Source organism: Mytilus galloprovincialis, chromosome 8 (genome assembly GCF_965363235.1).
Source record: "Mytilus galloprovincialis chromosome 8, xbMytGall1.hap1.1, whole genome shotgun sequence".
Classification (NCBI taxonomy): domain Eukaryota; kingdom Metazoa; phylum Mollusca; class Bivalvia; order Mytilida; family Mytilidae; genus Mytilus; species Mytilus galloprovincialis.
Window position 1 is genome coordinate 75,002,866 of NC_134845.1, and position 257,825 is coordinate 75,260,690.

The window sequence follows — 257,825 nt, forward strand, 5'->3', positions numbered from 1 at the left end:
ATATATGTTGTGGCAGGCTTTCTGGTAAATGCATACGAAAGCAGTGAAGAAGATTCCATCGGCTTGCTTACGGTAAAATAGAAACAAATTATACAATAGGGGCACTAGATCTTATAATGTCGAATAAAAAATACATTGATGGACTTTGGATCAGTAACTTTTATCCTGACAAAGCAGTTGTTTCGCTTCGTGAGTGAAACTGCTTTGAACTTAAACATACGCTTATACGCCGTATTATAAAAATGATCCCGTTACATGACAAAAATAAATTCAAGAAGGTACAAAATGCTTTATTTGCATTCTTATTTAACAATATAATTTTGTATACCTCTGTGTGGTTCATTTTCCAATTTTTCCACCCACCTCATAAAAAACATAATAACAGATAGTGAACGTACCATAAAAACAAACATATTAAGTCTGAAACGATACATTTGCATAAAAAATATCCAAATCGTCCAATAGATAGTGTCTCTGAAAGTTAAACCCGTAACCTACAGCTACAAAATCAAGAAAAAGTTGCAAAATAACAATAGTCTATAAAGGCAACAGTAGTATACCGCTGTTCAAAACTCATAAATCCATGGACAAAAAACAAAATCGGGGTAACAAACTAAAACCGAGGGAAACGCATTAAATATAAGAGGAGAACAACGACATAACACCGAAACGTAACACACACAGAAACGGACCAATCATCAGACAAAACACAACGAGAATAACAAATATAACATGAAAACCAAATACATGAATTTGGGATAGACAAGTACCGTGCCACGTCTTATCTCAATATCTCAAAAATAAGAGAAAACACAAACGACTCAACGTTAAAATGCAACACACACAGAAACGAACAATAATATAACAATGGCCATCTTCCTGACTTGGTACAGGACACTTTTAAAGGGGAATAAAAGTGGTGGGTTGAACCTGGTTTTGTGGCATGCCAAACCTCGCACTTTAATGGCAAAGTTAAATATAACATTGAAATGACAACATAATATTACAGGACTACAATACAAATAAATAGGAGAACATATTAGACAAAGAAAAACATGATTAATAGATAACAAAAAGCATCAGGTTTAAAATTCAATACGCCAAAAACGCGCCTTGTCCACACAGGACTTACAAGTGACGCCCAGATATAAAAGATCGAAAGTGAAAAAAGTACAAAGTTGTACAGCACTGGAGATCAAAGTTAAACCCGTAACCTACAGCTACAAAATCAAGAAAAAGTAGTATGACTATCGATTGAATTAGGGTAAAACTTTTGGTAAAAACTTTTCAAAAACACTCACAAGGTATATGTAACCAGAACAAGCTTTTGATTGTATAGAAGAAAGGCGTACACTAATTGATTCCAAATATGAAACTGGACAAATATTTCGATTACTCTCATTTAAATACTTTTTAAATATGCTATCTATTGGTTTTTTATTTACACGTAAACATTTATCACTTTAATTTATCAGTAGCTCTAGTGTATGTGTTTTAAACGATGGTAAAATGTGAAAAAAGGTGTAACAAGTATAACAACGATTTAATTCCTTGTTCAACGGACCCACCCGCACCTATATTTTTTCAAAACAGATTTTTTTATATATTGCCGCTTCGCGCATCCGGAAATGTAATCATGTCCATTTCCCGCACCGTTTTTTTCTTTTTGTAAATACTATAAAAGGATATTAACATAAAATTGAGAATGGAAATGGGAAATGTGTCAAAGAGACAACAAACCTACCATAGAACAGACAGCAATAGGTCGTTCAATGCAGAAGCGAGAAACTCCCGCACCCGGAGGCGTCCTTCAGCTGGCCCTTAAACAAATATATACCAGTTCAGTGATAATGGATGTCATACTAAACTCCAAAATATACGCAAGAATCTAAAATTAAAAATCATACAAGACTAATAAAGGCCAGAGGCTCCTGACTCGGGACGGGCGCAAACAAGCGACGGAGTTAAACATGTTTTTGAGATCTCAACCCTCCCCTATACCTCTAGCCAATATAGAAAAGTAAACCCATTACAATACGCACAGTAAAATTCAGTTTAAGAGAAGTCCGAGTCTGATGTCAGAAGAGGTAACAAAAGAAAATAAACAAAATGACAATAATACATAGATAACAAACAACTACTAGCAGTTACTGGCATGTCAGCTCTAGACGTCAATTAAACTGATAACACTTGTGTTGTAATCACATCCTACCTTCATTTAATTATTTCAAACCTATAAGCACCCCACCCACCGTGTAAATATCTGTGTAAAAATTTGATAAATCACTAAACCTATATATCTCAGGTAGGAGTGCTCCGATATAAATATTTAACAGGAGAAAATGCATGTTCATTGGTCTTCTTCGCCCTTACTTACATTCCTCATAAGAAAAGAGGAACGAAAGATACCAGAGGGACAGTCAAACTCATGAATTGAATAAAAACTGACAACGCCTGGCGAAAAATGAAAAAGACAAACAGAAAACAATAGAAAACATAACGCAACAAAGATAACTAAGGAATAAGCAACACGAACCCCATCAGAAACAAGGGGTGATCTCAGGTGCTCCGGAAAGGTAAGTATATCCTGCTCCACATGTGGCACCCGTCGTGTTGCTTATGTAATAACAAATCCGGTGAATAGTCTAATTCAGTAGGTCAAATTCATGAAAGGGAAGGGATTGTAGAAAGGAACATATCCGATATCATTTGTGAAACGGTTGTATCTTCGTTGACCTATCCGGATTGATTCGGGGGCCTGTTGTTTAATAGTTATCGTTTGTTAATGTGGTTCTTAGGTATTTATCCGTTTGTAAATATAAATTAGATCGTTGGTTTTCCTGTTTGATTTGTGTACACTAGTAAATTTGGGGAGCCTGATTCCCTTATAGCTTGCTGTTTGGTTTGGGTCCAAGCCCTGTGAGAAAGGCCCAACTATGACATTAATTTGTTATTATCAGGTTTGGAACAACCCTTCCTCATGCAAGGGGTCATTTTACCGTTGTAGAAAATAAAATAGAGAAAAACAAGGATTTGTATAGTGCTACTAAATAAATTCTTGGAAAAGCTTAGAAATTTTTACATAAAAAGAGGAGAAATGCATCATATTTGAAACAACTTTTTTTAAAGAGGGGTCCACTTATTTTTAATAACGTTAATAAGTAAATGATATGTGTTACAAAATTTGGGGACATGTTTTGACCATTTATTACAGATGGATACATAGTTCTTTGTGAAAATATAAGCCCTTTTGCAGTAAAAAGTGTTTTTACAAAACAATATATTATAACTTATATTAACCCCTCATAAAAGAGATATTTTATAACACCGAGGGGTTGTTCCCAACCTAATTATGACTTGGATGGTGAATTGTCTCATTGGCACACATACATATATACCACATCTAATTATTCAATTATTTCTTGGTATAATAGCTCGCCTTTACTTTTCAAGTTTCGCATCAAAAATTTGCAAATTAAATATTGTATGAGTCCAAAAATCCGTAGAACAAGAAATTAGATTGATGTGGTCTCATCACATTAAAAACTTGTTGACTACTCAATCATTGTGAGCATATGAAAAGTACAACAAATTTATTCCCCATCGTTAACACAGAATACACGACATAAAATCGAGCGGAGATTCGACATTCGAAATAGAAAAATGCAAGAAATGAAGCGACCTTATCACTGAAAAATATACATGCTTTTGGACGGAGTACTTTCAACAAATTGAAACACTGTGGCAAACGTGAGATATCTGCAGTTGTTTTTACATCATAGTCATTTTGCTCTGAGGGGTATACATGTGTAAGGGAACATTCAATCAAAGGAGCATTTGGTCCTATTTGCAATTGCAATATTTAAACTTCGCATGAGAGGATGCAGTTTCCACAAAAATGCCACGGCATTTCAATATTCGTAACTCATGATTTTAAATGCCATACCCCTTTTAGACCAGCAGGCTAATAATAATATGCATGCATCACATGATACGTTGTTCACAAATCTTGTCTCGCTATTTGTCGAGTAATAACAACAGTATATAAAGGCAACAGTAGTATACCGCTGTTCAAAACTCATAAATGTCTGTTACGATGAGGTTACATTGATTGATATTGTTGAAAAAAATCTCTTCCTGAACTAATCGGTAAAATAATATTATATTTACTTAATCATATGAAATAAGATGATATCATTTGTTTTGATGATTTCGAAATTTATTACTTGCACTTCACATTTTCGAAAACTGAATTAATAGAATATTTTATCAATAATCTAAGTTCCAGTTGTATTTCGAATATATGAATATCTTATGTGCCGTCATGTTTTCTGCATGCGCATTTAATTTTATTTCAACTTGTGTTTTAAGCATGTTGTAGCTTTGGTTAGAAAAAAATGGAAACAATATGCCAATGACTGGTGGAACCGATTAGACTGGATATCGATGGCTGCATATTCCCTTGGAATGCTATTTAGATTTGGCGAAACCCCTAATAACCGTTATGCGTCGAAAATATTGTTGGTGCTTGCATTCATGATGCTATGCATAAGAATACTTAATTTGTTTTGTATGTCAGAGACCCTTGGACCAAAGTTAGTGATGATTCAGAAAATGGTAAGTAAAGGGAACTTATTCTAATTTAGTTTAAATAATTTTATCAGATTTATATTTTCTTTAACTGATAATCTTTGTCACAAATGATATGTAGTAAATAATTCGTATGATCTTTGTATATTTATTACTTCTTATATTTTTTGAGGTAGTGTCTGTAATTTCAGTATAACAAATGAGCGACACAACAGAAACACAACATAAAAAAAGTTACACACACAGAAACTATAATGTAACAACGGCCATTTTCCTGACTTCATACAGGACATTTCAAGAAAAAAAAATGTGGGTTGAACCTGGTTTTGTGTCATACCAAACCTCCCGCTTTAATTGCAATGTTTAATATAACATTAAAATGACAACATTACATGACAGGATTACAATACAAACAAATGAGAGAAAATATAGGACAGAAAAACACACGAAATAGCTGACTAAAAAACATCAGGTTTAATAACTTCAATGATTTTAAGAAGTACTGTTTAAATTAATGCATGCATCATACTGAAGGTAAAAAAAACATCCATTTGATTAGGGACTTTGGTATGTTTGTGACTTTATTTTTTCTAAAACATTTCAAATTGCAAATTAACATGTGGATAGTTATTTTATTGACCATCATATTTTGTGCGTATTAATCCCTGGGCCTTTGGGTTTTGTTAGTTGCGGAAATGTAAATGTCTTGTATTGCTTTATATGTAACTGTGTGGCCTGTTAATTGGCTTTTATTAAAGCTCTTCTTTTAGGTTGTACTAAATCTTGATAAAATATTCGGCACTGAACATTGAATTAACAAAAATCTATAATTTTTTGAGATTTTTTTCTTCTTAATTTTAATACATTGTTTAATTCCAGTTTTCGGATACATTTGCCTTCATGATTATAATGACAGTGATAATGATGTGTTACAACATATCCCTCTATGCATTATTATATCCAAATTCTGAGTTCAGCTGGTCACAAATTGAAAAGATCACACAAAATGGCTACTGGATGTTATTTGGAGAGTTGAACTTGGATGGTGACACATGTAAGATTATTAATTTTATTTATACTGCACTCGTTCTCTTTGAGCAGTCAAAATGTGTTGACTGTATATTTCTAAGTCATATACAGTCACTGAACTGATGTCACATTTCGTCATGAATATTTAAATAGAAATTGACGAAATTATTAATTAATTATTCATACGACCTATTTAACCTGTTCTTAGTTCCAATGTATACAACGACATAAACTTATTTCTTTTGCAATTTTTAGAAGAAAAAAACATATTTCACTTTTTTATATTTTTGGTTTGGAAACTATATATCATTATGTTTTATGCTTATTGTTGATATTTTAGTTCATTCTCAAACAAACTTGTTCATCATTAACTGGAGGTAGATGTACATTTCATTGTGCTGTACATTTCCCCGCCTGCATAATATGAGGCCTTTTTATAAAAGGGGGAAGTTTCCCGATATTTAAATCAAATACTTACATACACACTAAACAACAGTCGAAAATGTACTATTTAAGATTGCAGTATAAAGACAATAATAGTGCATTGACTTGACATATCAACGATATAAGGATTCTGCCCGTTTCTAAGCCTCATCCTTATATCTTAACAATCATATGCATATCTTCTGTACTTACAGCGTTTAATTTCATAATCTATATTTGCAAGATTACGGTAGTTATACTTTTTATTCATTGCAAATCATAGAAGTTTGTAATTATTTACTATAGACTTATATATTAAGATGGACTTATATGGTTTGATATACATCCAAACGTGTATCTACTTATGTTTTTACATCTTTTTACTGTTCATTACAATGGTGAGGTTCGACATTCAAATATGGCATAAATACATTTACGTTCATGAATATCAAAACGCATAACATAGCAACACATCAACCTACAATTTATAGTATTATTTATGGGAATTACAATACTTAAAAAAATAAAGATTCAGCAGCAAAAATGACAATTATAGTCATTTCAAATATAAAGAATTACAACATTATATTGCTATTAGTCAAGTGACATTAACCATAATATTTCAAATTCAAATGCATCTACTGAAAATATGTCTAAACCATATCATAAGAAAGCATTTCAGCTGTATTATTGTTTTGCCCGGTTGTCAAATATTTGCAATGAAAGTTAGAACGAACAATTTTATATTTTTCAAGACGAACATTTTTTTGCATAGTGTGTCGTCTAAATGATAAAACTCTGTATGGACATTTTAGAAAAGAGACTTCTAGTCAACCGTTACATGTTCTTTTGACTAGTAATGAAGTATGTGAAGTTAAGTATCGCTTTGTCCTAATTTTACGATCAAATGGATAAACATGAGTTAAAATCGAACTATATGGCAATAATTCATTTGCTATTCACCATAAAACAATATAATTCATACTGTTGCCCAGAATACAACCATTTGCAAGCAAACAGCTATTCTCGTTAACAAATATTTTTGTGTATTCATTCTGAACGATATTATCTATGTACCTACCTTGAAATTTCAAAATGGCGGTTTTTTTTTAAATCTATTATCATTTAAAAAAAAAAAGGATACAGAATATTATATACCACTAGAACACACCCGTGATATCGCGGGTCCGTGACTGAATTAAAGTATATAACTATGCGCAAGCCTTATTTTAATATTAGTATTGTCATCTGATAAAGTCATGCCGATTATAAGATACAAATTGAAAACTGTACCTATACGCCTTATTTTAGTCCAAATTTTTAGTATTCGTATTGTTATCTTAGAAAGTTTTACTGATTAAAATGCTACAATAGGTAACAATTTGACAATCTAGTAGTGTCAACCCTGTGAATATGACTCGTGTATATAGCATATTAATCCTGAATACACCGTTTGGTGGTGCGCCTGTCAGATGCGGAACGTACAAATAAGGTAATAGGTAACAGGTGAATATACTATTGGTATCGGTATCGGACTCAACCCGGAACTTCTTAATTATTGGCAATATTAATTACGTGGAAAAGAAAAGGGCCTGGAGTGGTGTAATTTTCAATCTACACCTTTGTACTATATTAGTTATATATAAAGTTGAATTCTTTGATTCGTCGTTTTTACGTGATGACAACTGACAAATTGGACCTCGTAATTTTAATATTATAGATGTTTTTCATAGTATAAAGTGTACTGAGAGACTTTACTCACTCATTCATAAGTGTAAACGTGTTGAAAACTATTTTTCATAAAATGATCAAGGTAGATGCAAATGTCAAGGTAGATGCAAAAATCTCGCAAAACCTGATTAAAGGAAGATGTCATAATTGTGAAATTGACATAATGCATGATTTTTTTTCTGCCAACGAGATAGTAGCTTTTGATGGACAAAGGGTTCAACGAATCGACACTTAGCATTCCTTCTGTGTATGAAGTAATTGTCTTCCATGGTTACTTTAAGGAAGACTTCATAGTTCACTATCTTCCATACATGTTGACAAACGCTAAACGTATATCATTTAAAGACATATGGGATCTTAAACTTAATATCCCCAAATCTCTACAATCTATGTTAACTTACTTTTTTTCAGTGACTGAGCCAGACTGTACATTCAACCGAACAATTTACCAGACTGGGGTTTTACAGCGATGTCCGGAACAACTTGGTCTATACATTGTGCCTTACTTAAAAGCCTTATATGGATTGATAGCTGTAATAATGTTGCTAAACTTACTCATAGCTATGTACAGGTAATATATGTTGGAAACTATAGGTATTGTATAAATAGCCCTGCATTTATTATTCTAACCCTGTTATCAATTCATTTACTGCAAAATTAAAATAGAACTGAAAATGGACACGGGAATGTGTCAAGGGGACAAAATCTCAACCAAAGAGCAGGAACAATCAATGGCCACCAGGTGGTATCCAACGAAACGAGAAAATCCCGAAACCGGAAGTGGGCTGCAGCTTGCCCCTTAACAATAATGTATACTAGTTCAACTCCAAAACATATAAATGATCTAACGAAATATAATAAAGTAGACTAACAAAGTCTAAAAGTTGAAGAAAAATTAGAAGAGTTAAGTGTGTTTGTTTATATCTCAACCCTCCTGATACATATAGCCTATGTTAAAAAACACACACACAACAATCTTCAATGTAAACAAGAAGGCCGATGTTAGAATTGGTACCATTTGAAACTTATAGGCAATATGACAATGATCAAAATAATTTAGGAAAAGACTACTAGCATTGATGAAATCCAAGATCTAGATCCCAACTAACTGATTTAAAGATTGCAACACTTGAACTGTCAGTGTATCATATAATTTTGAGGCCATCGTTTTACCATAGTTCTGTCGTCCCAAAACAGTTATAAGTGGATGATCAAAAAATAAATCGCTTAAACAAAAACAACAATCTGGCCAACAAGAGTTCATTGTAAAATATTTTAACAGAAAACTAACTAGAAATTAGAATCTAAGAGAGAGAAAACACAACAATATTTAGGCGCGAATCAAGGTTCATAAGAATCGAATAACTGGACACTTGCAAATTACCTATTACTTTTATGGTGACATATGGCATCTTTCCAAATCACAATCGAGGGAATAAGGATCTTATTTCAATAACATATATTTAAAATATCCGTTATCATTGGTTACATTTCATCCACAGGCCCGAGAACACGGTTTATTTCGTTGTGCATTTCTTTTAGATAATAAATTCAAATTAAATAAAATCGCACCTGCCGAATCCCAAAAAGATTTTATTAGTGTAGTGTTTTGCTAGTGGGACACATGATATTGAAATTATAGAAACTTCTGCCAGCCCTTACTTTAAAAAAATGGCAATTCTGTGTATTTTAAAATTCTGCTTGACATCTTCAGACGTAATAAAATTTGACCTTTTTGAACTGGACCAAATAACAACTTAACATAAAGACCCAGCACCCAAGTTTTTAAAACATGTAATTCCATCCCCCTACGTAATATTTCATACATTAAATATCAAGAAATAGATTAGGAAAGTGTATCATATTAAAAATCCAAGTTATACACTGTTCAGACTAGGGACTATATTCGACTATATACAACGAAAACAACAAAAGGACGATAACTGTGGCCTTGGACCAAATGTCGACCAAATCATTACGACGACTAAAACGTTTATTTTTTAAGGTAACTGTAGCTTTTTCATCCTTGGTACAACAAATCTTCTAATAGCCTTACTTTCTTATCAATGCAGGGAAATCCTAATAGATACGCAAATTGCTATATTGTGGATTGCTAATTTTTCGTGGGATACCAATTTTAATGGATTTCATGGTTTGAAGTCAAATGTTCAACGAAGTTCAAGTTTTGTAAATTTCTTTTATGCAAACATTGGAACAACCATAGATCAAATATCCATGACAATAATTTTTTTCTGAGCAAACGAGAATTGGTATCAACGAAAATAAATGAATCCATATTATATAATCATTCTGCATGTCGTCGCATAACTAGTATTAACTCATTATCAATTGAGAGCAATACTTTGCTTTGTTGTTTTACATTGGTGAATGTACATAGGATACACATCAATAGACAGTATTTGGAGAACTTGAAAACATTTCTTTGTTTTTGTTTGTTCTAGTGATACATTTCAACAAGTTCATCAAGTATCCAAGTTCCACTGGTCACGGTTACAGACCGACTTTCTTGAAGAGTATAGTGTAAAAACGATATTTCCAATACATCTTCAGTTATTTGCATTGCCAATGTTCCTCGTCCATGCCCTTATATGGATTTGCATGCCGAAATTGTGCATAGACGACGACTTAAAGAAAGACAAATCACCATTTAATAGTTTTCCTATGTTTGTTAGAGGTAGTGTATTAATTATATCTATGTATGAACCTTACCACAAATGTCTTCCTGGATGTTTCATAAGGCCTTCGTTTTAATTGACAGACAAAATAATACCCAAATATAGTGCAGTATATCTTATAAAAAAAGGAAAATGTGGTATGATTGCCAATGACAAAACTCTCCAGAAGAAACGAAATAACACAGAAATTTACAACTATATGTCACCGTACCACCTTCAACAATGAGCAAACCCATACCACAAAGTCAGCAATAAAAGGCCTCAAAGTGACAAATGTAAAACAATTCAAACGAGAAAACTAACGGCCCAATTCATGTACAAAAAAGTAACGAAAAACAAATATGTAAAACATCAAAATACGGCAACAACTGAATAACAAGCTGTCGATCTTGAAATTGGGAGAAGATATGCACTTGCTCCCATTTTATTCATATAAAACTATGAATAAATATTTAATAAGCTAATAGCAACTTGATTTTCATTTCATTCTCTGATTGGTTTTATGTAAATATTTTTTTTCAGATTTTTTGCATCGTATTTAATTGAAAACCAACTAGAATGTCTCAGTATTGAGCTTTCCTCGTCGGAATAATAAAGGGTTGTAACACAAAACATGATTTATTATGACAAGTTGTTGGTATGCTTTCCAGATAAGCTGTTTTGTCGGTTGTCAAAGATGACAGTTATACTTATACTGTTGTCACCTCAAATTTTAATTTTATAATATATGTATGATCAATATAAATCTAAACTTTACCTCAGAACTTCTTTATCTGATAACGAGTGGTCATTCAGGTCTAAAAAAAACATATTCTTATGCACATACACATAATAAATAAAAAATGTAAAATAACAAAAACCCAAGACAAATAAAAACAGAAATTCATATTTCAAAATCAAAAGCTCAAATACATCATACGAATGGAAAACAATCGTCATATTCTTGACTTGGTACGGGTATTTTGCTGTGTAAATATAGTGGATTAGATAAGATTATATAGCTTGCTAAACCTCTTACTTGTATGACAGTCATATCAAAGTCCATTAAAGGTGATCAAAACAAACAGATATAATAGGTGAAAAAAATAAAAGAAATAAAAAATAAGGGTAAAGCCGTCAAGAATGTGATAGTATCTTAACCACTATAAAAAAAATCAAATATGACAATATTATAAAGAAAAACAAAAAGGCATGCAGAAAAGCACATTAGCAAACAACGAGAGACATAAATACAAGAAATCTAGAACAATAACACAATGACGGAATGTAAAGAACCGAGGTATGGCATATGAACCTAACGAAATATACGCTAAACAGTACAACTAGTGTACCTAAAATCTATACTTCAAGACCATCGCGTATCATTAATGAAGTTAATGCGTAATAATTATCAACAAGGTATTGGTATCTTCCGATGGACTGTTAAAAAGAACGAGACTTTCTTTGAAAACCCCTGGTTTATTTACTTCCTGCTCAAACACTGGTGACGTTTCTCGGAAGTCTGAAACGGTATTCAAACTCTTGAATACCGAATGAGTTGGAAAAATGACGTTAGTATATTACTACGGAGGTTGGAGAAATATATCGATTAAAACATTTTCGTTTGTCTTTGATTTTAAAACTTAGTTCGAGGTATAAGTATTAAAATGAGTAACAAAAGCTGTGTCTGCTGTTTCTTTTATTTCTAGTTCTTGAGAATATATTAATTGAATCCAATCAAAAAAGTGTGGGTTGTCTTTGAAACAACATATGATAATAAAAAAAAACCACATAAATAATATTACACGAAACACAACATAATAAAACTAAAGACTAAATATAATGAACCCCGGGGTTTTCCAGAAGGGTAAGCAGATCCTGTTCTATGTGTGGCATCTATCGTGCTGTGTATGTTATTACATATCCGGTGCTAAGTCTAATTTGATGGGACACATGCGTGAAAACTATGAACATATCCGCTATCGTCGTTGCAATGGATATTCCACATCGGTCAATACACTCCTTATGACGTCCGTAAAATTCACTAAGAAATGATAACAGTTTCACCATTTGGAACTCTTAGTTTAATAGCTTTTTTGTGAGCGGCAGACCCTTTCAAGGAATTCATGATAGGAAATACCAGCCCTGGAAAATATTGTATCAATTGGGAGATAAATAACTCATTTGCAGGAATGTTGCTACATAGAAATGGAAAGTTCACATATGGTTTATACCTCCATGCGAGGAAACAATTTCCGTATTTCTTAAGACATTCTTTCACTGAGGACAAAATTGTTATCAATCTCTCTTCAAAAATGAAAATAGTAAAAGAAATCCTTTTTCATTTGAGCACTACCGATTTGTTGTATACGAATACAACGCATTTTTACGTACAATATTGAAAAAAAAAACAACAGTGAAAGTATTCAGCTAAAATGAGGTAATTTAAAATATTTTGTTATGGTTGGGTTGCAGTCACTCTGGCACATGCCCCAAATCGCCTTAGGTAGAAAGAATATTGATATAAGCTTTTGGAGGTTGTTTGGTTAAAAAATACAAAAAAAATGATAATGACAATCATGATTTAATTTCTGAAAAAGTCCACTTTTGAATTGATAACCAGTTTTAAAAACACACGCTATCTAGGTTGTCGTAGTTTTTACTTTCTTGTCAATATTTATAACAAAAACGCAATGTCATTTTGAATAACTTCTTTTCATCGATTTCAGTGTTTCTATACGATACAAATTTCGATTTGAAGCTGGAAGACACAGATAAAGCAGAAGGACATGGTGCATTGATGGCAAAAGGGTAATCTATTCTTAAACATTATTAAATTTGATTTGCTATGTATTACTATGTTGTGATGTTATACTATTGTTTCAGAAAAGGGAGAAGGTTGTGTACATTAAAACGTTTAATCCCGCTGGAAATGTTTGCACCTGTCCTAAGTCAGGAATCTGGTGTACAGTAGTTGTCGTCTGTTTATGTAGTTCATACGTGTTTCTTGTTTCTCGTTTTTATGTAGATTAGACCGTTAGTTTTCCCGTTTGAATTGTTTTATATTAGTAATTTTTGGTGCCCTTTATAGCCTACTGTTCGGTTTGAGCCAAGGCTCCGTGTTGAAGGCCGTACCTTTACCTATAATGGTTTACTTTTATAAATGTTATTTGGATGGAGAGTTGTCTCATTGGCACTCATACAACATCTTCCTATATCTATATAGGAAAACATTTCGGAATTTTCTCGCTGCGTTGAAGACCTATTTGATGGACTTTGTCTGGTTTCTATTTCTTTTTGTTCGGGTTGCCGCTGTTTTGGATCACAACCCGAAAGCAGACGCAGTTTGTATCATCACTTTTTGACAGTTCTATCCTTAAAAATATTTCACAGTTATAAAGTGAGTTTAGAAATGATTCATATTGAAGATACAATGAAATCCATGACTGCGAATTTGAAACTGATTTGGTGATTGCTATCAGAAATAAATGCATTTAGAGGGAGTAGAGTGTACATTCACTAACTAGACACTTATTAGCTATATTACAGCATTCTTAGTTCTAGCTAACGGAATTGAAACTAAATTTTCTCTAAAGGTAATTGAACTTCAATCAGATTTTGAAATTTATAAATGAAATTTTGCCATTTATCCATCTCACCAAAAGTTAAGCAACACCTGATAATTTTCCAGAATCGTTTTTTTTACTGAATTCATAACTTATCGAAATATCGATACAATGAACTAAATTTGTGTTTTATAAGATAAAGAAAAGTTCATTTACACGTCGTCTCTTGCTTTGAACTAAGTGTCGTAATGTTCTAACAGAAATTCTTTGCCATTCTTCAATCAAGGCTGCACGTAATTTCTGTTAATTCTTACTAGCAGGAGTCCTGTTGTTGATTTTGCAACCAATATCATCCCAGACATGTTCAATGGGATTCATATCCAAGGAAAAGTGTCATTACCTCGTTGCGTAAATAATCTGACGCAATGCGTGCTCTGTGTGGCTTTGCATTATCGGCAATGAATATTGGTCTACTTGCAAGATTGCATGTCAAAATGTGGCACAGCGATGTCCCGGGTATTTTATCGCGATATTTTTTACACTTCGTAGCCCCATGCAGAACATAGAGAGTCATTTTACAGTCAAATGAAAAGCATCTCCAAACTGCCAAACCCCTACCACCAAACGCTGTAGTTCCAAGAATATACTGTTTCCTGTGTGTTGTGTTCCGAGGACGCCATACGCGCATACGTACATCAATATGAAGTTGGAGGAATGTTCTCTCGTCAGACAAACGCCATTGTCTCAAAGTCCTTTTGCGGTGACCAAGTGACCATTGATGACGTGCTTGACGATGCCTACTAGTCAGTAATGGTCTTTTGGCTAGTTTACGGGCACGTAAATTCATACCATTTAGTCAGTTACATTTCATTGCACGAAACAAACAAAAGGATGCAAACTTGTATGTAGCTTTATAAAACCTGTTTTTGAGGTACCTATGAATAGAATTTGTACCTGAACTCCTACCTGTCGATTCACAATAGATTATAGACCGTGTATATTTCATATTAGGTTGTAGGGAGGCGGGGCTTATTTCATACACGTTTATTAGTGGAGCTACTTCCCTTTATATTCCAAATAAGGTGAGAAGGGAGGCGGGGCTTAGTTCATACACGGTAAGTAGTTAAGTTATGTCCCTTCATATTCCATTTTAGGTTAGAATGGAGGCGTTTTTATTTCATTCACGGTGAGTAGCGGTGTTGCGTCCCTTTATAAAAACAAAACGGTACTGAGAAGAAATCTAAAAGTTTTAAACAGATGAAGAAAGTGATGATTAAGATTGAAATAAGTTCATAAAACGAATTTAAACCTAACAAGTTGTTATTGTTGGCATCAGATGTTGTAGGATCAATGAAAATATTTCTTAATGCTAACAGTATTGAAGACTTGCTCATTTTGATAGGTACTAGTCGAAATTTCACACGTAAAGATAGTCGGTAAAATAAATTTGTTATATAGTGTGCTAGTGACGTAATACGGTATATATGGGGACAGTAAATTCCATATGGGGATTCGAGCTTCGACTTTCCGAATAAGGCCTTTGACCATATAAAACACAAGAAGATGTGGTATAATTGCTAATGAAACAACTCTCCACCAGAGTCAAAATGAGATAGAAGTTAGCACACTTATTTTCCCCAATACCTATGTGTAAAAATGGTGCAGTTCACTCTCAACGTTATTGCATGTTTAAATCCTTATAGTTACTAGAACATTACGAATATGTTTTCTATTCTCAAGTGTAGCTATAATACAAGCATGTTCATTTATCAATAAAATTTAAACTCTCGCCTCACTCATCGGGAACCTTGTGTTCACCTCTAAATTTCTTTCATTTTTATATTTATATTTTAAATTAGTATCGTTGCAGGAATGATTTGTATGAAGATGAATGTAATGCTGTGTGTATGTGTGTGGGTGTGGTCCTCTCCTTGTTGCATTAATGACTACATGTCATATCAAAGATGCATAATTTCTTCATTTTATTTAGAGGAACATAAACATCTATTCAATTTTCCAATACATACATATAATTTATTTCTTTTATTTAATTTATTGCAGGGAAATTGACGTCACAGAAGCTGACCAAATAACGGTATACGAGCTTATTTTTTTTTTTTAAATCAGAATAGATATGTATGCATCTAATAAAGGAAGCGTTTTTTTCCTTTTTGATCGAAACAACATCTGAAAGGGCTGATCAATTAAGTATTAAATCATGTTTTAGACAATTTTCGGCCTATTATCTTGCAGTCAATGAAGTGTTGGTCAGTAATTTATTAGACAATTCGATTTAAATATAGACTGAACAGATCGTAATTGAGTACAAGCGAACTGTCGTAATGAGCAGTACTGAATTTTACCAAATTGATAAAATTTAAAAAACCAAAAAATACTTAATTTATTATCTAGTCTTTAATTGAATATTAAGATTACAAAAACCTTGGTAAAAGTTGTTTTTACTGTTTTCGTTGGTTCACATTTAATTGTTTTATATCTGTAGCAAGAAAATATCATTTTGAATTGTATCCATTCGAGGCACAGAAATAAAAAAAACATCAAAGCCACTGACGTTTAAGTACCGGAACAATATCAAAATTATGTAACAAAACTGGAAAACAAGTGAAATCTCGGAAAATTCTCTAGATATTTCGTTTCTGCATACTTTTAAAATGTATCAACAATATTAGAAATTATTATTATTGAAAGCCATATATTTGTTTAAATCCGTATTCTTTGAAATTCTTTTGGTGCTAAACTTACAACGATTCCAATTGAAAGAACATCAACTAGCTATATATAGTACAGCACATTCTTAGTGCGACGCATGTCTTTGTGCATATTCTTGATGTGGTAATTACTATAGAGGATAGTCAGATTTTTCTCGAACATCGCTAGCTCGAGATCCAAATCTTTGTGACAATAAGGGAAATAAATCGGGTGACCACTTTGTGATCCTGACCAAACGTAATGTGTCCAAACCCCCCTAAACAGCGAAAAACAATTACATACCACAAGTATCGTGACATCGAAATGTCTGATTTAACGGATGGCTAACGAAACATCTCAAATCCCGAGACCCACCAAAAGTCTGTTGAAAAATTTGTCGTAAGCTACAATTCATAACTTAAGTCAATGATCAACAAACATGCCCCAATTCAGTTAAAGACAATAACAATTTGACTTAATAAATACTGAATGGTACTCCGACCAGCTACGAATTCTAAAATGGAACGTCGGAGGGTGGAGCGAAAAATGCGAAAGTCCAAATTGACTGTTCCTCAGCCAAAATTTACAAGGAAAAGTGTCTACAGACAAATATACAGCTTCTAGAATGTAAGAGGGACTATTATTCGAACAAAATTGCCGAGATTAAAAGCGATCAGGAAATGTTACATAAAACAATAGGAGTTTTAATGGGGAACAAGCCTGAAGTGGTTATAACTTCGTCTCACGATGAAAAGGAATTAGTAAATAGGTTCTGTGAATTTTTTCTTGGAAAAATTGATACCATTCGGAATGGGTTATGTGCATCGATCGGCGGAATGTTATCTATCAGATGATCAAAAAATTTCAGGGCGTGCATTTACATGTTCTACCTCCTGCAACACTCGACGAAGTCAAGAAAATTATTCTGAAAACGCAAAAATCAAAAACTGGACCCTTTGCCAACACACCTTCTCAAAGGGTGCATAGACACTTGTAACTTGTTGTGGCTGTTAATAGCAACATAGTGACCATGTCGTTGGCTGAATCGATAGTACCTTCAACTCTCTAAGAGGCAGTTGTGAGACCATTACTTAAAAAAGATCACGTAGACAAAGAAGGTCTAAAAAAAATACCACCCTGTGTCAAATTTGCTATGTGTATCCAAAATTGTCGAGAGAGTTGTTGACCCGAAATTTGGATCTCATACCATTTGAAACTCTTTACATGACGATATGCACTCATGCAGCATATCGCACCGGGCATTCAACTGAAACAGCACTGATCTGTGTTCATCATGACATATGCACTTTACCATAACTCGTGTGTTATATTGCTGATGTTGATTTTCTTAGCAGCATTCGACGTGATCGATCACAACATTCGTTTTGGTCGTCTACAGTATATTTGTGGTATATCTGGAACAGACACGTCGTTGATTCCTTCATATTTGACTAATAGGTCGAAATGTGTCTCTATTGGATCTGTTTACTCCGACAGTATGGTTCTGAAATATGGTGTTCTACAGGGTTCCGTGCTTGGACTTATATTTTATTCTATTTTTTTCGTAGCCGGCTAGTGAAATCTGTAAGAAGCATGGTATTGCATACCACTTCTAAGCGGATGATACGCAAATTTATCGAGTTATAAAACCATTAGTTAATTTGGATTACCGAGCGCTTGTTAGGAAGATATTAAAACTTGGATGTATACAAAAATGTTATAGTGAAACAAGGACAAGACCGAACTGATTGCGTTTACTTCAAAACACAAAGTCAAAAGTCTTAGTAAGTAACAACTGAATTTTGATGGAACTATACTTAATGAATCATCATGTGTTCGAAATCTAGGAGTTTTTCTTTCTGGATCAACAAACCCTCAGCATTCAACAACAGACCAATTAAATTACCAAATCCTGTTTCTATCAGATTCGTTACAGATGACGAATTTGATTATATATAACAGATGACACTTGCAAAACTCTTGTGTGCTCTCTTGTTACGTCGCGACTTAATTATGTTGATGCTTTAATGTATGGTGGGAATGCCTCGAGTCTATTCAAATTTAAGCGTGTCCAGAACCCCAATGCCATGCTAGTAACCCACAAAAAGAAGTTTGGAAATATAACTCCTACACTCATAATTCTTCATTGGCTACCATTTAAATTCAGATGCCGGTATAAACTGTTGCTTTACGCATTCAAAACCTTTCAGGGACTTGCTTTTTCGTATCTGAGTCAACTCAAACATTTTTACAAACCAGCACGATTGTTGCTATCTGAAAATGCTGCTTTGATTGAGATGCAAAAAATGCACGGACCAAAATGTATGGTGAACGGAGGTTCGTTGTGGCGGTGTCAAGGCTATTCTAAATCGCTAGAGATATTCAAGAAAAAACTAAAGACGCCTTTATTCAAAGTTGCTTATAGTTAAGTCCTGGAACCGTGATTGAATGTATTTTACTGATGTTGATTTGTTTTCGAAATATTTTGCACATTTTGGTTTGATTTAATGTGTTTCTGTTTATTTTAATATGATATAAGCCGATGTCTTTTAGTAACATATTTTATGAATACAAAATGGTCAGTAGCATTCAGAGTTTTTAAAAAAAAAATAGTTTACTTAACAAGTATAGAAATTTTTACTTATTTATTTATATTTTGTTTAATTTATTTTTAAACATGTTAGAGTAATTGTAGTGTTATATAATGCGCTTTAAAAATGCCTTGTAATAATAGCAAAAAATGATAATAATACCACATCTGTTTGAAAAATAATATTCTATCCTTTATGTTCCATATAAATGGAATGTTTTATGATGTAACATTAGGTGCAAAACAACTAGGAACAATCGTTCATACAATTGGAAAAATACTATTATATATATAGGGTTATGTTATCCGATATCTCTTTTCATTTGGGTAAAAAACTCAAGTTTATCGTGCTAACTCAAACAGAGATTTAGTATTATCGTATTGGGTTTTTAAAACAAATATCAAGATCTTGAATAACCCATGGAGACTTAGTTTACTTGATAGATTCATCGTTTTGCTATCAAACAAACTATCATGTCTAACTTAACGGGAAACACATTTTAATCGACGACGACGATGATGATGATGATGATGATGATGTCGTGCGAACCTAATGTGAAGAAGATAGTGAGCAGAACAATATTTTAAAAATGATGCGTCACCTACGTTTACAATTTTACAACACACTTTCTTTCTCCTTAGACATTTTTCATTTTACCGACTTTTGACTTTCGACAAGGTACTTACTTTGTGGGTAAAACATAATGGTACTCGGTCAATTACGAGCAACCATTGGAAGTTAAATCAAATACATTGTTGGTGCCATTTGGGTTGAATGTGGAGGTTTTTTTTAATGATTTAGTCATGTATAGAAAGCATAAAATAGTACACTTTCCTTCAAAATTGTACATTTTAAAACTTGAATGTACTTATTACTTTGCTCTTGCTGGACCATGTACATTGGTGTCATACCACAGAGAAGTTAACCTGTCGACAAATATCAATTCCGGAGTCAAAAGTCGGTAAAATAAAATCGTCTACTGAAAATGTGAAATACGATTAGAATAATTTTTCGTCCGTTTAAACTTATATGATATGTTATATTAGTGGAAGATATTAGCCAGAGAAATCGAGGGAATTATGCAAATTATGATACATGATTAGTAATTCTAAAACAGATGGACGACATCGTGGTTCTGATATAACGCCAAGGATTTAGAGTCGTTTTCTTTGTGAAGATGACAATAAAACGGAATGATTCAAGTTTTTTGCAGACAAAATTGCTTCTCTAGAGACTTATAAAAATATATATGTTACTGAAGGTGAAACATTCTTTGCAATTTCAATACGGATACTTCCCAGCTTTCCCTTTATAACCAAGAACAAGCAGATACTCGTATGTTTGTCCATGATAAGCTTGCTGCTGAAAATGGTTGATAAAAGCAATTTTAAGTAGTACTGATACAGATGTAGTAGTATTAGGATTGCAGCTCTTGCAATATTAATAATGGACAAAGTGTGGATAGGTTTTTGAAAGAATAAAGAGCTTTCGATGGCTTCATGTATATGACATATCAGATGTGCTAAGTCCTCGTACAGCTGCTATTATTTCCTTGCATGCATTCTGTGAGTGTGACACTGTGTCAGCATTTGGTGGGAAAGTGAGTAGGTCAGCTTTGCAGACATTGGAATTATTTCCAGATGTAATGGATGTTGTTTCTCGCTTTAGCTTTGTATGAACACAGAGACATGGACATCATAGAAGCATTTGCTTGCATCGTGTACGGCAACATCAACATTTGCTGTTAACAAGACACGATTTGAATCATTTGTCAGGAAACAGCACCCTTATGATGCTATCCCCCTACAAGAGGTTCTCTTCCGAAGCACATTGAAAGAGAAGCATATCAAGTCTTGCACACTGGGTTTGGATGAAAGAAAAACAAACACTGACAGTTGGAAACCAACATGGACTCCTTTGGCTGCATTTGCACCCTCGTATAAGAAACTTTTGAAAAGCGGATGCAAAAAATGCAGCATTGTTGATAACTGTAAACGATTCCGTTCTGGCCTACCTCGTACGCATTTGTGTGTTGGCAGCTGTTTGCAGATAATTATACGGAATGCAAACTGCCTTTTCTAACCAAACTAGGTATTTGAACTTAACAAATCAACAAATTAAGTGATATCTCTTTTAAATTAGAAGAAAATGAAAAAAATAATGAAATTTTAAACGTTTTTGTCGCCATTTTGGAACCGGAAGTTAGTTTTTCGTCGTGTATGTACTGTGTAATCGTCCTTTAGGATCGGTAATTTACGTTTTATTAAAGCTTGCATTGGATTACACCTACAAGCTTCACAACTTTCAAAGGACTTACGAAAGGTAGCCATTTTAACGTTTTTGCCACCATTTTGGAACCGGAAGTAACTTTTTCATGTTTTAAATATTGTTTCATCGTACTTTAGGAACTGTTATTTTCGTTTTATCAAACCTTTCTTTGGATTATATATAAACCAATAACACAGCTTTTAAAGGATTTACGAAATGTAGCCATTTTTAACATAATTGCCGTTATTTTTGAACCGGAAGTTACTTTTTCAGCATTTATGCATTGTTTTGTCGTACTTTAGGAACTTTATGTTTTATCAAAATTGTCTTTGAATTATACCTAAAACACAACTTTCAAAGGATTTACGAAAAGTACCGAATTGGATATGACGCCATTTTGAAAATGAGCGATGGCCATTTTGAAAAAATGGATTTTTTTTATGGCCAGCAGCTGATTTTTTTTTAATTATTGTTTAGTCAACCTCTATGCCAAATTTCATGCTTGTATCACGATTTGCACAATTATCCCCACTATATCTCCCACTATATGTTTAACAAAAGTATATACTAAAAAGATCAACAAGAACGATGGCACATGTGGAACAGGATCTTTGTACCCGTCAGTTCACGCGAGACCACCCTCGGTTTCTGGTGGGGTTTGTGTTGCTCGGTCTTTTTAGTTTTCTGTTATTTGTCTCATTGTTGTTTTTCATTTTTTTTACCATGTCATTGTCATTTTTTCTTAGACTTGCGATTTTGAATATCCTTTTGTTTTATTTCGCTACGTTGTTTTCTACCATTTAGTCAAATTAGATAAATATAACTGTAAAAAAAAGTGTGTGAGTCACACAAAACATCACCATATAGTTAGTTATTCCCTATACAATTTGGTTGAAATATTTCCATCCCCTACCGCTGTCGTGTTGGTATGGATTATTGAGCTGACTGGCTCTTAATCATATTGAACACTAAATTAAGTAACTTGTACATACGCTATTGGTCTTCCATAGACACACTTGAAATTATTTTCTTGATGCGTGTTGAAATTCCAGCTTAAAACACCTTCTTAATTCAATTGAATTCAATTTAATACCTATGAGTCATCAACCAGAACTTTTTATTTTCCAGAAGATGAATCAACGCTGTACATTTCGGTAGTGACTGGAATGTCATGGTTAACACAGCACATTCCGCGTATGCTATTATCTTTATACTACCATATGAATTACCGTTCGTATGAATAAAATTGCACTTCATCTGGAATAAGATATTTTTTTTATCTTCTATAGATTCTTCAAACGAAACTAGATTCCAACTTAATCAAAATAGACCAGCTCAAAGAAAGAAATGATAAACAAAATCAAAAAGTAAGTATGTAGGTATAAAGTGTATGGAGACCACTTTTTTTGTTATCAGTATGAATAAAACTATCATATGAGACAGGAAGTGACATCTTTTAATTCGAATATAGCAAATTATGAAGAAAATAAACTGGATTGGTCCCCAAAGATAATTTTGAGTAAACCATAAGTAGCTTCTCATTAATTATATAGAAAATTATTTGGAAATCCCTTCAATTGTTCTCTGAACAATTTGTTTTTAATTTTTATATATCTAATTTATTATTTCTTATTCGGAATCGGAGCTAGAAATACCAAATGCTATCATAAGTTTTGGATCATTTTAAGTAATGATTTTTTATAGTTCACCTGTCTTATTTTGTTGTCTTTGTTTGCACCCAATCAAACGGTGTAAAAAGGTTAAGGTATAATATACAATTGAACAAACTATCTGCTATCAATAATATATATATAGGATTAGTTTATCGTCCGTCGTCGTCGTCCTGCGTTAACTTTTACAAAAATCTTCTCCTCTGAAACTACTGGGCCAAATTTAACCAAACTTGGCCACAATCATCATTGGGGTATCTAGTTTAAAAAATGTGTCCGGTGACCCGGCCAACCAACCAAGATGGCCGCCATGGCTAAAAATAGAACATAGGGGTAAAATGCAGTTTTTGGCTTATAACTCAAAAACCGAAGCATTTAGAGCAAATCTGACAAGGGGTAATATTGTTCAACAGGTCAAGATCTATCTGCCCTGAAATTTTCAGTTGAATCGGACATTTCGTTGTTGGGTTGCTGCCCCTGAAATGGTAATTTTAAGGAAATTTTGCTGTTTTTGGTTATTATCTTGAATATTATTATAGATAGAGATAAACTGTAAACAGCAATAATGCTCAGCAAAGTAAGATCTACAAATAAGTCACATGATCAAAATGGTCAATTGACCACTTTAGGAGTTATTGCCCTTTATAGTCAATTTTTAACCATTTTTCGTAAATCTTAGTCATCTTTTAGAAAAATCTTCTCCTCTGAAACTACTGGGCCAAATTAAACCAAACATGGCCACAATCATCATTGGGGTATCTAGTTTTTAAAATGTGTCTGGTGACCCGGTCAACCAACCAAAATGGCCGCCATGGCTAAAAATAGAACATGGGGGTAAAATGCAGTTTTTTGCTTATAACTCAAAACCAAAGCATTTAGAGCAAATCTGACAGAAATGAAATTGTTCATCCGGTCAAAATCTATCTGCCCTGAAATTTTCAGATGAATCGGACAACCTGTTGTTGGGTTGCTGCCCCTGAATTGGTAATTTTAAGGAAATTTTACTGTTTTTGGTTATTATCTTGAATATTATTATAGATAGAGATAAACTGTAAACAGCAATAATGTTCAGCAAAGTAAGATTTACAAAAAAGTCAACATGACCAAAATGGTCAGTTGACCAATTTAGGAGTTATTGCTCTTTATAGTCAATTTTTAACCATTTTTCGTAAATCTTAGTAATCTTTTACAAAAATCATCTTCTCTGAAACTACTGGGCCAAATTAATCCAGACTTGGCCACAATCATCATTGGGGTATCTAGTTTAAAAAATGTGTCCGGTGACCCGGCCAACTAACCAAGATGGCCGCCACGCCTAAAATTAGAACATAGGGGTAAAATGCAGTTTTTGGCTTATAACTCAAAAACCAAAGCATTTCAAGCAAATCTAACAGGGTTAATATTGTTCATCACGTCAAGATCTATCTGCCGTGAAATTTTCAGATGAATCGGACTTATCGTTGTTGGGTTGCTGCCCCTGAAATGGTAATTTTAAGGAAATTTTGCTGTTTTTGGTTATTATCTTGAATATTATTATAGATAGAGATAAACTGTAAACAGCAATAATGTACAGCAAAGTAAGACCTAAAAAGAAGTCAACATGACCAAAATGGTCAATTGACCCCTAAGGAGTTATTGCCCTTTATATAGTCATTTTTTTTTAACAATTTTCACAAAATTTGTAAAATTTTACTAACATTTTCCACTGTAACTACTGGGTCAAGTTCATTATAGATAGAGATAATTGTAAGCAGCAAGAATGTTCAGTAAAGTAATATCTACAAACACATCACCATCACCAAACCACAACTTTGTCTTGAATCCATCTATGTCCTTTGTTTAGTATTCACATAGACCAAGGTGAGCGATACAGGCTCTTTAGAGCCTCTAGTTGAATTTTCGGCGACTCAAGTAGAAAAATATATATTTCAAAATAAAAATAATTGTAGTGTAAAATTCTACAAAAATTATAATAAAAAAGAAGAAGCTCAAAAGTAAAAACAAAAAACATGCAAATGTAATAGTTACAACAGAAAAAACAAAGTATTTTTTGCCAAAAGTGAAAACAAAATGTTAAATGAACTAGAATGAAATTGTCCCCACGTGCGTTTGCATGCTGTCAGAACAATTATAAAAAAGGAAAAGGGACAATCATAATTCATAAGTCAAGGCAAAACCGACAAAAATATTTCAAAAATACAAACGATGACAAAACAAATCACAGTCAATAAAGCACCTCAAAGATTGCGCAACAAGAACACAGGTGCTTAGATTAAGTGAAATGTTCAGGATTTCTGTCTTGCATATTATTGAAAATGTAACATGTTTCAACCCCATGAGGAAGTGTACAGTTCTATTAGATATGATATTACCTTCAATAGACATAATATCACTTTATCGTTAAGGTTCTGAACAGACAAAAAGAAATGGATAAGGATTTAAAAGAATTAAAGAAATTGGTTCGTATTAGTGTTTGTGAATGTCATGTTAATTTTTAGTTACATTTTCCTTCAGACATCAATCAGTAGAACAATAATTGCATTTCAATTTAATCATCAGTCATTTTTTAATTCATTCAGTGGAAATATGAAACTGCCATTTGTTGAATATGCTATGGAATTTAAAAGAGAAAAAAATGAAATATAAAACCACCTGTTCAACTGGAGGTTAATCTAAGATTTTATCAGTTCAACGTCTTTCTGAGCGTTTAAATGTATGTCATATAGTTTTTCTCAAGGTTCATTTCAACTATAAAATGTATAATGATTTCAAACATCTTGCTCTTTTGAATTGCTGCCATTGGAACGATGTTGTTGAAATTAAAATGTATTTTGAATTCTGTCATTATTATCATTTGATGCCAAAAGATCATGAACAATTGTATTTTAATTACAGTAAAATATTCCACGCTTAACCTATCGGGTATATTACTGAAAAACTTTTATATTTGACATTATATATTAAGCATATGAAAATAATGTTCAATCCCTCCGTTAGGGGTTTAGTATCGCCATCATAAGATATATGAGACGAACATTAGCCGTAAAATGCCAACAACTGGTTTTACAAAATGTGTGAGTATTTATGATGCAATTATCCTATGAGTAAATCAATATTAATACCAAAATATGCCATCTTTAATAACCTGACAACAGCATCGTTCTGAATAAGTCTGTTTACAGGTTTTTGCTAGCGGGGTTAAACATGTTTTGTGATATACCAAATCTATATATTTTGAGTTAAAGTCCCGTTTTATAACTATAGTTTTATTTGCTTTTTTAGATAATCGAAAGACTTGATACAATGAAAGGCAATTTAAGAAAAATTGAGCATAAGGTATGTTATAATTAGATACTTAGATCTGTATCATACATGTGGATTGCTTTTACGCCGTCCACAATTTGAAAGTTGCATGTAGTGTATTTTGGACAAAGATGTATAACAGGTATATTTACTGTATATCACTTTTGGATAATAAAATAGCAGGACACGAGCGATCAAGTTATTTGCTTAAATCCTATAATTTTATACAAAACAGCAATTATTGTGTAAAACTCTTTACGTAGAAAGAAGTTATAAATAGTATTATTTTGACTGCTTTTATATATGCTAAATATTTGTTTTGTTTAATTTAATTTTTCAACTTATCCATAAGGAAGATAATCATGATCGTGAAAGATTTATAAAGTAATGTTATAGAAACTTACATTTCGTTGGAAATAAACGATATTAAGCTAAACTTAAGAAATTCATTTTTTTTTTATCAAAAAAACTACTCCATAACACATTTTTGCTTTTTATATTCTTACAGAATATCATAAAACTTATAGTTCATTTCAAATATGATATGATGGAATTCTTTTTGTTCATTAACAATGTTGGTTTTTCTTTTAATTTATAAAAATTAACTTGAACCTTACAAAATCACGGTGACCCTACATATTTAAAAAATATCATAAATAATTATAAAATCTAAAAAAACGGCAGTTGTAAAATTTTCCGCTTATTTTCTACTATTTTGTTGTCGATAACATTATATACCGTATCTTTTACGCAGTCAGTACAAACAATGTTTGTATCTGAGTTATATAACATGTATTCTGGTGTATCTTGATAATGTCTGTATACTGCCTTTATAAAAGTATTAACAGAAATCCAGAACTCTATCACTTTATCACCCAACGGAAAACTTGTTTCCGAATAATTTTAATTTGAAATCGTTCGTTTAAGGATGTCCACCTCTGAGGAGTCTAGAATTAATTTTTTTTCTTTACCTGATGTTTGTGTTTGTATGGCTGAGAAAATATAATAAGCGGAAAAAAAAGCATATGGGGTTGCACTTCTTGTTTTGCTACGGCCCTTTAAAAGTGCTCAATTTTGATGATTTTCTTATTTTCATTAATTTTTCACCTATTTTGGGGCTATTATCATGGAAAGAATCACAATTCCACAATGAAACTTGTTTTCATATTTTCAAAACGGGGAAGTGGACACATCTGAAAAAATACGACTTAGACATACTATAGATAGGAATTGATATAAGAATTTTCTATCATATTATGATGCGTTGTCGTGGCAATTTTACGATGCTGTCAATTTTGTCAATTTTTTTCTCTGTTTTAAGAACAAAATGCATATTACTTTAACTTCTTTGTTATAAGTGATGGAAAAAGTACATATCTCAGAAATTTGAAAAGAAAAAAGTGATATGGGATGTACACGTTTTAGTTAAAATCATTTATTGTACCCACCACCCATTTTCTCACTTGATTGGTTATTAAATTTGAAAGTTTAATTACTCGAAAACTCCATATTGTAAATTCACATTTTTTTCACAGAATTAAGTTTTATTTTACCATTTTTAGATATTTTTCACTTGAATCAAATGTTTTTGAAATAATTTCATAACGAGATTTCAGCGAGACCGAAACGTCATTATAAAATTTCCTTAAGTCATTGATACATTTTTTTGTTAACTTTGTTGATAATAACTTCCAGCTGTGCCCTAAAAAGAAACGCATTGCGTCGGATAACAGTATACCATATAATTCCTCCAAGTCAAATCAAGGTATCGTCTTGCATTTGCAATGAATAAGTTGCCATTTGCTTTTCCACAACATTGAATTCTTCCTTCGACTTTGATATGAAAAAAGTAAAATCGCAAAAATATTAACTCCGAGGAAAATTCAAAACGGAAAATCAAATGGCAAAAACAAAACCTCAAACACATCAAAAGAATGTTGAACAACTGTCATTGTTTGAAACCAGAAGTACATGAATCTTCACTAGCCTTTTTTTTTTAGGTATACACCACTGTGTGCATTTGTAGTTAAAAGAGTAAATGTACAAGAGAAATCGGAAACATCGAAAGTAGCATACAAGATATAGGTTAATATGTATCAGTATAGGTAATATCAATCCATGTTTATGCGTAAAGTAGCTCAAGAGGAACTTTATTATGTGGTACACTTATTATTCCGTCTGCTGTGGATATAAAACGACAACAGTCGTTTAGAACATTATCCCACCAAGAACGAATTATTGAATATACTGCGAATTTTTACGATAAATCAAATGACCTGGAGGGACTATTAGTGCACTAAGCATGCAACGCCTTCAATAATAAGATGCCGGGGAGGACACTTATCATAATGAAAAATTAAATGTTTCTTTGTTGAAAACACATTTTTGTTTTGTCCATCATTTCATCAATATTGAATTTGATGGTTTCCACTTTCTGATATTGACTAAATTCCCTAAACAATAGTGATCTGAGTTTTACTTATTATCCAAATTTGTAGTCTTAACATCAATAACTACTAATGTTCGAATGTGCATAGATTATGCAGGTGTTGCGTTTATAAATACAATAACAACTGATATCATTTGCTAAAACTTTACTTTTAACGATGGACGGTTATTTCTTCTTGAGCTACGTTACGCATCAAAATGAATTGATATTACATATATTGATACATATTAACCTATAATATAATTTTGTTACAAGTAATGAAATTAAGACACAGTTGGCTCTCAATCTATAAGCATCAAATTAAGTTTTACATAAAGTTGAATTTTTAACATCAGTTTTCCATTTTGTTTTTCTATTCGAAAATCATGTATGTGGATATAGTCTGAAAACCTGTCCATATCAAATCTTTTATCACCTAGTATAACTAATTAGGAGATGTCTGTATTGTATTGTTAGCTCCATACGGCATCAATTGGTGATTTGATGGTCGCAAATTAAATTTACTGGCGCCGCGTTATCAAAATAAACGTTACAAACGTTGTTACATTAGAATCTAATTTGATCCTCCTTCATACAGATGCAGATGCGTGCCGCTTATTGAAGCAATTGTCTGTAGGAATTTTACCAACATTTACAGTGTTTTTGTTTTATTTCCTGTTTATTTATTTTTTTGTTTCAAAAGATAAAAAATACATTTAATTTAATATATTGATAAAAGGTGGGTTTTTTTATTTTTGAATTCATCTAACGCTTAATACCAAAGAAAAGAAAATTGCATGTTCCAAGACTTTAGCATCCTCGTACAAAATTTCACATAATCATATGATATGATTTATTTTATTTTTAAATTCTCTGTAGCCTTTGTACTTGCGTGGTTTTATGAGAATAAACTATCTATCTAGTAATAAAAATGCGTTTCGACAACCGAAAAGCGTCTTATAAATAACTATTGATGATGAATTCGTAAACATTTAAAAGATATACTAGTACATGTAGTAGTTATTTGAACTTTTAGGCTGCCAAAACTGCTAAATATATAGAAGCAAAAGAGGAAGACACACCTGATAATTATTCTCGTACATCAGATGAGTTTGATTCTGAAAAAAATCTATGAATCTTCGGATGAAGAATGAGAAAGTAAGAAAACTTTAAAAATATAAACCAGATATTTTATGGCAACTTTGAAATGTTAATTTTGTGTCACTATAACAGAAAATTGCAATAATAGAAAATACATTTCTTAACTTTGGGTTTTTTTTTTTGTAAAGGATTGCAAAAATATACATATCTTGTTTAAAATATGTGAATTGTTTTGTTATATTTTGTTATATCAGGGAAAGAATGTCTGTCGAAATGGTTGATGTTCATAAAAAAAAAACACACACAAAATGTGACACATTAAACTATGCGAATCAAAAAGAAAAAAAAAATCACGTTTTGAATCTGATAAAAAGAGAAAAAGAGACTAAAGATACCAAAGGGGACATTCAGAACTCATACGTCGAGAAAAACTGATAACGCCATGGCATAAATATCATTAACTTTCAAGTGACGGTTGATATTTGTGGGTTTTTGATATCATTATATGTGCCCATCGTCCTTAACCACTCGACCAATTAGGCTTTGTTTATCATATTGCTTTCACCTGTCGAATAACGCATTGGGATTGTGAAAGAAATTGTATAGAGAGAGAATAATCAAACATTAAATGTTCATATAATTTCAGATAATCGAGCATATGCAGTAATCAGAGTATTGTGTGTGGTCCTACTGATTGAAACAACTATTAAAAATTCAAAACTAACATATGGATTTTTTTAAATGTGTTAATTGATATAGTACGACTCAGTAAAAGGACTTTGTTTTATGCTTAGCATTACCATGATTAGAGAGAGTGTTTTAAATGTATCGATTGATTTTTGGATCATTTCTACTTTAGGAACTGTATTTATAAATGTATGCATTTAATTATGAATTATCTCTCAAACCCCGATGTTTTGATCAAATGTGTCATTATAACCAGAATACTAAATTTTTAAATCTTGCTGATTATATTTTGTTGTTTGTCATTAGTTAGAAGTTATGTTTAGGTTTTGCTTAACCTGTGAGATTTTTTAGATATATTAGTGCAGAATATAACGGAATATATTTATTTCATGTATATGAAACAACATTTACTTAAAAAAGTGTCAACATTCTTTTTGCGGTTTATAACAATCTATATCAATTTTACTCCGTTAATTTTTTCTTTTTTTTAATAAGATAGAATTTGAAACAAATTGCGAATATTTTGTCCGCGTGAATGTTTCATAGTACAATTGATCCCGCATATTTTACCTCAAGAGTGACATTTTAATATCCCATATACTACAGTTATCTTTATAATATTCTTCTACTCGTCCGTCTATAAGTCAGTGTGTGCGTCAGTCCGTCAGTCACTATAAAACAACAGAACAGAATTTCCCGAAACTTTTGAAATAGCAAGGATGTACATGTGCATATCGACAGGAAATTATTATTCAATATGTTGTCTAGATATACACCTTTGGCCTTAACATTTTGACCTTAAGGCGAAGTGTACGTAATTAAACTAATCAACAGGTTTTTTTTTTAAATTTCACATATGAATTCTGCTTGTAAAGTTACATCAGAAAATAAAAATAAATAAGTGGTAACCGTTTTCGTTTTTGAGATACGAGCCGTTGAAATTAACAGCATGATACGCCACAAATACAAAGGATATATAGTGGAAAAATCTAAATTAGCAGATATTTTTACATTATCAAGATTTCTATTTTTTCAGTCCACAGATGTTTTTTTTTTAAATTTGATGTACGACTCAAAAATGAAAGACGAATCCATCTGTGCAAAGAAAGTCAAGAAAGCAACCTTGCTACTTTTTAAGCTACTCCCTGTGGGAGATTTATGGTCGGAACATTAAAAATATTCGGCGAAGTCAATGATGTCTACAGTAACGTCGCTACTACAACTTCGACGCCATAACTTTATTATAACGTACAATGTCGTAGCAAAGTCGTGCGAGTGTATTACCCCTCTTCCTATATATTACAAATGTTCAAGCGTTATAAATTGATAAGGAAATAAACTAACTTATTTTAAAGAATATTTCTACCGCCCAAAGGTTACGGTACCTTTTTTAATGCTTGGATTGTTAAATTTTATATGAATCAAATATCGAGTTTGAATTCGTTCCGGTTAACACAGCGTTGTCAGAATGAATTGATCGGTTATAATATTAGGATCGGATATACTCCATTATATAATTTCTATGAGGTTTTAAGACAGCACATGCGTGCCTGTTGGATTCATGATAGACTGCACGAAGTAGTTTCTCTTTCGTGTGTCCATTTTCCTTGCTTGGAGTAAGTGAGATAACTTGCGTAACTAACGATGAACGTTTTAAATCCCGTATTCCGCTAGAGGCGTGCAATTACGTACACTTCGCCTTAATAACGTTTGCAGCAGTCTCCTCTAAATCCACACACCACAATTTAAAGAAAATGTGAAGATAATATGAACATACTACGTTCATGTGGATATCGACAGGAAAAATATTATTCCATTTTCAAGAAGTTATATCCATTTGAACATAAAATATTGGCCTTAATATCCTAAATAGTCCGTTTCTATGTATGTTGGCGGTTGTTTTTATTGCAGTCAGTGTTTCTGTTGTTCCAATGATTTTCTCTTATATTTGATGTGTTCACTCGGTGTAAGTTCGTGAACCGGATTTTTTTCGCTTGATTAATGTATGACTAATGAACAGCGTTATACTATCGTTACCTCTGATACAAGCTGTAACATGTTTTCATAGCAACTTCACACAACAGAATTTCATCAAACTTTGAAGGTAAATAGGACATACAAGGTTGTTGTGAACATCTATTTTTTATCAGTTTTATTTATTACAGTAATAAGTTTTTGAATATGGTGATATTTTCCATTTTTTTACAGTGATCATGCTCACAGAGGTTCTTTAATAAGTTAACAAAATGTTGTATGTGTAATGACAAGTGTTGTGGTGGTATGTGCATAACTGATACTGATCTTTGCTTATAAAATTATAAAATTTAAAAAAAAATGCCTCTAAAAAGAAATTTGATTCCATTTGTATTTAGTCGCAACTACAAAACAAGTGTTGTACTATTGCATGTTTTGTACAAATAATTTGGCAATGGTTAAGTTCCTTCTGTATGTAAAAAAGAACCTTTTCTTTGCATTTCATAGTTAATTTATGTGTACATAGTTTTCAATCAATGTAATCTGTCTTTACATTCACTTAACACCATGGCGTTGTCGGTGTTCACGTTTAAATATATATTAATTACTATTTATATTTCACTTTTTTATGTAATACTTCAGACATTTATTATAGTAATATTACTAACATATGATTATTTTGACACGTCGTATATTACATATTTATATTTGAAATTGTAATTATGAAAATATGACCCGATAAAACTGAATACAATGATATAACATAACCAGTACTGCAAAAGATGGTGCTAAATACGAACTATCAATCAATCAATCAATCGATCAATCAATTTGAATATTTTAGTATTTTTTTATCAATAAGCTTAAAACAATTGATCAAAAGATAAGAACATTTTGAGATTTTGTTAAAAATGAAACTATTATTAAACATTGATAAACATATGAAATACCGATATGACTTTCTTCGAAACAGATTACAACAGTAATATACGATAAGTAGTAGCATGTAGCTGAATTAGGTTGTTGATTTTACTACTATTTGATTTACTAATTATTCATAGAGAATATAATCTATATACACATCATTTTTATTCCACGGTGTTCATTATGTACATCAAGAAAATATGTATGAAAGATAACGTAACGGTGATCATGATTTAGAATCTGACATTACAAGATCTTGAATCAGTAAGTAAATAGAATTACCTACCATTCGACATAAAAATTTTGTTACATTACGGAAAAAAATGAAGTACTTTTGATGAAACCACAATATAATCATATAAAAATCTTCAGTTACGTAGGTCTAAATAAATACTGATAACTATTCTTACCTAAAAAAAAAATTACGCTAACTTGACATCCAAATAAGTGAAGCAAGCAGGAGTGTGACTTTTCGAAAAAGTAGGCTCTTTGTATTTATAATCCCAAATGAATTGAATAATGCTTGAAGCGAGTTGGGACATGAGGGTAAAACAAGTACCAACGTTTTGTTTTAAAGTAGGTACTTTGTTATGCAAAATTTATAAAAGATTATCATAAAAAGATGGTTCTAAAAAATATGATTGAGTTTAGTTGCAACATATTCGAAAGCTTTCATCAATTTAGAAGCATATAAATTTGTCAAAAACTGTCCATATACATGCATGTTCTTAGTAACTGATCATATTTTCTAAACATTTTGGCAGACGCATGTCTTTTTTAAAAGTTTTATTCCCGTATATTGTAAACAAAACGTTTTTCGAAGGTTTTAGGTTAAACTGTATTTCATTACATTCACGGTCCGATTCCGATACGTGATCACTGTTACTTATTCATTCACGACCATAGTCATTGTTATGCCTAATAACAGCCGTTTAATCTTCTTTTTTTTTTATTTTTAATCGATTTATAGTACAATAGTGTATTGCTGTGTAACATATTTTAGTAGTTTTAATAAAGATTTTAAAAATGTATTCAAATCAATTGTTTTTTTAATAAACAAAGTTCAAATGTATGATCTACAGATTTATTAGAATCAGAGCTTCATCGACAACCTAGCAGTTTGTATTTAACAAATATCAGAAACCCAACAGGTATTTGTTCCGGTATTAACTCGTACATCAATGTTTTGCACAACCAGCCAACCCACCAAACCTAATTAGTCACAGGCTTAGATGAAAATGCATGCTTATTCGTTTTCGAGTTATGACAAAGGATATGTAAAAAAAATTTGTGAACTCAATTTGGCTCGCTGAATATCAATAAACAGGTAACATTGAAAATAACCAACCATGATTCGATAGAGAATTAATGTACAGAGAGTTCAATTCAAAATAAAGAAGCCTTAAACTTTGTCATAAGGTGAACAGGAGATTAGAAATATAACAGTGAGATAACAGCATCATACACTGATTTACAGAAAAGTTTGGTTTTTTTCACTATTAAGGAAATTTTTTAATGAATAAAGCAAATGCAACTAAATATTCAAAATCACATCCTTCTAAGACAGAAAGCGCTCCAATAAAAATGGACCTTAATCAGTCAAATTAACTCAAGCATTTAGACTTTTAATTGAACCTTTTTTATTGAATGGTAACAATAAAAAAAAAAAATATAATTTGCTTGACAAATTTTGTTTGAATCTTGATTTTCGTGTGGTTCAAAATGGTGAGTTTTATCTAATGAATCCCGTATCGCTTCAAAATACATATTTCGTTACACCGCACTTTGAAGCATTTAATATACCATTTGCCTTCATCTTTTTTTTCAAACTTAAGTATCTACATATATAAAATGTCTGAATAACAGCCAACGATAAATCTGTCGAGGCGGTGATTCATAGAAATAAGATACAGTGCACTACAAAATATGATATATAATAAGCAAGTCTAAAACACGACCAGAAAAAAAGTTAATCTTGAACCTTTTTTTTTTCACATTGTGGATAAACAATATCCTTCATCAGTATGATGTCAATTGATTCTTATATTGACATGTTATAGTCGAACTAAAATAATAATTTTGATCTTTATACAAATTATCACTAACCAATATCCTGGTACTTATTTTCAAAATTAATGTGTGGGAGGAATTTAAATTCTTTAAAACTGTAAGTATCCTGAACTGAAGCCCAAATTACAGGAAACATGTGATGGTAGGGACTTATTTTATGCGTTTTCTTAAATGGTATGCTGTATGTTGGCGAACCAGAACAGCGATTCAACAAACGCATGAATTGATATTGAAGTGACTACACCTGGGAGCTAGACCACCGCGTAATATATGACTAATATAAATATATATATAGGGGAAAATAGTAGACTAAAAATGCATTTTCCTCCTTATTGTATTCTTTTTTATGCACAGCGTGGACAATATATACAATGTATATGTTTTCATAAACAATCCCGCCTTTCCTAACCTTTCACGTTTGATCTGTACAAATTGGTAGACTATTGCTAAGCACCAAAATTACCCAGATCTTTCTCAAACCTCCGAGCTCAACCTATCGGAGACCAGTAAGTCTGAAAGACTTATTTGTTAGAGCCGATGTCTCCTCAAATAAAAGCTGTTCAATTGCAGTATGGTGCAAGTCGTGTGGTAACAGGCGATGTCTGACTTTCTAACAATTACTGAATACTCAAACATTTACTTGCCAATCCACTGGGTATGTGTACACATTAATTTGCAATGTAACTTGCAAATCCTAGATTGTTGTATACCTTCTTCAGTGTTGATGTGACATGCAGTATGTTGGCGAGACAGAACTGCTATTCAACAAATTTAAACGCACGAATGGTAATCAAATTAACTACAGATGCAAGCCCGACATCCCCGTAATCTGTCATTAGAGATCACATGGGGTCGCCAAAAACTGATCTAAAAATACTAACCATCACTATCATAGACCACAACGAGGGATGGTTAATGGCCGACAAACTTGAATCGGAAATGTTTTGGATAAGAAAGTTAAGGCCATTTTCCATAAATGAAAAAGAAAAATAGAATGAGTCACTAATTTTCCCTACCATCACTTGTTTCCTGAAATAATTTCCGCAATCGTTGATGTGAATTTATGAAAGGTCGGCTCGAGTATTTGAGGTCTTTCCGGTCTATTCGCATTTGAATTTTCCCCCTGATTTTCTCTTATCTAGCTGTATATATCTACGACAAATCAACATGTTCCAGAGATGTATACAGACAGCACCTCAGGAATTTATTCGCATACCAATATTTTAAACCAATTTAACATTCTATATATATAGCCTACTGTACTCGTCGTTTGTTTGCTACTTAAGGAGAAAAATTATAACATCGAGATGAATTTTTGTTTTTATTTCAATTTATTTCTATTTTGAACGTTTTTCGTGAATCAATTATTGACAATGTCCTTGCTAAAATGGGAAAAACATTGAAAAGATCTAGTTACAAGTGCTTACAGAAGAAGCAATATTTTGTCACTGGATTAAACACTGATATATATAATACTAAAACACACAGATCGAATATTTACAGCCAGGTTTAGTAATAGAATGTTCATTAGGTTTCTTTTTAATTGGTGTATTGTATTGTTTACTACAATGTTTGTATCTTTCTATTTTGAATCGCCAACCATGTTTCTTATATTGATTACTAGTTGTTTATCTTTTAAAACTAAACAAATCTATTTAATACTGGCAAAGATGAAAATATAAAACCAAATTAAACAGATGCATCATCAGTTAAAGAATATGGTGCATGACTTGTCGTTAGAAATATGAATTTTCAAAACTTTCATTTTTATCTTAACTACTCAACATGTATTATTCTCGGTACTGTTCTAAAAGTGATATAATATTTTTTGCTTGTATTCCAATGAGTTGACTATCGGTGTTGATCTGCAGTATAATGGTGAATGGTGTAGAGTGCAAACATATCACAGCCAAACAAAAGAAAAGGGTAAATTATGAGATCGACAACAAATGGTTTTCTTTTTCTTTTATACGAGAAAGAACAGAAGTTATCGACTTATTCCCCTGGTAGAAGTACTATAACATATTTAAAGGTACCAATAGAGAAAAATGCCAATTTAACACGTCAATTACCATGAAAATAAAGAATAGGCTTTATATGGCGTGTAAATGAATAAGAAAAGACGGACAAAATCTTTGTAAGGATTCATGATATATTGAATTAATGTCACAACTGATTGCATTGCATCCAGCCTCCAAATGTCCCTTTGAAACATAGTTTAATTTCAGATTGACACAATGTATATAATATATATAGAAAATAAATACGTTACTATATTGCTTTATTATTTTAAAATCTATTAAAAACTACAATTCAGACGGCGCAAATATATTTTTGCTAAAAAGAAAGAATTGTTAATATTTTGTAAATTTAAAGATAATTGAAAATACTAGCGAAGAACCAGCATAATGTTTTATAGCAGATTATATGTGAATTAAAGCGTCAATCAAAAGCAATTATATTTTAAAATGTTGTCAAAATGTTCTGGGATGGTCTTTCATTCTTTTCCTTTTATAATGGATGAATTGATACATATGGTGAGAAGATCAAATATTCGGTATCAGTTATTTTCTTTCCTTGGCATTCGTATTCGGTTTTGAACTTGTCATTAACATACACATGCACCTTGGTTTCCGTTATTGGTTTAACTTTCAATTTGAATGAGCTTTCATAATGAATCATTCCAACGTTGTCATCCAGAATATTAGTCTCGGTACCCCATGCTTTGTTGTTTGCCAACGTATTCAAGACAACTTGCGATGATTCAGCCCTTGGGTTGAAATGGAAAATGATGCCGTCCTTTTGGTCTTTGCTTTGTTGAAAATTTATTGAGTACCCACTAAAATGAAAATGAAATAAAAATGTGAAACGTCTTCCAACTTTACATGTATATCAATAATATAAACTGTGGCAGATTCAGGGAGAGAGGGGTATAGAGGTCTCACCCTTTGATTGACAAATTTTATTTTCGGGCTGTATTTAGAATATTCCGCTTACAAAAATTACACCCCTTTCAATGTTCATAGATCCATCACTGATATCTATTTCAATCATAATAATTCTAAATACAAAATTTAACTCCAAACAGAGAATTGTGTGTTGGTTGATAATAGGAAGATAACTACTACATATAAGATACATATTTATGGGTTTTTTTTTCGAACGTTATAATCTTTAAAAAAAAATTTGCAAAATAAAGTGTTCAACATTAAAGGTTGTCAAAAGTGTTTTTATGAAACCGAGTCGTGGAACTCATATATGGTGTCCATAGCAAAGTTTGAAATCCGAACGTACATCTTCAGACAAACCATTAAAATTCTTGATTGTTTAGTAGCAACGGTCAGAATTGAAACGGAACAGTACCAATTGGTATTGGATTTATGAAGGAAGAAATTATAGTAATATCCAATTCTTCATTTGAAGAGGATAATTCATTTTGGATATTTTTCAAACGAACACATGCATACAGTACACATTCAACAGGAAAAGACAATATTTATGTATATAGCTATGAATACATAGAAAAAGCAACAAATGAACGTTATCATATTCTAACTAGAAATAGTGATATCATTACATTTTGTTTGTCTTATATTTGTCCAATTTATAAAAATTAGTGTAACTATATGTTTCTTTATTAATTCTGCATTATGACAATTAAAATTGTTACTTGTAAGCTAGCAATACTTTAATTACAAAATGAAAAAAGTCCTGTAAAAGTTCGTATAGGTCTTGGTAAACATGTATTTGTGCTATTAACAGATTGTTTATTGTTGTCTTACATTAAGGGAACATAACACATGTACTACAGATCAAGGTATAAGACAATGCAAAGAGTTCTCTTAAAAGTCAACATACATACTGAGGATTATATCGTGTAAAAATCAGTCAGTTCACGATGGTCACTGAAGAAATTTTAATTTCATTCCTTCTTTTAATGCTTTGGGAATACATTTTGAGTTATATTGCAAGAACGGTTGCATTTGAACATTTTAGAAGTATTTGTTCTTGTTTGCATGAATATTCACTCTATTTGGAAATGAACCTGCCATTTTGTAATTTTTCAAATGAAAATATTTATATGATCAAATGAAAAGTAAGGTCAAAATTTAGATACGTAATATAACTGTAATTTGAAGAATTTAATTGACAAAAAATAATAATCCCACAAGGGTAATGTCCATGTTATATATTTCTAGTTTGTTATAATTATTTTATTTTTGAAAACAATTTCGTGTTTTTTTTTTTTTTGACCCAGCGACTTTTGTCGGAAACTCGAGACATACTGATCATACATTCCGTCGGTGTCGTCATCGTCCACAAGTATTCACTCTGTGGGTAACGTTTAAGAAATAATGATTACTTTGTTAAATTATCCTGGATTTCTACCAAACTTGGACAGAAGATTATTAATGATCATAAGATAGTATCCAGAAGAAAAGTATACCAAAAAAGATACTGTGTATCTGTATTTTACTTATAAATTGACTTAGTTTTGCTATCAGTTAACATAAAATTCACTCTGTGGTTAATTTTTTTATGCCCCACCTACGATAGTAGAGGGGCATTATGTTTTCTGGTCTGTGGCTCCGTTCGTTCGTCCGTCTGTGGTTCCGTTCGTCCGTCCAGGTTAAAGTTTTTGGTCAAGGTAGTTTTTGATGAAGCTGAAGTCCAATCAACTTGAAACTTAGTACACTTGTTGCTTATGATATGATCTTTCTAATTTTAATGCCAAATTAGATAATTACCCAATTTCACGGTCCATGGAACATGGAAAAGGATAGTTCGAGTGGGGCATCCGTGTACTTTGGACACATTCTTGTTTGTGTTAAATTTGAATCACTTTGATAAATGATCCTGGATTTCTACCAAACATTGACAGAAGCTTGTCAATGATCGTAAGATAGTATCCAGAAGTAAATTTGTGTATAAAAACTTGTTTATCCGTATTTTACTTATAAATGGACTTAGTTTCTCTGCCAGTTAACATTTCATTCACTCTGTGGTTAAAGATTTATTTTTTTTATATAACTTTCATATATCATGGAATTGTACTCAACCTGGCCAGAAGCTTGTTTATAATCAAAAGATGGAAGAAAATATTGTAAATATTTATTTCCTGTTTTTCCGTATATTACTTATAAATGGAATTAGTTTTTCTTTCAATTAACATAACATACAGTCTGAAGTTAAAGTTTTTAAAACATCTATAAGATTCATAAACCATTCTGGAGTATTACCAAACTCGGAGAGAAAGCTTTTACAATCAAAATATAGTAGTATCTAGAGGAAAATTTTAATATTTTTTTCCTCATTTATGTTGAGCCTGCCACTAACAGCAAAAGTAGGCAAGACACTGGGTTCCGCGGAAACCCTTAAGAAGTTATATTTATACTGAATCAGAGATATGTGTTATTCTTACCCTTTTTCATTAGCTTGGCTTGATTTATTACACTTAACCTCTAGGGCAAATTCCTCACCTACCATCATTCGTTTATTCCATGAGGAAAGGGTAACCTGTAAAAAGTTCGTAAAATAACTAACAGTACATTTTTTTTTAATTATTGTCCTTAATATTTTTCAGTGTGTTACTCAATACGTTTGTCGATTATTGTGAGTTAATGATACATTGATATGTGCAATGGATCCTGACTCATTCTATATGATCTTCAGAAAGGCCATGATGTGATGGATTGGTGATCAAGGCTAAACTGTTAAGTGTTTAGTACTTTGAGAATTCTGATACTAGTAACTGCATTTGCGTGTAAAATGATTCTCCGTATGGCAGGATCCGCCTAAAATTAACCTCATGCACATTGATCATTGATAATTTGTATGTAATTTTCTTAGGTATGCATTTATCTTAAAGACTTTAAACAGTTTTCATTAGTATCAGAAAATCAATCGAGATATTTCTGGGGGGAATTCTTGCTTAACTTTTTGTAAAGGAAAAAAAATCAGAAATACTTACGAAAGTATTAGCCATTTTGACTTTTATTCCTGGAAAATAAAGCAGAATTATTCAAAATATATGTTTCAAAAGTAATACTTCACTTATCATTATTAAATTCCAGTAAGGCTTAGAGGACATGTTAATCACGTCATCTATAGCATTATCTTTCAATGACAAAAATCTGGATAAACGTTATATGGTGTAGTTTCATATTTTTCTGACAACAGTGGTTTCGTTGTTTCGTCTTATGTATCTAATATTTATATTATCTTTTAGTGATACCTAATGAATGTTTGTGCGTAGTTTACATTCATGAAATGGACGATTTCAAGGAAGATGTCAATGTTCATAGATCAGTAACAAAAACAAGAGTGCACACGCTGAAATGTCTCGCCTTCTATACTAATCATTGATATTGTGTTGATAGTCCTAAATATAAAGCTTGATTACAACTGTCACATAAACTTAACATTAACCAAGATAACTAAACAAAGACCAATGAACCTTGAAAATGAGGTCAAGGTCAGATGATCCATGCCAGGCAGACATGTACAGCTAACAATGCTTCTATACAACATATATAGTTGACCTATTACTTATAGTTTAAGAAAAATAGACCAAAGCACAAAAACTTAACACAGTGCAATGAACCGTGAAAATGAGGTCACGGTCAAATAAAACCTGCGCGACTGACATAAAGATCATAAAATATTTCCATACACCAAATATAGTTGACCTATAGCATATAGTATTAGATAAAAAGACCAAAACTCAAAAACTTAACATTGACCACTGAACCATGAAAATGAGGTCAAGGTCACATGACATCTGCTCGCTAGACATGTACACCTTACAATCATTCCATACAACAAATATAGTAGACCTATTGCATATAATGAGAAAAACAGACCAAAACACAAAAATTTAACTGTAACCACTGAACCATGAAAATGAGGTCAAGGTCAGATGACACCTGCCAGTTGGACATGTACACCTTACAGTCCTTTCATACACCGAATATACTAGCCCTATTGCTTATAGTATCTGAGATATGGACTTGACCACCAAAACTTAACCTTGTTCACTGATCCATGAAATGAGGTCGAGGTCAAGTGAAAACTGTCTGATAGACATTAGGACCTTGCAAGGTACGCACATATGAAATATAGTTATCCTATTACTTATAATAAGAGAGAATTCAACATTACAAAAAATTTGAACTTTTTTTTCAAGTGGTCACTGAACTATGAAAATGAGGTCAAGGACATTGGACATGTGACTGACGGAAACTTCGTAACATGAGGTATCTATATACAAAGTATGAAGCATCCAGGTCTTCCACCTTCTAAAATATAAAGCTTTTAAGAAGTTAGCTAACACCGCCGCCGCCGCCGTAGCCGCCGCCGCCGGATCACTATCACTATGTCGAGCTTTCTGCAACAAAAGTTGCAGGCTCGACAAAAACTACATAGAAAAACATGGAATTCCATGCAATCATAAATCTTTCTATGAGACTCTTTTTTATGAATAAGTATTAGTATATGTGTTAGAAATAATTTTAAAAGGTAATAAGAATACCGACCTAGCTTTAAGGCAATTCTAAAGGAAAATTCAATATACTGACAAACTCATATGTTGTAAACCAACAGAACGAGTGAAAAACAGCTGTCATATTCCTGACTTTTTCAGAAGAAAATGGTGATTAATTGGCTACTTAGTATCAAAGGTACCAGGCTTAAAATTTAATATTAACCTGGTTTTATAGCTAACAAAACATTCGTGTTTGTATGCCATTTGTCTGCACTACCGTTAAAAAATGTATAGTGATAAAACTTGATAATCAAACCAAATAGACATAAAAGAGGGACGAAAGATACCAAAGGGACAGTCAAACTCATAAATCAAAAACAAACTGACAATAATAGATGAATTGACAATAATTGCTATCCAGCAGTCAAAACTGTATTTTCAATTGGTTCCCGTCCTGAATATGCATCCAATCTTTGGCATTGGATGTTGATTAAATATAATAATAAAGAAAAGCTAAAAAAAACATATATCATAGTTAAAAACTTACTAGGCTCAGGTTTGATCTGTTGCTGGTTTGTTTTTATGATGAAAAATAGTTATGTGACTTACAATTTATATACACAGTTTGTATTTGCTTTCGTCCTTGTTACATATTAAAACTATCCAATAGCTGCGTTCCATTCATATACAGCAATTATTTCATTCGCTAACACTGTAAAGAAAGAAAAGAAATTTATGACTTGTATCATTATGTGTTTGTTTCCAATAAAATTCAGATCTTTTTGAAAGATAAAACCTTCCTCGATGAAACATTTACTAAAGATGTAAAATCAATAAAAAAAAATATATTACGAGTTAGCCTTTTTGACGCGCATGAATGCTATGTCAATGTTTCCAAAAACCAAGATAGTTTTTAGTGACAACCTAAAACAATGCAATCGGTTCATGCCGTTACAGGAAGACTTATAAGAAACCCGAAAGAAGGGAAATATTACATAAATTCTAAAGAAGAATGATGTTACAACAATAGTTCTGAGAAATATAAAATAAGAGATCTTTCAAAGAGTTTGCTTTTCAAATAAACTTCCTTGTGATTGAAATAAGTATCAAAAGGCTAATATTACTTCGTCCTTTTCTACTGAAAAGAGTTTCATATGCTGAAATACCTTAGGTATAATGTCTCATCGCCTATAGAATACCCGAAACGCGGTTAAAAACAAACATGTAAATTGGATGAAGCAATAGACATGTCTTCGTTTGCTCACTTTACAGGTTTACGTCTTTCTTAGAAATATTAAAATTTTAAATCTATAAAACAAAAACTTATATTGGTGACTTTTTACTGTTTAACCATAATGTATCAACTCTATACAAATATCTATAGTTATTGATAAACGTTGAAGCTTAATACCAATTTGTTCACAAAAACACATCTTTATGTTACTTTATATATACTATTGCTTGCCTTAAAGGGGCACTAGCTACGTGATACATGTATATACAAAACATAAACTATGATTGTTTTGTTTCAATCACTAATGAAAGTGAAATAGTGAAATAATTATTCGCTTTTATGAGCTATTATGGTTCAATTTTGTCAAAATAAGCTAAGAACCACGTCCACTTGTATTTTTGTCCATCTGATGAGTTAAGCCTTTTTCAACTGATTTTTATAGTTCGTTCTTATGTTGTAGCTGTTATACCACTGTCCCAGGTTAGGGGAGGGTTGGGATCCCGCTTACATGTTTAACCCCGCCACATTATTTATGTATGTGTCTGTCCCAAGTCAGAAGTCTGTAATTCAGTGGTTGTCGTTTGTGTATGTGTTACATATTTGTTTTTCGTTCATTTTTTTTTACATAAATAAGGCCGTTAGTTTTCTCGTTTGAATTGTTTTACATTGTCTTATCGGAGCCTTTTATAGCTGACTATGCGTTATGAGATTTGCTCATTGTTGAAGGCCGTACGGTGACCTATAGTTGTTAATGTCTGTGTCATTTTGGTCTTTTGTGGATAGTTGTCTCATTGGCAATCATAACACCTCTTATTTTTTATAAGAAACATTCTTTTTGATTCGATCCACAAAAAATGTTATATAATATGAAAGAAAACAGACCATGAAAAATCTAATTGCACGAGTTGCTTTATCTATTTATATCTATATACAGTTATGTTTATATTGCTTATATGGTCTTCGGAGGTGTTCGGGTGTCAACTCGATAGTTAAATAGATGGCGTCTAGACTAAAATACACACGAAAAGAAGCTACATATTATCGAGCTCACGACCTGTATACTTTTTATCTTAGACTTTCAATAGAAAATTATTAATTTTATATAAATCAAATATGATAATTAGTGAAATTGGTTTACATGAATTTTACAGCTACTGCCCTTTAAAATATCTTAATTGCTGAAAATCAAAAATACAAAACATATGTTGCAAACATCGCTTTTGTGGCTCACAATATATTTCCTACGCAGTTTATATGCTAATATATTCTCTAGTTGTATTTTGATTATAAATCTGAAATAATCAAACAAACTTTAACTGTTTACACTAACAAAAAATAATAGAATAATAAGCCACATATAACTTTCATATTGATTGACAGGTAATGTTGGTAAATTAATTCACATCCTAACAAAGAATAATTAAATGGTAAGATTGATTTCGAATTAAGTAAACAAATCTCGTGTTTCTGGAATACCTTATGTCAGGTGAAATATGGATCAAAAGTTAATTATATGAGCATCAAAACTGGATTGGTCACCGCAAAACACAGAATATTTGTGTGTTGGATTAAAAAATATCCAAATTCGAAGAGCCAAATCAGATAATTGGAACATGATGTAAGTACAATTACTAAAATCAACCACGAAAACTATTCACCAATAACTAAACAAAAAAACATATAAACACGATGTAGACCTCATTATACATGAAAAGATATAGCAAAGCTTTTCGTTTTCCTGTTGGTCTAATTATTCCGTACACGATTTCAACTTAGTTTTCTTCAATTCTTTCATTTTATGTTCGTCAAAATTAATCTAACCCACAGATGAAATTGCTTCTCATTTTATTTTGTAAATGTCGTAGAGATGTTATTCATAGAGTACTTTACTTCGTTTTTCCCCATCAACAAAACGGTAGACCATGAGATGACAAGGTTTCGTCAATGTTGTGCATTGAAAATGAGATAAGTCAATTAATTTTGGCTTTCAACTTTACACTAACATATCTTTTATTGGGAATAGAAATCTAAAGATTGAAACAACCTTGTAACTTTATTGCGAAGGAAAATATGATGCCTTTGAATTTAGAGGGTTAAATTTCACATCAATAATAACCAATCTGAAACTAGAAATAGGAGCTGACTTTTGTTATAACAAAAAGTATCGTCTTCGTATTTTCCGGTTCACCTTTTCATTTAATTATTATCCTGTCAATGATTTTCATACCAAATTAAGTTTCCTCCTTCCATGATACTGATGTACACTTTTGATAAGTATTTAGGAAATAGAAGGACATTTTATTTTACATATTGTTTATTTAATATAATTACGTCTGTCATTTCGAATAAAGGTGCTAGTAGTTTACCAAGTTCAATATATCATGTATTAACTTAGTTTCTGTATTAAGTTTTGTGTACTGTTGTTTGTCGTTTCGTTTCTTGTCAAGTTTCGACTTTCGTTTGAATATCCCTTTTGTATCTTTCACATCTCTTATAGTTTACCAATGTTAACATTTCTGAACCGTTTATGCTTGATAAACGAATTAGGTATTGACAATTCACTTGGAAACCCAACATATACCCTCACGACACTTACAAAAGAGGAAATCCTGGATAATCATAGGTTTGTTCTGTGTTCCTTTGGAATTTCAACCAAAGATGAAGAACTGGATCTGCCATCACTGTATTGGATACCTAAACTACATAAGTGTCCTAACAAACAACGGTATATTGCTGGGTCTTCCAAGTGCTCCACGAAACCTCTTTCTAAATTATTAACATCTATTTTATCAGCAATCAAAGATGGGCTTCAAAGTTATTGTGAAACTGCCTATTCTAAAGGGGGCGTGAATCAGATGTGGATACTTAAAAATTCCAAAGATCTTTTAGAGTACATACAATCTAACTCTCTTTCATCTTGTAACAGTATTAAAACATTTGACTTTTCTACTCTTTACACCAGTATTCCACATTCCAAACTAAAAGAGTTGGTATTGCTTTGCTTCGTAAAAAAGAATGGCCAATGTAGATACAAGTATCTTGTTTTAGGGAGGGATAAATCCTACTTTGTAAAGGATCACTCTGATTCCAACAAAAAATTCTCTGAAACTGATATTATCAAGATGCTTGATTTCTTGATTGACAACATATTTGTTACGTTCGGAGGACGTGTTTTTCAACAGACTGTCGGCATTCCAATGGGAACAAACTGTGTCCCTCTACTTGCCGACTTGTTTCTTTATTATTATGAGGCTGACTTCATGCAGGAACTTCTTAGGAAGAAAGAAAAGAAGTTAGCAATATCCTTTAACTCCACTTTTCACTATATAGATGATGTTCTTTCACTAAATAATTCAAAATTTGGTGACTGTGTGGAATGCATCTATCCAATCGAGCTAGAGATAAAGGATAATACAGATACAGTTAAGTCGGCCTCATATCTTGACTTACATCTAGAAATTGACACTGAGGGTCGGTTGAAAACAAAACTTTACGACAAAAGAGATGATTTCAGCTTTCCAATTGTGAACTTTCCATTTCTAAGTAGCAACATTCCAGCAGCACCTGCATACGGGGTATATATCTCCCAATTGATGCGATATTCCCGTGCTTGCATTTCCTATCATGATTTTCTTGACAGAGGGTTACTGCTCACAAGGAAGCTATTAAACCAAGAGTTCCAAATGGTGACGTTGAAATCATCCCTTTGTAAATTTTACGGACGCCATCACGAGTTGGTTGACCGTTATGGAATAACCGTTTCACAAATGATATCGGATATGTTCCTTACGTCGTAACTACAATCCCCTTCCCTTTCATGAATGTGACCTACCGAATTAGACTATTTACCGGATTTGTTATCACATAAGCAACACGACGGGTGCCACATGTGGAGCAGGATCTGCTTACCCTTCCGGAGCACCTGAGATCACCCCTAGTTTTTTGGTGGGGTTCGTGTTGTTTATTCTTTAGTTTCTATGTTGTGTCGTGTGTGCTGTTGTTTGTTTGTCTTTTTCATTTTTAGCCATGGCGTTGTCAGTTGTTTTAGATTTATGAGTTTGACTATCCCTTTGGTATCTTTCGTCCCTCTTTTATGGATATTAATGATCGGTTAATGATACTTTAAATGCTAGAAAAAAATCTGTATTTCAAATAAGTTGAACGGCAATATGAATTCGTTTCATTAGCAATATTTGTCTTTTTTAGTTTCTTGTCGATAAAACTATGTGTTTACATTGTAAAGAACAAGTACTGTGTTTTAATGATATCTACAAAAGGCAACATGTGGGATCGAATAATTAAGGCTTGTTAATGTCTAAAGTAAATGTACATACCATTCTAACATCACACAATTTTGTACTTTTTTTTCTGTTGTCAAAGTTTAAAAAAAAAGCTTTTGAAATGAGAAAGAGATGGCTGGTATTGTTCCTAATGATTTTGTTGTTGCATATTTTATCAGGTGAGAGCATATATACGTAATTAAAATGTATGTTAAAAGTAAAAAAAAATGAATGCACATATAAAAAATAATGATAGTACATAATATTTATCATTTTTCTTACTTTGCATGTATGGTATCTTCCACCTTATTTATGCCTGGTTGAATACAAGTTCGCCCGATAATTACCATAGATTTAACGCATTTTAATAACGCATGAATTATGACCTTTTTCGATAAATGCTTTTTACCAAAAAAGAAGTGTTTCAAGGAAAAGTCATTAATTGATAAGCATTCTTATGTAGAAAAGGGTTGAATGAACCTTATTTGATAGCTAGTTAACCTTTCACTTGAATGAAAGTCAGGGCCTCGGTGGCTAAGTGGTCCAATTATTTCTACTTCTGTTATCACTAGTCGGTCAACGCTGAGGTTGTGAGTTCGAACCCCGAGAGTGTGGGTGCTCTCGACTCCAATCTTAAATGACTAGGATTGCCCGGGCATTTTGTCATTTTCCAACTGTGTTGTGGCAGTTTCTGTCCAAGGTGCACACCCCTATTAATGAGTCTGTAAAGAGCGAATATGCACAAACATAACAAATTAACAAAGATTTGTAAACCCTATGCAATTAAACAGATGGTATGTTATGCTGAGAAATGGGAAGTGGACAATTGGACAAGTTCAAATAATCACGTTTGTCATAGATTCAAGTTTGAAGTTGTCAACCTCTGTCAATATCGAGAAATATTTGTATTCTTTATATATCGATTTGATGCAGTTGTTTTCTTCAGAGTTTTTTTGGTTGTAACTAGGTACCTTATTTTCAAGAACACAATTTTTCGATAGTTTCCAGGAACAAAAGAAAAACATTCTAATCCTGGAATCTGTGATGAGTTTTTTTTTTACATCCTTAAACTTTTGATACTTAAGTTATGAACAATGAATGTAAAAATACATGATATCTCAACAGTTAACTCTGACCATAAATTATATAAAACTCAAATGTGAATAAAATATTGCATGTGTAATTTAATGATAGTATATTCTGTGTTTCATCATTGATCAGATCTTGTTGTCTTTTGCATGTCCATATATATATATATGTGTAGACAGTAGGATGTTCCATTTCACTATACTTATATCCAACTTCATTTCTATCAAATTGTTGATGTTACATGAAGGGGAAAACATGGGATGACAGTTGAAATATATCCGTGACACATATATTTCACAAGGGTCAATCAAATCATGAAGGCGCCCATAAACTTCGGAAGTGACAATTACAAATTTACTATAGGGAACGTTGATTGAATAACTTACTAATTAGCAGCAACCTTCTCCCAAGAAATCTATGATAGAAAATGAAGGTCCATCAATTTTACTCGATTGTGTTATTACCGTAAGCCACCTATTATCAGATTATCAGATGACATGTTTGGAGCAGTAACTGCCTATTCTTCCGACACATCCAACTTCTAGCATATTTTTGATGGAATTTTTAATGCACAGTCTACTTTTTTATGTAATGATGCCTTGGTATCTTTCCTACATAGAAATGGAAAGTTCACAATAGGAAAACTGAAAATCAATCTTGTCGTTGATTTTTCTTTCTAAAATAGTTTTGATTGACAATTTTTAGATTTCTAGATGAAGGTCATAATATCATAAAAGCTTATCTGTTTCATCTGTATACAGTTCTTTGATGGAATATAATGTGTTCAACTTTTGTTGAACTTATCTAATGAAAAGATATCATCTATATAGCTGAACGATAATTTAAGAATATTCTCAAATCCGTCATAACCTTTAATAATGAAGGATGTCCATTGGGTTTGCAGGATGTATGAATATATAAATATGCAATCCCTTCTTGTCCAAATAGGGAAAATGTCTTCAGTAGGGAGATTGCCACACTCTCTAGCCATTAAAGATCCCTATCAACAAATTTTATGTGGTTTATATGAAGCCTGTTGAAAGATAAAGGTTCAGAATCTATAGTATAATACACCTTCCCTCATTTTCCAATGATTTTCGAAATTCCAGCTCTTAATGAAGGTGGATTAAATTTGAAGATATTACCAAAAAAGTTTATTTGATTTCTTCCTGAGCATTCATTAAATATTTGTTATTGAATGTTCACCAATCAACTTGTACATAAAATTCTTATGCGTACTAAAAGTGTTATCACATAGAATATATAATACTTATTGAGTACTCTTGAAATTTTACAGAAAAAGTACAAAATAATGCAAGACCTAAACAGAGCAGCATATGATTAGTATGATAATAATTAAACTCATCATAGATACCAGGATAACAATTTGATATCTGCGCCAGACGCCCGTTTCATCTACAAAACACTCATCAGTGAGGCCTGAATCAAAAAGTTAAAAAAAAATACTATCTGTATATTAGTACAAAACAGGTACTTCCGACTTAGAGTACAAATGTTGTACTGCAAACTAAGGGTGCTACAACTTTACAGTTATTTGAAATAAGTAAAATAGCACTTAATTTGTTTGGGATTGTTCCGTACTAAAAAAATCATATGTTAAATGAGCTGTTCATGCAATTATATACCAAGATTAAGAAGTGAAAATTTGTAATATCATCAGAGCTTAAAATTTATACCCTAGGTACACATTTTTAAATACTATGTTAAAGTCTAATAACAAAATACTCATATAGAATTTATTCCGCTTTTTGTTTGATAGTCATTGTAAAATTTAATAAGATCAGAATCTATTCTAGGTGTCACCACTGTCAGCGCATCACTAAAATGTTTTAATTTCACATGCTTTGCATCAATGTTTTCTTGTAAAGCACTCATTGCTGCCTCATGGCACACAGCACAGATCTGTAAAAGAAAAACATTTTATAAGCTATTACATGTACCTCTGAACACAAAAAAAAATCATAAATTTGAAATCCTATGGACAGATGGAGCTCACAAATTCAATTCAATTGCCAAACAAAAGTTAAAAAAAATCTGATTTTATCACTGAACAAGTACACATTTTTGTTTATAGAGGCCAGTCGAAGCATGCCTCAAGGTTCTTGATTTTCTTGCTGTGTCAAAGACCAATTGGTGGCCTTTAGTTGTTTTCTGCTCTTTGGTGGAGCTGTTGTCTCTTTGACACATTCCCCATTTCCATTCTCAATTTTAAAGGGAATAAAACATATGATGGTTCTTTGTTTAATGTATTTAAAACAGATCCTCTAAACATTGTATTTAAATGAGATTATTCTTTAAGAAATGGTTGCAGATATAAAATGTGAACCCATAAAACTAAAATTGAAGTATTTTCTCATTTTTGTTTCAAATCAATAAGCGCTTTTAAAGGAGTAAGTTCGGTAAGGGCCATATTTGGCCCCGATTATAAAGTTCAATGTTACAAGACAAAAATTATTTTAAGTTGACTTAAAGACATGTGAGAAAGTTAAATAGAACTATTTTATGTCAAAGCTTAATTCTAACACGTTGAATTTTACATCCAAAAACGTTCAAGATTAGAGATTTTGGTGAAATTTGTCAAAATCAGCTGGATTTCAACTAAATTAAGGACCAGGAAACATAGAGTGCAGGCGTCAACAAACTAGATATTCAAATAAGACATGTGAAATGTCTTCACAAACATTATTTTAAAAGATCATTGTTGTCGATGTATGCGCTCTATGTTTCCTGTCCAATAATTTATGGAATTTAACCCCTTTTCAATGATTTTTCATGGAAAATCTATATGTTTACAACTTGTGTTTAATAAGTTATAATTATTTGTCTTTTTCATGGGTTTTTATTTTTTGGCCATGATATTGTCTATTTTTTATGATTTCACCCTTGTTATTTTCCCTTTCTTTTATTTCTAATTACCTCAGCTCCAGAATATCCTTCTGTTTTCTGTACAATCCAATCAATGTCAACAGAACTCTCCACTGGCATTTTACACAGGTTAATTCTCAAAATTTCATGCCTTGTTTTCTCATTAGGTAATGGTACATACAGAATCCTGTCTAATCGACCTGGTCGCATTAAAGCCTACAAAATGATAAAAACAAGAAATATATCTAAGCCAGATAATTTGATTTAAAAGGATTTATCACACAATTAGGTTCGATGGTTTGTATGCCATGTAGAAATGATTGATACTTTTTTTTAATTCCAGATTAGGCTACATAAATCTCCTTGTTTAAAAGATGAAATTAAGAGTGTTGAAAAGAATTTCTTGTTTTAAAAAAAAATTTTTGAAGTGTATCAAATCTCTATAAAACAGGCAATTAATTTTCTATTAATTTTCCTGAACCTAAAGGGGCCTTATATGGTTATTTTTTAAATGATCACTCCCATACTGCTAGATGGATGCATCCTAGAATGAAAAGTTAGGATCACAGACTTTTGGCTCTGGAGATCCTGGTGCACTCCCACTTGTATTTAAACAAGCAATTTTACACAAAAGTAGCAGCTCATTTAAGTTTAGCAATATTCAGATTCAATGATAGGTTATAGTTACATAACAAAACACATAATATAAAAAAAAATCTGTTGCCGTATACATTACAACTGGTATGACTCAAAGATATAATCTCTAAACATGATCTTTTGTATATTAAGTCATGTGATGGCAGTAACATTAGTGACATTATTTAACCTATTAACTTGAACCTCACCTTGTCAATCATATCCGGTCTGTTTGTTGCAGCTACAATTGTGACATCTTTTAACCTTTCAACTCCATCAATCTCTGTCAATAACTGAGCCAGGACTCTGTCACCAACATTACTGCTCCCACCAGAACTATAATAAAACATTTAAAATTCCTATCATTAAAGAAAGAACAAAACAGTATTATCAACATGAACAAAGAACTCTTTATAATAAAATTTCTTATAATGAATAGTTGTGATAAAAAGTCTTTTCCCTTAGGAGTATCCATATTCTTATGTATGGTTCCATTATCCAACATTGTCTTGTTTTATTTTGTCTTACATTTTTCATGTTTATGCCCAACTATACAACATGTTTTTTTCTCATTATTGAAGGGTGTGCAGTGACCTTTATTTACTTCTATGTGTGTCATATTTAACTCTGTTGAATAGATGTCTCATTGCCAATCATACCATATCTCCTTAAAATATTAAATGAGACAAATCAAATATCCAATGTTTAAGTCTTGACAACAATGGTTATATAACTGTCAATTTTCCCTCAACAATATTTCACAGCATAAACCCACAAAGTTACTTTCTGGTCATCATCATATACAACTTTACAAAAAGCACCTCTATTACCTGCCCCTTTCTACAGCCAAGGCATCAATTTCATCAAAGAATACAATAGATGGCGCTGCTGCTCTTGCCTTTCTGAACACTTCTCTTACTGCTCTTTCTGATTCTCCAACCCACTTGTTAAACAGCTCAGGTCCCTGTAAAAATAAAAACAATAGGTTTATAGATGACTTATTTAAAAAAGAGGGATTAATTTTGTAACTGCCTTAAACACAAATTGTTACCATGTTCCCTTAAGGCCATTTTCTTTTGTTGTTGTCACTATTCTTTTACATTTTTTTTTCTAATACATGTAGTGGAATCCTAAAAAAATATAAATAATGATATCCAGTATTAGTGCCAATGTTTCATTGGTTGACACTGTCATATTTATTTTATTGTTTTTAATAAATTTTGAATACAAGCCATTTGAAAATTTCTTCGTAGTTGAACTCTTAAACTCATTGATAACAATTACCCATTAGATCAATGGAAATTACCACCCTAATGTGAGGGTACCCAAATTGCACCTATTTTGACAGTTTTTTAACCTATGTTTATTTATGCTTTAGACAAAAGTTTTATTATGTGTTTATTTTGTAGATGTATCATTATTCACTATATGGTTTCACCAATTTAATTTTGAATTCATGTGGAATCATAGAAAAAATGGTCTGAACTGACCTCCAAACCATCAATGATTCTGTAATGAGGAGTACCCAAATTGCATCCATGCTTAAATTCGCATCGTCAAATGTTGAATAACCGAGCTTTTGTTTAATTTCTTTAAATATTTTGAACAATTGAATATTAGTCCATGCTTACTCTTCATTTTTTTAAGAAATGGATACGTGTAACATATTGTATTTGCTAATTTTAAAAAGATGACGTTTTGATGGCGTCTCATGGCAACGTTTCCGTAGATTTCCTCTGCTATTTTTGCTAAATAGGTGCAATTTGGGTACCGTGACGTTATATATATATATATTCAAAGTTGGCATAGTACAAAAACAAATTGACATACAACATAAGCTCTACTGAGCTCACATATCAACGAATCCACTGTATGATAAAAAGCTTAAAATTACCTTTATTGCAATAAAATTGAGTCCACTTTCTGTAGCTAAGGCTTTAGCAATCATGGTTTTGGAACATCCTGGAGGACCATACATCAATATACCACGTGGTGGACTAATTCCCATTCTCTCAAAGGCCTCAGGATGTAACAGTGGCCATTCTACTGCCTGCTTCAACTTTAATTTAATTTCTTCTTGTCCTCCAATGTCACTCCAAAGAACCTTAATTAAAAATTGTTCTGTGTTTTATTAAATAGGATAAATCAAATAACAAATTTGAAGGACAGCACTTTACTGGTCCATATTATAAGATTGTTAATCTACAACAGGCTTAATATCTAAATGTCCTATTACTTGTATCATAAAATGTCACTACAGAAGACTCAACAGTGACATTCAAATTTTAAAAGGCATTGAAAAAACAAAATTCCAATAAGTATTTATATGTCAACTATAATTAAGAACAACTATGCCCTGAGTGTAAAATATTTCCAGTGTTTAAAGTATTTCAAAATGGTAAATTAATAGTTAGTCAATCAAATAACCAAAAAAATTGTCAAATTAATATTTTTCCATGTGCCTATCAAAAAAAAAAGTCTGCAACTTGAAATCCTGGTGGTTATTTCTTTTAAAAATTCTTTTAAAATGATGATATCTATCTTTACTTTTACAATAAGTTTTGTTCTAAAAAATCAATCAAAATACCGAAGCCTGCAGTGTACATTTGAAATTGTAGATTATAGATTCATTATTCCAGACATTTTGCAATAATACCTGAGGAATCTCTAGCTGTACTTCTCTCATACCACTAGGCTGTACCATTGTCATGGCAACAGATATATCCTCTTTAGTCACACTAACAGACACCATTTGAGTCCCACCATTCTTTAGAGTTCTCTTCAAAGAGTTCAAACTAGCTGTTGTATAACAGAAAATAAAATCCAAATAGATAGAAAACAAGAATGTGTCATGGATGCCCCACTTGCACTATCATTTTCTATGTTACAGTGGACTGTAAAATTGAAGTTTAAACTCTAATTTAGCATATAAATTAGGAAGATAATTTCAAAGGGGACATGTGTACTAAGTTTCAAGTTCAACGTCATCAACAGCAGGGCGCAGCTTTATACGACCGCAGAGGTCGAACCCTGAACGGTTGGGGCAAGTATAGACACAACATTCAAGCTGGATACAGCTCTGAATTTAGATTTTGATTAAATAGTTGACACAGCATCTATAGGTTTCGGACACAGAATGAATGTGGTCTAATGAACTTAATTTTTTTTTTGCTATTGAGCAATTCACTATGCTGTTGAATATTAATCCTCTTTCAATTTCTGAAATCTGAAATGAGAAAAATTAACTCCCCCCCCCCCATTTTTTTTTTTCACCTCCCCCTTTCCCTTATTCCAGAAATGATCTCAATTCAAATTTCTAATGGAGTTTGCAACAATAACTACTCATTTAAATATATCATAAAGTATTAAAATAAAAAATGTCATACAGTCATGGTTATAGTAACTTCTAAAAAAATAAATGGGGAATGTGTCCAAAGGGACACAGATGATGCCCCCGCTAGCATATAACAAAAAAAAAATCTTCAACTTTTCCACTTGTAAAGGGGCATAATCCTAGAGTGGTAATCAAAGTGCTTGTAATCACTGAATGGTAAAGATTGCTTAAATTTATCAGTTGGTAGTAAAAGTGGATATTGCATTATATATTATATATAGCATTGATTTAAGTTGATTCAATTATTATTCTGGACAAAGAAAGATAACTCCAATTTTCAAAGAAGATTCATAAAGCATTGGTTTTATGTGATTAAACAACCATTCTGGACAAAGAAAGATAACTCCAATTTATTGTTTTAAAACTACAAAAATGCTTGTTTTTGGCCCCTTTTTGGACCTTTATTCCTAGACTGTATGCCCCATAACCTATAAAATATATCCCAACCTTCTACTTATGCTATTAAACATTGTGGTACAATTTCAGAACAATTGAAATACTTATACACAACTAATTGTCTTGACGCTAGATAAATGCTTGTTCTGGGCCCCTTTGGGCCCCTTTTTCCTAAACCTTAGGGAACATAACCCCCAAAACCAATCCCAAACTTCCTTTTGTGGTTATAAGCATTATGTTAAAATTTTATTGATTTCTATTTACTTATACTAAAGTTATTATCCGGAAACCATCCATCTTCGGACGACAACGCAGACGATGACATGATACCAATATATGACCGCAAAAAGCAAAAACTTTTTGCGGTTGTATAAAAACTACCTTGACCAAAAACTTTAACCCAAAGCAGGACAGACTTCCTGACAAACAGACAAAAAAGAGGAAGCACAGATCAGAAAACATCATGCCCCTAGGTGGGGCATAAACATCCTTGTCAAACAATAAGACCTGAAAATGCCTACAAGGTACAACTGAACATCTTAACAAATATTAAATCATTTCTAAATACAGAAGCTAAGCAATACTAAATAGTATCTTGTGGAGAGTTGTCTCATTGGCAAACATACCACAACTTCTTTTTCAATTGATGAATTGACTAATGGACAGAGAAAATGGCCAAATAAATGGACGAGAACGTCAAATAGATCATTGTTACATGTCACTTCATGAGTGGGGTTATGATAATAAATTAATCCTAAAGAATAGCAAAAATAGACTTTCTAAGAATCTTTATGACTATGAATGATTTTGTGAGCTTGCTGTTTGATCTGGATCAAAGCCCTTTGTAAAAGGCCGTACTTTGACCTGTGTTTGTTATTATCAGGTTGTGAACAGCCCTCCCTCAGACTTGATAAGGGGTAATTTTACCGTTGTAGAAAAGAAAAAAGATAAACCAAGAATTTGTAGTGCTACTACACAAAACCTTTGAAAATTTTGATTTTTTTTACTCAAAAAGAGGAGAAATACATCATATTTTAAACAATTTTTCTAAAAGAGGGGTCCACTTATTTTGAATATTATTAAAAAGAATCATTAAATAAACTGTTTATAAAGTAAATGTGTTAACATGGTTTAAGTCCAGGAATATTACAAAATTCTTGGACATGTTTTGACTATTTAATACAAGATAGATATATAGATCTTTGGGAACATATGAGCCCTTTTCTATGAAAAGATGTTTTTTACAAAGAAATATATTATGACTTTAAGATATTGACCCCTCATAAAAGGGATATTTACATTATAACATTAAGCGGTTGTTCCCAACCTGATTATGACTTAATGTAGATGGAGAATTGGCCCATTGTATGTCACACATACATAGACCAGATTTAATTATACAATTATTTCTTGGTGAACATGGTGAACAGGGAAAAAATACTTCATAAATTAAAGAAATGTCAAAGTACAAGTCATAAATATGAGTTTTAATATTGTCAAAACTTACTATTTTATGTTTACAAAAAAAAATTATAATCGCTCGCCTGAAAAATTTTCAAATGAAATATTTTTTTATTAAAATTTTCAAATCGCTCGCTCGCCCCAATTTTTGGAGTCCAAAAACGTAGAACAAGAAATTAAATTGGTGTGGCCTTATCATATTATTTATATAAAAAATCTCAGCAGTTTTTTGCCTATCAAATGAAAATGTTTGCTTTTTCTATTTTCTTCACTGCTCTCCACCGAAGTGAACTAGTATGTATAAAACTATATCTTCCAAACAAGGGAAATTTGTATATCATCAGCTGTAATTGCAATGCCAAATTCTAGCTTCGAGAAGTGAGTTACATAAAAAAAAAAGCCTGTACCAAGTCAGAAATATGACACTTGTTATCCATTCCTTTAATGTGTAAGAGATTTTTTTTTGCAATTTGATAAGGGTATTTCTGTTTTTTTAATTTCTGTTGGAGCTCTGTATTTTTGTGATTTTACTTTTTTCTAGAAAGTCCTATAACCATGTGTTTTGTCTACAACCCTGCAGTCTTTGACCTCTACATACCTTGTTGACAAACACTAGCAAGGTCTGCTCCAACAAAACCATGTGCTTTATTTACAACAGACTAACCTTTGACCTCTATAGCTACATACCTTGTTGACAAACACTAGCAAGGTCTGCTCCAACAAAACCATGTGCTTTATTTACAACAGACTAACCTTTGACCTCTATAGCTACATACCTTGTTGACAAACACTAGCAAGGTCTGCTCCAACAAAACCATGTGCTTTATTTACAACAGACTAACCTTTGACCTCTATAGCTACATACCTTGTTGACAAACACTAGCAAGGTCTGCTCCAACAAAACCATGTGCTTTATTTACAACAGACTAACCTTTGACCTCTATAGCTACATACCTTGTTGACAAACACTAGCAAGGTCTGCTCCAACAAAACCATGTGCTTTATTTACAACAGACTAACCATTGACCTCTATAGCTACATACCTTGTTGACAAACACTAGCAAGGTCTGCTCCAACAAAACCATGTGCTTTATTTACAACAGACTAACCTTTGACCTCTATAGCTACATACCTTGTTGACAAACACTAGCAAGGTCTGCTCCAACAAAACCATGTGCTTTATTTACAACAGACTAACCTTTGACCTCTATAGCTACATACCTTGTTGACAAACACTAGCAAGGTCTGCTCCAACAAAACCATGTGCTTTATTTACAACAAACTAACCATTGACCTCTATAGCTACATACCTTGTTGACAAACACTAGCAAGGTCTGCTCCAACAAAACCATGTGCTTTATTTACAACAGACTAACCTTTGACCTCTATAGCTACATACCTTGTTGACATACACTAGCAAGGTCTGCTCCAACAAAACCATGTGCTTTATTTACAACAGACTAACCATTGACCTCTACAGCTACATACCTTGTTGACAAACACTAGCAAGGTCTGCTCCAACAAAACCATGTGCTTTATTTACAACAGACTAACCTTTGACCTCTATAGCTACATACCTTGTTGACAAACACTAGCAAGGTCTGCTCCAACAAAACCATGTGCTTTATTTACAACAAACTAACCATTGACCTCTATAGCTACATACCTTGTTGACAAACACTAGCAAGGTCTGCTCCAACAAAACCATGTGCTTTATTTACAACAGACTAACCTTTGACCTCTATAGCTACATACCTTGTTGACAAACACTAGCAAGGTCTGCTCCAACAAAACCATGTGCTTTATTTACAAGAAACTAACCATTGACCTCTACAGCTACATACCTTGTTGACAAACACTAGCAAGGTCTGCTCCAACAAAACCATGTGCTTTATCTGCTATTTTCAATATGATTTCTTTCTCTAAAGTATTTGGCACTTTCTGCAACAGCTTTTGTAAAATCTGCAACATAAAATAAAATGTTATCTGTAAAAGAAAAAATCTTTTTCCCTGCCTTTAATCCTTCTTCACTTTCTATGTCTTTATTCTGTATTCTGTATTTGCCTTTTCTTTTCTGCTACCTCTGCTTTCCTTTATATAGACACTTCTTATATATGTATGAAACATTGACTACTGGGTTGTTAACAATCAATCAATCTTTGTATGGTATACATGGTATAAGAGGCACACTATGTTACATTTAATGAATATGGGTAAGAAGGAAAGTTCTATTTCCACAATTGTCAGCCATTTATGGTTGTGTGGTCATTTAATGTTTGAAAAAAAATGTTGGTTGTCAGAGAGTTTTTTTAAATCCCTCTTAAAACAGCCCTTATACAGCAGATGTGAACTAAGGGCTGTTTCCAAACAAACATCAGGTGGAGGCACTCAAATTAATTAAATATGAGTGGTTGGATTTTCCTTAGAAATTTGTAAGAATTATACAAACGTAAGTAAAATGAGAATTTATCTTATTTTGGTGATCTGCCTCATATTCAGATGTATTTAATTCTGGAAAAGCCCATAACAAATTCTTAAACAGTTGGGGGTTATACTTTTAACCTTGTGAATACAACAGGGACAGTAATTATAATGTGTTACAAAAAAGATTTTTAAAACCCAAAAACCTTTATCTTGTTTAGGTACTGTAAATTATCAAACTATTTTTGTTTGTCCAACTGTCAACTGCACATTTATAAAGAATATCAACAAATTTAGCAATAAAATTATTCATACTATGTACCTTCATTTCTTTCTTTCTGTTTTTTTTTCAACATCTTTTAAAGCCATGTCAAAAAGTTTTGAAGTTTTCCCTTGGAAAAAATAATTTGGAAAAGACTTGAATTTCTGTAATATAACTCTACCATTATGCTATCTCTGTAACAAATATTTTAAAGGGTGGACGGAAAATTCATTATAATAGATATAGGAAGATGTGGTATGAGTGCCAATGAGGCAACTCTCCATCCATGTAAACCATTATAGGTCAAGGTACAGCCTTATAGCCTATTAAACAAAGTGCTTTAAATACAGTAATAAACTTGCCTCTCTTCTATCCTGTGATGTTGGAACTCCTACTTCAATTTCTTTATCAAATCTCCCAGGTCGCCTCAACGCTGGATCTATTTGATCTGGTACACAACAAGCAGCTACAACCATAATAACTTTATCTTCTCTCTGGTTCTAAAGCAGGGTAAATGCAATAAGAAACAAATCAACTGTAACTCCTGCTTTTTACACTTTTAGTTTAATATTTTAGGACAAATTACCAATGCCATGTATGCTTTAGTCTTCTATATATATTCCCCATTTCCATTCTCAGTTTTACCATTTTTGGAATTTTAAGTAACACCTTAATCTTCTTTTTGTTTTTGTAATTCTCTTTCTTGTATCATTCCTTTTTTATTGGAAACTTTCAAAATGATATATCAAGAAAACATGAAAAAATACTTCAAAGTGCAATATTATACAGAATAATTTATTCACAAAAAGAAGGATATTTTAACCAACCTGACTAATCCCATCCATCAATGTTAACATGGTGGCAACCAGTCTTTTCTGGGAGTCATTTTGTGTTTTATCTCGACTTGGTAATATAGAATCTACATCATCCATAACTATTATAGATGGCGCTCTGGAAAACATAACACAATTCTAAAAGATCTTTTGACATGAGGAATTCTGGTTTAAAGAGTTTTATTGCTCTTGACTGAAAATCAAAGTTACTGCAATATGTGATGAAAATGATCTTCGCTGTCCAATTTGTACATTTGAATAAATAAGGAAGCAGCCCAAAACATCACCTGTACATTTTGTGTATCTTCATGCAATTACATCATAATGTAATAGATGTGCTTTGATAAGCCTGATTAATTCCCCTTAATTTGGACAGATTAATTATTTAGTATTTAAATGTTTATTTTAGGTTTGATTTGGTTTAAATATAGTAGGATAAAAGTAAAGAATGTTAATTTAACTGTTTTAGTATTTAACTTTTGATGTTTTTATAATGTTTTAAGAATATACATTTATTTAACTTTTCTTCAGTACCTTTTATGTTAAAGTTCTCCTGATTAATGACAAGTTTAGGATATCATTTGATATTCAGTCGGAGTCGGCCTTGCACAGGCCTCCAAATACTCGCCGGAACTAATATTAGTACTAATCGAGTCTAGAGTTAGCCACCACTTCGGTGCAGTTCGCCAGAGTTAGTCACCCCTTTTGGTGCAATTTTACTACTTTAAAACACAACGCGAAGCAAATTTACTTTATTTTACTTAAAAGACTAACTCTGGGAATACTCTATTTTTCATTTTACATTTGAAATTACTTTATTTTTGAACTCCATTTAAGAAAGTTTTCTGACTCCTGTATATTTCCGACTTTGTTTAAATTCATGCAATTACTGTACATTTGTGAATAAAATATAGTTTCAATAGATTAATTATCTGTTTTTCAGCCATAATCTGATATCAGGTATCCCAATGGTCGAATAGGGGCGAAGTACTGGCCACTACACGTCCCGGGAGGTGTCGTCACCGACCCCCTCCGTTACAATAAACAAAAACTTTTCCACAGACTACCAAATAGAACAAAAATAATATAAATGCCCTAATACTAACAAAAACACACAGATCTATCTTAGAATTTGACAATTTTATCAAGACGAAGCAACCCATATGAATTTTACAATTTTATCAGGACTATGCAACCCAAAACTACTCAATCTGTTCACTAAAAATGAAATCAGGATATGAAAGAGCAGTATCAATGTGGATATCTCAATAAAGCCTTTAAACAAAAAACAAAAGTCTCCCTGGACATGTCTAATACCAATACTAAATGTTAATCTGATAAAACACAACTACCTTTCTTCAGCTTCCATGAATATATTTCTTAGTTTAAGTTCAGATTCACCAAAAAATCTGAAACAAAGAAAACATATAAAATTAGGATGAAAAATCTTACATTATTATTTGTATCAAACCACAAAGTCCTTTACAATATCATGGACACCAATATTATTAAAATGTATATATATTCATTGAACTTTATCCAGCAGAACACACTAACATTACAATTTAAGGAATCTGGTTTATTTACAGAGTTCAGTGCAAGCTTACAGGTAAAATTCACAATTAAAATAGATATAGTATTTAGCCCTGTGAAGTTGTGTATTATAAGCACCACTTTTCATCCCACCAAAATCATATGGTACTAAAATCACTATCATTGGATAGATCAGTTGAAAGTCTATTCTAAGTTCCTCAGTTTCATACTGGAGCAGCCGTAATCTATAGAAAAAGGGGGATATGTTGTAACACTTTTATTCCATATGCCCTTTAAAACTGGATCCCTGTATTCTATTAAGAACTTACTTGCTAATGACCTCAGATGAGGATACACTTATTATATGTGCCTGGACCTCATTGGTTACAGCTTTAATCAACAATGACTTCCCAGTACCTGATGGACCATATATCAACACTCCTCTTGGTGGAGGTATTCCTAAAACAACAAATTATCATAATTATTCTAATAGTCACTTTTTGTTTTTATATCTAAAAGATATTTAACTTCATTGAATTCAATTGGTTCCGACTGTCTTGACTCCAGAAAGTTTTTTTTAAATTGCAAGTATCGTCATGACATTTAAAACTTTGTGATATAAATTATTCAGGTCTTTTTCATTATTTAAGGAGCAATATGAATTGTGTACAGTATCAAACAAGAACATATATGCATACCACCATTTGCTATCAAAAGTATTGCAATACAGGACGTAGAAGTAGAAGAAATGGGGTTTTCTCGTTGCTGATAGATGTATGGTTGTCTATAATTGCTTACATCCATTTAATTTGAACTTTGAAATAGATATAGGAAGATGTGGTGTGAGTGCCAATGAGACAACTCTCCATACAAATAACAATTTAAAAAGTAAACCATTATAGGTTAAAGTACGGCCTTCAACATGGAGCTTTGGCTCACACCGAACAACAAGCTATAAAGGGCCCCAAAATTACTAGTGTAAAACCATTCAAATGGGAAAACCAACGGTCTAATCTATATAAACAAAACGAGAAACGAGAAACATGTATATATTACATAAACAAACGACAACTACTGTACATTACATATTACTGTACATATGCTAGGACTCATCATTGTTCAATTTGAATTGCTGCAAAATTTAAATGTTATTTTTAAATTTGGTATTGCTTAAAATTTATTCAATTTTACGTCTGAGAGTGTGAGAACACTTATAGCAGGTTATCTCATGTCAAACTCTTAGAATTTTTTGGTGTCTTTCAAAATTTTTAAGAATTACCAGAGTAACATAAATATCTGTGACTAGCCCAGGTACAAAAGATTTTGACCAGTATATGATATCTAATTTGAGAATTTATTGTATTACCAAATGATTTAAAGAGTTCTGGTTGTGCTAGAGGAAGCTGAATCATTTCCCTCAACACTTTAATCTGTGATTTCAGTCCTCCTATCCAATCAAATGTCACTTTGTCTTTTATATCGTCCTCTTCAATCGGTTCATCTCGTAAAATCATCAGTCTCGTTTGTGAAGCTATTTTTGCAAATTGTTCATTCATCTTTAAATTCTGTTTCCCAGGAGGCTCTGGAGTTTTAAACATGTCTAAATTCCTTGGTTTAGATTTTGGAGTACTTGATATTGGAGAAGAATTATTAAAACTTTGATTTTCAGATGATAAAGATCTGTCAAATGAACTTGAAGGTGTACAAGGTGATTTAAAGGATGTGTCACATGACATGTCAGACATGTTCATTCCGGAAAGGTCATGTGATAGTTCATCAACATTTGATTGGTTGAGATTTTGAGTTCTTTGTATGGTTAGGTCTGTCACTGCAAACTGATACATTTGTCCATAATAACTAATGTTTACTTTATTTCCTATTTTAAAACATTTTCCACCTGAAATAAAAGAAAAGCATGTAGTGTAGACAGGATAAAGAAACAAGCAGAAAAAGAAGAGGTGTCCTTTAATATTGAGTTTTTCAAACTAATTTTCATTACTGGTACAACAATTAAGCTATATGTGTTATTTAGTTTTATTGCATTGATTCTTTGAAATACTGTGTAAAATAATTTCGGAAAAATTTCACTCCTCTGTAGTCATACTAATGGCATGTTCAAATGCATCAAAACAAATTGAGAATGAGTCCTTGCATGCTATACTTTATCATTTTATTTACATATGAATCAGTGTATCGTCAGTAATAAGAAGAATATATTGTGTAGTTAATTAGAGAATTCAAATATCAGGAAATAAACAATTCATTACTGAACAACACTGATAACTAACTAATAATAGTTATTCATATTCATCAATTCGTGTGTTATTTGTTCACTCCTTGAATATATTTCTCTACCTGCATTATCCTACGATTATTTTGGTGACACTGAAGATAATAACAGCCTGTTTTCATCATGTACATGTATAATTAAATTACAACCTTGTGTGTGATAGTGACACTGACTTTAAATGGCAATACTTACATAGTTTATTTCTGACAAAATCTTGAAAGCAACTTTCCTCTGGCGGAAACCCATCAGTGCTGCATTAAAATGGACAATCTGATTCAAATATTTATCAGTTAATATTAAACATGTTAAATACACAAAATAACTAACTATTTGGTTTGCATCTTATAGCAGTACTATACTTCACTAGTTTATTCAATATTTTAAATCTGCAGGGAGATAACTCACATGTCTTATGTAAATATTCGGTTAATATAGACACATTCTTTACAGTTATTTGCATGGTGCCATTTTTAGAGATGTCTCACTCTAAATTCCTAAGTAATCAATGACAAATTAAAATTTAATCAACTTTATTAAGCCAAAAAAATAAAAATGAAAAGAAATTCTCTAAAAAATCTTAATATGAGGCCAAACAAATAGTATGTGTGTTTACTGTCACATGCTGAAAAAAACCAGGGTAGGTAGGTACATTTGTAGGTATTTTTTTAGTCGATGGGAGCAACATTGTGACTTTAACAGTGCTTAATCAATAATGGCCAAAAAAACTTTAGGGTAGGGGATAAAAATTAGGGTAGGTAGGAGTACATTAAACACACATACTTTTTTTTGTGGCCTAAACATACTTTTATGATAAACTAGTCTAAATGTTTTTAGAGGGTGAGTATTCACAGACACATTTTGGGAAATGATAAATGAAAACTTTGCAAATTATAAACAATTTAAGAGCCATAATTGCCATGGCAAAAACTTGACTACATTTTGTAAAACACTATCAAAGGACAAAAACTTATGAATTATTTAACTTGGTTATTGTTGCAATCAATGGGAGATAACTCTTGCTAATTGCAGAAGTATTGTATTTCACACAATAATGATTTAATTAAAAAAAATACATTGATACTGATTTTTCGAATACATAAATCATTTTCAAAATGTCTCCCATTGAAAGTGTACAGGTATTATCACTCAAATATACAATAACAAATGGTAAATCACTCTGTTCAACTGTAAAACACTTAAGACAACAAATAAAACCATGTTCATTTCTTACAAAATAAATTTTCTGGTGTACAGGAAACATTTTAATATTGTTGATGTCTTACAAAAATCATTTTCTGGTGTACATGTTACATTGGTTAATTGTTCATTTCTTACAAAACAAATTTTCTTGTGTAAAGGTATCATTTGTTAATTTTTTGTGTTTTACTCTTTAATACAAAATAAATTTTCTTAGTGGTTATAAACAGTTAACATTTGTAAATTGATCATATCTTACAAAATAAATGTTACCTCTGCTTCAAGCAGATCTCTGAAGCTGTTGGAACTCCGTAGTTTAATGGCTCTACTGTTATTTTTCCACTAGATTCTTTCTCTAGCAACTTCCCTAAATTATCTGGTACCCCAACTGATGTCTGGGCCATGGAAGTTGAAGGCCAGGCTACACTGACATACTGACTGTCCAATAAACATGGTCGTCCAATGGCAAGCCCACTATATTTCATTGTACTGGGATGAACAACAGTAACATTGTCACTTAAATCATGAGGTAAACCAAGCTTCCCAACTGAAACAAAGCAAACCAAATTTTGTTTATCAGGTTAATAAATTTGTACTGATGATACACAGTCAACTGTTCAATAAAAAAATATGACCACAACTTGGCATCCCTCTTTTGATGCCTTAAGATTTAATATTTTTTATTACATTGTTGAACTTGAATCTGCATTGCTTCAGAGATGCATTCAATATGTCTAGGACTCATAAGAAGCTTGTCTTTGACAATAACTTTGTATTGCTGACTTGTTGATAATGTTTGTTTTTTGTTGTTGGATATTTGGTTCATAATAGTATACCAAGTACTTCCAACATGTCCAATACTATCTATCCCATTTAACAAGAGATAAAGGATACTACAACAGACACAGGTAAGTCTGCCTAATATCTTGACTAACATCTCAAAATTCACAATATGGGTCTGTTGAAACAAAACTTTAATTAGACAAAAGAGATTGTTTCAGGTTCCCGAGCACCTAAGATCACTCCCGTTTTCGATGGAGTTCATGTTGCTCAGTCTTTGGTTTTCTATGTTGTGTCTTGTGTACTACTTTTTGTCTATATATGTATTTTTCTTTTATAGCCATGGCCTTGTCAGTTTATTTTGTATCTATGAGTTTGAATGTCCCTCTGGTATCTTTTGTCAGACTTGTCCCTCTTCTATGTCGGTCTCATTCGGGTCTAAGACTGACGCAGGATTTTTTGTTAGAGTGACATGTGAAAGTCAAATTAATGTGCCGTGAAAATAAAACTGGAAATGAAGTCTAGCTTAACACGGGAAATTACAAAAAAAATAAAAACTGTTTGCGTACATTGTGTAAGGTGGATATGTGAATTTGACAAAGCAGTAAGTGGGATCTGGAATCAGTACCCCGGCTACCCCTTCTATGATGAGTGAACCTGTGAAGTGGGGCGAGTTGGTAAACTAGTCCAAATAATTATGACGTCTTGAAAGGCTATTATATTTTTATTCTTTGAGGCCTTACTTTGGCGTCAAAGAAAAAAATTATAATAGCCTTTCAAGATGTCATAATTATTTGAGTAAGGCGTCAAAAAAAAATATAATAGCCTTTCAAGACTCATAATTATTTGGACTAGTTGGTAAACATGAAGTGGGGCGAGCTGATCATAAAGGGGCATGCCCCTGTGGTTGATGGTAAAGTGGGACAAGTTGGTAGATAAAAGTGTGGCGAGTTGGTGGGAAAGTGGGGCGACTTGTCTTGCTTTCAAAACTTATGATGATAACCTTCTAATGCATTCAAAAGGGAAATTAATGCATTGAGTTTGTTTCCATTGATGCTGCAACTTGTGTAATTGATTTGTAAATCACATTCATTGGGATGCTTTTCAATGTCTTTATGAAAAATCAAGTGTTTGCATTTCAAACACTGAAGCCATTCTTGTTTCTGCTGTTTAGACTTCGGGGGCATTTTTACTGTGCCCACGTGTTTATGTTTACAAATACTACTGGTTACTTCCGACCGTTTCTTCAACCGGGAACCTGTTGTGTTACTCTCTACACAACTAAAATGATAGTTATCTTTTACTCTTTATTAGTCAAATGTTTAATTAAACTTTAGGCAATTATTTAAATTTCTTTAACGAAAGTTATATATTTTCATTTGATTTCCGATTATTCAATGACTTTAATACCAACCGACTAAAGTTTAGAGACTAAAATGTCGCCATTTTGAAAATTTGCTACACGTTTCCGGCGACGACAATACAATATTTGCAAACTATGTTATAAAGAGTTACTTTAACCATTATACGGCCTTAAAGTTAAGTGTAACCTCAGAAATGATTATTGAAGACGTAGAAGCTTTGAAGAAATGGGTGATGGATACTGTTGCACCGATGTAGGTTTAAATTTTAAAATTGAGAATGGAAATTTTGCATGTTTGGCCTCGCATCTGTCCAGAATGGGCAGAAAATTATTTAGCTGCAGCGGTTAGCTCGTATGGGCTTATGAGGGTAGTAATGCCTTTTATCTTTAGGCGTCAAACAGCTATTTTCAACTACTGTAAGAATCCAATTGGTTAAAATATTACTGTGATTCGTCAAAATATCCTTATAGTTATCGTGATTTGTCGGAGTTCTCAAATAATTATCGTGATTCGTCAAAATCAGTCAATGTTTTCATCGTTTAAAAAAGAAACTATATATTATCGTCATGCAACAAAAATTATGGTAAACGTCATTTGACAAGAATTTTTATCGTTATTCGCCATGAAGGTACCCCCATTACGACCCTCTCTTATTGCTGAACATTATAAACTATAACATAATTTGCGGACTATTTTTAAAGCATAAGCATCGTAAGAGCAAAGCTTTTCAAAGATGTGGAACTTTACAACAGGAGCATTTTAATCAAATGTTGAATGGCAAAAATTATTGTCTCTAATACGTAAACGAAATTTCCATATTTGAATGTTAGAAGTTTCTTATATCTTCAAAGTCTAACCTTTTTGTGTGATCAAATAAAATATTTCCAGAAAAATCAAAAAGTTGTTAAAAAAAAGCTTATAGTTCCATTCGAGATGTAAAATACAAATATTAAATGGTCAGACCATATGTTTCCATACATCATACGTTTTCATACTATGCATGCTTTATACAACTGAAATCGCAACATCATGCATTCTTAATAGACAAGATAGAACAAAAACCCATGAGATGTGGATACATGTATGTCTTTAAAATGCAGCTGATTTCCCAAGATTCCTCGAGCATATAAAATACCAAACTCTTATTATTGATGGACCTGAATTTCAACAAATTAAGGCACAATGTTTTATTTACATCATTATGATCATGTTAATACAGAAATTTAGGTCTGCAAAATTTTACACCCTCTTTAGCCATGTTAGCAGTTGAGCTGGGTTTTTGAAGAGTCAAGTCCAGGGACTCATCGTTTTTTGGTCATGGGGAGTCCAATGTTCAGTAAGAAGAACATATACCATGTGTCGAAGGGAGGAGAACCCAAACCCTGGTACAGAACAGGCTGAACAGCACAAGGCCAACAATGGGTGGTCTTCTAGCAACAAGAAAATCCAAACAAGCTTCAGCTGACCCCTGAGCATGATATATGATAGTTCAGCGAAAGGATGCCTCACTTCATTCCAAAGCATATACATGTGTTACCTAATTTTAACAAATACACAAGACTAGATTTGACGTTAAGATTCATTCAAGTTCTACTGTCTTTACAATACATTGTACATTTACCTTAGAATGATCAAATCTGTTATTTCGATATGAAAGCGAAAGTTATCAGCTTATTAAACTCTTATAAAAACATGATTTTTTCCTTTTTTTCCTTTTACAGTTGTGATGCAGATCCAGAGCCATTGTCTCGATATTGCTTAGCTTTAGTGAAGAAAGATAAATCAGAGTCTGAACTTAGAGAGTTTTGTCTAGATCAGCTAGAAGTCTTCTTACAGGGCAGTAAGTTACACTTTGTTGCATCATTTACTTTTTTTTTTTTTAAAGTTTTTTCTTAACCTATGTACAGATGGCCTTGGCCAGAAATACATCAACCATTTTATAAAATTTTGGTTTTCAATACTCTTAATTATTGGTTTGTCCTTCCTAGTATTATGATTAGGACATCTGGTGTACTAAATTGAAAGTCTGGTATCTTTGATTAGCCGATAAATTGTTGTAAAAAATACCAGAATAATATGTATACATATTTTAGCATGATCATGTAAACTTGTGCCTTCTGATCCTTTTTTGCACTATTTGTAATCGTTCTATAATCAAAAAACAACTTCACTTTTCACATGGTTTTGGTTAATTTTGTTGCTTATTTCCAAATATATATATGCTTGTGAAAAGATCTTTTAAATCAGTTAAAAACAGGAAAGGGGTGTTATTTGACATTGTTTGAAAGCAGGATTTTCTTGCTGTGTTGATGAACCATTGGTGGCCTTCCGCTTTTTACTGCTCTTTGGTCGTGTTGTTGTCTCTTTGACATTCCCCTTTTCCATTCACAAATTTTACTATTCTTTCTAATTGCATTATATATTATATTTGAATATTATATACTTTAATATAATAAAATTTAATGTACAGTACTCTTCAAAAATATCGATTCGATAACTTTTTTCTCCGATTTCCGTGTTTCTCGGAATCACACCGAGTACCGCGGATTTCACTCCTAAAATCCTCCAAAGATTCTCTCCCAACACCGCGTGGCTGTTAATTGGTTTTGCCCATCGGATGAACTTCAAATTAACGACGCGTGACAACATAATTGGATTACCCAGATAATTTACCTTTGAACATTTAATCGATCTTGGTTGCACAGGTGTGCTTTAAAATCACGGTATTATAAATTGAACAAATGTTTTCCTTTCTTTGACAGATAAAGATGTGACAATATCATTTAGAATAAGATAATTATTATCCTTTATATTTGTGTCTTATGCCGTTATCTTTAAAATAGAACGTACATACGAAAAAGTATGAAGAAAATTGTTAAAGTATTTATATCAATTTCGTCATTTGAACTTGGAAAGTGAAAAATATTTTCACATTAATTATATAATAAATGTACTATAATTCTACCGGTGTTTGACAAGTTTATGACGCTCAATCATTTTACGTTTACAAAAGATGTTAAAAGTTGTGATGATAAGTAATCCGCTTATCGCTATCCGATAGGTCACTAATCCTTTAATTATTAATAAAATTTATCAAACCTCATAATTGCCCATCATAATATTCTATTCCAGTTAAATCAGTCATCATTTTATTTTCAAAATTTCCCAACCGCCTACAATTGGCATTTCTTTATCGTATTATCATGATTATTGTCATTTGAATACAATTAATCACCCCGGACAATTTCCATCATAATTTCAATTAATATATCACCAACTGTAAATCTATATTATTGACCATGGACATATAACTATAAATGTACTTTCTATTTTGAAAGATAAAACATTAAAATTCAAATTGTTAAAAATGTGTTCACGTTTATTCGGATAAGAATTATATTTTCCCGATAAATCAATTGTAAAAGGACCTTCTGGGGCCTCAATACGATTGCACAAAAATGTCGTTCTGCAACTTTAGAAACCTTGAATGGACTTTCCCACGGTCGGCCAGAAAGGTCACCTGAGTTTACTAGTACGCGATATTTTTTCCCGCCCTTTAAAAAACTCGTGCTGTGAAATAACATTGATGTTAACTATTTTTAGCATGTAACATTGTTAAGTAAGTCAAGTTCAAGTTCAACCCAAAACTGTTGATAACTGAGATGTGTATCGTGGAATTGTCTTCGCACGGCAAATAATTGTTTTTAAAATCTTTTGTTGAAAATACACAAATTTACATTCATTGTGCGAAAGTAAACATTTAAACAAAGTTGAATTAATGCACTGGAAGTATTCCTGTTGTAACGGAAATGTATTATTATTCTGCTGTACTGCCAACAAATCGTAAAACGAAAATGCCGTAATTGTTAAGCATAACGAATGGTGAATAATATTTTCCTTTTTACTTGAATATACAAAACTTTCAAACACGTAATTTTATTTAACTGCTCAAATTATTTTAGCGAAAGTTTCCGGTTATTTTTACACAAGTATGCTCATTTCGTCAATAAAATATTAATTTACTGGTGAAGACATCGAGGTCAAAATTAAGTAGTTTTCATTTTTTATAAAACTTGAATACAATTGAAAGAATTAACAACAACATTTTGCTTTTAAATCTTTTATTCATTCCAGCAATTAGATAATCGTAAAAAGAAAATGCCGTAGATTTACACAATTATTACGGGGTAATTAATTTGTCTAGTGAATGGTGAATAAATTTTCCTTTTTACTTGCATATATAAAACTTTTAGACTTATAATTTTTAAATAAAGACTTTAACTTTGAAGTAGAATATTTTGTTTTTCACATATTCCGCTATATTTTATAATCGTTTTTTTTAAAGCAAGTACATTAAGGTTAAGATATTTTTAGATGGGCTAACAAAAAATACGAAAATATTTTGACTTTAGTTTTTATTACCACAAATGAAATTTAATTAGTATTAAAGACATTTAAAATTATACACCTGTCTGACACTTAAACTGGTACAGTAGACCGGAAATATAATTCTTTATTACTTCAACCTTTACCTGTCAGGTAATCCAATTACCCATTCAGTCTTGTGCCGGTATAGATCAAAGTAGGATAAGGGCAATTAATTCCTCGGTGTAGAGAGTGGGCTCGTTATCACAATAAACATTTACCTGATTTTGGGAGAGATTACTCCCAAATTCCTCCCAACATTTTGGGAGGAATATCGGAGTTTTTCGGAGTGGCTCCGACATTTTCCTCGGTGTAGGGTGTGGGAGAGTTGGTACTCTTGAAGGGTACTGTATATATATTCCCTTTAAGAAAAAATTATTATGTAACAAATCAAACAAAATCTTAATAAATTAAGATATTTTTTTCCTCTTCAGAGACAGCAGGCTTTGTTGATGTTCTTTTTGATGCTTTAAAGTCCAAAGCTTACCTCCAATCCAAAGGGAAACCAGATGTACCAGATAACAGCCAAGAGGCACCCTCCTCTACAACAGACGATATAAAGGTCAAGGAAGAACCAAAAGAGGTAATAGAGGAGGCCAATTTTGAGATATATATGTATAATTAATTCACTGTCAAAAACTTAATTAACAGTTTAAAGTGTTTATTTATATTCTGGAAGGAAATTAAAGATGATGTTCTTTTCAGGTTTTTTTTGGAAAATATCAATCTTTATTGTCAAATGTATAAATTAAAGTTATCTTGAAAATGGCAATTCTTGTTTCTTATTGTTAAATGTAGTTGCCTTGCCAGTACCACTTTCGTTACGTCAAATTCTTATCTTTTTCTTTATACAACAATAAGTATTGCAATATATATTTATGAGTCTTTTGAATTCTTTAAGCCTCCAGTTAAAAGAAGCACCAGTAAGGAAGATCAAAAAGATTTACGAGATGTTATCAGGAAACGACACAGTTCCAGAAGTCCAAGTCCCCGAAGGAGAGAATTGTAAGTACAGTGCTCGGTTTCTAAATTTTTACATGTATGAATAAAGGAACCTGCGGTCAATTTATTATTCTGCAGATGCATTGTGAATCTTCTTTTAAATTTTTATGCCCCATTTATGGGCATTATGTTTTCTGGTCTGTGCGTCCGTTCATCTGTCCGTGCATCCATGTACTGAGGACACATTCTTGTTTATATAGTTATTTACAAGATCTATACTGTTTAATATAATGGTATTTTATACATATTCACTGAAATTTAAACCTCAAAGAAATTTCAATATCTGAGATCAGGGATGATTCCAGGTGTTTTCAAATGGGTCCCTTGAACATCAAATTGGGAATTTTTTAAGCATAAAATCTAAGACGAAATAACATTTTCCTGTAAAAACGGGAAATGTAAGTTTAACCTGTACACTGATGTTCATGTAAGTTGTAACTTGTAACATTTTGAATAATTCTGGATAGGCTACTGTTATTACATGAATATCATTGAACATGATGCACTAGTCTATCATATTACCTATAGTTACCTAGGCCTATTACAAAAACATATATTTCAGCTAACATAAACCACTGAGGAAAATCATTCATCGGATATATTTTCAACAGCAGGTCATCTCTATAAATTTACCTTGATTCAAATGGAGTTCAAGTTGAACTGGTCAATTGTCAACTTCAGAAAAGCAATTACAAAAGTTCATATACTTAATTGATAAGATATTTAAAGCATTGAACCAGTGTTCTTTAAAATTATTTGAATCATCTTCAGAACTTTTGAAATAGTTCCATAATGATGACATCGTATTTCATGAATGGTCTATCATCAACATTATTTTCAAAAAAACGCTCAAACTTTTGTCTTTTGAGGAAATAATTTCTTTTTACAAAACAAGTTTTCATCATATTGCATAACCCGCTTTGCTGGGCGATCTGTTTTTTCGAGATCGGCGCCCATTAAACTTTATCAATCAATGTTATATCGAAATTTGAATTTTCTCTCTGCCGCGGTCTTCTTTGACACCCATTTTTATCAACCTGCTGGGCGATGCTTTTACAGGATCGAATACTCCTATAACATATTAATCAATTGAATTCTGCTGATAAAATTGTTTGCCAAATTTTGACTGTTAATAAAATGCGAATCGTAAAAATCATTCTTATCTGGATTTTAAAACGTTTTGACAACAAACTATGAAAAATTATAGTTGCCTTAATCGGTGACAGATACTTTTCCGGAAATATCGATTTTTATTTTATTTTCCTGAATTGGGAATTCATTTTCATGTACATTTTTTGGGGGCCGTTGGCCGAATTAAGGGCCGCTTAGCGGCCCTCAACTATAAAGTGGAATCATCCCTGGAGATGAATCACATAAAAGAAATGCAAGAACACTGTAAATGTACTTATAAAATTAAGAAGATGTGGTATGATTGCCAATCAGAAGAGATCAAATAATGAAGAAGTTAAAAACTATAGGTCACTGTATGGCTTTAAATTTCATGTGATAAAATGTTTTTAAGCAATATAATTACATGATAAGGCCACACCAAATTAATTTCTTGTTCTACGGATTTTTTGACTCCAAAATTTGGGGCGAGCGAGCGATTTGAAAATTTTAATAAAAAAATATTTCATTTGCAAATTTTTGAGGCGAAGCTTGAAAAGTAAAGGCGAGCGATTATATTTTTTTTTTGTAAACATAAACTAGTAGGTTTTGACAATAATAAAACTTGATTTATAACTTGTACTTTGACATTTCTTTAATTTCTGAAGTATTTTTTCCCTGTTCACCAAGAAATAATTTAATCTGGTTTATGTACATGATGTATGTGTGACTGACAATGAGACAATTCTCAATCCAAGTCATAAGTTTGGGGGCAACCCCTTAATGTTATAAATATCCCTTTTACATGTTTTATGAGGGATCAATATAAGTTATAATATATTTGTTTGTACAAAAGGGCTCATATTTTCTAAAAGAACTATATATCTATCTAGTATTAAATGGTCAAAACATGTCCAAGAATTTTGTAATATTCCTGGACTATAACCATGTTAAATTAACACATTTACTTTAACAGTTTAATATTATTCAAAATAAGTGGACCCCTCTTTTAGAAAAAGTTGTTTAAAATATGATGTAACTCTCCTCTTTTTGAGAACCAAATTTTAAGTTTTCAAAGGTTTTGTATAGAAGAACTAAACAAATCCTTGGTATTTCTATTTTCTTTTCTACATCAGTAAAATGACCCCTTGTCTGAGGGAGGGTTGTTCTCAACCTGACAATAACAAACACAGGTCAAAGTACGGCCTTTTACACAGGGCTTTGATACAGACCAAACAGCAAGCTATAAAGGATCCCCAAATTATAAGGGTACACAATTCGAACAGGAAAACCAACGATCTAATTTATATATCCAAACGGGAAAATACCAATGAACAACATCAACAAACGATAACTGCTGAACGACAGGCCCCTGAATCAATCAGGACAGGTGCGTAAACATGCAGCGGCTATAGATAGTTTTGTTTTGCCAGCATACAATATAATTGCAGTTGAAGGCAAATCCTTCAGAAGTTCTTCGTACTTTATTCTAACAACTTGAACAACGAACATGTTTTGATAGGGAATATAAGTAAGGGGGAAAGAAACCAATGTTGATATCTTTTTATAATATTTACAAAAAAAAAAACGGTGCGGGAAATAGACATGATTACATTTCCGGATGCGGGAAGCGGGAATATAAAAAAAATAAAAAAATTCTGTTTTGAAAAAAATAGGTGCGGGCGGGTCCGTCGAACAAGGAATCAAATTGGTGTGGCCTAAGTTTAATACAGGAAATATCTCTTCTCTTATTCTGCACTTAAGTTGGGCGAAATAGCAAATTTGTCTGCAATACAGGCTTTTCATTGATTACTCAGTACTTTCAACTCATCTATAGACATTAAATAAGTAATCAATTCTGCCTGAATTTAGGAATTTTCATATAATGTTTTCTTCCTATAGTTAAAAAGGTACCAGTCCACTTATAACATAATGAGTCATGGTTACACAAATTAAGGTAGACTATTGTACATAATGTTAATAAACCCATAATGCACCCTTGACTTTGTACTATTCTATTTTGTTGTCTTGTCAGTGATGAAAGAAGACGGAGAGTTGATGACAGGAGAATAAGACGAAGAAGTAGATCAAGAAGTCCATATAGACCACCTAGAACTCGATCTCCAAGGGCATGGTCTCCAAGGGGAAGGTCAAAGTCACCAAGACACTGGTCACCCAGGGCAAGATCCCCGAGATTGAGGTCAAGATCACCAAGAGGTCGAAGTCCTAGGAGGATTGTTAGAGAATCACCAAAACGATGGTCACGATCACCAAGATCAAGGTCTCCAAGAGGAAGATCACCTGGTTACAGGTCACCCAAAGCTAGAGCCAGGTCACCACGTTCACCAAAGCGATCTGGATCATGGAGTAGGTCTAGGTCAAGATCAAGATCCACCCCTAGGTCTCGTTCTAGGTCAGGATCAAGGTCTCCAGGTGAGTTTTCATAATATTGAAAGAAACGTGAGAAAATCAGATGACATTTCAGGGTTGTTAAAACTACTGTTTGAGATAGGCGACCTTTATGAATAACATATCACTTATTTTCAATTTATACATGTGTTTATGTTCTGACATGGTAGTCTAAAAGACAAGGCCAGCATGAGGTGAACTTGCAGTAAAGTGACACATGATACTTCCAGGCCTAGAACAAACAGCAAACTTCTTTGTTCATTCAGGTTAGTGTCCTCAGGTATTGTCAATTTTGTAGGAAATGTTTCTGGGTGAATTTTCTTACAATGTGGCCATCTTATTTTATTTTAGGAAGGAAAAGAGACAGCAGAGGTCCAACTCCAACTATGGATAATGGAAAATATATAGAGTCCAGTATTCCTGTCATGGGGGTCACTGTCTACAGCACTGCAAGAACAGAACCCAATGAGACTAAGCCGTCAGCTGTGAAATCACTGCCTAGATGTAAAGATTACGATGGTAATTCAGGATTCTCCGTCTATAGCGGTGGATGAAATTGTCCTTGCTTTCTATGTTTGTAAAGGGATAAAATAATGAAAAATAAAGTTTTCTTTGGTGAATATTAATATTAAAAAAAGATCTGAAATAAAATTCTCATCATTACTCTTTCTTAAAAAAAAAAAGAAGACCAGAATAGAAAAAAAGAAAAGTCTTGCATGTGAAAAGAGAAACTAGAAAAAAAGAAAAAAAGAAACAAATAAATGAGAAAAAAGAAGCAAATAATGACGTGAAATTATACTAAAGACAAAAAAATATGAGAAAAGACTAAAAAAAAAAAGAAGAAAAAAAGAGAAAAGACTAAAAAAAAAAAAGATTTCAAAGAATGAAGGAAAAAAATAAATCACCTTCAAAGAAATAAAATCTTTCAAGTAGAAAAAAAAAGAAAATAAGCAGGCTGGTCATAAGAAAGAGTGTGATGCTTAATTGGTAAATCAAGTTATCTTGGTACATTTTCATATTGGAAAAAAATAGGTTGAGACATAGCTTTATAGAAATTATGTGCTAGTTTATTATTAGAAATAACAATTGTAACTTTTAAAAAAGGACTAAAAAAGAGTTTTGATGTGCACCTTCAAAAAAAAATCTTGAGAAAAAAAAAAGAGCAAATTTAGTTTAAAATCTTCAGTAAGAGAGGAAGGAAAAAATAAAACCTTCAAAAGATAAAAAGAAAAAAAAAGTAAAGGTGCAGACTGGTCCACAGAAAGAGTTCAGGTTATACTTTTAAATGCATGAAAATGGAACTTTGGTTTAAATTGCTGCATGTATTATGTTAATATGTTTCTTTCTTAAATACTCAAGCTGATCAAATACCTGTTACTAAATATTTAAGTTGTATTGAGTTTAAAGTTCATGGAATAAAGATGTGTTCATTGAATTTTCAGAAATAACTAGTAATTTTATTTAAAATTGTATAAATTAATATTTTTTTTTAAAAAAGGGGGTAAGGAATAATGAAACAAAAATGGGATGATTTTGGCCTCCTGCTTATTTTTAACTAAATTTCTAAACAGAAATTAGTTTGAGTATTTAATTGCTTATTATTTATAATATAATGAACATAAGTATTGGGTCAGAAATTGAAGAAAAAAATCATAATTTGAGATAGAATCAAAGAAAAAAAATTAGAAAAAAAAGATTAAAGAAAAAAAGAGATTGAAAAAAGAAAATTTCGACCATAATATGAGAATTAGAGCCGTTTGTATTTTGACAGAGCAGGGATTCTGCATGAGAGGAGACTTGTGTCCATTTGACCATGGAGTAGATCCAGTCATTGTTGATGATGTTCCTATCACATCTTATCCTCCTCCTTCAGGTAAGGGGACAGTTTAGGGAGCTGCTTGTATAATCAGGGGTCAGGCTTTTAGTGAGAATTAGAAGAAAAGTTGTCTTTAAAATTATGAAAAATAAATGAAATACAGAACATTTCTGCTAAATTTACATTTTAAAGAAGTCAAAATTGATTCCGTTGAATGGTCATTATTTATGCCATTAGTTTGTTTAATACTTACAATCCAGTGAAAAATGCTTATTGTTTCTGCTTTATTACATTTTATGCACATTTTTTGAAAAAGTTTTGAAACTTGACTATTTACTGTAATATTTTCAGGGGCATAGATGAAGTAAGAACAAAATAAAAATCAGTGCTGCAAGCATGACATTAATGATAATGTAGAGAAAAAATATGTTGTCCCTTCTAATGTGTATTATTTAGTCATTCATTTTAATCATTTATTCTTGTAACAGACCCTCATTCTGCTTTCCATTGATTTTAAGCATTCATATTTTTTTTACGTTTATTCATTCAGAATAAGATTTCACTCATTCATTCAATACAATAATACAATAGTCAAAGCTTCAATTTCAGGTTTCATAAATTTTTTCACAAGATACTAAAGTTAAAAATGTTTTTCATTGTTGCATCTCAAATGTTATTTTATTTACAGGACCACCACCCCCTCCAACCAGTGGAGCACCACCAATGCCACCTCATGGTGGACCACCACCACAGATCATAAGGCCTCCACCACCCAGGCCAGGTTTGTACATGCTTGGTTAGGGTGTCTTAGATCTTTTAACCTTTAAATACACTTTATCATGTTTATTGCAATTTGTCCACCATTACTGAGTATCACAAACGTTCCTGTAAGATTAAAGGTCACAATAGAAAATATCTGCCACATTGGAAAAGGGATTGTTGTAAGACATCAATAGTTCAAGAGGCTCAAATTCTCGGGTCAAGCAGTGCAGAATTTCAAAAAGTGATAAGAATTATTCATATAAGCATACTATTTCAATAGCTTCCAATTAATAAGTCAATCAAACTTCCAACACCACACTGAATACAAACTTTTAGTTGTATTTTAATGCCATGTTTTTTTTCTATGAAGACAGTCAAGCAGAAGGTTAATAGTGATACATGAAAATTTTCTTAATTTATTTTCCAAAAATTGTTAAATTTTTTTTAAATTTCAAAATTCAAAAAAAAAACACATAATTTAAATTTTTTTTTTACTATAATCCAATATATCTTACATGCCATAATAATTATATTTGTTTATCTGGATATCTGTTTTAGAACATTTTGAACCTTACAATCCTGAAGCTCCAGCCATGAGCAGGCCTCCACCATATTGGACCGGACCTCCTCCAACTCTTGGTGGTCCACCTCCACAAAGACCTCCTGGGATGTTTATGATGCATGGACCTCCTCTTCCTCCCAACATGAACCAGCAGAGACCTAGGGACCTTGTTAATATACAAACTATGCCTAATCAAAGAAATGGTAAGTAAGACATTTGATATTGGAGGGTGGAGAAATATTGTATCCTACTTGTTTAGGTGGAAGAGTCTGTTCTTAAATGATTTACAGTTTAGATGTAAACAATTTCTATGATGCTTGCCCCAACTGTTCAGGGTTCGACCTCTGTGGTCATATAAAGCTGTGCCCTGCAGAGCATCTGGTTATGATGTGCAAGATGTGATGTATTGTTTCTGTGACATCTGTATTGGCCTTTATTTCCTGCAATCACACTGACAAATATGTGAATAGAATTTAAACCTTCATAAGAAATCAAATAAGCTATTCACACATTGATTTTCAAAGATTGATTGATTATTCTGGAAAATTTAATCAACTACGAGTTAAAAGAGTAATTGATATGCAATGTCAAGTAATGGATTAAACACCAACAAATTGGTAAATTTTAGCTTAAATTAGTATGTATGGAATATTTTAATGATCAAATGTTAACATTTCTATTTATGGAAGAAAAAAAGTTATAACTAAATCATTGTTATTTTGTTCTATCAGATGAGCCCCCGATTCATCCTCCAGGTACTGAGCCTGTACATATCCCTCCACAATCATCTCAGCCAGAGAGGACAGTGATTGCACCAAAGAGGCCTTACGATAATGGACAAGACAGACATTATGGAGGACCACCCTCAAAGAAACCTTTTGATTACAATAGGATAGGAGGTATTGTCTTCTCCAAGTCTGTCAAACTAAATCTTGGTTTCTACAGACTAAAGTAAAATATCTTTTGTTACAACAAATTTGAAACTTGCAATGTTGCATAATACCACTTAAATAACCTCTTGTATCATGATGATTTTTCTCTGTCAATTGTAACTGCAATCAATTAAAAAAAAACTTGGCTACATTGTATACTCTACCCCCTGTGCAATCATCATCAAGCTATAGAGTGTCCTGAGTATAACTGTTTTGTTTGTTTGAAAATTGTCTAATGAGGAACACATATTATCTGCCATCAAGGGATATATATTTCCCTTGTGTGGTCAAAGAGTAAAGGAACAGCAATTATTGTTTTTTTTCATTTCAAAGGTTTTAACATAGAGCAAAGATCACACACAACTCCTTCAAACTTCAGATAATTGATAATTTATTCTCTTCTCTGAAGTCATACAACACAATTTTGTTGATGAACAAAAAAAAAACGTATTCTTAGATTAAGAAGATAATTTTTTGTTGGTTGATGTATTAACAATGTTTAATTGCTTAAAGACCTATTGCGCTCTACTTTGTAATTTAACAAAACGGAAAGCATAATAATTATTTTTTTAGTGACTTGTTTATTTTAAACACTACTTTTATTGTGACTAGGTTACAGGAAACCAGGAGCCAATAACTCCAATACAACATTAGAACTGAGGAAAGTTCCACGGGAGAATAACAATATTGCCAAATTGTATGAATACTTTGGAAAGTTTGGTACACTGACCAATGTACAGGTAGGTTCTGATTGGGAGTTTTTTTTTAATGATCATTAATGTGTCAAATTATTAGTTATTTCTGGAGAAAAAAGTGCAATGGAATTTATTCAAAATGTTTTCTATGATATTTGCCTTTATTTTCAAAGGAAAGTAAATATAATTTAGAAAAAAACTGAAATCAACTGTCAAATGTTATCTAGCTTGGGAACTATAAATTGTCTAATAAAATGATGTTTCAATAGTATTGGTTCTGTTAAGACCATTCATTTTAATTGATGGGCACCTTTTAAATTACCAGATAATCATTCTGTTTATTTTTTGTTTTTGAGTCCACAGAGCTATTTGTGTTTTGTTGCTTCCATAATAACCTATCTGTTTTTCTTGCAGGTATCTTATGAGGGAGACCCAGAAGGTGCAGTGATATGTTTTGCTAACAATGCCCAGGCATTTGCTGCCTACAGGAGCAGTGAACCAGTCTTCAACAACAGATTTATTAAAGTTTTCTGGCATAAACCAAAAGACAAGAAAGACCAGGTAAGAGAGTGTGTGATGATGTATATAGAGGGGCACTACACAAACAATAAATATTCTGCAATCAATAACACATAAAGCCATTTTTTGTTACTTTGTTCGGTTTGATATGCTTTTTGGTGCTATGCCATGAAAAACCAAAGATTTGGAATTAAAGTGACAACATCTGGATTATATAACCCACAAGATACAAAAAGGAAGATCAAACTTTTGGCCAAATGAGACAACTCTCTACAAGAGACCAAATGACATAGAAATTACCAACGATAGGGAACCGTATGGCCTTCAACATGTTCAACAAGAAGCTATTTTAAATACGCTAGATCAAGATAAAAGTGTTATAATTACCTGAATTCAATGAGACAGTAGTAACATAATAAAAAATAACATAACCAAAAACAAAACACAATATCAACTAGAGGTTAAAATATGTATGATCTTCAACAACATAAGGTAACAAGTACCTACCAACTGTGAAAAACGTTCCATGTTATTAAGAAATTGCTCCACTGTATTCGTATCCCTCTGCAGATACTGGTGTAAACAATAGATATAATCATATAAATATTCCATGCGTTTATTTTGAATCGTGTATATATACCAAGTTGTGAATGAATTTAACTGAGATTAACAAAGGTCTGCCATCAACACCCTTTTATTTAAAGGTCGCTTTAAAACATGACTAACAACATGAACAAACACCTTTATAACATACATATATATCATGACATGCATTGGAATAGAATTTTTTGTCTACGTTTTACATCCTAATGTAAATAAAATTCTTAAGGAATGCTACATGTATTTAGTAATTTACTAAGATTGAAAGAGAAAGAGAGTACATGGGAGAGACTTTAATGTGTAATAAAGTTATTTTTTTTTATTTATCTTTAAATACATGTTTCAGGGAGATGACTCCAACACAACGACATCTGATGCAACAAGTACAACACCAACTCCTCCCCCACCCAAACAGAAGGATGAAAGAAATGTCAAATTAAGGGTGGAAATCCCTCCTGCTCACAAACTGTCACTAAACAATACAATACCCAAACAGAATGATGCTTCCAAACCAGAAAAGGTTTTCATTTAACAATTTTTTATAAGATTTATAACATATATTTTAAAATTCATACTTGTAATTATACTTTTACTTTTTTAAAAAATAAAGATCTTGTGTTGATAATTTTTATTTGTTTAAAGCTGGACTTTTGCTCATAAACCTATTTCTAAGAGAAATTATTTCAGGCTTTCATTTAATGATTTTTGTTCAACAGTTGAAAGTAAACGTGCATGATTTTTAATTCATTAAAATAACTTGATATAATTTCAAATTTTGACTCAACAGTAAAGAGGCTATATAATTCTTTGTATATTTTCTCATGCGATGCAAATAAATGAATGTGTAACTAGATGTTTAACGAATTTGATAATCATTCTTTACTTTAAATAACATATTTTATTCTATGTTACTTTTGTAGAGCATTGTGTTCACACCATCCTTAGGGGTTATTACAAAGACTGTGTATAATCCCAAAGTGTCACCTGCTGGCAAACCAAAACTCACTAGTCCAACGTCTGTAGGTTCAGCACAGTTTGTGTCAAAGATAGAAGCCATTAAAAAACAGGAGGATTTGAAGAGAGAGGCATCCAAGAAAAAAGCAGAGATACAAAAACAGAAACAAGAACTGTTACAGAAACAAATAGAACAACAGAAAGTAAGGAAACCACTTTGTTAGATTTCATAAAAAAATATTTTATTCTTGTTCCTAGGAAATCAATCAGATTGTCATTTTGTTAGCAGTGAGTGACCTGCATATTTTTTTCATTAGCAAATTGGGAATAACAGATGAAAAGTTTCTACTTGTGACTGAATCACTTCCTATTAGGAAATTATAGGTAACGGTCATTTAAAACACTAGATCTTGTATAGTATATGATGTCAAAAGTATTATTTTTATTTTCCAGAAATTAATAGAAAAATTGGAGAAAAATAAGGCATTAGCAGCTACAGACAAGGAAAAAATAAAAGAGGTATGTTTCATGTATATATAAAAAAGATGATGTGGTATGATTGCCAATGAGACAACTGTCCACAAAGAGACCAAAATGACACAGAAATTAACTATATAGGTCACTGTCTACAATATGATGGGTCAGTCTGACTTGTGCAACCCTTCCTCAGTGTTCAGTATTTTGTATGTTTCATAGATTTAGCCCTTTCCTTTACAACTTTATAAGTTAGAAGCTCAATGTTGCTGACTTTTTTAAATAAAGAAAGCTATCAGTGTGATATATAAACAATGACTTGCAGAAAAATCCATGAGTTTCTAAGGAAATTTATAATGCTGACACCTTCTTAGTTTTTTTTATCAGAACAATTATCTATCAGTTCATTGTTCTCTATGGTGTTCTATCATATTTAAAGAATAGCAAATTAAATTGATGAATTGAGTGTCTTGTGAATACAAAAAGGTGGCCTTAATCCAAAAATGTACACATTCTCTAGAGAAATCTACCTGATCAAAACACATTTAAATAAGAAAATCTAGAAAACTTCAGAAATCACAATTATTCTCTTGGAAAATACTTGGTAGTCATCTGAATCTTATTCAAGTGATTTAAAAATAGTAATGGATGGCATTGTTTATAAAGTAACTCTCAACCAATATTCATCTAAATATTTTCTGCATTTAGGCATCTGCTAATTATGGTTAATCCAGTCTTACAGGTATAGAGACTGATTCAAACAAAAAAATCCTTTTAGTTCTGCTTTAAAAATTCCAGTGTGTGAAAAAAGTTAGATATTTTTGGACTAGTTATTCAATGATTATTTGTTTGAGTTCTGAAAAAAACTCTTTCAATTTTGCAAAATTTTGTCTTTCAGACTTTAAAGATACTGACAGGGAGTATAGAGAGGCTAACCAAAGAAGTAGTACCTGTCATCCAGAAATCTACACCACCTGTCACACCTGAGTTACCTGTGATTACATCACCAGAACAGGTGGGTTTCTCAGAAGAATTACAAATCCGCCTTCTGTAATATATATTTGTCAGTGTTTTAGTCAATAGACACTCCATAATATTTTTTGTTTACTTAAGTATACAGACAAATCTATGTTCAAATTGTACCAAAAATGGTTTGGAACAGAAGATAAAAGAAATTAATCATGTTATAGTTATGAAATTCTGGCTGCCCTTATATATTCATTAAATTAAAAAAAGAAAAGAATAAGGTGTCTTACATTAAAAGAAATTACAAATGTTTCAAGCTTCTCTGTTATTTAAATTACTAGTGAAATGTGCTTAACAAGTTATGCTTTATGTTTTTCAGGCCAAGAAGGAGATTCTAGATACAGAACTAGAATTGTTTAACAAGCAGCAAAGTGGTGAAGACACAATTATACTCAGGAAAAAACTTAATGAACTTACTAAACAGGTAAAAAAAATAATAAGTTACACAAAGAATGTCTATAGGTTGCATTTCTGTAAATATTGACAATGCAATTTTCCATAGGAACTCCTTTTACGGCTAAAACTGTACCACTTTTACTATGAAGTTTTGAAAAAAATCTTATCCTAGAATTGAAAGTTCATATTCACTACAATTTTTTTCAAGTGCTGTGCAGCATATTTTCAACGTTTATAAGCCCTGAACTTTTCAGAGTTTAAACTAACACTAATTTTCTTAACTACCCCTACCTCGAATAAAGGGTTAACACAGATTTCAATGTAAACAATATGCACATGTATATTTACTGGTAACATTCCCAAGTTATGTCTCTATGAGATGGAACACAAAGCATAACTGGGATCCAGTATGTAAACAAAATTCATTGTCTATGAATATTCTAAATCTTCCCCAAAAGAGACTTGGTTTGAGAAACAGCTGTATTTACAAAGTGCAACCTATACCATACATTAAAAGAGCATGAACAAAATCCTACTGTTGAGTATAATTGTTCCAGTTTTCTAGTATGATCTTTTATCATACATCTAGTAGTAAATACAGTAGTTTTGAATATTCGATAGATAACCTGCTGTTTTATCCATATCCCGCAACTTTGATGTGCACCCTTTATCATACCCTTTATCACACCCCTACCCTTTATCGCACACTTTATCACACCCGTACACATTTTTTTTTTTTTTACATTAACTCTGTTCTACAGATTTTTTCCCCCTCAAAATGAGTTCTTTATGAACGGTCATTAGGGCGTGGCACAATTTATTGAATGATTGTCATTGTTTGGAATATGACGTCACAAACGTCAAATTTTCATATTTCTGACACACGAACTACAACTATAAAAAGAACTCAATGAAATTCCATACAAAACACAAAAAATACAATAAACAAAATATTTTAAAAAAAAACATGCAATTTGTAAGGTAACCCAAGTACTTCAGAGGGGTAAATTAGCAGTTCTTTTAAAGCTTTTAAAACAAGACAAAAGTAGAACTGAAGGCAACCCAGGTGCTAGGGATCAGAAAGCAGTTCATATGTACTCTCCTGTTGAAATATATGATAAAGCGTATAAAACATGGCAAAATCTGTATCACATGCCGTATCACCCTTGACAAATATAATCCCTGGGGCCTAAAGGCCCTTTGGCTGATATTGGTATCTAGAATGATACAGCATATGATACGTATTTTGCCATGTATTATTCTCTATTTATCAACGACACAAGGCTTTGGCCTTACACAATAGCAATTGCTAATATGCTTTACCGAATATAAACAGTTTAAATTCACCTCTACAAACTTATTAGTTGGTAAAATGTTTTAGTATAGTGCTTCAGTGAAAGGTGGTTAGTATGAAGTGATTACAGTAAAAGTAAAGCTCACAATGCAAATATAGTTATTTACATGCAAACCATGATATATTCAAAAAAGGTGTGCAGGTTGAGCAGGTAGGATTTAATAATAATTTCTTATGAAATGATTTTAAAAAGATTCTTTGATATTTACAAATTTAACAAAGTTTTTTTTGTTCAGGCTACTGCCATGGGTCTGATAGGTAGAGGTAGAGGTCGTGGAGCCATCAGAGGTGGTAGAGGTCGAGGTTTCATCCCTAACCGTGGTGCTATGACATGGGTAGCTGGAGGTGCTGCTCGAGGAACCAGTCCATTCCCTGTTGGTCGAGGGGCTAGTCAATTCCCAGCAGCCAACACCAGTAGGTCGTTAGACAATAGACCTAAACAGTTTGAAGTGACAGGCTTCAAAGCTGAACAGAAAGATCTATTGGAGACTCATTTTAAGGTAAATTGCTGACTTTTGCAGGGGTAAAAATTTTGAAAACTCCTAGGACCTTTTTAGGATTTATCATTGAAAGTCTTATATATTGGATAGGCTCAAGATGAATTAATAATAATAATCAGTACATATTTTACTGTACCAGAGACAAAAAAAAATGTCTATTCAGTGATACTTTAGGCCAGCATATAACAATGTAAGAGTATAAGACCTAAATCAGGTAACCACCATTATCCAGTTTGCTTTCATTTAACTTGAAGGATTATAAACAACCACTAAAGCAATGTCCAATAGAAAGTGTATTAGAAGTGTATTATGTCAGTAGGGCACAGTTCTAATTTTTGTATGCCCTGTTTGTGGGCATTATGTTTTTCATTCTACATCTGTCAGTTGGTCTCTCTCTGCCCTGCTTAAGGCTAAAGTTTTTTGATAAACTTGAAACTTGGATCACATGTTCCCTATCATATGATCTTTCTGATTTGAATTCCAAATTAGAGATTTTGACCCCAATTTTAGGGTCCATAGAAAATAATAGTATGTTGGGGCATCGGTGAATTATAGACACATACTAGTTCTTAGATATTTAATAATTTATGTTTTTAATATTAGTAATTTATACAATCTCCAAAATCAAAAACATCTTGTTATTTTCAGCAATATGGAATGGTAGAAAGAATTGACTTTGATGATGTAGATAACAGTGCAATAGTCTCATTTAAAACAAGACAAGATGCAGAACATGTAAGTCATACAATAAGTAGTTACAGCAAAATTCATGGATTGTGTAGGTAAAAGTATTATCTTGAGTTAGTTGCTTGCTAGCTTAACTGTGAAGTCATTAAGTTATGTATACTACCCTCCTTAAACTAGTAGACTAGTCCGATAGACAACCAATCTGTTTCCTGTAGGACTAGACTACTCCTAAAGGAAGGTAGAATAGTTTTTGCTGTGATGTGTGATCTTTGATAATCATAGTGGTTCATCTGAAATGATTGCAGAAAAGTAGTTTCCCATATTAACTCAAATATTAGAACCAAACATAGATGTATGGGTTATATGTAAAAGGATTTTTTAGGACAACTTTTTCAGGATACCACTATGAAAGCTGTAGCTTGCGAGAAATAAATTTATGACATGGGGTATTTTGAGGTTCTTTAATTTAGTGTTTTAACATAGCTGTCTCATTGAGACATACCAAATTCTCCATTTGTTGGATAAAAAGATACTGAGACATTCGTGTTGAAATTTTTGAACATGTATAAAAACAAAAATTTAGAGTACATACAGACGAAAGAACAAACTGCACATTAATGTAGATTTAATCATTATCTTAAATAGATTTATTGAATAGCATACAATCATCTCACAGTCAATATTGTAATACTATTACAGGAAATATAACAATTTTGTGTTTTGAATTTTTAGGCAGTTCTACGTGGTGCCAAGTTACAAGACAGTATATTGACAATGAAATGGCATACAGGAGTTAAAATTAACATTCGCCTTAATGTTAGCAGTGATGATAGCTTTACAGAGCATCACGACACTACAGATGAGGTAATATTTTAGCATGTTTAAAAATAGTCATGAATGTAGTACAAACAATACTGGAGGGTAACATCTTTTCTGTATTCACCTTCGTCAGGAACATTCATAAGCCAAAAATGTGAAAGCTAAGGATGTATAAGAGGGTTCTCACTAAGAATGTTTGAAGGCGAGTCCAGGGACTCGTCATTTTTGGCCATGGTGAGTCCAACAGCAAGAAGAAGATATTTATCGCAATATAATATTATATTTTAGTCTCCATTGCCTAACAAAGCAATGAAATGACATTCTATTCAGATTACTTTTAAACTGTTGCTATAAAATGAGTATATTTGTATTTAACTGTGTTCTGGTTATAGCAAAATATTTCAATCTTGATGCATCTGTGGACTTGCCAGTTTTGAAAATGGTGAGTCCAGACAGATTTTGATGAGTCCACGAATCATGGACTCGCCTTAGCGAGAACCCTGGTATAAGTGTAGAATTACTGTAGATTCATTTATTTTTATTCGGTACTAATTTTTCGTGGATTGCAGAAACCTTGAATATATTCGTGGATATGTGATTTTATGGTTCTGCCAAAGTCTAGATACAACTTTTTGAAAATTTGTATTTCTTTGAATATTTAAATTCGTTGCTCACCTGTACCAATGTATCAAAAAGAAGGGAGTCCATTTTAAAGTTAGGTTCCAGCTGGTATTCAGCTATGTATATTTCAGATTATAGAAATGATTTTCTGTTTTAGGGTCTCAATATTCTACTGTATATGTTTTAACTAGTTGAGGTCAATTTGTATGATGACTAAACATGGTAAAGTCCTTCTGTTGAGGTCAATTTGTATGATGACTAAACATGGTAAAGTCCTTCTGTTGAGGTCAATTTGTATGATGACTAAACATGGTAAAGTCCTTCTGTTGAGGTCAATTTGTATGATGACTAAACATGGTAAAGTCCTTCTGTAGCCATTTTGGGGAAGTAACCAATAGATTTGAATGAATGAGCGGATACTTTATTTGCAAGAAGCATCTGCATGCTATGGCAAACAAGAGTATATACAATATATCACAAACAAAAAACAGCAGAGAATAGTAGTTACAGAGTATACAATAATATTATGACAATATATGTGATCTAATTTTCCAAGCTGCATTTAAATAGTTACATACTTTTACTGTCAAGAGATTTAGAATGAGATTTAACATGCAGATAAGTTCATTGTATAACATAAATAAATAAGCAAGCTACCAAAAAAAAATCATTTATTTAATTTTGATGTTTTGTGTTGGCAGGGAACAGAGGAGATTGATGAAGAGGCATTGTTAGCTGATGAAGAGGATCTGTTAAGAGTCGAGGATGAAGAAGAAGAGGATGAGGAAAGTAGGTCATGGAGAAGATGATCAAGGTAAAGAGTAGACGAACTGAGGAAGATGGTCATGGAGGATTTTTGATGTTTTACTGTTCTCAACAACCAATGAAAAAGATAGTGGAGAATTAAAAAAAAGTGGTTGAAATAAAACAATTGTGATATGCATGTCATTTATCCGATATATTATTGAAAAGGACTGTTTAAACTAAATTTTGGAGTTTGTTAGTTAACTTTTAAAAAGGTTTCCTTATAACAAAGTTTGATTGTAAAGTATTGATGACAACAATAATGGTTATTATCGCTATTTTGTGCATTTGTTGATCTTTTTTTGTGATTTTCATATCATGCTACTCACTCGAGATGGAAAATTATCGCTAGAAACTAAGCATGCATGTTGGGTTGCTAACGAAATTGACATAAAATTGACATGAAATTGGCAACGTCGTCATAGGTAAAATAGCGATAAATAGATTATCATTGTTCATCTCAACTCGATTGCCTTTTTCGCCGTCCCGGCTCGAAGCGAGAAAATCAATCTCATTGAGATGATCACCGATAAATTATAAATGTTGACATAAGGTTAATACACATTAGAACATTGTTTCGGACCTTAAATGTAGGTTTCAAACAACTTCTTTTTGGAGAAATGGTAGCTGATAACTTTCTACTAGTCAGTTTTGTCATTTAATTAGTTTGCTAGTTGATAGTTTGAAAAAGCAACTTAAAAATGTCAATATTTTGTTTTGCTATAGTCTTACAGCAGACATACAGAATATTTACAATTAAGCCAAAGTGCTTTGTGATTTTAAGTTAGTATGCAAGTAGATGAATGTGGTCAAACATATGGATATGAAATAGTTTATTGTGTTCATTTTGCAAAATACATATATTTGGTGCACTGTCTTGTTACTGTGAAATGTGTGGAGTGAATTGAGAAAAAAGTAAGGTGTGATAAAAAAAAAAAATTGGGGGGAGGGGATTGGGTGTCCCCAAAAAAAATGATGATCGAGAAATTTCGTTCTGGTAAATCGTTGTCAATGGTTTCAGAAATATATAAGAACAATTTTGAGTATTTGGTAATATTTCAATAAAATTAAATACGAAAACAAAAGCGTCATGGATATAAATTAAAATGCTTTAAAATGGCTCGATATTTTAATGGTTTTCTTTACAGTTCTGTCTTTAGTCACTTGTTGATCCTGTTCATCTAAATTGTCACCTTTCCATCTTTATCAGTCTTTGATAATATATGTTTATATAGAAAGATAAACTTTACCTATATTGTTTAATATAAAGAAACCATATATTATTTGGTCAATCATTGTCAATTGAGGGTATTTTTGGTTAATTGTGATCCATATCCTGCCTTCACTTTTTTTCTGATTCCAAAATTAAATAGTTTATTCTGTGATGTTATGGTTGCTATTTATGTGTGTTTATTTATATATTTAATGTTTAGATATTATATCTGCTTTTGTCAAAGAAAAAAGTCAAAAGTGGATATGAGTAAAAATTTGAGATGCAATAAAACGTGTTGTATGTAGATGAAACTGTGGTAAGAGTTGTGTGTGTTGTTTTGTTAATGTCTGTTTTTATGAGAAGAATGCTGAATTATTAAATTGGTATAAAATATGAATGCTTGCCATATTTGTGACTAATTGTAAATATAGAATTGATAAAATGATGGGAAAGCAAGTAATTATCTTTATTATCATTCTGCCTATGATATCCACAGCTGATGAGGAGGAAGCTAGCCATGTAAAATAACTCTATGAAATCACTTTTAAACTCTGTATCACAACCAACCTGAACTATAGAATCAAAGATTATTGCTATGATTCCCAATGAGACAATTATACTCAAGAAACAAAATGACATAGATGTCAGCTATTAAAAGCCTTCAACACTGAACAAAACCCAGAATGCATAGCAATCTAGAAAGGCACAGGTAATGTCAAAATGTATAACAACTGATATTAGAAAAAAAAGGTATATATTGATTAAAGTGAATTGTTTATTACACCCCAGTTCTATTGTTATACTTAATAGTTTCTATTTTTGAAACACATGTTAATTGAATAGATCTATTGCTAGGAATAACAATGGATTTTGACCACAGGCTGTGACAAGCAGGGTTTCTGGAAACCCCTGCTTCTAAATTCCGCAAACAAAGTCCATTGTTGTTCTTAATAATAGAAATTGATTATTCTTTAAATAGTATGAGCATAAGAAATTACTAATAGTGTTCACTACAAATTGTTTCCAAATATTAAAGAAACAACATTTTAGGAAATTCAAATTGCGAAAAAAAATTAAGCATCTATTTTGAATACGAAAAAAAAAACAACCTTTAATTACTCCTTTGAAAGTATTATTTTTTATCCCAGTCATATGTTTCTATTTTAAAAAAAAAAAGGGGGGGATTCTAACTCTCGAACTAAGGTTCTATCTAGCCCTTCCCCAGTTTTGCGCTTAGTACAAAAAAGTTTATATTTTTTTTACCTTGATCTTATATTGTTTTTATACTGCAACTTAATTTAATATATTGATAGCTTTTTAAATCGTATTAAACTTATTTTCATCCCTTAATGGACCCCTGTAGGATTGTGGAGAAAGTTTACATGATGGATTTGACATAATACAATTTCCTCGATATTTACACAGATGAATGACTAGAATCTATGACAAGTATGATGAATTTAACTTTCCAATGATTATCTTCATATTTCTCAGCATTGTCTTTAATAGCTTCATATTGTCTCGGTACACTTGTATATGTTTACACACAAAAAAACTTTGTTATCAGAGATGTGCTCATAACAGATGAAAATTACTTACAGATTTATTAGAGAAAAATTGATATCTTAACATTCATAAGATTTTACGGTCTTCATCATCAGGCCATTGGTTAATAACCTTACACACTCCTGATACAAGAATGTAAAACTTTGATGTTTTGGTTTCGAATCTACCAGATTTCCTCGAATAACAAGTCGTTTTAACGAAATAGCTATACGCAGAAGTATTTTCTATCTCAGGAATAGATTACCTTAGCTGTATTTGGCAAAACTTTTTGGAATTTTTGGTCTTCAGTACTCTTCAACTTCGTACTTTATCTGACCTTTTAATTTGTTTTTGGTTCGAGCATCACTGATGAATCTTTTGTAGACGCGTGTCTGGTGCAAGTGTAAAATTTAGTCCTGGTATCAATGATGAGTTTATTTTCTATGTTTCGAACAGCAACTTATATTTTGTGATATTTGATAAAATTTCCATCTACAATTTCCAGCATTCCAACAGATACAAAAGGAGGGATGGTTACAGATTTGCGTCGGAATTTTTAAAAAATCCTTCTTTTTCAGTTATTCTGCGTAGTTTTTCCCATCACACAATATCCTATAAACTAAAAAAGTGTTGTTTTTTTCAACGTTATTGATGATGATTTCTTTGAAAAGAAGTATATTTAACACATGTAACATGGAAGGCACGTATGATTATAACAGCTGAAAAGAGTAAAATCACAAAAAATACTGAACTCCTAGGAAAGTTCCATATCAAATGGCAAAATCAAAAGCTGAAACACATCAAACGAATAACAACTGTCATATTCCTTACTTTCTATATTAACGTATGATTATAAAAGCTGAGTGTTTAGTCTTTTGAACCTGATCTTTATTGACAATATGACAGCTATATTACGAAGACCAGGCACTGCAAGCCGAAAATCGGTAAAGCTTGTGACGTCGCGTACGGTGTTGGTGTTAGTTTTGGTAACGTTATTTTGACGTTATTTTTCATGCATTGTATAAATAACGTCGTACTTTTTTTTATTTCGTGCAGCTCAATCATACAGCATAATTTATATGAGCGGTTCGCTTGACTTGCTACGTATAGAACCGAAATGCAAAAGCGGCACACATTTTTTTTAAGTACAGTTAAAGTAAACGGGAAAATAATATTCATTTACATTAGTATCCCCTTGGAAGATATTTTCTCTTTCTTTTGATTGAAACAGGATATTTAAAAAAAAAGTTTAAACCACTGTCTTTTCTGCTGTTTTTCTTTTAGTTTAAACATATTTATTTATAGTGGATTGGGAAACAAGTTATTACAACTTATTCAACTTTGAAGGTGCGAGTGCTTCCTTGTGAGCCTTAGCCTGCTCTTTTCGAAATCTAAAAGGGTGACTTTTATGTGCAAGAGATATTGCTCTCTCTTAATAAAACACGGGTCAGTCATTTCTCGCCCCCTTCCGACGGACTATCATTGTTTCACAAGACAATCGTACTCGCAAATGGTGTCAAGGGCTTATTCTTTTATCCGCTTTTGATAATTTCCGAATAAAAATGTTATTAGTTGAATCGTTTGTTTCATCGCCTGTATTAAATGTTAAAAGAATCAACAGTTGAAAGCAAATTCAAAATTAACCACAATAAAATTAATTTAATCAAATTTGCCAATTTCATAAACAAAAAGAAATTTAATCTCAACTATGAACAAAAAAACAGATGGGCGCAGATAAATTTAACGCGAAACTACTAGGGGACATTTTAACGCAGACATTAGAGCCCATTTTAGCGCAGGATTAATCCGTTCAGCATTATTTTCGATAGCCAATTTTAGCGCAAACTTTTCTAGTTGAATTATACTAAAACCACGAGCATTAATTTATGCTGGTTTAATATTAAAGTTGTATGTATATATATGTTCACTTTGGTTCATCATGGAAATAAAAGTAATTCTATAGTTGTCACTCAGCTATTTACGTTTTTCTTGATACTATCATTAAACAAACAACAACATATATAACAATACAATGTATAGGCGAATGTGCACCACAATCTAGACAAGATAAAGAGAAAAATCAGTTCCTACTGCAACTTTATCAACAGTATTGTACTGATTGTGTATGGGTTTTCTCTTCCAGATCTCGCGCATGGGTCTTTGTTTTTTTTATAATAAAAAGTGTGCTAACAAAATAAATGTTAAAACAAATATATAAAGAAAAATGCAAGGATAACTTAAGGATTTTTCATTTATCCTTGTATGTGCCCATCGAAGTTAATAAAGAAGCATGCCAGCATTTTTTATCCTTGCATGTTCATATGTCCCTAGAAACACACTATCCATTCTTTCTGATTTGAAAATGTGCAATATAAATTGATCCTTTTTCTATTATAATCGTTCGTTCTAAGACACCAGGTCCCATGTACTGAATAAAGAACATTCAAACTAGTCCCCCAAACTGCCTCAAATAAAAGATAAAAGGGGAGGGTTTCAGAAACATTAAACCTGTTAAGAAAGTTTTGAATAAGCATTCAATGACATATTTGTCGCTGGACGTCAGATAAACAATGAATCAATACACAAAAAAATGCGCCAATTTGGGTTACGCAATGTTTCAAACAATCTCATTATTATAATTAAATGATTCTATTGGGTAGAGAAATTAACAATTTGTTAAATCAAATTGACAATTTGTTAATTTTAATTGATAATTTGTTATATCAAATTCATAATTTGTTATATCAAATTCATAATTTGTTATATCAAATTCATAATTTGTTATATCAAATTCATTAATTTGTTATATCAAATTCATTAATTTGTTATATCAAATTCATAATCTGTTATATTAAATTCATAATTCGTTATATCAAATTGGAAAGTTAATTAGCATGGCACGTAAAGGCTTCCGCAATTTTCGACTTTAGGCACTACATGTCAAGTTTTACAGGACGTATAAACGTCAAAACAAGTAAAAAAGCATGGTGTGACATTATGACTAGACAAAAGTAGTCGCTGACTGTGTCGTTAATACTTCCGACATGTGATCGAAAATGGGTGCAAAAAAATCCCTGAACAGTAGATTTTAATGTTATATAGTATTTTTGTGCTATTATAATTTCAAATTTTCCCCCCTCCAAAACTGTATAATATGACTTATCATACTTGTAATAAAAATGTAAAAAACGGCGTTTTGTGACATTTTGACTAGACAAAAACAAAAAGATCGCGTTTATTTTTTTTCCAATATTTTCTCTTAAAACTTCGACACAATTTTTTCTCATACACTTAAAAAAAAAGTTTTCACGTTTGAATAAAATTTCATATCGTAGAAAAGACTGCAACTGCCTATTACTTTTCATAAGACACTTAACAAATACGCCAAAACGTCAGAAAACGGCGAGTGTGACATTTCAACGGATTTAATAAAATGAACAATTAAGGACATAGTTTAAACAATACTTACTAATTGAAGACATTGAAATGTGTATATTTATTGTATAATTTTGACACAGGAAGGGTGGATATGTAAATTGTGGTTTGGATCTGCAGCATTCGTTCGAATTTTGAAGAGCTCCAAAAAATATGCGAGATTTGGGTTTTGTGACAGAAATACAAATTTCAAAAAATCATTAATTCTGCCACGATCTTTTGAAATGTTGTAACACAACTTTTTATTTTTTATTCCTTATTATATACGGAATAAAAAGATATATCATTTTTGGAATAATCTATTTGAATTACCTTTAAAAATCACTCTTAACTTCACCCCTATCCATATTTTTTTTCAATTTTCGGCTTACCACAAAACAAAGTGAACTTTTCGTCCTGGTCAGACGCGTCCAGTTAACGATGACGTCATAAATAAAACATACACCATTAACTCCAAAGACTACTCTTGCTAGGAGTACAACTTTTTTTTAATAAGTTTAAAAAATGACAAGAATAACTTCAAAGCAACGCTGATCATATGTCGCGGTGTTACTTGTCTACACGCTCAAAATCAGTGCTATTAGGGATCATTCGAGTATCAAAATGAATAATAATATTGATTTTAAGGCATATTCCATTTCTACTTTTAATTACGCACATTTTGATATATACATTTATATAGTTATCAATTCCGAAACTTCTAACAAATGCAATAAAGGCGAACTGGAAAGCAAAACCCGTATTATCACCAACACCGTACGCGACGTCTGTACAAATCGTATGAAGATTTATAATATGACTCTGACTCAATGCATTTTTAACCTATTGCAATTATATGATGAATATTATTTATATATTAAAACATCCGCATGCATATAATTGCGTATGGTTTCCCCAGTCCTTTCGATATGAAAATGACGGGAGGCGGATTTCCTCGTATACAGGGGGTTAATGTTTACAACTAAGCTACTTCGTCACGTGTTGAGTTGAAGTCATCCCTTCATTTTTTACGGACGGTGATGGTTGACCGTTATTAAAAATATCTGTCCAACAGAAGACCTAGGGTATGTTCCATTTTTTGTTTACCCAAATTGTAACATTGCCAAATACGACTTATCATCAGACTAACTTAGGACGAGTAACTCAACGAACATGATTTCTTATCAGCAATGGAAGTATTAAGTTTGCCTTCAGTAAGTTCGAGTATTCGTTGATGCAATAGCATAGGGATAAATACAACGTTTTATGTGCTTGTGTGCATCTAAGTTTGAGTATCTTCTTGTACTGTATTAAATACTCGAGATTTAAAATGGAAGGGTTGTTTTTTTTTAAAAAAGTATCAAACCCCGTCAATATAATCGAGACCTAAGCAACTGTCATACAAGTGAGACTTAGCTAGCCATAAAATCAGGTTTAATGTTAAATTCACCATTATTTGATTGTACATAGTAAGCAAATGCTCTACCACGTCAGGAATATGACAGTTTGTTTCAATTAGTTTAATGTATTTGAGCTTATGATTTTGCCGTTTGTCTTTCCGTTGGGAATATTCCTAGAAGTTTGGTATTTTTGTTATTATACTTTTCACATATGAATGTACCAACTTTACTTCTATGATCTGTAGGTGCCTATTCTTGTTAATGTGTTACTGCCTTGTCCAAATCTACTGTATGGTTTATCATTAAAGAAAAATACACTTAAAATGACATTTATTCATTAAAATGACATTTATTCATTACAATGACATTTATTCAGTAAATATTGATTTAATAATTTGGTCGAATTTTTATCAACCTGATATTAAATATCCAGAAAAATAGCTGTTTTTATTTGCATGAATTCTTGCAGCTATGTGCCTGTGTTGAATGTACACCCGGTCGCCTTTTTTAAGATTCATCAAAAGGAGCGAAGTCTCCGTGTTGAAATGTCCACCACTACTCGTTGTGCCATATGAGTAAACGCTTCCATTTTTCATAACCAAATAAAAAAACTCGTGTCCCGCAAATCCCATTATAGTACAGGACATTTGATAAATTCCTTGCTTTGGAGCTGTGAACACTCCTCTCGAAGGGTTAAAGGCACCTCCTTTATTTATCCTAACATCAGCAAATTTGAGTACCTCACTGCCAACAGCATACAGGTCATTCTTTAAGAATGCAAAGAACGCTACTGAACTTCCTGAAAAAATAGTTATATTTGTAGTAACAATTACACACAATGTAATGAAGTATCATGTTCATTCAATAACAACGTTACACGCGCAATGTCTTTGCATCAATATTTCAACTACTGAGTTTATTGTTGTTTGTTAATTTTAAAAAGAGAAATGAAGAAAACAACTTTTGTCATACAAACTTTTATATTGAGCGTTTCTTTTGAAATATCGTCAGACTTTTTTTTAAGTTTTTGTGTGGCTCTATATTTTTTTTATTAGTCTATATACTCACTTCTTAAATTCGTCATCTGTGATTGAATCTGTCGAACATTTTGCTGAATTGTGCGTACTTTATTTTCGAGTTGTCCTAATTTTGCTTTCTTAACCATTCCATTTTTAATGACATCTATCTCTTTCCGAAACGAATTGAGTTCCTTTCCATTTTTAGCTGCAATGGTCTCTATCTTCTTCAAACCATTTTCTGCGAAAACAAATTCAAACTAAACTATACAATTACATGTAATATAAAAAAAAAATCCAAATACCGTAATAATCTTATAAAAACGCGAACACCATAATGATGTTCTACGTTTAATCAAATTGAGAGAATTTTTCCAGACCTCTAAAGAAAGGACCACTTGGACACTTAAGAAACCTTTCCTGAACGTGCTTAACAAACTCATTGTATAAATCTGGATTAAAATTTGTTCACCAGACGTGCATTTCGTATACAAAGTCGCATCATTGACGCTCGAATCAAATGAAGCATGAAGTTGAAGAGCATTGATGATTCAAAAGTTTCTCAACGCAATCTCCCTCTTATTGTTAACAAAACTTTGAATTTTTGAAATACTAAGGCTTTTCTACTTCAAATATAGATTACCTTAGCTGTAGTTGGCAAACTTTTAGAAATCCAGGTATCTATGAAGAGTTTATTATGATCGGAAGAAAAGTACAAATGTAATTTCATTTGTAATTTATAAACATTAAATAAAATATTAAGAAGGAAAATCACAAAAATACTGAACTCCAAGGAAAATTCAAAACAGAAAGTCCCTAATCAAATGGTCACATCAAAAGCTCATCAAACAAATGGACTAGAACTGTCATATTCCAAACTTGGTACAGGCATTTTCTAATGTAGAAAATAGTGGATTAAACCTGGTTTTATAGCAAGCTAAACCTCTAAAATGAATTGTGTATGACAGTCGCATTAAATTTAATTAAAGTGACAATGATGTGTGAGCAAAACAAACAGAAATAATAGATTAAAATGACAAAAAATGAGGGTACAGCGGTCACCATTGTGTCATAATCACTTTAAAAACAAATTATCATGCTTTATGAGTTATGTCATTTTAAGATTTTGCTTTTTTTTAATAAGACGGAATACTTACTTTTAAAATCTTCAATCTGCTTTATCAATTTATCATCATTATCTTGAGGTTTCGAAGTTTCAAGTTTCTCAAGTTTGTTTTGCAGAATACTGTTCTTTGTCTCAGCGTCTTTTCTGTTTTCGTCAACAGCATCTCGTAATTTTCCCAATGTTTTGCCTATTGCGCTGAACTTTTGTAGGATAAACCACGTCAAAGGATCACTTTTCCCATCTTTGGTCAATCGTTTGACCTTTGAATGATCTGGGTTCGAAAAAGTAAATTTGACGAACAACAAAACGAACAAAGCGGAAACCTTCATGTCGACTAACAACACAACACTAAAAGCGATAATATTTTACTAAATACCTGTTCGCGTGAGAAAAATCAAACTTGGAACAAATATACCTTTGAAATCAATATACATGTATCAAAATGATGCCATTTCGTCTTCAATAACTTGAACTATCGATAGCTTTCAACAACGCGTAGAATCCGTTTTTAGAAATTAGTTCATTTCATCGAAATTAAGCGGGATAGTTCAGTACCATTTTAACTTTCTAGGATTTTTACGTTTTCTACTCGAATAAAGGCTGTCCAATGTCAATCAATTGTACATTTCGATAAAAGCTCATAAGGCCAACTTAGATTCTCCTGACAGATAATTGATCACAGTTTCCCGCAAAGGAGATTTAAGGAAATATTTCTTTCGTTACTCACGTAATATCTCTCAATAAGTCACGTGACATGCTGAATTATGTTGAAAAATTGTATAATTTAAGTGGAAAAGAGGTAGTGACAATTTTTTAAAAGATTAAATGAATTGTTTTCACGGAACTAGTAATTCTCAAAAAGCCTGTTCTGGTGTACACGAACTAAGCCTTAACGAATGTTTACATGTGAAAGGGAGACATCACTATGTTTTGTTTATCTCACATTTTGGCTTTACGGAACAAAGAACGAAAATGAATATTTCCAGACTAATAGTATTTATGTAAAAGTACTTTTTTCGTCCCGGTGTTGTTGTTGTTTTAAATTTCAGAATTCTCACACCCTTCCCCTATTTTCTTTCTCATCATACGCCGATGAAAATTATAACACTCGAATGCATACACCATGACACCTTTTTACTTATTGACTACATGTTATTTTGTAATCTACATAATAACAGTCAACTAAATTGAGCCAAAAGTCTGATAAAAGATTTAAATGTTCGCTTTTGTCTATTTTAATTTATCAAATCTGGGGGGGGGGGGGGTCCTATATAGCTATACAAAGGGGCGTAAGATACGAACAAGGGAACATAGAGAAACTGATAACGCGAAGTCACCGAAATGACACGAAATTCTACAAACTTTTCATAAAAAACCTGACCGATACGAACCCAAACAAAGGTAATCAGATCCTCCTCCACCACAGTTTGAGTTCGACTAAGGCTGAACAATGATTCCGCTGGTTTAAGTTAATTAATTACTTAGATCATATTTTGAGCTCCTGATGCCTTTTCAATTTAATAGAATTAAACTGTGTTACAAAATTTTGAATTTTTTGAAATAATAAGGATTTCTTTTTTACCTCAGGCATAGATTACCTTAGCTGTATTTGGCAAAATCCTTTAGGAATTTTGGTCCTCAATGCTCTTCAACTTCGTTTTTTTGGCCTTTTTAACTTTTTTGGATTCGAGCGTCACTGATGAGTCTTTTGTAGACGAAACGCGCGTCTGGCGTATATACAAAATTTAGTAACGGTATCTATGATGAGTTTATTTACCCAGTAAGACTCAGTTATAAATTGCATTTTAAGAGTGTATCTTAGGTATACATTTATATCCTTGAGTTTAATTCCAATAATATGACATTGCACATCTTTGTGTATGAAAACTAGTGTTTGCAGCTAAATGTTTAAACGATTTTAAGCAAAGAATCACTATTCAATTCTTGATACGTAGGTAATTCAGTGTGCACCACATTTATATGTTATTTCTTCGTAGACAGAAAAAAAACCAATGTTCGTTTTTAGGTCTATTTAATGTTATATATTTGCTTATACTGAAATTATATTACGTTGTGTTTTTAACTTTTTTTGGTTTTTTGTTTTATTTTTAATTTTATTTTTAAACATATTTCCACAATACATAAGATTTCAATAGGTGAACATACTTCTGGATCTTTCATACTCATTAGCATAATTTCCATTGTTAAGACATTCCACAGAAAAATTAAATGTACTTTCATTTGAATTTAAAAATAAGCGTGATGCTCATGGTAGTAAAAACTCTGTCTAATTCGCTAGGTTAAATTCGGGAAAAGGGGCGGGATTGTAGTTGCGTTATTAAATAACATATCCGCTACCATCTCAGTCAGGATCCTACTTCGTCAAAATTATCTCCCCATTACGCCAGTTCATTTTCACAATCGTAAAAATGGAAGCCATTGTAGCGATGACGCGCTACCAATTTTGCTCTTGGAAACCGATAAATTTATCCACATTGCACCAATACGATCCTTATATGTCAGTTATATTTTAAAAGACAAATGTATCAACAAGCTAATGAGCATCAGTTAATGATCTTGTCTGCATTGATTCAACTTAAAACTATTGTCTGATCGGTTGTTAGGTGGAATTTTCGAAAAATCATAAACATTTAAAAAAAAACTAATTAAATATTTCGTGGAAGGGCAGACTAGATTTTTTTAGTGGTTGAAGACTATAAACCCTAGTTATCACACACAAAAAATTAGAATTTTTCGAAGATACTAGAACACACCCGTGATATCACGGGTCCGTGACTGAATTTAAGTATATAACTATGCGCAAGCCTTATTTTAGTATTAGTATTGTCATCTGATAAAGTCATGCCGATTATAAGATACACAGTTTTTCTCTGCTTTCAAGTCTTTCTGTTTGAACCCGTCGAACTGAAACAATAATATTAATTATTTGGAAAACAAAAGGTCCTGGAATGGAGTATTTTTAAATCAATCGGATTGTCCTATATAAGTTATAAATAAAGTTGAATTTTTTGCTTCGCTGTTTTACGTCATGCCCACTAACAAATTGAAAACTGTACCTATACGCCTTATTTTTAGTCCAGATTTTTAGTATTCGTATTGTTATCTTAGAAAGTCTTACTGATTAAAATACTACAATAGGTAACAATTTGACAATTTAGTAGTGTCAACCCTGTGGTTATGACCCGTGTATATAACATATTCATCCTGAATACAACGTTTGATGGTGCGCCTGTCATATGCGGAACGTACAGATAAGGTAATAGGTAACAGGTGAATATACTATTGGTATCGGTAGCGGACTCGACCCGGAACTTCTTAATTATTGGCAATATTAATTACGTGGAAAACAAAAGGGCCTGGAGTGGTGTAATTTTTAATCTACACCTTTGTACTATATTAGTTATATATAAAGTTGAATTCTGTGATTCGTCGTTTTTACGTGATGACGGCTAACAAATTGGACCTCGTAATTTTAGTATTATAGATGCATTTTCATCATCCAACTTGTAAGACTGTCGTCAAGTACTTTCAATAAAAAAATAGCTATTCGAACACACCTTCCCTGTTTTTGTGACTCATTAGATAGGTATTTCACTTGACCCATATATTTCATCTTTTAGTACTGTTATTTTTTTGTGTTATAAAGTCAACCTGTAGCTTTAATATATAAAAATGATAGAATCTGAAGCGAGACGATGTATGAAATATTCTTACTTTGAACGATATCAAGACAAAATACTCAACTCAAACACGCCCTAACATAAAAAGGTGCACTCGATTTTCTCTTTTCGATACAATTGTTACCTATTTTTTGGAATTTTTTCTTCAGTCACATAATGGAAGGGCAGACACGAAAATTACTGAACTAATAGATTGATATCTTTTCCGTACGTGGTAAATTTTTTTTTAAAAAATCGGAGGTTATGCATTTTTGTCATCCAACTTGAAAGATACCCATGTCGTCGACTTGATATCTAATATTTCTGCTTAACTATGTACTAGATAAATTGAAAACTTATGCAAATGGTGTTTTTGAAATAAAACACCTCGTAATTGAGAAGAAAATTGCAGTTTTGTTTGTTTCTATTAACTTTTTAAAAATTTGTCACTATAGTAAACAATACAGTAAACATTTATCGCCTTCTCTAATAGAGAGCTTCGATTCTGTTGTTCTATTTCAACCTGGTTTCCGACTGATCTGTGAAACGCAGATTCCACAACGGTCAACCAACTAGTGATGGCGTCTGTAAAATTCACGAAAAATGATTTCACCGAATTCGTCACTTGGAACTTTTTTGTTCAAAAGCTTTCCAGTGAGCAGCAACACCATTTTAGGTTTAAAAGGGTAATTTCATTTTTGCATTTTTTGTTATTCAAAAGTCTTATTTTCACTCAAAAATTAAAAAAAAATAATTGACACTTTGTCGTCTTGAAATATTTACTGTATGAAAAAGACAAGAAACTTTAAGAATAGCTAGTCTATACCTATGTCTATATTTTTAAGTAAAAATTGGTATAATGCCAACGACATAAGAAACATGACAGTCAAGTCGATTAAATTGTTGGCTTTTGAAAACTAAATTGACACTGCATCATTCATATACCATTGCTTCCATTGCTACGACTTACAAATAGGTGGCGTAGTGGCCGAGGTGATCATTTTGACAAAGTAGCATTCTGAAAGTTGAATTACAATTCTGTCTTACATTCGTATATTTTATTTGAACAAAGAAATAATCTTTAAATAAGAGGGTTATTTTATATTGACATGCATTAACATACACATTTAAATTAACCAAAGATTAAATTAGTAGTCGTCTATAAAATATGTTCTGAAATAAATTTCAGAGTGTACCATTCGTTGATTAGATACCAGGATTTAGTTTGATCGAAGTCTTAAAACCAAATGTAAAGTTGCTTCTTTATAAATATTATAATCAGACAAGGTTCTTCCGTCCTCCAGTTGCTTTCCAGCAAAGATTATACGTTGTTGATCTTCCGGAATGCCTTCTTTGTCACGTATTTTTGACTTGACATTTTCTATCGTGTCACTCCCCACGACCTCCAATGTAATCGTTTTCCCAGTCAATGTTTTGACGAGTATTTGATACTAAAAAAAAATAATAAACGATATTTTAAAAATGTTCTTAAATTAATTGGTACTGTTTAATTGTTAGAATATTTTACTTCACTGACATGTGAAATTGGATGTAGCATAGCATTTGCCCGCAGGTGTTTTACATTTTGGTTTGAGTGCTATGTCGTTTCATGGACGACAGACAGATTTAAAATAATATACAAATATCGAAATATATATAAAAAAAAAGAAAAAAAAAAAAAAAAGATTAAATTTATTAAACGTCTTGATATTAGTCAACGATATTTCTTATACGGGTGCCGTTAAGAGAAACGATTCTTTTCACAATGAATAAACTATACGTACGCGTAAAAAAGTGAACAAAAACACTAATACTAAAACAAAAAGGATTTAAGTATAAATAAATATTTCAGTAATCTTGATATTGTTTGTTTTTATTTTATTATGTCGTGACATATTCCGTCAAATGTATGGTATAACGACAACAAATATGCGAATTTAATTGATAACAGACATCCTTCGGTATGATTATGATGATATAAGATAAATCAGATCATTCCTTACATTTATAAATAAAACCAAAAAATGGTTGTATAATTCTTAAGTTTCAAAAACGACGTAGGGAAAGTATTTACAATGTACAGAGACGGCATAGATATACATATATATATATGCTTCTAAAAAGAATAATAATGTGCGATATGAACAGATGCAATTCCTAATTTTTAAGGTTACGAAAGTTAAGTTATCATATCAGTCTACGAAGACTGAGTAGAAAAAAACATTCCCACTTAACAGTACTGACCGATTCTTGACCGATATACTACATGTACTAAAATTTTAATTTTGACAAGGTTAAGTAATTCAAACAGAGGCTGCGTATTTATACATCACAAATGAATAGCACCGTGCGATTTAAACTTGTATCATTCTATAAATTCAGAGTTAGTGAAGGTAAAGAAATAACAACAGAGACTGTGTAGTATTACAAACCAAATGAAATATATGTCACAGGAAGTTACAACATTAACAACAAATCAATCACTATTTCGTTTCAAACACTATTGATGTGTATAAAGATTTGAAATGCACCTATTGTGCATCATACGAAATTCTTTATCTTGTTTAGTTGCATTTAATTTTAAGAAATACAAACCCCTTGGATCTCTTCTGCGAACACTGCAAAAATTTAGAAATGCAGAAATATTATAAAATTCTACCAGAACGCTACACCTTATATTTACGATATTAGTAAAAGTTAGTTTTTTAAGTTTAGAAAATCAGTAACGTTTTTATTTTCCGATAACTACTCAAAAAATAAAGATAAGTATGTGTGTTTCTTTTCATTCAAATAACAACCAGTAAGAAAATATTTGGAGGGAATAAATTCGGATTTTTCAAGGTCATGTATTTGCAAATATGAATATTTCTTAATACGTATATGAATTAATATATGCATTCGTTTAAAAAAAAAATCAGTTTTCAATTAAAATACTCACCCGCGAGGAAGAGAAAGATGAATAGGAAACAAGTGATTCTGAAACACAATAAAAAAAATTGAACTACAATTACACCTACATACGTAAATCGAACAACCACACCTCCCCCAACACACACTAAAAATGACCTATGACACGATAATATTCTGTTAAATCAGTGTTACCTGGCAAAAAAAGTTGTATAATTTCACCGATATTTCATAGTAAACAGTAAAGTATAAATTATTTATGTATGTATGGCACGTATAGTCATAGCAGTTTCTTGTTGGATATCCTACATTGAAATTAGAGAATTTATGAATATCCTATAGTCAAAACAGGTACTTGTTGAAATATCCAACATTCAAAAACGAGAATGGATGAATATCCTATAGTCATAGCAGATACTCGAGGATTATCATATTGTCATATCAAGTACTTAATGAATATTATATAGTCATAACAGTCACATGATGAATATCCTATAGTCATAGCAGCTACTTGTTGCATATCCTACATTCAAATACGAGAATGGATGAATATCCTATAGTCCTAGCAGTTATTTGATGAATATCATATTGTCATATCAGCAGTTACTTGATGAATATGCTATAGTCATAGCTGGATATCCTATTGCCATAGCATGTACTTGATGAACATCTTATTGTCATAGCAGTTACTTGTTGAATATCCTATATTCAAATAAGGATATTAATAAATATTCTATAGTCAAAGCAGGGACTTGGTGAATATCCGATAGTCATAGTTGTTCCTTGATGAATATCCTATTGTCATAGCAGGTACTTGAAAACTATCCGATAGTCATAGCAGTTACTTGATGGATATCATATTGCCAAAGCATATACTTGATGAATATCCTATAGTCGTAGCAGTTACTTGATGGATATCCTATTGCCATAGCATGTACTTGTTGAATATCATATTGTCATAGCAGTTACTTGTTGAATATCCTATATTTTAAATAAGGGAATTGATGAATATCCTATAGTCAAAGCAGGAACTTGGTGAATATCCGATAGTCATAGTAGTTGCTTGGTGAATATTCTATTGTCATAGCAGGTACTTGTTGAATTACCTATAGTCATAACAGGTACTGGATGGATATCCGATAGTCATAGCAACTACTCGTTGGATATCCTACATTCAAATAAGAGAATTGATGAACACCGTATAGTCGAAGCAGGTACATGATGAATATCTTATACTAGTAGTCATAGCAGTTACTTGAAGATATCATATTGTCATCGCAGATGCTGGATGAATAATCTGCAGTCATAGCAGTAACTTGATGAATATCCTACAATCATAGCAGTTACTTGATGAAAGTCCTATTGTCATAGCAGTTACTTGAGAAATATCTTTTTGTCATAGTAGGTACTTTATAAATATCCTATAGTCAAAGTAGGTACTTGATGAATACCATACTGTCATAGCAGTTTAATGAAGAATATTCTATAGTCAAAGCCGGTAACTGTTCAACATCATATTGTCATTGCAGTAACTTGATGAATATCCTATAGTCATAGCAGGTACTTGTTGGATATCCTACATTTAAATTAGAGAATTGATGAATATCCTTTAGTCAAAGCAGGTGCTTGTTGAATATCCTACATTCAAATACGAGAATGGATGAATATCCTATAGTCATAGCAGTTACTTGATGAATATCACATTGTCATATCAGTTACTTGATGAATATGCTATAGTCATAGCTTGATATCCTATTGTCATAGCATGTACTTGATGAATATCTTATTGTCATAGCAGTTACTTGTTGAATATCCTATATTAAAATAAGGATATTAATAAATATTCTATAGTCAAAGCAGGGACTTGGTGAATATCCGATAGTCATAGTAGTTCCTTGATGAATATCCTATTGTCATATCAAGTACTTAATGAATATTATATAGTCATAGCAGTCACATGATGAATATCCTATAGTCATAGCAGCTACTTGTTGAATATCCTACATTCAAATACGAGAATGGATGAATATCCTATAGTCCTAGCAGTTACTTGATGAATATCATATTGTCATATCAGCAGTTACTTGATGAATATGCTATAGTCATAGCTGGATATCCTATTGCCATAGCATGATTGTACTTGATGAACATCTTATTGTCATAGCAGTTACTTGTTGAATATCCTATATTCAAATAAGGATATTAATAAATATTCTATAGTCAAAGCAGGGACTTGGTGAATATCCGATAGTTATAGTAGTTCCTTGATGAATATCCTATTGTCATACCAGGTACTTGAAAACTATCCGATAGTCATAGCAGGTACTTTATGAATATCCTATTGCCAAAGTAGGTACTTGATGAATATCATACTGTCATAGCAGTTTAATGACGAATATTCTATAGTAACCTATAGTCATAGCAGAAACTTGATGAATAACCTATAGTCATAGCATGTACTTAATAAGTAGCCTATAATCATAGCAATTACTTTGATTTAAATCATATAGTAGAAACAGTTACTGAGAAAAAAGTAATCAAAATTACGGTATATAGTTCTTAGGCAGCAACCATTTGAATTTCGGGGGAGGAGGCAAGGATTTTTTTCTGGACAAACTTTGTTTTGGCGAAAAGACGAAAACATTTTTTTTCTTTCAATTTTAGAATTACATATAGTGGCAGCTGAGGGTGAAACAAATTATTTTTTTCTCCAAAACCTGAAAACAAACTTTTTTTCCAAAAAAATCCATAGCCCCCCCCCCCCCCCCCCAAAAAAAAAAATCAAATGGTTGCTGCCTTATACTTTCTATAATTGTAAAAAAACTTTATCTGAGTTATCTCCACTTATTTGGCAAAGCTGAAAAAAATTTACAGCCGTAAATATGAGAAAACACATAATTTTCTGTATTAACATTAAAAGTCTTATACATTTGAATTACATTATACTTCTCTCAAAATTTGCACTTTACATTAAAGATCCAGATCAATTGTTATCTGCTACAGTAAAAAAGATGGAGGAAACACCCGAATTTTAAGTACTTATAGGCTAGTGTATAACCCTTCAAACTGAAAACTCAACGGTCAAATCTATACGAAAAACGAGAAACGAGAAGCACTTATGAATGAACTAATACACCAACAAAGACAACAACTGAACAACAAAGGGCAGGTGCAAACAAATGCAGCGGGTTTATACGGGTTCAAAAGCCCTAATATATCAATAATTACCGAGACTTAAGTTAAATGAAAAAAACCAAGATTGTAATTTCCATCAAAACAGCTCACAAAGAGCATAGTACACAATATATGACATAAATAAGACAATAACAATAATAGTATAGTCTAGTATACATATAGTTTGAACATCATGAACTACACACATTATAAATACAATGTATATATTCCTTCCTTCTCAGGTGAACCCTAACAATAAGTTCCTAAAATATTAAAATGTCAATGTTCTTAATGTGATCAGAACCGTATGTGTTGATTTGGAGCAAAATATGTAATTCTGTCAGAAAAATATATGACGTACCAATTTTAATAGCTTAGAAAATATCCTTTTGCAAAATGATGAGAGCATTTTAACATTTGCTAAACCTAATACTTTCTAAAACTACTTCTCGTCTAGAATATGCATGAAATGTTTGCCGCTGGACGTTAAGCCACCAACAATCGATCAAATGTTGCTTTAAAAATGAATTAAACAATACAAGCCACAAGACAGCAAGTCTGTTGACTGTTTTATAGTAAACATTTACTGAATTCGTTTTTGTTCACTGAGAATATATTCCTAAGACGAGTTCAAGTATGTCAATTAATTCATAGGGTATCATGTGGTAGTTGAAATTATCCAGTGCAATCATTTTGTGTCCAACGGTGTCTTTAAAACATATCAAATGTTGTATCCACTGTCTGCTGTTCCGTAGTCTGTTAGGTCGCGTTTTTTTTTAAACTTTAGCCTCCCACTTCGGCAATACCAAATCATAGAGGGGGGGGGGGGGGTGTTACTCGGGACAAACTTTTTTTTTTGTCAATTCATAAAAATATCGTTATAAGTAACAACTTTCTGTATTCTAAGATCTGCTGTGACATCACAACATCGAATTCACCAAGGTATACTTAAGCTTTTATCTATAGATGTCTTATTAAAAATAATAATCACGGAATCTCAAAGTATTGTCTATGTTAAACATATCTAATGTCTGAGATATTTTCTTATGCAAATAAGTTTAAAATTTTCATTTTTTTAAGATAATAGAGTAATCAGATATGTTATTTGACCCATGTCTTGCGGTTCATCGATTTTCGGTAAAATCAAAGAAAAACCGGCAAGTTTAACATTGTTAAATACTTCATTTATTTTTTATTCTGTTTATTTTATTATTTTGAGTAATGCATTAAATATCAATTTCTAACAAAACATGAATTTTTTTTTGCATGTAATAGTACTCCTTCTTGTCAAGAGTGTCATATTATAAGTCCTTAGTGCACTTAGGAGTCCTAATCAGTGTTAAGACACACTAACTTCATAAAATATTATATGCAATGATATATAGATTTCTGTACATAAGAAAAACCCAAATAATTACACACACAAAAAAAAAACCATAGAGCATAAATCTTTAAAGATTTCTTGTTTATGAATGTTGAAAATTTGTTTCTTACTGTTGAACAATCACGAATTAATTTATTGATTATAACATTCTTAAAAAAACCTTTTATTTTATTTCTTTTTTCCTGTTATGTCAACGTTTATTGGGGCCAGTTGTTATAGAAATTTAACTTTTGACACCTTTTAGCAATATAACAGGTAAACGTGATAATCTAGCCACCTGTAATATGCATTTACCTGTAAAAATCAAACCTTTTAGAGAAAAAATACAAATATACATGTATGTAATAATAAAAGGTATTTTACTTTGTAAACGATAGAGAAAACAAAACTTTATTTATGTGTGGAACCTTTAAATTTTACAAGAAGCTTCAATATTCGTGGATTGAAAATTGGAAACTATGTTCCTCTTGTGTCCGTTCTGTTGCACGAATAGTCCGATGCACTTTACCATCATAGTAAATACAAGGATGTCTCAATTTGTAAAGTCCGAAATTTATTTTTTTACAAACACCTGTTGAACATGTTTTAGGAAGGGTAACTTTTGCTTTATGAATTAACTTCAAGGAATTAACTTCCAAAGAAAAAAGTTGACCGCCAATCAAAATCGATTTTACAATTGGCTAGCATTTCCGGTTTTACTAAAATTATCGAATTTACTACTTGTGTTTTAATTCACTTGGTCGACGTTAACTATCATTGTCGAAACAATTCACCTTGTCGACTGTAAATGCATTATCAAAGAAGTAACTATCATTGTCTGCGCGCGAGTCACATTAATTAGACCATCTCTGATGGTCGACCGTAAAGTATACTTTACGCCGTACATCTATAATGGTCGACCGATAATCTATCATTGTCGCCGATAAACTGTGATTATCTATTAATGTGCTTTACGCGTTCCATATGTATGTATCTATTGCAAAACGAGATGCTGAATGTTCTTACGTATAATATTGTCATTTACACTTCAGTCTATATTAGTAGCTTTCAGAGTCAAAGAGACCAAGCCTTTTACTTTAAGACTCAGAGAGCTTATTGGAGAACAATAAAAATACTACTTTAATGAAATACTTTTAATCACTCTGCCATGCAAATACAGGAATCAGACCGATATACTCCTAATAGGAGGTTATACTCATAAAACATATGTAAATTTTGTTAAAGTGTAACAACATATTTTAGTAAATACGCCGGACAGAAAACACCAGTATCAAAAAATAGATTCTGAATAACCAAGTAACTTTCCAGGGTTCGCAATAGATTTTTATAATTTTTAGTCAAGTAATTGTTGCACCTGATGGTTTATTTTTTATGTTACAAAGTTTTATTTTTTGTTATGGTTATAATCATAGATTACTTTAGAAATAGGAAAATAAGAACAATGTTGCTAAACCATTTTATTTTTACTCAGAAAATATTAACGGCAGTGAAATCAGATACTCTGATTTGCAAAAATAATGAACCGTATTAATTTGAATAATCATGACTGTTCATGATAACATGGACAAGTACTACAATAAAACATAAATATGCAATATAACAAAAACTAAGAAATAAATGATAAAGAAAGAAAAAAATATTACTTACGGCTTCATTTTCTTCTGTTACAGTAAGAATAATATCGTAACTCAATGCTAACATTTACGTATACTTTACACGGATGTTTACTTCTTCCTGTGTCTGAGATAAAAAAAAATGTTGACTGTTACACAACTTTATCAACGCATTACTTACGGTCACGTACACCTTTAATTTTTTGAATGAAAATAAAACTTCAAACATTTTATGTGTTCGACGCGGTTTTTTTTTTTTTTTTTTTATAAACTTTCTTAGTAATTTCTTAATCTATCAAAATGTAATTTTAGCATTGTTTAGAAACATATGCTATAAATCGAGTCAGTACAAAACATTTGACCACAGAGCTCATGTCACAAATAATGCTCTTAACAACACAACGTAATTAAAACGTTTAGCTGATTTTACAGAGTTATCTCCCTGTAGTGTTAGGTAACACCATATATTTACCCTTAGCAAGAACGACAAAACCCAAATATTTGAAAGAGAAGAATATATACAAAAACATTGTACGTAAAAACGTTGACGACTAATGATACACTATACAGATATTTTCCAGGTAAATGTGAAGGTTGTTACCTAATAAAACGTTCAAACTGTCCTAAGTCAGGAACCTGATGTTCAGTGGTTGTCGTTTGATGATGCGGTTCGTAAGTGTTTCTCGTTTTGTTATACAAAGATTAGACCGATGGTTTTCCTGTTTGAATGGTTTTACACTAGTAATTTATGGGGCCCTTTATAGCTTGTTGTTCGGTGTGAGCCAAGGCTCCGTGTTGAAGATCTTACTTTGACTTATTATGGTTTACTTTTACAAATTGTGACTTGGAGAGTTGTCTCATAACACATCTTCTTATATCTATTGTAAAGAAAAATGTCAATCTTAATACAAATCTAAAAGCAAAATGTTGTTACCGACGCTATATATAAGTTTCAACTTTAAAAACGTGCAATGTATTCTGACGAACTTTAAAAACGTGCAATGTATTCTGACGAACTTTAAAAACAGCTTTAAACAAGAGGCTGTCACAACGACAGCAAACCGGATTTATTAATATTTAGTTGTGTCCTGGCAATATCACAAGAACCATTACTGATGAATGGTGAAAGTGAAAATCGTCAATATCAAATTTGACCTCCATTTTGTCATCAGTATCAACATCTTAAAATTTGAAAAGCTTAGATTGAATGGTTCATGAGTAAATGCAACAACGTGAATGGAAACGCCATTTCACAATCTTTCAAGAACCATAACTCCTGAACGGTAAAAGTCAAAATCGTCATTATTGAACTTGACCTCTAATTTGCCATCAGTAACAACATATAAAAATTTCAAAAGCTTTGGTTGAATGGTTCATGAGAAAATGCACGGACACGACTGGAAACACCATTTTTCAATCTTTCAAGAACCATAACTCCTGAACGGTAAAAGTCAAAATCGTCATTATTGAACTTGACCTCTATTTTGTCATCAGTAACAACATATTAAAATTTGGGAAGCTTTGGTAAAACAGTTCATGCGTAAATGCACGAACACGACTGGAAACACCATTTTTCAATCTTTCAAGAACCATAACTCCTGAACGGTAAAAGTCAAAATCGTCATTATTAAACTTGACCTCCATTTTGTCATCAGTAACAACATATTAAAATTTGGGAAGCTTAGTTAGAACAGTTCATGCGTAAATGCACGGACACGACTGGAAACTCCATTTTTCAATCTTTCAAGAACCATAACTCCTGAACGGTAAAAGTCAAAATCGCCATTATTGGACTTGATCTCCATTTTGTCATCAGTAACAACATATTAAAATTTGGGAAGCTTTGGTAAAACAGTTCATGCGTAAATGCACGAACACGACTGGAAACACCATTTTTCAATCTTTCAAGAACCATAACTCCTGAACGGTAAAAGTCAAAATCGTCATTATTAAACTTGACCTCCATTTTGTCATCAGTAACAACATATTAAAATTTGGGAAGCTTAGTTAGAACAGTTCATACGTAAATGCACGGACACGACTGGAAACTCCATTTTTCAATCTTTCAAGAACCATAACTCCTGAACGGTAAAAGTCAAAATCGCCATTATTGGACTTGATCTCCATTTTATCATCAGTAACAACATATTAAAATTTGGAAAGCTTAGGTAGAACAGTTCATGCGTAAATGCAGGGACACGACTGGAAACTCCATTATTCAATCTTTCAAGAACCATAACTCCTGAACGGTAAAAGTCAAAATCGCCATTATTGAACTTGACCTTCATTTAGTTGTCAGTAACAAGATATTAAAATTTTAAAAGCTTTGGTTGAACGGTTCATGAGTTAATGCACGGACAACATTTGATTCCCGCCCGCCCGCCCGCCCGCCCGACCGCCCGCCCGCCGTACATCCCCAAATCAATAACCGACATTTTTGTCACAAAAATCCGGTTAAAAATCCCTAGATGATTGACTGAAAGGTTAACCAATACTGTTTAGAATGTTTTTAGTCAAGTTTTCTTTTCCCCCTTATTATTTTGCCCATCTCCACCTATTTCAGTCTGTGTTTTTGCAGTAATGAGGTAAACACTGAAACCGTTATAAACAATACAGAAGTGGATTATGTGGCATTTCAGCATACGAAAAACACTGATAATTTACATCTGACAGTCATGACATCTAACGACTTGGTAAAAAACTGATAGTGTGTTGCAAATGAAACGTCATATAGCCGATCGGAATGACATAACGACAAACTTCAGGTTGACCGGATGCATAGGTGGTCACTAACGAGTTATGGCTACCTTCTCTAAAGTTTCAGGGACTTGAAAGTATTTTTGCGCGAAATTATTCTCAAGAGAACGTGCACTAAATTTTGTCTGTACATTTCTAAAGACTTAATTTAAATTTTCATTTCTCAGTCGTGACAAAAAGGAAAACAAACAACTGATTAAAACTTGACAAATGATTCAAGGAAATGTTTGATGAAGAAAAAACTTCTAAAAAAATCATGTATGCGGCTCTAATTAAAACAGTTTTTCTCAATTTTTTCATGTCGGGGTCTTTTATAGTCGGCTATACGTTCATCTCATTGTTGAAGGCCTACGATTTCCATAATTGCTTATATCCACCTCATTTCAACATTGGTGAGTAGTTTTCTCATTGGCAATCATACCACATCTCTTTAAAGGAGTAGGTTCATTAAGACCCCTTTTTGGCCCCAAAATACAGCAGTTTTACAAAATTGTTTAAATGTTAACTTTTAGTTATTTGTTGGATAGTAGAATGCTTCTGCTACATAAATATGGGCTGTTTTTGACAATACAATGCACATATAGGGGGTACTAGCACCATTTAGTCATGCTAAATAACTGAAATCTTCACAATTCTAGCATTTTTGTTAAATTTTAGACGGTTTCCGTGTAAAACGAAAGTGGCCGCATTCGTGTTCATCCAAAATATTGAAATGTAAGTTGTATTTGATGATAATACATAACATATATAAAGGTTGAGGATGAACACGGATGCGGCCACTTTCATTTTTGACAAAAACCATCTGATTTTTCATATTTGAGCTTGAATCGGAGCGTTTTTAATGACTAAATTAGTTATAATCTTTCACATAAATTAATTGAATCAAATGAAATAGACACTTAAGTGTTTAAAAAGTGGTAAAAATCTTTCGTCAGATGAAACTGAAAATGTGAAATTTGAGGCCAAAATCGGTCCTTACCGGACCTACTCCTTTATATTCTACTGATTTTTATCTGAAATAAACCACGGCAATAAACATTAATATCCAATGCAACATAAAACAAAGAAAAAAAGGAGATAGAAGGAAACAATATAAACTTTTGATTTCATTTTCTTTCAATAAGTTCAATATCATAAATTAAGGATGACATTTACGTATTATAATATACACGGATGTTTACTTCTTCCTGAGTCTGAAATAAAAAAAAAAATGGCTGTTACACAACTTTATCAACGCATTACTTACGGTCATGTACACGATTTATGTTTTAAATTAAAATAACAATCCATTTTTAGGCGTTCGGTGCGTTTTTTCAGTTTCTTTAGTAATTTCTGGATTTATCAAAAGAGGAATTTAAAAAAAAAATGTTATTAATCAAATCAGTACAAAACATTTGACTACAGAGCTGATGGCACCATCCAGAACTAACAGTTCTCCTGCAGAGGTATCATTTAATGCTCTTAACTGAAAATAACTTTCATGGATTTACCCTTATCAGGAAGGTCAAAACTTTTAACATTTGAAAGGAAGGAGTGTATAAATAAATTGTACGCAAAATCTTCAAGTCTGACTTAAAAAGAACAGGGTAAATCGTTGTGCCATATGAGTAAACGGTTCATTTTTTCATAACAAAATACAAAAACTCGTGTCCCATATAACCCATAATAGTACAAAGTAAAATCACAAATATACTGAACTCCGTGGAAAATTCAAAACGGAAAGTCCCTAATTAAATGGCAAAATCAAAAGCTCAATAGCTATGGTTTTATAGCTAGCTAAACCTCTCACTTGTATGACAGTCGCATCAAATTCCATTATATTATCAACGATGCGTGAACAAAACAAACAGACATATTAGGTAAAAAAATACAGCAGTCAACATTGTGTTACAATCTTAATCTTTAAAAAATACATACAAATATGTACTAACAAAGAAGCACAAAATTGCTGATAGACCAAGCATATTAGCAAAAATTAAAGACTAGAATACACAAATTTACCATAGTACAATAACACAATGACGGGATGTATAAGTACAGAGCCACGTCATATATGTAACAAAGAAATCTAAAAAAAGCATATAAACAAAGCACATAGCAAAAATGAAAGACAAGCAACAAACATGTTTTCGAAGTAACAACAAAAGGCATATTGACAAAGCACATCAGCAAAAATGAAAGGCAAGAGAACGAGAATATCATAAACAATAATGACAGGATGTACAAGTACCTCACGTATCTTTTAAAAAAGGAAATTTGAGAGGTCAACATAAGTATTATCATTAGTTTCATATTGGTTCATATTTATGATAAAGCCATACTAAAGTGCATACAAAATATTCATTTAATGTATATTTAAGGTCTATTTTACCAAAAATTGCATGTTTTTACCCTTTAATCTTGATAGGAAATTCTATTTTTAGAAACAGCTCTTTATAATGTATATCCTTAAAATTTTTGGAATTTTTTTTCTTTTCTGAAATTATTATGTGATAAGACCTTCCTTGTTACAGAATATTAAGATGATCTTGTAACCTTGCTCTGGATCACTTTGCATGGATTTTATCTGAGACAGGCACGTAAGAACAATAAAACAAATAACTATTTAACATTCCTTGCTTTGGTGTTGTGCAGTGGCGGATCCAGAACTTTTCCTAAAGGGGGGGGGCCACTGACTGACCTAAGGGGGGGGGCGCTCCAGTCATGCTTCAATGATTCCCTATATAATCAACCAAATTTTTCCCACGAAAGGGGGGCTCGGGCCCCCAGGCCCCCCCTTGGATCCGCCTATGTTGTGTACACTCCAGATGAAGGGTCATAAATCCCAACATGATCACCAAATTTAAGTACATCACTGCAAACTGCATTCATGTAATTTTTTAAGAATGCAAAGAACTCTATTGTACGGAACTTACTGAAATAAAAGATATTCATAGCAACAATAACACACAACGTAATATAGTGTCATGTTCTCTCAATAAACAACCAATAACAACGTTACACGATTTTTTTTGGATCATAACTTCAACTACTGAGTGGATTTGAAAAAAAAATCAATTGTGTAAAGAGCATAAGAAAGCAACTTTTACAATACAAACTCTTATATTGAGTGATTCTTTTGAGATATAGTCAGACTTTATTTAAGTTTTTGTGTTACTCTATAATTTTTTCAAATCATTACACTCACTTTTTAAATTCGGCATCTGGGAATGAATTTTGTGAACATTTTGATGAATTGTGCGTACTCTATTTTCGATTTGTCCAAATCTTGCCTTCTTAACCATTCTATATTAAATGTCATTTATCTCGTTTCGAAACGAATCGAGTTCCTTTCAATTTTTATCTGAAATGGTCTCTATCTTCTTTAAACCATTTTCTTCAAACAAAAAATCAAACTAAATTTATTTATTTTTAGTTTTGCGGGGTGTAATTTTCGCTTATTTTCGCGGATAGAAAAAAATCGCCAAAATAAATTCCGCCGAATTAAAAGTGTACAAGCAAAGGTATTGATAAAAGTTTTGAATCCGCCAAAACAATAACCGCCAAAATATTTCGTATACCTTATTCAATGAAAATCGCGAAAGTTTACACCCGCGAAAACGATAATCTTTCCTTAACGTGCTAAACAAACTTATCATAGATACAAGGATTAAAGTCTAGAACTCCAGACGCGCATTCCGTCGACAAAAGATAAATCAGTGACACTCGCATAAAACAGCATTGAGGATTCAAAGTTCCTACACTCAATATTCCTTTATGATCGAAAGAACAGTAATTGCAGATAGTAATTAAGAAATGTTGTCTTATTGTTCTTATTTATAAGACAAGTAACAAATTGTTCATCTATATAACCCCACCGCATTTTTTGTGGCTGTCCCAAGTCAGGAGCCACTGGCATTTGTTAGTCTTGTATGATTTTTAATTTTAGTTTCTTGTGTATAATTCAGAGTTTAGACAGTATGACGTCCATTATCACTGAACTAGTATAGATATGTGTTTACGGGCCAGCTGAAGGACGCCTCCTGGTGCGGGAGTTTCTCGCTGCATTGAAGACCTATAGGTGACTTCTGCTGTTGTCTGTTCTATGATCGAGTTGTCTCTTTGACACATTCCCCATTTCCATTCTCAATTTTATATGATATTGAATATTTGTTTTATAACCAGTTAAGTATTCGGGTCATACTTTCATAAATAGCAGGACTTTTGTAGATCATACTAGACCCTACTGGGTGCAATGTAAAATGTAATATAGAGACGTCGCGTACGGTGTTGGTGTTAGTTTTGGTAACGTTAGTTTGACGTTATTTTTCATGCATTGTATATATAAATAACGTCGTACTTTTTTCATTTCGTGCAGCTCAATCATACAGCATAATTTATATGAGCGGTTTGCTTGACTTGCTACGCATAGAACCGAAATGCAAAAGCGGCACATATTTTTTAATTACAGTTAAATTAAAACAGAAAAAAATAGTATCCCCTTGGAGCAAAAATATTTTCTCTTTCTTTTGATTGAAACAGCTAGATATTTAAAAAAAGTTTAAACCACTGTCTTTTCTCCTGCATTTTCTTTTAGTTTAAACATATTTATTTATAGTGGATTGGGAGATAAGTTATTACAACTTATATTAATCCGTTTCCACTTTGAGGGTGCGAGTGCTTCCTTGTAGCCTTAGCCTGCTCTTTTCGAAATCTAAAATGGGTGACTTTTACGTGCAAGAGATATTGCTCTCTCTTAACACGGGTCAGTCATTTATCGTCCCCTTCCGACGGACTATCATTGTTTTACAAGACCATCATACTCGCAAATGGTGTCAAGGGCTTTTTCTTTTATCCGATTTTGATAATTTCCGAATAAAATTTTTATTAGTTGAATCGTTTGTTTCATTGCCTGTGTTAAATGTTAAAAGAATCAACAGTTGAAAGCAAATTCAAAATTAACCACAATAAAATTAATTAAAACAAATTTGCCAGTTTTAAACAAATTAAAGGAAATTTAATCTCAACTATGAACAAGAAAACAGATGGGCGCAGATACTTTTAGAGAAAAACTACTAGGGGACATTTTAGCGCAGACATTAGAGCCCATTTTAGCGCAGGATTAATCCGTTCGGCTGTATTTTCGATAGCCCATTTTAGCGAAAACTTTCCTAGTTGAATAATACTAAAATCCACGAGCATTAATTTATGCTGGCTTATTATTAAAGTTGTATATATATATATATATATATATATATATATATGTTCACATTGGTTCATCATCGAAATAAAAGTAATTCTATATAGTTGTCACTCCGCTATTTACGTTTTTCTTGATACTATCATCAAATTGCAAACAACAACATATATAAAATACAATGTATAGACGAATTTGCACCACAATCTAGACAAGATAAAGAGAAAAATCAGTTCCTACTGCAACTTTATGAACAGTATTGTACAGGGGGTATACCCATGCAGAGCCCATTACCTATTTCTCTGGAATATAAATTCCAGACTAGAACGGACTTTTAAAATTTGATTTTATAAAATTTTTTGTGTTATATTTTAATGGACATGATGTTTTTTAAATTGTGCTGTCTTGCTTTTATTAAAAAAAAATATTGATCATTAATCATTAATCATAAAATGGATTAAAGCATTGCTCTAAAATGGGCATTGATCATTTCCATTTTCGCTCGAATGGGTTAAAAATCTTGGGCTAAAATGGGCTTTACTTTGGCGCTAAACCATTAGATTTTTCTCAAAAATGTCCTACCAATGCGCTAAAATGTTCTCCGCCGAAACAGATGCAGATATTAATTTTTATTGGATTCGATAAAAATCTGTTAAGATATTGTATCAAAAAAAAAAAAAAAATGATAAAAAAGTTAAAATAAATATTAAAACAAATATATAAAGAAAAATGCAAGATGAACTTAAGGATGTTTCAATAATCCTTGTATGTGCCCATCGAAATTGATAAAGAAGCAGGCCAGGATTTTGAGGAAGGGAAGCATTTTTTATCTTTGCATGTTCCTACGTCCCTAGAAACACACTATCCATTCTTTCTGATTTGAAAATGTGCAATATAAATTGATCCTTTTTCTATTATAATCATTCGTTCTAAGACACCAGGTCCCATGTACTAAATAGAGAACGTTCAAACTAGTCCCCCAAAATGCCTCAAATAATAGATAAAAGGGGGGAGAGGGTTTTAGAAACATTAAACCTGTTAAGAAAGTTTTGAATAAGCATTCAATGACATATTTGTCGCCGGACGTCAGATGAACAATGAATCAATACACTAAACAAATGCGCCAATTTGGGTTACGCAATGTTTCAATCAATCTCATTATTATAATTAAATCATACTATTGGTAGAGAAATTGACAATGTGTTTTTTCTTATTGATACTTTGTTATATCAAATTAATAATTTGTTATACCAAAGTGATAATCTGTTATATCAAATTGATAATTTGTTATATCAAATTCATAATTTGTTATATCAAATTCATAATTTGTTATATCAAATTCATAATTTGTTATATCAAATTCATAATCCGTTATATCAAATTCATAATTCGTTATATCAAATTGGAAAAAAGTTAATTAGCATGGCACGTAAAGGCTTCCGTAATTTGCGACGTTAGGCACTACATGTCAAGTTTTACAGAACGTAACGTCAAAACAAATAAAAAAGCATGGTGTGACATTATGACTAGACAAAAGTAGTCGCTGACTGTGTCGTTAATACTTCCGGCATGTGATTGAAAATGGGTTCAAAAAAATCCCTGAACAGTAGATTTTAATGTTATATAGCATTTTTTGGGCTAATATAATTTTAAATTCCCCCCTCCAAAACTGTATAATATGAATTATCATACTTGTAACAAAAATGTAAAAAACGGCATTTTGTGACATTTTGACTAGACAAAAACAAAAAGATCGCATTTATTTTTTTTTCAATATTTTCTCTTAAAACTTCGACACATTTTTTTTCATACACTTAAAAAAATAGTTTTCACGTTTGAATAAAATTTTATATCGTAGAAATGACTGCAACTGCCTAATAATTTTCATAAGACACTTGAAAAATACGCCAAAACGTCAGAAAACGGCGAGTGTGACATTTCAACGAATTTGATAAAATGAACAATTTAGGACATAATTTAAACAATACTTACTAATTGAAGACATAGAAAGTTGTATATTCATTGTATAATTTTGACACAGGAAGGGTGGATATGTAAATTGTGGTTTGGATCTGCAGCATTCGTTCGAATTTTAAAGAGCTCCAAAATATATGCGAGATTTGGGTTTTGTGACAGAAATACAAATTTCAAAAAATCAATAATTCTGCCACGATCTTTTGAAATGTTGTAACAAAGCTTATATTTTTTTCCCCTTATTATATACGAAATAAAAAGATATATCATTTTCGGAATAATCTATTTGAATTACCTTTTAAAATTACTCTTAACTTCACCCCTATCCATATTTTTTTTCTATTTTCGGCTTGACCACAAAACGAAGTGAACTTTGCGTCCTGATCAGACGCGTCCAGTTAACGATGACGTCATAAATAAAACATACACCATTAACACCAAAGACTACTCTTGCTAGGAGTACAACTTTTTTTTAATAAGTTTAAAAAATGACAAGAATAACTTCAAAGCAACACTGATCATATGTCGCGGTGTTACTTGTCTACACGCTCAAAATCGGTGTTATTAGGGATCATTCGAGTAACAAAATGAATAAAAGTATTGATTTTAAGGCATATTCCATTTCTACTTTTAATTACGCACATTTTGATATATACATTTATATAGTTATCAATTCCGAAACTTCTAACAAACGCAATAAAGGCGAACTGGAAAGCAAAACTCGTATTATCACCAACACCGTACGCGACGTCAGAATATACAGAATATAATAAACATAAACAAGTCTGTTCCTATTGATTTGAGAAGATATAACACATGTAATATCCTTTTTTATGGACTATAACCGTCGTTATATAAAACTGGCGATGCTTTATGAGTTATATCATCTGAAGATTTTGCTGTTTTTAAACATAACATGACCGGATTTCTTATATTTTAAATCTTGCATCTGCTTAATCAATTTATAATCATTATTTTGAGGTTTAGAAGTTTCAAGATTTGATCCAAATTTCTCAAGTTTATTTTGCAGAACACTGCTTTTTGTATTAGCATTTTTCCTGTTTTCATGTGTAACTTCTCGCAATTTTTCCAATTGTTTGCCTAAAGCGCTTAATTTTTGAAAAATGAACCACGTAAAGGGATTATTTTTCGCATCATTGCGCAATCGTTTGGTCTTTGAATAATCAGGATCTGATGTAATATACTTGATATACAAGAAAACGAACAAAGCGGAAACCTTCATGTCAACTACCGACACAAAAATGAAAGCGAATCATGATATTTTACTAAATACGTGAGAAAAACAACCTTTGAAGGAAAATCGTAAGTATCAAAAAGCTGCCTGTTCGTCATTCAATAACTTGAAACATTGATCTTACGTAGAAGTCGTTTTTATATATATGTATCAAAATGCTACCATCTGGTCTTCAATAGCATGAACCATTAATCCTATTCAAGTCCATTTTTCGAGTTACGTATATTCCGTTTAGAGTTATCAAACAACCTGAATATAAAAAAGTTCATAGGTCGTATATAGCCTAATTTAAAAGTGATGCAAAATATAAATCTGCAGAGCAGAGAGAAACGAAAAACATTTCGATGAGGCCACAAAAGCGCTGGAAAAAATGACGCAAAATCGTATATTCTCACCGTTTTCCGGACTCTTTATTTATCTTAGACCCAAGTTTAACTTACAGAGGCGGATTTAGGGGGGGGGCCAGGGGGCCCGGGCCCCCCTTTTTGGGAAACTATTTGGTTGCTTATATAGGGAATCATTGAAGCGTGACTGGAGCGGGCCCCCTCTTAGGTCAGTCAGTGGGCCCCCACTTATGTAAATTTCTGGATCCGCCACTGACTTAGTTTTTTTTTCGACAATTTTCTGTTGTGAATCCAAAATATAGGATGTTTTAGAATTTTTAGGGACAACACCAAAAGTCTGATATGAAGGATAAAGCAAAACTCGTATTTATTAGACAACATAAGACATAGTCATAAAGATCGATTGATTGATTGGTATTCGCTTAACACTTGAGAACAATAAAACGAAGCTTAGTAGCTAAAGATTTGATTTCATTCAAGAAATTAATGTATGACCTTCATGTACGTGTCGCTTAGAACACGGCCATATACCAAATGGTCAAAATTAATCATCCATGTAATTTGCTCTATGGGGTGTTTGCAGAATTTCAACGGAGGCAATTTCTTGGCATGGGAGAAAGGAAGAAAGACCATTCACAATTTGTCTTATACTTGTTTTTCTCTTTTTTAATTAAATAAAAAAAAATAATAAACCTTTCAAATGTACAGTTCATAAGATAAAAAATATTCCCTGTGGAACATCTCCCCCCTTTTTTTGTGCTCTCTATGTTTAACCCTCGAATTAAGCTTTCCAATCTAATTAAAATTAAAACCTTGCTTTCTAACCAATCTATTCATGTACCGGACCGGCAACTTTCTTTATTTAATACGAAAAACTACAGTGCCGTTATACACATGCATGTTGTTTGCTTGGAGTCCCTTCCCGAAAAGAAAGAAATAGCCAACTCCAAGATACTATATTCCTGCATCACGTGATTTTTACCACGTGGAGCTTAGATTTGAATAAATACCGAATATGGAAAGTGAAACTACAATTCAAAACATAAAGTCCGAAGGCACAAATAAGAAAAAAGAAAGTTTTTTTTTTTTTTTGGCAAAGGGTGCCGGGGTAATTCTCTCGGTGTTCAAAATATACATAAAATATTTGCCACTGCCCCTTTTCTGTTCTATGAATTTTGACCCTGAGTTTTCTATCTGTTACATGCCAAGAAATCCTCGCTAAAAATTCCGGTCGACCCCCTACGGCAGTCATTAGTAGCTAAAGATTTGATTTCATTCAAGAAATTAATGTATGACCTTCATGTACGTGTCGCTTAGAACACGGCCATATACCAAATGGTCAAAATTAATCATCCATGTAATTTGCTCTATGGGGTGTTTGCAGAATTTCAACGGAGGCAATTTCTTGGCATGTATAATCCCTCGAGCAGAGCTCTTGGGATTATATTGATGTCTCGGGTTGATACGGATGCGATATTGAAAAAGCCATATGATATTCTCTATTTATTTCACATGTGAAATTATCGGTTTTTATTTAACTGGGAAATCAATGTAATTCATTGCAACCAATGTAATAATCTCCTTTCCTCAGTTGAATATTTTAGAACACATGAGTTTAACTATCTAACAGATCATGTAAAAATTGAGATTTTCTTGAAATGTATGCAATGTAATTTTGATATCTTTGAAAATTCAAATTGGTTTAGCTATAAATTATTTAAGTGGGACTTGCAAAAATCAAAACTAAAATTGCTTGACCATTTATCAGATGAAACTGTTTTGAACAATATTTTAAACTTTGAAATGCAAAACTTCAGTAATGATCAAAGAGGTGTTGATTGTGAAACAAATAAACCAAGGATTTGTATAGTAAGATATTTATCAATAAATGTCTTTGTAAACATAACTAATATGTTTAATATCTAACAGTAGATATTTTTGTCAATTTTGCCTTGTATTGACTTTATAGTGCACAATTACAAATATACATGTAAAACACTGACTTTTGTCTATCAAGATAAGAAATAACGATAGATTGAATAATTGCTTACCGGGACATCAACATCATTTGAACTTTGGTGAACTGAGCTGTCTCATTCAATTGACAATCATACCACACCTCTTTACTTTAATGTCTTAACTTCAAATTTGGTATAAAAACTTCTTTTTTTACATGTTTTATGTATGGACTGTTGGTTTCATGTGATAATATTTATCGACCTGCTATGCCATGTATGCTGCATGGGTTTTGATGATCGTGGATGACATACATTCATCGAAACTACTAGTTTTTAAAATCTTCATTTGATATTGGATGGATAGTTGTCGCATTTCAATCATATCCCACGTCTCCTTGCTTATCTTACTACACATCCTCATAGACATTAATCACACAGATGTATATCAAAAACTGGATTAATAAAGTCAGTGACAAGAAAGAGAAGTCAATATACCCTCAACACCAAGCAGATTAGGCGAATATTAAATGAAGCTGGCAAGTAAAGGAATTTAAAAAAAGATATTCCATGATTTATTTTTACGTTAAAATATAGATATAATCCAATTCTGAATCAGCTGGTATCAAATGATTATCTATCAAGTCACTTTCAAATTTCCCTACACACAAAGTGTAGCTCTCCAAGTTTGGATATAAGAGAATGAATGTAAATGATCCAATGAAATACTGTTGGTATATCTTTCCATAAATGATATTCAGAGGAACTTTCTGGTCAATAGTCGCATTTAGTTGTACCAATACTCTAGTATTTCTATTTGAAGACGTGCCATATGTCAGTCCACATGATTAGTGCATGAATGGCCAACTGCTTAGACTTTTTTGGGGACTTTCCTTGTGCCTGGACTTTTCCTCTTAACATTCATTAGTTTGGGCATTTTTCCTAAGCCACCCCCATTTTCGCTCCACAACGCCATTTTTGTTGTAATCAACTCAAAGAAACGGAAAAATTAGGAAAACTAATGCATCAATCACTACGAAATTTACTCAATACACTAAGAAATCATATATCTATCAGAAAATATAAATTTTATCACTCATCTCCGCTTTTTGATGAAGGAGTATAAAAATAGAAAATGATGTTAGGACCGCCCAATAGGCGGGATAGGGTGAGGTCACTTCGGTCAATATGCAAATTCATTCTATGGATGTGTGTATTCTTACTGCGATCGTAAAAGTTATTAATTACACCAGAACCATTTTAAACTTCTTATTTCAAGCATAAAATTTGATAGATATGGATTGTAATACTTACATATCGGGTGTCAATTTGTTTAGGTGATGCAAATGTCCGCCATTAATCAAGATGCATCAAGGGTAATCACACAAAATCTCGCGCTGCATAAGACATTATACTACAGTCTATGCAAAAGTCCACTATTTTATGTAATTTAGCTGAAAATTTATGTGTAATCAAAAGAAAAAAACTAAGAAAAGTAAACCAAAAAATAAACAACCGTGGTCGGATAATGCAATAATAGATTTAAAACATCAAATAAATGCCATCGGGAGAAATATTATAGCAAACCCATTTGATAAAACATATAAAACTAGATATTTTAACCTTCTAAACTTTTTTAAAAAGATGATTAATAAAAAAAAAAAAGCTAAATATAAAACAGATATTTTTATAAAAGACTTGAAAACTGAAGAAATGAAAAAGACCACAAAACATGAAGATAACTCTGAAGAAATATTTAAAAACTTAGAAGAGCTAGAAAAACATTTTCAAAACCAAGGAAACTGCTCTTCTGTCAACAAAGAATTAAAAAAAAAAAACGCAAAAACAGAATTTAAAAACATTGATAATAAAATGTTATATATAAACACCACTGACAAACCTTTTACACTACCAGAGGTTAAAATTGTTATAAATAAACTAATAACAGGTAAATCTTCAGGACCTGATAAAATTTTAAATGAAATTATTAAATTCAGTAGCTCTGTTACACTTAAATCTTTTACAAAACTTTTCAATGCTATACTAAAATCTGGATGCTATCCTAAATTATGGGAAAAATCATATATTATTCCAATTCATAAATCAGGAGACGAATATGATTTAAATAACTATAGAGGAATTGCTTTAATGAGCTGTTTGTCAAAAGTATTTAGTATATTGTTAAATTATATATAAATATTATATATAAATATACTAAATAAATAAATGATTTGGAAAATACATTGAAGGTATAAAAAGTCATGAGCATTCCGAATGCAATTAGGTTATATCCGGGCACTCTGGTTCTAAACCTTGGTTCCATCTGGGTTTTCTGGTTCTGAACCTTGGTTCTTTGGTTCGAAACCATAGTAACTGGTTCAACATCCGGGTTGTTTGGTTAAGGCAACCCAACTTCTTAGTTCCATCTGGGTTCTATTCTAGATCATTCTAATGTTCCCGTAAAACATAACAGAAGATAACCGCAAGTCTCCGAATAACAAGGTAAAGTAGGTCAAAGACGCTTAAATCATTTTATAACATTAAACATTTTAGCATCGACGGTAAAGGAAGCTATAAGGTATTTATCTTCTCATTTTAATTATTTTGATAAGGAAACTAGATAAAAATAAAGCATCGTATAGATTTAAAAAACAAACCGAAGTATACAGTACATCGAACATCCTTTTATTTAATTCAGTCGTTTTGTTACCATTTTTTTTTCCTTAACTCAACCCCACTGGATCCGCCTATGCTAAAAGTTTTAAAACCACCCAATTAGGACATGTTGTTTATATGGCTAACGATATGTGCATCTAGCCACTTGACCAGTTGACGACTTGCATATATATATTTGATTGCACATTTATTTTCAAGTTCGACTGAATTTTATTTAATGGCTTTTTAGTAATGTCAAATTTGAAGGAAATATATGTGAAGTATATGTAACACATCTTTTTGATCAAAACAGAATGTTAAAAGACATGTACATATAAAGGAAACTGATGATCAATAAGTTGGTATGCTTTGATTAGTTGGAAAAAAAAGTTATAAAATATAATAAGATGTATAACTAGATTTGCCATTGCAAGCAATAGCGGATGGCACCCTTTACCCATTGCCTGGCCAGCGGCAGCCATTTAGAAAATGTTTGCTGTTTCCATGGCAACGGCGGCCATTTTGAAAATTCGAAACTCAAAAGTGAAGTCTACATTAGCTAGGCAAAATTTGTTATAAGTTTCATTAAATTTAAAGCATTTTAAAGTTTTTCATAATTTTGCTGTTCCCATGGTAACGGTGGCCATTTTGAATCTTCCAAAGTCAAACCCCCGCTGCAATTTTTGCCCTCCATAATCATATACCATTTAATGTCTCTAGAATAAATTTAACATTGATGTTCTGGAATGTTCTGTGAAAATTCAAAGTTTTGACCTTTTTGCATTGTTTCCATGGTAACAACAGATATTTTGGAAATTCCAACGCCAAATTCCACATCTTCCAATGTTGCTCATCGTTACTGTGAAGTTTCATGAAGTTTGGAGCATTTTGATATTTTTGAAATTTTTGGTGTAGTTTCCATGGCAACATAGTAGTTCCAATGAGTGCCAAAATCATCCAACACCTGTATATGGCCGGCACCTACATTGTATCAAAATATAATGTTTCTGAGTTTAAGCATATCAAAACAGTTCACCAAAACAAAAAACAGGATTTTTTCACATTTGTTTCGTTTCCATGGTAACGGCAGCCATCTTGATGATGCCATACCCCACTGCACTATAGAATGTGGTGGTCAACATTATGGTATAGTTCCATCAATATTGTTCAAGTCAATTCTGAGAAATAGAATGGACAAAAAAGTGTGGAAGAATAAAAATAATAACTAGATTTGCCATTGCAAGCAATAGCGTATGGCACCCTTCCCTCATTGCCAGGCGAGCGGCAGCAATCTAGAAAATTCCAAAGTCAAAGTGTGCATCTACACATTCAAATTATCATATTTGTTAAGTTTCATTAAGTTTGGAGGATTTTGAAGTTTTTGACATTTTTGCTGTTTCCATGGTTACGGCGGCCATTTTGAAAATTCCAACTTCAAATGTCAACTTTATTTATGCCAGTGACCATTCCTGTAAAGTTTCATCCAGTTTACAGCATTTTTATTTTTTTTGAAATTTTTGACCTTTTTGCATTGTTTCCATGGTAACAACAGATATTTTGGAAATTCCAACGCCAAATTCCACATCTTCCAATGTTGCTCATCGTTACTGTGAAGTTTCATGAAGTTTGGAGCATTTTGATATTTTTGAAATTTTTGGTATAGTTTCCATGGCAACATAGTAGTTCCAATGAGTGCCAAAATCATCCAATACCTGTATATGGCCGGCACCTACATTGTATCAAAATATAATGGTTCTGATTTTAAGCATATCAAAACAGTTCACCAAAACAAAAAACAGGATTTTTTCACATTTGTTTCGTTTCCATGGCAACGGCAGCCATCTTGATGGTGCCATACCCCACTGCACTATAGAATGTGGTGGTCTACATTATGGTATAGTTCCATCAATATTGTTCAAGCCAATTCCGAGAAATAGAATGGACAAAAAAGTGTGGAAGAATAAAAATAATAACTAGAATTGCCATTGCAAGCAATAGCGGATGTCACCCTTCCCCCCATTGCCACTAAGCGGCAGCCATTTCAAAAACTTTTAACAGTGAATGCACATATTTGCGTGGCTATACATTTTCTGTAAATTTTCAGGACATTTAGATCATTTTTAAAAATATGACATTTTTGCTGTTTCCATGGCAACGGCAGCCATTTTGAAAATTTCAAAGTCAAAAGTCTCATTTATACATGCCAGTTGACAATATTATTAAGTTTCATTAAGTTTGGAGCATTTTGAAAATATTTGACATTTTTACAGTTTTCATGGCAACGGTAGCCATTTTGGAAATTCCAACTTCAAAAGCTTCATGCAGACTTGACAGTCAACAATCATAGTAAGTTTCATTACTTTTTGAGCATTTTGAAATTTTTTAAATTTTTGACATTTTGGCTGGTTTCTATGGTTACACAGACCATTCCAAATTTCTAATGGCAGATACCACATTGGTACATGGGAGGGAACATACCATCAGAGTTTCAATGGATTTGACCTACCCTTTTAAGAAAGTAAATGCCACTTTTAGGTGTTTTTGGACCATTATGACCATTTTTGCATTGTTTCCATGGAAACGGCAGACATTTTGGAAATTCCAACGCCAATTCCACATCTACCAATGTTGCTCATCGTTACTGTGAAGTTTCATTAAATTTGGAGCATTTTCATATTTTGGAAATTTTTGGTGTAGTATCCATGGCAACATAGCAGTTCCAATGATTGCCAAAATCATCCCAAAATCAATGTATAGTGGGCACCTACATTGTATCAAAATCTAAACATTTTAAGCATAACCATTCTCAAATAATTGGCCGAACTCTAAAATAATATTTTTTCACCATTTTCCCGTTTCCATGGTGATGGCAGCCATTTTTTAGTTCCAAAGTTGCACTGCAACTGGAAAGTCAGGGTTCCTTGTTATAGTGCACCATCATTCAGATTGGTTCCTTTGGCTCCAAAAAAACTGCCGGACAAAATTAGGTGGAAGAAAAATAATAATAATAATAATAATAGTGAAAAAGAAACAGAGGAATAGCAATATGTCACCCGACATTGTCGATCGGGTGACATAATAATAATAATAACTAGAATTGCCATTGCAAGCAATAGCGGATGTCACCCTTCCCCCTATTGCCACTAAGCGGCAGCCATTTCAAACTTGTTTAACAGTAAATGCACAAAAATGCATGGCTATTCATCTTTTTGTAAATTTTCAGTATATTCAGAGCATTTTAAAGTATTTCACATTTATACCGTTTCCATGGCAACGGCAGCCATTTTGAAAATTTCAAAGTCAAAAGTCTCATCTCTACTTGTCAGTTACCAATAATATCAAATTTCATTAAGTTAAAACCTTTTTGAGAATTTTTGACATTTTTGCAGTTTCCATGGCAACCGTGGCCATTTTGGAAATTCCAACTTCAAAAGTCATATGAAGACTTGATAGTCAACAATCATATCAAGTTTCATCAATTTTGAAGCATTTTGAAATTTTTGCTCCTGTATCCATGGTAACATAGTAGTTCCAATGATTGTCAAAATCATTCAAAACCTGTATATAGTGGACAACTATATTGCATTAAAATTTGATGATTTTAAGTTCAAGCATACCAAAGTTATTCACCAAACCCGAAAGTTTTTGGAGAATTTTGACCTTTTTGCATTGTTTCCATGGAAACGGCAGACATTTTGGAAATTCCAACGCCAAATTCCGCCTCTACCAAAGTTGCTCATCGTTATGCTAAAGTTTCAAAAAAATTGGATCATTTTCATATTTTTGAAATTTTTGGTGTAGTTTCCATGGCAACATAGTAGTTCCAATGATTGTCAAAATCATCCCAAAGCAGTATAAAGTCGGCACCTACATTGTATTAAAATCTAAAGATTTTAAGCTTAAGCATTCTCAAACAATTCACCTAACTCCAAAATTATATTTTTTCACCATTCTTCCGTTTCCATGGTGATGGCAGCCATTTTTTAGTTCCAAAGTTGCACTGCAACTGGAAAGTCAGGGTTCCTTGTTATAGTGCACCATCATTCAGATTGGTTCCTTTGGCTCTGAGAAAACTGCCGGACAAAATTAGGTGGAAGAAAAATAACAAGTAATCCTGTGTTAGGATGCTAACACAAAAGTCACCAAAACGGACCCCACATCATTGTTCTGCGGTATCATTGATGCCAAATAATGTGTGTGTAAAGTTTAATTCAATATGAAGAATTTTATTGATTTTGGACATTTTTGCTGTTTCCATGGCAACGGCGGCCATTTTGAAAATTTCAAACTCAAAATTAAAGTCTACACAAGTTAGGCAACATTTGTTATAAGTTTCATTAAATTTGAAGCATTTTGATTTTTTTCATATTTTTGCTGTTTCCATGGTTACGGCGGCCATTTTGAAAATTTAAAACTCAAAAGTCAATTCTACACAAGATAGTCAACATTAGTTATAAGTTTCATAAAATTTAAAGCATTTTGAAGTTTTTCATATTTTTGCTGTTTCCATGGTAACGGCGGCCATTTTGAATATTCCAAAGACAAAGTGCTGCTGCAAATTGTTCTCTCCATAATTATATACCATCATTTACCATTAAATGTGTCTAGAATATATTTAACTTTGATGTTCTGGAATGTTCCATGAAAATTCACCCCCCTAAAATTATGCCAGGAGACCCCCTACTGAAATAAAAAAAGTCCCATGTTGAAGCAGACATGTGTCTCTTAATATTCATAGAAGTAATCATTATTCCATCTACTCTACATACAGTAGAAAATTTAAGAAATGTAAAAAAAAATTGACCCCACCCATCTTTGAGCCCCCCTAATTATGCCAAGATGACACCCTGGTATCACGGACATTGGGTTCTGCAACCCCCATGATGCAGACCCATACCCAGAAAAAATATAAAGTTTCCATCCCCTACTGCTTCCAAAAAAATGGTAGGACAGTTTAAGGGGTCAGAAAGAGAAGAATAAGAATAATAATAATAAGAAACGATACAAAAACAATAAGTCCCCAAAACTCCGTTTTGGTGACTTAATAATAACTAGATTTGTAATTGCTAGCAATAACGGATGGCACCCTCGTCCCCCATTGCCAGGCGAGCGGCAGCCATTTTTGGAAATTCCAAAGTCAAAGAAGGCATCTACCCTTGCAAGTTATCATTTTTGCAAAATTTCATGAAGTTTGAAGCATTTTGAAATTTTGGACAATTTTGCTGTTTCCATGGTTACGGCAGCCATTTTGGAAATTCCAACTTCAAAATGCAACTCTGCACATGTCAGTTACTATTCCTGTAAAGTTTCATCCAGTTTGCAGCATTTTGATTTTTTTGAAAATTTTGAACATTTGTGCTGCAACCATGGTTACAGTAGATAATTCCAAAATTCTAAAAGCGTACGTCTCTTTGCCACATGTCATGTTATATATCAATACAGTTTCATTTACTTTGGTGCACTACTCTCTGAAAAAATGCTGATTTTCTGCATTTTTCCATAGGGTCAATGCAAAACTTGGCCCCAGTTTCCATGACAACGGCGGCCATTTTGAACTATCCAAATATTGTCTTGACATCTTAGCATACTGGAGAACATTTTCATAAAGTTTCATCCAGTTGGATGTTATAACGAAAGAGTTAGAATTTTTGATATTTTAGCTGTTTCCATGGTAACGGCAGCCATTTTGAAAATTCCAAAGTCAAACTCGAAATCAGCACATGCCAGTTAACATTCCTGTGGAGTTTCTTCCAGTTTGGAACACTTTGATTTTTTTCGCATTTGTGCTGTTTCCATGGAAACGGCGGCCATCTTTTACCATTCCATAGCAAGGTGCACAACTTCAAATGGGGGTCCTCATTATGTTATAGTTCCAACAATATTGGATCACTCAATTCTTAGAAACACGATGGACAAAATGTGTGGAAGAATAATAAAAATAACTAGAATTGCCATTGCAAGCAATAGCGGATGTCACCCTGGTCCGCCAATTGCCACTAAACAGCAACCATGGTAACGGCAGCCATTTTGGAAATTCCAAAGTTGAATGCCGCATCTGGATTAACAAGTTAACATTTCTGTAACGTTTCATACATTCTCAAAATTTTGCTACTTTTGAACAGTTTCCATGGCAACATTTAAAAATTCCAGTCATACTGCTGCTTCATATTGTGCTCCCCATAATATTATACCATCATAACATTTAAATGCTGTAGAATTAATCAAACCCTAATGTTCTGGAATGTTCCATGACATTTTTCATATTTTTGCTGTTTCCATGGCAATGGCAGCCATGTTTTTAATTCCAAAGTCAGGTGCACAACTAGACATGGTGATCAACGTTATGTTATAGTTCCATCAACATTGGTCCATTCAGTTCCGAGAACTAAGCTGGACAAAAAGTGTGGAATAAGAATAATAAAAAAGAATCGAACAATAACTAGATTTGTCATTGCGAGCAATAGCGGATGGCACCCTTCCCCCATTGCCAGGCCAGCAGCCATTTAGAAAATTTCGCTGTTTCCATGGCAACGGCGGCCATTTTGAAAATTCCAAACTCAAAAGTGAAGTCTACATAAGCTAGGCAACATTTGTTATAAGTTTCATTTAATTTAAAGAATTTTGAAAATTTTTCATATTTTTGCTGTTTCCACGGTAACGGCGGCCATTTTGAATATTCCAAAGTCAAACCCCCGCTCCCTCCATAATCATATACCATCATATACGATTTAATGTCTCTAGAATAAATTCAACATTGATGTTCTGGAATGTTCTGTGAAAATTCAAAGTTTTGACTTTTTTGCATTGTTTCCATGGTAACAACAGATATTTTGAAAATTCCAACGCCAAATTCCACATCTTGCAATGTTGCTCATCGTTACTGTGAAGTTTCATAAAGTTTTGATCATTTTGATATTTTTGAAATTTTTGGTGTTGTTTCCATGGCAACATAGTAGTTCCAATGAGTGTCAAAATTATATAATACCTGTATATAGTGGGCACCTACATTGTATTAAAATATAATGTTTCTAAGTTCAAGTCTATCCAAACAGTTCGAGAAAACAAAAAACTGGATTTTTTTACATTTTTTTAGTTTCCATGGTAACGGTAGCCATCATGCACATGCCAAAGTCCACTGCACAACTTATCATGGTGGTCCTTATTATAGTAGAGTTTAACCAACATTGGTCCATTGGATTCCGAGAAATAAGCTGGACAAAATCGGTGGAAGAAAAATAATAAGAAAAAAAAGAAACGTAGAATAACAATACGTCACCCCAACTCCGTTGAGGGTGCCATAATAAGAAAAAAAAGAAACGTAGAATAACAATATGTCACCCCAACTCCGTTGAGGGAGGGTGCCATAATAATACGGAAAAAGAAACAGAGGAAAAGCAATATGTCACCCGACATTGTCGATCGGGTGACATAATAAGAAAAAAAGAAACGAACAATAACAATATGTCACCCCAACTCCGTTGAGGGTGCCATAATAATAATATGAAAAAAAAGAAACGAACAATAACAATATGTCACCCCAACTCCGTTGAGGGTGCCATAATTATGTACAATACATTTGTCAAATTTGATACTCATTCAGTCATTGTGATGGGCATGCATATAATCATTCGGCCAAAAATAAAGAAATCAAAATTAAGATTGAATATTTTTATAATAAAATTATGTTTACATGTGTTAATGTCAGTGCTAGTGGGATGTGTATCACCAGCACAATATTCAGAACTTATGTGTTGGCGCCATGATTGAGGGGCATAAAGTGTTACCCTAGACCGAACGTCCCATAAAAACGTGTTCCGCTCTCTTACTTAAGTTTGCCTCAACCAAATACTACAAACCTTATACACAATATATAACAGAAGCTAGTGCATGAGTGCCAATGAGAACTCTCCACAAGAGACTAAATGACACAGAAATTAACAATTATACAATGTAGCCTAGGTCACCACACGGTCTTCAACAATGAGCAAGGTTCATACCGCAAAGTCAGCTATAAAAGGCACCAACATGACAATGTAAAACAATTCAAACGAGAAGACAAACGGTCTAATTTATGTACAAAAAATAAACGAAAAACAAGATAGGCACGTACATATAAAATAAGGCGGGGTTAAACATGTTAGCGGGATCCCAACCCTCCACCTTATGTGGCATGAGTGCCAATGAGAACTCTCCACAAAAGACCAGATGACACAAACACTAACAACTATAGTTCATATACAGCTTTCAACAATGAGCAAAGTCAATACCGCATATAGTCAGCAATAAAAGGCACTAAAATTACATTGTACAGCAATATTCAAACGAGAAAATAAACGAACAAATTTATGTACAAAAAATTAACGAAAAACAAGTATGTAACACATAAAAAACGACAACCATTGAATTACAGGTTCCTGACTTACCACAGGCACATACATACCGAATAAGACGGGGTTGAACATGTAAGCGGGATCCCCACCTCATGATGACACAAAATAAAATTTGAAAATTTTTAAGTGTCACTTTTACCGTTCAAGAGTTATCATGTCCCTTTAAAACATAAGAAGTGCTGACTCTTTCGTTTCCTTTCTCTTAAATATCGTTTCCTTTCTCTTAAATAAGTCTGACATCAAATGTTAGGAACCTTATACGCGATTCACATTACTCCATGACACATATTTATTCAGTTCGATATTGGGTCCCGATGGCGTCACTGTTCATGAGTTTTTAGATGTTGTTGTACCAATGATAAAAATGTCAACCGGAGCCTTGAGATAGGAAAAATGCTAAATCTGTTGTTTCCGTTCTTTAACTTTAATTTGCCTCAACCAAATGTTTTGAAACTTATTTACAATGCTTATGGTCAGAAAACGGTCAAAATTACGCGAATCCTGCATCTATATGTGGAAGTTTACTAATTTTTTTTCACAAGCAGGGGCATCTGTGGTTAATAGACATATTCTACATTTATTTCAGTAATCAGCTTATTTACTTCCATTGAATTCTTCTTTTAATAGACTTAACTTGCACATTTTTTAAGGATCTCGGTGCCGTTTGGGTAACAGTCAGTGATATTTCAAGTTAAATGTGACCACCTTAACAAAGTGTTTCACTTGATTGAGCTCTATGTCTAAGTGTACTTTAAAGGTTCTTAGCATTGAGTTCAGTTTATTGATATGCGTATACCTTCTGTGTGAATTTTTAAGATGTAAAAGCAGACTATCCATACCTACATGTCCATGAAATTAAATCTAAGGTAAAATGATTGAAACATTTTGCATTATCTATCACAACTGGCAGCACATGATGCTACTGAAGCATTAAATTTCTTACTTGATATTCACGGAAATGAAAGGATTAAGTTTCATCTGAACCAAACATTCTTAAAAATTGAAAATGGAAATGTGGAATGTGTAAAAGAGACAGTAACCATGTCAAAAGAGCAGAAAGCAGCCAAAAGCCATTAATGGATCTTCAACAAAGCGAGAAAATCCCTCGCCCAGAGGCGGTCTTCAGATGTCCCTTTACAAAATGTGTACCAGGTCGAACTCTAAATCATAAAATAAACTTACAACACTAACAAAAACCAGAGACTCCTGACTTGGCGTCAAGGTAATCATACCAAGAGACACGTCTAATATGCAAAGTTCAAGAGTCAAAAAGTCATAGTCTGGTCAAGAGATCCTTGTCAAAAAAAACCAACACAAAGCGAATTTTGAGAAAAGGGTCATCGTGGTACACAAAACTAACAATATATCTATATATCTAATATATAGAAGATGTGGTACGAGTGCCAATCATACAGTTAATTCTCCATTTAATTCAAACAAAATATACAAGTTTGACCTTGAGGGCTAAGGTCAAGCTCACATGAAGTTTCTTGTGCCAATAGACTCATCATCTTATAAAAATACATCTACATGCGACATATTCAGAAGCAAGGTCAATTGAAAATTATATTTTGAGGTCAAGGTAATATACCGAGGAACACACTGCAACATGATGACACACCCAACGTGCATACATGTAGGTCAGGAGTCCAAAAGTTAAAGTCTGATCAAATGTTCCATGTAAAAAATACACACAGCAGTCTTGCACGAAAGCTCATCATGGTACACGTAACAATGTCTTATGTCATGATGCACTACACATGCAAAATATAGAAAACCTAGGGCAGAGACAGAAACACAAGACATATAATTAAACTCAATTGAATGGTACTTGTATTGCAGGTCACTACAATTGCCTTCAACAAAGAATATAAACTCTCGCAACAATGCAAAGTTAAACCCGTATTTCACTTAAGTTTGAGCAGGATTCTTTGCAACGCTTTTCTTACCACTATTAATTGAGAATCGAGTCGTGCAGTTATGTCAATAAATTAAAACGGTAAGATTAGACATTAAAACACTAAAAATTAGGGTTTACCATAATTTAATTTTTAACCAAACCATAAGATAGTACTATGGTAAACTTATGGAAACACATGATACAGTCATGAAATTGAATATTTGCAATAGTACGACCAGAACAATACAAGACAGAGTTGTAAACAAAAGAAAGTAATGGTATCGAATTTTTAATCCCAATGCGCAAATAAGAAACCGTAGTTTTCATTCAATTTATTTATCTAAAATGTACGCTTGGGTTAAACAATGTAAATTAACACTGTATATTTATATAAGCGATCAATCTTGTAATAGACTAAATAAACTTATGGAATCCAAATATAACTACTCACAGTTTGGATTTCGAAAGAATCGTAGAACTTCTGATAGATTATTTATTCTTAAATCTATTATAAATAAATACCTTCATAAAAATAAAAAGAAAACATATATTTGCTTCATAGACTTTAAAAAAGCCTTTGACTCTCTTTGACGGCTAGGACTAATGTATACATTGTGTAAACTAGGAGTTGGTAAACACATCTTTAACACCATTAAAGCACAATTCAATCATACTAGTGGTTCTTTCAAACATAAGAATTCAGAGTCCAGACATTTTATTGTAGATAAAGGTGTAAGACAAGGAGATTCTTTAAGCTCCACTTTATTTAACATTTTTATTAATGACTTAAGTCAGATACTTGAAAAGCAAAACTGTACCCCTGTAAAACTTACAATTCAGATATAGGAAGTCTCCTATTTGCAGATAATTTAATCATATTATCAGAGAGCGAAAACGGTCTGCAAAATAGCTTAAATAATCTCTCTGAGTATTGTGATAAATGGCAATTAACAGTTAATACAAAAAAATCTAAAACCATGATACTACAAAATAACCCAAGTAAAGTAAATAAACCCTTTTTTGAAATTTAAAGGAAAATACCTTGAAAAAGTATATGAATATAAATACCTTGGATGTGTTATAACATCTAATGGCAGTCTAACTAGTTGTAGTTCAGATCTTGCAAAAAAGGCAAGAAAAGTTTTATTTGCTATTAACTCTTACACATCAGGCTTTGGACAACTTCCTGTGAGAGTGTCTTGCAACCTGTTTTGAAACTTTGGTCAAACCTATTCTAACATATAATAGTAAAATATGTTATATGGACACTTATATTCAATTTCATAGAGCTAAACTCCGAGCTAACAAAAATAGCTCAACACCAGATGCTATTCATTGTAGTGATAAAACTATGTTAGAAAAAAACCAGCTGCATTTTATTAAACAAGTACTGGGGACAAAAAGAAGCTCAACAAATCTAGCTGTTAGAAATGAACTAGGACTCTTGCCATTAGAAACTTTCATAAAAACCCAAACTATGATGTACCTATCTAGATTAAATAATGAAAATGTAAACCCACTTCTTAATGAAGCCTTCAAATTAACTAAAAGTTTAGATACGAAGGGAACATACTCTTGGTATACTTTTGCAATAAATGTGTCACAAGATATAAATATTGACATCAAACTTATTGAGGAAATTAAAACTTTAAAACAGACTAAAATGTTAAAACCCCAATTAAAAAAGGGTTATATTAACTATTATGTTGTAGTTATTGACCAAGCAAGTCGGTATATAGAATTTAATCTGCACAGCTCAGGTGACCCTTATAGGGTCACCCTGAGCTCGTGCAGATTAAATTTTATATACCGATTTGATTGGCCAATAACTGTTTTAACACATGACGTCATTAATTTACGTGAACGTTCAGTGGCGGATCCAGAGGGGGGGGGTTCCGGGGGTCCGCACCCCCCTTTATTTTGGCCGATCAATGCATTTGAATCGGGACATATGTTTGCACCCCCCCTGCACCCCCTTTGCCCTGGGCTAGCACCCCCCTTTCGAAAATTCCTGCATCCGCCACTGACGTTTTAGATGTCGACGATATTCCGCAATCCACGGAACCTAGGAAAGTTTATTGTAGGGTAAAGAAAGGGGGAAATACGACTTCGATCATTGGTAAGTTTCAAATTGCTAACTTTTGTTTGGGTTTAAGACTTATTGTAAAATTGCGATTTAATGGTAGACTTTTTTTTTAATGTTTCTGTTAAATCTATTCCCATTTTTTATTTGATAAGTGACGATTAAGACTTTGACAAATTGAGTACTTTCAAATCGTTGTATGAAAAAAAAATCATAACTGAAAGGGTTTTTGAGTTTGGATTAATTGCTTTTGAATTTCTTTCCATCAATGATATGCTTTAATAGAGAAAGATAAACCGAGGAAGATGTTATACTACCTAAATTTTAAATGTTGAATAAACAGAAAATACGTTTCTCTTTCCAGTCTTTTACTCCCCCTCCCCAAATTTCTTTGTATCTACAGTATTAATTTTTAAGACACGTCCATCTAAATGAAGTCTGATTGATCTCCAGCTAATCTCCCTGTTTTAAAACAAAACTAAATATGACCCCCTTTAAATTTGATCCAAAAATATGGGGAATAGATATTCAAAAAGTCGTTATAAATTCCTTTAAGTCTAATAAAACTAATTCAAATAAGATTTCTTTTATTCGGATATTCTTAGATACATTTCTTTTTTGGCGGAAATTACCACAATTTGTTTTAACTATCTTTCTGAATTTAAAACACTGATTTAAGATTTATGTTGTACACAAAATACAGTAAAACATTTTAAGCTGAGATGAAAATAAAAAGGGATAAGAAACCTTTCTTTTTTTCCTATTTTTAAACTACGATGTTTGTACAAAGTTCAATTTTGTCGTAATTTTTTTTAAGGCAGATGGCGGATTCGGGGGTGGGGACGAACATGTCGTTAACCCTAGGATTGGACAAAGTATCGTGTTTTGCCTTAAAGTCGTCAAATTGTTTTTAGTCTCGCTACACTCGGTGATATATTTTTTTAATTTGATAGAATAACGCCCCTTTCAAAATCAAGGAATCGTCCCTAAAGGTAAAACTAGATTTGAACTGTGCAGTATATCTGAGGTAGTTAATGCACACCTTTGCTGTGCATTATACAGATTATAACACAGTAAGAACAAAGAGATTTTACCTATGTCATGTGTTAAGTAAATTTTAATACACTTAATTTTACTGATAAACTGGTGATTATACTAAATCGATCAACACCAAATGATGTAAAAGCAGTTGTTTCTTTTATTAAAGAGTCATTAGAACTGAGGAAAGGAGAACAATAACTGTTTTTATCCTGTCTCTCATAATATTGTCGAGTTTTCATTACGTTTGATCATGTTTGTTTTGTCAATGTATTTGCCATAACCAAAATTGGTTTTTGTCTGTTTTGCAAATACATAAAGAATTATATAATCGTCTTTTGTGTATGCTGTCTCTGTACCGTCAATATCTAAAGCTGATTCAGTATTCAAAAAACTTATTTTTCCAATTTGGTATTGTCTCTGTTCCAGTGATATATGCCCTACATCTTTTAAGAACTACTGAACATATTTGTGTTTACCACTTGCTGAAATTTCTGTGCGATAATCACGCCAATGACGTGATCTAGCTCGTATCCCGCTTCATACAACTCATGAATATTCATACTACATAGGCTAGTGATACGTAGAGTCTATCTTATATGGACCTTGGTGACCGAGTTATCAACTTAAGTACATATAGTTCAGAAAATTTAGAGCTTAAAGTTTAAATTCTAATGTTATATACAATCAAGTCAATATAAAAGTACAAGGACACAGTTACGAATGTAGGGTGTCCCTAGTGTGAACAGTGTATAACTTGCATTTTTTTAATACACTTTCCTTATTTATTTTTGATATTTAATGCATGAAATATAAAAGTAAGGGGATGAAATTACATGTTAAAAATTGGGTGCTGAATCTTTATGTTAAGTAGTGATTTGGTCCAGTTAAAAAATAGTCAAAAGTTAGTACGTCTGAAGCTGTCAAACTGAATTTTAGACCCCCTTAACACAGAATTGTCAATATTTTGAGTAACAGCTGGTAGAAGTTTCTATAATTTTGATAATATTTGTCCTAATAGTATTACACAATACTGTTAAAAAATCTTTTTGAGATCATTGGAGCAGGTGCGATTTTTTGAATTGAATATTATTGTCTACAAGAAATGCACAAAATGACTGTGTTCTCGGGCCTACATGGCTACATGTCACAAACTCAAATATTTTCAACCTATCGTGAAATATTTCTGGTATCCATAATCAAAACTCTATATAAAAGCAATGAGTTGCATATTAAAATATACAATTGATTCCTTGCACAATGTTGCATGAAAATGGAAAATGTCATAGGCTTATCATGTTAGAACAGATGCTGGGGAAAAGGTATGCACACATGCAAATTTGACCTACTAATCGAAAGTAGTTCAGGTTTCTGGCTATCTAGCACGCAGTGAACATATCAATATGTTCTACCTTTCATTTACACATTCCTGAGATACAGACTTGACCTTCAAATCTATACCTGACAACAGGAGGATGAAAACGAGGCCACGGCCATTTCTGAAGGTATATTTCTCTTCCTGCTAAACTCGTACAAAATACTATTGACCTACTAATAAAAGTCTATGTATAGTAACGAACAAGACAGAATGATTTTCTTCCGTCAACCTCTATTTTAACATAAAAAGTTATTTCCATACATCATTGTACATGTAAAATATACCATGCCAGTGGTGGATCTAGAATTTTTCAAAAGGGAGGGGCTCATTGACTGCATAAGAGGGGACCCGTTCCAGTCATGCTTCAGTGATTCCCTATATAATCAAACAAATTTTTCCCACAAATAGGGGGAGGGCTCCCCACTCCCTGGGCCCGCATGTGCATGCTGTGTGCCGATATCTATATCTGAAAGGGGGGGGCAATAGGGGTCCGTTAACAGGTTAACAACACCTCGATTTTGGCAAAAACAGTTAATAAAAATGCAAAAATGTTGATAACAGTTAACAAACAGGGTTGAAAACAATTTTAAAACAGCTTAAATTGATCTCAGATAACAGTTAACAACACCTTGAAAAGGGCCATAACAGGTTAGCACAAAAAGGTAGCCCCCCCCCCCCCCCATGAATTCTTGAATCTGAACTTTTAAAAAGATATTACCAAAGAACAAAAGAAAAATTCTTGTTTCTATTTAAAATTCTTTTTTAACATATAATTTGTAATTGAAATTTTATATAGTATATTCGTCGGTGACATCCCATTAGTCCGACAACCATTATTCCGACAGCCCATTACTCCGACAGCCCAATATTCCGACAGCCCATTACTCCGACAGCCCATTACTGCGACAGCCCATTATTCCGACAATGCGTTTTTTGTGTGTATGGATAAAGTTTCTCTAAAAAGACTAACTCCGCTCTCTATGATATTTGTCCGTTTTGATTACAACTATTCTTTCCATGAGGGAAATTTGTCTCAGTATATTGGAGTTTACTCATGCTTATAGCAACTGCTCAGTCCTTACCCTCGTCCCACTTTCGTTTTACGTGTCTAGGTACTTTATTTTATATTTATCTTTATATTTCGTTGTGTGTGTGTCCACTATCAGTCTGTGCTGTTCTAGTTCGCTATTTTATGCATGTGTGTCTTGATCTACCTTCTTTTACTAGATCCTCGGTTCCCCCTTTTCGCGTGAGGTTTCCCCACTTTAACTACATAAATAAATATATCGGAGTTGGATAACACTACCGCCCTCTTTGGTCGCAACGCTTTCTCTCCTTGTATCACTCATCTGAGTTTTATTTAAATTAATTTTGTCGCAGAAATAATGGACTAATGTAGCGTCAGTCAGAATGAGAAAAACAAAGAGTCAATAAATGCCCAGATCCTTTAAAATAAGAAGACAAATAAAACAAAATATGTACTCAGAAAAGATGAGCAATTCCAATTATCAATTATGAATACGGTATCATGTTCGGGAATGTGAATCCACGAAATACGGAGACAGTACACAGCACTTCCAATAGCGATCGATCAGACATAGTCTGAGAGATGAAACTCGATACATTTGTAGGGATACCGATTTTATATCCTGAGCTTATTTTAAAATCTAGAAAAATATGTCTCTTTTATTATTGTTGGTGGAGATGCAGGAATGATGATTTACAACAAAACTTATTACGAAAAACAAATATGACGGACATGAATATTTCGGCAACTTCTATCTAAATATTCATAAGAAAAAGTGATATCGGGTCAGTGTCATAGAAATATACAGTAAACGCATTTTGACTGCTCAAATAGAATGAGTGCAGTATAAAAGCCAATAACAGACTAGTAAAAAATCTAAGACAATGTGTGACATTCTTGTCCCGCTTGTGTCTTTGTCAAATTGTCTAATTTAAAAAACTTAGTACATTATGTGTTTTGTTGGAAACGTGACACTTATTTTTCATTTTAAGATTGTTTTCAAGAAGAAAAAAATATTTAGATATATCATTGATTTTAAGAAAGATAGTTCATATGTTAATTCAGAATCGGTGCTCTTCCATTACATTAAGAATTGCAAATGCTAGATACTCAATTTTCGTCACATTTTTCTTAGGAACTACAATACAATGATTTCTGAAATTTGGTTTCAAGGTTTATATAAGTCAGTTATACTGTGTGATGCTTTTTCAGATTCACAACTCAAAAAATTTCTGTCTACCGAAATGTTTGGGCGGGGGTATCAGAGTAGCGCGTACCATCAATGGTTGTTCTTGATTTATATGCTCTTTAAAGATCCTTTAATTTGGAAAATGAAAAATTCTTTTCTGTTATATTCTATATACAGATTTCGAATTGAGTATATAGAAAGTATTCGAACTACTGACCTTAGCCTTATGATATATATACGGAGTCATGTCTTTAAATATGTTATTACATATCGTAAACGTATTAATACAGACAGACACATTTTATTTTACCCTGATACTTGACTTGATAAGTGTCGGACTTATGGGTTGTCGGAGTATTCAATATTGGGCTGTCGGAGCAAGGGGTTGTCGGACTATTGGGTTGTCGGACTAATAGGTTGTCGGACTAATGGGCTGTCGGAATAATGGCGTGTAACCATATTCGTCTATAAATATAATTCTTATAATGATACCAGTGGATTATCGGATTTATCCAATCGAGACAGTTAACTATGTAACAATCTGTTTCTCTACTGATTAAAACATACATTTTTCTTTTTTGTTAAACCAAAACAACTCGTGCCTTCCACATTTCACAACGTTGTCAATTTCATTATTAGCTTATTTTATTGAAAAGCATTTTACGCTCATTTTTTTTGATAAAGGTTATGATCCTTAAATTCATCCAAATTGAATCATCTTCTGACACCACACGTTGATTAATTTATTTGTACAATGAGTGCAGAAACTTTAAGATGTAAATTGTCAAATAATTCGAGACGGAAGTCAATTTAACCATAGATGTAATGGTATTACATCTATGATTTAACTATGCTAATTTCGTGACATATCGTACTCATCTATAAAAATAGTTATGTAATTTGGGTTCACAAATATTTGTAATAAATCTTTATTTATATTTGACATAAGAATATACATGTAGCTGACTTGAACAGGTAAGGGACGACATCAAAAGTTCAACGAAGGATAAAAAACTTAATTCACATAGTTTTTTTCACTGACCCCTACAACCCCCTCTTAACTTAATTTGGGAAAAATTGATTGACCAATAGGGATATATATATATGTATAATCGATTTTAGATTAACAAAACTTGCAGCAATGTTGCCCCCCCCCCCCCCCCCGCCCCAAACTATTTGATTTAAGTTTTTTATCCTACATCGATCTTTTGATGTCGTCCCTAAATGCGCATCCGTAGTACAAAATAATTCAAAACAAATTGCTATATATTTTATTTTGCAAAAAAAAATGTTTAATTATATATATTAGGTGCTTTGCAATATTTATTATAAGTTATTTTTCTTTGACCAATTAAATATGAATATTTACTAGTATTTAGACATTGTCGAAAGTCGGTGACCGACATAATTATTTAGACAGACAAACATTTTCTACACTGTGTTAATAACCATGCTTAGCCTAGTAGTTGGGTCAAATATTAATATCATTTGTGGGTGGTTATAATCGGAAAAAAATCCACATCAAAATGATAGAAAGTAGGACGAGTTTGCAAACCGGTAAAATTGCTCGATTTTTCAGGAATTCCTTGTGAGTATAATATTCATTTTCATTCTGTTATTGGCAATACCTAATATCTTTGCAGACAGACGAATAATTTATTGACCTTATCATATATTTCGGATAGTTTTCCCACCTAATCACATATTTTCAAAATGACACATCCCATCACGCGGTTTATAGGGAGTACCAACCCGGCAAGTTACTGATGCAGATCTTGTGCACAATGCCCTTACAAAAAAAAAAAAAAAAAACAAGAAAGAAAAAAAAAAACCAAACAAACAAACAAAAAACAATGCCCTTACTTTGTAAACGGCAATCTGAAACACAGAACCTTGAGAGAAGGATACCCATTTTCTTAATATTTCTTTTGTATTTTAGTTTTTATCCAGTAAAATTAATTATCTAAATCATTAAACTAGAGGCTCCCAAGAGCCTGTGTCGCTCATCTGTATCAACTGTGGTTTCTTGTTTCATGTGTTTTGTCATTTGATTTTGCCATTTGATTAGGGACTTTCCGATTGAATTTTCCCCGGAGTTCAGTATCTTTGTGATTTTACTTTTTGTAAATCATAAAGAATAAGGTTTAAATCATAATAAATAGTATCAGATACCCTTATAATGATTGAGGCCACGTTTGATTTAATTTGGCCAATTATGTCAAATTGACTCCAAAGGGCCATAACTTCTTAAAGGTCAACTAAAAATTATTGTCATATCGACTTATTTGTAGATCATACTTTGCTAAACGTTATCACTGTTTACAGTTTATTCTATCTATAATGCTATTTAAGATAGTAATCAAAAACTGCAAAATTTTCTGAAAAATTAGCAATTAAGGAGCAGAAACCCTGGCAAAAAGAGGTTGTCCGAGTCGTCTAGAAATCTCAGGACAGAAAGATCGTAACCTGATGAACATTTTTATCCCCATGTCAGATTTGCTCTAAATGCTTTATTTTCAGAGATATAAGCCAAAAACTGCATTTTACCCCTATGTTCTATTTTAAAACTAAATACCCTAATGATGATTGTGGCCAAGTTTGGTTAGGTTTTGGATGAGTAGTTTCAATGTTTTTTTTAAATGGATGGTCGTTTCCCTAGCGCCTGTGATCGAAAACCAAATACTTTGAAGGATTATAATAACTTATGAAAACTATTTTACGAAGGAGATGTGGTATTGCAAAAGAGAAGTTAGTTTTCGCTAGATACCAGATGCTATTCAACTTTGAACTTGTTTTGGCTTTCGAACTTTTTTTATCTGAGCGTCACTGGTTAGTCCTGTGTGGACGAAACGTGTGTCTGGCGTATTAAATTTTATACCTGGTACTTTTTGATATAGCTATTATTCGTGTGTTTCTCTGTCCTATATGTTATCCCATTTATTTGAATTGAAGTCATGTCATGTAATGTTATCGATCATTGTAATGTTATATTTAGCATTGCCATAGAGGCGGGAGGTTTGACTAGCCACAAAACCAGGTTTAACTCACCATTTTTTTTCTTAAAATGTCCTATACCAAGTCAGGAAATTGGCCATTGTTAAATGATATTTCGTTCTGTGTGTGTTACATTAGTGTTGTGCTTCTGTTGTATCGTAGTTCTCTTATATTTGATGCGTTTCCCTCAGTTTTAGTTTGTAACCCAGATTTCTTTTTTTTCTCAATCGATTTGTGAATTTCGAACAGCGGTATACTACTGTTGCCTTTATATTATCTGTAACAACACAACAGAAGATGTATACTCATTTTGACAGAAATTGACAATAATCATGCATGTAGCAATTGTTTGCACCTGTCCTCAGTCAGGAATGTTCAGTAGTTTAGTTCATAGTTTTTCTCATTTCTCGTTTTTTTATATAGTTTATAATGTTGGTTTTTCCGTTTCAATGGTTTTACACTAGTAATTTTTTGGTGACCTTTATAGCTTGCTGTTCGATGTGAGTAAAGGCTCCGTGTTTAGGACCGTACTTTGACCTATATTCGTTTACTTTTATAAGTTGTGACTTGGATGGAGAGTTGTCTTATATGCAGTCATACCACATCTACATTTATCTTACCTCCTATACATTTCTAGGAATATGATTGGTTAAAAGCGTCATCGTGGAAACCGTGTATATTTAATATTAGGTTAGTTGGGAGCTTCGCTCTCACCCCATATATACTGTATCAGGTTACTAGCACACTATGTAACTAATTATATCTGTGTTCCCTTTGAGAAAAATATGCAATGAAAAAGAAGGAAAATTATATATGTACAAATTCATGAGATGAACTTTCTGCACTCAAATTAATAAGCCGAAATCTAGATCAAAGGAACAGAAAAAATATATTGGGTGTATATATATAATATAAAAAAAGAGGATGTTGTATGATGGCCAATGAGACAACTCGCCACAAATGACCAAATTGACAAAGACATTAACATCTATATATAGATAGTCACCGTACTGCTTTCAACAATGAGCAAAGCCCATATCGCATATAAGCTTATCATGATGTTTGCGTTTTTGTATTCTTTAATTTAAGTATTCCAAGGATATGGCAGAAAGTAAACGATTTGTTGGAAGAGTTACGGTTGTTACCGGTGGATCACGTGGTATAGGCAAAGCTTGTGTCAAATTATTTGGTGAGCGCTAACAAAAAAACATGTTTGTTAATAAAATTAACGGTACCAATTTTCTTGCACCAGATGCGCATTTCGACAATACATGTCTCTTCAGTGATGCTCGTGGCCAAAATATGTGAAATCCAAAGCTTATATAAAAGATGAAGAGCTATAATCCAAAAGGTCCAAAAAGTATAGCCAAATCCGTGAAAGGAATCAGAGCTTTGCATGAGGGAGATACATTCCTTAATTTATAATAATTTCTAATATTTTGTAACAGCAAATTTTAATAACACAAAAAATCCGTATGTTCATGCCAGTACCGAAGTACTGGCTACTGGGCTGGTGATACCCTCGGGGACTAATAGTCCACCAGCAGAGGCATCGACCCAGTGGTAGTAATAAAATTAACGGTACCAATTTTCTTACACCAGATGCGCATTTCGACAATACATGTCTCTTCAGTGATGCTCGTGGCCAAAATATTTGAAATCCAAAGCTTATATAAAAGATGAAGAGCTATAATCCAAAAGGTCCAAAAAGTATAGCCAAATCCGTGAAAGGAATCAGAGCTTTGCATGAGGGAGATACATTCCTTAATTTATAATAATTTCTAATATTTTGTAACAGCAAATTTTAATAACACAAAAAATCCGTATGTTCATGCCAGTACCGAAGTACTGGCTACTGGGCTGGTGATACCCTCGGGGACTAATAGTCCACCAGCAGAGGCATCGACCCAGTGGTAGTAATAAAATTAACGGTACCAATTTTCTTGCACCAGATGCGCATTTCGACAATACATGTCTCTTCAGTGATGCTCGTGGCCAAAATATTTGAAATCCAAAGCTTATATAAAAGATGAAGAGCTATAATCCAAAAGGTCCAAAAAGTATAGCCAAATCCGTGAAAGGAATCAGAGCTTTGCATGAGGGAGATACATTCCTTAATTTATAATAATTTCTAATATTTTGTAACAGCAAATTTTAATAACACAAAAAATCCGTATGTTCATGCCAGTACCGAAGTACTGGCTACTGGGCTGGTGATACCCTCGGGGACTAATAGTCCACCAGCAGAGGCATCGACCCAGTGGTAGTAATAAAATTAACGGTATCAATTTTCTTGCACCAGATGCGCATTTCGACAATACATGTCTCTTCAGTGATGCTCGTGGCCAAAATATTTGAAATCCAAAGCTTATATAAAAGATGAAGAGCTATAATCCAAAAGGTCCAAAAAGTATAGCCAAATCCGTGAAAGGAATCAGAGCTTTGCATGTTAACTGGCAACAGTGGTATTTATGCCATTTTTGTAACAAACAGTGTTTATTGTGTCATTATTGTCCCTAGCAACAAATAATTAATTAATTTTACATATTTTATGTGTTTTATATTTAATTTAAGGTATGTTTTGCGATACCAGACATTCCGAAATGTTAAGAAAATAATAATAAAAAAAACTTACATGAAAAAACTCCATGCTTCATCCTACAGTTTGCAATGATATTTCAAAGGAATCTTTTAATAAGTTTTATTACTGTACCCGTATTACATTCTGTTTTTTTCTCTCGATACAATATCAATGTCCATGCTTGTCATGGTTTAAATGTTATTGTTTTACATGTATTTTTTTTTAAATTATTTTTAGCGCAACATGGATCCAGTGTTGTCTTTTGTGCAAATGAGGGTATGTTTTTCTAGTATAATGTCACGTGTTGATCGATACTAATACAGAATATAATAGTATCGAATTCATAACAGTGTGGCTATGGACATTGATTGGCGCACTTTAATATCCCATTGACTGGGACAGATTAGGTGAACGTTCGTCTATAACGCCCATTGCTCACGACGTCCTTAATATAAACATTTAAACCGTGGGGTCACCAAAGGTTCTCAACGCCTATATAAAATAATTCGAAATACTAATCAGGAATTTGTGTTTTGATTTATATTGATTAATTAAACGTCCTTTACTTGTGTTTTTGTTATGTTTCGACAATCAATTTTCATAATAAGATATCGCAAAGCCATGTTCTTTCAGAAAAAAAGAATGACTTACTGAATGCATGTATTGATTGATTATCTTTTTCGGATTTAACAATTGCGATTGTCGAGTTATGTAATCTTTTAACTTTTATCTGGTCTAATTTTATTTTACAACGAATGCATAATCCACTTTCAAAAGTTGTGCAAATACGAAACATAAAGACAAAATATACTTCTGCCCTGTCTTTTTCGTACTTGAAAGTTATTGGATAGTAAGAAAGCTATTTGGATGAACCTTGTGAAATTTGCATGCATTTACGTTATTGTATTGGCAAAATGTATCATTTGGTGTATATAGGAAACTTAAACCGTTCTGCTATACTGCTACTATACTTGTGAAAAACACTTGGCAACAGAAACGCATTCATCTTATCTATATAAAAAAATCGACCCAATTTACATAGAAATGGACGTCTTCGTGCATTTGTGATCGCAAATAAAATATGTTCTGGACCTTATGAGTATTTGGACCATACGTGTATGGTTGGACCATATTAGTATACCCTTATGGTCATGATATATGCGTATGGTCCAAATACTCATATGGTCCGGAACACATACATGATATGCTGTGCGTTGTCGGTCGTCTATTAATTTTTTTCTTTTGTTGATGGATTTGACGTCTTTCTGTGAGTGATTATTTGTTCATGACTTAAAACTTACTTGAAAATAATTTAAAAACAAGACTTGATTTATAAAAATGTCCAAACAAACCATGATTTTTTTTAAACATACATCACATCAATTGCAAAAGGCTAAAATTCGCCAGGTCTTTAATTTCAACTAAGTGAGTTGACTAAATTAATGTTGCGGACCATTTTCCAATTTCCATGCGGTATCCCTATTTTTTTTCTCGCTCATCTTTTATGTTTGTTTTTTTCATCCAAAGACCTCTTGGAGCTTTCATTCTATAAAGTGTGTATTTTGCTAATGGTCGAAGGCCATACGGGGACCTATAGCTTGATAACGCCTGTTGGTCCCTGGAAAGAATGCATGTGTCTGATTGCCTATCACACTTCATATTCTTATTTTAACATGCAGTTATATCTATGATAAGAATGAAAATTGAATTGTCATTGAGACAAAAACCCAACCAAAGAGCAAAAAAAAAAAAGAAAAAAAAAAAGCCCAAGGCAACATGTAGATCTTTCGTATCAAGGGAATTGCTATAAATATATTTATTTCAGGTTAATAGTATTAGGCCATACTCAAGTTATAAAATAGATCTTGTCGTCAACTTTTGCAACCAGCTTCTACGTTTCTATAATGCACTGTTCATTTTTTTTGGGCTTCGACTTTTCCATTGGACAGACAATTTTGTTTTCGACTGTTTTAAAAAGATGCATTTTTTTACAAAATCATACAAGTAAGGAGTCTCTGGCCTTTGGTAGTGTTGTATGTTAATTAAATAATATAAATGTTTGTTTATTTATTTGTTTAGGAAATAAGTATGACGTACATTTTCACTGAACTAAGACACTTTTTATATTAGTTTTTCGATATCGCTCGGGCAAAAATAATCACGAATATAATGCCTACCCATGTTAAAACTACAATAAAGTATAGTTTGCATCAATTATTTCTTGAACCTACCATTTGTTTTGTCTGTGTTGGATTTGTGTGGCATTGAAAAAAAACGGGTATAAACTACACAGTGCAGCTTCCAACAAGAATACAAGATTTATTGATTTTCAAAATGCGACCAAAATTAAAAATTTGCTCGCAGCGGAAAAAATTCAACAGTTTGATTTTCATTGAAATAAAATAATTGTTATGATTTACACACCGTTACTTTTTCCAATATAAATATTCGAACTATTTTCAAATTGTTTGTTGTTTCCTTTATAAATTTACATCATTTTTAAAAAGACCACGCGTCTTCGATATTTAGAAGACTATAAAAGCGATATTCATTATCTTTCTTCTGCTGTTAGTTTAATTTAGTTATTTTGTGTCATAATTGCCATCTCGTATGTTTTAAATTTGAATAAAGAAGATTCAGGTTGTCTTATACGTCAATGATACACACACAAAAAAAAAACGATAACAAATAAAATAAGGTGCAACATTCATTCTCCATGAAAAGAATACATCACATGGATGTAATTTTTGTAAGAAAAATACCAATTTCGTGAGAAGTTGTGTGTTGGACTTGAAGAGCCAAGGCAAACTGACAAATATCTGAATGAACGAATCGATTTATGGTATATAAAAAAAAAACAAAGCCCACATGGTTAGCATTGAATAAATAGAAGGCCACTCTTAAATGATCACAACGTAGAAGTTTTTGTTCTCTTAATCAATAAGATATTTTCTGAAATAACGCGGGTCCCTATTAACTTAAAAGTTTTTTTGTTTTTTTTTACCATGAATAAACTTTTTTTTTTTTATTATTATTTATTGATATCAGCTCTGGACATTAATATTCTTAAAAGTGAAACTGTTGTAAGTGATGGTATAACAATTATTTAAAATAAATTCCTTAAATGATATGTGAAAAGAAAGTTTCATTTTATGTATCAAAATGTGTAACAAATGATATATTTCAATCCCCACTTGAAGGCCTCCGATAGACTGAGTGAGCATAAAATCATCGCCCACGACAAACAAGTTAAAGGTAAACTTTTCAGTACAATTACTAATAAACGTTTTACTGTCGACCACACTGTTATGAATTTCGTTCTAATGCAGCACTGAATGAATAGTAAATCCAATACAATCAGTATGACATCAACATGTGGAGCGGGATCTACTTAACTTTCCGGAGCACACGAGAACCCCCAGCTTTTGGTGGGGTTGGTGTTGCTTAGTCTTTTTCCAATGTTGTGTCTTTTGTACTATTAGTTGTCTATTTGTCTTTTTATTTTTAGTCATGGCGTTGTCAGTTTATTTTCGATCTATGAGTTTCACTATCCCTCTGGTATCATTCGTCCCTCTTCTTTAAGCCATATCTGTTACATTTTTTTTTATTTTCACTTGAAGGATAAATACATTTGCAATATTTACAAATTTTTTGGTTACTTTAACTGAGAAGATGATAAACTACGACCATTTCGCTGTTCTATTGGTGAATTAAACAAACAAACAAACAAACAAACAAACAAAACATAAAACAAATAAACAAAACGAAACATAAAACAAACAAAAAACAAACGTGAAGGCGAGAACACAAAAAGTCAAAAAGCCATATCAGATTACCAAACGTTATGTTGTTGTTCCATAGAGGATGAGGGAAAGCAAACTGAAAAAGAACTTCAAGAAGAAACTGGCAATAACGAGATTACATTCGTGTATGGCAACGTGACACAGGACGATGATGTCAAGGTAAGTTTATTTTTAATTTATTTGTTTTACGTTGATAAACTTGTGGAAAACCCTATATGAATTAATTGCCTTCCAACTAATTCTAAAACGCTTGAAGTAATGCTCAGCGGACTATGTGGCAAGAACAAAGTAATATAAAGCAATGTGTGATTCAAAGGGGGAAAACTTCATTGTTCTATGAAACCTAATTCCAAATGACATTGTTTGTCTATCTATATTTTGTTCCGTATTGTTATGGGTTCTTTAGCGGGACAATCATGTAAAATAGAGTAAGAAGATAGCAAGTCGCACACAACTGAGGGTGAGCGCAAGTGTTTCTGAAGGGTACTTAATCATGTCCTTCTTGTGCTGGCTATAATAAACATCCGATCATCAGTTCCATTCTGAAAAAAAGTGGTTACAGAGAAATAATAGTTATCAAAAGTACCAGGATTATAATTTTATACGCCAGACGCGCGTTTCGTCTACATAAGACTCATCAGTGACGCTCAAATCAAAATAGTTAAACAGCCAAACAAATACAAAGTTGAAGAGCATTGAGGACCCGAAATTCCAAAAAATTGTGCCAAATACGGCTAAGGTAATCTACTCCTGGGGTAAGAAAATCCTTAGTTTTTCGAAAAATTCAAAGTTTTGTAAACAGAAAATTTATAAAAATGACCATATAATTGACATTCATGTCAACACCGAAGTGCTGACTACTGGGCTGGTGATACCCTCGGGGACGAAACGTCCACCAGCAGTGGCATCGACCCAGTGGTGTAAATAGTTATCAAAAGTACCAGGATTATAATTTTATACGCCAGACGCGCGTTTCGTCTACATAAGACTCATCAGTGACGCTCAAATCAAAATAGTTAAACAGCCAAACAAATACAAAGTTGAAGAGCATTGAGGACCCGAAATTCCAAAAAATTGTGCCAAATACGGCTAAGGTAATCTACTCCTGGGGTAAGAAAATCCTTAGTTTTTCGAAAAATTCAAAGTTTTGTAAACAGAAAATTTATAAAAATGACCATATAAATGACGGATATTGAAAAGCCATCTTATAACAAGATATTCTTTAACGATCGACCGATAAATGGTTGGGTTCGCAAAACAAAGACACGGATTCGACTTTACCATTGTGAGCGATTGGTGACGTTGCTTTTTTAAAAGCACCAGGCCGTATTAAAATCCGCGAAGGAAATGCTGTTGACCAACAATTGACTTTCTAAGAACAAATCAGATAGCTTATATAAAAAAAGAAGATGTGGTATGATTGCCAATGAGACAACTGTCAACAAGAGACCAAAATGACACAGACATTAACAACTATAGGTCACCGTACGGCCTTCAACAATGAACAGCCATTACCACATAGTCAACTATTAAAGCCCCCGATATGACAATGTAAAACAATCCAAACGAGAAAACGAACGACCATATATATATATATTTTGTTTTAATAATTTCTTGATAACAAAAGTGTAATACTACTTGTTATATCTAACGTACTGTGACAGATATAAAACGAAATTATTTCTTGAAAACGAAATTCCATCCTTTTCATTGTAAATAATAAAGTTTTCTTTTTCAGCGGATTATATCGACGACTATAGAGAAATACAAACGACTAGATTGTCTCATCAACAATGCTGGAACACGTAAGTACCAATCTATCAATCAATCAAAGAAGGAGAAAGGAGGATACTAGGAATTTGATTTATAAATATAATTTCAAATCAAAGACTTAAAACATGGCATTTGCTCTCACTATAACACTTTAAAAACAGATTTTATCTGGACTCGAGTGAGTTCAAGTAATAAGGTTTAACGTATCATTGCGGGGTATATACACAAATGAGTCAGCAACCAATCAACACAACTTACGATATATATGTTAAGATATTTACTATAGATACTGAATCCCCAACGGGAGGGATTGTGCCTGATTTTCACATGACGAGGACATAATCGTTCAATCAGTTTAATTGAATCTGATGATGGCTTGCTAGTTCTGCTAGTAGTCATTGGCTAATTTATGTCACTTTTTGTGTATAATTGTCCTTTCACTTAGTTCTTCTGTTACCTATTCTAACATCGGACTCGAACTTCTTTTAAACTGAGTTTCACTGTATGTAATGCTGTGTTTTTTTATTCTACATTGCCTAGAGGTACTAGTATATGGGGAGGGTTGAGATTTTTTGTTATATATGTATTGGAACTTTTACCCATCTGATAAATCAATCAATCAATCAATCAATCAATCAATCAATCAATCAATCAATGTCTTATGTTTCAGACTCACCACATGCAACTATAGACAATACATCATCTGAGCAGTTTAATTCACTGATTAACATCAATCTTACTGGATACTTTAGATTTTGTAAGGTAAGGTTATGTCGCCAAATAGTGACATATAATGTAGATTTTTTGGACTATTGAAGACAGTGTAACAGTAGTAAACAGTCAGGATTCTACTTCGTCAAAATTATTTGTCCATTACGCCAGCTATTTTTTTTAAAATCGTAATAATGGAAGCCATTGCTCTTGAAAACTGAGAATGAAAAAATCAAGACGGGAAAAAGGCAGAATGAGCAACTTGGCAAAAAAAGGAAGGATGACAATTTATGTTTAGAAAATCATGATCAACTAATAAAAAAAGCGCAAACGTATGGAGTTAAGATAAAAAAAGGCTGAACAGGGATTTCAAATGAAAAATGCCAGACTAAATTTTTCATCTTACCCCCCCCTTTTTTATCCAAAAAGTGAAGACCAAATGCTAGCTCCCTTAGAAGGGTATTTCACTTGACCAATATATTTCATTTTTTAGTGTTGTGAATTTTGAATGTTTCTAAATCAACCTGTACACATGGCCTAAATATATGTATAAAAAATAAAAGAATCTGAAGCGAGGCGATATTTTAAACAAATTTGCTTTATGTTTTTTCAAGACAGAACAATCAACTTACACACGTCCGAACATAACAGTTGCACTCTACTTTCTCTTTTTGAAGCAATATTATTGCCCATTTTTTCGATTTTTTCCCAAAAGACTGACGTCGTGCAGAGATTCAACTTATTTGCTTCAGAAATAATTCAAGTAAAACACGTATATAAAATGCATAAAATCCTAAATTATGCACGTTTATTAAAGTTTTAAAGCCCATTGAAACAGATGTTAACAATTCAAATATATCAATTTTGCTTTTTTACCTTCTCTAACAAAGATTTCCATTTCTTTTGTTTAATTTCAGCTGGGTTTCTGCCTCGTACAAAGATTACTGAAGTCGTTTTTAAAATTGATTTAAAAAAAATAAAAAATAGAAAGATACACCTCAGACTGCTGCCACATATATATTTATATATAGACTTGGTTAGGTACATTCCTTCTATTAAGAGCAAGGCACGAAATCTCAAATCAAATCTAATTTTGAATACTGTTGGGAACTAGACATGCGAAAAATAATAGCTTTAATTCCTTATTCTGATAAGATATGAAAGTTTATAAGTTAGTTCAGAGAATAATCTGTTGGCACAGAGAAATGACTCGACTGTGTGTAATTTCAATGGTTTCATGTATTATACATTTGTAATGTATTCTAAGGAAATGGAACATATGCACTGTCACAAGAATTGACAGAAAAGGGAAGAAAAGTTTGGAAATTAAAGTGACAAGAAACAAAACTTTCTCCATTATTATAGTCTAGGGGTTAATCTGTAATCTCTATTATTTTATTTCAAATACTAGTAGTCTGTGTCCATATGTGTGGGTGTGTAAAAATGATGAATGCTTGAGCTGAAGTTCCTACACCAATTATATTGTAGTGTAATTGCCCCGTAGTTCTAGGGGGTTTCCCCAACCTGTCACACGGGTACTGGTACATCACCGAGGGATCCGAAGGGACACATGACATGACGTAACAGTTGGGTACTTCCAGCCTCTTCCTCGATGACATCGCTCTCTGACCACGGAACGAGCAAGGCAATGCGCCTGATATCTGGGGCTAGACGAGGTTAGCTGGGACTGACACCTTGTAGGAAGGTAAGGGCACTCTTACACTAAGCATAGCTTGTATCAACCCCTCGGGTAACCATAGAGCTCAGCGAGACAGGCCAAATAACACTTTACTGGTAGTTGCGGGTGGTTTAAATTTTGGTCCTGTAGGGGATTGGACGCCATTTTGGCATCACTCCAAAATTTTGAGTGCCTTCAGTCAAATCTAAAAATAAGTTTTTTGTCTAAGGGAGACAAACCAGGTCCGATGGTATACTTTCTAGTTGAAAGTCAGTAGAAATACATCGTTTTTGCATAGTTTTTGGGCTGAGGAAAAACTTTTTGAAAAGTTTGCTTTAGTGATAGCGAGGTCACGTCAACGGCGAGATTTGGTCGCCATCTTGGATTCTGTTTACAGATGTAAACAAACACAAGAGCAGTTTGCTTTTATAGTGTTCCGTGTATATTTATTTTTGACTTGAGTTTTTATTGAATAAAAAATTATTGTTGATCCGTGTATATATATATAATTTTGTGAATTATATTGAATAAAGTCAAATAAATTTTTATAACTTTGTAAAGTACAAAGTCACTATGCAGGGGTACATGATCAATATTAACACCTGTCCTAAGGTAATACTTACCTGCATACCTGGCATAGGGGAGGCCATAGCAGGAAGGATCATGGATATTAGGGCAAAAGGTATCCACATTGATAGAGATGTTTTATTCCAAATTCCACACTTGAGAGTGACAGAAGGTATTCTGGGTATAATTGATTTTTCACGAAGACCAAGAGCTGAGCTCAGGGAAGCTGTCCATGACGGAGCCTGTTCTGTTCGTATGTTGCCTCCAAAGCCTGATCATGTGATTGTTGATATGGAGCCAGAGGAGTATCCTTGTTCAAGTTTTAAGGATACAGGTACTCAAGATGAGGTAGAATCATCTTGCTCAGAGGATGGAGCCTGCTCCAGTCTTGAATGGGACAAACATCGCCTGGAACAAATACAAAGTCGTTCTGAACATTTAACTATGTTAGAGCAGTTACATTGTGAACCATCACAGGAGAGCCTTTCTTCAGAGAGTTTGAACTCAGACCTGAGTGTTTGTAACAATGAGTATCGTACTCCACCACCAAGGACCAACATGGTTGTACGCCCTCAACCAGAGAGTCAACAGGACGGTAATGTCCTAAAACAACCATATGACAGAATGTTTACACCGCTTAGCCAGACCTGGCATACTCCACACCCTGTAGTCGATCAACAGGAGGATTGTAACCGTCAACAAGAGGTTCAACAGACTCAGCCAAGATATAATAGCCCTGATAATGACCAACAACCAAGGTTCTTACATACACCTACACCTGACCATGTTCACTTTTCACCAAGTGTACAACATGAGCACCACTATGTCAACCAATATCAACATGGCTTCAATAGTCTTCACCGACTGGAAGTCAACCAGAGTCAACAACCGACCGTACAAAGTCAGATTGATATACATAGTTGTCCAACCAACCAACATCCAGGCTGCAATAATGTTCAACAAAGAGTGCAAATGCAACAGAAAGTACAATGCCTACATCAACGGCTAGACCAGCTTCAACAAGGGGTCATTAACTATGCACAACCTGTGCAACAACAACATCTAGCTGCAGCGCCGGTTTTTATACCTCAACAGCGGCTACAACAACAGGTTAGTGAAGTTGTTCATCAACAACCAAATTATCCAGAACCAAGGTTTCAACCACCAAGTTCTGTAACAAGAATTCAACAACATAAGATGATTGGTCACCCAACTTCTATGTTTCAACCTCCTAGAGGTGGACCACCGCCACAAGCACCAACAAATGTAACGCCTTACAACCAACAATACATACCTGGTTTAACGTACCCAAGTATGGGTCAGCCTAACCTTTCAGGCTATCAGTCACAAACATTACACGTGCCTCAGTTACCTATACCTGGCACACAGCAGCAACCTCCACCATCAGGAGCACCTCAGCTGCATTACAACCAACCTTCAGCAAGACAGAAGGAATATAATAGTGATTACAATGGGAGACAAGAAAGAAGTGATCCTAGACATAAATATATAGGTGATTCTGACATGTCAAATGTTTCAGCATACCGCCAGTCCAGAGCAAAGCGAAGGTCAGAACCTGAGTACAACAGACCTCGTGAGAATCAACAGCATGATTTCTCACCATTAAGAAGTGTAAGGAGTTTTCCATTACACCGTAGTCGTTCAAGTCCTAGAAGGTCTAGAGGGTCTAGTGACTCCCAATCAGAATCTGACACAGATGGGCAAAGTTCTGAAAGCAGTCAGGAAAGTAGAAAAACGGAGAAAATGGAGAAAAGACAATTTCTGTCCTCGATCCCGAAAACGTTCCGCTATAGTGGAAAGGGCAACTGGAAAGCCTTTTATACCAAGTTTTCTGGTTATGCAAAAAATGCTGAGTGGACAGATGAACAAAAGAGAGAACAGCTCTGCTGGTGTTTAGATGATGCAGCCAGTGAGTACTACACCTTACTCCTAGAAAATAACAAAACAGCAAGTTTTTCTGATATCATATCTAATATGAACAAGAGATTTGGTCATCAAGAACTTCCAGAAACCTCACAAATTCAGTTTCAGACATGTGCCCAAGGTAAAAAGGAGACCTTGGAGGAGTGGTCGGAAAGAGTGTTGACTCTCGCCACTAGAGCCTATAGCAGGTACAGTGAACAACTAATGACTGAACAAGCAATCATGAGGTTTTGTCAGGGTTGTAATGATACTGTTGCTGGAAAAGAAGCTTGTATCTCTAAACCAAAGTCCATGGATGCAGCCTTGGATATGATTAGATGGTGTCAGCACACTAGGAAGGCAGTCAGTGCCATTCAGAAAACTAGCAAGAAGGAGGAGTCTCTTTCAGAGAAGTCAGTTAACTCACCAGTAGTTCTGGGTGTAGGTAGCATCAAGTCCAGTATGGATAATCGTCTCTCTCGCATAGAAGAACATATAAAGAAAATGATGTCAACAGTAACCAGTTTGGTTCAGGAACAATCAGTCAAACATGGAACCAGTCCTAATTCTAGGTCACCTAATCAAGACAACAGGTATTCTGATTATTCGCCTACTGGTAATTATGGTCGAGGGCGAGGGAATAACTCTGGGGACAGGAGATATACCAGACAGGGTTATTATAATAATGAATGCTTTAATTGTCACCAGCAAGGTCATTATATCAAAGACTGTCCAGAACTTTATGTACAAAAAACAGAAAGACAGTCAGTACAGAAAGAGCCAACATCTCAACAAGTATCTTTTGATGAGAATAACAAAGATGATTCTCATGAATCTGAAGGAGTAGTATCTGGAATCAGTACAGTTAGATCACTAGGATCAGCCAAACTCTTTAGAGTTGAAGTATATATTGCGGAAAAGAAAGTACTCGCTCTAGTTGATTCAGGTTCTGAAGTAACTATTCTTAAGGACACAATTTTTGACACTTTGGAGCCTAAGCCCTATGTTATCAGGGAGACTACCATGCATGGTGCTGGTACCAACATGACAATGCCATGCAGGCTTTCTAGTCCTATAAAGTTTAAGATTGGAGATATACAGATCAATCAACAACTGTATGTAGCTCCAGTTTCATGTGATATGATACTGGGATGTGACTTTATCATGCATAATAGAGTTGTCATGAATATTAGAGAATTAACATTAACTGTACAGAATAGGAACATGCCACTAATACTAGGAGGTGAAAATATAACTCATGAACCTAATGTCAACGTTGTTCATGGAAAGAACACTTCAGATTCATCTTCAGATGAGAAACCCAGAACAGAGGGGTCAACACAGAGGTTCCCAGCCAGCAGGCAAAGTGCTGAATTTTATTTAGAAACAGTCATTCCTCAAGTAGAGTCTAACCTAGGCATGATGGCCTCAACGTCTACCCAGAAATCTGAGGAAAGAGGAACACAGGAAGAGCCTGATCAATGTAGAGACAATAAAGATCAGTGCTGTACTAACAAGGAAGAATCCAGAGGAAACCTTGGGTTTTATACTTGTCCCAAAAGTGGAAAAAAGGAGAGGACATGTATTCAAAGTCCAACAGACCGTAAATGTCCTGTAAAGAACTGCCCAGTAGTGGTAGATAGAAGAGACGTAAAACGACATTGTTTTGAAGAACATCTTTCTGAAATCTTTCAGACCTATCATGCCAAAAGACTGATGGAGGACAGAAGATTTCACCAACATAGAGCTTATGTGGTTATGCTCATAGCAAAATGGTTAACCAGGCAGGAAACAGTGACTGCCAAAGACTTGGTGAATTTCCTCAATGAGAAGTCTTTTGTGCCCCGTTCTACACATGTTACAGGGATACAAATGCAAGTCCATCGTACAGTTTGTAAAGAGATGGGATGGACAGACTATTTCAGATATAGCTTGCGACCGATAAACAGCCCTGCCTGTTTACTCAACTGGAGAGTCCTTACTTCAGTTCTAAACTTTTTAAGCCCTGAACAACAAGATATGGTAGCCGAAGGATTTAGCTACAATCCTAGAAATCCTCCTGAACCTGAGGAACTTGCTGAGATGAATGCCAGTTTCTGGCCAGTGTTTGTTAACAAAGCTCAAGATGAGTCAGCAATCCCTCAAAAAGAAGGGGAGGAAGACAATGTTCAGTCTGAACAAGAAGGACGTACCATAGTAATGGACGAAATAGAAGAAATTCACTATGAGAGTGAAAGTTTGAACACTGAAACATCTAGCAAAAAGAGAAAATTGCAGTCCAATATTGCTGACAATGAAACAAATGCACACCTTTCTCCAAAGAATGAAACCACACTTCTCCTAGGACGCCAAGTTTCACAACTAGCTGAATCCCAGGTAGAGCATTCTTCTTCACATCTCAAGTTGAGTCAAAGCCCTCAAGTTCCAACACTTGTGGTTATACAGTATGGAGGTTTGCAGTGTATGGCAAGAGTAAGTTCTATGACGGAACTGTACAAGGTAGTAACAGAACGATTCCCTGAAAGTGGGAATGTTTCACTGATCTGTGAAGGATCAGTCTTACATGACAGTGTACGCTTTGACCTGTTAGGTCACCGTCCTCACATTGAGGGGAGGCGCCTTCAGTAGTTAAATTGTCAAAACAGAACAGTTTTCCCAGTTTGGGATTTAATGCCTTTGGAATTGTGTTGAGTGCGAACCATTGTTGTATTTTATGTGATTTTTATTAGTTTTTGCTTCACACTCTCACATATATATAGTGTACAGATATGTTAAATAGATGGAACGGACCCTGTTATTATGTAAATTTTGGTGATACTAACTATTAAAGTAGTAAAATAGTTAAATGCATCCTTATATAGAGGCACTATATATGTTGTTTTTTTTTTTGACAAGAGTCAAATTATTTATGATCATGTACATCCTTCCCAGTTTTGGAATTGTATTTAGTCGGTTGTAAATTATGTATAAAGATATACATGTACATGTTAGTTAGTTTCATTTGGAAATTCAGGGTGGTATTAATGAACTTGTCATTTAGACATTGAGATAGTTTTATATTTTGAAGTATGATTTTTGTCAGTTAAGGTCTGAACAGTTGATACATGTATATGTATGTGAACATTACACAGAGTCAGGGTTTTTAGACGTGTTGAGCACGCAGTTTATTGTCTTGTAATGAGACCCATGTCCAGGACTGTATAAGTTGGAATAGCATATGGCTATGGTCGACCTGGAGTTCGGCTGTTATTTGTCCTGAAGAACCTGTTGAGGTTGGCACCCTGTGGCAACTCTGGTGTGTAAATTGTTGGGAGTTTGGTACTCCATAGATAAGATAGCTGTTCAGAGCTCAATTTTCATATGTTTATTTTTACATGGGTAATTAAATTATTTTTTTTTCCTTGGGAAATATTAAGTTTTGTCAATTTTCCCCTTATCCAGGATTAAGGGGGGTGGATACTTAGGATACCCTGTGTCATGGTTTAATTAGTAAAAGACGTTGCCAGTCTTCCCCTTGGGAGTTTTAGTAAGATATACAGTCGTTTTTGTCGGAACTGTAGTTCCTCCTTTTTAAGATGGAGGGGGGTGTAGTGTAATTGCCCCGTAGTTCTAGGGGGTTTCCCCAACCTGTCACACGGGTACTGGTACATCACCGAGGGATCCGAAGGGACACATGACATGACGTAACAGTTGGGTACTTCCAGCCTCTTCCTCGATGACATCGCTCTCTGACCACGGAACGAGCAAGGCAATGCGCCTGATATCTGGGGCTAGACGAGGTTAGCTGGGACTGACACCTTGTAGGAAGGTAAGGGCACTCTTACACTAAGCATAGCTTGTATCAACCCCTCGGGTAACCATAGAGCTCAGCGAGACAGGCCAAATAACACTTTAATATGAATCAGTATTATAGACATAACCTCTGATTTGTGTATATCGAAGGGCTGATTTGATGTGAATCTTTCTCGAAAAGCATACCCTATGCATGGTTATACCTTAGCCTTAAACAGTGTTATCATGCACTTCGCCATCACGGGCATATCCATTATACTACGGGAGCTGGTTGCTTACGAATGTTGACATGCGGCTCTTCTTTAAATGTTTTCATTTTAAGGTTAACTTCCTCAATGTAGGAAGGATTTTGCTAGAAATTTCTGAAATTTGGTTGTATTGAATAGGGGAGAAAATGAAGTCTAAATAATAGAAATATCCCCTATGCAAAGTATCTAATGGGTTTTTAAAATGCAAATTTATATATAATATATATCTTTATTGTCAAAAAAGAAATTCATTATTTATAATTTAATCAAAATCAAATATTTTATCTTTCTAATTTTTTTAAATTAAAGTTAACAGCATTTGCTTTAAAAATTGTAAATACGTGTATTCAAGGGAAGTAATCATTTTTGATTATGCGGTTATTTGTGTTAGTTTAATTTTCCAATAACCTTGGTACCACTCTACTTTTAAAAATTATGGCTGTCAACTATCAGTAAGAGAAAAATGATTGCATTTTTAGGAGTCTCCATATGACCCGAAGACCGCAATTGAATTAGGAAAATCTGAGTCGCAATATAGTTTTTAGCATAATCATTTACAAATGAAAACAAATCGCGCGGAGCCAGGCAAAATTCTTTTTGAAGGGTTTTGGAGCCACTGAAGGCCAAAGAAGCTATAGAACAAATGATGCAAAATCATGCTTTCTGGGTGTTCAGAAGAACCTCTCATAATCTGAAAATTAAGTTTTGTTTTAATAATTTTTTGACAATATTTGTTTTGGTCTCAAAGCAAAATGTATAATTCAGTGTAAGACTGAAGTTTCTAGGGACAACATCAAAAGACCAATGTGCATTATAAAGCAGAAATGGAATTCACCGGAATTCACAGAGTTAAGTCTGTGGCTGCTGTTTTTTTCTTAAACTCATGATCAAGTTCATAACAAAATTACTGGATTACAAAAGGAATGCAACACTAACAGAATACAGAAGGCAATTGAAATGAACAAAAGACAAATAAATCAGAAACATTGATCCCCCCAAAAAATCAGGCCTATAAGTCTGAGGGAAAACAGAACTTTCTTCTTGCAAGGCCGTGAACACAATTTGATATGGAGACAAGCGTTTGGTTTTGAAATTTCCTACATGTAGTTACGGCCCTGTTAAAATAAAAGTGAGGTAAGGTTTCCTGATCAGACAATATACCTCAAGTTAAATGAAACCAATTTTCAGACATTTCAAGTATATTTAAATAATTTTTATACTTTTGTTATTAAAAAATTTGGGAAATGTTGGGGAAAAAAGATGAATTTATGAAGAATCTGGTGTCATCTCATACTTTAGATTAGATCTGCTGAGTTATTTATTTTCAATACATTGCAAGTCAGGTAATTTATTTTCAAACTACACCAGAACAAAATATTTATTTTTAAATTTGTGATTATCAAGACTGAGTTATTTATTTTCAAAATCCTCCTGCCCCCTCTCCCCCCCCCCCAGAATATCAAATGGTCGTCCCCTAAGTGAACAAATTTCGCCAGCAACTAGAAAAAAATCAGAACTCAAGGTAGTCCGAGATTACTCTGACGTCCAACGGCTGTTTTGCCACGGCCCCAGCTTGTCTGGCAAAAAAGCCGTTTGACATCAGAGTAATCTCGGACTAAACTCAAGGGAACATATTTGGTTAGGGGGAAGTGAGCGGGGAACAAGTTGCCCTTGCTGTGCAGTCCTCCTATACGGAGTCCTGTTCAATGGGATCTGTAACGTGTAGTATACTAATGATTCCATCAGATTTTAGTACTGCAAGCAGAGTTCATTTTTTAAAACTTTAATGGTCCGGAAGAACACACACCTACATTATATGATCTTATCGATGGAAGTTGAGAGGAAAACGTGTACAATACGAAAAGTCAAGTTGGTCGTAAAAATCCTGAGAGGTCACATTTTTGTGAAATTGAGGTCAAAGGTCAGACCTAAAAATATCAATATTTCAACCACAAGGACAAAGAGGAGAAATTTTCTGATATTTATTCAATAGAATGCTATTTGGGATTGGCCGTGCAGATATATCATGAATATGCATATGGGAATATGGGTCACGAATATTGATCGAAACTTTGTACTCACATGTTTTTTGTGCTCATGGCCTATGCAGAGGTAAGACTATACCTGACGAGTTTGACCGAATCAAGACGGTATTTACGATCCAGATGGTGAAACACTAAACACAATATGAAAGTTTATGGATGTGAAAAGGTCAAGGCCACTTCTTCTTTTGATATGTCATAAATGGAAAAAATCAGAAGGTCCCAAATCAACGCCATTTTGTAAAGGCAGCTCTTCATATAAGTAGTCAAATTTGTCGTTTAAAAGCAGCCAACTTTAAGTTTGAAAATTTTACTTGGGGATGGTATTATATTTATGTCTTCATCATTCCGATGATCCTTATGATATGTGCATCGAAAATATTTACGAAAATAGAGGGAAATTTAACCACAAAATATATTTTTGGATTTTAAGGTAACTACCCAAAACCGTAAATTGAGGGGTACCCCAATTAAAGGGATAAAATACAAAAATGTGACCATAGAAACTTTTTACGACCAGACGGAAATTAAAATATAGATATTATTCTATCATTTAAACTTGAACAATTTGCAGCCATGTGTTATTCCGGACCATTAAACTCGTTAACTAAGCGTCTCTTTCGATGTCAGTTGCAGTACTATCATACGTTCACATTCCGACTGGATTTGGCTATGTATTTAGGGAACGATCATTTCAATTCAAAGTTAAAAGGGGTTGGTGTCACAGAATGTTTGGATAGGGTATTTTATAGAGTACATACTAGTACATACTAGTCCCATATTGCTTTTAAATTTATATCCTCCCCCATAAAGGCGACCATACCTTTCAGTAGCGAATCTAGAAAGGGGGGTCAAGCTGTTGGACCCCCCTTTTTTACGATAAATGCTTGTGAATAAGAACATAAAATTATGGTTGTGCCACCTCCCTTAATCGGCTGGGTTGGACAACCATTTTTTTTAATTGGCTGGATAATTTCCCCCTGCTATTGATAGGCTACTGGTACAAATTAAGATTCTGTTTATAAAAAAATCTATATTAGTGAAATTTAATCTTGAAATGAAAGTATTTTCAACTGGAGTACATGCAGTGGGCGATAAATCAATATAATTGAATTAATCTGCTGGATAGAAGTTTAATTCTCATTCTTCAATTTGAGACAAGTACTGATAAAAGCAAAAACAATTGACAGATTTATATGCATGACCGCCTCTTAAATGCTTTTGTACACATTTGATATTATTCCACTGCATGTTGATTTTGATAGCGAAATCAACATTTGATTGGTTGAAACTATCACACGTGACGTCGAACAAAACATCATATTCCCCTCTGAACGTCGGGATTGCGATGCCCTCGTGAAATATGATTTTTCTTGGGTGAAGAAACCTTTGACATGTTTCCCTCAGGCACGGGAAATAAATTATATAATAATCCTCTATGACTTGTAACTGTATATAAGTTTAGGAGGTTTTGACAAGATCATAGATTATAAAAAATTGGTAAACTTTAAATCAAAGTAAATGTCAGTGGGAAGGAGCACATTTTTTGACATAGGAATGCCAAGACTCTGTTGAAAACATACTATACATCTTATAGTTTACTGATAACTTGATGTAATGAAAATGGGAGATGATACATCAAATATTTATTTTATACGTTTTTATGACAAAGCATTTAATTCAAACATGCATGAAAGCATAAACTGTACTTATTTTTTTTTCTTTTCGAAAAGATAATTGGCAAATTTTAGTAAATTTTTGCCGATGGTCTAGATCCAAATCAATTGAAATGTGACCTTTAACATTTCAAAAGAAGCTTTATTACAATGCACTGACTATTATTATGTTATGGACTATGATGTTTCTTGATTGACTTTTCCAGTGAGGAAAAGCCATTTTCTCTTGATAAAATTTTATTCAAATATGTACAATGAAACATTCAGCAGACAGTACCTGGTGTCGCAAACAGACAGTTACAAATAGTCAGTTTCATACATATAGAAATTCAATGTGAGTCGCCATTTCAAAGAAATTCTTCATATTTGAGATCCGACTTAGGGGCATAAAATAATCAGTGTAAATGGAAATTGAATTACTTTGAAAGTATGAAATAGGTTGCCTAAATGCAAATTTTACTTCATATATTCAATAAATATTCAATTTAATATCATATTAAATAATAAATATGATATTTAATATTTTAATTTTAATAAAAAAAAAATCTAAAATTTCAGAATTTCATTTGAAAAAAAGAAAATTGTAATAAGTATATTCAAGGTAAATAATCGTTATCAATTTTGCAGTTATAATCACAGCAAAGTGGTTCATTGTCCACCGAGATTACTTTATAGACTATTACAATATAAAACCTCATTTTATCCAATTTTCGATCATTCATGGATATATATCAAAATATCGGTGTAAGAAATTAAAAGGAGGACCCGAGTGATATATGCCGTGCTGTCGCCATCTGGATCTGATATGTTGATTCTTCGGATGATCCTTGAGGACATTTTGACCCTTTTGAGATTTGGACGAGCAGCTGAGACATTCAGTACCCTTATCCTAAGATATATGGTTTCGCATTATCTTTTAATCATTTAATAATTTAAGCCGATATGCTACCCTTTTCGTATATTTTGGAATATTATAAATGATACTTATGTTACTTATATAGTCGTATTTTTTGGACTAGATCTAGCTAAATAGCTACTTTGTTATGTTTGTTTCAAGATGATTAAAAAAAAAGCACAACATTTATTTTTAAATTTCTACTGAATAAGATTGTATTTCACTACGTACCTTCCGATTTATTTTTGTTTGTTTGTGCGGAAAATTATTACACAACTTTATAAACCACGAGGAAAGGATGCACTAGACCTATAACCCCTAGATATCTAGTTAAAAAATAGAAAAAAAAATGAAATAGCTTGCAAATCTGATTTTAAAATTTTAAAGATATTGTTACACCACTGTCCCAGGGTAACCCGCCACATTCTGTATGTAAAATGTATGTGCCTGTCCTAAGTCAGGGGCCTGTAATTCAGTGATTGTCGTTTGTTGATGTGTTACATATTAGTTTTTATTTATTATTTTATTGATCTATTTTAAAATAAGACATTGAATAATATTATAATTTGTTAAAACACAGGCATTGAGCTTTGATACTATGTTTTTTAAAAGAAAAGATTGAAAGACTTTTTGATAATAGCCCTGATGTGAAAACAAATTTGGAAAATGGGTCGCTGGCAATGCCAACTGTTTCCATTAACCGTGCATTATAGAATGTTGGTTTCCATTATGTTCTATGTACACTAAATATACGAATAAAAGTACAATAAATACATAAAATAACGTATAAGAATTGAAACGAAATTTCTTGGGTGTCTGCTTATTTTCCTGTTGTTTAATTATGCATTTATGGGGGAGGGGGTCATTCTTGAAGTAATTGCTTTATTAATGTTTAATGTATTTTCATCTTTCTATAATAGTTAACTATGATTTGTGTACATGTATAGGTGTTTAATAGATACAATACATATAAAACATTGTGGTTTTGTGATGTATTATATTAAGGTTGATAACAGTAATGTATCAATATACTTCTTCACCAGTGATAACTTAGAATCATATTCAAAACAGTGTAGCTGTGGCCATTGATTGACAACCTTAAATTATCCCATTGACTGGGGCAGATTATGTGAACGTTTGTCTGTAACGACCACTGCTCACTATGTACTTTTTAAAGACACTTAAACTATGGGGTCGCCAAAGGTTCTCAACACCTTAATAAAGTAATTCGAAAAATTAATCAGAAATAACACGATGTTTAGATTTACATCAATTATATAAATCAAAACATAAAGGTTATTCCTGATTAATTTTTCGAATTATTTTATAATTAAAGGCGTTAAGAAACCTTTGGTGACCCCACAGTTTAAATGTCTATCGTAGGTACATCGTGAACAGTGGTCGTTACAGACAATCATTCACGTAAATTGTCCCAGTCAATGGATGAATTTAATGTGTCAATCAATGGCCACAGCCACACTGTTTTGAATTTCATTCTATATTAAGGTTGATAACAGTAATGTATCAATATACTTCTTCACCAGTGATAACTTATCACGAGCAGCGATTTATTTTATCAGGAATAACACGACGTTGCACTTGTAAAGCAGGAACTTGGAATCATTCTAGAGCACTTTTTTATTCTTTAACTCGAAGTCATTTTTCCTGTTCTTTATTTTTCCCGCATTTTTTTCTATTTTGTTAGGCCCACTATTTTACGTTCTCAAAAATTAATTTTTACCGTCAATCATGTGATTATTTGTTTTCAGTTCGCATTACCAGCTCTTAGAAAGGTACAGGGATGCATCATTAACATGGCCAGTTTAGTAGCGGAACTAGGAGACTATCACGGGGTTGAATACAGTGCGTCAAAGGTTTGTTACATACTCACACTCTTTAATCACTGGTTTTGATTTATGTGCTTATTCTCTTCCATTTTGTGGTGTCATCATGTGAAAGGTGGTTCTTCTTCTTCTTCCGAATACGGGAGTAGACTCCTAGGTAGGAGTGTAAAACTTCCCGGAACTTGTGTGCTATGTACATATGGACTTAATTTAAAAATAATATGTCAAGAAAAATCGTTATCAATAACATATATACATTATGTACAGTGGCTTTAAAGTTTAATAAGTTGCTGTGGATCCTTCAAATGTTAGAGTGGATATGCCACTTTTGAAGGATTCCAGGGTGTCTGACATACCTATTGCTTCAGGTAGCGAGTTCCAGTCCGAAATAGTGCGAGGATAAAATGAAAATTTATAGAAATCTTTATTTGTTGATATTTGCCTAAATTTATGTTTCCCCCTAGTGCGTCTATCAGATATTGTTAAGTTGTCCTTAGGAACTTCAACTAACCCCCAATTTATTTTATACAGCATAGTTAATCTAGCCTTTTTCCTTCTTAATTCTAAATTTTCCCATTCCAATGATTTTATTAAATTTGAAACTGCTCCAGGTGATCTGTCTTTATAATCATTGAAGACAAACCTGGCTGCCTTACGCTGTACCTGCTCAACCTGAGTGATGTGTTGTTTTTTGTACGGATCCCAGACAGGGGAAGAGTATTCGACGACCGGACGGACAAGTGATGTGTACGTAAGGTTTTTAACCTTACGTGTGCAGTTTTTTAAGTTCCTACGAAGAAAACCTAAGGTTTTATTTGCCTTACAAGTAATATTGTTTATATGTGTTCCCCAATCAAGATCATGGCTTATAGTTACACCTAAATATTTACTGTCTTTTACTGCTTCTAAAATATGATTATGTAATATATAATCAAAAGTGGAAGGTTTACTTTTTTTAGAAATATGAATTACATAACACTTCTCAGGATTAAAATTCATTTGCCAATCCTCTTCCCATTTAACTAAACTAGACAAATCTTTTTGAAGTAATTGTGCATCAGGACTATTATTTACATTTCTATACAATAAACAGTCATCTGCAAAAAGTCTTGCATTGCAAGTTACATGTTCGGGTAGGTCATTTATAAAGAGTAAAAATAATGTTGGGCCTAAAACTGTTCCCTGAGGGACACCAGAATCAACTGCTAATTTTGAAGATTTTACACCGTTTAGTAGTACTTGCTGTTGCCTGTCAGCTAAAAAGTCATTTATCCAATTTAAATTTTGATTTCTTATACCATAAAATTCTAATTTCTGGGCTAATCTTTTATGGGGGACTTTATCGAAAGCTTTGGAAAAATCTAAAAGTATGACATCTATTTGGTTACCATATCCCAATGATTTAGCAAGGTCTTGTATGCTGATGATAAGTTGGGTCTCACAAGACCTTTTGCTTCTAAACCCATGCTGACTATCATTTAATATGTTATTAATTGCAAGGTGTTTCCTTATGTTGCTTGTTAAAATATGTTCTAAAATTTTGCAACATATTGCAGTTAATGAAACTGGTCTATAATTAATAGCGTTATGCTTGTCACCTTTTTTAAATATAGGTACAACATTAGCCTGCTTCCAATCATTTGGGATTTTACCAGTATCATGAAAGAAAGGTGGTTCAGTCACTTGGAATAAGCGAGAATAAATATACCAAATCTCTTAGTTATTTGAAAGATGCAAAACCGTATTATTTATAACATTTAAGTGAATTTTGTTTGACAATTATTTGAAATGAGATGTAACGAAATAATATAATACATGTATCCATTATCAACTCAGTGGCGGATCCAGCCATTTAAAAAAAAAGGGGGGGGTCCCAACCCAGAGTAAAAGGGGGGGGGGGGTTCCAACTATATGCTCCCATTCAAATGCATTGATCGTCCAAAAAAAGGGGGGTTCCAACCCCCGGACCCCCCCCCCCCCCTTGGATCCGCCACTGCAACTTTATTACAAAAAATGATAATGATAATAACACGATTAATTTTGAACCTTCCTTCTATACGGTATTCGGCCTCTGGTGGAGAGCTGTCTCGTTGGTAATCAAACCAAATCTTTTAATTCTATATTACAATCACCATAGATAACTGATAAAATGAGATTGGAAATTACAGAATTTCCTACACTATCTTTTTTAGGGTGGCATTGTTTCAATGACAAAAGCACTAGCCGTTGACGAAGCTGAACATCGTGTTCGTGTTAATTCGTGAGTACTTTTTATTAGCTCACCTGGTTCATAGGACAACAATAGGAGCTTGTTAAAAAGTGTAAATTGTAAAAATACGCATAAGAAATGCACACATAAATTTTGCGACCTCTTTTGAAGTTATTGCGAATAAAATATTGACTTTAACTGTTTTTTGCTGTTGTCTAAAAAAAACCTATGATTTTGAGGAAAATGGTTCATTTTGACATGGGAACACGAAAAATATAAAAAGCCTTACAAGTAATATTGTTTATATGTGTTCCCCAATCAAGATCATGGCTTATAGTTACACCTAAATATTTACTGTCTTTTACTGCTTCTAAAATATGATTATGTAATATATAATCAAAAGTGGAAGGTTTACTTTTTTTAGAAATATGAATTACATAACACTTCTCAGGATTAAAATTCATTTGCCAATCCTCTTCCCATTTAACTAAACTAGACAAATCTTTTTGAAGTAATTGTGCATCAGAACTATTATTTACATTTCTATACAATAAACAGTCATCTGCAAAAAGTCTTGCATTGCAAGTTACATGTTCGGGTAGGTCATTTATAAAGAGTAAAAATAATGTTGGGCCTAAAACTGTTCCCTGAGGGACACCAGAATCAACTGCTAATTTTGAAGATTTTACACCGTTTAGTAGTACTTGCTGTTGCCTGTCAGCTAAAAAGTCATTTATCCAATTTAAATTTTGATTTCTTATACCATAAAATTCTAATTTCTGGGCTAATCTTTTATGGGGGACTTTATCGAAAGCTTTGGAAAAATCTAAAAGTATGACATCTATTTGGTTACCATATCCCAATGATTTAGCAAGGTCTTGTATGCTGATGATAAGTTGGGTCTCACAAGACCTTTTGCTTCTAAACCCATGCTGACTATCATTTAATATGTTATTAATTGCAAGGTGTTTCCTTATGTTGCTTGTTAAAATATGTTCTAAAATTTTGCAACATATTGCAGTTAATGAAACTGGTCTATAATTAATAGCGTTATGCTTGTCACCTTTTTTAAATATAGGTACAACATTAGCCTGCTTCCAATCATTTGGGATTTTACCAGTATCATGAAAGAAAGGTGGTTCAGTCACTTGGAATAAGCGAGAATAAATATACCAAATCTCTTAGTTATTTGAAAGATGCAAAACCGTATTATTTATAACATTTAAGTGAATTTTGTTTGACAATTATTTGAAATGAGATGTAACGAAATAATATAATACATGTATCCATTATCAACTCAGTGGCGGATCCAGCCATTTAAAAAAAAAGGGGGGGGGGTCCCAACCCAGAGTAAAAGGGGGGGGGGGGTTCCAACTATATGCTCCCATTCAAATGCATTGATCGTCCAAAAAAAGGGGGGTTCCAACCCCCGGACCCCCCCCCCCCCCTTGGATCCGCCACTGCAACTTTATTACAAAAAATGATAATGATAATAACACGATTAATTTTGAACCTTCCTTCTATACGGTATTCGGCCTCTGGTGGAGAGCTGTCTCGTTGGTAATCAAACCAAATCTTTTAATTCTATATTACAATCACCATAGATAACTGATAAAATGAGATTGGAAATTACAGAATTTCCTACACTATCTTTTTTAGGGTGGCATTGTTTCAATGACAAAAGCACTAGCCGTTGACGAAGCTGAACATCGTGTTCGTGTTAATTCGTGAGTACTTTTTATTAGCTCACCTGGTTCATAGGACAACAATAGGAGCTTGTTAAAAAGTGTAAATTGTAAAAATACGCATAAGAAATGCACACATAAATTTTGCGACCTCTTTTGAAGTTATTGCGAATAAAATATTGACTTTAACTGTTTTTTGCTGTTGTCTAAAAAAAACCTATGATTTTGAGGAAAATGGTTCATTTTGACATGGGAACACGAAAAATATAAACATGTTTTTTCTTTGTGAGAAGCCAACAACATGTAGACAGCCGTGGCCTTTAATTTGAATTCACGTGTGAATAACTATTCTTAACTAACCTGGGATGTTTTACGTTTAACAAAGCGCATTAATGCTTAAAGTTTTACTATGATATAATCAATCGGGGTCATTTTTTGAATATATTTTACACTTGTTTTCATCTTCAAAGATTCTTTGAAAGCAGTACAAATTTCACCCTGCTTTGAGTATTATAAATACCCAATATACACAATGTGACTCTTTCCAACTAACACTTTACCTAGAGCGGATACCAACAACAAAACAGTGCATTACCAACACCATTCATATCAAGTATGACTCGAAGGTTATTTATCCTGTTTCATCATATTCATAGCAATTAATAATTCATTGTTTCAGAGTGTCTCCTGGAAATATACGTACTCCACTGCTCGATTACATGTGTTCGTTAGAACCTGACCCCAAAAAGGCGCTAAAGGATTGCGACAACACGCAGGTTGGTTAATAAATAAATATTAAAAATCCTCATGGGTTGTTTTTTTTTCACTTTAATAATTTTTGTAGACGTCGAGATTTTTTTTTATTGCAGTTTTATATTTTTTATTATTTTGTCTACTAGTATATCATATGCATTTGGAATATACAAAAATGTTAAATGATTAACTTCTTTAGAAATTATCATTGTGCCGGTGAGGGATTGAACTCATAATTACTGACATATCTCTGTCAGATAAGAACTAATCAAAGAGCTAATGTGCAATCTAATTTTATAATACAACACATGAAGGTTGTTTATAAATTATAGATCAGCTTGGATACAGAAAGTACCCCTAAACTTCTCTGAACTTAAAAGTCCTTATTCTATCTTCGGATTGCTTAGAGGTCCTTGCCAGGGTAAGCCCCAACTATAACAAATGAGATTCAATATACACGGTGAAGGCTAGTGCAGTTAATGAAAAACAATAATTATACATTTTATAGTCCAAAGAAAACATCGCTACTTCACTTGTTATAAAGAGAGCAATTATGCCATAATGATAAACATAAAATATATTTTAACCTTCTTTGAGTGGCATGCTCAAGCACCGACTAAAATGTTTTTAAAAACACACAATTTTCTCTTAAACTTTAAGCAAAATAAAAATCACTAAATGATCGCAATTATAATATCTAAAAGCTGATGTTAATTTGTTTTCCTTAAAACAGATACTTGGTAATATTGGAGAAGGAAGAGATGTTGCCATGGCATGTTTATACCTAGCAGCTGATGCTCCTTTTGTAACCGGAACAAACTTAAATGTGTCTGGTGGTGCTGAGGTTGGCTTTGGAAACAAAAGTGAACCATGTGTTTGACTGCAATTATACTCTTATAGTCATTGTACAACATGACTTAGTATTTTTCTAATTTTAAACTGAGACAGAGAGTGACAGCACTTGCTTTCCGTCGACATTTTGTAAAGTATTATCAGAAATATAGACCTCCAAAACAACTTAAAATTTTGTTCTTATATTTTGTGAGTAATCACCGTTTCAGAATTTAAATGATTTTGTGCAAATTGTGAATTGTCCCTTTATTTTCGAAAAAAAAGTGGTAAAAGATACCAGAGGGACAGTCAAAATCATAAATTGAATATAAACTGACAACGCCATGGCTTATGAGTTTAAATGTCCCTTTGGTATCTTCGCCTATCTTCATTTGTTGTACATCATTGTGTTCAGAGATGTCATCCAATCACAACGTTTCTGTACACGTTTCTGAAAATTTTACAATGAATGCAGTTACTCATCATAGATACCAGGATTAACATTTTGTACGTCAGAACAATGTTTTAGAAAAAAATGTTTTGATCATAACTTATAACAACATTATAACGTGGTATGATGATGACAGCCATTGAGTCAGCTATGCCGAATTAAAGTGATTAAGTTTGTATATTTTTCAGAATATGTCCAAGAACGAAAATGACAATAGAGGGGAGAAATTACTTTAAATAAAAGCTGATTTTGAAAATATCTTGTGTCATTGCAACACATGGTCTTTTTTTTTATTGAACGAAGGTCTATGTTTCACGATGTTTCAATGACATTCTTACACCAGTGTTTGTTTTCGTCTTCTTTTTCTTAGTTATTGAATGTTTATAGCTTCATAGAAGTTCAACTTCTTAAAAAAGTTATGTCTTAACTCCTGGTATAAATTGATTTTTCTATGTTTCACGTTTACGGAAAAATACAGTTATGATTGAAAATAACAATTTTTCATTTTGTTAAAGATCACAAGAAAACCATACATCAACATTATGGAAACACAAAAATAGGTGTAAAGATCATGAGAAAACCATACGTTAACATTATGGAAACACACAAATAGGTGTAAAGATCATGAGAAAACCATACGTCAACATTATGGAAACACAAAAATAGGTGTTAAGATCACAAGAAAACCATACATCAACATTATGGAAACACAAAAATAGGTGTAAAGATCATGAGAAAACCATACGTCAACATTATGGAAACACACAAATAGGTGTAAAGATCATGAGAAAACCATACGTCAACATTATGGAAACACACACATAGGTGTAAAGATCACAAGAAAACCATACATCAACATTATGGAAACACAAAAATAGGTGTAAAGATCATGAGAAAACCATACATCAACATTATGGAAACACAAAAATAGGTGTAAAGATCATGAGAAAACCATACGTCAACATTATGGAAACACACAAATAGGTGTAAAGATCACAAGAAAACCATACATCAACATTATGGAAACACAAAAATAGGTGTAAAGATCATGAGAAAACCATACGTCAACATTATGGAAACACACAAATAGGTGTAAAGATCACAAGAAAACCATACATCAACATTATGGAAACACAAAAATAGGTGTAAAGATCATGAGAAAACCATACGTCAACATTATGGAAACACACAAATAGGTGTAAAGATCACAAGAAAACCATACATCAACATTATGGAAAACACAAAAATAGGTGTAAAGATCATGAGAAAACCATACGTCAACATTATGGAAACACACAAATAGGTGTAAAGATCACAAGAAAACCATACATTAACATTATGGAAACACACAAATAGATGAAGTTACATTTGCGCGAACATCCGTGTATAATCCTGAAAATAATACGAACTTCACGAATATGCGGTTAAATCTGGTCATATTGATAAATGCATTATTCGATCACATATATAAGCATGTACAAGCAACGTTGTTACCGCATGTTTGTTCTCGTAAGGCACTTTTTCTAGGAAATAAGGCGGTCCAGTTCTACAAATTTCTAGCATCGATGTTAATTGTTGTGTTTTAAAAGTTCTAATCCAAAAACTTACACTTTTGCGTACCAATATACCTAATCTACTGTGTGTAAGTACAGTTGGTCCCATGTGACGAAGCCAATGCCTGGAATATCATAATTCGTATGGCTTTATTTATAGGCAATAAACTTATTATATAATCTTTATTGCAAAATTACACCCATGAGGGTCAAGCAATACAATCAAACAATAATTGTATACTATACAATGCAATACAATGAAATACAAAATAATACAATACAATATATAGAATAATAGAACATTAGAGTGCAATTATAAATGTATGTAAAAAACACCATCATAACCTTGCCTGACACGGGTCAAATTATACTCAGTATGATTCAACATTGGCCTTGAAAGTCAATGGGCCTCTAGTTCAGTCTGTAAACTGAATATTTACATCCCAGCTCCTTTGTTATAACAGGGGTGATCTGAGCCGGATCACCCCAACCAGATCACCCCAGTTTAAGTTTCTTTGTTATGCATGCTTTCCTTTGTTCTGTAACATTTTGGCGGGAATGTCAAATCCAGTATAAAACTTATAATTAAATATACGGTGAAGACTATCTATCAAAATTCACGTAGAAAAAATCCAGTGTATATGCTGGGATTCGAACTCAAGACCTTTAGCATATCAAACCACGCCACATACCACTTCACCAGGACGACTGGATACGAACTATCAGAAATTTAACATACTTAAAGGAAGCAAGATATTTTTATAACTGGGGCGAGTTGGCAGACCTTTACTCAGTGGGGTTTAAACCCTTTTCGTTAAATAAATGAGTTGTCAGACTGATTGTTCAATTTAATTTTGCACTCGGGCCATCGGGATGATCTTACACTGACACACCGCGTCCTTATGGGATAACTATTAAGTATATACCTAGTGTCGTGTAGATCAGTTGAGATACTGAGTTATACTTTGTTAATTAGGGACGACATAAAAAAATCAATGAAGGATAAAAAAAACTTAATTCAAATAGTTTGGTGTGTGTGTGTGTGTTTTGGTGGGAAGGGGGGGGGGGCAAAAATTGCTGCAAGTTTTGTTTAATTGACATCAATTTTATATATATATATATATGCCTATTGGTCAATCAATTTTACCCAAATTAAGTTAAGAGGGGGGTCAGTAAAAAACTATATGAATTAAGTTTTTGCCCTACATTGAACTTTTGATGTCGTCCCTTAGTATGAACGGATTGACGCATCATGGCGCATGACCAGTTTCGTTACAATAGCCTCTTTGCTAAATTATCACGACGTACATGTATCGTATAGACAGAAAACGAATAGATGAAAATTGGCGGAATCATTTTTTTTTTCTTATTTTAAATAGCCTAATGCCGGCGTTATTATTTTACCCTTTGATACGATCCCTCTATTTTACCTTATTCTCTTACCTGAAGTTATTGAAAAGGGTCGTATAAGAAAGACCAATCAATATTCTTTAGAATTTATTTTTGAATTAGCTTGTTGTTAAATGCATAGTTTATTAACCGGAATATTAGTTTCGGGTTTAAATTCTAGAACATGACCTTATATAAAACGTTATATAGTAAATTTGACATCTTCAAACAGATAACAGTATAGTTCCTTGCTCGTTAAAAAATCATGACAAAAAGAGTAGCCATTGTAAGTCTTTGCCATTTATATCGTTATTTTTTAAATTATTTAATTCATATGTAAAAAAGGGGTATTTCTTCTGGTCATCTTCTATTTATTTTAGTGGTGTTAATTCATTTGAGAGGTCATATTTTATTTGCATTCCATATAAAACACGCATAATGTATATTTTAAGATTTGAGCTAACTTATTTTGTTTAGATTTTAAAATGTAAACGATTTTTTTACCAATTTTGTAGCAGAAATGTAAGGATAAACAGAAAAAAAGGGGGCACACTTCTGAAAATAACGAGCGATTTTTTTTTACTACAGTTTTACAGTCTATGAGTAAGTTAATGTCCTCTTTCATTTATGTTTTTTGTTTTAATAAAGTGTTTTAGTCAGTGTTTTGTGAAGTAGGAGCTTGGGTTATGGAAAGGGGGGGGGGGGTCAAAGAGTTGTTGTTTATGTGCCTTTCGGGGTTGATTGTAACGTTTTACTAAAGTAAGAGAAAGATAACATCAAATTGAAAGTTTTACATTATACCATCTTAGCCGAAATTGTCAGATAATTTTCAAAAGCAGAAATATGCTACATACACTTCTTATAGAAGTTATTCGGGCCTTAGCCATTTAATAACAACCATTTCAATTTATAGAATAGTACCTTTTCGGACAAGTAAAGTTCCAATTGAACAACTAATTGTAGAGGTCAAGTAGTTTTTTTAATGATATAAATGGCCGATTAAAAATGACAAGCGATGTCAATATCTCAAATTGGCAGGCTAGTATAAAACTCATCAATGATAATAAGTTAGCTAAAATGTCTTCAACCACGTACCTATGGGACCGTCCCCGAGAATTACCCTTTGTATATATATATACTACTAAACTGTGTAACATCAGAGTTTATTTATGTCCAAATAGGTGACCGGAGCCAACAAAGGGATAGGTTATGCTGTAGTTCAGGCATTGTGTAAACAGTTTGATGGTGATGTTCTCCTGACAGGTAAGACAAACAAAGGGATAGGTTATGCTGTAGTGCAGGCATTATGTAAACAGTTTGATGGTGATGTTCTCCTAACAGGTAAGCAAGCACAATGTGGTCAGTTAATGGTCGGTAAAATTCAATGAACAAGCAACGTAACAACACAAGTTTTACTCAAAATATGATATGTATAATATAAACTGAAGTTCAATGAAAGCTTCAAATACTATTATAAAAATAAGAAGATGCTCATGAAACAACTTTCCAAAAGTAACAAAATGACACAAAATTAACAATTATAGTATTAGGTCACCGTTTGGCCAACAGGCACTTGTCGTGCCTTTGGTACGGCCGTCAATAATGAGTAAAACCCATACCATACCGCATATTCAGCCTTACAAGTTCTTGAAATGACAAATATATTTAACAATTCAGTATTTAGTAGATTTATACAAATATATGTACAAAGTAGTTCCAAATGTAACATGGCTGATTCAAAAACAATGACCAGCAACACGCGCACCACATTGACTTTTTTTTATTGAATTCATGGCATATTATTTTTACTGCGATAAAAACAAATGCAAATATTTTACAAGTATCACATTTAAAAAAGATTCGTCAGATATAAAATATTCTTCTATAAAAATACAAATTCCACATACAATTATGTTATTCTTTTAAAATATGTGCTACCATTCATTGACTTGATGTACACAATTTTCAAATAATTGTAGGACGAAGTGAGGAGAGATGTAAGGCTGCTGTTGCAGAGCTGCAGAAGCAAGGGATGTCACCTAAATATCACCAATTAGACATTGATGACCAAGCTTCCATTAACAAGCTGAGAGACTTTGTCAAGGAACAATATGGTGGAATTGATGTCTTAGTAAACAATGCTGGTATTGCATTCAAGGTAAAGAAATTGTATATTTCATTTTTTTATCACTAAAAAACAGGTATGCACTTTAATTGTAAGAACAATATATATATGAGTGTCTGGAAGGGGGTCCTTTACTTTTATATTCTTTACCTGATTTGACCATTTTTTCTCCGTTTTTTATATTTTAGCAACCGAATATTCGTTATTCTTTTTTTTCTATAGTTTTAATATTTTCATTTTTCATTCTATTTTCTTTTTTTTTCTCTTCCTTTATTTTGCACGTTTTGCCGATTATTATTCATTCTGAAACCAAATCCCATATTACATCAAGAAATCAAACCCCTACAGTCTTGCGTAACAAGGAGTTAAATTTTGATTAACCTAAAACAAATCCTGAATTAATAATTTTAAAGAAGTAATCATGTAATTTTGTTTATTGTAAAATAAGAAAATCTTAAATATATAGGCATTTAGATAATAATTTGATTTGGAGGTGGGGTGCTTTACGTTCAGTGGCAAATATTTGATGGAGGCTCAGGATGATGCATTGCAATTATACCCGTTTTATTTTTTATATTGTAGCAATCCGATACAGAATCATTCGGTGAACAAGCAAGAGTGTCGTGTGGTACAAACTTTACTGGTACCCTGAATGTATGTAACACACTCTTCCCTCTACTGAGACCACATGCGAGGTAAGTCGTCTTCTTATTGAGATTTATTACTGGTTAATACTCATTCAGGTCATTCTAACATATCTCAATGATAACCCAACATGTGCTTATAAAAGTATTTTGTTGGAAAACAAAAGAAAAGACGAACGAACGGACGGACGGACGGACGAATGAACGAACGGACAGACGGACGGACGAACGGACGCACAGACCAGAAAACATAATGCCCCTCTACTATCGTAGGTGGGACATACAAATTACTTATTTTCTTTAAAAGGGTAAGTTAATAATGTTGTGATTCATTCAACTCTTTTGATAATGCATATACTATTTATTTTTGTTGTTGATTTGGTATTTGAATACCAAAACGTACTCTTCTACGCAGACGGCAGGTAAAATCTACGTGTGTTCATTTGAAGAGGGGATGCAGGCGGTTGGAATGTGGGATATTGGGAGTAAGTGGTGACAATTCGAGATGGATATGAGGTAAAAACTGTGAGATATAGAGGGAGTGGGATCTGAGAAAAGAATAAAAAAGTGGTAATTTATAGTAGATGGATAAAATATGAATGAAAGCGTGATTTAGGAAATGAACACCCCATGTCCCCCTCTTTAAAAACTCAAGAATTTTCGTTTTATTTGCAGAGTATCAAATGTGTCTAGTTTCGTATCACAGATGACAATATCCAAATGTAGCAAAGAAATCCAAGAAAAGTTTAAGAACCCTAGCATAACTATGGATCAACTGAAAGGCCTTATGCAACAATTCATTGAGTAAGTAAAAAATAGTACATTATTTGATTTAAGACTGTAGACTACGTGCATAGTGGAGAAAAGGAGCAGTTAAAGTGTTGGGCAACATTGATTCGAAACTTAAATGTTACTCAAAAGGAGTAGGTCCGGTAAGACCCCCTTTTGGCCCCAAAATATAACAGTTTTACAAAATTGTTAAAATATAAACTTTTAGTTATTTATTGGACATTTGAATGCTTCTTCTACATAAATATGGGCTGTTTTTTTACAATACAATGCACTTATATCGGGTTGTAGCACCATTAAGTCATGCTAAATTACTGAAATCTTCAAAATTCTATCATTTTAGTTAAATTTTAGACGGTTTCCCTGTAAAACGAAAGTGGCCGCATTCGTGTTCATCCTTAATATTGAAAAGTAAGTTGTATTTAATGATAATACATAACATATATAAAGGTTGTGGATGAACACGGATGCGGCCACTTTCATTTTTGACAAAAATCATCTGAAAAGTGATGTTTTTTGGCATATTTGAGAGATTTTTCATATTTGAGCTTGAATCGGATCGTTTTAAATGACTAAATCAGTTAAAATCTTTCACTTATACTAATTGAATCAAGTGAAATAGACACTTAAGTGTTTAAAAAGTGGTCAAAATCTTTCGTCAGATGAAACTGAAATATGAGGCCAAAATGAGTCCTTACCGGACCTACTCCTCTCTATAATTTGAATCTTTGAACTACAAAAAAAAACCGTTTATGTTTTATTGTAAAACATTCTATTTTGAGAAGATGTTCAGCAACAAAAATGTATAAAAATGCGTTAATTGCAATGATTAGCTTGATATGCCTAAGGTGGAAGGTGGAATTCATCAGAAAATTTAGAAATTTCCTAGCATTTAGCTATAATAGAGCAAAAAATTATAACGAAAACAGTTGCACTTATTGTTTATGTAATCAGTAAAACCCTATTTCAGTGCTGCACAAACTGGGAGTCACCAAAAACAAGGATTTGCTGACTGGTCGTATGGAATGTCAAAAGTTGGTGTTACTGTGATGAGCTTCATACAGCAGAGAGAATTGAACTCTGACCCTAGAGAAGATATTGTTGTGAATGCAGTAAGTAAATGCTATTTAACTAAACTAGCTGTTCTTATATTTTTATGTCCCATTTATTGGTATTTTGTTTTCTGGTCTGTGCGTCCGTCCGTCCGTCTGTCTGTCTGTCTGTCTGTCTGTCTGTCTGTCTGTCTGTCTGTCTGTCTGTCTGTCTGTCTCTCTGTCTGTCTGTCCCGCTTCAGAGTAATATTTTTGTCAATGTAGATTTTGACGAAGTTTAAGTTCAATAAACTTGAAACATTGTATACTAGTACACGTTCCCTATGATAAAAAGTAAAATCACAAAAATACTGAACTTAGAGGAAAATCAATTCGGAAAGTCCATAATCACACATGCAAAATTAAATAACAAAACACATCAAATATGATCTTTCAAATGTTAATGCCAAATAAGAGTTTTTATCCCATTTACACGGTCCACTGAACATAGAAAACAAAAATGCGAGTAGGGCATCCGTCTACTGGGGACACATCATTGTTGGTCCTGTTTCTGATTCACCAACTTTTCACCTGATAATTTTCATGTGATTTTTTGAAAAGTTAGAGTTTTTCTATTCTTGTAGACATAGCCTACGCAACATGATTGTTAAATAATAAGTTACAGATCACATGCACATGAGTGATATAAAACTACATAGTTAGACTTATGATTCGTTTATGTTTTAAAGGAATCGCTTTGGCTCGGGCAATTCGATGATTATTGTCTAGAAACCGATAGATCCATCACACCTTTCTAAACAACCCAACAATAATACACGATTATAAACATCAACGAAAAAATATATATATATAGTGTATGTAAAACATAACTGTATAAATTGTATTTTTATATTTGATATTTTTCCTATTTTCAGTGTGACCCTGGATATGTTGATACTGATATGACTTCAAACAAAGGAACTAAAACAGTGGAACAAGGTAATCATACTACTAGTATCTATTTGTCTTTCAACAGTTGTGTCATATGTACTAATGTTTGTCTGTTTGTCTTTTTCATTTTTAGCCATGGCGTTGTCAGTTTATTTTCGATTTATGAGTATGATGTCCTGTCCCTCTGGTATCTTTCTTTCCTCTTTTATTAAATTATACATTGCAGGTCAAGGTTTAGTCATCAACACGGAGCCTTGTCATCTGTATATTCATGTCATTGGACTACCATATATTTTATAACATTTAAAAAAGTGTTAAAATACAAATAACAATTATGCTGACTATGCAAATTCAATATATATAGTCTTATAAATCTGTTTCTAACTTTGTTTTTACAGGAGCAGATACACCCGTGTATGTAGCGATGCTTCCACCTGGAACAACTAGCCCCAAAGGGGACTTCGTGTCTGATAGAACCATTAAAAAGTGGGGATGAAGATCTAATTGTCCATAGTGCATGTATTCACGAGCAAGGCTAGTTTATAGTAGCCGCAGTGGGAAGATATTCGTATGATTTTGTGAAATATGGCAGCCTCAATTTCGAAAGATTATTGTGATCTTTATATTTATATTTGACTATTATATACTTGCAAAATCGCAATTTTTATATTGTTTTTATCTTACAATTAAATTTATTTTCCATCCCTTTCAATACTGTTTTATTATAAGACGAAACACCATATAGCTTTTGTTCCTTGAATTATAGGAGTCCTGAGTTTTCACAATTTATGATAGCTCAGATCAATGTTCTTACATGCACCAACCTAGTGTGGGAGTGGGCAAGTTTTATTGAGGAATTCAAGCGCCCTACCGTAAATAGTGGGCATACCATTATTTTCATGTTCAATCACTGTATTAATAATACTGCTAGTGGAATGCTAGTATCTAAGAGTAATGTCAACGTTTCAGAACTGTTACAATCGATACATGTAACGTATCGTTGATAAATTAATTTGGATATTATGAAGAACAAAGGCGTCAACTCCCTCAGGCAAAGTGACCATAGATGTATTTTGCCTATCCCTTATGTTACTTTTGGTTGTAAACCAAGTATTTAACACTTTGCGGGACAAATTTACAGAATTGGCAAATATGACTTTGCTGTATTACAAGATATCAAAAATATTTTTTGCCCAAGTGATTTTATACATCCCTGCATGGCTAACAATTTTTTGGGGTTTGGCCGTTACATCCACAAAAGGTCTTGTCAGTCAACCTCCGTATTTAATCGACTTCAGTGTTACATAAAATTGAGAAAGGAAATGGGGAATGTGTCAAAGCGACAACAACCCGACCATCGATGCAGACAACAGCTAAAGGCCACCAATGAGTCTTCAATGTAGCGAGAATTCCCGTGTATGGATGTCATCTTCAGTTTTTTGGGGGATATTGATGTCGTTCGATATCTGCAAGGTTATTACTACTTTCGTTCAATATCTTCAAGGTTATTATTACTTTCGAGAAGTAAGGTTCTCTTCAATCATGAGCAAACATGTTATTGTATATAAACATGCATACACCTAATAGATGAGTCATTAGATTTCCTCTTCCCAGCAATGTGACCAAAGACTTGCTTTTGGGATGAGCAGGGCAGATATATATGAAAGGAAGGGGGGGGGGCAATACCTTTTTATGTTAACCTGTTTTGGCCTTTTTCATGGTGTTTTTAACTGTTATCTGAAATAAATTTAAACTTTTAACTGTTTACAACCCACTGTGTAAACTGTTATCGGTATTTTTGTATTTGTTGTTAACTGTTTTTGCCAAAATCGAGGTGATGTTAACATGTTAACGGACCCCCTTTTGCCCCCTTATATATAGAAGTTTCCTTTGAAAAGACACCAGTCACCAGTAATAAAATTAAACATATTTATTGGTTGTGAGTACGGCTTATTGTAATATAATTAAAAACAATCCTTCATGTAGTAGTACATGTATATACCAAAGTATAATATTTCGTTATAACCGACAAATATCAAACTAACGACAAAGACTGACTGTCAATTATCTTCTCACGGCAAAAGTTGTTATTTATTAATGTTTTCTTATAGAAATAAGGAGATGTGGTAGGATTATCTATTAATTAGATAAATATCAACCAGGGTCCTTCAACAATGAGCAAAAATAGCAGTGTATAGTGGAAAAAGGTCCCGATAATAACGAACCCCTTACATACAAAATCCCGACTTTGGACAGACACATAAGGAATGTGGCGGACTTAAACATGTTTTCCATCCTCTCTTTTAGCGGTGATAGTTGTGAAGCAGTAAAACATACGAACAAACTTTAATAATCAGTATGAAAAGGCTTGACTAAAAGACCCGTAAGAGTAGACATGCATGGGAGACAAACAAGTGGAAAATAAATAAGGCACATCGAGTTATATTTGATTATTTGAAGCACATAACATTTTCAAACATGCACATATTTTTATATAGATAAGACCGTTGGTTTTCCCGTTTGAATTGTTTAACACTAGTAATTTTTGGAGCTCTTTATAGCTTGCTGTTTGGTGTGAGCCTAGGCTCTGTGTTGAAGACCGTACCTTGACCTATAGTGTTTTACTTTTATAAATTGTGACTTGGATGGAGAGTCAGTGTCTCATTGGCACACATACCACATCTTCTTATATCTATTTGTGTCTTTTTATCTTGCAATCAAACAACTTTTTTTACTAGTAACAGTTATACGAATACATTTTTGCTGTAATGTACTTGGAAGAAATATCCTGTTATCCCGCTTTCGTGCTGAAAAACCAGTATTGCGAATATTCCTTTTTGCGTAAACATTCCTTTTTGGATTAGTTTCGCGGTCTGCGTTTCAACTGTGTCGATTTCTATGAAACTATATAAACTTAGAATTTAAACAGAAAAACTAATATTATATACGATGGTCAATGAACACAATTTTAGAAGCTCTCGATCGCGAGTTTGTTTATGACATGTGCTAATAATCATCAAGCCGAATAAAAATGCAGAACAAAACAGCAAGACTGCATGCGACTGTTTACTCTGTAGGACTAGCTTAAGATTAATACAAGAAAGACAAAGGTAATTAGCATAAGTGACAAATCTACGAAACCTCACATAACACTTAAAAGAGAAATTATTGTAGAAGTTGAAGATTTTACTTATCTTGGCGGTACAAGCATGGCAAATAAATAATGGCAAGGAATAGCAAAGCAAATACAGTTTTCTGGCGAATACAAACAATATCGGAGGTAAAATTAATATGCAGGTTCACGAAAATAAAAGTTTACAATAAAAATGTCAATCAGTAGTGTTATAAGGAACAGGGTATTGGAGGTTCGTCTGGATCAAAAATCATCAGCAATTAAGACACTTTTATTGTAAACTTTATTAATAAACGGTAGTAAATGCAGAAACTAACGAAAGTCGATGGAAATGGGTTTGCAATCTTTTACGTAAAGACAACCATGAAAAAAGGCACAAGTGGCAACAATAAAGGATTTTAATGATAGTCTCGTGTGTAAGTATGCACACTGAAGAGGCTTGACAAAGTAGGTAAGTAAAAAATGAACAAGTGAAACTGCGAGCTACTGCTCACTGATGATACCCCCGCCGCAAGTGGATAATATTAATAGTGTAAAAATATGCAAGTGTTCGGTAAACAGGAAGTTGTCGAGTGATGAATCTGAAAACGCATCACACGGTATAGCTGACTTATATAAATCCTGAAACCAAATTTCAGAAATCCTTGTATTGTAGTTCCTGAGAAAAATGTGACGAAAATTTTCAACTTGGCTATCATGTGTAAAATCAGACAAGTGTTCGGTAAACAGGAAGTTGTCGAGTGATGAATCTGAAAACGCATCACACGGTATAGCTGACTTATATAAATCCTGAAACCAAATTTCAGAAATCCTTGTATTGTAGTTCCTGAGAAAAATGTGACGAAAATTTTCAACTTGGCTATCATGTGTAAAATCAGACAAGTGTTCGGTAAACAGGAAGTTGTCGAGTGATGAATCTGAAAACGCATCACACGGTATAGCTGACTTATATAAATCCTGAAACCAAATTTCAGAAATCCTTGTATTGTAGTTCCTGAGAAAAATGTGACGAAAATTTTCAACTTGGCTATCATGTGTAAAATCAGACAAGTGTTCGGTAAACAGGAAGTTGTCGAGTGATGAATCTGAAAACGCATCACACGGTATAGCTGACTTATATAAATCCTGAAACCAAATTTCAGAAATCCTTGTATTGTAGTTCCTGAGAAAAATGTGACGAAAATTTTCAACTTGGCTATCATGTGTAAAATCAGACAAGTGTTCGGTAAACAGGAAGTTGTCAAGTAACAAGTAAACAGGAAGTTGTCAAGTGATGAATCTGAAAACGCATCACACGGTATGGCTGACATATATAAATGTTGATACCAAATTACAGAAAGGGTGGATGTGTAGTTCATGAGAAAAATGTGACGAAAGTTTCATGGGACGGACTGACTGACGGACGGACTGATGGACGGACGGACTGATGGACTGATGGACGGACGGACTGACAGACAGAGGTAAAACAGTATACCCCCCCTTTTTTAAAGCGGGGGTATAATTAGATTGGAGACTACTTGTAGATCTAAAAAGAAAATAGTAGTCTTCAACTCTATTTTAACAAAATTCCTTATTGCACTATCTAAAAACAAAATATTAGTAGTCAACTTTTAACAAAATCCCTTCTTGCACAATCTAAAAGAAACTTGATAACAGTGGTAAACTTTTAACAAAATTCCGTATACGTGACCATTACTTGGAAATTTTAATAGGTCGATACAAAAACATTCCAAGAGAACAATTAACGTGTGTGTAAAAGTGGGAAAGATTAAGAGGATGAGGATTACCTTTTCCTTCGTTGCCAAAAAATGGTAATATTAGAATTCCCTAGTGAATGCAATTAAAATCTATTATATCCTTATTTCAACCAGCTTGAGTCAAACTCTTAACTTGAAACTATTTATGATTCCAATACAGATATTTTTTCTAATGTTGAGGGCTTTAAAATACTTTGGTACACAATTTTATTTACAGATCAGCTGAGGGCCACCTCGATCTCTGGGTGCGGGATTTTCTTGCTGCGTTGAAGACCCATTGGTGGCCTTCGTCTGTTGTCTGCTCTTTGTGCGGGTTGTTGTCTCTTTGATATGTGCCCCATTTCCATTCTCAATTTTATTGTCTATTAAGCCCCGGTCACAACAGAGCGTACGATTTTTTGTCGTGGAAGATCTATAAAATAGTTGTCGTGGCACTGTCGTGCAAAATGTCAAAAAAATATTTCGAGTGGTCACATCAGCTACGACATGTCCACGATGGTTCTACGATGGGTACACGACAGAATTTATTTTTATAATTGTACTGTCGCGGGTTTGTCGCAAGTCGGTCGTTTGATAGTCGGACGACCATCATGAGTTGTTTGGGGCTATTTTTCATGTTTTCATGTCATGGGATGCGCGTGTCAATGTCGTTTCACTATCGTGCCACTGTTGCACAACAGTCGTGGCCGGTCACTCGCGCGTTTGACTCCGGGACTACTTGTATATATGGAAGGCCCAATTTATTGCAAGCCATTTGTAGTTAAGTGTCATTATAAGTTCGGTCCAAGTAAACAATGTTTTTCGTATTAGTTTATATTATAATTGTTAAGCAAATTTAAATCAGGATGCCTCCGAGCAGGGTCAAACGTAATCGTTCTCGTGGAATAGCCATCCTCTTTAAATGGCAGACGGTATGTTTTCCAAACATTCATTCCCGCCGAATTATATTCATCTAAATAAAACGAAAATATGTTGCACGACGAACGTACCACTGTCGTACGACAGACAATCAATGTTGTGCGAGCATCGTACGAAATTTGGTATTCGTGAGACAATCGTGCGACTGTATCACGAATGTATTGGGACAGTCGTACGATTGTTTTTCTTAAAATTGTTAATGTTGGTACCAACGACAATGTGTTTATCGCACAATAGTCGCACGATTGTGGTAAGACACTCTCACGACAGCTACAAGACAATGACAGTGCAAAAAATCGTAGTGCAAAAAAGGTGAATGTCCAATTTTCGTCCCACGACACAAGACAGCGCCACGATGCTCAAAATATCGTGGGACTTTGTCGTACGACGATCACAGATGACCCGCGATTTGACCAAATTTTTTGTCGGGGCGCTGCATAGATGTGTTGTGGCTTCGTTGTGACCAGGGCTTTAGTTAGAGTTACGAAAATGAGGTCCACCTTTATAATGATCCGGGTCAAATGTCTATACACTTATTATTTTGACTTATATACTAAAAGTATTATAACTTGACTTGTTTAGAACTTTTTGCATGTGTTTGTACAATGATGTGATATAGAAATTTACCGTCTTTACCAATTTTTTTTCAATGTTCCTAATCATTTATAATAATCTTACGGTGTCCAAATATGGGTTTGTGCACAAAAATCGCTGAAACTAGAAAATTTCTTAAATTATTTCAGTATACGGATTTTTAAAAAAGAAGTAAAATTACAAGTACACTGAACACCGAGGAAAAATCAAAACGGAAAATCCCTAATTAAATGGCAAAATCAAATGATAAAACACATCAAACGAATGAACAACAACTGTCATATTCCTAACTTGGTACACTGAGGCATTTTGAAATGTAGAAAATGGTGGATTGCAATGGCAGATCCAGAAATTTTCATAAGCTGGGGCCCACTGACTGCCTAAGAGGGGGCCATCTCCGGTCATGCTTTTAAGTGATTCCCTATATATAATCAACCAAATTTTCCCCTGTCCCCCTCTAAATCCGCATCCTGATAAAACCTGGTTTTATAGCGCTAAACCTCTCACTTTTCATAAGTTGAAATTGTTTGGTTTAAAAGTGCATTTTTTTTAAAACATCGATAATAATAATCATATATATTCCAATATAATCAACCAGTCTATTTATATTACATTCATTTATTAAACGGTTTTAAATATTTGCATCATTTATTATTTTTAATTTATGATAGCAATGTGCGGTTTACTATCCATCATATCCCAGGTATACTGCAAAAATATGATTTTCCCTTTAGGACTTTCAGTATGCGGATATTAAAGTGAACTGCAAACAAGTTAGATATACAGTTCCCAGAACAAATTAATATTGATGCAAATGTTAAATCTTTACTACTGTAAAACATATAGACTGGACATGCGAGGGAAAAAAATGGATATTTGTTTTTTAAATTTGCTTTTATAAAAACGACAAAGTTATCGTTATTACATGTGGTTGTTGTACACCCTGAGATTCTCCCTAACAAAAGGTTATCGCCATTTTGTCAACTTTACCGTAATGTTGTCTTTCACAATCCGATTTGATTCGTAATTTATCTTTTGAGTTTAAATTCTAGAACACGAACCGGTTCCTTGACGCCTTGACAAACAGAAACACAATTCCAGCTTGTTCAAAATGGCAAAAAGAGTTGCAATTGTAAGTCTGCATGATAACTGAGATTGCTATAGCCAGAGACATATAATACAAATGTATTATATTTCTCTGCTGTAGCAGATAGGGGAAGCACTAATGACACTACAAAACATTATATTTTGTATACATCATGTACATAATGTTTTTTTTATATTATGCATTTTTATATTTTTGAGGATGAGCGAGTCAGGTGAGTGGGTGTGTTCATATGCTTTATTACATTATTGTTTTGGGGAAGGTTAACTTTCTGTTTGTAAGACCCGTCACGGCCAGGCTGGGAAACTGGATAGGCAAATGCTCACATTAAATCTGTATCGATACAGTGTGTTAAATGTCTTCCTTTTTACACCATAACCCATGGTGGTGCTCCTACTAAAGGAGGGAGATACAGAACATACATACATACAGGACGATACACCTTATGGCTAATCCCGGCTGACCTGGCCGCTTGAACTATTGACGCATACAACAATCACTTTTCCATTGTGGCATCAGATATTTTGTTTTGTGATGTCAAAAATGTACGGGAAGCTGTGTGATATCCAGTAATGGCGAACAAATAGCGATAAGGTGTATTGCCCAGATAGTGATTTCATTACAATTTGGAATAACTTGTGAATATGTTGACATTTTTTAAAACTAATCCGTTAAGGGAACACAGCTAGCTGTGTGTGCTCCAACGTTGGAGGATTAACATAAAGAAGAAGAAGAGACAGGACGGTTGACCGGACGACAAATACATACTCATAACTTTTTTGTTATTCGGTAGATTTGTTTAATATTTGTAGACCTTAAAGATATTAAAATATATTTTATGAAAATCAAACAAAATAAGTGAAAAAAACATTTTTGAGCAAATAAAGTTGACCGGACGGTATTCACGCTCGCCGTTATACACTATTTTTCCAATACCAGTGTATCTAACTTAAGGCTGAATTGAAATAATGAACATAATTAAATCATAATGCTAAATTTAAATAGTCAAAATTTTACTTGAAAAATTAAGATGGATATAATGATTGATATTCAAAAAAGAATGTTGTTCCTCAAATTACCATAGAAAAATCAGTCTGCTTGGTTCATTTTTCCTCTTAACCATGTGTTAACCATGCATACCCGTGATGATGTTCATTTGAAGCAATTTTACCAGCTGTTGTCAATTATATATAAGTCTTATTTACAAACTGACAAAGATGCTGTACATTCAGTGCTATACATGTACATTTTGATAAAACAAATCTGTGAGGCCAGTTTTTCATGCTTTCTCAATTTTACCCCTCAGGAGTCCTGACCAAATTGAATCATGAAATATTTGCCACTTGACTTTAAAGAACAAATGGTCAGGCAATCTTTATATATTGCTCTTTTAACTTTCTCATTTCTTAATGGACTTTCACCAATCTTATCAACATTTCCTGCCTAAAGAGTTTCACAGCCTCCAAACATTTTCATGATCCAAAAGACAGGAAAAAAGAGACAATTTAAGTTAAAAAATTAATAGAGTTATTCCTCTTTGTTCCTCTCTCCTATCATGTACATATATACATATTTTTTTTTATAAATTATAATCATGTTTCAATATTTGTTTTAAATCAAATTTAATTAGTAACAATCAGTATGTATGTTAAATTGCATGTGTTGTTTGTGTGGATATTGTATGATCTTTGTTATTTGTGTTGATTTATATGCTGTTTATGCCCATATGGGCCAGCCTTTGATCAGGAATAAAGATATTTGATTTGACCTCAAAGGTAATGAGCCACTTGTTTCAGATTTTTTTTTATATGTACAATAATATAAGTTGTTATATTAAGGTACATAAAATCAAATTCTGAGACATGAAGTGCCTGTGGTAATGAGGGCATTGATTGGGATTTATAGAATAAAGACAAAATGGACGTAAATAAAAAGAATAGAAACTAATGAGGTACTAAAATATAAAGAAAAGAGAATAATTGGCAAAAAGATTAAAAGGATAAAGAGTGATGGGCAAAAATTATAAAAAAAAGAAGAGAAAAATTACCTGAAAAAGAAATATATACATGATACATGTATATATGTTGTGTACAAGTTATCATTTTGTACAAATTATAATTTGTACACAAAAATTGTACAAATTGTAATTTGTACACAAAAATTGTACAAATTATAATTTGTATTTTGACTTTGTACAAATTGTAATTTGTCTTATCCCCTGATATCAATTACCTACCTGTTCTTTCATAGATTTATTCACTTCTTATTTTGTATATATGCATATATGGTAGGGGACATAACTCATAACCTGTAACGAAATAGAATTTCCTTCCTAATATAAGTTCCAACTGAAGAAATATTCTGTAATCTTATTTCCATTAGAACAAATATGACAGATTTGTTTCTTACAGAATAAAGGATGTAGAATATTTGTTCCAACATTGTTTAAAGTTTCCAGGTGAACTTCAGTTGCGGATCCAGAAATTTTCACAAGTGGGGACCAACTGACTGCCTAAGAGGCATGCTATGGTCATTCTGTAGTGATTCCCTTGGCGCTCTCTCTAAATCCGCCTCTGAACTTCTGTCAGAACAAATAAACATTGATAAACCAACACAATATATAATCTTTCAGATTTAGTACAGTTTTTCATTGGGAACATGCACCTACATGTATATAGTTTGTTCAATTTTAATTAAAAGTTATGCTACAAATGTCTATACATCTCCAATCTAGATGAACTGACAACTAAATCGTAAATTAATTAAACCAATATTTATATCATTTATACAGGTGACTGGAGCCAACAAAGGGATAGGTTATGCTGTAGTTCAGGCACTATGTAAACAGTTTGATGGTGATGTTCTCCTAACAGGTAAGAAAGCTGAGCATGAATAAATGAATAAATTATAAATAATGAATAAATTATAAGTAATGAATAAATGATTTACACAATGTTGTTCAACTCCTGAAAATACTGTATGCAAAAGGTCTACTATAATTGGTGTATGGAATGATTGTGAGGTGTACATATCCCACTGGCAGGTGTCATCTGACTTTGACCTCATTTTCATCATGTTTATGGTACTGTGGTTAAAGTTTTTGTGCTTTGTTTGTTTTTCTTATCATGCTTATACTGTATGAAATAGATCATCTATGTTTATTGTAAGAAAATATTTTATGATGTACATGTCTGTGAGGCAGGCATGTTTAATATGACCTTGACCTCATTCTAATGATTCATTGCCTAGTGTTAAGTTTGTGTTTTTATGCCCCATTTATGGGCATTACGTTTCTGGTCTGTGCGTGCGTTTATCCATCCCTCTGTCTGTTCGTCCGTCTGTTCATTTGTCCGTTCGTCTGTCCCGCTTCAGGGTAAAGTTTTTGGTCGAGTTAGTCTTTGATGAAGTTGAAGTTCAATCTACTAGAAACTTAGTGCACATGTTCCTTATAACTCTTTTTAATTTTAATGCCAAATAAGAGATTTGTCCCCATTTTCTAAAAATAGAACATAGGGGTAAAATGCAGTTTTTGGCTTATAACTCAAAAACCAAAGCATTTAGAGCAAATCTGACACGAGGGTAAAATTGTTAATCAGGTAAAGATCTATCTGCCCTGAAATTTTCAGATGAATCAGACAACCCGTTGGGTTGCTGCCCCTAAATTGGTAATATTAAGGAAATTTTACTGTTTTTGGTTATTATCTTGAATATTATTATAGATAGAGATAAACTGTAAACAGCAATAATGTTCAGCAAAGTAAGATTTACAAATAAGTCAACATGACCGAAATGGTCAGTTGACCCCCTTAGGAGTTATTGCCCTTTATAGTCAATTTTTAACCATTTTTCGTAAATCTTAGTAATCTTTTACAAAAATCTTCTCCTCTAAAACTACTGGGCCAAATTAATCCAAACTTGTCCACAATCATCATTGGGGTATCTAGTTTACAAAATGTGTGGCGTGACCCTGCCAACCAACCAAGATAGCCGCCATGGCTAAAAATAGAACATAGGGGTAAAATGCAGTTTTTGGCTTATAACTAAAAAACCAAAGCATTTAGAGCAAATCTGACATGGGGTAGAATTGTTTAACAGGTGAAGATCTATCTGCCCTGAAATTTTCAGATGATTGGACAACCCGTTGTTTGGTTGCTGCCCCTGAATTAGTAATTTTAAGGAAATTTTGCCTTTTTGCTTATTATCTTGAATATTATTATAGATAGAGATAAACTGTAAACAGCAATGATGTTCAGCAAAGTAAGATTTACAAATAAGTCAACGTGACCAAAATGGTCAGTTGACCCCTTTAGAAGTCATTGCCCTTTATAGTAAATTTTTAACCATTTTTCGTAAATCTTAGTAATCTTTTACAAAAATCTTCTCCTCTGAAACTACTGGGCCAAATAAATCCAAACTTGGCCTCAATCATCATTGGGGTATCTAGTTTGAAAAATGTGTGGCGTGACCCTGCCAACCAACCAAGATGGCCACCATGGCTAAAAATAGAACAGAGGGGTAAAATGTAGATTTGGCTTATAACTCTAAAACCAAAGCATTTAGAGCAAATCTGACAAAAGGGTAAAATAATCTATTAGGTCAAGATCTATCTGCCCTGAAATTTTCAGACAAATCGGACAACCTATTGTTTGGTTGCTGCCCCTGAATTAGTAATTTTAAGTAAATTTTGCAGTTTTTGCTTATTATCTTGAATATTATTATAGATAGAGATAAACTGTAAACATCAATAAAGTTCAGCAAAGTGAGATCTACAAATAGGTCAACACTACCAAAATTGTCAGTTGACTCCTTAAGGAGTTATTGCCCTTTATAGTCAATTTACAAAATATTTTCCTCTGTTACAAATGGGCCAAGTTCATTGTAGATAGAGATATTTGTAAGTAGCAAGAACGTTCAGTAAAGTAAGAACTTCAACAACATCACCATCTGACACCAAAACACAATTTTGTCATGAATCCATCTGTGTCCCTTGTTTAATATGGACAAACACCAAGGTGAGCGACACAGGCTCTTTAGAGCCTCTAGTTATAGATAGAGATAAACTTTAAACAGCAATAATGTACAGCAAAGTAAGATTTACAAATAAGTCAACATGACTGAAATGGTCAATTGACCCCCTAAGGAGTTATTGTCCTTTATAGTCAATTTTTAACAATTTTCATAAAATTTGTAAATTTTTACTAACATTTTCCACTGAAACTACTGGGTCAAGTTCATTATAGATAGAGATAACTGTAAGCAGCAAGAATGTTCAGTAAAGTAAGACGTACAAACACATCACCATCACCAAAACACAATTTTGTCAGGAATCCATCTGCTTCCTTTGTTTAATATTCACATAGACCAAGGTGAGCGACACAGGCTCTTTAGAGCCTCTAGTTATGGTTCATTGATCAATTTTAAGTTTTCCTGGTTAAGTTGTTTCTTAGATGCAATAGGTCAACTACATGTAAATTTAAAGCATATTTGGTGTATGAAATGATTGTAGGTGTATATGTATTTCTGGTTTTGTTTATCTGACCTTTGACCTCATTTTCTTTGATTATGTTAAGTTTATGTGATAGTTGTAGCAAAAGTTTATATTTAGAACTCTCAACATTATATCAATGATTAGTAAAATAGGCGAGGCATTTCAGCGTGTGCACTCTTGTCTAAGATATTAATAAAAAGTTTTAAAAACCTAAATTTTGTTTTTAAGTTATTGCCTTTTATACCTTGGATATACAAAACCTGCAATGCAGAGGACATGGGAACTCTGTGCTTTTATTCATTATTCATTAGATTTTAAACAAATAATTATAGGACGAAGTGAGGAGAGATGTAAGGCTGCTGTTGCAGAGCTGCAGAAGCAAGGGATGTCACCTAAATATCATCAAATGGACCTTGATGATCAAACTTCCATTAACAAGCTAAGGGACTTTGTTAAAGAACAATATGGTGGAATTGATGTTCTTGTAAACAATGCTGGTATTGCATTCAAGGTAAAACAATGGTAGAAATTTTTTTACTAGTAGATCAATGATTTATTTTGCCTTGCTGATATGATATAAACGAAAAAGCAAATACGAGACTAGAAGGCTGCTATTGGAATGCTGATACAGGTTTCTAATGCAAATTGAAGTGCTTAATTTAGCTGTCCCATTTAAAATCTTAATTAGCTCTCACATGCAAAATCTGTATCAACCCATAAATGCTAAATCTGTAAACAATGGTAAAGGCCCTCACATGCAAAATCTATTTATGCTATCACATGCAAAATTTGTATCAGCCTTCACATGCAAATCCACATCAGCTGTAAAATCAATATCTGCATCAGCCCTCACATGCAAAATTAGTAAATGCCCTCATGTACAAATTCTGTATGGCTCACATGCAAATTTTGTATCAGCTCTCAATGATGTGCAAAATCTCTTTACAACCTGATATGCATATATCTGTATCAGCCCTCAAAAGCATAATCTGCTTCAGTATCATGGGCAAAATCATTATAAGCCCTCATGTGCAAAATTATTCAATTATATTCAAATAATACCCCCTGTAGCCCCAATATTATCATTTTATATTGCAGGCAGCGTCAACAGCACCATTCAGTGAACAAGCAACAGTGTCATGTGCTACAAACTTCTTTGGTACACTGAATGTGTGTAACACACTTTTCCCTCTACTGAGACCACATGCTAGGTAAGTCATTGAGTGTCATGTGCTACAAACTTCTATGGTACACTGAATGTGTGTAACACACTTTTCCCTCTACTGAGGCCTCGTGCTAGGTAAGTCATTGAGTGTCATGTGCTTAGTACAAACTTCTATGGTACACTGAATGTGTGTAACACACTTTTCCCTCTACTGAGACCACATGCTAGGTAAGTCATTGAGTGTCATGTGCTACAAACTTCTATGGTACACGGAATGTGTGTAACACACTTTTCCCTCTACTGAGGCCTCGTGCTAGGTAAGTCATTGAGTGTCATGTGCTTAGTACAAACTTCTATGGTACACTGAATGTGTGTAACACTTTTCCCTCTACTGAGGCCTCATGCTAGGTAAGTCATCCTGTGTAATGTGCTACAAACTTCTTTGGTACTCTGAATGTGTGTAACACACTTCCCTCTACTGAGGCCACATGCTAGGTAAGTCATTGAGTGTCATGTGCTACAAACTTCTATGATAATTTGAATGTGTGTAACACACTTTTCCCTCTACTGAGGCCTCATGCTAGGTAAGTCATTGAGTGTCATGTGCTGAGTACAAACTTCTATGGTACACTGAATGTGTGTAACACTTTTCCCTCTACTGAGGCCTCATGCTAGGTAAGTCATCCTGTGTAATGTGCTACAAACTTCTTTGTTACTCTGAATGTGTGTAACACACTTCCCTCTACTGAGACCACATGCTAGGTAAGTCATTGAGTGTCATGTGCTACAAACTTCTATGATAATTTGAATGTGTGTAACACACTTTTCCCTCTACTGAGGCCTCATGCTAGGCAAGTCATCCTGTGTAATGTGCTACAAACTTCTATGGTACACTGAATGTATGTAACACACTTTTCCCTCTACTGAGGCCTCGTGCTAGGTAAGTCATTGAGTGTCATGTGCTACAAACTTCTATGGTACACTGAATGTGTGTAACACACTTTTCCCTCTACCGAGGCCTCGTGCTAGGTAAGTCATTGAGTGTCATGTGCTACAAACTTCTATGATACTCTGAATGTGTGTAACACACTTTTCCCTCTACTGAGGCATCATGCTAGATAAGTCATCCTGTGTAATGTGCTACAGACTTCTTTGGTACTCTGAATGTGTGTAACACACTTTTCCCCCCTACTTAGGCCTCATGCTAGGTAAGTCATCCAGTGTCATGTGCTACAAACTTCTATGGTACACTGAATGTGTGTAACACACTTTTCCCTCTACTGTGGCCTCGTGCTAGGTAAGTCATTGAGTGTCATGTGCTACAAACTTCTATGGTACACTGAATGTGTGTAACACACTTTTCCCTCTACTGAGGCCTCGTGCTAGGTAAGTCATCCTGTGTCATGTGCTACAAACTTCTATGGTACACTGAATGTGTGTAACACACTTTTCCCTCTACTGAGGCCTCGTGCTAGGTAAGTCATTGAGTGTCATGTGCTACAAACTTCTTTGGTACTCTGAATGTGTGTAACACTCTTTTCCCTCTACTGAGGCCTCGTGGTAGGTAAGTCATTGAGTGTCATGTGCTACAAACTTCTTTGGTACTCTGAATGTGTGTATTAACACACTTTTCCCTCTACTGAGGCCTCATGCTAGGTGATTCATTGAGTGTCATGTGCTACAAATTTCTATGGTACCCTGAATGTATGTAACACACTTTTCCCTCTACTGAGGCCTTGTGCTAGGTAAGGCATCCAGTGTCATGTGCTACAAACTTCTTTGGTACACTGAATGTGTGTAACACACTTTTCCCTCTACTGAGACCACATGCTAGGTAAGTCATTGAGTGTCATGTGCTACAAACTTCTATGGTACACTGAATGTGTGTAACACACTTTTCCCTCTACTGAGGCCTCGTGCTAGGTAAGTCATTGAGTGTCATGTGCTTAGTACAAACTTCTATGGTACACTGAATGTGTGTAACACACTTTTCCCTCTACTGAGACCACATGCTAGGTAAGTCATTGAGTGTCATGTGCTACAAACTTCTATGGTACACGGAATGTGTGTAACACACTTTTCCCGCTACTGAGGCCTCGTGCTAGGTAAGTCATTGAGTGTCATGTGCTTAGTACAAACTTCTATGGTACACTGAATGTGTGTAACATTTTTCCCTCTACCGAGGCCTCATGCTAGGTAAGTCATCCTGTGTAATGTGCTACAAACTTCTTTGGTACTCTGAATGTGTGTAACACACTTCCCTCTACTGAGGTCACATGCTAGGTAAGTCATTGAGTGTCATGTGCTACAAACTTCTATGATAATTTGAATGTGTGTAACACACTTTTCCCTCTACTGAGGCCTCATGCTAGGTAAGTCATTGAGTGTCATGTGCTGAGTACAAACTTCTATGGTACACTGAATGTGTGTAACACTTTTCCCTCTACTGAGGCCTCATGCTAGGTAAGTCATCCTGTGTAATGTGCTACAAACTTCTTTGGTACTCTGAATGTGTGTAACACACTTCCCTCTACTGAGGCCACATGCTAGGTAAGTCATTGAGTGTCATGTGCTACAAACTTCTATGATAATTTGAATGTGTGTAACACACTTTTCCCTCTACTGAGGCCTCATGCTAGGCAAGTCATCCTGTGTAATGTGCTACAAACTTCTATGGTACACTGAATGTATGTAACACACTTTTCCCTCTACTGAGGCCTCGTGCTAGGTAAGTCATTGAGTGTCATGTGCTACAAACTTCTATGGTACACTGAATGTGTGTAACACACTTTTCCCTCTACCGAGGCCTCGTGCTAGGTAAGTCATTGAGTGTCATGTGCTACAAACTTCTATGATACTCTGAATGTGTGTAACACACTTTTCCCTCTACTGAGGCCTCATGCTAGATAAGTCATCCTGTGTAATGTGCTACAGACTTCTTTGGTACTCTGAATGTGTGTAACACACTTTTCCCCCCTACTTAGGCCTCATGCTAGGTAAGTCATCCAGTGTCATGTGCTACAAACTTCTATGGTACACTGAATGTGTGTAACACACTTTTCCCTCTACTGTGGCCTCGTGCTAGGTAAGTCATTGAGTGTCATGTGCTACAAACTTCTATGGTACACTGAATGTGTGTAACATTTTTCCCTCTACCGAGGCCTCATGCTAGGTAAGTCATCCTGTGTAATGTGCTACAAACTTCTTTGGTACTCTGAATGTGTGTAACACACTTCCCTCTACTGAGGCCACATGCTAGGTAAGTCATTGAGTGTCATGTGCTACAAACTTCTATGATAATTTGAATGTGTGTAACACACTTTTCCCTCTACTGAGGCCTCATGCTAGGTAAGTCATTGAGTGTCATGTGCTGAGTACAAACTTCTATGGTACACTGAATGTGTGTAACACTTTTCCCTCTACTGAGGCCTCATGCTAGGTAAGTCATCCTGTGTAATGTGCTACAAACTTCTTTGGTACTCTGAATGTGTGTAACACACTTCCCTCTACTGAGGCCACATGCTAGGTAAGTCATTGAGTGTCATGTGCTACAAACTTCTATGATAATTTGAATGTGTGTAACACACTTTTCCCTCTACTGAGGCCTCATGCTAGGCAAGTCATCCTGTGTAATGTGCTACAAACTTCTATGGTACACTGAATGTATGTAACACACTTTTCCCTCTACTGAGGCCTCGTGCTAGGTAAGTCATTGAGTGTCATGTGCTACAAACTTCTATGGTACACTGAATGTGTGTAACACACTTTTCCCTCTACCGAGGCCTCGTGCTAGGTAAGTCATTGAGTGTCATGTGCTACAAACTTCTATGATACTCTGAATGTGTGTAACACACTTTTCCCTCTACTGAGGCCTCATGCTAGATAAGTCATCCTGTGTAATGTGCTACAGACTTCTTTGGTACTCTGAATGTGTGTAACACACTTTTCCCCCCTACTTAGGCCTCATGCTAGGTAAGTCATCCAGTGTCATGTGCTACAAACTTCTATGGTACACTGAATGTGTGTAACACACTTTTCCCTCTACTGTGGCCTCGTGCTAGGTAAGTCATTGAGTGTCATGTGCTACAAACTTCTATGGTACACTGAATGTGTGTAACACACTTTTCCCTCTACTGAGGCCTCGTGCTAGGTAAGTCATCCTGTGTCATGTGCTACAAACTTCTATGGTACACTGAATGTGTGTAACACACTTTTCCCTCTACTGAGGCCTCGTGCTAGGTAAGTCATTGAGTGTCATGTGCTACAAACTTCTTTGGTACTCTGAATGTGTGTAACACTCTTTTCTCTCTACTGAGGCCTCGTGGTAGGTAAGTCATTGAGTGTCATGTGCTACAAACTTCTTTGGTACTCTGAATGTGTGTATTAACACACTTTTCCCTCTACTGAGGCCTCATGCTAGGTGATTCATTGAGTGTCATGTGCTACAAATTTCTATGGTACCCTGAATGTATGTAACACACTTTTCCCTCTACTGAGGCCTTGTGCTAGGTAAGGCATCCAGTGTCATGTGCTACAAACTTTTTTGGTACTCTGAATGTGTGTAACACACTTTTCCCTCTACTGAGGCAACAAGCTAGGTAAGTCATTGAGTGTCATGTGCTACAAATTTCCATGGTACACTGAATGTATGTAACACACTTTTCCCTCTACTGAGGCCTCGTGCTAGGTAAGGCATCCAGTGTCATGTGCTATAAACTTCTTCGGTACTTTGAATGTGTGTAACACACTTTTCCCTCTACTGAGTCCTCGTGCTAGGTAAGACATCCAGTGTCCTGTGCTTCAAACTTCTATGATACTCTGGATGGGTGTAACACACTTTTCCCTTTACTGAGGCCAAATGCTAGTTAAGTCATTCAGTGTAATGTGCTACAAACTTCTTTGGTACTCTGAATGGTGCTCAGATGTAAAATTTTGTCCTAATTTTTTAAAGTTATAATCTCTGTCCTGCCTTTTTATTATGTAACTGATTTTGAATATACTAGTATTTAAGACATAATGTATATAACAATGGAAATAACCATAGTTTTTTTGGATGACCTACTTTTCTATGATTATAGTTTTTTCATAGGAGGATTCATATTGTCCAAACATATCTTAGATTGTAAATGTTTAATAGCTATATTCATATATAGATAACTGTTTATTTTTTTATCTGTTCTCTTTTTTTCAGGGGTAGTTTGATTTCAGACTTTTAAATTTGCTTGATGAAGTTAGATAAGGAAAGATTAAAGTTTTCCATATTAGCGATGATTTATATTTGGCATTATTATAATACATGTACTCCCAAAAGTTGCGAAAATAAATCGCACATGAAATTAAGTTTGTTTACAGTATTTGAATTTCACAGAAAAACAAATCCTTTCTTAGATATAAGAAGTTGTGATATGAATACTAATGAGACAACTTAACATCCAAATCACAGTTTGTAAAAGTAAACCATTATAGGTCAAAGTATAGCCAATAGCACGGAGCCTTGGCTCACCCTGAACAGCAAGCTATAAAGGGCCCTAAAAATACTGGTGTAAATGAATTCAAACAGGAAACTAACGGTTTAATATATATATATAAAAATTGAGAAGCAACAAACCACGCCAACAAATGACAACCACTCAACGTCAGTTTAGTTTATCTATAGGTCACAGGAAGCGTGAAAATACAATAAAAAAACATATATTCTTCAATTTATTGATTTATTTACAGAGTGTCCAATGTATCTATAATGATATCACAATTTATTGATTTATTTACAGAGTGTCCAATGTATCTATAATGATATCACAATTTATTGATTTATTTACAGAGTGTCCAATGTATCTATAATGATATCACAATTTATTGATTTATTTACAGAGTGTCCAATGTATCTATAATGATATCACAATTTATTGATTTATTTACAGAGTGTCCAATGTATCTATAATGATATCACAATTTATTGATTTATTTACAGAGTGTCCAATGTATCTATAATGATATCACAATTTATTGATTTATTTACAGAGTGTCCAATGTATCTATTATGATATCACAATTTATTGATTTATTTACAGAGTGTCCAATGTATCTATAATGATATCACAATTTATTGATTTATTTACAGAGTGTCCAATGTATCTATAATGATATCACAATTTATTGATTTATTTACAGAGTGTCCAATGTATCTATAATGATATCACAATTTATTGATTTATTTACAGAGTGTCCAATGTATCTATTATGATATCACAATTTATTGATTTATTTACAGAGTGTCCAATGTATCTATAATGATATCACAATTTATTGATTTATTTACAGAGTGTCCAATGTATCTATAATGATATCACAATTTATTGATTTATTTACAGAGTGTCCAATGTATCTATTATGATATCACAATTTATTGATTTATTTACAGAGTGTCCAATGTATCTATAATGATATCACAATTTATTGATTTATTTACAGAGTGTCCAATGTATCTATAATGATATCACAATTTATTGATTTATTTACAGAGTGTCCAATGTATCTATAATGATATCACAATTTATTGATTTATTTACAGAGTGTCCAATGTATCTAGTATGGTATCACAGATGTCTATAGCAAAATGTAGCGATGAAATCAAAGCAAAGTTTAAAGACCCAAAAATAACTATGGACCAGCTAAAAGCTCTTATTCAGCAATTCATTGAGTAAGTACATGAAGTAGGGGTACATTTGGAATTTAGGCTGCATAGTTTAGAAAAGGTATCAATTAATTCAGAATTCAACATATAATAAAAAATCTTTACGTAAAATTCAAATATGAATTTAAGTACTGTGTATTCTATCTTTTTTTTTTTAGAATATAAATACTTCATTTGTACAAACCAAATTAACAAATGATATTGTATTTTGTTATTTATTTGTAAAACGCTATTTCAGTGCTTCTCAGACTGACAGCCACCAAAAACAAGGATTTGCTTCATCAGCCTATGGAATGTCAAAGGTTGGTGTAACCGTGATGAGCTTCATACAGCAGAGAGAATTGAACTCTGACCCTAGAGAGGATATTGTTGTGAATGCAGTAAGTAAATAATTTTAGCTCACCTGGTCCCAAAGCCTATGTCAGGTTGGAGTTATTTCCTTCACTTTCGGTCTACTGTGGATTCATTTATTTTCGTGGGTACCAATTTTCGTGGATTGCTGAAAACTGGCATTTTCGTGGATATTTGATTTAGAGGTTGTACCAAACGCTGTATATAAGAAAGCCTATTGATAATATGTTATTTGTTGAACACTTGAATTCGTGGTTGACCTGTACACCAGAAAATTGGTATCCAACAAATAATAATGAATCCACAGTATGTCATCAATTTTTTTTAACCTTTTTTAAGACACTTCTTCTAGGACACTCTTAGTTCAAGAGGGGTAAAAAACAGAGGGGCATTCAAACTCATAGATTGAAAATAAACTGACAATGCCATGGCAAAAAAAAAAGACAAACAGACAAATAGTACATTGTAGTAAACAAGACAAAACATAGAAAAATAACACCATAATTAATAACCATCATCCTGATGGTTTTAATGCAAAGGAGTAACTTTGGTAAGGGCCATATTTGCCCCGATTATAAAGTTCAATGTTACAAGATGAAAAATCTTTCAAGTTGACTAAAAGACATGTGAGAAAGTTAAATATACTTGTTGGGTCAAAGGTCTATTCTAAAGCGTTGAATTTTACATCGCAAATACCGGGTAGGTCAAATAACGAGATTTTAGCAAAATTTTACAAAATCAGGCAGTTTTCAACACAATTGAGGAACAGGAAACACAGCGTGCAGGCATCGACAAACTAAATATTCAAGTTAGCCATGCAAAATGTCTTGACACATTATTTCAAAAGATCTTTTTTGTCGACGAATGCGCTCTATAATTCCTGTCCAAGAATCAATGGAAATTTGCCCATTTTTATTGAATTTCTTGTGGAAAATCAAAATGAGTACTATTTGTGACGTCATTAATATAACGCAGGCATGTACATATTTATCAAAAGGCTTATTTCCTATTTAGTCACTGTATTAGCAATCTGTCATTGTGATCTATTGGTCAATAAATTACTAATTTGAATTTTAGCTAAAAAAACAGGGCTATTTTAGGACCTTATCGAAGCTACTCCTTTAGTCCCAAATTTCCCACTGATCAACCAAATGGTCATGATGGTTGCCCTTGCTAAAAGTAGAAAAATTTTGGATAAAACTAGCAAAATGACAGTTTAAAGCTTTCTATGTTATATTTCAGAACTGTTCAGTTAATAGTCATTAATTTATAAAATAGTTTATGACAAAAATATAGGAATGATGTAGGTTAAAAATCAAAGACGATTAGTTTAATATATATTATCACCTATTATATCTGGTGCTGGTTAAGGTATTATAGAAGGACAACAGGAGAGACTCAGTGGACCAGCTACTAATATAAAAAGAAGATGTAGTATGGTTGCCAAAGAGACAACTCTTCATAAGAGACCAAATGACACAGAAATTAACAACTATAGGTCACAGTATGGCCTTCAACAATGAGCAAAGTCCATACTGCAAAATCAGCTATAAAAGGCCATGAAATGACAAATGTAAAACATTTCAAAGGGGAAAATTAACAAATTCAAGGAAAATGAAAGAAAAGCAAATATGGTACATAGCAACAAACAACAATCACTTATTACTATTATTACTAGCTATAGATATACAATTTATTTTTCATATTTTCAGTGTTGCCCAGGATATGTTGATACTGATATGAGTTCTCATAAAGGAACTAAAACAATAGAACAAGGTAATTTTTATTTCTTTATTTTTCAGCCTAAAAAATTAATCAGGCAAAAAAATACTCAGTTAAAGTTATGTTCATCAAAGAAAAGAGGCGAAAGATATCAAAGGGACATTCAAACTCATAAGTAAAAAAAAAACTGTCAACAACATGGCAAAAAAACCCAAAAAGACAAACAACAGTACACAAAACACAACATAGAAAACTGACAACAACATGGGAAAGAAAGAAAAAGACAAACAACAGAACACAAAACACAATAAGAAAACTGAATACTGATCAACATGAACCCCATAAAAACTGGATCTCAGATACTTCAGAAGGGTAAGCATATCCTGCTCCACATGTGTGGTGTTGCTTATACATGTATAGGTTCAAACCTAGTGATAAGTCTTAATTAAGTCTTAGTAAAGGAATGCCCGTTCTTGGCTAAGCAAGCAGCTATCAACAGTAAGAACACAGACTGCTCAACTGATAGGAAAATGTGTCCAAGTATGTTGAAATATCTTTATTGGGATTGTTACCTTAGGCTTCTCAGACTATCAGTTTAGGGTAAAGAAGGGTTTTTATTCAGTTCACAATAACAAGTTCTCTTCCTGAAATGTAATACTCCCCAATGGACATCGAACATAATCTTCATCATCAACAACAACAACATAATCATCATCAATATCTATGATAAGGCACACAATTCAAAACTAAAGAGTTTTAAAATATCAAATCTATTTTACATTTGTTTATAAATCAGTTTCTTTCCTATTTCATTTTCTATAATCCGTATCAAAGTTTCTGAAACACAAGAAGTGTGTCTTACATTATGGATGTACATGTTACATACTAAACTAAACCAAAATTGAAGTTCTGGAATTAACAACTTTATCATTTTATTGGCAACCAAATTTGAAAAAAGCAGCATATAGGTATATATGAAATCACCAATGACACACATTATTGAGATAAAAGACTTCTTCTGCATTCAAACATGTTCATAAAGGGATTTCTCTGGACCTTATATAACTGACCATATACGAATTGAGGTTCATAGAGCATTGGGAATTACAACATCAGGACAATTAGGGGTTGACTTGACCAGATTTTCCTACAAATCGTGATCATATAAGCAGGTTAGACTGTAACTAGATTAATTTGGGTCAAAAGTTTCCACTGACATTCTTGTATAATGGTGTTTTCTGGTTATAGTAGTCATCTTGTTTTCATTATTTTTATTACCTGGCTGTTACTATTTATATACCACTACAAAACTTGCTCAACAGTCCCCTCTTTTCTTCTCATTATATATTTTATTTAACTTGTTATATATATTTTTAATATTTTTAATCGTTTTAAATGCTTATATCACACAAACAAGCTCACAGACATTTAATTTTGGTTGCTTAATGTAACTTGTTTCTTTACACAATTTCATTTAGTACCCCATTAATCTCTGCAAAGTCGGGTTACAACCATGTCACTTTAAAGGAAATATATAGAAAATATCTCTACAAAATAGAAGAAAAATCAAGATTTGCTCCTGTTGCTTGTTCAACATGTTCAATTCCCAAATGCTGATATCTAAAAAACCACACACAAGCATATAGTTTTCTGCTTTACTTTTACAGCTTCAACAAATGTCTTGTTATTTGTAAGACCTATTTTCTATAGAACAATTAACAGAAAACATACTTGCAAATATTATAATTAAAAAGATTTTCAAACACATCATGCATATATTTATATATTTAAGTTTAGTATGATTTTGAAATTAAAACAGAATTTGATCAGGTTTTCATGTTCAAAATTTAATAATATTGCATTTGACGATTGAATGTTCTCTTTTTTATAAGTTATTAAAATTTGATTGCCACTTTTGTAGTGCTGAGGATACTTTCTTTGTTGAACAAACCACACAATACCTAAAATTAAATATATTAAAGAAAAATTGTGACCTTAGGACAGGAGAATGGAAAGCAGATTGAAATAGTTATGATTAATATGCAAATTCAAAATACATAATAAAATTAAGAAAGGAAATGGGGAATGTGTTAAAGCGACAACAACCCGACCATAGAGCAGACAACAGCCGAAGACCACCAATGGGACGTCAATGTAGCAAGAATTCCCGCACCCGTAGCCCGTAAGTGTCCTTCAGATGGCCCCTAAAAAATATGTATACTAGTACAGTGATAATGGACGCCATACTAAACTCCGAATTATACACAAGAAACTAAAAATAAAAATCATACAAGACTAACAAAGACCAGAGGCTCCTGACTTGGGACAGGCGCAAAATTGCGGCGGGGTTAAACATGTTTATGAGATCTCAACCCTTCCCCTATACCTTCCCCTATAAGTTCTCAACCCTCCCCCTATAAGTTCATCTCATCAATTTAAACTTATTGTATCTATATGCTTCTACTTTGTTTTTTTCAGGAGCAGATACACCAGTGTATTTAGCAATGCTTCCACCTGGAACAACTAGCCCAAAAGGAAACTTCGTGTCTGACAGAACCATTCAAAACTGGGGATGACTGTCTAATAAACTTTGATGGGCTAGTTTACTGAGCCTTTTTTGATATAAATTTATTATTTAGAAATATTGATCATACATCATACCTCTTTGTCTTAGTATTTTTTTTAACCTCTGAAATTCCATTTCTTAATGATGAATTTTTAAGAGATTTTGATAAAGGGAGTCATTGAAAATCTATGTCAATGAAAAAATATACTTGAAAAAGAATAAAAGGAATATTGAAATTATTGGACAGTACAACAGACCAAAACAACAACTTATTCAATGCAACTTTTATACAAGTAAAAGTTTAATCTATAAATCCAAGTTTAATCTACTGTTTTCTACAAATAGAAATCCCTGTCCGAAGTCAGAAACAAGATAATTGTTTTCTATTCGTTTGATGTGATTAAGCTTTTGACTTTACGATTTGATAATTGACTTTTGAATTTTCCTTTGAATTTCGGTATTTTGTCATTTTACTTTTTACCTCAAATCTCAAAAATGAATGTATTAACAAAGACAAGCAACATGTAACAACACTTGGTCCAGATAACCTGACTTGCAATCGTCTAGGCACAACATATGTTGGGTAAAACAGGCAAGTGACAAAAGTTACAGAAAGAGGGACATGGAAATGCTTTCTGGCGGCGCCAACAGTTTATCGATTATTGATATAAGCCATTTTTTCCTAAGGTTTAATATGTCACCTCTTCTTCAGTGTACCCCCTGTAATGTGTTCTTTGTATATGACCTCATTTTTGTGGTTCAGTAACATTGTCAATTAATCAAAATATAATCGGTTATTTCTTACATTTGAATTGAACGTCCAATTACATAAAAAATATAATTACCAGTTTGGATAAGACGTTGAAACGGTTTTAAGATATCTATTATATGTTGAAATAATGTCTGGAACTTATACCCACTTGTGCAATAAAACAACAGAGATATCCTAAAAGATCTATAATATAAAAGCAATTCAGAACCAAAACAAAGTTTAATACATTCTGTCCCAGAAGACTAATATCATGCAACTATTTTTTTAACGAAGACAGGATAATGTCTTGTTTTACCACCAGCCCAGTAGTCACTTCGGTGTTGACATGCATATCAATTATATGGTTATTTTAAAATCATCTGTTTGCAAAAGTACAAATAATTCAAAATACTTAGGACTCTTATCCCAGGCATAGATTACCTTAGTCGTATTTGGGACAACATTTTGGAATTTTGGGTCTTCAATGCTCTTCAACATTATACTTGTTTAGCTTTCTTACTATTTTGATATGAGTCTTATATATAGACGAAACGCGCGTCTGGTGTGTCAACTAATTAGCCTTGTACCTTTGATGACAATTTATCAAATGTTGTCCAGTATTTCATTAATCTCTTACTAACAAACATGTCCGTGTAATTTACAGTATCTGTTGGAGGTGTACCAAATAAATAGCCATATTAATTTGAACTGGATACTCCGAACCAAGCAGGTTAAAATAGGACAAAATAAAGTAAAATGAAGAGCATTGAGAACAAAAAATCCCTAAAAGTTTTGCAAAATACAGCTAAGATAATCTATATTCCGGAGGTAGAAAAGCCTTATAATGTTATATGTGTCACTGTTATCAAAAAAACATTTCTATTGTGAATCTTGTCTCAAAATTTTCTACGTAAGGAAATGCCTGTTATAAGTCAGTAATATGATAGTTTTTGCATTTATGTGACATATTTGATGTGTTTGAGCTTTTGATTTTGCCATTTGATTATAAAGAAATTTCCGTTTTTAATTTTTCTTGTAGTTCGGTATTTTTGTTATTTTACTTTTCATTATCTTAGACATGACAAATTATATTCAGATATGGGATTTATAAAACCAAGGACTATTTTATTGTACATACTATCTCAAATACATTTTCCAAAACTCTTTGGTTTCAAAGGGGCGAGGTGATTAAAATCATAAACCGAAAAAGGCAGTCAAGCGAAGACAAACACGAATGATAAATTGACAAAAATGCCTTGCAACAGGGTACCGATGGACTCTGAAGAGAGTTGTAATTAGGATTCCTTTATGCAACGAGGGCATACAAATCTCCAAAGTGTACCCATTCATACATGGGCATAGCTGCTTATTGACACATCCCATACAATTAAAATAGTACCCCCACTTTAACACAGATTTACCGATGGACGTAAGACTCATTGGAAAACCATATTTCTATTCCCCGATGACATATTTTATAATACGAATGCAACAGCAACAGCAGCTGCAAGTCATGCTAGTATAGGCTTACTAAGCGGTTTTGTTATTAACTTAGTTTGTCATTTTTACAGAATAAGGCCCTGATAAACAACAAAAGAGATGGAAAACGAGGTGTCGTCCGATGCTGGTAATAAGAAAACATATAATCGTCCCTTCTACTGAGGCTCGGTCACATCCGAGCTGTGTCAATTATTACAGAAGTGGAATCAATCCCAAATATCGAGTCATCTGTTTCTCCGTGTATGATAGGTTTTTGAAAAGCATGACTGTGTAATTGAACATAAAGATATCCCAATTCATACTATCTCAATCGGAACTTTCTCCACATTAAAACGTTTTATGCGTATTCCCTCTGGTTTCGATTACATTGCTATAAATCCATGTTCATTGACCAAACAGACCAAAATTACCAATGCAATTTCTTTTCTGATAAAATACTGGATGAATTCTTTCAAAATAGACGAACAATTGTTTGGAAAGCACATAATATAGGGGAAAAAGATTCTTGCATTTGTCTATAAATCATCCAATCTCCTCTTTTAATCCAGAGATTTATCTTAATAAATAAAATGTGAAATTATTTTGGCTTAAATGATGTAGCTTAACATAATGGTCACTGAATTCGTTTTTATGGTAAACATCATTCAAATTGGTGAAAGATACTAAAATACGTCGAAATAAGCGTAACATCAGATAGGTAATAGATTGGTTAATTTATAAAAAAGAAGGGAGTGACTATGTTTATATATCTAACGAATACCAATAAAACGGAAACGACCAAAGCAGATACATATATTCTTGTTCTATGACAAAAAAACGACTATTATTCAAACAAAATTCTCGGAAAATGACATTATCAAAATGCTAGATTTCGCAAGTAACACATTTGTTACTTTCAGAGAGCGTGTTTTTCAACAAACAAACGGAATTCCCATTGGAACCAACTGTGCTCCTCTCCATGTTGACTTGTCCTCATTCGTACAAGGCAGATTCAATACAGGAGCCTTTACAGAGGAATGAAAAAAGCTATCATTATCGTTTCCTTATCAATAATGATGCCCTCTCTCTAAACATTTCAAAGTGTGGTGACTAAGTTGAATGCATCACTGATCGAACCGGCAAAAAAAGATACAACAGTTACAGTAAAATCTGCCTCAAAGCTGATTCTTTATCTAGAAATTTACAATAAAGGTCGGTTGAGATCTAACTTTGACAACAACAGCAATGATTTCCGCCTTCAAATTTTAGATTTAGCATTTATACATGTTATATCTATCAGCATTGGATAATTTGGTACATATGAAGTAAATATCTCCAATTGATACACTATTTCATAGATTATGTTTCCTATCACTATTTCCTTGATAAAAGGTTGATGCTTACAAGAAAGCTACTAGTATCAAAACAAGAGTTCCAAGTTGTTAAGTAGAAATTTTCTATTCGGAAATTTAACCTTCACCATCAAGTGCTAGTTACCCGTAATAGATTCTCTTTTTATCAGACGGAAATGTTCCAATTGTCGTTATCACAATAATGTACTTCTATATTGTATACTTAGACAATTTACGTATAGTGTCTTGAAATATGAAATTTATTTGTATGAGGCTTAGAAACGGGAGAATTGCGAGGTTGCACCGAGCATTTTCCCGTTTCTGGCCGAATAAAAATAAATTTCATATTTCAAGACACTATACGTATATTGTCTTTATACTGAGATCGATAAAAAAAAAAAAAAAAAAAAAAAATATGTAACAAATATTGTTAAAAAAAGTGTTTGGAATTTCCCTCATTTGGTACCATTTCGGGTATTTCCCTATGAGCGTAGTCCAGGCGGTAAGACATTGACATTTTAAGGAATTAGAAAGGGAAACTGAGCTTAATTAATAACATTTAATAAACATGGTATATAAATTACCAATTTGAAGACATAACAAGTTTAAATTCATAAAAGTTCATTTTTACTTTACATTGTCATGGTTGTGACGTGACGTTGTTGATGAAATACAGTAGTTCCGGTAAGTAGGCGGGGCTTATAGGTAAGTTGAGGTCATTGATGTATAAAGCTAACGTTTATACGTATAGCTTTATCTGTATAGTAAAATAGCTGATTGCAGTATAAAAAGTCTTGTCTATCCTTTGCCATGTCAAAAATGTTTTAATTCCAATATTCAGTCATGTTCAAGGGTAAGTAAATGAAATGACCAATGATTTACGAACTTGGTGGGGTCATATTGCTAGATACGAGTCAATTACCAACAATTGCTTTTTAAAACGCCAACTGACCATTCGATATTGAATTGCACGGTGCAATATATACTTTATATGATTTATCAACTTTTTTTAAGGTTTATGACCAATTCTGTAGCCATTTTTGTACGAATTTTTCAAACCTCAATTGTATCAAAACTACTACAGATGTAATGAATAATTGAGATAGGCCATTTTGTACATATACCAAGGTGAAACTTGATGCAAAGCATTATTATTTATTGTTTCATTGCATTTAATAGAAAAAGAGTACTTTGTGGCAAATAAACAAAGATTTTTATAGAAAATCCCACAGCCTTTTGATTCAGAGCTTTTTGTTATAAAATTTGAAACAAAGATTACTCACTTGCTTTTCTATGATGCGCTAGTGTTTATTTTTTACACAAAGTTCTAACCAACCTGTAAATTCCAAAATACCTCGTGCTGAGTCAATAAATTCGAGCGCACCCTAAAAGGTGTACTTGATTTGGTCCATGTTTTAATATATTTTAACCAATAGCTACATAAATATACTCGTTTTTGCGGAAATCAATGCTAGCACTGCATGCAATAATTTTATATCTTTCAGTCATGAATTGCCAAATATGAAGGTACAAGGATAAATGCTGTGGATTTTCTATAAAATTTCCGTATGTTTAGCATTTAATCAACACAAGGGTACATAATCCTTAAAACGCGATTGATGTCACCTGTGTAGCAGGGTCTGCTAACCCTTACAATTGGTGCCATCATATCCGGTTTGTGTTACTCAGTCTTAATAGTGTGATATCCAGTGATCGAAAACAAAAGAAAATTCAAAAGACCTTTCCAGTCACCAATTTTCTAAGTGTTCCAAAAAGTGTTTAGCATGTTACAATTTCCCAAAGTATGCTTATTTTTTCAAGCCTAAGTTATCGAGCACGCCTGTCTGTTTTTGTCACATGTACATTTAATAGAGAACTATTGTCTCTTCGTGAATATAGATATTTTAAAAGTCTGTCTATGCAGGTTTAAGATTAAAGAAAACCAATGTTTTAAAGTAGGTATCTTTCTACGATTTTGTATACAATTTTAAGAAAAGTTCGTCTACGTTCTTAGGTCTACTAGATCTATTTACATTCAATGTTTACATCGAAATAAGGTCTGTTTGATTTTGCTTAGTAACTTAATTTCAAAAGTGCCAAATTTGCGGCATATCAATCGAAATTTTGTCCCTGAATTTATCTGATCTAGCTGAATATATATACAAATAATTAGCATGTTCTAGAGAGGTATACAGACAGTAAACGAATTAATTGAAGTTGGTTCTCCAAAAAATCATTTGCAAAGCAACATTTTAAACAATTTTTACTCTATAACCTGCTGCATTCATCATTTAAAAATGATAATATTGATTGGAAGTATTATTATATTTATTTCTTATTTCTTTTTTTGCTATTTACCCGAACGTTTTTACGTAAATCAATAATTGATAGCGACATTACTAAAATGTGAAAAGCATAGAGAAGATAAAGTTTACAATATTATATCACTTGATTTCCCACTGTTTTCTATATTGTGTTGTACAAAAAAACCAAAAACGAATGGACAAGAACTGTCATATTCCTGACTTGGTACAGGCATTTTCAAATGTAGAAAATGGTGGATTTATCCTGATTTTAAAGCGCTAAACCTCTCACTTTGATGACAGTTTCATCAAATTCCGTTATATTTACAATGATGCGTGAACTAAACAGACATAATAAATAAAATAGTCAAAATATGGGTACAGCAGTCATCATCGTGTAACAGTTTTAAAAGGAACAATTTAACAGAACACAAACACAACTATTTACAAACACATTCATTGATTCGCGTGTCTGACGTCAGAAAATTGTATACGTCACATAAATTTATCGTTCAATGTATATACAAACAATTTAAAAATTTCACATGGGCAATGTTAGCTTACAGGGTTAAAAAATCAAAGTATGTAAGAATTAATTTCAGAAATAGACCGAAATTTTAAATAGTTCAAAATTTATATACTAGAATATACTAGTATAAGAATCCACTTCTTTCCAATCTTTCCAATCTTGACTACACTACAATAATATCACAACGCAATGCATTTAGCCGTGCAGACTAACAGAGCCGACGTTTAATGTATATTTTATATTATAAATACATATATGTAATACAAATAAATTCCAAATGAAACACAGAAATATTAAACGTTTGTAAAAGTCTACTTTGAATCAATAATATACACATATAGCCTTTGCATGAGGTCGATACAAGGATATATTGACCTGAAAGAAGTATATTGACTGAGGACGAAGTCCGAGGTCGATATACTTCTTTGGGTCGATTTATCCTGTATTGACCAAATACAGAGCCTATATTTGTTATATTATTAATTTCAGACCATTATGCATATTTGTATCAAAATCGTCATTTGATTTTGTTTGAATTTTATAGATATCATATTGTCTCCTTGACAATAACAACATATTAGTTGTTATTTAATTTTTTGTTTTGTTTGTTTGACATCTTATGTATTTGAAGATGTTTTCGTCAAATAATCGATCTCACTGTCAGATATCCATTTGTTTCAAAACGTTTAACGATATCCTGAAATTCATTACATGACGTCACAAAGTAAATCGGTTTTTAGATATTCTAAATATAACCGTGCAATATGCTCTGTGCAATATGCTTTTTGCTATCCGCCGTTTTCTCTTTACCTTCGAAAATATGGTTTAACACGCGACTATCCCTAAACGAATCAAATTTGTTAAAATATACGAATTAATAATATTAGCCCATATATAAAAATAAACGTGCAATATGCTCTGTGCAATATGCTTTTTGCTATCCGCCGTTTTCTCTATACCTTCGAAAATATGGTTTAACACGCAACTATCCCTAAACGAATCAAATTTGTTAAAATATACGAATTAATAATATTAGCCCATATATATCTATGTATGTATGTATATATATATCCGTTTTTAACGTAACCTCGTCGCCCAGGAAAAACCAACAAAACTTTACAAAAAAACATTGATATGGAAACCTGTGTTCGGAGCAAGTGCAAGGCCAAACTTCATAAAAAAAACAAAATAATATATAATATCAAATATTATGAAATATTGAAGTTTAGTGTTGAACGTCTGCGGCTAGAATGATTTTCAAACACAAGAAAATTAAAAACCCGCCTTCACCCCATTAAAGTAATAGTACTTATTGACACAATCCAAATGATTGGTCCCCGTAACCACGTGTACAACTACACACAACAAGAAACTGCCAAAAACATACCGTTCTAAAAAACGTTCCTTTTAGACAACAACTTCCCGCTATACTCCGAAACGCGGGAAAATACATATATCATATTGACTGGATCTTTTAAAGTACAGAGTCACATTATAAGTACCAAAGAAACATAAAAAGTCGCATATACAAAACACACCATCAAAAATGAAAGATAATACAAACACATTGACGGGATGTTTAAGTACCGAGCCACGTTAAACGAATATCACATAAAACAATCCAACAGAAAAAGTAATATTAATAATAGAACAAAGACAAATGAAAGAACAATATAACACGTTGTTAAGATGATAAACAACATCAGTACGCAGAATCTATACATCAAGACCATCATGTATTATTTGTTAAGTTGATACGGAATATTTATCAACAAGGTCTTGGTACCTTCCGATGAACTTTTTTAGAAAAAGGACGAGACGTTCTTTGACACACCCCTTATTCATCAACTTTCGACTCAGACACTGATGACAAAGTCTGGGTAGGAGCTGCATGCTCTTGAATATCGAATAAGTTGGGAAATATATATTCCATATGGTGGTGAAGTTGGTATATTGCTACTAAGGTGGGGAAAATTTATAATTTCAAAATCAAAATCTTTTCGTTTGTCACAGATTCTTGTACTGAGATGACTGTGTAAGTCAAATTCGAGATATAAGTCTAAAAAGGAGGAAGCCGTGTCTGTCGTTTCTTTAATTTCTAGTTCTGGGGGATATATTAATGGAACCCAATCAGAAAAGTTCTGATTGTTTATGGAAAGAACATCATCAATATATCTGAAAGTGAAATTAAATAATCTGGCTTCTTTGATCCTCTTGTTTTTGACAAGTGTCTGAAGGAACTCCGATTCATATGAAAATAAGAAGAGGTCAGCGAGAAGAGGCGCACTGTTTGTTCCCATAAGAATGCAGACAATTTTTTGGAAAAGTCTACCTCCAAACTCAACAAGTATGTTATTGATAAGCAACTCCAGCATACTGACCACTTGTTCTTCTGTGTAGCATATGTTTTACCTTTTTGTTTGTCACTATTAACGAATTATGCCTTATGATATCCCAAAGTAATAAATTTAAAGCGTATGCTACCATTTTTATGTTGAAAGGCATTGTGGATAATATCTTTAAGGCGATTTTTTAATTTCACATGGGAAATTGTGGTATACAGGGTTGAAAAATCAAAAGTTTTGATAGAACTAATTTCAGAACAAGACCGAGATTTAAAATTGCCTAGAAGTTCTTTAGACTTTTTAAGAATCCACATATGGTTAATACCACTACGCGAGTAAACAGTTTCACAGTATTTCTAGAGACCCTCCTTCACTGCGGACAGAATTTTAGTCAATCTAATTGGACAATTCTTTAGTGGAACATGAAGATGAGCCAGCAATATATCGTTGTTTGTACGAAATTTAATGAAGCTTTGGTATCCATACAAACAAGGTAAGTCCTCCGATTTGGTATTCAATGTTATGTTGATTGAAACCATGATGGACTTATGATTTGCTAAAATCTCATCCTTGTCAAATGATATGTGGGACTACCCGAGTGCTCATTTATACCTAATTCTTTTACAAGACATTCGTAGTAATACGATTTACATACACAGACAATATTATTCGAAGCTTTGTCTGCAGGAACAACAACATACTTATCATGAAGAGATGATAGACATTTCACAAACTGTTGATTGAATTTTTGTACTATATGGGTTATTATTATCACTGGTAAACTTGAATTAACTTAATAAGATGTTATTAAGAAATATTAAAGTGGTTTACAATTCATCGAATAAACATGTTCAATGGTAGGTCTGTTAATAATATTTACAGCAAACATCCTTTATTAAATATACAAATCAGGACAAAAACACGAAATTGGAATAAGAGAATCGAAAATAAATAGAGCGAGACCGATTGCGTGGACATGTTAATAGATATTAAAGGTACCTGGATTATAATGTAATACGGCAGACTCGCGTTTCGACTAGATAAGACTCACCAGTGACGCTCAGATCAAAATAGTTATCAAGCCAAACAAGTACAAACGTCTACCAGCAGTGGCATTTACCCAGTGATGTAATTAGTTATCAAAGGTATCATGATTATAATTGAATACGCCAGTCGCGCGTTTCGTTTACATAAGACTCAGCAGTGCAAACGTCACATACGAATGCATCATTGTCACGCAAAATCATGTACCCTCAAAATATTAAAGTACGGTACAAGACACTTAGATGATTTACATGTAAGGCGACAATTTTAATGTGTAAAGATTTGATATCTCTTGTTGGATGGGGTACAGACATATCGCATAGGGTCATCCAATTATTACACATCTGAAGCGTCATTTTTAGTTTTGGTTATGCATACATCAATATTACATAATTAGGTTTTTGCTTATTTGTTGTGGACCATATACTTGTTCTACCCACCTCCTTTGTTTGCTTTTAAAGCCATTTTATTTTCGAGCGTACTTCCAGAAAGACCCTTTTTCGCAGACGATTTGTTATTAATAACCAAGAACCATTTAAAAATGCAATGATAGTACTATTTCTTTTTTAAATCGATTAATACAATATGTTCAGTTAGTATTCTATTCACATCATTTCCTTTTTTGGACAAAACAAATTCTGCTTCAAGCTTCAAGAATTACGCTTAACCTGGACATGGTGGCTCAACGTTAATTATTATATCAGAGATTAAAGGTAGCACAATACAAAGATTTTTTCACTCCCAATCAGATAACTTTAAACTGATGTAATTCATTTCATCCATCTTTATATTTTATAAATGGGGTACCAAAAGAAAGAAGAAAAATTAATCTTTCAAATTGTGATAATTTCATTATGACATAATTATTATATAATCAATTGTTATGTAATTAGTTGCTATATTGTGATGTCCACAATTGAATAAATTTAGCGTCTTTGTTCTTCATAGCATACCAAAATATTTTATAGATTCTTGTACAACACAGCTTGACCTCCAAAACTGTGTCTCAGATTTCAAAAAACATCAATAGAACAAATTTTATACTCAATTGAATTTAGTGATCTCTTACTTATGAATTGATGTTGCAAATGAGAGAATGAAATACAATAGTAAAAATCTGAGACACCGTTTTGGAGGTCAAAATGTGTTGTGCAAGAATCTATAAAATATTTTATATAGAGATGGAACCTACATTCAAAGTATATCAAAGAAAATAATCTGTAAACAACTGTCTACCAATGTTGAATACTGTATAATAAACTTTAGATGTTGAATAATTTGGATCCCTCTTGGCTTTAGCTTACCTTTTCATCGAAAGATTAGTACAATTGATAGATTCAAAAAAAGATATATTAAAGGTACCAGGATTATAATTCAATACCCCAGACGCGCGTTTCGTCTACATAACACTCATCAGTGACGCTCAGATCAAAGTAGTTAAGCCAAACAAGTACAAAGTTGAAGAGCATTGAGGACCCAAAATTCCCCAAAGTTGTGCAAAATACGGACTTTACAAATCAATACAACTTACCACCGACTTCTCATATTCTGTTACAAATTAATCCATTTATGATGAGTATACACTTGGTGTAGACTTGGTATTTTGAAGATTGTCTTTTTTTAAAACATAATCATTTGCACAGGTTTACTCCATTGTTCTGTCATATTTAAGTTGACATTGATTGAGTCGGTTTCCGAAATGTTTTAGTAATGAAGCAAAATATTAAACATTTTCATACTCATAATACAGCATGTTACATGATTTCTTGGAAGTAGCACTCCAACTAAGTCACACCTCAATTTGGATTCGTGGGGATTTAAATGTATGCGCTTGAACATATGATATAAATATCAATAAATAAATGATTCAATTGTAAAACACATCAAATTAAAAATAAAAAACACAAAAACAAGAAGGGGTGTTTAATAAGGATCGAAATTTAGAAAAAAAAAATAACATACAAATAGAAAAAGAGATAAACCACTGAAAAACATAGAAATATTTTATGTTTTAAATATTTGAATGTTTTTGACTCGAGCATCACTAAAGGGACATGTATATATTACTAGTATTGCATTAAGTACCGTTAATGTTATTTGATGATAGCCGTTTGGTGCATTAAGTACCGTTAGTGTTATTTGATGATAGCCGTTTGGTGCATTAAGTACCGTTAGTGTTATTTGATGATGACCGTTTGGTGCTTGAACCTTCAATAATTATTAACCGATATTTTCATATAGTCAAGACCAGGAAGATGTCTTAATAGTACAATGCATTTACATCTCGTTAACAGATGTTAACAAATCAAGCTCAGCGTGTAACAGTAAAAGTGTATGTGTTATTTGATGCATTTATCGAAGATAAAGGTCAATAGACCACTTTCGAGTTCACCGGAAAAAACTCGTCAATTATACGCGCTTTTATCACCGTCATTTGTGCGTTTTGGGGCGTCGTCACTTCCCTTCCAATGTTGAGCGAGTGGTTGGAAAACTATGATTCTATATTATACGAATTATTCGGCAAATTGAATTCTCAAAATTGACAATCAACACTGCTGTCATTAGGGAATTGTCAGTAAGTACCTACAGAGCAACCATTATTTCTAGTTTATCCTGCACAAAGACGATCACTAAGACGCTTGATGAACGTAAATAGTGCAGGGATACAGGCGACCCCCTCTATCTGGTAAATGACGTCATAAAGGCGTGCATAATTGACGAGTTTTTGCCGGTGACGGATGAACTCGAAAGTGGTCTATTGATTTAAATAAAATACCAATAGTTAAAACAATAACATAACAGGATTGTGAAAGTTCAATTCTGAACGCAAAGATATCAAATCAAAATGCAAAATACGAAAAAAAAAGAAAGAAAACCCAAGAAGGAAAACTACAAAAACCAAGAATAGAAAGTCGTTTTTACTCTAAGCGTAAACGGCAAAAACGTTTTTACCTCGTATTTTCCATTTATTTTAAATGTACTAAATAGTTATCAAAGGTACAAGGATTATAATTTAGTACGCCAGACGCGCGTTTCGTCTAAATAAGACTCATCAGTGACGCTCATATTAAAATATTTATAAAGCCAAACAAGTATAAAGTTGAAGAGCATTGAGGATCTAAAATTCCAAAAGGTTTTGCCAAATACAGCTAAGGTGATCTAAAATTCATGGTCTTTTAATACAGGTGTTTGCTTAATACAGGTGTTCTCTAAAGGAGGTTTGACTGTATCCTGTATTTTATATGTGCTTCGTGTCAACTAAATGTGTCAGAGTTGTTTTGGACTGTCTGTCAATAATTTTGCAGGATGACGTATTGTTTGTTCCCGAATGCCATTACTTCAGTTTTAACTAAAGAAATTATTGCTTTCATGACATTTGCTGTTTTTGTGTGGCAGTTTATATGAATTAAACATGTTAAAGACTATGTCTCCTTCATTTATAATTTCGATTCCATATCCCGATATGGTTAAATCTGGTTTTTAATTAAATAATAGCTTCCCGTTTTTTTATTCGTTTTTGATATTTGAACGTTTTTAATCGATAATCACTGTTAGGGCATGCATTTTTATTTTTTGGACTGGCCGATAGCACCAGAGCGCCTGAGATCACCCTCAGTCTTTGGTGGCGTTCGTGTTGCTTAGTCTTTAGTTTCTTTGTTGTGTGTGGTGTTCTATTATTTGTTTGCTTGTTTTTTTTTCTATTTTAGCCATAGCGTTGTCAGTTTATGTTTGATCTATGAGTTTGATTGTCCTTGTGGTATCTTTTGCCCCTCTGCTATGCATATTGTCTGCTCTCGAATGTATCAGTTCTTACATATGAAAACCCCATATTGTATTTATGTGGAAGTTATACAGAATTCATGACTACGTCACCATCGTGTATAACCCTGATTCAATATCCGAATGTGGAAAGGTCCTTTTTATAAATGTTCCATTTTTGTTTTAAGTTAACGATATCAAATGTTTGAACTTGAGTATCACTGAAGGGACATGCATTGAGAAATGTGCATTTGTTACCGTTAAGGATATTTGATAATGTAGTTTAGTGATTGAATAAATTAAAATCAGTAACAGATAATAAGACATGTTGTCAATCCAGGAAGTAATGGTTAAAAAAAACAATGCATTCAACATTTATCAACAGATGTTAGCAAAACAAATTTGACGAAAGGTTTATTAATTATATTCAGAGCATGATAAGTAAAAGTATATGTATCTGATATATATATATGAATATATAATCTATAACTTGGTGAATAAAGAAATATTTACAAGTTCCCATTGATTGATTATATTTTCAAAATGTATTAGTAATAAAGTAAAATATATAACATTTTCATAATCATTATTAACAATGTTACAAGATTTCATTGAAGTAATATTCCGAATTAAGTCACATTTCAATTTGCGATCGTGTTGATTTACACGTATGCATTTGAACAGATGAAAGTAATATAAATCATCAAATAAATGATTCATTTGTAAAACAATAAAATTGCACATAAAAAAAACAACAGAAAGGGATGTTCAATAAGGATCGCAAAATATAAAAATAACATACAGAATAGGAGAAGAAAAAAATCACAAAAAAAATGAGAATTGTTTTAGGTTTTGGTTTTTGACTCGAGCATCACTGAAAGGACATACATTGTCGAAATGTGCATTTAGTACCGTTAAATGTTATTTCGTGAAGGCAGATTGATGGTTGAATCTTCAATAATCATTAACCGATAATTTCATATGTTGTCAGACAAGGAAGATCTGCTTAATAGTACAATGCATTTAAAAATCATCAAAAGATGTTAACAACAAGCATTGTATGAAACTGTTAAAGTGTATGACTTGTGTAATTTGATGCATTTATTGACGAAAACGGTCAATTGATGTAAATGAAAAATTATAGATTTTACTTCCAGCGTAAACTGCAAAAAACTTATTCATACAAAAACATTATTCCGATCTATACACATGGAAAAAAGTATTGCAACACCTTGATTTTTTAAAACTTGAAGAATCAGTCTCTTATTTTGGATGGAATATTATAAAATATTGGTTAAAAAATATTGAAACGTAGTTAATGATGACATTGGCTTTAAAACGAACAAAAAATGTATGAACATAAAAAGTTTTATCTAACCAAAATTTTTATAACAAAATGAAGTGTTTTTTGTCCAAAAAAAAGCATTTTACAACTTTTACTGTATTCGAACTTTACAATGTCAGACATTTCAAAAAAAATCTTTAGATGATTGTTCACATCATGGTTGATCGTTATATGCCAAAGAATTAGTACTTTGTGCGCAGCCTCCATTCAAACGGATAACCGCATCTTAACGTCTTCTGATTCCTGCCATAAGTAGACTAATTTGTTTCTAAGCTAGCAGCAACCATTCTTGACGAAGGGTATTGTTTATTTCATGACCTGTTTGAACACGGGTGTCCTTTCGTGCACTTTACGCCCAATAGTGTCCAATATATGCTCGATATTGTTCAAATTCGGGCTACGATTGGGCCAAGGAAGATAAACCGAATTCCATTGGAACAATGGATCTTCCTCCACGACGCTAATTTTCAACTTTGGCGAGCTCTGCACTATATTGCATACGGGCATTTGTGTGTCTGTTCGTAGGCAAAGGTCCCGAAATGGTATTATCGCACGATAACCAGTAGCGATGAGCCGATCTCGAACAGTTCTTGTTTAAGGTAACACGATACCGAATGCCATATCTCCCGATTTCCAAAATTTTTGGCATACGTCTACTTTGAATCGAGTTACATCGGAATATGTAATAAAAAATGGGGGTCACCATTTTTGTTTTTTTGTAATTTTCATAGGAAAACGTCAATTTTGGCGACAAATTTACTTAGGTATATAGGGGAAATGCCTTTTTTTCAGCTTACCTTTTTAGATTTTCGAATGGATGGCTATTTTCTTATATACGGAGAAAAACAAAAACTAACATAATATCCAGGATTGCATAGTGAATCCATACACGTATAGAAACTCATATGTCACCATCCTTGTTTTTGAAATAAATGGCTTCAAAGTTGATCGATAGGCCTAGAACTTGACCAAAAACGTGTGACGTTATGGTGTACGGAATATAACGTTATTCCTTCTCAGAGAAATGGAGAGAAAAATATGTGTCGGGATCTGAATGAGTATATTTTATTTTCATTTCCCCTGTCGACTGTCGTAAAGTTCCTAGTATTAAATGCAATATAAAATTCTACTGAATCAAATATAATTTTATTTCATCCTGCACAAGGAATTTCACTCATATGAATTAATATTAATATCGTCTGATTTTCACATCAAACGAGCATATACTTGAAACTTGCGTGAACAGGTTCCATGTGAATCTTAATTTATGATAATAGTTCATGCATAAATCACCGGAATTTTTTACACGTTAAGTTCACGTAAATATTTGAAATAAAATTATTTAAATAATATCTTTGTTCTAAAATTTGATTGAAACCATAAAAAGTACCTTCAGATTTACGTGAAAATTAAATGAAACATTTCACGTGAGATTCATCCGAATTACTGATTTTTAACTCCATCATATTAGACAATGGTCGTATCATCACTGCATCCCGTGATGCAGAAATATAGTATTTTAAAACATTTGATTCATTTAACAGTTTTTTAATTACTCGGTTTGATGGTTGTTTAACGTTCAGTGGCAAATAGTTCATGCATGCTCGGGACGATACAATACAGTTTTGAAAACAGTTGTTTATAAAAGGCACATTTGATGCATCACTCAAAAAAGATCAATAATTCTGTTATTTGTGAAAATAATGAGGAAAAATAATGATCCTGATAAAATACACATTACAAAAAATAAAAAAACAAAACTCCAAGAAAAATTCAAAACGAAAAAATCCCTTATCAAATGACGAAATCAAAAGCTGAAAAACATCAAAAGAATGATAAACAGCTGTCATATTCTTGACTTGGTACATACAATACATGTAGTATAGTGTACTCTGCGTGGTGTAAATGTGTTACTTGTTTCCTCAGCAAGTCGGACAAACCTTCCAAACTGTTAACCCGAATAATTCAGTCGTTATATTCCGCTTACTACATTACGTAGGTAAGAGAGATCGATTACGGGGAGGGACTGAATTATAAATAAAGTATCATGTTACCCCACTTCCATAATGAGCAAGCGGTAACATATATATTTAGTTTTGAGTAACTGTTCAATTTTGGTCTTCCTCGCGGTCTGCGTTTAAAATTTGTCGTATTTTTGAAAAAATTAGAGGCAATGATTTAAATTTTAACAACTAAAGTTCCAAGTTACGGGTGTAAATTGTAGGATTGATTGCTTTGATTATTGGTTGGTTAACGTCCAGTGGAAAATATTTCATGCATGTTCAGGACGAGAACAAGTTAACAATAAATACAATACATGTAGGTAGGTTTTGCAATAGAGGCAGGGCATCCGCGATGATGGTCGGGAAAATTTTAACTGACGCTATACACATTATTTATGTATGTGTCTGTCCCAAGTCAGGATCCTGTTATTCAGTGGTTGTCGTTTGTTTATGTGTTACATATTTGTTTTTCGTCCTTTTTTAAAATATATATTAATAAGGCCGTTAGTTTTCTCGTTTGCATTGTTTTACATTGTCTTATCGGGTCCTTTTATAGCTGACTATGCGGTATGGGCTTTGTTCATTGTTGAAGGCCGTACGGTGACCTATAGTTGTTAATGTCTGTGTCATTTTGGTCTCTTGTGGACAGTTGTCTCGTTGGCAATCATCCCACATCTTTTTTTTTTTATATATATATATACTTATATACTTGTTCTAAAAACTAATTTTAAGAAATAAACTTTCCGGGCCTTTCCCGACGCCTAGTATGCGAGCAATATGGCCCTTAGAGCCCGAAAAGGTAACTTTGTTAATTTTCTTTCAGTCTTTTGTTCTCCCAGCTTGTACATGTACATTATTTCCAACTCAAAACTAAAAAAACACCGAATACCCATGCAAGCGTAAATTAACACGAATATAAAATCTAAATGATTTCAAGATCTAGCTTTTTTACAGTCTCTTGCCGTTTGAATAAAAAGTCAGTCGTTTGCATGTAAATTTCAAGAAAAAAATTATAACGGAATCAGGGAACACGGAACCGGTCTGACTACAGCCAGCCCCAACTATCAACTTGCGTTTGTAGACGGAAGTGGCTACTCGGGGCTGGCTTTATTCAGACTGTAACGGAACCTGAATTTTGTTATTTTATTTCTGCCGAATCAAGTGCCCATATATTTCTCAGCCTTCGTTAACTTTATAATACTTCATTCCGATGTTGCTGTCCGTCCTGAGTAGACCTGGTTTATACGATTACAAAGCTGGCATTGTATTTTAAAATATTTCCAAAAATATATCGAATTTACTCTGTACAGACCAATACATTCCTGAGACTGTTTACACATGGAACACAGGAAAAGTTATTCGGCTAAATAACCACTTTTTTTACATTCCATACAAACAAACTATTTTCTGTATGATTTTCAACGTCTGCTTGTATTGTACTTCCCCCCTAATTACATCCATATTCTCATCCAAATAAATTTCAATTTTGTCCGAGAGGTGTTTTTGATGACCATTTAATTTAAAACGCGTTAATAGTTGTAAAATTCCCCGTTTTTTCACACATCATCCTAAGCTTCTATAAATTAGATTTCTACATTCAAAACAAAATTTCATGGGGATACGGCGTGAATCATGAATAAGTATTTATTGCAAAAATAAACCAAGGTTTACTTTTATAAATTGTTATTTGGATGGAGAGTTGTCTCATTGGCACTCACACCACATCTTCCTATATCTAGACCAAGAAAAAAAATAAAGTGATAAAACTGTGTCTGTTATGCATAAGAACATATATAGATAAAGTGTGAAGATGCTAAAAATATCAAAGAAACAGAATATTTAAAAAGTAAAGTAATACTTTTTAAAGATTAACAATCTATGAGCAGAATGATTGCCTGAAAACGATAAAACAATCTATGTCAAATAACCGCTACGTATTGCATCAAAACTCTCGGCACTCTGCATCTAGGGAAAGTTACCATGACACACAAAACCTGCTGCATTGGCTTATATGTTTGAACGTTATTCGATAACGTCAGGAACGATAACTCATGGCGTAACGTCATTCGGTATCGTGTTACCTTAAAGGCTCCTGTATGGTCATCATTCTCTTTTTATGATTGTATTGTTTGCAATAAGTTTCCTTCTGACCAACCTTCCTTATGCTTTTTTTTCCCTAACATATGTTATATGGGGTCTTCTTGACCTCGGAAGGTCTTTAACATCGTTTCTTGCCTGATTTTTATTCTGAAAACGACTTATAGTGGAATGGTGATGACCAACAATACGTGCAATTATCACAGCGACATACCTGCTTCCCTCACGCTGGATATGTGCCACCTGCTTCCCTCACGCTGGATATCTGCCACCTTGATCCAGTTATGAGTTGTGGATGACCAGTTACAAGGAGTCAATAATATAAATTTATAAATTTGGTTATTTTAAGTGTTGAAAACAATGAGGATAAAAACATCTGTTTTAGTGTTTACGAGTACAGTAGCTGCATGTGCATATTAGAACTGATAGAGTCGATATTTATTGATTAAACTCAGGTGTTATCTAAATAATGTTTAACTAGTTCTATTTCAACAAATTATTTAACAAAAAAATAAAAAAGTGTTTTTTTAATTTGAATTTCAATTTTCCATGAGTATAGTTAAGGTCTTTCCTTTTTCTATAAGGAAAGACCTTACTGTATATCTTCTGATTATTATTATTCTTTCCGCCAAACTTTAACGAAATTTCCCCAAAAAAGTACGCGACATGTTGAAATGATATTAGGTATCTATTATTGGTTGACAAAAAGCTATCTTGTGGTGAGGGTATGACCCCGTAACATTTGCTTTACAGCGGTTATCTCCCTAACACCGAAAACCTTGTTATCATTCTAACTCCATAACCATAATAGGTAGAAAAAAACAAATGGTGGAATTTGTTCAAGAACAGACCTTGGTTCTTTATTACATTTGAATCGAAATGTTTCAACGACTCATTGGTAGGGTTATGCCCCTTTGAAAATTAACCAATGTCGGTTGGCCACTAAAACTCAGAAACCGTAAGTTGTAGCCACCTAGGATCATCACCAATGATCATCAATTCACGTGACCATGAAAATTAATCTAAGGTCAAAGGTCAAAGTCATGACCTAGATTTTGACCTTAGCTTGTTATCAAATTAACTCAATAACCGTAAAAGATGGCTGATAAAATGTAACAGAGAAAATGTGTGTCCTGTCAAGATCTACATTTGTTATGTTGAATTTAAAATATTGGACCAACTGTTATGGAACTAGGGCACCAAAACTGTTTTTGGGGTCCGAAATGATGATTGTTTGCTTATAACTCAAAAGTGGTTAGAGATAGAAAGAAACTTTGAATTGCAAAAATATTCAGCATTAGAAGATCTACAAAGTTTGGTCAAGGTCAGAGGTCAAGTCCCTAGCAACGACTTAAAACACCTTAGCAACCATATATTTTTGAACTTAGAAGGCTATGAATAGTATAAATATGAAATGTTTAATACTGGAAATGACCTCAATCAAGGAGAATATACTTAAAAGTAAAATGCTTTTATCATTTATCTACAGATCAATCATCACAACTTGGCCGATTCCGTACCTCATGTAAAGGAGAGAAGCGGAGTCAGCTGAGGATTGTCGATTGATCTACAGATGTTACCAAAAAATGTTTGACGGAATGTTTTTTTTTTTGTATTCAGAGCATGAAATAGTAAAAGTATATGTGTCTGATATATATATATAAAATCAATAACTTGATAAATAGAGAAATACGCAGAGAAACTATATGGGAAAAAAACGAAACCTAAACCAGTTATGATGTTCAGTTGGATCAAATACAATATAATCTACGGTCATATCGATGAAAAGAAAATACTTCGACTGTTAGAAATAAACTGGATAACAGAAGGTCGATTTTAATCCCCAAATTAACAAAATAATATATGAATTAGATAAAAAGAAGAAATAAAAGATTTGAAAAATTCGAACTTTCAGATTCTACTTCAAAAATAAATTGTAAGACTACTATTAACCTCGTAGCTTTTAATTTTCACTTATTGTATTAAAAAATAATTCCGGCCTATTCATTCCTATATAATGTATATATTATGCAGTAATTGTAAATTAATATCTCGTATTTCCTATGAGCTTTGTGTCAATAAAATGCGTCAGAGAAGTCTCGAACTGTCTCGATTTTGTACCTCTGCAGGTTGATCGTTTGTTCCCGAATGTATCAGTAGTCATTACTTCATTGATTTGCATAACAAAAACGCATATTTTGTCATGAAATTTGCTGGTAGTTTTGTTGAAGTTATTCTAAATTGAAAACTATATTTTGTTTCAAGTTTGGGTTATTCGAATGTTATTGACTTGTGCACCACTGAAGGGACGTGTATTGTTGAAATGTGCATTTGTCATTATTAGTGATATTTTATAATGGCCGTTAAGTGATCGAATAAACAAAAACATACATTTACAAAACGACATATGGTCTATCAGTCTAGGATGGTATAGTTGATAGTACATTTCATTAAAAATTCATTTACAGATGTGAAAACAAACAACAAGTGGGACGTTTTGTATAATATTCACAGCATGAAATAGTAAAAGTATATGTCAACATATTATACAGCAATCAATAATTTAATCAATAGATAAATACGCAATAAAATTATGTGGAAATAAAACATGGAAACTAATATGTAAATCAGTAATTCTGAATAAACAGTAGTATGATCTTTATTTATAAATTTATTGATGAAAATAAATACATGAACAATATTTCTATAGTTTGAAAAAAAACTGGATAGCCGAAGTATTAATACTTGGACATGTTAGATAGACAATACCAGAAAAATGATAGATATCCTTAAAACAAAAGATTCTAGCTATCAGAACTTAACTATGAAAACTGCTATCGGTATTTTATAAAGCAAAAAGTAAAAAAAGATAACATGAAACAATGGAGCAACGACATACCAGAAAATAATAGACATACAACCATTACAAATGAGACAATTCTTAATCTTTATATACGCAAAATAAACAAACGCTGTGTCAAAGACTCATTGGTGGTCTAGGGCTGTTCTCTGCACTTTGATCGTTTTTTTTTGTCTCTTTGACACAATCCCTTATTTCCATTCTCAATATTATCAAAAACTGTAGGTCGAAATTATTAAGCTTTATACAACCAATTAAGGAAACTATTTTTTAATGAAAAATATCAAAAGAGTGTGCTTTATGTGAATGCACAGATAACTATCAAAATGTTTTCAACGATGGTGAATCTGTAAAAGACTTTAGGAATAAAATTGCACAGACAATGGGGTGTAATACCACCAAATCATAGTACGTCACATCTGGTTGCATACGAAAATGGGTCGAAAAAAAGGTCCCTTGAAATTGACAGTTGTAAGAAATTAATCTTACATTTCATCACAGTAAAACATTTCCTGATCATCAACATATATCTTTGTTGTTTCAAAGCACCATATTTTTTCATTTGGTGTTTACATAGAATATTTTGTAAACTTGAGGTTACATGGTTCCCATAGTTTGTATACAGATTAAAAAGAAAAAGTTTGATTGGTTAACTTCAAGTGATGGGTATTTTCTTATATGCAATGACATGTCATGTGAAATTTTGTCTCCAGTACCGGATAAAGCTTTCCACATGCCAAGTATTTCTTTATTTGAAACAAAGATAAATTCTGCACAATTTTTTAAAAGTGCAAATTTTACAAAGACTACAAGGGGGAAATCAATGGTGGTAATTTTTTAAAAGTGCAAATTTTACAAAGACTACAAGGGGGAAATCAATGGTGAAAATCAAACATTTTTGTATGAAAATACCACTAAAATACAAAGTCTTTGAAAATAAATAAAAGCACCAGTAGTAACCCTCTTTTCAATTGTAATAAAGTGATAAAGCGAAAAAAAAATCCGAGTCAGTAGCCAACACCGAGTTAAACACGTCAACAAGATAAATACGTAAATACCAATTTACTGTGTAGTCCATTTTTGGTTATATTCTTTTGGTATGGTTCGGTACTTATGCATCCTTACAATCAGTTATTGTCATGTGGTCATTTTTTTGTGACTCGTCTTTCATTTTTGCTTAAATGCTTTTTGTTTTTCTTTGTTGACATATTTGTTTGTTTTATAACGATCACGTTTATAATACCACAAAATATGCCTTTGTTTTAGTCCCACATTCTTTCCAATATGAAGTATTGTTTTTTTTTGTAATTATCTTATTTTTCAAGATGAAACATGTGAAATTACATAATACAGCATTAGACACAAAGTATAAAAAGCTAATTAATACTTGTAAGATCGATTAAATCATAATGGTATAATAAGATATAAATATTACAATTGATTTTGTTAATTAAATGCTGCTTCTAACAATTGCCACTTCTGATCCATTTTTATTTTTTGTGTAGGGGTTAAGAAACATACAGAGTATTTTTCTATTTTAATCCAAGACTTTAAATATTCTATCCCACCATATTTTGTGGGCAATATGCTCTTACATCTACATTTGTATATATAATATTTAAGTAACAACAAGATATTATTAACTGTTTTACTGTTGAAAAAATCCTCAGACACACCTAAAATGACCTCTTTTGCACTAAAAGGCAAGAAGACTTCATAATTTTTAATCCAATCTATAATGGATAATCAGAAGTTTTGTGTTACATTACATTCCCAAAAAACGTGAAAAATATTTTCTCTAACTTTTGAACAAAATGTGCATAGTTCAGTTTCTTTTAATTTACATTTATATAAAAAGGAATTACAGTGTAAAATCCTATGAACAATCTTAAATTGAAAATTTTGTAAAAACGAATTTTTGGTAATAACGAAGGGCATGGAATAACTGCATTCCAATCTTCAATCTGTATATTTAAGTCTATTTCCCATTTGTCACGGAAAGATAGTGATAAAACTTTATTATCCTCAAGAAATAAATTATATAAAATTTACAAGATTTTGGATCTTTTTTAACTTTATCTACTAATTTATTTACTGTATTATCAAGTTTAGAACTACCTTCTATCCTACTTTTCCATCTATTTGGAATAGCACTTGTACGCACTCATTTGATATGTTTGATTTTAATTTTGCCATTTGATAATTTTCCTTGGATTTTTTTTTCATCGTTTTTCCGTTTAGATGATTTGCATTCATATACGTATGTATTTAAGAATTTAACTAACTAACAAGTACATAGTAAGTTTTATCTTAAGAACATTCTATTCGTTAAACTATTAATATCACAACGTACATTGACCGTGAAAGCTGTTGCAAGTCAGCTGGTAAGTGAACTGCCTTTAGGTTAAAAAAAATAACTATTATTCTTTAAAAAAAACAATCATGGATTCGATCAAATAATCTAGCTTTTGTAAAATATAATAGCCGATTGTTGTAGGACAACGAATGATTTCGGTAATAAGCAAAAAGGAGTAGCAAAGCGTTTATGATTACAATTCGAAAATTCTATTTTGGTATATAATTCAGGAAAGATCTGGTGGGACCACATGGACTTAAAATTGGCGCGAAAACCAGATGCTTTACCAGAGTAATTGTCCGCCAATGCGCATGCATTGATCGTCATGCAGACCATATGTTATAGTGTTCTTCGTCGATCACTATCTGGTCACAGACATTGAACACGCCTATCATAATTATGTACTCCTTCGCTAAAGACGTATGGATCAATCATAAACCAACAGCAGCATCATGTATGGTCCATTGGCCACGTGGTAATGACATGACTCATTCAGATTATAAAACTATCACGCTCGTTATTTCACTCATTCTTGTTGTAAACCTCAAAAATAAATAACATGGGGAAAACTTCTCTGTTCGTGATGCTTGTGGCTTTCATTGTAACTAAAGGTAAGTGATTATTTTCAATGACTTTTTTATAAGATGAATGAATCTATCAAATATATAACAATGTGCAGAGGTTGTGAGTTAATTGGACATCACATCTAAATACAGCTACTACGATCAGTTTCTGAAATGTATGTCAAAGCTTTTAAATAAATCTAAAACCATTGAATACAATACATATCTGATTTTTAATGTTTTACATTTGTTCAAAGTGTATTTCACTTTTTTTTAGATTTGTATGACACATTTGGTTTTTTTTAACAATTACAATTACACTGATTTGTTTTAAATTACAGGTGAGGCAAACTATAATACATGTACCGATGTTTATGGTGGGTATTGTTCAACCTCTAAAACATGCAGCTCGTTAGGAGGGAACGTGGAGACACTGCCAGTAAGATGTCAATGTGGGAAACCATGTTGTAAATGTACTGGTAAGTTACTAATTTAAAAAACATTATCGTAGGATTTCGTACCGTCCTACATAAAATATTGATTATGTGAATGTCCTGAATTTATATGAGGGGCCCCTCTTATATGCGAGACAATAGACTGTTCAAATACTCAAAATATCACATTGTACAATGTTATATTATTACCAGAAAAGAGATAAGAAGCAACTGCTGTGTCAATATCAAGGGCGGTATGTTTTGATAAGTAAATTTTGGACAATATTTTTGCTTTACATTTTTAACAATTTCTTTTTCAAAATACATGTATTTGTTCATCATTATAGGGGTAAAAGTATTTAGAAAATCTCTATTTTAACGCTTTTCGACGACTGTTGAATGAATCTAAACATACACACTACAATATATGTTTATAAATAATAAGAAATTATACCGATTACAAATTAGAAAATGCTCAATCAAAGAAGAAACATGTTCAAAAAATTACAACCCGAGCAAATGCTATGAATGTAAAAGAAAAAACATAATATGAAAGACAACAACCAACGACAAGTTAGCCATGTTAGTATATATACCACTTTTTTTTTTAATGAAATCATCTTTTCATAAGGGAATGATCATTTAACTTCAAAAGGGGGGGGTATTGTTTTTCCCCCAAAAAATATTCTGATCCCCAAATTGAAGAAAATTAATATTCTGTTCAAGCAGAGGACAAAAAAGATATTCTAAATCCAGATTTCCCCCATACATTATAGTGTTAAATTTTGAAAAAAATAATTTGATAGGTAGCGTTAAAAAAAGTCAATATAGTTATTCTGACTCAAACAAAAAACATTACCTCTCTTGAAGTTAAATGGTTGCTCCCTTATTAATCACAAAGCAGTCGCCACTGTGAGAAATCTGCTAATCACACAACATTTTATTCCCAGACACATGTCCTGTTGGTTCTACATGTATGAGTGAAGGTGAAACATGTGATGGAGTGAAAGATACACACGGTTGTTGTGGCAACATGTTTTGTTGTACACCTATTTCGACAACGACACCTACAGTAAATACAACTACACCATGTAAGTAATAAAATTATCACAGATTCTTAAATAATTTTATTTTTATTTATAATCGATCAAAAACCTGGACGCAAAAAATTGATTATCCGAAAAACAATATACAAATTTATCAACAATGCAAGCGGCACAACAAAAATTAAAAAAATTATATATCATGGCTAAATGAATCTGAATTTCATCAGATAAAAAGGTTTGCAATGAATCATAATTCTACTTTTGTTTTATAAGTGCTAAATATTCAAGGAATCATCATTCGTAGAATGGTAATACTAATTACAAATTAAAGCATGAATCGCACGATAGCTGCTAACCTAAAATCAGAAGACTAAAATAATATATGGGGAAACGGGAGAACGTTTTGAAAAATTTGAAAAAAACCTTTCCTGATCAAAGTCCTCAGATTTTATCAAAGATGAAAAAAATAAACAATGAAACAGTATTAAAGATAAGTTGTTATGAAATGCAATAATTATTGATTGCTATGTTTTTATAACATGATTTGCAAAAACATTCCATTGTGTTACAGGTGGTGTTACCACTTGTCCATCAAATTTCGAATGTTGTCGGGGGCGTTGTCCGCCAGGTAACGAACAGGAAGAATTTTGCTGTGCACAATTTGCTGACTCTGTATGCTGGTAAGTTTAAATCATATCAACTCTTAAGAGACTCTTTTGACCAATTTATCGCAAGTTTTCAAATTTCAAATGTGTTTAATTTACCAATATTTTTACTCGAATTTCAAAGATTTATTTATAAAGAGCCGAAATTTACATGATTTTCATAATAGATCCAAAGTAAATGAAACGGTCCTAACTTTACGGGTACCATCGGCATGTCTGTAGAAAAGATTTTACTCTTGAGTTTTTTGTTAAAGAATTAATGTATCACATACCTTTATATAAACAAAATACCTGGATTGATACCACTTAATTTCGTAAAGCTATTCTCAGAGAACGCGTTGTTTAGCGATACATTTGACAATCTTGATTAATTAAATGTAAATTATGCAATATCTGACAGTCAAATAATGATAGCATATCTTCTATTTTTAGCACAGAGTGGTATGTTATATAATATATAGAGTCTTTCGAAGTTCAGATATAGTTGTATCATTACATACGTATACATTAAGATATTTATAACCAAAACGATTCATCAAACGATCGGTACTATCGATGTTTTATCATCTGGCAGTTGCTATGGAATTTAAGATTGTATGTTTTCAGTTTCGAAATCCTGATTTTTTTCTCCTCTGGAAAACGCAATATATAATTTTCAAGACCAAACTGAGATTTAGAAAAATGTTCGCAGCGCTAAAAGTTATCCATCTAAGTAAACCACTTTCGAAGAAACTGATCTTGAAAACAGATTTAAAAGTTAAATAACCAATGTATTGGTTTAAAAAAAATATAGACTAATCCTGACTTGACAAATATAGATTTCACAAATGACACTCATTTAAATTCATAAATAGCCTCACTATGAAATCTGAAAAAAAGTTTGTACTTAGAACTAATTAGTGCATGATCAATATTCAACTAATATAAAGCTTACAAAAATAGCTGATTTTCTGTTTTAATTTTAACATGAATACTTATACCTTACATTTTGCCATTTCCTATCCATGGAAACATGTATATAAACATTGAGGTTATAACACCGTGTTTACTGCTGTGTCCCACTTTTTGATATGTTTACCTTTTATGCCAGTTTTATCTGGTCACATATTGCTCTCAATATTATGGAATTTCATGCAAATGCCATACAAATGAGAGGTTTAGCTAGCTATAAAACAGGTTTACTTCACCATTTTCACCGTACGGAAATTACTGTACTAAGTCAGGAATATGACAGTTGTTTTCCATTCGTTTAATGTGTATGTGTCTTTGATTTTGCCATTTGTTAAAGGACTTTTCGATTCGAATTTTACTTTAAGATTGGTATTTGTTTTAGTTTACTCCTTTCATATAATTTTGGTCCTTTTTGTTTTTTCTAAGCTCTTCAAATTAAAACAAAATGGATTTTCAAATATTGGAATCATCGAATTTGCAACTTTTACATAAAAGCGTGTACCGTAAATGTTATGATATATTTTAACAAGACAATGTTTATCATTTCAGTCGAGGCAGTGAACCAGGGAAGTGAATCTTGAAGCCGAAATAAAAGAAGTAAACAAACTGTTAAATATCTACAATCTTTTATAATAAAAATAATACAGATTGTATTTTATTGATTATTGTGCGTATGACACATGTTTCCCGGATAAATTTCGACAGCAGAAACGTTATGAATGGATAATTCACACCAAAAAGGCAAACATGCAAAATGCTAAATCGTGTTATTGTCAAAATGGCATTTTTTGCTTGTTTACTGGGTATGTACATGTTTCTCCAACAGTTGATTTTTATGAATACAGGTAAATAATTTGTAGTTTGAGAAACTTGATTTTTGTTTGACGATAGAGATTAAGGTTCTTCATAAGGAATTGAAAAAAATGGCCGTGTTTACACCACGTGGTTTACACCTGAAAATTTCCAATGAGTACAGACAACCTGATAAATCTAGGAAAGTTTTAAAGCATGGCAGGAACTAGATATGTAACAGTTGTATACGTTTCAGAAAATTAAAAACTTATCTGGATTTTGATGTGCAGTTTTCCAGTCAGCAGAAGATAGCAAAATAAACAAGCACCCGATTTTCATTTGATACGATCCACTTAGTTCCACAGTTTAAATCACCTAATTTTTGCAGATGTCTATTGTTCATCTATTGTCTACTTAAATCAATACTACTCACAACATCTATTATACGAGGGGATATTCTCTAACCTTTTTCCCAACTTAGTTTATTTTGGCACCTTCTGCAGGAACGAAAAAAACTGAAGGGCAAAATCTAGTAAAGTTTATAATTTTCTGAAACATGAAATGCATTTGAAATATAAACATCTAGTTCCTGCCATCCCTTAAAACTCTTGCAGGTTTGTCTGTACTCAGATCAAAATTGTGATGTAAAAACGGCCATATTAGCCAAAACGTTATGATGAACCTTAATGACGTTCACCTGTAAATAGAGTTATAGTGAATCAAGCTCAAATTAACTACTATAATAATATGGCGTATTGAATTTTGAAATAAAAATTGGGTCAAAATTTACTCACTAAAGAGCACTTATACATGTATAAAAGTCAGTGATTAACAACGACATTTGTTTTAAATGGTATAAAATTATCAACCATACTGATTGACTGGGAATCCGGATTGCCATTGTTCTTGGATAAATACAATCGTTCTCACAGGGTACTTTGACTTATTCAAATTATAACATGACCGCCATATTTAATCCAAGAGTGCTGAAAATGGAATTAAGCACCAGCAAACTACATAAATACTGCAATCACACGATTACGTCTGCTTTTACAATTAATTAGATACTTAAACTGTTGGAATTGATATATAGGATCCTTGTTCTTCTGTCAGGATTCACCTAACCTTGACCTAATTTCGGAATACTTGAGATCATCCAAGATTATTTTGGATATTGAGTTGCTAAGTTTGAGTTTCTATGTTGTTTTATGTGGACTAATGTTTGTCTTTTCGTCGGTTTTCGTTATTCGCTGTGTCGACCTTGGGTTTTGTTGTTCCTTTGATATCTTTTCTCTCTTTTATAAATTTTACCCCTCCTTGAAAAGGTACAGACACGTACTGTTCATGTAGGAATTTGTGTACAGGTAAAAAAATAAATAGTGACAACATATTTTTGAAGAGGAAAAGTTATGATTGTTAAGCTAGGGTCACACTGCCGATCAGACCAACTCGATCAATCTCGATCAAGACAAATTAAGCGATCGGCAGACTGGTCTGTCTTAATCGACAAGAATGTTCGGGTTTGTTTACCTTAGTCGTCATCGATCTGACTTTCTACCCGAGAGTTTTTGACATGTCAAAAACATTCGAATAAGGATCGAGAAGCCAGTCACTCGAGAAGAGATCGATAATTCGTCGAGTAGAGGTTGAATTGATCGGGAAAGGATCGTGTAGATATCGAGTTTGGTCGGAATAGAAATAGTTTACCGATCAGTACTCGATCATTTCGATCTTTGTTCGACTAATATCCGACCATTTCCCGATCAAGGACAACCTATACGATATGTGGTCAAGATCAACTCGACCAATGCCCGATCACTTCATGATCACTGCGACTTCTATATTTTATTTTTATCCCAGACCAACTCGACCAATACCCGATCTGTACCTGACCACATTCGACCACTCTTCGATCTATACTCGGCCATACACGAGTATACATTACTGATACACGATTCTCATAAAATATGTGCAGCTCTGATTAACTCTCATAGTTTTGCGTCTGCAAAAATATATTGTCACTATTTATTTTTAACTATACACAAATTCCTCCATGTACAGTACGCGTCTGTACTTTTGCAAGGAGGTGTAAAACACAGATACAAAAGTAACAATCAAACTCAAATGTACCACCAACAGTTATAGCAAAAAACGAAGGCCGACGAGAAGACAAACAGAAGTCTACATAACACAACATATACAACTAAAAACTTAGCAACACGAACCCCAATAAAACCTGGGATGATCGCAGGTGTATTAGAAGGGAAGTAGATTCTGCATTTTGGCCCCAGAGGATTTTTCAAATATAAAATTAATTGTGTATCCAAGTTCATTATTAGACAGCTGATGATTAATGTAGCCTTCAAAGTTAGTTTTTAAGAAATCAATATTATAATTTGGCTGTTCAATGGGCTATTATTGTTTGATTGTCCGTAATTTCCGTATGTCCAGAATTTTTTTTTAGTATACAAATAAGAAGATGTGGTATAATTGCCAGTGATACAACTCTCCCCATGACACCAAATGACATAGACATTAATAACTATATATGTTACTACACGGTCAAATATTAACAAACACCTTTTTTCATACGCTTTAAATACAATTTTATTTTTAAAATATGTGACTAAAGACAAATGCTTTTTATTTGAATTCGTGATTGATATATGAAAACAGTTTCAGGAAAGTTATCCTCATGGGGATTGAAATTCTAGATCTATTTTTGACCAAATTTGGGAAAACGTGTGAAACTTTACCCCCTTTTAGCAATATTATTAGTAAAAAAAAGGCAGGTTATTGCCATGGATACACCAAAAAGAAATATATTGAACCATTCAACTACTCGGTATCAGATCAATGGAAAATACTGATTACATGTACATACATATGCACATATGTGACACAAACAGTAGGCTTAATTTGTAGGAAAGCAAGGAAAGGGGAGTTATATTTATGCATATTACAATCTAACATCAGTACTAATCTAGTGACAAATCTAATTTGAAGAAAAGAGCAGTAAAACTCACATAACAAATCAGCGTTATACTTTACTCGCAGGAAGTTTTTATTACCATTGGAGTCCTCTTTGTTCAGCTCCTGTGAGTCGCTCATACTTTTGATTATGCCATTTTATTTGTGACTTTCCGTTTTAAATTTTCCTCGGAGTTCAGTATTTTTGTGATTACTATTTATACTGTCCACACAGTGGTCGCCTTTTCAGCCACTGCATTATCTAGATTTATCGGCACCCTTTGCTGTCTACTCCTTTTTGTTTGTGTTGTACGCTCTCTTCATGCTCAGTCACAGCTATCAACCTGTCTATCTAATTTCTAACCACCTTGCCAAACAATCCAACGGCTTTATTTCATGTAGATACTTTAAATGTATAATTTTACTCAGACATTATGTAAACTACTGAATTTAACCAAATAAACGGGGATCGTGTCCTTTGGACACAGATAATGCCAAGCTTGCATATAACGTTAGAAGAGTGATTTCTCAAGAACGGCAAAGTGACACTACCCAAATTACCACTTGATCTGTGTTTTATGGTATTGCGTTTTATAAAATCTGGTTGAGGCGAAATACAATTAGAGAACGGAAACTAATTGTTGGGACGTACGTATACGTACTTACTTAAGGGAAACACTTAGTGCCTCCTCTGCTGCAGCGGGTGATATAAAAAAAAATCAGATGTTTTTTATACTGAAATTGTACATATCCGACCAATGCCCGACTATCCCTACGACCCTATACGATCAAGTTGATCTGGTCTGGCAGAGATCAGGCTGAGATCGAGTATAGTTGATTTGGTCTGTCATGTTGATCGTGTAGAGATCGTGAATTGGTCGGAATTATCGAATATGTATTCAATTAGTGGTCGGGTTTAAGTCGTAATGGAGTCATGAATGGTCGGGTTAAGGTCGTGTACAGTCGGAGAGCAGTCGGGTAGAAGTCATAGGCATGCCCTGTCAAGAATTTGGTCACGCTTGGTCATGGAAATTGGAACAATCGGGATCATCGAGTTGATCTGATCGGCAGTTTGAACCTTGATTTAATCATATCTACACACACTTTTAGAGAATCGTGTAGCAGTCATGTATAATCGTGTATGGTCGAATATATAGAAATCGAAGAGTGGTCAGCAGTGGTCGCCGCGTAATTGGTCTCGGATAAACAAAATACAGAAGTCGCGGCGGTGATCATAAGGCAATCTGACATGGGTCGAGTTAGTCTAAACCACATGTCAAACAGGTTGGCATTGATCGGGAAATAATCTGATCTTAGTATAGCAAAGGTCGAGATTTGATCGAATACTGATCTGTAAAATATTTGTATTCCGAACAAACTCGATCTCTACACGACCCTTTCCCTATCAATTCGACCTCTACTCCACGGATTATCGATCTCTTCTCGAGTGACTGGCTTCTCGATCCTCACTCGATTTTTTTTTTTACATGTCAAAAACTCTCGGGTAGAATGTCAGATCGATGACGACCAAGGTAGACCAAGTCTAAAATTCTTGTCCATTGAGTCAGCCTGATTTCTTAATCTGAGAGTGATCGAGTTGGTCTGATCGGCACTGTGAACCTAGTAGCTAAAGCTAGGTTCACACTGTCGATCAGATCAACTCAATCAAGCCCGATCAAGACAAATTACGTGATCGGGAGACTGGTCTGGCTCAATCGACAAGGATGTTCGGGATAGTCTACCTTACTCGTCATCGATCTGACTTTCTACCCGAGAGTTTTTGACATGCCAAAAACAATCGAGTAAGGACCGAGATGCAAGTCAATCGAGAAGATATCGATAATTCGTCGAGTAGCAGTCTAATTGATCGGAATACCAAAATTTTACCGATCAGTACTCGCTCATTTCGACCTTTGCTCGACTAATGTCCAATCATTTCCAGATTAACTCGACCAATGCCCGATCGCTTCCAGATCACTGCGACTTCTGTATTTATTTTATCCCAGATCAACTCGACCAATACCCGATCTTTGCGACCACAATCGACCACTTTTCGATGTCTGCTCGCCCATACACGAGAACACATGACTGATTCACGATTCTCTAAAAGTGTGTGCAGATCTGATTAACTCCCATTACTCTGCCTCCGCAAAATTATACTGGCAACATCATTTATAACTATATAAAAATTCCTCTTTACTTTTGCAAGGTGAGGTAACATTTTAAAAGAGAGGCAAAAGACACCAAAGAAACAATCAAACTCAATGGTCGAACACAAAGCGACACAGCCATAGCAAAAACCGAAAACCGACGAGAAGACAAACAGCTGTCCACATAACATAGATACTAAAACATAACCCATTATACAACACATAACCAAACAAAAACCTGAGATGAACTCATGTGTTCCGGAAGGGAAGAATATCCGGCGAATTTTTCAAATATGAAAGTAATTGTGCAATAACATTTATTATTTAACTGCTGAATATCTTTCGTAGTTGGTTTATAAGAACATCGATCAAGATTATATTGACCTGTTTTAGGGGCTATTTTCTGTTTTGTCTGTTCGTATTTTTCGTTTGTCCAGAAATGTTTGTTCTAGTATAAAAAAAGTAGATGTAGTACAATTGCCAACGAGACAGCTCTTCACAGAAAACCAAATCATTTAATGACATTGAAATGATTAATAACAACTATAGTTCACATTGCTGCCTATTTTGTTATTCGAACTTTTTTACGTAATTTCACACAAAAAGGAGACGAAAGGCAAATATTGTTTTATTTGGAGCGAATTTCGTTCTTACACTAGCAATACAAACAGTTCAGCGTGCACACGTTTTGATCATTTGTTTCTAATATGCATACTTTTGCAAAGTTTGCATAAACTTTGACAAACTATATACACTCGCTGCTAAAGCGTCTTCTGTTTGTCGTTTTTCGTTTTGTTAGTTCAAACGATGCATTTCTTTCTATTTGTAACATTAAATCAATTATCTAACCGTCTTCTTGCTTGTCATAACTCACAATATTGTCTAAAATTACTCAAATTTAGGTACTATCCTCCTTTCTTTCATAAAATAACAGCTATGAAAAAAAGGAGGATAAATACACGTATCTAAATTTGAGTAATTTCAGACAATATTTTGAGTTATAAAGTTGTTTTTTTAAAAAGGCTTTATCATCACTTTCTTCATACATTCATCTCATTCATCTGATTAAGATGAAAAACTGCAATAAAATTAAATATGCATAGATGAGCGATGTCTTCTGTGTCTATAACATTTTCATCGGAAGCTTTTTCCCCGCGTAAAAAGTTCAAATAACAACAAAATGTGCATGCGTTTTTGACAATTCAAACAGGGTCAGCAAACACATTTGTTTCTTCTACTGTAACGTTAAATAAGCTATAACAAATGGCACACAGCGTTTATTAAACTTTGGTTATAAATAAATGCACTCTTGATCTTTTGATAGATAAATTTGTAAACAGTTTCAGAAAAGGTATCACTCCAGGGGATTGAAATTTTACTTTGGGTCAAATTTTGGGGAAATATGTGACATCTTTGCCTCTTTTTGCAATATTTTTAAGCAAATACATGCAGGTTGTTACCATACAGCAAAAAGGAAATAAGTATCTTTAACCATTCAACTACTGGATATCAAATCTATGAAAAATACTGATCACATACTTATGCACATATATTACACAAACAGTATGCTTTATTTGTAAGAAAGCAAGGAAAAGGGGGATGGTAAAGTTTATGTATATTGCTATCTAACGTAAGTACTAATCCAGTGACAAGTCTCATTTTGTGGTGTCATTTCCAAAAAAGAGCAATACAACTACCATTACATATCAGTGCCCACTATGAGGAAGTTTTCATAAGCATTGGGTTCCTCTTTGTTAAGTTAATGTAAGTCTCTCATACTGCCTACATGTGGTCGGCGTGTCAGCCACTTCCTCACCTAGATTTCTCGGCGCCCGTTGCTGTCTACACCTTCTTGTTCGTCTTCTTTTTGAGGCAAAAAAAAAATTGGAGAACGGAAACTTATATTGTTAGGACGTACGCACATACGTACGGACGGACAAGGGTATCACGTAATGCCCACTCCGAAGCGGATTGGTAATAAAAGTTCGGACGTTTTTATACCAAAATTGTACATACCCGACCAATTCCTGATTATCCCTACGACCCATATACAATTAGGTCGATCTGGTCTGGTCGAGATTAAACTGAAATCGTGAAATAGTTGATTTGGTCTAGCTAGTCGATTAAAGATCGTGTAAAGATCGTGAATTGATCGGAATTATCGAATAAGTATGCATGTTGTTGTCGGGATGGAGTCCTGATGGTGTCGCGAATTGTCGAGTTAAAGTCGTGTACAATCGGATGGCGGTCGGGTAAAAGTCGTAAACAGGCCCGATCAAGAATTTGGTTGAGCTTGGTTGTAGAAATTTTGACAATCGGGTTCATCGAGTTGATCTGATCGGCAGTGTGAACCTAGCTTTAAATTCGAGACCAAAGTTGAGTACAGTCAAGTTATGTTAAACCTGATAGAACAAGAGTATTATATTAAACTTTCTACGGAGTGTATTTATTTTATTATAAGGTAATAATTTAATTTTGGATGTAACGTGTCTTCTGATTGGCTGATGTCGTTTTGTTTATCAGCCCATAGACATAATTTTGTCATGTGACCGTGACGTCATCAACGTTTTTTCATGATTAACTCCTGTTTAAAATGGAATTAAGAAATAAATTATAAGAAATTACTGTAATATTTTTTCTGCCTATTTGAAATAACATAAAAAAAAATGTGTTGCACACTTTAAACCGCCTACGCGCGTTATTCAGTCTTCAACACATTTGTTATGTTATTTCTCCATAGACAGAAAAAATATTACAGTCATTCCTTAAAAACAGAGTTTAATTTCGTCCCAATGCGTAATTTGGATTAGTCACCTTAGATCTTCTTAAACATTAGAAACTAGAACACTGTTTAACAGCCAAGCAGATGCCTTGATAAAAGTATACTTCACTCTATAACTTTTCTTACATCGACAATACTTATTTACTCTGATTAACAATGTGGCCATTATTAGTTTAGTGCTTATTTGATGTCTTCTGTTTACAAATATCATAATCGTGTTGAGAAACAAGTAACCAGTTAAAGTTAGTTATCTGCATTTTTTTATTCACGTTTTGCTTTTTAATTGATAGAACTACTCCTAGAAGACTTGTTTGCAGTTGTATCAATTTTCAACCATGAGCACACAAAGATTATTTGAACTAAATTAAAATAGTTTCTATTTATTCATACAAGTCTTCAGTGTTGAACAATGAACACGGTCATCTGCAATGAAACATAAAACAGTGAAAATATTTATAATCATAATTGGATAAATTGAATACAAGAGTGCACACGCTGAAATGTCTCGCCTTCTTTAATTATCATTGATATTATGTTGATAGTCCTAAATATAAAGCTTTACAACTTTAGACAATCAAACAAACTTAACATGATCCATGAAAATGAGTTTAAGGTCATTTAAACCAAACAAGAAATACATGTACATCTTACAATCATTCAATACACTAAATATAGTTGACCTATTGCTTATAGTTTTTAAGAAACAAACTTAACCAAGAAAACTAAACATTGACCAATGAACCATAAAAAAAGGTCAAGGTCAGATGAACCATGGCAGACAGACATGTACAGCATACAATTCTTCCATACAACAAATATAGTTGACCTATTGCTTATAGTTTAAGAAAAACAGACCAAACACAACCACTTAACACTGAGCAATGAACTGTGAAAATGAGGTCACGGTCAAATAAAACATGTGAGACTGACATGCACATCATAAAATTTTTCCATATACCAAACATAGTTAACTTATTGCATACAGTATAAGAAAAACTGACCAAAACACAAAAACTTAACTATAATCACTAAACCATAAAAATTAAGTCAAGGTCAGATGACATCTGCCAGTTGGACATGTACTCCTTACACTCATTCCATACACCGAATATACTAAACCTATTGCTTATAGTATCTGAGATATGGATCACCGAAACTTTACCTTGTTCACTGATCCATGAAATGAGGTAAAGGTCAAGCGATAACCGTCTGACTGCCATAAGGACCTTGCAAGGTATACGCACATACCAAATATAGTTATCCTATTACAAAAATCAACATAACAAAAAAAAAATAATCAAGTAGTCACTGAACCATGAAAATGAAGAATACTGGACATATGACAGACAGAAACTTCGTAACATGGGGCATTTATATACAAATTATGAAGCATCTAGGTCTTCCACCTTTTAAATTTGAATCTTTTAAAAAGTTAGCCGCCGCCGCCGGATCACTATCCTTATGTCGAGCTTTCCGCGACAATAGTCGCAGGCTCGATGAAAATGAAATAAATGTACAAACACTATGAATCTTAAACAAAATATAAAAATTTCCCATTGAAACCAATGGTTTCGTAATATATATCTAATGCAGGCTAAATTCAATTATCAGTTTATTGTCAACTGAATAAACCGTATATGCACGCGTACATAATATATTTGTTATAATTTGTATAGAAAATTTACTTGCAATATATAATATAACATATTGTATTTATATGACAAATATATGCTGTTCACGACCAATAATACCCTTTCGAACTCCCAGTCAGCTATTTAGCATTGTTTCGGTAAATATATCATTACTATTCAGTGAGACGAAAACTTTTTTCAACTATCTCCTTTATGATTAGATATTTAAACATTATTACCAAGTGTAATTAGTGAAGGTATTTATTCTGACCCTGTTCAGAAAATTACCAATAATTACTGAAATTATATTTCTCAATTTCTTTGCTTTGACCAGGTAGAAAAACAATAGCTATTCTACTTTGTGGTTTGAGCACGTGTTTCTTTTTTAACACCACTGTACATGTAGGATAACAATAATAAACCATATTTACTACCCAAGGAACTATTCTTACATATCTCTGTAACATTATCATTAATTCTACGATTTCGAGACCTGCTAGGATTCTAACAATGGAGCAAACGGGAGCAGCAGGTGATTCGATCCTTAATGTAAGATCTCGGAAGCGAATATCTCAATTAAATGGAGATTATCTAATTAAGTTCAAAGATTTAAGAAAAACAGACATCACTCCAATAATGAAACACCGCAATAGATTTCACAAAGAATGTTGTGAAAGACAGGTTGTATTGTGGCGAAAAGAAAGGAATATGAAAGTCAGGGATATAAATAAGACACAGGAATGTTTTAAGCAAAACTATTTTCGTCTCCAATCGGATAAACAAAAAATTCAACAAGAAAAACAGAAAGATGATATTGTTATAACGGAAAAGGAACAATTTGATGATTCAAAAAAGAAAGAAAAAGACAAACATTTGGATATTATAAAAATGATGAAACTATTGATGAAACAAGATAATGAAAATACTGAAAGCAAACCCGAAGAAGTAGTAGAAAAGGTTGTGAAAATTGATAGACGGAATGAAATACCATTAATACATTTCATGTGATATCGTGATACATTTTATGCGATATCGTGCATGAAACAAAAAAAGTAAAGTAAAGTAAAAAGTTTTTAACGATTTCACTCCAAGCTTAATGTATGACTGACTTTGTTGAAACCGATTGTTAAATTGAAGAATATATAAAATTAATGTTTTTACTTATTAATTTTGCTTAATTTGAGAAATAATGAGACTTTATAATTTAAATTTAAATTTCAAAGTAGAATTTGATTGTTACTTCAGTTATGCAAACCTTGGATTATTTAAATTGCATCATTATGATTAATATTCAAAATAACAAATTTACATTTAAGGTAAATAAATGCACGACAAAGTGAAGTTTTTGTTATCTCTTAAAAAATGAATGTAAATAATTGTCCTGTGTACTGTTTTGTGTCATGTGGGGCCCTCATTGGCTGAGGGGTCTTCGTAATCAGAACTGCTGTGTCACTAGCATGTCAATACTGTTTGTGTGTCACGTGGGGCCCTCATTGGCTGAGTGGTCTTCGTCATCAGAACTGCTGTGTCACTAGCCTGTCAATACTTAGGTTATGAGTTTGAATCCCGGGGGCGCAATGCATTTGCGCCAATTTTTTAAAAATCCTATCTTTCATTTACGCCACAAGGTTATATTTCATTTGCGCCAAAATATAAAAACTTCATTTGCGCCACTTCACAGATTATACAGGTAACATATTACGGAAAAGTTAAATATTCATTGCTGTAACGTGGATACGATTTGTGTCTACAGTATTTCTCCTGGATATTTGGTCATACTCATTTCTTATACAAAACTGAGGTTTAGAATTATAAAGTGTTCAAATGTTTGAGGTGTAAAGGTGGACATTGTCAGTTCAGAGACAAACAGAGGAACTAAGTCTATTGTTGTATGACCCCACAAAGCTTATCATATTCATCATATTAAAAATCGTTTAGTGTACCATAAAACTTGCAAAGGCTGAATAACAACTGATATGGACAGCATTATAACTTTATGTATAATGCTTAGAACTGTCTTGCAATTTTACTCCTTTTTAGATATGTTCAAAGTAACAGAAGTTTTAACATACCTTTTTTTAGGTTGTATGATGACTGATTTTTTAGGAATATGTTTTATTATGCAAACAAAAACTGTTTTTTTTTTTATTAAAACTCTGTTTTTGAAAGTAAATTTTTTATACTATTTACCTGTATTTCCTTGTATTATTGGAGCAAATGAAAGTTTTATTTATGGCGCAAATGAAAGATTGTTTGTGGCGCAAATGAAAGATTTTTTTGGCGCAAATGAAATGCCAATTGGCGCAAAAGCAAATCACCGAATCCCGGGCGAGGCAGGTGCGCTAAACTCCAATTAAAATTGACTATGATTGTTAGTTTCCCTATCAAAAGTCGGTGGTTTTCCCCGATCATTCCGATATTCTTCACCAATCAAAACTGACAGCTTGGTGAACGCTATAACTCCAGGAAATTTTGATGAAGCATAAGTCCGTTTCTCTGTGTGTGTGTGTGTGTGTGTTACATTTTAATGTTGTGTCGTTGTTCTCTTATATTTAATGCGTTTCCCTCAGTTTCAGTTTGTTACCCCGATTTTGTTTTTTGTCCATGGATTTATGAGTTTTGAACAGCGGTATACTACTGTTGCCTTTTAGTGCGGTGACTGAAGGCAGAATTTTTTTAATTTAATCTCCCCACCGAACACACACCTATATAATATATCATTGGAAAGAGGAAATCGTGTACTATAATAATATGCCTGTCGTCAAGACTTGATATGGTCACATTTTTTTAAAATTGAGGTCAAAGGTCATATGTAAAAATCTGTGAAAATTTGAGAGGGTTTCAATTTTGACATTTTTTTATATTTCTAAACTCTACCTAAATACAAATGATATTGTTTTGGCTTAAGTAATGTTTGTTATTATACATAAACCTTAATCATTGAGATTTTTTTATCAAAAAAAATCATAAAACGACGTTTTATAAACAAAACTTCAAATATCAAGTTTTCAACCAATAAAATGTTTAGAGCATCTTAACCTTATGACAAATTTTAATTTCAGGTAAACATCTTTTAAAATTGAGGTCAAAGGTCATATGTAAAAATCTGTGAAAATTTGAGAGGGTTTCAATTTTGACATTTTTTTATATTTCTAAACTCTACCTAAATACAAATGATACTGTTTTGACTTAAGTAATGTTTGTTATTATACATAAACCTTAATCATTGAGATTTTTTTATCAAAAAAAATCATAAAACGACGTTTTATAAACAAAACTTCAAATATCAAGTTTTCAACCAATAAAATGTTTAGAGCATCTTAACCTTATGACAAATTTTAATTTCAGGTAAACATCAAGTGTCATGCAGGACAATACTTTAAAATTATTTTTTAAACTATCATATAGGGCGAGGTATCAAACCAAAGCAATAGAACACTACAGTCAAATATGACCTCATATTGAGTTTGCGGATACATCAGGTTTTTTTTATAGACTACTCGTTGCTTTTGGGTTTTTCTCACAATTATTACTGATTCCATAGTATTATCTGTTGTTGTGTATTTTACTCTGGTTAAAATCTATTACATTATAGATTTTGCACCTATACCCCCCTTTTTTTTCCTTGCAACGTACCACAAACTTCAAAAGTATTCCATACAAAAAAAGAAGATGTGATATGATTGCAAATGAGACCAAATGAGACATAAATTAACTTACAATAATAGGTCCCGTACGGGCTTCAACAATGAGTAAAATTCATACTGCATAGTCTTCAATTCCCGAAATAAATAATGTAAAACAAACTAAAAATCTAACGGCCCGATTAGTGTACAAAGTAAATAAGAAACAAACAAATACAGTATATAGAAACAAACGACAAACACTGCATTACCGTCTCGTGACTTGAAACTGACACATACAGAATGTGGCGGGGTTTAACTGTTTTTAAAGGGCGCACCAACACTCCCCTAACCTAGGTGTACCAGTGCAACAAGCTTAATACCAAATCAACCGTTATCTTCATCATCTTCATTTTCATCAACCGTTTCAAGACATGTTTTAATATTTCTAATCATTTCACTCATGGCCACAGGTCTGCACATGAAACTTCCTCCTGCTCAAAGCAAACACGTTATTTTGAGTTTTTCTTTACAAATATAAACAAGGTATTGTAGGAAATCCGAAGACATTTGTTCCTAAAAAAATACCAGCTTCAAACCATCCCTATCAATTCATCCAAGATTTGACAGAGATTTAAAAGGGGGTTTAGGAAGGTGTGATGACATCCATATGCGTGTCTGCAAAGATTCTGAGAAAACATTATACGAGATGTACACACTATCTTGAATTCGCTCAATTTCATGGTTGGCAATACATCAGATAGTGTTGCACTTTACTTTAAGAAGAATAAAATCCATTGGCATTCAATGTTTCCACAAGGTGTTTTGAACCAAACCCATGGTACATTTGTAAAGCCAATCCTAAATGAAAAAGAGTAAAACAAAATTGGCCACACAAACGATTGACTTAACAATTGCTTAGCATTTACACAATTTCTCTGGTGTCAATTCCTGAGAATAGTCTTGGCTGTATGCAGTTTCATCGAGTAACTATAAAATGAATTGCAATAAATACGAAGGCATTGACTGAATTGAAGAAGGAAGAGACCATTCATCCAAAGTTGGGTATTCTTCTTTAGAGTTTCGATGTCTTTTCTAAGTATACTTGCAGCGGAATGAAATATCTGTCCGTTATTTGTGTCTATTACCGTTGACATTGAGATTTTGAGGTCAGTTTTCAATTGCCTAGCAGCTGATATCGCATCTCAAATAGTTATTTTGCTACTATATATTATGTTATATTTGCCTTGAACTTGTTGAAGTTGTTTGACAACTGAATTTCGATAGAAATCAATAAGTTTAGACCGCATGTTACAAGTAGAATATTTTGAATTAGAGTCAGTTGGAAGAAAAGATCTATATTTATCAAGTAACGGTGTCATGAGGAATGACCATTAAATCGTTATCATAGCCAAAATAAAATTAGTAAAATCAGTATCGTGATCTGAGATATCTGCTTCCACGGGTTTGGATTTTTTTTTTGTCTTTTTTCGTTTTGAGCAAATGATTTGCAATGCAACCAAAATGACAGATTGCTTGAAGTTTAAAAGATGGACAGAAAACTATTTCCTTTTTAACTTTATCTGACACGGATAAAACATTCTTCATACGCTCATCTGATTTAAACTTGAGTAGTTTTTTATATTTCTAAAATGTTTTGTTACAACAAAATATACAAGCGCTCCAGTTGAACGACTGCATTCTAGAACGCATTTCTATACAAATATTTGAAACTGATGGACAACAGTCCGATAATTGTATGTCGTCATTAAATATCAGATAAGAAGCTTCCTCGCTCTAAAAGGGTCACAAATATGTTAACTTGTGTAACTTTTTTAGCATGAAAGATGATAAACTGCTTGCACGGAGTTCTTCAAATTAACAGCTATCGCATGAAATCACAGGCACTTGTTTCTGTCAATATAGGGTTTACTATCCATACCCGTACGGAAAATCACAAGGATGATTTTTCGTAGAAACAAGTGTCTGTGCATGAAACATCTTGATGTTCACCTCATCCAATCTTTTATTCCATGCAGATACAATGTCGACTTCTCTATATGGGTAATTGACTCAAAATTCCAGTCGATTTTTTTTGCATATTAAGCACTGCATAAAATAGAACGACTTTTGTCTTTTCTTTGGACTAAATAGAGTAAGTTGCAACGGACTTGACATATCACGGAATACTTACTGAAACTATCCGTCAATTATTTTGATTTTACAATA

The 257,825-nt window shown here is 32.9% G+C and overlaps 6 protein-coding genes and 3 long non-coding RNA genes across 11 annotated transcripts; 6 read left to right on the top strand and 3 right to left on the bottom strand.

Annotated features, from left to right (window-relative positions):
* Positions 1-4,374: 4,374 nt before the first annotated feature.
* Positions 4,375-8,338, top strand: LOC143043518 (uncharacterized). The gene is made up of 3 exons (XR_012968436.1): positions 4,375-4,617; positions 5,470-5,644; positions 8,185-8,338. It is a non-coding gene; the product is annotated as an uncharacterized LOC143043518 (long non-coding RNA).
* A 1,901-nt stretch (positions 8,339-10,239) lies between these two features.
* LOC143043519 (uncharacterized) lies at positions 10,240-30,145 on the top strand. Its single transcript, XM_076215800.1, has 7 exons — positions 10,240-10,468; positions 13,178-13,259; positions 16,076-16,109; positions 22,872-22,949; positions 25,658-25,711; positions 26,535-26,588; positions 30,020-30,145. The coding sequence occupies exons 1-7, from the start codon at positions 10,360-10,362 to the stop codon at positions 30,116-30,118; spliced, it is 510 nt and encodes a 169-aa protein (XP_076071915.1). The 5' UTR covers positions 10,240-10,359; the 3' UTR covers positions 30,119-30,145.
* Positions 30,146-38,003: 7,858 nt separating this feature from the next.
* On the bottom strand, positions 38,004-43,858 carry LOC143043520 (uncharacterized). The gene is made up of 4 exons (XR_012968437.1): positions 43,770-43,858; positions 41,711-41,739; positions 41,162-41,256; positions 38,004-38,578 (listed from the first exon to the last, which is right to left on the bottom strand). It is a non-coding gene; the product is annotated as an uncharacterized LOC143043520 (long non-coding RNA).
* A 7,712-nt stretch (positions 43,859-51,570) lies between these two features.
* LOC143042574 (ATPase family gene 2 protein homolog A-like) lies at positions 51,571-69,160 on the bottom strand. The gene is made up of 15 exons (XM_076214974.1): positions 68,918-69,160; positions 67,408-67,681; positions 66,130-66,188; positions 65,014-65,544; positions 63,977-64,106; positions 63,467-63,523; positions 62,109-62,232; positions 61,644-61,781; positions 60,443-60,560; positions 56,004-56,146; positions 55,242-55,451; positions 54,178-54,311; positions 53,557-53,683; positions 52,763-52,927; positions 51,571-51,748 (listed from the first exon to the last, which is right to left on the bottom strand). Exons 1-15 carry the CDS (start codon positions 69,099-69,101, stop codon positions 51,572-51,574), a joined length of 2,571 nt encoding a protein of 856 aa, XP_076071089.1. The 5' UTR covers positions 69,102-69,160; the 3' UTR covers position 51,571.
* Positions 69,161-69,370: 210 nt separating this feature from the next.
* Positions 69,371-93,411, top strand: LOC143042575 (RNA-binding protein 26-like). 2 transcript variants are annotated; one of them, XM_076214975.1, is made up of 21 exons: positions 69,371-69,530; positions 71,000-71,118; positions 74,138-74,286; positions 74,605-74,708; positions 77,848-78,245; positions 78,573-78,740; positions 79,993-80,094; positions 80,726-80,818; positions 81,358-81,564; positions 82,093-82,260; positions 82,906-83,033; positions 83,403-83,549; positions 84,454-84,627; positions 85,028-85,264; positions 85,515-85,580; positions 86,434-86,550; positions 86,881-86,985; positions 88,548-88,811; positions 89,460-89,546; positions 90,231-90,362; positions 91,640-93,411. In XM_076214975.1, exons 1-21 carry the CDS (start codon positions 69,472-69,474, stop codon positions 91,745-91,747), a joined length of 3,132 nt encoding a protein of 1,043 aa, XP_076071090.1. In that variant the 5' UTR covers positions 69,371-69,471; the 3' UTR covers positions 91,748-93,411. The 2 variants fall into 2 exon arrangements, with proteins under 2 accessions (XP_076071090.1, XP_076071091.1); XM_076214976.1 differs by lacking the exon at positions 79,993-80,094.
* Positions 93,412-99,627: 6,216 nt separating this feature from the next.
* On the bottom strand, positions 99,628-101,834 carry LOC143042577 (uncharacterized). Its single transcript, XR_012968053.1, has 3 exons — positions 101,488-101,834; positions 100,383-100,571; positions 99,628-100,113 (listed from the first exon to the last, which is right to left on the bottom strand). It is a non-coding gene; the product is annotated as an uncharacterized LOC143042577 (long non-coding RNA).
* A 16,444-nt stretch (positions 101,835-118,278) lies between these two features.
* LOC143042576 (L-fucose dehydrogenase-like) lies at positions 118,279-179,533 on the top strand. 2 transcript variants are annotated; one of them, XM_076214978.1, is made up of 10 exons: positions 118,279-118,416; positions 151,419-151,518; positions 153,148-153,186; positions 156,772-156,872; positions 158,452-158,518; positions 159,157-159,248; positions 173,788-173,892; positions 176,055-176,122; positions 178,436-178,532; positions 179,243-179,533. In XM_076214978.1, exons 1-10 carry the CDS (start codon positions 118,381-118,383, stop codon positions 179,387-179,389), a joined length of 852 nt encoding a protein of 283 aa, XP_076071093.1. In that variant the 5' UTR covers positions 118,279-118,380; the 3' UTR covers positions 179,390-179,533. The 2 variants fall into 2 exon arrangements, with proteins under 2 accessions (XP_076071093.1, XP_076071092.1); XM_076214977.1 differs by lacking the exon at positions 176,055-176,122 and adding an exon at positions 177,731-177,798 and having other exon boundaries at positions 118,289-118,416.
* A 3,356-nt stretch (positions 179,534-182,889) lies between these two features.
* Positions 182,890-213,860, top strand: LOC143043775 (uncharacterized). The gene is made up of 16 exons (XM_076215953.1): positions 182,890-183,019; positions 183,915-183,996; positions 184,713-184,891; positions 185,441-185,553; positions 186,178-186,306; positions 187,262-187,403; positions 188,258-188,321; positions 188,672-188,767; positions 195,749-195,807; positions 198,572-198,653; positions 201,601-201,779; positions 202,367-202,479; positions 209,005-209,133; positions 209,366-209,507; positions 211,191-211,254; positions 213,679-213,860. Exons 1-16 carry the CDS (start codon positions 182,999-183,001, stop codon positions 213,774-213,776), a joined length of 1,692 nt encoding a protein of 563 aa, XP_076072068.1. The 5' UTR covers positions 182,890-182,998; the 3' UTR covers positions 213,777-213,860.
* A 24,629-nt stretch (positions 213,861-238,489) lies between these two features.
* Positions 238,490-240,716, top strand: LOC143043776 (uncharacterized). The gene is made up of 4 exons (XM_076215954.1): positions 238,490-238,600; positions 238,894-239,031; positions 239,937-240,077; positions 240,604-240,716. The coding sequence occupies exons 1-4, from the start codon at positions 238,549-238,551 to the stop codon at positions 240,714-240,716; spliced, it is 444 nt and encodes a 147-aa protein (XP_076072069.1). The 5' UTR covers positions 238,490-238,548.
* Positions 240,717-257,825: the final 17,109 nt, after the last annotated feature.

What these genes read in the sequence shown, in the direction of transcription:
- LOC143043775 (XM_076215953.1), top strand. Translation starts at nt 182,999, where the DNA reads ATGACAAAAAGAGTAGCCATT. An exon ending in CTTATGCAACAATTCATTGA is followed by an intron (nt 186,307 to 187,261) that starts GTAAGTAAAAAA and finishes ACCCTATTTCAG; the next exon opens with TGCTGCACAAACTGGGAGTC. An exon ending in AAGATATTGTTGTGAATGCA is followed by an intron (nt 187,404 to 188,257) that starts GTAAGTAAATGC and finishes TCCTATTTTCAG; the next exon opens with TGTGACCCTGGATATGTTGA.
- LOC143042574 (XM_076214974.1), bottom strand. Translation starts at nt 69,101, where the DNA reads ATGCCCCCGAAGTCTAAACAGCAGAAACAAGAATGGCTTCAGTGTTTG. An exon ending in TTTTGTCAGAAATAAACTAT is followed by an intron (nt 65,545 to 66,129) that starts GTAAGTATTGCC and finishes CTTTTATTTCAG; the next exon opens with GTGGAAAATGTTTTAAAATA. An exon ending in TCAATTTTATTGCAATAAAG is followed by an intron (nt 54,312 to 55,241) that starts GTAATTTTAAGC and finishes TTATTTTTACAG; the next exon opens with GGACCTGAGCTGTTTAACAA.
- LOC143043519 (XM_076215800.1), top strand. Translation starts at nt 10,360, where the DNA reads ATGTTCCTCGTCCATGCCCTTATATGGATTTGCATGCCGAAATTGTGC. An exon ending in TTTTCCTATGTTTGTTAGAG is followed by an intron (nt 10,469 to 13,177) that starts GTAGTGTATTAA and finishes CATCGATTTCAG; the next exon opens with TGTTTCTATACGATACAAAT. An exon ending in GGTGCATTGATGGCAAAAGG is followed by an intron (nt 13,260 to 16,075) that starts GTAATCTATTCT and finishes AATTTATTGCAG; the next exon opens with GGAAATTGACGTCACAGAAG.
- LOC143043776 (XM_076215954.1), top strand. Translation starts at nt 238,549, where the DNA reads ATGGGGAAAACTTCTCTGTTCGTGATGCTTGTGGCTTTCATTGTAACT. An exon ending in ACCATGTTGTAAATGTACTG is followed by an intron (nt 239,032 to 239,936) that starts GTAAGTTACTAA and finishes TTTTATTCCCAG; the next exon opens with ACACATGTCCTGTTGGTTCT. An exon ending in AGTAAATACAACTACACCAT is followed by an intron (nt 240,078 to 240,603) that starts GTAAGTAATAAA and finishes ATTGTGTTACAG; the next exon opens with GTGGTGTTACCACTTGTCCA.
- LOC143042575 (XM_076214975.1), top strand. Translation starts at nt 69,472, where the DNA reads ATGATTATTGAAGACGTAGAAGCTTTGAAGAAATGGGTGATGGATACT. An exon ending in TCAAGGAAGAACCAAAAGAG is followed by an intron (nt 74,287 to 74,604) that starts GTAATAGAGGAG and finishes GAATTCTTTAAG; the next exon opens with CCTCCAGTTAAAAGAAGCAC. An exon ending in GTCAGGATCAAGGTCTCCAG is followed by an intron (nt 78,246 to 78,572) that starts GTGAGTTTTCAT and finishes ATTTTATTTTAG; the next exon opens with GAAGGAAAAGAGACAGCAGA.
- LOC143042576 (XM_076214978.1), top strand. Translation starts at nt 118,381, where the DNA reads ATGGCACCATCCAGAACTAACAGTTCTCCTGCAGAG. An exon ending in TGTCTTTTGTGCAAATGAGG is followed by an intron (nt 153,187 to 156,771) that starts GTATGTTTTTCT and finishes GTTGTTCCATAG; the next exon opens with AGGATGAGGGAAAGCAAACT. An exon ending in CACAGGACGATGATGTCAAG is followed by an intron (nt 156,873 to 158,451) that starts GTAAGTTTATTT and finishes TTTCTTTTTCAG; the next exon opens with CGGATTATATCGACGACTAT.